Source organism: Coturnix japonica, chromosome 4 (genome assembly GCF_001577835.2).
Source record: "Coturnix japonica isolate 7356 chromosome 4, Coturnix japonica 2.1, whole genome shotgun sequence".
In the NCBI taxonomy this organism is placed as follows: domain Eukaryota; kingdom Metazoa; phylum Chordata; class Aves; order Galliformes; family Phasianidae; genus Coturnix; species Coturnix japonica.
The window spans coordinates 80,169,860-80,452,539 of record NC_029519.1 but is presented as its reverse complement, the minus strand read 5'-3'; the positions used below and the strand labels follow the sequence as shown (position 1 = coordinate 80,452,539).

The 282,680-nt window shown below is 48.0% G+C and overlaps 11 protein-coding genes and 3 long non-coding RNA genes across 28 annotated transcripts; 10 read left to right on the top strand and 4 right to left on the bottom strand.

Moving 5' to 3' along the window:
- Positions 1 to 16,905: 16,905 nt before the first annotated feature.
- Positions 16,906 to 27,584, bottom strand: LOC116653349. The gene is made up of 3 exons (XR_004306968.1): positions 27,485 to 27,584; positions 24,265 to 24,416; positions 16,906 to 18,158 (listed from the first exon to the last, which is right to left on the bottom strand). It is a non-coding gene; the product is annotated as an uncharacterized LOC116653349 (long non-coding RNA).
- Positions 27,513 to 57,595, top strand: DDRGK1 (DDRGK domain containing 1). The gene is made up of 9 exons (XM_015863025.2): positions 27,513 to 27,660; positions 32,354 to 32,506; positions 39,175 to 39,281; positions 40,014 to 40,115; positions 47,496 to 47,618; positions 49,760 to 49,798; positions 53,879 to 53,935; positions 54,957 to 55,005; positions 56,300 to 57,595. The coding sequence occupies exons 1-9, from the start codon at positions 27,573 to 27,575 to the stop codon at positions 56,470 to 56,472; spliced, it is 891 nt and encodes a 296-aa protein (XP_015718511.1). The 5' UTR covers positions 27,513 to 27,572; the 3' UTR covers positions 56,473 to 57,595.
- A 22,268-nt stretch (positions 57,596 to 79,863) lies between these two features.
- LZTS3 (leucine zipper tumor suppressor family member 3) lies at positions 79,864 to 114,971 on the top strand. 5 transcript variants are annotated; one of them, XM_015862971.1, is made up of 4 exons: positions 79,864 to 80,071; positions 103,579 to 104,067; positions 105,722 to 106,483; positions 108,649 to 114,971. In XM_015862971.1, exons 2-4 carry the CDS (start codon positions 103,618 to 103,620, stop codon positions 109,357 to 109,359), a joined length of 1,923 nt encoding a protein of 640 aa, XP_015718457.1. In that variant the 5' UTR covers positions 79,864 to 80,071; positions 103,579 to 103,617; the 3' UTR covers positions 109,360 to 114,971. The 5 variants fall into 5 exon arrangements, with proteins under 5 accessions (XP_015718457.1, XP_015718453.1, XP_015718455.1 ...); XM_015862967.1 differs by having other exon boundaries at positions 105,653 to 106,483; XM_015862969.1 differs by having other exon boundaries at positions 79,864 to 80,107; positions 105,653 to 106,483.
- Positions 114,972 to 116,722: 1,751 nt separating this feature from the next.
- Positions 116,723 to 131,613, top strand: UBOX5 (U-box domain containing 5). Of its 5 annotated transcripts, none has more exons than XM_015862972.2 (5): positions 116,723 to 116,821; positions 125,807 to 125,903; positions 126,758 to 127,937; positions 129,436 to 129,597; positions 130,770 to 131,171. In XM_015862972.2, the coding sequence occupies exons 2-5, from the start codon at positions 125,850 to 125,852 to the stop codon at positions 130,976 to 130,978; spliced, it is 1,605 nt and encodes a 534-aa protein (XP_015718458.1). In that variant the 5' UTR covers positions 116,723 to 116,821; positions 125,807 to 125,849; the 3' UTR covers positions 130,979 to 131,171. The 5 variants fall into 5 exon arrangements, with proteins under 5 accessions (XP_015718458.1, XP_015718462.1, XP_015718461.1 ...); XM_015862976.1 differs by having other exon boundaries at positions 116,789 to 116,899; XM_015862975.2 differs by lacking the exon at positions 116,723 to 116,821 and adding an exon at positions 118,155 to 118,256.
- Positions 116,730 to 123,659, top strand: FASTKD5 (FAST kinase domains 5). Of its 4 annotated transcripts, XM_015862965.1 has the most exons (3): positions 118,150 to 118,256; positions 118,805 to 118,923; positions 120,937 to 123,659. In XM_015862965.1, the coding sequence occupies exon 3, from the start codon at positions 120,975 to 120,977 to the stop codon at positions 123,435 to 123,437; it is 2,463 nt and encodes an 820-aa protein (XP_015718451.1). In that variant the 5' UTR covers positions 118,150 to 118,256; positions 118,805 to 118,923; positions 120,937 to 120,974; the 3' UTR covers positions 123,438 to 123,659. The 4 variants fall into 4 exon arrangements, with proteins under 4 accessions (XP_015718448.1, XP_015718449.1, XP_015718450.1 ...); XM_015862962.1 differs by lacking the exons at positions 118,150 to 118,256; positions 118,805 to 118,923 and adding an exon at positions 116,730 to 116,821; XM_015862963.1 differs by lacking the exons at positions 118,150 to 118,256; positions 118,805 to 118,923 and adding an exon at positions 116,785 to 116,899.
- Positions 131,614 to 135,208: 3,595 nt separating the features above from the next.
- LOC107314091 (vasotocin-neurophysin VT) lies at positions 135,209 to 136,793 on the top strand. The gene is made up of 3 exons (XM_015862978.2): positions 135,209 to 135,434; positions 135,771 to 135,972; positions 136,566 to 136,793. Exons 1-3 carry the CDS (start codon positions 135,315 to 135,317, stop codon positions 136,727 to 136,729), a joined length of 486 nt encoding a protein of 161 aa, XP_015718464.1. The 5' UTR covers positions 135,209 to 135,314; the 3' UTR covers positions 136,730 to 136,793.
- A 122-nt stretch (positions 136,794 to 136,915) lies between these two features.
- On the top strand, positions 136,916 to 141,228 carry LOC107314092 (neurophysin 1-like). The gene is made up of 3 exons (XM_015862979.2): positions 136,916 to 139,138; positions 139,887 to 140,091; positions 140,279 to 141,228. Exons 1-3 carry the CDS (start codon positions 139,019 to 139,021, stop codon positions 140,326 to 140,328), a joined length of 375 nt encoding a protein of 124 aa, XP_015718465.1. The 5' UTR covers positions 136,916 to 139,018; the 3' UTR covers positions 140,329 to 141,228.
- MRPS26 (mitochondrial ribosomal protein S26) lies at positions 140,899 to 146,075 on the bottom strand. The gene is made up of 6 exons (XM_015862977.2): positions 145,956 to 146,075; positions 145,573 to 145,703; positions 143,562 to 144,024; positions 142,609 to 142,746; positions 142,198 to 142,321; positions 140,899 to 141,812 (listed from the first exon to the last, which is right to left on the bottom strand). The coding sequence occupies exons 2-6, from the start codon at positions 145,610 to 145,612 to the stop codon at positions 141,681 to 141,683; spliced, it is 897 nt and encodes a 298-aa protein (XP_015718463.1). The 5' UTR covers positions 145,613 to 145,703; positions 145,956 to 146,075; the 3' UTR covers positions 140,899 to 141,680.
- A 939-nt stretch (positions 146,076 to 147,014) lies between these two features.
- On the bottom strand, positions 147,015 to 224,303 carry PTPRA (protein tyrosine phosphatase receptor type A). The gene is given in 25 exon segments (XM_032444355.1): positions 147,015 to 147,601; positions 148,348 to 148,483; positions 148,643 to 148,794; positions 149,117 to 149,242; positions 149,378 to 149,512; positions 151,327 to 151,358; positions 151,361 to 151,402; positions 151,933 to 152,026; positions 152,131 to 152,280; positions 152,457 to 152,592; positions 153,055 to 153,221; positions 154,263 to 154,382; positions 154,533 to 154,630; positions 155,863 to 155,899; positions 156,925 to 157,001; positions 157,328 to 157,418; positions 159,257 to 159,393; positions 160,846 to 160,919; positions 161,811 to 161,895; positions 164,082 to 164,099; positions 165,801 to 166,169; positions 166,555 to 166,633; positions 190,337 to 190,407; positions 209,034 to 209,170; positions 224,020 to 224,303. Coding segments are annotated over 23 exon segments (2,463 nt in total). The 5' UTR covers positions 190,370 to 190,407; positions 209,034 to 209,170; positions 224,020 to 224,303; the 3' UTR covers positions 147,015 to 147,526.
- On the top strand, positions 148,465 to 159,336 carry LOC107314094. Its single transcript, XR_001555297.2, has 3 exons — positions 148,465 to 148,542; positions 153,884 to 154,086; positions 159,230 to 159,336. It is a non-coding gene; the product is annotated as an uncharacterized LOC107314094 (long non-coding RNA).
- On the top strand, positions 168,748 to 173,975 carry LOC116653362. The gene is made up of 2 exons (XR_004307006.1): positions 168,748 to 170,313; positions 170,541 to 173,975. It is a non-coding gene; the product is annotated as an uncharacterized LOC116653362 (long non-coding RNA).
- A 989-nt stretch (positions 224,304 to 225,292) lies between the features above and the next one.
- MAVS (mitochondrial antiviral signaling protein) lies at positions 225,293 to 232,677 on the top strand. 3 transcript variants are annotated; one of them, XM_015863034.2, is made up of 7 exons: positions 225,293 to 225,359; positions 225,970 to 226,099; positions 226,698 to 226,872; positions 227,245 to 227,501; positions 227,950 to 228,502; positions 229,166 to 229,320; positions 229,916 to 232,677. In XM_015863034.2, exons 2-7 carry the CDS (start codon positions 225,983 to 225,985, stop codon positions 230,582 to 230,584), a joined length of 1,926 nt encoding a protein of 641 aa, XP_015718520.1. In that variant the 5' UTR covers positions 225,293 to 225,359; positions 225,970 to 225,982; the 3' UTR covers positions 230,585 to 232,677. The 3 variants fall into 3 exon arrangements, with proteins under 3 accessions (XP_015718520.1, XP_015718519.1, XP_015718518.1); XM_015863033.1 differs by having other exon boundaries at positions 225,325 to 225,359; positions 225,863 to 226,099; XM_015863032.1 differs by lacking the exon at positions 225,293 to 225,359 and having other exon boundaries at positions 225,366 to 226,099.
- A 969-nt stretch (positions 232,678 to 233,646) lies between these two features.
- LOC107314114 (pantothenate kinase 2, mitochondrial) lies at positions 233,647 to 242,425 on the top strand. Of its 2 annotated transcripts, XM_015863026.2 has the most exons (7): positions 233,647 to 233,929; positions 238,800 to 239,152; positions 240,108 to 240,361; positions 240,461 to 240,637; positions 240,816 to 240,939; positions 241,582 to 241,707; positions 241,816 to 242,425. In XM_015863026.2, exons 1-7 carry the CDS (start codon positions 233,749 to 233,751, stop codon positions 241,864 to 241,866), a joined length of 1,266 nt encoding a protein of 421 aa, XP_015718512.1. In that variant the 5' UTR covers positions 233,647 to 233,748; the 3' UTR covers positions 241,867 to 242,425. The 2 variants fall into 2 exon arrangements, with proteins under 2 accessions (XP_015718512.1, XP_032300176.1); XM_032444285.1 differs by lacking the exon at positions 233,647 to 233,929 and having other exon boundaries at positions 238,900 to 239,009.
- Positions 242,426 to 242,682: 257 nt separating this feature from the next.
- Positions 242,683 to 260,389, bottom strand: RNF24 (ring finger protein 24). The gene is made up of 6 exons (XM_015863027.2): positions 260,285 to 260,389; positions 248,682 to 248,831; positions 245,337 to 245,379; positions 245,106 to 245,147; positions 244,588 to 244,667; positions 242,683 to 243,962 (listed from the first exon to the last, which is right to left on the bottom strand). Exons 2-6 carry the CDS (start codon positions 248,822 to 248,824, stop codon positions 243,824 to 243,826), a joined length of 447 nt encoding a protein of 148 aa, XP_015718513.1. The 5' UTR covers positions 248,825 to 248,831; positions 260,285 to 260,389; the 3' UTR covers positions 242,683 to 243,823.
- Between the last annotated feature and the right edge of the window lie 22,291 nt (positions 260,390 to 282,680).

Here is a 282,680-nt window from a genome sequence, read left to right as displayed (position 1 = left end):
ACAGAACTATGGGGACAGCAGATCTGGGGTTGCCCTTTTTCATTCCATTTTAAACCATGAATTTAGCTGGAAAGCCAAGAAGAAGAAACAAGACCAAAGCTCAAAGCACTCAGCAGCTCTGTTTGTGTGTGATAGATGCTTTATTTGCACAGGTCAATGATCCACTGCACTATATAACATCTTCATTACAAACGATGCATAATTTAAAACGTAATCCCTCTTCCCTTTGGGTCTCTGTAATTCATGAAAGTTCTCATTATATCACTACACATCTTTCAGGTTCCCCCCTGGCTTGCACGTCTTTATCAAACCATCTCCATTTGAACAACTTTCCAGCTTGTATGTAAAACAGCACAGTCCTTGGGACAGTATTTCATAACGAACAGTTAATCATCTTCACTACCGCTGCCTTCCTGAATAACAGATCGGCTTTTCTTTCATCTCAGCACAGCTGGTAAGGGAGAATCCTTTAGCTCTGCATGTGAATATAGCACACACTCCCGGTGAGAATCTGGGTATTCCTTTTTACATTTCAAAAGGCAGTTATTGTGCAAAATGCATCTAAAGGCCCCAGAGTGCTGGTTTGGGTTTTTTTTTTCTTTCCTAGCACCTCGGTGGATTTCATCTAACAAACTGTCAGTTTCTGCTGGGGTTTTGGCATTGTAGGTTTTGCTGCTTGCTTAGTTTTATCACCCCAATTTTTGCTTCCAGTTCAGCCTGGGATTCACCTCCTTCTGAAGAGGTGCCAGCAGCACAGACAGTTGATCTTTTGCAGATGGAGACCTGAAATGTAGGAACCCTGGTGCAAATCTACTGGTGCTTTTTGTCCACTGGTCTCTATGACACACATGCTTTGTAGAGCCCCAAAGGACCATTTCCACTTCTCTACCATAGAATCATTCAAACTGGAAAAGACCTCTAGGATCCCCCAATCCAACCCCAACTCATCCACCATCCCCACTGACCACGTTCCACAGCTCCACATCTCCATGGCTCTGGAACACCTCCGTGGATGGTGACCCCACCACTCCCTGGGCAGCTGTGCCAATGTCTGACCACTCTTTCAGAGAAGAAATGTTTAATAATATCCAATATAATATCTAATTAATATTAATATCTAATATCCAACCTGAAACCTGGGAAGATTGCTTCTAATTATGCTGTGGGTCTCCTCCGAATGGCTTACAGACCAACACAGGTGCAAGGTGAACAGCACTCTGCTTCAAGACCTGATGCTACATGCTGCTATCTTATCTATCTATTTTATCTATCTATGCTGTACTTATTACCACGCCTGGAAAAAGACAAAGAAAAAAAAACAACCCAGGTTCTTAAGAAGTTTCTATGATCAAAATTGTTTAATTTTGTTTCTTTTGAAAAGCTGATTCCCAGGATTTTTACTAACAAAAATGGAAGTCAAATTGAAAAGCTTAAATGTAGCTGTTAAATAAGAAAATTGAAGCGTTTTCATGCAAGAGTGCTAAAATATTTCAGCTGTCAAAATGTTTCAGCGTTTGCAGGGCTCCTTCCAGCTGAAGCAATGGATGAATTAGCAGGAATTCACAAGGTGTTTCTGACAACCCAGACCAGCTTTTTGCCAGTACCTCCTATTGCCTCTGACTCTTGAGAGAAGGGGTCGTATTGTGCACCACCAACCCAAGTTGCTGTTACAGCCTTACTGAGATAAGACCTGACAATATATTGCCTTCCCCACTTGTGACTTCTGTCCTCAGGCTCATTTGTCAGCAAACCTGGATGTCATTGCGTGGGTTTCCTCTGTGGTCCATAGGGAGAGATGGCTTTGATGAAGGGAACTCCTCCCACCCCATGGTAACCACGCAAAATGCAAGGGCTGAACCACCTGCAGGTACTGAGCTCTCTCTACTGCCTGCAGAGGAAGCATGGAAAGCTGTCTGAGATGGCACAACTAACTCTGAGAAGGCTTATATTACAATATTAGAGTCCCATTGCAAGAATTTACCAGTTTTGGTGCTGACCTGAGGTACAGGAATTAAAGACCTGTATCCTGCAGGTCCAAGCCAGACCCATTACTAAATAGACAATGTTGGTCTAGCGTAGTATAACAGAAGGGTAGAATTGTTTGATTTGGAAAGGATCCTTGAAGGCCATCTGGTCCACATCCCCTGCAATGAACAGGGACACCCACAACTCCATCAGGTGCTCAGAGCCCCATCCAGCCTGACACTGAATGTCCCCAAGGATGGGGCACCAGCACTTCTCTTGGCAACCTGTCCCACTGCCTCACAAACCTTATTGTAAAAAACTTATTCCTCATATCCAATCTAAAGGAAGAAATACGAGATGCTGTGCCCCACAGATATGGCTCATTTCAGTCAATTAAGCTCAGCATCACTGGAATCAAAAATGTTTTGCCTTGGAGGCTGCATACACATATGCTTTCATGCTGAAAGGTATTGGAAGCCATGTTCTCTCCCCCATTGTCACATAATGTTAACAGAGTCACTGCAGATGTTAAATTGGGATAAACCACGGAAATTATCATTATCATAAATTCCTAAGCAGGCACTGAACTGTCATTTAGGGTCCTGGGATTGTTTGCAGACAAGTCTGATTTCTACCACAGATCGTGGCTCTACTTACAAAACTTGACCAGAGGTTTGAGAACAGGAGAAACCCACAATTCAGGTTGGATATTAGGAAAAATTTCTCCAAAAGTGTGATCAGCCACTGGAACAAATTGCCCAGAGAAGCAGTGGTGTCACAAGCCCTGGGGGTTTCCAAGAACAATGTGGCACTGATGTACCTCATTAGTGGGCATGATGGGGATGGGTTGCAGTTGCGTTTGATGATCTTGGATCCATGACTCTTTGGTTGTGCTCTTTGAGTTGAGCAATTCAAGCTGAAGCTCTGAAATCTCCATCCTGCTCCACCCCCAAATGACAGCCTAAAGTATAAAGGGATATTTCAGGCCCCAAATTGCCTCCATGTGGCCAGACAGCAGCTGGGCAAGCCAGGGAAGGTGCCAGGAGCTCCTGGTGGCTTTATTGGCTCCATCTTTCCCAGCTGCAGCTTCACCCACATCCTCTCCAGGGCTGAACGAGCCCAGAGCTGGACTTCTGTTTGCCCAGAACAGAGCATCATTTTCATACTTATAAAGGACTTGATTGCACTAAAAGACCTTGGAGGATGGAGACTCCCTAGGCACGAGAGAGCCCAAACTACCAGCTTTTTCTCTGATCAATGCGCAGTACTAAATCAGGGTTTTTGAGCCTCTTGGAGAAATCTGTAGGCGAGGCACCGGAAAGGCTCTGGAGGCTGCCGTTGAATTTTGATGATGTTCATCCATTATGGATGAAGGGGGGTTATGTAAGAGTCTTTCCCTGGCGTTCATCTGAGGCCAGGATGTCCTGGGCTGCGGACGGAAATGTGTAGCTCATCCGGAGGGAGAGTGGGGACTGGAAGAGAAAGAGGGGCAACTGGGACTGTTCTACTTCCCCCTTGCTTCCAAATAAAACACAGTACTGGATACAGCCTTGTCCTCTCTGTACGGTAACCCTAACTGCATGAAATATGCAAACAGCCTTTGTTTGGACATAATTATAGAATCATAGAACCGTCTGAGTTTGAAGGGGTCTTTAAAGACTATCTAGTCTAACTTTCCTGCGATGAGCAGGGACATCTACAACTTGATCAGGTGCTCGGAGCATGGCCCAGCAGCCACACTTCTATCTGTTACCTTTGCACCTCCTGGGAAATATCCACAGAAGGATTTCCCTTCCATCCTCTCCAGGGATAATCTGACCACGTTTGTCTCAGGGGTGGTGAGGCAGCCAAGGCTCATTCTCTTCACTCTCATTAAAGGAGGAGAATAATTAAGTCAAACAGTTTGCTAATGCACTCTGAGATCTATCCACTGATGAGGAGAGTGAACAGCAGTCAATTAGCAAAGGTATTATTAAGACAACCAGATCAGAACCTGCCTGGATAATTTATTACTGACTCTTCCCCTTCACCAGACCTGCAGAGCTGATTAGAGTGTCTTTGGACATCTTTTTAATGCCTTTTTCCTGACTTCCTCCACCACAGTGGATTTTCCACTTATTTGCTTATTCTTCTACCAACACCCAAAGCACAACTGTCTGCTGTTGACATTTATGCATGTGACTGCAGAGCCCACACCACTCAGATACTGAAGAGTTCCTTGTGTCTTCATGATGGTGGGCAGAACATGGAAAGCATTCAAAACATAAACAGGACCCACAGTGGGAGGGAATGGCAGAATCCATCTTTTCTTGTAGATCTGCATAAGGATGTGAGCCAGCAAATCTCTTTGCATAGCCTATAATCAGTAAGTCCTAACATGCTGAGACAGTTCTTCATCCTTCAAAAAACAAGGATCAGTATGAACACTCGTGTTGGGATGTTCTGCAGGATGTCCCTTCCAGGAAACCAATAATACCATCAGTTCTATCCAAACATCTGGGACAGGGCACACTAAACTCCATCTCTCACCTCCTTTCCTACAGCAACTCTCCCACCTGGGAAGAAGCCTTCCCCAGCCCTTTGCAGACCTGGAAACACACATTTCACTGGGCAGAGGCACCACTTAAGTTGAGAGTGGCCCTCAGTGGGTAGAGGACACTGTGCTCCCCACCCAATTCTCCATTTCTGCTGCCTCCTTAACTCTGCTGCAGATCAAACTGACATCTCCACCAACCTCACTGGCATTGGCAGCTGTGTCTTTGCCTCCATTTCTGTGGTTTCACTGCTTCCAGAAGTTCAGCACAGGTGCAAAGGGTGTCAATTTCATTTGCATCGCCTTCCACTCAATTTCAGGCTCCCACTGCACTCAGGTGTTCCTAAAACACTACTGTTCCATCAACACAGAACACAGATATAGCAGAAAACTTCTTGTGCTTTCCAGGAATTTATTTGCCTTCCTCATACATTACCCTGAGTGACCTTGACTGACCAGGAAATGTGTTGCACTCACAAGGCTGCAAATGAAACTAAAACAAACATAAGCCTGCTGCCTAGGGAGAAGAGATTTCTTGTTTCCATCCCTTCCTTGCTCCTCCCATGAGTGTATTGTCTTTGATTCAGGATTTCCTGTATTCTCCTGTATACAAGTATTTCCTGTACAAACCTATAGATTTATCTACGCCTTCTTCAGATTCGAGAACAAACTATTTATATCTATTTCCCATTGGATCATCCCAAAATCCTGCTTTGGTTTTAGGTCCCAGATGAGCTGAGTTGAACACCAGCTTTGTCCATGGTGCAAATGTGGGAAATCAGGCAGAGGCTCCCCCTGCAAGTCTCCCTGCTTTTGGCTTTATCTCAGCATCAGCTCTTACTTCCTCCCATAACAGTACAAGGGCCAAACCAAGATGGGAGCTGAGTTTCCTTAAGACCAATTCCAGGAATGTTTAACTCACATCAGATAAGAAACAGAAGGTGGAGAGCTTTGGGATGAGCTGCAAGACATGGGATGGGTGGAGGCAGGGTGACATTTCTGATAGGAATATCAGCAAAACAGATGTTCTCAGAGATACCTCTGGAGAATGGAGGAGCACATACTCACTGGACTGTCCTCTGCTGTGAATGGGTGAAGGAAGGATGGAAAGGAAGAGATGAGATTTTACATGACCCAAACCAGCTTTTGGCAAGAGCCAAAAGGGACTGGTGTCCAGGCTGGGGTAACGTATATGCAAGGAGACATCAGTCAGTGGAGAAATGGCCATGGGATGACAGACATCTTGTCAGACATGCAAAAGCCCTCTAGGGGAACACAATATGCTGATATAGCCCTAGGTATACTTCAGGGTGGGTGTCCTCTCTGTCTGAATGGGAAGTTCAGTAACAGACATGCCTCTAGAGGTATTTTTCAGCCAGATGAGCTCCAGGTTGAAAACTAGACAGTGTAGACTGTCACATAAACATTAGAGATGGCATGAGCACAAACATATTTTCTTGTGCTGGTAGCTGGCCAGATCTGTGAATCCAGGAAGGAGGGAAGGGAGAAACACCATTCACAGACACCTTTCCATCTGTTCATCTTCAACAGCAGACATAAACTGTTGGAAAAGAGTGACATTTTTGGACAAGAAAAAGCTAAGTAATCATGTAGGACATCACATAACACATAGCCAGTGTCTCTCAGCTCCATCAACCACAGTTAACACCACAAGGAAACCATTAATGCACCCCTCCCACCCCCAAGAAGAAGACATCTGAAAGCACTGCAGCCCCTAAATGTTTGGATTTCACCCACCTTGCAGCTCAGGTGTAATGAAGCCACTGATTGGTATGTTTGGAGGAAGGATATAAGGATGGTTGGGTCTTCTGAGGGAGAAGTTGGAGAGAGAAGCAGATAGGTGGTGTTTTTTTTTCCTGCTATTGAGAAATGGTTTCTTTTACAGCTTTTCTTTAGGAGCATCAAATAATAACGCTATGAGATCTAGAAAGCATTCTCTATTGAAATGATATGAGTGCTTTGTACTAAAACAGCTCTTTCAACATAAAGCAGTCAGAGCCTGCGTGGATCTTATCTCACTTTGGCTTCCAAGGCATATTTCAGCTTAATTTTAGCCTCTTGCTGTTTGTTTGAGGCTTTTTGGTCCCTTCAGAGGCATCAACTCTGGGCTCACCCCATTCACCTCGAAACCTCACAGCTGTAACCTCAGAAATGTTTTGGGCTGGTGGTTGGGTTCTCTCAATGGGTGCAGGGCTCAGAGGCATCAAAGTGATCACAGAACTTTCTTTTTTGTGTAATTATTTGTTTGAAGGATGAGGTCAGCGGGCATGATAGTGATAGGATGAGGGTTGGACTTGGTGATCTTAAAGGTCTTTCCCAGTCTTGAAGAGCGAATGTGGGTGGCAGCTTGATTTTTTTTGTGTTGTTTCAAAGGGTTTTGAGATCAGAAAGGTTTAGAGGCGTGAGTCACTCCTAGTGCACAACTGGCCCATGTCACTTTATAAGCCTTTCCTTATGCGCCATTTGTTCATTTGGCTTTAAGCTATGGATCCAAGGCGTGTGCCTTGCAATCTGTTAGAGGAAATGCTTGCTCAGGTTAGGTCTGCCCTGAATTCCTTAAGACACAAAGGAAGGGATGAAACAGGGCATTTCCTGCTGACCAAGGGTTGCAGATGAAGTGAATTTGACCTGACACAAAACCTATTGCCTGCAGAATGGTTGCTGGAGAGAAAATAGAGGACAGAGTGGAAATACACAAGTCTTTTTCTATTCTTCACACTGAGGCTTACAATGATGAAATCCAGTGCCAATGAATTATACAAATGCTTATGCAATTAGAAGGAGTTGCAGTCAGTCCTCCTGAAGCCAAAAATAGGATCATGCACCAGCAAAGGGCCTGCCTGCCTTCACATTGTGTTAGGGAGAGACAGCACCCAGGGCTGCTGAGTGGGAGAAGCCTCAGAATGAGGTATTCTGTCTGCTGGTAGTGGAAGGTGGTATAGTGCAAGGGAGAAATGTGCTGCTAACCCAGTATCTTTCTTTTAGTGCAAATCCTCTGTCCAAAGTTTGTCTCCCTTTAGGGACACAATGGGGGTGTCTCCTCCAGCCTAAGATGGGGCCTCTTCCCAGCTGCAGAATGACCAGTCCCATGGAAGAGGAGCAGGAGGAGGAGAAAACAGGTTTCTCTGCTTTGAGTCTAGATGTTGGTCTCTTGAGGGAGGCCACTGTGGTGCTGCTGAAGGTTGGGTCCTAGTAGAGAAAAGGCTTGAATATCACATAAAGGCTTTTATATGGGGAGGGGTTGGGGGGAAATGAGAATCCAGGGGATGAGGAAGCAGCTCAAGGCAGGTGTGTTCATGCAATATCTGCACCCCAGTCATCCACACCTGACCCAAAAAAGACTTCTAAACCATGACATAAGTAGCATGTATCCATTGCAGCATTTATCTAAGATCTCTTGGGCCCTGAAGAGATGAACTGATTCATCGTTTGAATAAGAAGCCCCCAGAACAAGAGCTGTGCTTGGGGAAAGCTGGTGTTTAATTATCTGGGGAGCAGCAAGTGAGATTTGAATGATGACCCTGAAAACCTCCCCTAAATGCCTAAAATTCCAAGGGAGAGAGGGCTGGAAAAGGGAGAGTGCTCTCAGTGATCAGGATTAGGGGGATGCATGCAACAGCTTCACTTATCAGCTGCACGGATAAGAGAGATGTCAGTTAGATGGAAAATGTGCTGATACCTACTCTGGGAGTATCAGGGAGCTTAGCTGGAATTTCCTGTAGTTTTCAAGAATGAATTTAGAGAGACTCACTCTCTGTGCTGGTCAGGGCATGGACAGGAGCTTGAGGGGAAGTGAAAGTACCATCTGGGCTTGGTAAAGATGTTCCCAAGATCTGTGCTCTTAGCAAATCCCAGCACTGCAGGACACAGTTTGGTGGCCATGGTGGTGATGGGTTAGTGGTTGGACTTGGTGATCTTAGTGGTCTTGAGATGCACTCAGCCCAGGGCAGAGATGATGGTGTAATGCTCTGAGAGTCTGTGGAAGTCCCAGAGACCTTCATTGGTGGGGGTGTTGGTGCCAGGAATGGAGTGGATGACTCCAAGTCATGGAAACACGATGATGGGTGTTTCCATCCATGATAGTCCAATGGTGGTCAATGCAATCAATGCTCAGAGCAGTGCTTCACATTTTGCTTTTCCTTGGAGTAAAGCAAAAGGTCAAAGTTCTGCATCTGGGGATGTGTTTACTGTTTGGAGATGGTGGTTGCTACACACAGCAGCATCTAGCCAGCCTGCCAGTGAATTTATGTCAAAGTTTTGCTCGTGGAAAAAACATATTGTGGTAGATAATGTTCTCGCTGACAAGCCAGATGTCAAAACATGGCAGGATAATGTTACTGAAAGCATCAGCTGCTATAAAAGGGAAGCAAAGAGACGATTGTTCCTTCGTTAGACATCAAAATTTGATGGCATATCACTGTGACTGAAAGGCTTATGAATGCTCAAAATAAAGCAGGGCTAAAAGTTCCCCAGGATGTCATGCAGGAGTTTTCATGGGAGACATCAACCCCACTTGGCTCACTTTCTCTAGTGTGCATGTTCACAGCCTGGTGAAGGCTGATTTGCCAAGACGAGAGAGATCAGAACCAAGGCTTTTTCCCCTTAAATTGCTCTTTGCTAATTGTTTCATATGGAGTCCAGTGAGCAAGAGCAGAACTGGGCCTATCCCATTGCTGAGCATGGGAGCGTCAAAGCAACTGCACTGCAGTACAGCCTAAGCCTTTCTAGCCTCACGTCTGACATCTAGAGGCTCTGCAGCTGGAATCTTCACCAAGTTCCATGTTCCCAGAATATTAGCATTTCAAAGGAGTCCCAAATCTGCTTCCTTTATGTGACCTTGGTCCTATTGTGCCAAGAGCAGTGTAAAGCTATCCGCTCATGTCCAGATTGTAGCTTACCATCCTCTGAGGATTGTAAGAAAATTAAAGGCTTTAAAAGCTCTCAGGCATATGATTTGATTTCTGGGTGGTCCTCTGTGGAGCTGGGAGTTGGACTTTTGATGGTCCTTATGGGTCCTTTCCAATGGGGGGTATTCTATTGTTTTATGACTTGGTTATGTCCAAGAGAGGTTCAGGTTGGATATTAGGAAACATTTCTTCTAGAAAAGGTGGGTCAGGCATTGGCAGAGGCTGCCCAGAGAGTGGTGAAGTCACCATCCCTGAAGGTATGCAAGAACTGTGGAGATTTGGCACTTGGGGGATATGATTTAATGGACATGATGGGGGTGGGTTGGGGTTGGACTTGGTGATCTTAGAGCTCTTTTCCAGCCTCAGTGGTTCTATGATTCTAACCCTGTGGGCATCGGATGGCTGATCACGAGTACCCATCTGCAGACCAAAATATACACATTTACTGCCAGCCAAATGGGAAGCTATTGGCAATGGGAGCAACTGCCTGTCTGCTCTGGCAGAGAAACTTTTGCTCTGTGAAAAGCCAAAGCCTTAAAAGAAAAAAGCCCAACGCCTCTGCCTAAATTTGCCACACAAGTTTTGTTTCCCTGCTATGACACATTACTTCTAGATTGATGTCTGAACATACTGAGTGGAAGGGCTATGCTGGATAGATGGACATAAAGAACAGCTGAATCTTGCCAACAAGCAGAAACATCTGTGATTTACAGTTAGGGAGCTTCAGATGGGCTCTGGTTTGATGCCCACCATGGTGTAGGGATGACAGCTCTCTATGGAGAGCGTTGCCCAATCCTCTATCATTTTCCACTGTTTGCTCTACCATGAGAAACATGTCTCCAGGGTACCATCCAGAGCAATCATCATCCTCTTTACAACTCACAAGGACAAGTAGTGACTGCTCAGATTGCTTTTAAACTTTGCTGCTAACATTTATCCGTGTTCATTGCTCCAAGCCCCATCTGTCTTGCAGAGATTTTTCTCTTGACATCAAGCCTGCGTGGCAGTTCTTTATCAACTTCATTGTGTCTCTTAACACAAAGGCATCCTGCCATGACTCTTCCAGGCTTTGTAACAAAAGAAAATGAAAATGCTCCTGCTCTTAACACTCTACCTGCTTCAAGAGTGATTTACGGGCATTGCTGAATGCATCTGTCATTTGCAGAGATAAATCTCAGCCTATTACGTGTAGCTCATCTCCTGAAACAGGAAGGGGAAGAGGGAAATATCCAGGCACAAAACTAGAATGGAGATGCCCATAGAGCTCATCCTTTGCAGGATCTGCTTAATTACTGATGTCCCCAAAGGTAACAGATGAACAAGCGTTGAGAGGGAGAGGCAAAATGCTGGTCCAACTTGCATACAGAGTTGCTTGCTAGTTTTGAAAAGAGCATAGAAGTACCTCAAGTTTTCACAGACTTGCAGATTCCTTCGTTGTCTAAAGCAGAAAGGAATCAGAATCATTCAAGTAGGAACAGAGCTTTAGGAACCTTAAATCCAACCCCAACCCACCCTCACCATGCCCACTGACCGTGTCCCTCAGTGCCACATCTCCATGGTTCTGGAAGACCTTCAGGGATAGTGACTCTACCGCCTTCTTGGGCAGGCTATGTCCCTGCCCATCTACTTTCCCATCTAAGAAGCTTTTTCTTACATCCAACCCAAGGAGTGAAGCTGTACACAGCGTGCAGCAGTCCCTACCAGCAATTAAAACACATTCACTCAAACCACAAAGAAAAAATATCACAGCAAAACTGAGAGCCTGACTGTCTGCCCTCCCCTTTTTCTCCCCCCTGATTGCCCAGGAGCAGCAGTAATGTGAACCTCACATCCTTAATTTTGTGCTAAGGCAGATTTCAATGCTGAAGCTGGAGCACAAAGAAGCACTTAGTATTTGTATTCCTAAAAGGATCCGCTGCTTTTGAGCGACTCAAAGAGACGCAACCTCCATAACCTTCTCTGAATGCTTTTTATGTGCAAGCCCTAAAACAGTAGGCAGAACATTTTCTCTGTCTCACGGTGATGAAGAGCAGTTTATTCTTCAGCTGTCACTTTTTATCACTTCCTCTTAGTGTTTCAGACACTTTTTTTCAGGAAAATAAATCTGGAAATGCTCTTAATAACCTGCTCGCTTGATTAGCCGTTACTACATAGAGAAAGGGAAGGTGACACCCTGCCATATCCTCTCTCTGCACTTGGGGAATAAGAGGAGAAGTGATTGATGTGAGGCTATCCAGACTAGTTCTGGAGGGAGCAAGACTCAAGATCGGGTATTTGAGGCTGTAGGGATGGAGGAATTACAGGTCCTGCTCCATCGTTACTTCCAGTAGCAATCAGAAGCCACATAAATTGCCCTCAGCATGCAAGCCTGGCCATGCAGATGCACTCCTCTGCTACCACAATGAGATGGTGAATCTATCAGTCTGACTCTATCGCATTCATGTTTCCAGCCCCACAGCTCCTTCCCAGCATTACCAACCGCATCCACCAGCCCACAGTCCCTCCTTCCCCCACTTCTTCATTGCTGCCACATGGTCTCCATCCCAAATTCCTCCAGGGAAACTGTCCCAAGATCTCCCCTATGGATCGCTTCCACAAGAGGCGTCATAAGGCTTGCTGGTATCTTCTCCACAAGGGATGTCACCAGCCTTGGTAGCAACCTTCCTCATATCCCCAGACCCAACTTTCCCCTTGCATCTCTCACCGCCCTCTTAGCATCGCTTCCTCTTCTGCTTTTCTTGTCTGGAAGTTCTCCATTCGTGCTCTCAAGTGTCTCATCCATGTGGGGTCAGAAACCCAGATTGAAGCTTGTTGGCACCTGAGGATCTCTTGGCTATGGCTTGTCCCAGCTCAGCCAGCCTGGATGCTAGAACCAAGCTGAGCACATGGAGAGGGACAGATGGAGGTCCAAGAAGGACTGATAGTAAGAAAAACTGATTCCTTCCTATCCAGCTCTGACTTTTAAATAGTCTTCCCACTGTGACCTTCAGTACACCTCACTATTTGCCCACACAGAGTAGAAGATAAAAGCAAATTGGCCAGATCATACATAAAAAGCAATCCTCCACTCTCAGTGCTCCTTGGCCTCCAAATGAAAGGAAGTTTTCCCACACAGTAGTTCAGAGCCCATTAAAGCAATGACAAGCAACCACTTTGTGCTTCACTTAAAATTTAGCCAGGAGGGAAAATATTACTTCGGATGGCAAGAAGAGATTGCTTTTAATTGAAACTCTTTCTGTGCTGAGCTGCTGTTGACACTTAGTTTTCAATTAGCAATTCCATGGGTTTTTAGCTCAGTGCTGCAAGTAGAGAAAGGCTGCAAAGTGAGGGGGGCAAAAATCAGATCAGATCTTCTGCCTTATTGTGGACAAATTCAGAGGGACTGAAACGTCACTCTGCATTTGTTTCCCTTAGTATTTTTGACTCAGTGGTCTCCTTGCCACTTGCAGCTGCACCTGACACTGGAGAAAGGCATAAATAATGTAAAATCATTATCCATATCTAATTATTACCAAAAAATTGCATGCTGAGTTTCTTCCTCTGTTGGTGATACAGTGGTTCAGCTTTATTTGGAGTCCTTTGCTAGCAGGAATATGATGTTCATGTAATTAGTTTCATTAGCTTGTTCCAGGATCCACTTAGAGTCCCTTTTGTATGTTTGCTAATGTGTTTTTAAACCTTTTCACTCTCTTCATTGGTCCACAACTCCATGTTACATTAAAATTTACTATATATGGTGCCCTCGCAACTCCATGTTACACCAAAATTTACTATGTGTGTTGCCCTTAATGCAGGTTAGGTAACATATTCCTTTTGTTATCAGTAAAGCCAGTTTTTCCCAGCTACAGGATCACATTTATTTCCTGACCATGAATGTGTTTTTTATTGCCATGGGGTCTCTGATGCCCCATCCCTTACTGTCCCCTGCCTGCCCTCCTGTATCCCACATCTCCACTTCTCAGCTGCATTAGATACATGGTGAATTAGAGGAACAGCTAACAGGGCTAAACTAAGTGCAAGAGAGCTGCAGGCAGGTGAGAAGTTCAGACAGAGTGTGGATGACAACTTGCAAATCCAATGCAAACCTTGTGGTTTGTTTCTAGCAACAGCAACAGCCTATTGCAGGGCAGCGGGGTTACCCTGGGGTAAGGATACGGTGTCAGGATTGGTCTGAAAGATTCAGAGATTAAAACCCCCCGAGCTCAGCTGGTCCGAGCTGCTGGGTCTGTGATTTGTCTCAAGGACCAGTGGCGTGAGGAGAAGGTAAAAACACAAAGTCATTTTTAATCCATGCACAAAGAGATTTCGTAAGCACAATGTGCACAGCTCACGTGCTCAGTTTCTTGCTGACTGTTGCGCAGAGTCGACCAAGGCATTTGAAACACCATCCCCAATGAGACATCCAGGGAGGGATTGTCCCATGAGCTCCTGGAAATTGATTCCAGCAGTTGCCAAGCTGTCATTTTCCAGTTCTCTTTCTTTTTCCTTAGCATCTCATACCATTTTGCACAGTTTTCACCCTTGACTCCTCAAGCTGCTATCACCATCTTCGTGCTTCTGCTTGGTTTTACTCTTCTCTTGCAGGGCTTTTGCTTATGAATTTTTTCAAGCCTTAAAATATTCTGTCAGTCTGAGCCAAGACCCACTATTTTGTCACAGCAAACTGGGGCTTGGGTTGGAATAGCTCCAAGGATGCTGTGTCAGCGAATACTGGATGCTCTGGTTGAGGATGACTCTGCTCTCCCACCTCTCAAGCTTTGCCCTTTTAGCCAGCTGTAAATCTCATCCAAGCGCTGCTTCTGAAAACAGGTTTGGATTTGCATTTTTAAACCAGGGTTTTGGCTGGAAATAAATTCCTTTCCTTGAAAGCCTCTATTCCCCCCAATCAGTACACACCAGTTTGATGCATAATGTGTTGATTACAACCTAGAATACAGTTTTAGGCTTTTCTCTGAAGCAACAAAACCACAGTAGAGCTGATAGAGAAACAGGTACAGGGACTGAGACTTAGAGACACAATGAGTTTCCTCCTAGATGCTTGTATGAAAATACACTCATACACACCATATTCCTTGGAGGTTGCATCCATCCTCAGGCAGCCCCTGATGGTAAAACCCATAGTTCCCAGCACTTGGATTGACATCAGGATCCTGCCTTTCTCCAACAATCTGTGTGATGAGCTTGGATGTTGGATGCCAGCCCCAAAACAAATCAAAGCCACTTTCTAGGAGCTTCCACATGAAGAAAACCTCGGCCATTCGTCGTGGAAGTTGCAGTAGATGATCTTCAAGGGTCTCTTCCAACTAAAACAGTTCTATGATTCTATGGCCAAGTGAGGGAATGACAGGCATAACCCATAGGGGTTGTCTGGCTAAAGGCCCCAGAACGGGCTGGCTGGAGGCAAGAAGGAGCAGGAGGGGAAGCCAGACGGCCTCTGCAATGCTGGGACATTACACGGAGCTCATGACACAGAGTGGTCCAGACTGCAGTCAGCAAGTCCTTCCAAAGACATTAATCTTGTCATTATGGCCTGATTTAAGTGCTAGAGTTTTTATTGTCTTCAGTCTCTAGAGGTCAATAGAAGGAATGGCCTGATTGCTGGGCAATTTATTTGACTAGATGTAATAACATTTAAATGGGCCGTGAAGACAAAACAAGATGCTCCATGCTTAAATCTATCCAGAGGCTGTTCATGTCCCTCTTTGTTTCTATCCCTGATGATAAAAGAATAACTCTTCCAGGTCTTTCAAGCAGTTTGCTTTAGCATGTTACCAATCACTCTGGAGGTAAGTGCAGCTCCATTTCACAAGTGCTGTTTTGGTGGATTGAGAAAGTGAAAAGTTGGTTTTGTGTGGGGGGGTTTCTTTCCCATTAGTGAAAAGGGATGGTTTAGTGACTGTGTTGGTTAGGCTTATGTACCACAAGCTGTGAGGGATGTTAACAGAGGCTTAAAACAGGCCTTGCTCTTGATGCAGATATTTTGCATAGCCTACTGAGTGTCTGGCTGGCATTTCAGCCCTCTGGAAATCCAGACACGTGGGTTCTACTCCCTACCCTACCAATGTCACTTCCCATGTCCCTGAGAAAGTCACTCAGGCTTAGATGTAGTCAGGCAACCTCGCTGTTAACCAATGTTTTAATGAGCAACCAGAAAGAGGACTGTTCCACCTGAGAAGCCATCATTGTGTTTAACTGCACAGCAGAGCGGGTAAGGGTCATTCAAAATTAATGAAAATTTAACTTTTCCAATGCTTTTACAGAGAAAGAAGTGTGTTAAGAAAGTGCTCGCTGGGTTGCAGGGAGATTAAGTTGTGGATGGCTGAGTCATAGAATTATAGCATCGCAGAATCATGGGCTCAAGCTGGAAAGGACCCACAAGGGCCAAATAAACCAAAGGCCCTCAGCCACTCCTCACACCTCTTGCCCTCCAGACCCTTCTCAATCTTTATAGCTCTCCATTGGATGCTAATAGTTCTATGTCCTTCTTATCTTGTAGTGCCCAAAACTGCACACAGTAAGAGCCACTACACCTGCAAGGATCTCCGAGTTAATATTCTCTGCCAGTTTTATGGTCTATCATTCAGAGCTGGCTTACAATCAGCAAGGGGAACACTGGCTGTGCTTTGAGCTGTACAGCTGTATTACAGATGTGCACTTCACTACTTGGATGGACCTCACGGGTCCCAGAGGATGGGATGCCAGGTTTGGCTACATGAGCTACAGGAATGTGGGGCATCCCTTCCGGCTCTTCTGGTTTTAAGCTTTTTTGATAACTGTCAAAATTAGCTGTGCAGCATATGGTGAGGTTATGAAGAGCTGATATTTGGCATGTGTCTGGAAACTGGTGGCCTTCCAAGTAACAAAGTCCAGTCCATCTTATTTATTCTCTGGGTCAGGATGCAAAGCCAGCAGAGAAAGGAAAAAAAGAAAGGGGAATATAAAAGCCAAGAAAAGGAGATGAAAATACCAGCATGGAAAGTTTAAACACATCGTGACATAATGTATCAGTTCAGCTCTTATCTGGACTTCTTTCTTGTGTATCTTCATGGAGAATATCATCTGCTGTTGTATTCCAGTATTGGTGTCCTGCATGGGTGGGAGGTTTGCAACAGCACATCTAACAGAATCAGGTATCTAGAAGCTAACAGCATGTTTTGAAAGGAGTTTGTAAATTGCAATCAGGAAGGGAAGAAAGATTTGCATGCCATGCAGAAGGGATGTAAAGACAGGTGGGTGACCAAGATGGGGTGTGTGGCACTGCAGGTGTTCCTGCTGTTGCTCTTCCAGATATGTCCCTCCAATGTCTTTGGCAGAGACATCAAGGCATTGATCCTCAGCTGCTCTGTGGGAGTTTGTCTGTACTTTTTCCTTTCCTGGCTTTGCTTCTATTTTTTTATAAAAAACAGTTTTGTTTTGTGTATTATTTTTTTTAACATGGCCTAACAAAGCTCCAGATAATGACAAACAAGTGAGCAAGACTTCTGGCACAAGCAAACAAGATTTAATCTGTCAGCCCGTGGGTGGATGGAGCAGGATGGTTCTGGCTCTATTCTCTTAAGGTGGCTCCTTCGATCCCCAGAGCTGCTTAAAATAAAGCAGATGGGAATACAGAATTATCCTCAGTGCTGAAATACAGCACATCATCCAGAAGGTGTTGCTTTTTGTGGAATCTGTGATCTGACACACACACTATATCCACACTAGTTATTAAAGCACCAAAACAACTGCCCAAACAATTAAATCGACAATGCTGGAGCCAGTGCGCCAATCCTTCAGCAATTCTTGAGGTCAGTTTAAGGGCTGAGATGAATGGAGGAGACCAGTTGGCCTCAAGGCCAAAGAACAGCTTGGTCCTGGTTGGTTTACTCATAAATGCAACCACAGTGCATAGACCCAGAAGATAAAGCAGTATATCAGTAGGCTTGTTTTACAGAAATATTTGGTATCAAAGCTTCTAGCACATGGCTGGGTTCTGGCCAGGGTTTCACTGAGTGGATTTAGAACAAATTTAGAAGCTGTTTAAATGACTCCATCAGCAAACACCCCAAACCCAAGAACAAACACCAAGCTTTAAGCAGGGAAGTGCTGGGACCACATGAGCATTTGCAGCATTCCTCCACGCAGGTTTTATTATCTGTATCCTGCACCTGGGGAAACTGAGACACAAAGAGTCACAACTGATTTTAGGTAAGCAGCATCCATTGGAATGAGCTGAGGAGCTCCTCTTCAGCCTCCCAGCCTTCCTGCACAATCCCCTTTGACATCTAAGGGATGATTTCTATAGGTTTTTTTGGTGCTACACATGAAAATAGGGTATGATGGGGATTTTCAGGTTTGACTGGACTCTGATCACCTAATCAATGACCCTGCTATAGCAGGGGGATTGGCTAGGTTACTTTTAAAGGTCATTTCCAATGCAAACAATTCTATGATTCTCACCAGACTTACTATGGGATGGAGACGACCTCAGGGACTTCAGAAAGTGATGACTACAGGATGACAGGAAAATCCATCACTGGGGGAGTCTCCAAAACCAATTTTCCCAGCTCTTGTTCATAGGGTTGCAGATGGCACCAGAGGACACAGCAGGCTGAGAGCTGAACTCAATGATAGCAGTGAAGGGACAGGGCTAAGTGGAGGTAAAATAGCATTTTGGTGTTTCCCTGCCTGGGAACAGGAGTCTGCATTCAGCTCTACTTCTCAGGGTTATTTTTGGTCTTCTGTTGAAATGCCTATAAAAGAAAGAAAGAAAGAAAGAAAGACACAATATAACTGCAATGACACGCCAGGATATTTCCATTTCTTTTTGGCTGAATCTCCCAGGGTTGGATGTTTCCTGAGGACAGGGAAAGATGGATGGGAAGGCTGAAGAATGAAAATGTTTGCAAAAGCAAGCTTATTTATTTATTTATTGTTAACACGAAGCTATATAAACACGGCAAGGTGTAAGATCAGGCTGTAAGACTGAGTTGTGGTCTTACTGCAACTTATTGCAGCACTTCCAGGAGTGCAGGAGGAGCTCACATGTGCAGGGCAGGGAGCAAAGGCAGTGCTGAGATGCAGAGATCTCTAGATAATGAGCTGGCCTCGTTTCCAGAAGAACTGCCAGAATGAAATGGGGTCTCTCCTCCATTTATTCAGCTGAATTGGCTAGTTAAAACCTCTCCATCTGTGCCATTCTTGTGATGGGGAAAAAAAAAAAAGGGGGGGGGGGGGGGGAGGGAATGAAATAGAAAAGGAATATGATATTATTTGCATATATAAATGAACAGAATAAACATTTCCTGCTTGACCATCCCCTTCCCTATTGAATCCACAGAGCCGAATGCTTCCTTTGATTAGGGGCATCTCCCAAAGACCAGGCAAGGCACAGAGTCTGTCTTGAAGAGCTCCTGATCTGCTGTCAGTGGGGCCATGGGCATCCAACCCATACCAGTGTTACCAACACGTTCTCCTTGAAAATGCTGAAGAGCCAAGAACAAGTTCTAAACCAGGCTAATGAGATTTGAAATGGAAGGGTGGCAAAGCTGTGCTGTGCTGTCAAGAGGAAATGAGGAAAGGTGAGAGCTGTCTGAAGTTTCCCTTGCACCAACATATCCTTGGCCCCAGCAAAAACCACCTTTCCCAGCCATCTGGCTACCTCTAATGATACTATCCCATTCTGACGCAGGGGCTATACAGAGCATTGCTGACCCTTCAGCTCTATAGTTTCTCCCTGTCCATTGTAAAATACAGGAAGAAATAGCTTCAATGTAATCACCTTTACCAAAAAAACAGCCTGAATGCCACCCTGCTGGGATAGGATGGCTTCGCTGCAACACTTTGCGGGGTCAACATGCATACAAATCAAATGCCTGCATCTCCAGTGTTAAGAGATCACTTAGGGCTGTAGGGTTAGGATTGAAGAGTCTAATAAGGGGAAAGAATTAAGTCTGCAATCACTTGGACTGATTTAAATTAGGTTTTTCCTCTTGCTTTGATTAAAATAAGCTGATTTTCCTTTCCACCTGTGCTTCTTATGCAGGCAGAATTTCCATTAACTTCAGCCAATGCTCTTTTTGACTTCTTGAAGCTAAAATTTCATGGCATCCCTTCACCTGGTTGCCAGGAGTTGCCTTAGCAGGTTGTGATTCCTGTGATAATAACTATAGCATCTCAAAGCTTCGTATACCAGCCACCTCTGTCACCAAATGGTCCTCCTGCATGCCTTTCTTCTGTCTTATTAAGGAGCACTGACCTTTGCTATTCATTACAGAATGATAATGAATATTCACTACCAAGCAGTGATCACACTGGGCTCACAGTGTCCCCAGGAACGCTTAGTTCAGCTATTAAGAAGACCTGTATTGTGATAGCGAGTGTGATGAGATGGAAGTGTTTAGGGTGGGGGATGAGTCCCATTTCTGGGGGCTTTAGGACACACAGACAAATACCAGGGATGCAGTGGACAGAATGGAGGCTGGTTTGGAGCACAGAGATGGGCTGCTGACTACCCATTGCATACCATGAGAACAGAGCTTTGGAAGCCTTCCAATGACTTCTACCACTACTAATCAAATAAAAGGAAGAGCACAATGTTTAATAGCCTAATTCTCAAGCTCTGGTCTAATCATCCAGTGATTAAATCAAAGAGAAGACAACCCGTAAGCTGGGCTGTCACCACCAGCCACAGAAGCAAGCTTCCATCCCCATGTTAATGGCACAGTAGACATCACCCCTCCCCACCACAGCCTTGATGTGCTCATCAATCTCCACGCAATCCTCCAGCAGCCACACTGAGCTCAGCCCCAACACTTTGCACCCAGGCTGTGGGTGGAATAATGCCCAGCACTGGGGTCAGATGTGCCTGCAGAACAGGCTGGACTCTCAACCATGGATTTACAGCCCTACATCCTCCAGCTGTGGTGTCTGCAGCCTCCAGGTTTCCTTTAAATGGGTTTGAAAACAAAGATGCAAATCTAAGGGGGAAAGATCCGTTGACCACAGAGCCTCAACCACTATGCTGCCCTCCACCATGGGAGGTTTCCTTCTCCCACTGTGATCCAGCCAGTGTGAGCCAATGTCATCCAGGAGAAAAGCAAGGAGAGAGGAAAAAAAAAATCAAATGTTCCACTTCCAGTCGGTAAAATAAATGGTTGCTTGATTTTTTTAAAGTTTAAAATAGAAACAACTCTCAGGGCTAATGTTTTGCATGAAAAAAAAAACCCACTGCTTCTGAGGTTGAAATATTACCTTAAAATGAATGAGCGCTGTGGGTGTCTGAAGCACAAACGAGCCCCAGATTCTGGTTGTTATTCTCAGAGTTAATTTCAGCCACCAGCACACACCTGCAGCCCTCACCTCATCACAGGACAACCAGCATCCACCCTGCAGCACAGCACAGCACAGCACCCCAGTGCTTACAACAGCTATGCTGCATCCTCCCCTTAGAAGCACAGACTGAGAGGTAGATTTGAACTCGTTTGAGCTCTTCTCACTTTTATTTTAGACAGCAGCGATGTGAAACCAGACTTTGCCTCTTGTTTTTAATGCACCAGACTTCTTTTTTTAGCAGAGCAGCTACACCTGTCTCTTGCCACGGGTCTGATGAGCGGATACCAGCCATGCTGATAATGCCTGACTTATCAGAGCAGGATCTCTGCACCCAAATGTCATGAAAGCTTTACCTCCCTACAGTTCTCCAGCTCACCCCCAGCCCCACTGTTCCTCGTGGGGTTTCCCACCTGCAAACTTCTCTTGTTTCATAGGTAAGGTTTTCAGCCCCAGCTGATCTCCACCCTCTCAACCATTCCATGCAAGGTAACAGCAGCTGCAGAGATGCGTAGCAATGAGAGCTGGTGGGGCTGCAGCTTGCATGCCTTGCTGGGAGTGGGGAGCTCAGGGCACGGAGCAAGAGGTGCTGGGTTCAATCAGCCAAAGCAATGAGGAAGAAGCAAGAAAGGAAGCTAAGAAAGGCTAGTGGATCCCTCTCCACACACCAGTAATGGTATGTAAGCCTTTTTCTGTCTTATCTCTTGGCATTTACTGGCACAACAAGAGAACCTCTTTGTGCTCTTTGCCTTTATCAGTAACACCATCCAGCACAAAGTCATTCATCCCCTGGACTGGATCAAAGTCAATGCTTTTGGCTACAGGAAAATCTGACAGTACCTCACTGAATCCTGCTGGTGCTTGGTGAGAAACCCTCCATTGTCCAGGGCATGAAACTGTGACCTCCCAAAGCTCTTTGTGTGTTCTCCAATATGGCAGACAGAAAAGTTAGGATGGATTTCATCAGGCATTTGAGATAAATCCCCGGCACCTTTCTGGAAACTTCTTTTGGATCATGCTTAAAATTCAGCAGGTTCCCATCCATCTTCTTCTCACATCTCGTGCTAATTGTGAGCCATCACCAACTAGATATGCAGCCTAATCAGAAAACAAATCTAGCAAACATCAAGCAATGGATTCAACCACAGAGATGTGTCACAGGAAATATCCCTCAGAAAGCTGATTTCCAAAGGCAAAGCAGCAGGTAAACATTTACCTTCCATCAGATGAAAGCAAATGGAAATACCTGCATCACTGCAAGTCAGTGACAGCCCGTAATAAACAACAGATCAAGTACATATATGCCCCAAAGGACTTGTTACTTTTGAAAGTCATACCAGGGAAAGCAGGTATTCTTCAGTACTGTCGCTGGCAGGCGTTTCCAGTTTCACAACAGCATATCAAGAAAGAAAATAAGCAGCAATAAGCCCTCTGAAAGGCCAGCCATTACAAGAATACAGGCAGCCAACAGAGCTGCCACAGATTCTGTTTTCAGAATTCATGGTTTTATTAAGGCAAGTACAGGATCGGGTGCTCTGCTATAGAAGTTGTTGGCTTCCAGCACTAAGCACTTATTTCTCAGCAAACCAGAAATCATGAAGTCACAACACCAGGGAACGTTTTCCTTTGCTGGGTTATTTTGTGTGGAACAGAGCTGAGAAAATAAAGGAAAAATGCAACTTCAAACCTTTGTGGTAACATTCCCATCTAAACCCCAGTACAGACCTGGAACCTACTTCACCTCATACCCTGCTTTTTCCTTAATCATTTGGTTTTGAGTGGCAGATGAAATGTCTTGTGGGACCACTGGTTTTATGTCTCTCTCCAGGGGATCCAGTTCAACTTCTTTTCCTTTAGGCTTTGCAGCTTGGAGCAAAGATTGTTCCTGAACAGCTTGACCTCTGCTGGAGACAGATCTCTGCAGAAACAGACCCCTACAAAAGTACTTTTGTAGCTGCTATGTGGGCATAAATGGTACCTGGGATTTCCTGTTCTTTTTTTCAGAGGCTCCAGGCTTTCACAATTCAGTGCAGGCTGTAAGACAGACAGACACAGCAAAAGGCTTCTGGTAGCCCCTGGCAAATGCTATCCATCAGTGCTCGTCTTTTCTCACCTACCTGTGGGGAGCAAGCTGTGTTTCCTAACAAAATGTGCTACAGAGCCTTTGGAATTGTTCTGATAGTTGAAAGTTATCATAGAATCATAGAATTGGGTTGAAAAGGGCCACAATGACCATCTAGTTTCAACTATGCTAAGTCCAGGGTTGTCATCTACCAGACCGGGCTTCCCAGAGCCACATCCAGCTTGGCTTTGAATGCATCCAGGGATGGGGCATCCACAACCTCCCTGGGCAGCCTGTTAAGTTGACCCCACATGGAAGGAAGACTGGACAATATTTCAGGGAAAGATCTGATTCCTCCTCCAAAACATTCTGCATCTTGAAATGAGCCCTGAAACCTTGCTGCGTTGGCTATTGAAGGCAGCAAGGTACACAACGACATGTGCCCCAAGCCTAATTCAGCCTAACATTCCTTGCAGCCTTACGTTCCCCCATTTATCCATAGATCTGGTACAGCACAGACAGTTGCTCTGATCTTTCTCTCACGCTGCCAATTTAACACTAGCGAGGAGCACCACATGTTGGAGACAGCAGGCAGTTCAGCTGAGATGTGCAAGGCATGGGATGAACACAGCACCAGCAAGATCCAAGTAGCTCCCCATCCTGCTGGACCCACACAAAGGGCTCTTATTTTAAGGACTGTTTTTCCCAATAAAAACAGTACCTTTTCAACAGTACCTGCTCCCTCCAGCAACATAATCTATTTAGATCAGTCCCAGAGGGAGAGAGAGGTAGCCTGCCAGCTCTCAGAGCTCTATGTTGTTTAAGTAGGAAAGCAAATATTCCACCTCACTGATGCAGTTTGCTAAGCTCCTGGCCAGCCATCAGCTGCTGAAGGTGCACTCTATCCTTTCATGCAGGTACTCGTTCTTATTCAGGACAGGCAGACAGATGCATAAAGAAGCATGGAGCAGTCTGTCATCACCAGAAGCACTGCAGAAGCTGGGTTTGTCCAGCCTTTCTGAAGAAGCCTGGAAGGGAGATGAATTCAACTGCACACTTTGAGATTACACCAGTACTTTTGTAAGGCTGTTGTTCTACAGACACTTCTTTTGGTGGTTTAGACGTTATCAGAAAGCAAGATAAGTTCCCTGGCCCATTTCGTCACGAGCTCATTGGAAGGCAGAGGAATGGAGAGAAAAGCAAGAAGTCTTTAGGAGGAGAGAAGCTTTGCCCCAGAGGAGACATCTAGGAGGACCAGAACTTCACCTCCAGCCAAGGCAAAGCAAAAACGGCTCATGTGTTGCATCCAGAAGGAGAAATGCAGGCTATGATTCAAGCAGCTAACGCTGAAACCAAATGTTAAATGGTGAGCAACACTCACATTAAGTGGAGTTTGCAATCCAGCTAAGCGCACTCGATCTAAGTAACTTGGCTAGAAAAACATATTTTTGCAGCTAAAGCCTTACCTCGAGCAGTAATCACATTAGATTTGCAAATTCCCATCAGCTCCTGGGGCCAATTCAAGACATATTGCTGCATTACAACAGCCGTGCTCTTCTAGCAGGGTTGTGCACAGCAAAGGTCAGGGCAGGTTATCCTGGATTTCTCCAACGTGCATCTGTGCAGCAGAAATAAAGCTATGTTTCAACATCACTTTCTTTTCCTTAGTGCTGGTGGACACCCCAATCATAGAATCACAGAATGGCCCAGGTTGGAAGGGATCTCAAGGATCATGAATCTCCAACACCCTCCCCACAGACAGGGCTGCCAACCTCCACATTTAATACCAGACCAGGCTGCCAGGCACCCCATCCAACAAGGTCTTGAGCACCTCCAGGGATGGAAGGGATTCACGAGGACCATTGAATCCAATTCCCAGTGCCACAAAGGACAGCCTAAAATCACAGAGTCACTTTTTCCACCACTTCGACCCCAGTGCTGCTAAGGACCAGCGGCCACTCACTCTGCCATCTGAGTCACAGCTCTGTCACCCATTTGCTTCAGATGGAGATGAGTGCCCTGAGAACAAGACAGCTTTTTTAATTAAATGCGTTTTAATTGAAACAAGTGAACCGACAGATGAAATTAAACCGGGGCTGCAGTGACAGACTTCTTAACTAATGCCTTCTAAAGCGGTTACGATTTACATATTGAAGAGATACAGGAAGCTCATTAAAGCTGGAACAAACTGCTTGGCAGGCCAGGATAGGAGGAGGGGGAGATGGCTGTGCCACCACAGCCACACTGGATGAAAGATATCCAGAATGATAGCAGCTACTTGGAGGTTAATCAAGATGCTGTTTGTGTCATGGCTGTCCTCCCCAGGACTGACTTTGTGAAGAAGGTCAATGATTTTATCTCTGATATTCAGCCACAAAATGCCAGGCACAGAACAGCAACTACCCTGGTGTTGAGAGCAAGGACAGAGAAACCTGCAGACCCTGCACGGCTTCATTGAGGTCTTGGTTTTGCTTCAGTACACACCAAGAAATGGTGGAGAATCCCTTCTCACCCACACTGCTCTTGAGGCTTAACCCAGCGCTCTGCCTGCTGGGCTGAGTCATGCCACAAAGGTAAATCCTCCTCTGCAGATACGCAGCAGGAGAGCCTCAGAATTTCAGTCCTATGGATTTTGCTTCAGGAATGTGTGGCCTTTAATCCCCTATCAGCACAGCAGTCCCCACCCCCAAACACTTCTGAAGACTCACTCAAGGAAATCTTGGGTTGCTTTTAGATTTCTATTTTTATGGCATTATTTGTCTCAGATCTTCCCCCAGCTTTTAAGAAGAAATAGGCCCTGAGATGATCTCCAGAGCTCACACCCTGCACCATTCAGGTGTATATCTGTCCCAGATAGCAGCTGGGAATATCTGAATGTCTGTTCCAGAAGCAGCTGGGATGAGCAGGTACTCAAGATCTTCAGAGCAGAAATGAGTGGCCATGGAATACATCACCGTCAGGCAAAACCTGTGATGGCTTCAAACCTAGAGCACCTCCTGATGTGCCATGGACTCTAAGGCAGGAAGATGGAGATGAATAGGAACCATCCCATGGTGAGAAACAAGTTCATAGAATCATAGAATAGGCCTGACTTGAAAAGGACCACAACGATCATCTATTTTCAACCCCCCTGCTATGTGCAGACCTCTCACCATCTGATCCTGCCGTTCTGAGTGCTTCCTGGAAGGTGCTGGCACAAAGAAGTGGATGCAGTAATGCATCCATTCGCTCACACATTTGTGGATGAGTGTTTGGAAGATTACCATAGGTACGTATCCAAGTGGCAGGGAGCAGGCACAGAAAAGCGTTATTTCACCCTGTGAATATATTGTTACATGAAGGTTACATCTATACTGTAAATCTGGCCACGTTCAAGCACTGGAAAGTAATCATCCATGCAGGAAAACTGTTCCCTGGGACAAATTTGAGTGCTCTTTTGCTTTTTCCTAGATAATTACCAGGTATGGAACAGTCCAAGAATACCTCCCGGCAGCCAGTTCACATCCAGCCACCTTCTTCTGGAAAGCAAGATGCTTTCCAAGACCAGCAAGGACGAGGGCATTTTGTTCCAGCTGGCCAAAGGGCTCAGGGCACATTTCTTTCCTGGCCCCAAAAACTGTCAGCGTCAGGATCAAGCAATGAGGAAATTGCTTGGGTTTGCAGATTTGGGATTGCTTCAGCCTCACTGTAGTGCAGTATTTGCACTGAGTGGGATGAGGTTAACTCGCTAACACCCACAGCTCGTCATAGCCTTCACACAGCCCTACTAATTCACAAAGGTTTTCCTAGCGTCTTGGTAGGGAGTCAGGCTCAAAGCCTCCTTTGACTATGACAGAAACCAGAGGAATGCTTTGCTTACTAAAGGAACCAGAGGGACTTTCACAGATCTAAACAAGGAAAAATACAGAAAGGCATCTGAGAGACAGAGCCCCAGGGATGCAATATGGTTCTGAGGAAGACCCAGGTGGCACAACCAAACCCGAGCTGAGTAACTGAGTCACTTTCATCTCCCGCAGAGTTGAAGCCGTTTCTATATGGCATAATGGTGACACCTACAGGAAAAACCCATCTTCTACCTCTGCATCCCATGATGCAGAGCTCAGATGACAGCACATCTTTAAGACGACCGTGCTATTAAAGGACTATGTAAGCAAATAAAAGCTGTACCACTCGTACAAACAAGGGTTGGCTGCAGACCAAGGTCGTTTAGGTGGATGATGACAGAACAGCATCCAGGAGCAACCATCTCCTTTTTACACCAGGGAAGAAATGACAGCAAGTCAAGCAATCAAACAAACAAACAGAAGTAAAACCACAGCAGTCATGCTTCTTTCTGGTTTTAAGCTCAAGGAGGGAAGGTTTAGATTGGATGTGAGGGGAAAGTTCTTCACAGAGAGCAGTGAGAGGCTGTGGGTGCTCTGTAACCAAGCTGGATTGGGGTTAGAACTACATGATCCTTGAGGTCCCTTCCAACCCGGTTAATTCTGTGATTCTGTGGATGGGACCCTGGGTAACATGGGTGAATGTGAAGATTGAAGGCCTCGGGGTCACTTCCAACCCCAACCATTCCATGCTTAGGTTATATTAGACTAATATCACCGTATCACCAGCTCAACCACCCTCACAGCTCTCACTCCGCCCTCACTCAGCCTGAGGCACCTCCTCCATCTTACGGACGGAACGTACCAAGTGCTGCCCTCCCCTTCCCCTTCTCCATCCCCCCCGCTGCCGGGTGGCGGTGGTTGCGGTGGGGCGGGCCGTGCCGGCGCTGAGGATGGACGCGGTTCTTCTCGCCGTTGTGGCCGTGTTTCTTGCCGTCCTTCTTTTCTTCGCCACCCGTTTCCACCGCTCGGTTCCGGCAGGTGGGTCAGGGTGACACGGCCGGGATCGCGGCCTATAACCCTGGTTCTCCTCTCCCATAGGGGTGGGGATGGGGGTTGTCTCCTTGGTAACTGTGTGTATGGGGGGGATGAGGCCTCAGCTCGGGCCTTCCCCTGCAATGGGCACGGCTCTGTTTGGGGATGGGATGATGCAGCATTTCCAACTCTGCCTGGCCTTGTTAACAAGAATTACGGTGCTTCAGGGGTCGTTTTGTGTTCGTTTCTAAGAGTTCTGGAGGTCCCCTCAGTCCAACCCCTCCACCCCCAAACCCCTCTATAGCAGTTCTCTATAGTGGGAAACACAGGAAAGCATGCAAGTGGGTTTGGATACATCCCCACCTCCCCTGTGGGCAACTTCTCCTTGTTCTTCTATAGAACTTGGGCTCTGTTTTGTGCCCTCTGCCCCTTGTCCTGATTCTGGGCACCACTGAAAACAGCCTGGCCCCATCCACTTGGCACCCATTCATTTCATGTTGATAAGCGCTGATGATGATGAGTCTATTGGGTGACTTAAGTCTCTATGGATCAATTGAAAAGCAGGGTCAACCAGCAGATCAGGCTGCCCAGACCCACATCCAGCCTGGCCTTGAATGCCTGCAGGGATGGGGCATCCACAGCCTCCTTGGGCAACCTGTTCCAGTGTGTCACCACCCTCTGAGTGAAAATCTTCCTCCTAAGATCCAACCTAAACCTTCCCTGTCTCAGTTTAAAACCATCCCCCCTTGTCCTATCCCTGTCCACCCTCATAAACAGCCATTCCCCCTCCTGTTTATACTCTGCCTTCAAGTATTGGAAGGCCACAATGAGGTCCCCCCACAGCCTTCTCCAGGCTAAACAATCCCAGTTCCCTCATTTCTTCATAAGGGAGGTGCCCCAGCCTTCTGATTATCTTGACTCCTCATTGCTTAGAGCTGATCATCTGGGAAAACTCTGTGATTCCTGCCCCGGAGAAATGAGGCTGCTGGAGATGAATTATTTCCTGAGCTTGACTTGTGTTATAACTTACATAAATCATAAGCTGTGAGGCTGGGGAGGATTTCTTTTTCTCTCCCTCTCAAGCCTATAAAATCCGAACTTAATTGAAGCCTAGAGCTGTTGTTTTAAATGATCTGACTCCTCAGGAAGCTTCCATGCTATTTTTGAGCAGCCTGGTTACAATTAGTTTATATTAAGAATAATGCCGTTGTTTTGAAGTCATTTCTTCAGCGTCATCATTGTGACACTTCCTGATTGGTCTCACCTTTTACTGTACTGCTTGAAGAGAATGGACAGCCTGTTTTCTATCAGTAAAAGCTCCTCTGTGGCATTTCAGTGTGCAGGGCTGACTTCATTCTCTTTGCATAACAGAAATCATTTTTCACAACTGCTGAGGTGTGTTAATTCCTTTTCCTTTGTCTTAGGTAGAAAAGGAAGCTGCTGCAGTCCTGCTGCTCAGTGTATCCTATTGCATGGAAAGAACTTGAAACAAGGGGAGCTTGACCTTATGGTGGTAGCCCTCCCTTCTTAGAATGTTTGAGACTTGGGGGATGATAACTCTTTATGCTCTCACTTGCAGAATTACACTTCAACATCTTCAGAAACAGCCTGCTCAAACTTTGTATTTCCTGAGAAAGGTCACTTCAAGCAAAATCATGCCTGAGCTTGTTCTGCTGAGGGTAGAAAAAAGGCAGCCTTGCTGGGTTTGACGCACGTGTGGCATATCTGTTTGGAAACAGGCCCTGGTAGGATAAGCAGCGCCGTGCAAAAGTGCTACTTCAGGGACACTGAGTAAGCTTCCACCTGTTGCATTCTGAGTCACTTTCTCATTGAACTTCACAGGATGGGTTTGCAGGAAGGTGAAAGATGCTGGATGCTGTAAATGCAGAGGAAAGCGTAGCTGGTGCTTAAGGGTGCAGCAGGTGGAGCTCTGCTCTCCCTGCTGTCTTGAGGACTGTCTCGAAACTTGCCAGCCCAGGTGTTACACCGATGGACTTGCTTATCTGATAGAACTGAGTACAACGTGCTGTGATAGGCAAAAGATTGCTTATCAGGGGAAAATGTATTTGCTCTGAGCAAGTGGAAATTTACATAGTTTCGGAAAGGAGCAGGTTTCTACCTGGGGGTTGTCAAATTAAGTCCTAGAAAGCCAAGGTGCTGAAAGATTTCACAGTATTCATTGCAGTGATAGGACAGTGGTGCTTCGCATCCAGTTTAGGAAAGAGTTCTGTTCTCAGAGTAAAGTTCTGCTCTGTTTCTCTAATGGCTCTGATAGCAGAAGTGCAGACTCACAGCTACTGCTTTGCAGTGCCTGACAAGCTGGGTGAAATAATTACTGCCTCTGCACTGAACTGATGTCTCTGAAAATGCAGAGCTCATCCCCCTGCACCCTGAAATGAGGTTTTTGCTCTTGTTTTTTGGTTCCTTGGCCTTTTGGAAAGCTGATAGCAGGGATCTTAAAGCTTAGAATAAAAGCTACACCAAGCTTTGTTGAAGCATCATTCATTTTCCAGACGTCTCTTTAATATTTTGTTTGTATTGCCTGTTAATTGAGGGCTTTATCTAATTAATTTCTTCTGGCCTGCCTTTCTGCAAACCATCAAGCAACTCCCGGATCAATTTGTCTGACCTATATAATGTTGGTCATTGAGTTTCACTTGGATGGCTCCGTATCAAGTCTAATTAGTTCTTGTGTGACTAATCTATGCATGAACTGGCTAGCCTGGGGTGCCGCTCAGTCTGAGACCTCTGCAGCTACAGGAAAATGAACTGAGATATATCCAGATAATCACAGCAGCTAAACCACACCCTGTGCTGCAGGAGGGGAGGTGAAAAACACTAGGGCCTAACCTGACAGATAGTCATGCTTGACCCCAAATCTGACAGTCAATCCAGTTCTGAGAATACAAGTAAGGTAGTTTATAAGTGTATTCTCTGCTTGCAACCACCAGCCACACCCCTGCTCAGTCTGTTATTTCCAGAGCATGGGGGAGTGGAAAGAGAAGGAGAGCACATTAAGTATATTGGAAAGAGCAGGTGAGTCCTGAGCTGCACAGACATATCTTTGACCCCTGACACTGCAGGTATAAGCACGTTGCACATAGATGAGGTGATTCTTTTCTCCTCCCCCTCACGAAGGATGGATGGATATGCAAGTAATAAACATGTTTCCCAGATGATTTCCAGCTGAACGCTTTGCAAAGCGAAGCTGCAGGCAGTGGGAAAGAAAGAGATGCAGTAAAGTGTATCTTCTTATGCTAAATTACAAGCTGTTATGTCTAGGTATCTTCTGTTGCTTGAATACTTTGGAGATCTGAAGAGATAAGTATTGTCCAACAGCTGCCCTATGGACTTGACCATTATATAGGTCAGGTTTGGGGGTGTTTTTTTTACTATTTTCTGATCCCCATTAAAAGTGGTCAGCTTTGAGATATTCTGTGTCACTTGGAGAGAATTGAACTGAGGAAACAGGATAGCTTCATTCACATGTGCTTCTCTGTGAAGGGTTAAAAATGCCAACTTGAAATGAATACGTGGCTCATAAATAGATCCCTCTTTCATAAAATGCAAAGCAATCTCTGTTTCACAGGATGATGGAAACCAAAACCAAGCCCCAGGGTGAATGGACATTACAGCTTTACAGCTGATACACTGTGCAAAACCACCTTTGGAAAATAGCGAGGTAGACACATCGAAGCTTTCAGCTGGAGGGATGCTGAGGTTTGAATTGCAGGGTATCTCAATCATTTATGGAGAGAAATATTGCATCTGTATAACAATTATTTTTGCAGACGAAAAGCATTTCTGGCACTTAAGTAACTTTACCAGTATTCCTTCTCCGCTGAGTAGCCTTCAGAATAAGCATCATCACACTACAAATAAGCCTGAGCAAGTCCTGAAGCAATGTTATCTGATTGCTAAAGCCTATGTGCTGTCATTTATTACAGCTCTGGTTTGGTCCCCAGACAGAAGGAGTGGATGAGAACAGGAGGGTGACAGCAGAACGATAGCGCAGTGACTCAATTCAAAATGTCACGGTGCCTGTTTGTGCTGTGAGCTTCCTGGGGGTCTGCAATTAAATCTAGTTGCAGTTCTGAACTGCAAGTAGCTTTGCTGGCCAAATACTTCCCCTGCTCACTCCGAGCTCAGTGCTGCAGCAGCTACGTAGTTATTAGCACTGAAGTTGGCTGCTTTGAAGCTAGTTGAGGTATACTGGGATGAGCTGCAAGCACACCTTTGATCGTCATGTAGATTCAGTTATAATGAATGTTATTTTCTGATGACAGATATGCTAATGGTAGTTTTATTTGGGAAGGCATTGTTTGGATCAGAGGCTGCTGGAGATTTGGCAGAGCGTAGAGAGCGCTTTATACTCCTGCTGGGAGACCACATAATCCAGCAAGGCCCAAAAATATGTCCTGAGTTTAAGTAAATGAGGCGTTCTGTGGTTTTCTGAGACAGATTGAGTACTGAGCTGTGTGAGGGTCAGAGTGGTTAATACTTTGCAGGACTGAACAAGTTACAACATACACAGATACGAGTTTCTCTTATCAACAGAATGTGCAATTATCAGCAGGAATATGCAAAGCTTATATCATGGCATTAGTACTGTGCTTCTGGCTGCAAAAGCTGACTGGCAAAAAGACAACTATAGCAAGCAGGGATAACAGCTCTCATTGGTTTTATTTCCCTTTTGCAGCTGAGGAGGAGCACCAGCAAGATGTGGCTGCAGCGGTCAGACCTCGGCCCTATGTTGAAGAGCGGGGTGACGGGATGCCAAGACGCCGGAGGAACCTGGGAAACAGGATGATGGCCCAGAGGAGAGCACAGCAGGCAGAGGAATGGGTGGAAGGTAATGCTTGGTACAGTTCAACTTCCAGGCATTAGACTGGGCCTCAGTGGCAAATGCTGTGGGGTACGATTGGCTCCTGAAGAAAAGTGTTCATTTTAATGGATTGGGATCCATATAAAGCTTGACTGTGGTCTGTTTGTCTTTACAGCTTATCTTCTTGCTTTGCAGAAGCTGCCTTTTGTATTTCCTCTTAGACATGCAGGTTAAATAGAGGTAATTCTATTGAAGTAAATAGAATCATCGCCATGCTCTACAATATTTAGTGCAAGTTGGTGTGAAGAATTAATTCCCCAACGTAACCTTTGCAGAATCTGGAGTTTACTTGCAGAGAAACCATCTGGTTGGTGATCAGGATCAAGCCCAATTAGCTGAGATCGCTGCTGACTGCAGCATTTTTTCTGCCTGCCAGCAGACTGTTGGCAAAGAGTCCCTTAGTCCTGTGCGGGATCTACAATTAATAGCTATACTTGCTTAGTGTGGTTATAAGCAAGAAAGCGATGATGAATAACACCTTTCTATACCCCACACATCCCACTCACTCCTCTGGTGAAACTTAACACATCTCTGTTACCTCCACAGAGAAGGTATCACCATAATTCTAACCAAATTCCTTTTGTGCTCACTTAGTAGGTTAAATTCTTAAGGTTTCTACTTGAGTACTAATAGAAGTGGACCTTGCTTCACTTGAGCTTCCAGTGGCTTTGGCCTAGACTAGTGAGAAGTGGTGAGCACGTATCTGGGTGATGCCATAATTGGTTAATTGCACTTTCTCCTGGCTTTCTTGTCATGCAGTTTGTAGGAAGCATTTTCCACTTACGTTGGCAGGTAAACATGCTCTCCAAGCTAATTATGTCCAACAGTTGCGCAAACGGAAAACTGACAGGCCTGAACTCTTCAACTTTGCTTCTTTCTTTCCACGTGAGAACATCCTGCAAAGAAAACGAGATCAGAAAAGCTTTTTTCTTGAACTCCAGGCATCAGAAGTTTTGATGCCAAAGGCTGAAATTGAGCTGCCAAAGCAAACGACTTCTCTTATTTTGTCACTGCTAGTGAGTCTGTGAGGCTGTGTCATTGGGCTTTATAAATAATTCTTTTGCAGCCTTCTGTATATCAGATGCAAGCGTTGCAGCTCTTGCATGAAGTTTTCTTTGAAATGACATTTCTTCTATTTTTTTTTTTAATGTTTCTTTCATATTCATACAGCTTCTTGCTCTTCTGTTTTGTACTTCCACGTGTTTTTGCTTTGTTTCCCATTCGTATGGTGGGATGGCTTTTCCAAGTGCCTGAGCCCTACTACGCAGCAGTAGCACAGCCTTTGGAGACTGCATATGGGCATTAATAGTATAGTTGTGGAAAGAAGCACCTGTCCCTAGTTGCTTCTTCCCTTGAAGAAGGATGAATGACATGTTTTGAAGCCCACTCTGTGGCCATGTAACGTAACATCCTGTACAATTTGTCTCCTCTAGGCAGAGGTCATGTGTGTTTTCTGTGTCGTTGCTGTGTCCCTTTAACCTATTGTAATAGCAGGTTGTCCCAACAACCACAGCTCAGTTTTGTGTTACAAAAATGAGCTGACTCCTATGAGAATAGAGCCCAGAATGCTTGCAGAGCTTGTGCAGTGCAGGACCAGTTGGGGCACTCATAGTTGAAGAGTGAAATTATTTGGTGGTATAGAGACATACTAAGAACCAGCCAGTCTGGTTTCTTTGCTTTTGACTTGTAAGTGTTCTTGTTGCTCTAGAAGGCTTCTAGACATTTACAGCTGAAGAGGATATTTTTCACTGCCAGTGTTGCTGCCACAGACATAGAGGTGGTGTCAGGTAAGAACTGCTTGTTACCATTGAAGTACTCTGCCTACCAGGAGCCAGTTCTGCTGACATTAGGAAATGGGCTCAAAGCAACCCTTGCAGGCTTTGGAGTTGTGGTTAGCATAAATGTCTTCTGTTTTTCATCTGACCTGAGCTTCAAGGGTAAAATAGTAGCCCACAATTTCTGCTGCCTGTGCTGAGTTGTCATACTGTGCCAGTATTGAAATCTCTAACAGAGTAGTGGGTGGGGGACAAAAACTGTGGCATTAGGATCAGAACCTTGGTAGCTTATAATTATCCCTTCTGTAGTTGTTAGGCTTAGCTTTATTTCTTTGCATGTCCAGGTAGGGAAGAGTCATTTAATACAGACAGGGATAGTAACTGATTGAATATTCAAATCTCCACCCATTGCAAGTGGATTTAAGTTAGAGTGTAATTTCTTCCTATAGCTTGGGTGGGGTAAGGCACCTAAATTACTAAATGACTTGCAGGTTGGTACAGACAGAAAGAGGGAAGCAATAAATGCCTTGACTTTCATACCAGAATTGCAGCCCACGCTATGTATGTAGGTCCCTTATTCTTGGGTTCCATGTGGGCTGCGCTGCTCTATGGGGACACAGCCGCTAGCCGTCTGCCTACGCTGGCTCGGTTTCGCTGAGTAATGTTTCTCAGTGGTTAGTCAAATACTCAAAGGAGGTCATCTCCTTTGAGAAAGTCAACATCTGTTAATATTTTCTGATGGCCAAAGGTTGCTGGGGTGATACTTTTCATGGGTGACAAAGTAATTCTTCAAATGACTGAAGCCCCTGAACTGTGTTCCTTCAATGTGACTTAGAACAGAAGAGTTTGGCTTGTGTTCCGCAACTTCAAACCAGTCATAACGCTGCTGTCTTGCAGCTCACTGCAATGGAGGCAGCTGTCATTCAAATCTGTGTGCCTCAAAGTGTACCTGTACTGCATGCTTGTAGCACAGTGCATGTGCCTTTCCCAATGGAAGATGAGTCTGGAAGGAGAGTTCTGTATTTGTCTGGTTGGCTTGCTCCTCATAGCCCTGTTTGAGAGCAGACTTGATTATCTCTGTTGGATCTTAATTTAAACTAAACCTAAACAGAGGTGGCTTTGTGGGGCTAGCTATGGCAAAGACATTTACTGCAAGGAATGACTATGTGTGGATTTCAGATATTAATAATTGGAGCAGGAGAGGGCCAAGCCAAGCAGTGGAAGGAAGGGAGGGAAAAGAGATGAATAGTGTCAGGTTGTGGATTGTTTGTGGCATGGAATAATGAGAACAAATAGTGTTAATTTCAGATCCCATTTATTTGTTGTCAGAGAACAATGATGGGACATCCACAACCTCATTGGGCAGATTATTCCTTGCCTTTCTCTCAGTAGTTAGCCCTGTGCATCTGAGAACAGATATTGGAATATGCAGCGCAGTGAAAGCTGAGTTAAATTTAAATGACCTCTACACAATTGATAATGATAAAGCCAAGAGCTTTTAATAATCCTGTCATAGCCTCTAGCTTGTAAATTAAAATATAAGGTAAAGCTGATGGTTCCAACGTAAATTAAATCATAGACTTCTCTCTTCTTTTGCTTGGCAAGACACTGGGGGTTAGAATTTCACGTTTTCCTCTACAAGTATTAATCACAACTGAGAAACAAAGCACAAAACAAATAATAAAGTCTGTGTACGTTTATAATCTGTAGTGATTGGCCATATTAAAAAGCCCATTATTGCTTTTTAAATCCAGCATTCAACTCTTACATGAAAAGTTCTTGCATGAATATTTGGGGGGGAGGAATAATGCCTAAAAATGAATTGCAGTTGTTATCTTAGTGGTGCATAAATGCTGTTGTGATCCCTTGTGAAACAGTTGGAAATAAGGTAATATTAATGCACATAATTGGAATAATTTTAATGCTTAATCAGTGGGAAAACTTTTCTAGTACAGTTAAGTTCTGATTACTAATATCCTGCCTAGTGAATCAAAAGTTACTTTTGACTTGCTACGCTTCATATAGAGTCTTAGTGATATCAGGGTATCCACAGTGTTCTTCCTGCCCTTGAGACAAGTGCAGATGGTGTGTAGAAGAGGTAGGTGTGTGGTTTCTCAGTTGTGCCATATGGCTTGGTTCAAGAAAGAGCTTGAAGTTGTTTGACTTCTGCTCAAAGGGGCTCATGTCCCTTGTTTACTGTCCTTTCTCTATCTGCAGCGTAGGCTGATCTTGTGGCTACATATTAATAAGCATATGTCTCATTTGTTTCCTAGACTGGGTAGGTACCAGACTTTAAAAATAAATTAAAAGAAAGTCATTATTATGCCACTGCAGTGGTGCGTTGTTCATGAATGCCCGCACCTTTCCATATGGTGGACTGATTCCTTTCCAGTAGCTGGTGTCATATTCAGTCTCAATAACATGCATATGTCTGCTGTCTTCAGGGTTAATTTTGTTTTGCCTGGCACCTTCCTCCCTTTCTCCTATCCTTTTTGCGAGGTGTTGTGTAAATAGTAAATCAAGCATAGCCGTGCCTGAAGAGTTGAGTGTGAGTAGCCATATCTACTGCTTGCACTCTTTTTTGGGGGTGGGAATCATTGAATCATAGATGGATTGGAGTTGGAAGGGACACATAAAGGCCATTTGGTCCAACCCCCCTGCAGTGACCAGGGACACCCACAGTTCCATCAGGTGCTCAGAGCCCTTTCCAGCCTGACCTTGAAGTTCATTTGTTTCACTTTCAAAACTAAGGAGGAAGCAAGGCCTTTTGACATGAATGTCAAAGGTATCTGAAGTCATGATGTGGGATGTTTCATTCTACTTGTACACTACTGTGCAAATTCTTATCCTGACAGAGAACATCAGTACTAATGGTTATTTAGTGGTATTAGAAGATATTTTTTAAAGGAACTGTTTAAATTTCAAGTGATTCAAACATCTGCATGTTGTTTTGCCTCTAAAACACTGAGGAAAAGCTGAGGTTCTCTGAAAGCCATATTTATGTAAACCAGATTGTCACATCACATTTGAAGCACACCAGCAGTTACAGTGTGTGGTACGCTGGACTGTTGTCAGCTACATGTGAGTATGTGAAAAGCACTTTCACGTGGCTGAAATTATAGCTTCCAGTAGCTTCTTTCTGTTTAAGAAAACAAAACAATCTGGTTTTGTGCAACATCCTCTCTGCTTTTGGTGCAGCAGTTCTTGCACTGTAATAACTGATTGATTCAGCAAATTCTCATACCAAGTGCTTATCCTCTTGTCGGCGTATTCAGGTTTATTTAGCAGATGTTAATTGCACCCAGGTTGAGTGCATTGTTGACCTTTAATGCTTTGCTGAATCACAGGCTGCATCTGCTGTTGTTGAATGTAACTCCATGCTTGGAAGCTTGGAAGGAAGCTGGACCTAGGGGATCACATCAGATGCTTTAAATTGAAGGAAAGCAGACATTACTGAACATAAGCGTGCTTGGTGCAGGACTGGAAAAATGCTTTAAAAGCTTTGTTAGACTTCTGCCTGACCTCTGGCTCGAGTATCTTCAATATAGGTGAAATCTGAAAAGCACTTAAAGCTTTGGGTTGAATTGTGTTGGAGGTGGTGTTTCATGTTTGTGGTTTTTTTTCCAGAAATAATTTCCTATGGGATAATACCAGAATCAGGAATCACAGAATGGCCTGGGTTGAAAAGGACCACAAGGATCATCTGATTTCAACCCCCAGGGTTTCCAACCACCAGACCAGGCTGCCCAGAACCACATCCAGCCTGGCCTTGAATGCCTGCATGGATGGGGCATCCACAACCTACTTGGTTATACTATGAATTGGAAATATTAACTGCTAATGCGGTGCTGCTCACCCATTGCATTTGGACCTCCTCTTGGTCCAGGATTAATTAATTAATATTAATTAATTAAATTTAATATTTTTTAAGGTTCAGCAAAATTATGGGGATACTCAGATTAGACAGTGTTTCTTTGAGATGGAGGAGGGGGGAACCCTTCTGATCATATCAGTGATCAGATGCCAGGGTTTCTGAAGCCCAAACTAGCAAGCCTGCCTCATATTAACTTCCGTATCCTGAAAACTGCTAAATTACATGAGCCACCTATGCAGATCTCAACTGCATTTGGTCCTGTTGATGTGTCTTAGTGGCTTAACCATAGTACCATACTGTGTATTGAAATTATTAAAACAAGTGTTTCAGAGTTAGTTCTGCATAGGGGTGAGCACTGTTCATCCATGTGCTTCTTAAACAGCAATTTCTTTGGGTTCCTTCAAAGCAGTAAGAAGGAATCACTTTCTCTGGAGAGAGTTCTCTATGGGGAAACATCCTGCTGCCAAACCAGCTTTGACAATTGCCACACTACAGTCATCTCTGGGTAGGATTTGATGGAGTGAGCTGATGACCTCCCTCTGAAGGCTATGGTCAGACTGTGGGCTAATTTCAGTTAGGAAATAAATATAAATATTTCACAAATACTTGTGAAATATGTGAAGGATGAGGAGGGAAGGGAAACGGCCATCTTTAAAAGCTCTTCTTTCATATTCCACACTTGCAGAGATCACCTTTATACACAGCCACTTGTCATACAACAGTGAACTATTTATGTATGATGTTGTTGCAACTAAGTCTAGGATTTAAATATCAACTGCACTTTCACCTCTGACTTGAGTTTGTGTTGCCTCATTAGTGCTACTTTGTGGAGGGTTTATTTGCCTTTTTCCATCTATCTCATCTGAAATACATGTGCGTATCTTATTCATGTGCTGCTGCTTTCCTAGGAAGCAGTCATGTTTCCTGAATGGACTTCTCACATATGATTTACAACTTGTTGTTTGCTTTCTAATGCAATCTTGTAGAGGAAGATGATGCTGAGGAGGTGCCAGAACTTCAGGTGACGGGGAAAATTGGAGCAAAAAAGCAGAGGAAGTTAGAAGAGAAGCAAGCCAGAAAAGCTCAGAGAGAGGTAAGCATTTCTGCCACATACAAAGCTCAGAGTAAAACCTGAACAGTGATATCAGCAAAAAATTGTGGTGACAGACACCCAAAAGAATTTTGAGGTACCTGATATATCCATTCAGTTCCTGCTTTACACCATGCTGGTTTGGCCTATAGAAAGGATGGCTGATTAGCAACAAACCCAATGAGTTGTGTAAACTTGCCATCCTTTTCTCACTCGCTCCCTTTGCATCATTGCTTCCCATAGTCATTCTGTTTAATTAGCTTCTTTTTTGTGTGTGTGAAAAGTGTGAGCAAAGTTGAATGATGTGCATCACTTGGTTGAGTGAAGGTTCTTTTTGTTTCATTTTAAAACCTGCTGATTTTTATTGTCCCATGTGACCAAATAAATTTTTCAGTTAAGTTGTCGTTGCTGAAACATTCAAAACCTCAAATCCACTAAACCACAGCTTAAGAAACAAAAGATTCCTAAACAATGCACAAAATATCTTTATTTTTACTGTTCTGAGTCAATCTCCCTTTGCTGGGTTTGGTTAGAAACAGTAGGAATTTGTAGATTTGAAGAGACAGGTTGAATCATAATGACTTGTACTAGGTTATTATTTCTGAAGAGGCACACTGGAACACCCCTCCCTTAGTCTTTACAACATGAAGGTGAAAGATGTGTACTGAGGAAGATTAAAGCCTGTCTTGCATTTCTTTTGTTGGTTGTTTAAGGGCTTCTTTCTTTTTGTTTAAGGCTGAGGAAGCAGAGCGAGAGGAACGGAGAAAGCTGGAGTCAAAGAGAGAAGAGGAAAGGCGGAAAGAAGAGGAGAGAATCCGCCTTGAAGAAGAACGGCAGGTAGGATTGGTTGCACTCACAGATGGAAATTCTGAACCAAGTTTGTCTCGGAGATTGAATCGCTCTAAGTTCTGTGATAGCAAAATTATTTGGTATTCAGTGCTATTACATACATCTTTTTGTTTGTTTTGTTGCTCCATTTTTATATGAATTAATGTGATACGCAGTGATTTCAACTGCAGGGCGCAGTGTTGTTTCCCCAGGTGCTTGGCAGGTGTGAAAGCTCTTACTCCAAACATCAGCACACACATCTTAGCAGCAAGGACCAACCCACAGTGGAGGCCAGGGCTAAATGAAACCTCTCCTGCAGTGGATCCAGTAGCCTGTGAGCCTCCTATTCCATAGTGACAGATTTTTTGGTCAGTTTATGTTGACAAACATAGCTTTAAAAATTGGCCCTTAGTCTGATGGGGTCTATTTCAGTGCATGTTTATGAAGATGTTGTACTCCACTATAGGAGAAGTTGGCTTGATGTCGGATAGAAGTTTAGTTTTCAGAACCTTAGAATGGCATAGGTTAGAAGGGATCTCTGGAGGCTGCTCAGAACCTTGTCCAGATAAGCTTTCACTGTCTCTAGGTGTGGAAAATGTCTCAATCATGCTGAGCCCCAATTCCAATAGGTGATCACACGCATGATAAAATTCTTCATGTTGCAACTTGTGCCCTTTGCTGATGCTCATTAGGTCTGCCTGCCTGACAGCTGTAACCAGCAGGGCAGAAAGTGAAAGACATTATCAACCACTTCTGCAACTGTCATGTAAAATTGTACTATTTTGTCCTAATTACACAAACTTTACATGTGCTTTATAATTAAAGATTTCTAACCTGTATGTATGAAGGTGCATGTTAGGAGTGACCCAGAAAAACAGATCCTGTGCAACTGAAGTGTCTTTGTTAAAAAGCCTTTCATCAGTGGGGGTGGCAGACTGATTTCAAAGCTGCTTTGTGCGTCCCAGACATCAGTGCTACTGGCTAAGAGCTGGAGCTTCGTGCTCTTTGGTGCTTGAGTAAGATGTGTTGTAGCTTTGGTGTCTGATAGAACAGTGTGCTTTCGGAGGCAAAGAGCAAGGTGTTCTGTGCAATCCTGAGCTGAGTAATCGCAGTCCCAGGAGAGTGTAGCCCCCAGCATTCAGCGTGAATTTTCCGTGATGCTTAAATGTGCAAATCTGTGCTTTGTGGTGAGCAGATTTATTTGAATTCATTGTAAGTGCAGCTTGTGCAAGCAGGGTGTTCTGCTGATAACTTTTTGAAAGAAGAAAAGACATTTCTTTTCCCCCCTTCTTCTGTTGAGGGTATGAAAACTAATTTTGGCTAGTCAGAGATGTTTCACATCAGTAAAACCATCAGATGTGCCTTTCATATGGATCTCTGTCTAATGCTTCCCCCTTCCCATGCACTTCAGTATTACAAGCCTCTGCCTTGCAGTTTGCTCTCCTTCTAAACATTTCCCTTTTCTCTCCCTATGCTTCCAGCTCAGAAAGACCAGATGAACTGTGGCTGCCTTTAAAACACCCATCTATTGTCCATCCTGCTTACTTGGGGACTTGTCCACCCTTCAGGTCAAAGCATAAGGGAGAACAGAGATGGCAAGTTTTCTTTTAGTGGTGTATTCTTTTAATAAGTATATTGTCTGCACCCAGCTCCTTGACGTTTCAAATACTTAAGATTTTAGGAATTTAATATCCTTGAAACCCTGAAGAGTTGGTTGAGATGAACCTGAACAGTCCAATGCTCTAAAGGAGATTAGGAGTGCACGCTGGCTGGATGCTAGCATTGCTTTGGTGTCGTTTCCTTTAGACAAGGCTAAGAGCATTTCAGTTTCAGAGTGGCAGCCCATAAGACAGGTGGATTGCTAATCACACAGCAGCTGAGCTGGGCCAACATGCTCAAAGTGAGCTATAACTCAGGACAAAGAAGTTGTCCCATTGGTTACCTCCAAATTTGTCCTAGGGCTTAGCAGTACAGCTGGCTAATCAAGATCACTTGGGCACAGCTGAAGAGCTGGATAGCAAATAAGGGTGTAATTCCACCCAGACAGGGAGATCTCTTCATGAAGTGCTTATTAACATATTTAACTTTTTTTTAATCATCACCTTCTTTTCAATTTAGAGCTGAATAATTTATTTTGGTTGAATGAGGGAAATCTCATTTGGTTTCATTTTGATCTTCAGTACACCTAATGAAGACTGTACTACAATGCTTATACCTACATTTTGCAAGGCTAAGTGAAAATGAGTGATGTGAATTAAGGCTTTGATTTACTTCAGTTCTGTGCCTGGCAGTCCAAAGGACAACTAGAGGCTCAAATATTGCTCAGATACATAAACCTGTCTTGCTATTCATATTTGCTTTAGTCTTGTCTGAGGAACAGTAGGGAAAATTTTAGTTGTGTGTTTTTTGTTTGTTTTTTCCTTGCTCCCACTCCCAAGAAGTGCTCCCAGAATTGTGTTGACTTCCATGAACAGTGAGACTGGCTCTGTGTCAAGAAGAGCTGCTTTGCAACCTTTCAATAGATCTGGATGATTCCTGCTCTGTTAAATGCTGTCTGAAAGTCCCCTAAATAATGAGGAAGGCCAAACAGAAGACGATACAGAATTGTGTTGTGGATCCTGTGGAAATCATAGAATCCTAGAATGGCTTGGGTTGAAAAGCACCACAGTGATCATTGTGTTTCAATCCCCTGCTATGTGCAGGGTCACCAACCAGCAGACCAGGCTGCCCAGAGCCACATCCAGCCTGGCCTTGAATGCCTGCAGGAATGGGGCATCCACAGCCTCCTTGGGCAACCTGTTCCAGTGTGTCATTACCAGGTTCTGATCTTTATGATAAAGTCACTGGGGCTGCTAAACCTTTCACACGCATCCCCTGCAAGTGGTTTGAGATAGGGAGACTAGTGGAAATGATGAATTCTTGCGTCTCATGAACCCTCTCTTTCTTCTATAGGCAAAGATAGCTCTCTCTAGTTATTTTTGGCCAGCTCTATAGTGTGATGCAGTTTAATTGGTAACTCTCCCTTCCAGTGGAACTGCAGGGGCTAAAATCTTGCGTATTCTTGAGAAAAACACCCCCCTGGTTCTGTCCAAACATATTTGTATGCACGTATAAATAAAATGTGGTTGCCCCTTGGCTTCTGTGTTGCAAACCAAATAATATATATTTTTAAATTCAAGTTTCCTTTCCAGTGTTCAGTGACCTGATTGGCTACGTGTGCGAGGAAGCTCCTTTATAACTGGCATTTGCTTCAGCTCTGCTTTACCCTGGGGATTTCCCTTTCACTCTTGGAGTTTTTTAGTGGTGAGATGGTTTACCAACCGACACCTTATCAATGAGAGCGAACTTCCTCTGATGTTGCAAAACAGTGTCTTCATCAAAAAGCCTTGCAGCTTGTTAGCCAGAAAGCTTTTTTTCACCCTGCACAGGGATTTTTGTAGATTTTAGTTCAATAGCTTACCTCTGCTGTGCTAAAACTGCATATGGTTTATGCAGATGCAGGGCTCACAGCGGTTCTGTCTCTCTTCTATACTAAAATGCAGTGTTCAACAGGGTGCGTTGCCTGCAAACCCACTGCAGTGTGAGCTGCTCTTGAAACTTAGTTTGATGTAGTAGAGAAACTACTGATCTTCAACTGAGCGAGCTTTCAGTGGTTGTGAAATAAAAAGCCACAGTGGGAGTGGGGGCTGGCATTTGTTTGCTGCCGTATTAGCACAAGATTTGTATTGCTCAAACACAGCTGTGCCCAGAGTTTCCGAAGTCAGGAAATGTCATTAAGGCTCTTGGCTTTGCATTTCAGTACCTGAGTAAGAATGGTCTGGATCTTCAAAACTTCAGCAGTGGAGAAGTGGCCCCCTGCGTTCTATTGAAGCTGTTGAAAACTGAGGTCCTGAAGTTTTGGTTATTTGATATTTATACCAAATAATGGAATACGTTCTTTCCCTTTAAGGAAGTACAAGGTTGAAAAGCTTGCAGAAGGCTCATCCTACTCGGATTTTAGTGAGATGAGAACTGGTAGGAAACACTCCCAACTTCCTAAAGGTTTTATTTCTATCTGAACAGTGACAGGGGAGGGATGTTTAATTCATAATAGAATCACAGAATGGCCTGGGTCGAAAAGGACCATAATGATCATCTGGTTTCAAACCCCCTGTTATGTGCAGGGTCACCAGCCACCAGACCAGGCTGCTCAGAGCCACATCCAGCCTGGATTCAGTCTACTCAGTGTCATATTAGTTATTTGTAAAGTCGCAATTTGGTTCCTGCAGAAGCTGTACTAACAGCACAAAAGCTGGATGTGACATCATAGAAAATCATAGAATGGTCATGAAGAGGATTTCTTTGGTCTGTGCATCTCAAAGCATTTGACATAGAAACTACCATACTTTTCCTGCAAGCTACGAACAAGGAATGACTGCAAGCAGGTGGTGGTTGTAGAGAGCCTGATGTTTGCTCTCCCTTTCTCTTGCAGTGAGATCTTTTCCACTTCACAGTGGAATAAGCTGCCTATAAATGATTTGTTTGTCAGCAGGTCAGTCCTTTATCTGATTTGGAGGTGAGATGGCAGAGCACACAACCAGCAGTTTGCTCTCTGGGAAAGCTGCTTAGGCAAAACCCTCAGAAGAGCTATTTAGTGTATAGGCCAATGCCACTTAGTGTCAGTGTCACCTTAAATGGGTTACTGCAGGGAAAGCTAGGAACAGTTTGCTGTGTTCTGGCTAAATGGTGCTCTAAGGGTACTCACCCTTTGTTAAAAATATTCATGCATGATAAACCTTTAAAGGTTGCAATCTCTCAGTTACTCATCAGCATGTCAGGGCTCCGGAAGGCTCTGTGGTCCCAAGAGTCAGGGTCTGCTTCCAGCTATAAATCTGAAAGAGTTTTCAGGTCCCTCTGGGTTTGAGCTGATGAAAGATTGGGATTTTATGCCGTTGACACAATTAGAGTTTTTGATGGCATGGAAATAATCACTGCACTCAAGGTAAGAGATGAGCAATGAGAAGGTACATTCATAGAATGGCCTGGGTTGAAAAGGACCACAATGATCATCTAGTTTCAAACCTCCTGCCACAGACAGGGTCACCAATCACCAAACCAGGCTGCCTTAGAGCCACGTTCCTCAAGCGTGATATAGAAAGCTGTTAGAAAACATCTCTATGCTGTAACAAGCCCCTGGTTGTGGTAAGGGTGAAGTGGGTGACGAGAGCAGGGGACCCATTACAGAGTTTAGGGGGGGAAAAAAGACAGTTGAAGGTGAACATCAGCAGTTACCAAATTTCCATAGAGCTGGGATTTCCCCACCACCACACCCATTGCTGAAGGGAGATGGCCCAGCTATTCTCCTCTAAGCAGACGTGCATTACCACTTAACTCCACAGTGGTTAATATGAAATGAGAATGGGGATGGGCAAAAAACAAAAATCCTGACTGATAAAAATACAGGCTTTATAACAATCATGTTTGAGCTGAGTGCCCTCTGTGTGACTCGTAGGCAACAAGTATTGGGCTCTGTTTAATTAGCAGACCCTGGGGTGCTGAGAGTGTTTCCATGTGTGGGTTATGCATAACCCACAGGCTGTTTTTCATGGGAACCTGGCTATGTCTGACTCTGCACCTTCCATGCAGCTGCTGCACAACTTGGGCATGTGAAAGAGTGTTAGTGGTGGAACACCAGCTGAAAATGAGTGTTAACAAACAACATGACTTCAGCTGGGCTCCCCCTGCTCAGCTTCTACTGTTGTTGCTGGTTCCTTTTACTTTGCATCTTCCCTAAATCCTTCTTTTTCTGTAGTTTGAATTGTGGTTGAATTTAGGTGGGTGAAGCATGTGCAAGGAGTGGCTGCATGTTTTTTTCTTAGGTGGTTGATGAAAAAGCTGCTGGAAATGCTTAGCTAAGTGCCTTACTCTTGTATTTCCAGGACAGAGATGAAATTTGATGTACTTTCAAGCAGAGACCAATTGAATGCTTCTGAATGAATTATGGTTGTGTTGTTCTTGGCACCTGTAACGCAAAGACAGAAATGACTGCTGAGCTTTTATTAATAATCGTTATGATGATGAATGACCTAGAAAATGGTCTCATTTTGTCTCAAGCGCTTCCTCAGATCCACGGGATTTCTTCATGAGATAATGGTTAAAAATGGTTTTGACTTTTCACATGCACTAAGCTCTGGTTTTCTCATCCTTGAATATCACTGTGGAAAATGCTTCCTTAGGACTTGCTCGGAGTTTGGCTGAATGCAGTTAGGGCTGAATACACTTTTTGACTGGGATTTTAATTAAGAGCAACACTGCTACACCTGTTTCTGGCACCTCAGCACCTTACATGATGTCTTTACTGAAAATCATTCATATTACACTTAATGACTTGTTCCTGTCTCCCTGTTTTAACAGAACAAGAGTTTGCTTTCGAGCCATTTGAGGAAGCAATTACCATTTTAGTGCTGAAGATGTAGCATGGCAAGCATGTAGGAATCAATAGAGTTGTTCTTTAGGAGATTGATTCCTGTGCTAATGGTAAAGTAAAAGGACAGAGGCGGACAGTAATATCCAAAGAACTCATGTTTCTAAGTACTAATCAATCCTTTGTGTTGTAATAGCAAGCAGAGGTTTGGAAAGTTGACATCTCATTGTACCAAGTGCTATACAAGCTTCAGTTTCTCTGCCCCACACATGGTTTTGAAAGGCATTTATTTCAGCATAGGTAACTGAAACTGTTCTTGTTGTGCATAACTAAGAGTGGAACTTATGTTTGCCCACTTATCAAGACCTACAAAATAAACTCTTTTCTTATGTAATAATACATTTTCCCTAGTCATAAAGCAGTTTGCACAGTTCTTTCCATTCAGTATGGATGCATTTTGCTGTATGTCATGAGAGGTTTACTTGAAGCTCTTGGAGTTCAACTTCTTCATGTCTGCAGATGGAGACCGGTGTAATTCCATTACTCTTTGTGTTCATTCCCACACACTGGTGCATGTCAGAGCAGAATTGAGGCTGGATGCAGAAATGTGGGTGTTGCATCAAAGTACAGTTGGGGCAGGAACTTCCTGTCGCTCGGTCTTCAGAAGAAACACGTTCATGCAAATTACAAAAGCAGCTTGCTATATAAGAGTGGTTTTCTCCCGTGTCAGACTTGTTAAGAACCAGCCTAGGTGTCTTGTGCTGGCTTATAACACCATGTTAGGATGACTGCAATCTTAAGAGTGTCAGAGCAGCTTTTGAAATGAATGATACCATCAAGGGAGAACTCAAACGTGCTTTAGAAGCTTTTTATCTGCAGTCTGTCACAGTAGGACCAGAGTGCAGATAAAGGAAGCGCAGCTGTACTTAAAACTAAACCCCCTTTCAGGAGGAACAAACTGACCACATGTCACCTTTTCTCTCTAGGAAGAGGAGAAAAGGAAGGCGAAGGAAGAAGAGGAGAAGAGAGAATATGAAGAGTACCTGAAGCTGAAGGAGAGTTTTGTAGTTGAAGAAGAAGGGGTTGAAGAATCAATGACAGAGGAAGAGGTATGTGCATTAGTCTGTTATTGTAGTTTCTTCGATCACTGTTAGATTCAGATTGTCCTTTCTGCATTCTGTCTCTTGTAAAATGGACTTCAAAATGGGTTCCAGACAAATGTTTTTGCTTTGAAGAGATGTGTGTGTAGTATGTATTAACTTGGAGTAATTTCCTGGGGAATGCTACAGTTCCTCATTCCAGACTTCCACATTCAGAGTGCTCAGGCAATTGCACATCACTGAGAATGAGTTCTGTCCTCTCTTTGTCTAAGGACTGAAATAAAACTAATTTGAGGAGGCAGATACTCTTATACTGTTCCCAGCTGTACCCTGTCCTGGTACCACGTGTTTGCAAGGCACTGCAAGATGAAAGCAGGTTTAGATTTGGAGTTAGGTGGTGTCCAATTCACTTTGGTGAAATGTTTCTTGGCTTTATTTTCTAGAGGAGCGGAACCACAGTGAAATGAAATGAAAAATGGAGCTGAGAGAAAGCTTGAGAAATCACAGGACGCAGCCTGGGTCCTTGTGGGCTTTCCACTGGAAAACTGTTCAGTGTTGCAAATGACTACAAGTCATTGACAGGGTTTCAAACTCTGCATAATATTCTAGCATACTCCTCCTGTGGCTGCCTCCAGGCGAGCTGCTGGGGATGGTGGTTGAAGTGTGATGCTGGCGTAATAGCTCAGCAAACTTTTTCAAGTTCTCTTGTGGGAGGTATCACCCTTAATTTGCTGAGGAGAAAACATGTTAGATTAATTTTAATTGCTGTCAAATACTGAGATGGCTCTGGAGTTTCAGCTGCCAAATTTGGGCTGTCCAGTGGATTACATGATAGATGCTTCTTTTCGGGGCCGCATGGATCTATTCCCTTTTTTCCTCTGCTTAAGTGACCCTCTTGAATTAAGTAAATTTGCACTCAGCATCACTGAGTGTGGGCTGGGGGGCTTGCAGTTAGTCAGTATACACTGACCTTCGGTACAGATTCTCACCATGGAACCTTTTCTATTAATGGAAATTCCTCTTTTGTGCCAGAGTTATAACCAAGAGAACTTGTATTTGACGATGGGAAACTTTGAAGGTGCAGAGAAGAATTAAACAAGTACTTGCTTTTGAAAACCCATTTTATGTTGTGTCTATTTGGTTAGAAGATCATATAGCTAAAAGGTTTAATTCTCCACTTCAGACTCCCTTGAAAGGTAGAGAGTATTTATTGACAGGCAGCTGTGGGAATGCAGACGAGGAGAAATTAGTTTTTCTATATGTGGGAACAGGGAAGGGTGTTCCTCACTCAGAAAGAGCCTGGGAGGCAATTGATGGTGTATGGATCTCAACAGAGATATCTTTGGTAGGGGTGGGGAAGTAGAACTTTAATAGCAGGCAATTTGGAAGTCATGTTCAGAAATGATCGCAGGTATGTAGTTATTTGGAGGCATCAGCCTTGCAAAAATGCCAAGCCATCCTTCTGTCTTGGGGTGGGTAATGCACTTGAAGCATTATGTTATCCTGATCCAAGCTGACTCTGCTGTGTGGTGTTGAGAGCAACGTGTTGAAACTCCTGCTTGAAGTTAAGGGTGCAGAGTTAAGCAGTTAATTAAGGCTGATTGATTTTCAGGGTTGCAGAGTAACTCGATCTCCTGTTCACATCAATGCATGTTTTTTGCATGGCCTTTGAAAACTGAGCTGCGTACATTAAAATGCCGGATTTCAGGTGCATAGCTTTGAGAGAAAGGCTTGAGCTTCCACATGTGTTGTGCAGCTGTGTGCTGCACTTCACCATCTGCACGAGCTGCCTCCTGAACCACTCTGTACTTTCCCTCCATACAAAATGTCCTCAGTGAACGTACTTAATACACAGGCTCACCCAGATGTGATTGTTTCAGGGTACGTACGATGTGAAGAAGAAAAGATTCAGCAATCTCCTTTCGGAAAACAAATAGTGCTTGAGCCATATTCTGGCTTAAAAAAAAAACCAAACTATTGGAAATTCCTAGTTAAGATTAAATCTAGATGCATTTTTTTCCCTGCTTCAAAGTCTTCTCTATGCATATATGTACAGTTTAGGAGGTAGACAGGCTAAATGCTTATACTGCGCAAGCTTGTGTTGCATTCAATATTGATAAATGTAAAATAACAATTCTTTCCCTTTCCAGACTCGCAGCTTTCTGAAGGAATTTATCGAATACATTAAGGTAAGTTATCATTTTATTCTCCTCTTTCCATGTTGTTAGTATAAGTGAAATAACTTTGAGTGATAGAAAGAAGGGAAATCTTTACTGCTTCGATTTACTCAAATACTCAGCAAGTAAAAATAAAAGGAATACCTGAGATGAAGTCTACGTTATTTACTTGATCATGCATAAATATGTTAATCATTGCTGAAGTTATTTGTAGTTACAGCCTTTATCTTGGCTTTTGGGGGGGGTGAAATTATAGCCCGTAGCCTAATTCAGAAGATAGATGTGTATAAAATCACCGTCAGGGTTTCTGATCAGAAATGTTGGCTGTAGTGGGATTTGGGATGTTCGAGCTCTTTGTTTGTTGCCTAAATCATAGCTGATATTCACAGTCTCTGCATCTGGGCTCAGCGTGAATGAGAAGTGCTGTAGCAGCGTGTGGCCTGCCATGCAGGATGTGTATGTTTGAAACACGAGCGTTATAAAGATCAGTCGGACTTGGTGTGATTTCTTTCATTTCTGCCATTCAGCAGTGATGTTTTATAGGGATATTTAAAGAAAAAAAAATCACTTTTTTTAACAGGGGATGTTTACTTTTCGTGATGTTGTATGCATGGTTATCTAAATCCTGTGGGGTGTTCATGAGGATTTCCACTTGTGATCTGTAACAACAAATGCTCCTTTAACCAGCTGTTATATCAAAGATGAAACTGATTTCTTACCCTTAGCCTAAAACATAAAGTTCTGTGATTACCTTTTTTGTCCTAATTAATCCCTTTTGGGCTTTATTGGAAACTGGACTCTGTGAACATATTGTATGTGTATGAAAGGCTTCATTAGTGAGCACATCTCCCACATACTTAGCGACCTTCTCATCATTTTCTTAATTCAGAATGTCAAATTCTGGGCTTGTTTTGCATTTCCACTACTTTGGGAGATGGAGAGGTCAGCTTGGCCTCATTGAATGCTGACTCACTGATAATGAGGCTCTGGAAAGGAGACAGAAGGTCTGAATAAACAGAAGTCTTTTGTACCTAGGCATAATATAAGCTCTCTACTTGTTATGGAACTTGCTTTATAGACAGTTGATTATGAGTGGAAAGAATACGCATGCTAGAATATAAAAGGCTTGCTTAGAAGAATAAGCAGATACACAAGGTGGTAGGGATACACAAGATGGTAGAGGTACACATCGTGATCAAGACCATTGCAGCAATAGAGAAATCCTCGTGGCACAAGAACCGTGTGTCGTGATGCTAACTCACAACAACTGGCGTCTGAACAGGGACACAAACAGGGACTCAACCAGAGACTTGGCCTAACTTGAAGACTGACTGGTCCAGAATGCATTGAGATAAACACAGCAGGAGTTGAGAAAAACATGGATATCCTGTACATGGGAGCATTGAGATAAATGCAGCAGCCTTAAGGTTTATCATCCCTAACCACTTTCATTGCCTCACACTGGACAAAGGTAAGTGTGCACACTATGGGGAACAAAATGACCTCAGAACAGAAAAATGTCCTAGTTACCTTTCAGTTTATCCTTAAACGATGGGGAGCATCAGTATCCTCCCCTGATCTACAGCAAATGCTTGCATGGGCCACCAGGAAGGATCCCTCCTTTAGAAAGTCATGCAGGCTCATCGTCGGTCACCCCCTGTCTGCCCAAGAATGAAGGAGCTGCAAACTCCTCCTCATATTCACCTGCTGTGCCAACAACTCCCTCATTACCACCGCTACAGGGGGTGCTCACTGCCTCCCCTCCTGGGGGCTTCAACAATCCTTTTATTCCTGGGGGTGAATAGTGGCCCCTATCCTAAGAAAAATTGCTGCAGTTAAATATCCTTGTTCAAGAACAACTCATGGCTGTAGTGCCAACTACAAGATGGAGACGTACGTGATCTCAAGAAGATTAATGCTGTAATTGAAGATATGAGCTCTTTGCAACCAGGACTGCCTTCCTCCGCTATGCTTCCACAGTTGTGGCCGCTTATAGTAATGGACTTGAAAGACAGTTTTTCAACATCAACTGATCTGAAAATGCACCACGTTTTGCATTTTTGGTTCCCTCTATTAACAGTGGGGAGCCCCATTTAGTACCATTGGACTGTGTTACCTCAGGGCATGAAGAACAGCCCGACCATTTGTCAACAATTTGTTGCTGGTGTTTTATCTCCTGTATGCCAAAACCCCACTTCAGATTACTGGAAGAAGAATAAGTAGAGATGCACAGGATGGTAGGGATACACAGGTTGTAGGGATACACATCATGATCATCACAGCAATAAAGAAATCTTGGCAGGAGAACCCTGTGTCATGATGCTAACTTGCAACACACTACCCCTCCAAGAGCTTAGAGATGCACACACTTCTGGCTCTTCAGTATCTCTCCATATCATTAGCAACTGATTTGCTAATTGCTGTCTAGTTCTGGAAAACAGGTATAACACTCCAGGGTTACTGCAAAGCTGCACTGCAAGCAGTTTTGCTGTGCTCTTCTCTGCCTCGTTTGCCATTGGGACTTTTGGTGGTGCATCCAGTTGGCATTGGGCTTCAGTGGGAAGCTATGTTCACTTGTGTCAAATGCTTTCAGATCATATGGGATCTCTGGGGGTGATTTGGAAATGTATGAGCTGGCAGTAGGCTGCACATTTTTTGTTGCAGCCCAAGCAAAAATATTTCTTGATCGTTGAGTTCTCAGCATAAGGCAATCAACTAGTGTCAGAAACACCACCCAAGGCAGATGAGACAGCTGAGACTAGATTGGAAAAGCAGTAGTTAACATGTTTGAAGAGCTTAAGAAAAGCTGTGGAGTGAAGGCAAACCATCAGGTGGCACATCTTGTTTTGGAGTCATGCAGAGGTTTCAATATTCTGTTTTCCATAGAAGTCAGAGAAGTTTTCTTGGAAGAAGGGAGGACTTTACTGTAGCTGGATCTGCTAAGACCATCCTCTGTTTTGATTGCTAACTGCAAATTCCCATCTATGGCTTTCAAGACAGCCCTGAGCTCTGGATTCAGGAAAATATGCAGCTCTTTATTAATAAACATAACTTATGTCAGTGTCCCTTGAGATCTTCCACTAAAAGTGGAAGGGTTTCCAAGGGCTGACACAATAGGCGCTGGTTCTGCACGTTGTCCTGGTGGTTTTGATGGACGGAACAGATTAGTCACACAATCTCAGTTCGGTGTTTAAGCACATCTATAGTTGTATATTAGTCACTTTGACTTGACGTCAGAGAAATTAAGCACAGGGTGAAGAACCAAATTCAGAAGTGCTTTGACACCAGACTTCTTAGGTAGAAATAAGAGAAAAGGTTCTGTTTGTCTTAATTCTGGGAGCTCTCGCTCTGTTTCATGCCTTGTTGGAGACAGATGCAGAAAAAATACATAAATTGAAATGAATTTGGTAAAGCGTGGATGTACGTATGTTGCTCTGTGAGAGTTAAGCCTGTGTTTAAAACGTGAAATATGTGGTGTGTTGCTGAGCTGGGACCTCACAATGTTGTTAGATTTCCAAGTGAGTGGAGATTGGACCCCCATTCTATGTAATGACTTTGTTTCCCCTCTCCTTTTAAAAGAAGATGTGACGAATCTTGGCAGTTCCCAGCTCTGAGAACTGAATTCCATGGACTGGTTTCAATTCCATGCGTTCAGTCCATGGTTTTCAGTTCTCTAGCTTGGCTGCATCAAACTTCACAACTGTTAAGCCTGCGTGGCTTTGGTTTTGTTTTGTTGATGAAAAAGGTTCTTCTGTTGCAGCCTCTATTTAATTCTTCAGTGTGGTCTCACGATCAGAAACAAATGCATTTATCATCTGTAGCATGACGTCCAATAATGTAAACGTGGCCATACATATTAAGCTCTTAGGGATGTACTCAAGGATGTTAGCTAATGTATCTGAGCATTCACTTAAGAGGGTCAGAGCATCTGGTCTTTCAACTGAGCAGATTGGTTTAAGTAATGTAAATTAAAGGGTTTTTTAACCCAGAAAAGTGCCCACTAGGATAAGTTGGAAGGACAGGTTCTATTTTGTATGTTTTGCTAACCCTCTTAATTCATCAGCTGCATGTAACTGTTGTTTGTTTCCATAGAAAACCAAAGTAATTCAGCTGGAGGACTTAGCTTCACATATGGGCTTAAGAACTCAGGTAAGTTCTACCTTTTGGGGGTACAAGTACAAACAGTGACTTTAAAAGGATAAGAGAGAAAATGGGTAATTAAGGGTACTGTTTGTATTACTGTTCTGACATTGGTGGAGTTCAGTAGATTCAGCCCTGAAAAGCAGACATTCATCAGAGAGCCATAGAAGACTGTTTGCTCACAGGGATGTTAATTAAAAGGGCACAGTGTGGGTGTTGAGTGGCTGCTTGTTGGCCAATGGATCGTACAGATTTTTGCAAGTCTTTTAATAGAGCAAATCATGATACTTGGGAATAAGGAGCTGTACATCCAAGCTGCACTGCCCTTTGCCCCTCTGCTTTCCTAGAATTTAATTTGCATGCAGTGAGCCCAATTGAAATCCAAGCCATAGCTTGCTTCTGCAGTCCTGTAGATGCTAGTGGGAAAGAGAGGCAGGACTGCAGAAACCAAGCTTGTTGGCACACAGATACCAGTTCTAGGTGCAGCAGAACAGTGTGCTTGGAGTAACCATACTGTTAGCTCAGCAATAAATTCAACAAGCTGCTCTTTGGCTTGGTAAGGAGCAGTTTCCTTTGAAATGGAGCAGGAAAAACTAAAAAGCTCTGCAAAGCTCTGCAATGTGTTGAGTGTAGCCAGATTCTTGGAGAAGTGCATCACAGTATTTCATGGAACTGGTGTGTTGCATTGGCACAGTACAGCCTTTCCCTGGGGAAATGTGTTTAGCTCCCCCTCCATTATACAGTCAGATAATTTAATAACAAAAGCTCCTTGCTGGCAAGGAAGTTATTTGAACACCCCAAGCTGCAGAAGTTCACTTTGACTTTCTAAGACCAAACCATTTCTAAAAAGGGCTTACAACATCCATCTGTGTGGAACCACAAATATCCTTCACTGGAGAGTTTAACATGTATTTGATGATGTTCAAACATGATTTAAATGTAAGCGTCCTCCTCTGGCTTGTCTGAGCGTGTGGAATGTTTTGTACCTTCCTCTTGATCAGTTTGTTATTCCTTTTTCCTTTCTCAACAGGATGCAATTAACAGAATCCAGGACCTGATGGCAGATGGCACTCTAACAGGTGACAGCCACAATACCTATTCTTCAGCTGGTGCAGAAAATGTCTCCTCTGTGGTAGAGAGATATCCAGTGTAATTCCCATTTTAAGCTGGAGAAGACCCTTGGAGGATTTGATCAAAAGCTGAATTTATTACTTCTGTTTTGGCACATGTGAAACTACTGTTGAAAGTAATATGGGAGATGATTGCTTCAGTGATATATTTTACAGAGCTTGGGGGGTAAATGCTCCCAATGGTTCAGGGGCCAGCACAAGCATGTTATAAACCCCAAGGCCTTCAGCAGGGTTAACTAGCAAGTTACGTTCTCTGAAATCTGAATTTGAAGGAATTGTTTGGATATTTTGGGGCTCCTTTGTACACCTGTTTTAAAATTGCAGTGGCTAAAGCTAATATGGGGCATCACAGAGTCATAGAATATCCTGAGTTAAAAGGGACCCACAAGAATTGAGGTATGGCACACACTGGGAGAAGCAAACATCCCAGAGCACTCCAAAACTAGGAGCTGAAGTAAGTGGAGTGTTTGTTTCTGGCTGTGGACCTATGCACTCGAGGTTGGAATGTAAGCAGGGAGATATAGGTAGCTCCCTGTCTGAACAAGGCTGCTTTATTGCTGGTCAGTCTTTTTCTTTCCGAGGATAAAGTAGGGGAAGGTGCCAATGCAAACATTTGCTGACCTGATAGTTGTTTGCCAACTGTGACAGCTGTATCTTAATGGGTACATGTGGATACCCACTCCAATGACCCAGAAGTGGTCTGAATCAAAGCATAAAAATGTGTACTGTCCTGGCTAAAAGACATGCTAGTAAGGCTCCCTGCCTTACGTTTGATCCTATAAGGCACTGAGAACAAAGAGGTCAGTTCTCACTCTTGATGGAGCTACCTAAATCTGGAAACTGGGCTTCATTACCTCCCAGAGGAGTCCAGATCTCATTGCCTGGGTCCTTCTGCTCTTCCTTTCTCAGTTGGCTGTCTGACCCTGGAACAGCAACACTAATGCAATGTACCTGAATGCACTGCTGTGATAATCCCAACTAGCTACACACAGTGGGGAAAAAAATGTATTACTTGCTGAACAAAATCAGTCCTACCCAGGCACTCAGGTATTGTTGAAACCCTATTCAAAAGCACAACAGTAGAGATGTTACCTGACTGCTAGCACATTGTTCTGCCTGCCCTAGATATGAAATGCAGCCTCAGCAGTTCAAACGTCCCTTCCACAAAGAAGTAACTAATGTCTGTTGGGAAGTGAGAAGAGCCAAAGTGCTGACTTGAAGGTCCTTTCTTTTTCCCCTGTAGGTGTAATTGATGACAGAGGAAAGTTCATCTATATCACACCAGAGGAGATGGCTGCTGTGGCTCAGTTTATCAAACAGAGAGGACGAGTCTCCATCGCAGAGCTGGTCCAAGCAAGCAATTCCCTGATCAACCTCCAGCCAGACAGCAAAGCTGTTGCTCCAACTGTGGCATGAAACTGTGGCGTGAGAAAGTGGCAGGAGTTTAACTTTTTAATGAATAAACCACATAACGAAAAGCAAACAAGAACCCTTCCAGTCTCTGTGCAGCGTTTGGAGATAGGATGCTTTGTTTAAGCATTAACTGCAAGAATTGATCGGAAGTTTCGCTTTTGGCTCTTTTAGGGCTGATAAAAAAATTGGTACAAGATAAGCTAGTCAAGAACATGGGGCTTAAGCACTCTGATGCATGGGATATCAGTAATTGGCACCCGGTTACTTTATCTAGGCAGGCAGTCTCATGACTGTACCCAGAATATTTGGTTCAGACCCCATTCTGATTTTGCCAGGCTGTCTAACGTTGTAATACAGCCTGGAACAGTAGGTCTTAGGGAATGAGGCTTTTGGGTTTTGTCTTTTGCCAAGGCATACAAACACCTCCAGGGAAAGGCTAACAAGCTTCATGTATTGTGCAGGGCAATTCTACTGATAGCAACCAGGTTCTGATGATTCATCCTGTGAAATAAAGAGTTGGCTCAGTGTGTCTGGGGACCCCACACACCCCCGCTTCATGGCCTTTGTTTTTTGAGGTGTTAAAAAAAGCCTTGGCAGTATGAATCACACAATTAAACTTGCAAGTAAATGATTGCTAATATCTTAATTCTAGGAGCTCAGTGTGTTTCCTGCATAAGAATATTTATTTTTTAATAACCTAATTGATGCTTGTTAATTCTCTTTTCTGAATTCAACTGAATCTGTGTATCCACACAGTAATTGGGGAGGACAAGGGAGTTGGTTTTGTCTGTGCCAAAGTTAGAGGTAAACTGAGTAGGCTAAAAGCTGTGTTGTCAGTGAGATGAGATAGCAATAAAACAATGGAAGGAAGCATATTTCCTGTCTAATCTCTGCACTGCTGCTCAGTGTGATACTATGCAAGAGTGCTGGGTTACAGCACGACACCACAGCCTTGATATGAAAGATCAGCAAGTCATTACTGGGTTGCACCAGTAGGCTCAAAGAGGTTACTTGATAGGAGGCTTCTGAAGTCTCTTAATTACTCAAAATTTGGTTCTGCCATGATGTTTTTTATTCTGTTTTAAGCTATTCTTGCAGTGAAATAAATTCTGTTGAAAGAATTGGAGAAACGTGTGTTTGTTTTAGTGGGTTTGTGTGTGTGTGTGTGTGTGTGTGTGTGTGTGTGTGTGTGTGTGTTAAAGGAGCCAACCTCCATAGACCTCATTGTGCTGGTGAATGGCTGCAGGTGTTCCATTAAATCCCTTGGAATCTCTCCGAAGTGCACTCAGTTTCTTTGGGTGCAATGAAAGAAATTGTGTAGGTCTTTCTTCACTAAGTCTCATATACCGTCTGTCACTGTGGGAGATGAGATTGGACTTGTGCATCCCTTTAATTACTGTGCTTATGCCTGTTGAGCGTAGCCGTGATTCATCACTAGTGACTTCTCTTTCACTGCTGGATTCTAACCCTTTCCATTTTGCTTCTAAGGTTGTGGAGTTGTACAGAAACTGGAGCACAGGTCTGTGAAAGAGCCGACGCCATTTAGCTTGACCATATTATCTCAGATGAATCATCAGGGTAAGATGTCACTCTGTGCCAGCAGCCAATCTGTCTTACGGTCCTTATCCGCTATTTCCATTCTGTATTTTTTGGACCCAAGAGCATCATGTCAGCATTCAGTCTCATTGTTGTGTGTGTGTGTGTGTGTGCAATTTGATCTTTACTGCGTGTGAATTGAGAGGCCAACCGCTTGTGTGAGCCAGGACAAAGAAATCCAGTTGATGTCAGCATGTCTGTGCTGTGCTGGCAGCAAGGCACCCTCTGTGCTTTCTTCTCCTTCCTTGGCATTCAGAACAAGCCCTGACCTCTGTTGTCCTGCAGGAGAACCCAAGGCTGACTCATTCAGACCATTTCTGACTCACCCTGAGCACTGATCTGGAATCCTGTCCACCTACATGGAAAATTACATGGGGTCAAGCACAGAACCCAACCACCATTCTCATCTATGTCAACCTGGTCCTCCTGTCACATCTGGCGCAGTGAGCATTAAAATACCATTAACAGGAAAACTCAGGTATTCAAATAATTCATTCTCCAGTTTCCTGTTAGGAAGTTGGAACGTTCCCCTGTTTCTTTCTGCACAAAATAATTCCTCTTTGCTGTTTAAACTTCACCCATGCATTATGCAGCCTTTATCACCGTGCTCCTCTGTGAATTAGTACAAGAGCTCCAAGGTACTTTGGTTGCACATGGAAGGAATGATAATAATTACCAGCTCATTTCAGCTTGTCCTAATTTTGCCATTCCACCCGAAGGCAAAGGCCAAAAGAATTAAATTCAGAACCTTGTCTTCATTTCACGTTATGTGAGGTCTAATCAGGGAGAACTCCATCTTTTTTCATGCATCTCTATGTAAGAACAGAGCAGCAGTTCAGGTTGATAGTTGGGTTTGATAATCTTGAGACTTGGATCTGATAGAGGATCTGATGGAGATTCAGGGCTCAGACCTTATTTTTGCTGCATGGTTCTGCAATGTGGGACTCAGATTTCCCCTTGGTCACCCATGTCAGTGTCCTGACACTGCCTGCTTAGTGACAAATCAGACCAGAGCTGCAGGAGGGACTGATGTCTCCATGGCCACCAAACATTAAAGATTTCTGCTTTGTCCCCCAGGAAAGCTGCCAGCATCAAATGAAGGTCAGAGGATGAAGCAGAGAAATGGCCTCATTGCAGCCTGGCAAGGGAATCTGCAGCCAGGAGCATGGGTGCATGGTGCAGGACATGGGTGCTCCAATCCAAGCATCTCTCATCCCTTTCCAGTGACCCGGTGCAGTCAGTACATCGTATTCCTCCATTCAGATATTTAACATTGCCACCATGACTTTGGCCATTGGCACGAGCCATTTGAACCCATAAGGTTGGCCACAGAACATCAATGTTATGAGTCCACATAGTAGGGCTGAAGGTAGGCACACCCAGAGCAGGGTGCCAACGCTCCGATGGCTTTTGGAGGTTCCCAAGACCCCCACCAGTCTCTCTCTGTGAGTTCCCATTGCTTTATAAGGAGTAAATGATGAATGGTGGCCATGTCTATGGGTTCCATCCAGGAGATGGCAGCAGCATCCCTCACACATTCCTGCAGCAACCAGAGCTGGGAAGGGGGGGGGTTGACTATAAGGGCAGGGAAAGGCATCGCCTCCTAGCAAGTAGCCCTTCTCCCTGCTTGCCTTTGCTTTGCTCCTCACCCGGCAGATGGTGATGCAATGGAGGTGACAAGCAGGGTGTTTCCACTGAATCAGTCTCCTTTTCTTTTTGCAGGAGGGAAAAGCTGCTAAAAAACTTGCAGAGCCGTAGCTTGGATCCCCTCGTGCTGCTCACAGATAGCTGATGTGCAGCGCTCCGTAAGCCAGCATCTCCCTCTGCTCCCTGCTTCCCTCAGAGCTGCCACCCAAACTAAGCTGCTTAGCACACATGGCATAATCCATCCTCCAGCTTGTGGCTGGAGCAGCGGTGGGAGCTAATTAGCGTGCACTAATAGGCGTGCTAACAACATCTTGCTGCTACAGCATCGTGGCTGCTGCCGGAGATTTGCACGCTGAATTCTTTGCAGTTAGCACCGTGAAATGTTGGCTGTCACTGGGGACCTGTCCTTCAGTGCCTGGGGACACACGCATCGGGGTGAAGCTCTGGGACTTCAGCCTGCTCCCAGAGGCTGCAATGAAATTGTCTTTGGTATAACCAAGTCATCCTGGGCACGGCCCAAGGAGTTCCTCCTGGAAAGCAAAGGAGCATTGGGAAGAGGTTTGTAGTGGGGTCTTAAGGTTGGTTGCTGTCTTTATGCATTACATTTGGCCACTCAACGTGTTGCCTTCTAAAGCCCTGCTCTAATGTTAGTAGATTGCCCTCTGAGCTGTTTGCCAGCTCTAAGCCTGGAGCCAGTGGGTGAAACCAGTTCTCCCTCCCAGCTCTTCTCTCTGGATCATTCCCTTTGGGACTGCAGCTCCAGCCAGAGGTGCTGACGGTGCTGTGATACCCCAGGACCTGATGCAGCACAACCCTATGTTTCCCGTCTGCTGAACTGCCCTGGCTGCTGAATTGCTGTGCTTTCACATCCCAGCTGTGGCCTGGCATAGCAAATACAGCTCTGTAGGAACAAAAACAATACATCACGGGCTATGGGGATCTATAGATCCAATGCAAAACTGTGCCAACCTCTGCTCTGGGTGATGGTGGTGATGGGTTGAGGGTTGGACTTGATGATGTTAGCACTCCTTTCCAACCTTAATGACCTGATGGGAGATGGAGCCAGCTTTTCATGCTCACAGCTCTCACCTCAGAGACCTCACAACACAGTGGGTACATGGCCTCCCCCACATCTCCAGGCCCATTCCTAAGAGATGCTGCGTGGCTTTGTGTTTTTTTCCTTTCCTCATTCTCCCTGCTGTTATTATTTGCCTGACTGGCAGAAAGGACTCATGCTGAGTTTATGCAGTCATCCCGGAGAACTGTCTCTCTCCAGCATACCAAGGCGTTTTGGATAAATAGAAAGCCAGAATAAAAAGGAAACTGCTTATGCATGCAGCAGAAAGCAACATTTGCTGAACACAGTGACATCATTACAGAACATTAAGGTTGGAATAGGCCTCTGAGGTCCACATGTCCAACCCCTACCCATCCCATTGTGCCCACTGACCACATCCCTTAGTGCCACATCCCCACAGTTCTGGAACACCCCCAGGGATGGTGACTTTGTATCCCTTGTAGACCACAGGTTTAGGGCTTTGTTATCAACCTGTGCTTCCCAAAGCTTCTGTCAGACCCTGTGTGGACCCAACACCAACCCTGGACACAGCAGAATCTTGTGACCAGGGCACTAGACCTTGACTTATGCAAGGACATTTTTCTTCCTCTCCAGGGCTACTGGGATCCAGATCCTTCTCTCATGTTACACTGTGTTGAAGCCTCTTAAGACAACATTTTGGCCTGGATTCAGGAAGCCTGGTAAGGTTTGCAGCCTGGAGAGGTTGAAGTGTGGAATGGGTGAGATGGAACCAGGCTGGGAACAGCCCTGTGGTGAGGCTGCAGGAGGCTGCAGGACCTTCCCAGCAGGACAAAAGCCGTGTCTGTCCGGTCCTCCATCCAGCCCCGCTGTGTCCCGAGGGCTGCAGGAGACATGAGCTCACTGCTGAGACGTGCCAAACCAAGCCTGCCAGGCAAGGCTGCTCCCAGCTCCACGCTGACATCAGCCAGAGATTTCCATCACTGCTGTCTTGTTGCTTCTCTGTATAACACAGCCCCTCAACATCCCAACATCCTGGTCCTCCTTGGCCAGAGGCATCCACATCTACATCCCCATTGCTATCCCAATCCATGTCCCCATCCCCACCTGCATCCCCATTCCCACTCATATCAGCATCCTAACACCTGAACTGGTTGCCATAGGAATCACAGGTCTGTCTGTCTGCCCATGCCAGGGGATGATGTGCTGCCCCCCCTGGCGCAACTATTTGTGGTCCACAAGGGAAACAAGGGCAGATTGGAGGTGTGGAACATCCCTTCAAGGAGGGTTGTGCATCCTGAGAGTGAATGGGAAAGTGTATCTCTGCCAGAAGTTATAGCATCTGGGACATCAACGTGAGCAAAGGACAAAAGCTGGGAATCACTGCATGGCACGACAGAAGGCAAAACATTCACCTGGACAACACAATTAGCTCAGCAGGTCTTTTAGTATCATTAAGGGATTATTGTCCTGTTATTACATATCCCATCATTAAGGGTTTATTGTCTCAGTGGTTTCTTGACCTCCTGGGCATGGCTGGATGGTGCCACATCACACCCCAAAGAAGGTGTTGTTAGGGTGGGTGGGGTGGGGTGAGTTGTCCTCTTTTAGAGACCACCAGCAGGGCAAATCATTGCACTAGGGATACGACCAGTTGATTTGGAGGTGTTCAAGGCGAAACTGGATGAGAAACCTCACCTAGTGCTTGATCTATCAGTCTGCAACCCTACCTACAGCATGGATGTTGGAAGTGGATGATCTTTGGGGTCCCTTCCAACACAAGCCATTCTATGATTTCTTGTCCACATGATCCTGTGGGCACCCCAGTGACCATATATGGCCAACTCTCTACTCACCACCTCCTATAAAAGATGCTGGCTGCTGGTTTCATTGCTGCCAGCCCTCCTGGAGCTGTGCATTCTGCATTTCCCTTTTAGGAAGCAAGATTCTTGGACATAGGGCAGTAAAAAGAAAACATCTCTCAGCTCTTATTTATCACTTCTCCTTATAACTGACCACTCTCCAAATAGAGGGACCGCTTGCAGCCCATGAGTGCTGCACAACGGAGCCAGAGGTGCCTTTGCCCCCTGCTGTCTTGGATGGATTTCCATGTAGATCTTCCTACCTCGCTGCTATTTATGGGGTCAGCTCCGGGCAAGCAACCCAGCTGAAGTCCTGGTGCTTAATACTCACCGGCCAAGCCAAACAGTGGAGTGATGCAATATTGCACAAACTTTCCAGCCAGGGAAATTAATCTTTGCAATAGGGAAAATAAATAAATAAATAAAAAATAAGAAGCAGTGAGCACAGTAGACAGCTCAGAGCGCCTGTCTTGGAGGGGATGTCTGTTAAATGGACTCAGCACATGTTGTTCTGGCTGCTTCCGCTGAACTCTGCTGCTGGTGAGGTCAGTGTTGCTGTGGGTTTGCTCGAGTCCTGGGGCTTCTCTCCTGAGCTGCTGGAGCTCAGGGAGCATTGAGGCACTGCTCTCAGCCATAGGGTTTGGGTGGTGCTGCGTGGAGCCAGGGGCTGGACTCTGATCCTCGTGAATCCCTTTCTACTTGGGATAGTCTGCATTTGTGTGCTTCTATCCTTCTATGATTCTAAGGTAGAGGTGGGAACGTCAGGTGGAAGAGTCAATTTTTGTACTGAAGCAATGATTCCACAATTTAACCTCAGTGCACATGATGAGGATCCGCTCTCTTTTCAGCCTGGACCTGCCCTACTCTCACTTCACTTGGTGGGGCATTGGGTTCCTAGTGGTCTTGATGGATGGACAGGATACTGATGAGATACTGCAGGTTGGATGGGACCCTGGGCAACCTGATCCAGTGGCTGACAGCCCTCTGCCCACAGGAGAAGGTTGGAGCCCAATGACCTTTAAGGTCCTTTCCAACCCAAGCCATTCTATGACTCCCAACCAAACCATTCTATGACTACGATTACAACCACTCCTAATTTTGGAGCTCCATTCAAGTCACCACTCTAACAGGAGCTGTCACCTATCTCTAAACCTTTGTTCACCCTTCTTTGCATCTTCCCCCACATCCTTAATGGGTGGTGATAAGAGAGGGCCAAAAGACCACTCGTGCGTTATGGGCACTTTGGAAAACCCCGGGCAGCGCACGTGGCTGCCGGCTGACGCTTCATTGCCTCTCTGATCCCTTACGTAACCAGTGACACTGTTTGTTTTTCCTTGCTGACTTTTCTGTGTGTGTGACTCCCGCATTCACTGCTCTTAAAGCTGCTTATAATCACTCTAAAGCTCCAGCTTAGCCAGGCACCGCTCTGGGTTCTGAGCTGCTTGCTGAGCTGCCTCCTTCGTTCCTTTGCATGAAGGTTTCTTTCCCTCTTGCTAGTGCCAGGTTCGACATTTTTATGGCTACTCCCCTGCACACAGCAGTTCTGATTTGGGATCTGCTGCTCCTGAAATGGCCCAAAGCCTCTTGAGTGGGTTGGCCAATGTCTTGCTCATCTCCTGGTGCGGTGACTGACTTATTACGTGATCAGGCAGTGATAGGACAAGGGGAAATGGCTGTAAGCTAAAAAAAGGGGGGAGATTTAGATTAGATGTTATGAAGAAATTCTTTACTGAGAGAGAAGTGAGGCCCTGGCACTGCTGGTCAGATAGCTGTGGGTGCCCCATCCCTGGAGGTGCTCAAGGTCTGGTTAGATGGGGCCCTGGGCAGCCTGAGCTGTTGGGAGGCAACCAACCCACTCATCTTCATAGTGTTATTTTGATAAGGAATAACCTTATGCTGTTCCTATTTCATACAACATTGCTCTCTAAAACCTCTGTTGCATTCTGTATATACTTACATGCTCAATGGATGCACACATCTGCCATCAGATTTCCTACCCCCAGCTAAAATCCCAGCTATTTCTCCATCTGATTTCACTCTCGTTAAGCCAGATTAGGAGTTTTTGGGTCTTGTTGAAACTTCTGCAATTCACAGGATGAATTTTTATCCCGGGCAGAAGACTGCCCTGCTCTCTGTGTTGATTCTGGCATCTACATTGGAAAGCAAATAAAGTAACTCAGGTTGGATATTAGGCAAATGTCTACCCTGAAAGAGTATTGGAATAGTCAGCCCCAGGGCAGTGGTGGAGTCACTGTCTATAGAGGTTTTCTAGAAATGGGTAGATGGAACTTAGGGACATGTTTGGTGGGCATGGTGGTGGTTGATGGACTTAATGATCTTAGTGGCTTTTTCCAGCCTTAATGATTCTATGATCTTCTATCAGCCTGGAGGCAAAAGTAGTGTCTGGGCTTTGCATTCTTTCCAGAGGAGCTCTACTTCTTTATTACAGGGATGACACATCTGGGATCCAGCAACAGCCATTGTTGTCTGCTGAGTGAGGACCAACACAGTTTGTGGCAGCTGAGGTGTTCTTGCAGTGCCTTTCTGTTCCTGAACATCTCCAGCAGCACTGATTGGAGCAGCCATCCAAAACTGGTTTTCTCATTGATTGGTGGTAAGGATGGGCTGGTAAGCCAGGTGGTTCAGCTTGATGCCCACATCTGTGCCACAAGCTACCCAAGTATTTCCCTATGTAGTTCAACAGAGCACGAGGTGAAACAAGGGAAGATTTTTTCCCCCAGACCACTCTCACAGTGTTGGCCCCACAGGCTCATCTTGGAGGGCAGCTTTCCCTTTTGTGATGCTAAACATCTAGGAAGGAATAATCAAATTACATCCGCACAATTACACGAATGAGGGCATCTAGCATCCCGTAGAGAGTTGTCCTTTGCTGTTTTGAGAAGGCCATCGCATTCATTCAGGCTGGTAAAACTCCTCTCTGGGATTCAGATAAAGCTGTATGAGGACTGGTGATGCATTGGCACAGGTTGCCCAGAGGGGTGGTGGTGCCCCATGCCTGGAGACATTCAGATCAGGCTGGAAGGGCTCTGATCACTGATAAAGCTGTTGGTGTCCCTGTGTCACTAGGTCGCCTTTAAGGGTCCCTTCCAACTCAACAATTATATGATCCTATGACTTTTGGGACACGGGATGGGGTGCTCCTTCCCCACAATGCTATCCCCAGGAGCTCATCTCCCCAGTGCCACTGCAGCTGAACATGCATAGAGCAACAAGAAGGAAACAGATGTTTCCCTGCTGGATGAATCAGCAGCACATCTGGGCTGTGATGAGGCTGCACCGTAAGATTTTCCCCTCTATCCTATGCCGGTGGGAAGGCAGCAGGCCAGCCTCACTTCTTGGCCAGGGAGCAAGAGGGAGAGGAAGCTGGGTTGGCTCTCCTTGCAGGGGAAATATTAAATGCTGCCATTGAAAACTAGGTCATGTCCCTTGCCCTGTGTCTTCTAGATTTGGGGGTGAGAAATCAGGTCTGTTTTCTGCAGCTGGTGTTTTCAGACCCTGCACTGAACTTGGGTATGAAGTGGGAATGTAGAAGCTCCGCTTTTTCTCCTCCTGGTTCCATGCTCACAGCACAGACCTTGCTATCCCACAGAGCTGGGATGTATGCAGCCAAGTCTTACTCATGGCAGATGAGCAGAGTGAGGTAGTTAATAGTGAGTCTTTCCCAAGCACAGGGTTAACAGAGAGAACCAGGAGGCTGGGGATGAGGGATAAGAGGCTATGGCTGGAGAATAAAGTCTGGGGATGGAAAGGGGGAGGCTGAGAAGGAAGAAGAGGAGGCTGAGGATGGAGAAATGGAGGTTGGCAATGGAGAGGGGAAGGCTGGGGATGGAGAAGGCAAGGATGGGGATGGAGAAGGGGAGACTGAGGATGGAGGAATGGAGGACAGGGACGGAGAAGAGGAAGATGAAATGGAGAATGGATGGTGGGTGATGATGAAATGGAGAATGGATGGATAAGAAGAGGCTGGGGCTGGTCACCTTTAGCCCTCAGCTGTTGGCTACATCTCCCACAGCCCATCACCCGAATCTGCAAGCCACATCAGCCCATGCCTCACAAATCCTTCTGCCCTCCAGCATCTCAAGGGATGATCTTCACCAGCAGATGCACAGGAGTGTTTTCCCAGCCCTACTCCTACCTCCTCCTCCATGCCCTACATCCTGAGGACCCCACTGTGGGCAGTGGGGTGCCGACCACCACTCCACCATGGAGACAGCTCCCAGAGCGACGTCGCTGCAGGAGGGGGAGTGCTGGCAGGGGCTGCCCTCTCCCTGCATGGCACAGTCGAGTGTCACTCCACATCAGCATCACCCTGCACAGCGAAGGGATCGGCCACAAGCAGACACAACCGGAGGCAGGAGAGGCGGCGCGGAGAGCATCCCTTCCCCCACCACCCTGAAATTCAGACCTTTCTCAACAAGCCAGAGGAAGGGCAAGCAGAGGGGGAAGGAAAACATTCGCCAGCTGAAACAAAGCCTGGGGGAGTTCCTGACTTAGTAATTCCCATCCTGGGGTATGTCATTTCCTCTTGTTTCCCCTCGAAAAGAATTGGGAGATCAGCTGTAAAATCATGGGATCTTGCCTGAAGGGGAAAAGGAGCGTGTCCATCTTGTGCTACTGCAGCACAGCTGGGCTCTTCTGCCAAAAAAATGGGGAGCTGGGGCAGTGTGGGGTGATGTGTCTGGAAATGAAGAGGTGGTTCCTCCAGGCTGTGCAACCTGAAGGTGGGTAATACATCCTTCCTTCTGCCAAATGGCATCAGCCTAAATGAGGCCTTCAGACCTCTCCAGCAGGATGCAGCCACCATGACCATGGGTAGTATGGGGAAATGAGCACCAGCAGCACCCCTGCACTCATCCTGTTATTAATCCCTGCAAAACCCAGTCCTGGAGAGGGCAGGAGGGTTTCTGAGGCCAGCAGCAGTTGTGAGTGCCCTGATTTTTTTCCATGCACAGATGCCTTTTCCAGATTATTATCTTTGAAGTGTTACATTTAGTGGCAGGCAAAGGGGACAGACCTTATGCACAGAGTGGGGAGCTTGGTGTTAGTCTCATTAACAGTCACATTGAGAGAAAGCAAGTAATTTTTGCTAGCCTTGTTGCAATGAGGCTAACGCGTAGCATTCAAATTATCCAATTACTGCAGATTCCCATTAATAATGCAATTACAACCGTTAGGCGCAGACTTCCTGCCATCCATCTCTTCCTGCATCGCTGTGCTTGCCCCTCTGTTGTCACAGCAAGTCACCAGCACCCCAGAATATTAGGAATCATCACCCTGGTGCTGAGATCACTGCTGGTACCTTCACATCAGTGCTGACGCTTCTTTCACATCAGCCAGTAGACTGGGTTTTAATATGGTCACTTATTTCTGCTTGACCTTTACCATCTGGAAGGGTATTTTGGGGTGAAACCCCTCTGTTGCAAAAAGCTCAGCTCAAGCTGCATGCAAGCAAGGTGCCAGTTGCATGACCATATTGGCAACGCTCATCTGAGCATTGGGCAATATGCTGGTGGGGCTGAGAGCATTAAAAGCACTTCACAAGACCTTTGCCCTTGTCTTATTAGGCTCAATACATCTTCTGACCTAAGGCAATGCCAGTGCCTTATTTTCTACACTATGAGGTTCCCCAAACAAGAATCACAGAATCACTGAGGTTGGAAAAGAACTCTAAGACCACCAAATTCAAACGTCAGTCTTGGAAATGCTAAAGGAGAAGGTATGTGTGGCACTGAGGGACATGGATTAGTGGCATGCTGAGGATGGGCTGGCATTGGATTTGGTGATCTTAGAGGTCTTTCCACCCTTAATGTCTCTTCAATTCATGCAGAGCTTTGGTGTTTAACAGTTCATGGTTGGCCTAAATATGGGTTCAGCTAGCAAAAAAAAAATCCTGGAACAACGTGGAACATGGTAGTGTTTTGTTACCAGCATTCTGTTGGAGTCAAGAAGAACATAGAGGGCTCAGTCCCCAAGAAGAGATTCCACTTAAGGACATTTATGGATGCGGAATCATTAAGGTTGGAAAAAACCACTCAGATCATCAAGCCCAACCATCAACCCATCACTACTATGCTCAATAATCAATGTCCCTCAGTACAACATTGACCCTTTTCTTGAACACCACCAAGAACGGGGACTCCATCACCTCCCTGTTCACAAATGCTTCGTGCAGTGGGGTCAGTGCCCACCCACCTTCTCACCAGCAGAGCTCAGTGTTGCCCTCAGCCAGCCCTGCTGAAGAAGAGGCTACATGTTCAGAGTACGGCCAAGCAGGGATGGCTGGAGAGGAAGGGCAGAAGAGTTTGGTCCCAGAGTTGGGTTGGAGGAGGATAAAACACCGTATGCAGTGTGAGCTAATGGCAAGGAGAGATATATTTTTTTTTGAGCTTGTGAGTAGGAAGCATATGGCTGCCACTGAGCTCTCAGGCTTATTTAGGATTTAGTGCCTATTTGATCTATTTTAATCCAGATGTTCAGCTCATCACATAATGAGATCCCACCAGAGGAACAACATTAGGACGCCTCCCAGACAGCCAAGACCTTCAAAAGGCATCAAGGAGGAGCAGCTCCATCAAGGTCACGCATAGCTGAGCATCCCAGAGGGGGAAGGTGAGGACAGTGGGTGAGACCATAGGTGAGACAAACACATTGGTGCCCTGTGAGCTTTCCAAGTCTTTCTGGCATCCTACCAGAATAGAGCATAAAAATCTGTTGTTTTTAACTCAAAGGCTGAGATGCACAGACATTTTGAAATGTTCCACCTGAGTATGGGAGTTCTTCTCTTAGGTTGCCTTTTCCAAGGGTCCAGACAGAAAAACTTCTCTCCCTGTTTTGTTGAAGGGAGTGACTAAGTCCTCCTCCTGCCTCCTGCCCACAGAGTAGGATATCTCTCTTGTCAGTGGTATCAAAAACAGAATGGGACTGTGAATTGAAGAGCTCTGGAAAGGAGGGTGAGAAGCACCGAAAGCGGTGGTGCAATAGGAGAATGTCCCCATTGCTGCACACAATGGAGTCCAGCCTCTCCTACCATCAGGTTCATGCTGGGATCAAGGGGCCATGTTTGAGTGCTGTGATGGGGAGAGGAGATGACAGAGATCACCTCCCCTGGGTTCTGGGCTATGTGCAGATGTATCATAGAAACAGGATCATTAAGGTTGCAGAACTCTAAGATCCCCAATCCCAACCCATCCCTTACCATGTCCCCATGTCCCTCTGTGCCACATCTCCATGGTTCTTCAGTCTCCCCACGGACAGTGACTCCACCACTTCTTCCCACTACAGACTAGAGGAGAGGTGTCCAGGGCTTCAGTAAATTGCCTGCTCAAAGGGACCAAGTGCTATCCAAAATGCTTCACTAAATGATTTTCAGGAGAAATTATGATTGTTTTGGAATACTGAATTTCCCTGTCTTCCAACTTGGCTCATATTTTGGGCTCCCAAGAAGCTGGCAAAAAGGTGTCACATCCCATCAGGGCACCTCCACAATCCCATTGTCATCACTGCAAGATTTATGTTGGGATTGGAAAGTTTATCAAGATTAAAAAGGCTTTTCCCAACCTCATTGCTGACTGTGGCTGGGTCTGGAGCTGAAGCAAAAGAGCTGATGAAGCTGTGCATATCACACAAAGTCAGAAAGTGGTTTTTGTTGGTCTTTTACATGCAGGTCAGAGGGATTCTCACTGGGAAAGGAGGAACCACAATGTGAGATCTCCATACCCCATCACTCCCACCTACACTCTTGGGCAGCACAGAAACCTTTTGTGCTCTGCAAAAAACAGATCAAGCTCACAGCTCTGCCACCAAAAACAAGACATTACAGAGACACTGAGAGATTCTTCACTGGGGAAAAGCCGTTGAGGGCATCCTCTGACCCAAGGCAGCAACCCTAGGGCAGAAGTTGCCTGCATGTAGCATTAGCAATGGCCTATGGGAAGATGATGGATGTGTCCTACCTTCAACCCTCCGTCCTGCCTGCTGTCTCCTGTGCCACCTCCAGGTCTCCTTGGGAGAACAAATTGTCCTGAAATGTCCAAACTCCTTTGGGAGTGCCAGCACTTGGCATCCAGCCCTGCATGAGCTGCAAGAAAGCTCATCTGGTATCTATCCAAATTAGTCACTGCACCTTCTATAGTCCAACCTTAATGGGGTGGTAGTCAGGACAAGGGAGGGGATTTCAGTGGACTTGGCATTCCTGCATTCCTCAGTTTTCCTGCTCCAGAGGTGGAAAACACAGCACAGAACTGAATACAGTGATTTTCCCTACCCACAGCTTCCCCCCTGCCCACCTCCTCCTTGCGCCATAATTGAGCTCTCCATGAATCTTTCTGATCGCAGGGCTCTTAAAAACTCTGCATAACTTGACATTTAATTAAAAGCATGTGAGCAGTTCTCTTGGGATGCAGAATGCACAGCATGGGGCCAGGAAAGCAGTCAGCCAGGTGCTCTTGAACAAGATGGTGGGCATGGGAGGAGGATGAAATACCCATTTACATCGCACAGGGACAACATGTGGAAGCCTGCTGGGTCCTGTGCCCTGTACCAAAGCTTCCCCTCTGCTCCCATGTAAACAGATGTGGTTGATCCTAGGACACATCTGGGACCCCAAGAGACACGAGCATGTTGGCCATCTATCTCCATCCATGTATCCAAACACATGGCACCCCACAACTGCCAGACTCATTGGGATTCCCAAGGCTGATTTGTCTGCACAACAAAAAGATCATAGAAGCATAGAATGGTTGGGTTGTAAGGGATCTTAATGCCCATCCATCCCCAAACCCTGCTGTGGGCTGGTTGTTCCCCACCAGAACAGGATGCCCGGAGCCCCAACCATGGCCTTGCACACCTCCATATGTCCTCACTGAGCTTTGAAAAGACAATGACTGGGGTTATCTCATTTTGCAGAGGTGATGCTACAAGTGAGGTCCTGCTGGACCAGCCCTGGGGCTCTGCAGGAGATGCCATGTGCCTTATATCCACAGCCTCCTTCCCCCAGCCGCCCCCAAGCATGGCACGTGCAGCTCATCAGCTAAAAGCCTGGTGTGGGCAGGCAGCCCACGGTTGTTTCTCTAAATAAACTTTCCCCTCCCTGGCTGATTCTCCATCTCTGCAGTGAGATGGATTTATTTCTTAAGTTCATATCAGGGCCTTGGTTTCTCTTGGAGCTCTCTCAGCACCAGCACGTCCTGAAATACATCACAGGGCCTTTGTCAGTGAGACCATAAAAGCACAGGATCTCTAAGGTTGGAAAAGACCACTATGAACACCCAGTCCAACTGCCAACCCATCACCGCCATGCCTGCTATATGGTGTATGACCACTATATGTTACACGTGAGACAACTCATATATACATTGCTCTGCACCCTTACAACATAGGATTGCCCCACCACACAGCACCCCTCACCCCACATTTCTGCACTCAGAGACCTTGGTGCTTTTGGAGACAAGGGATCCAACCCCAAGGAAATACCCCCAGGCCACGAGATACAGGCATGGTGCTGCTCCCAAAGCCATATTTACCCCTGGACCCCCAACAACACGAGGCATTGCTCAGCTCTGAGCAGTCAGGTGATGCCGGGAGACCTCATTTGCAAGAGCCTTTCAGCACAGCAGTCTCTGTTCCAGCAGCATTAAAGCAATTTACCGCCTGACCCCAGCTTGAAAATGAAATCTATCATGCTTGACTTGACCTGTTGGCCGAATCATCATTATGTGGGAACAGGTTTTTGGTTTTGGGGCTTTTTTTTTTCTGCCATGTAAGAAGAAGAAAAGAAGGAGAAAGAGAAGGGGAGCATGAGGCAGAGGGAGGAGAGATGCAGTGCCTGGGCATTCCTTGTTCTTACATATCCCTCACCATGGTCACTCTGCAAAGAGCACATGGGATCTGCTGAGCAACAGAGAGTGCTTTATGGAGGGTACTGCTGTCTGTCTGTCCACCCTTTCTTGTTGTTAGCCACTCTTTGTGCCCCACTGCGTCTCCTCTTGCTCCTGCATAGAATCATAGAACCTTTTGAGTTGGAAGGTCTCTCTGCAGCCTTCTCTTCTCCAGGCTGAACAACCCCAGCTCTCTCAGCCTGTCCTCTTAGGAAAGGTGTCACCCACAGACTTGCTGAGGATGCACTCAATGCCATGTCAATGTCACTGATGAAGATGCTAAGGAGCACTGGTCCCAGTACTGACCCTGACAGAGGGCACTGGGCTGGATGTGAGCAGCACTGCCCCAAACTAATTAGGCTGATGATGCTCTACCAGAAAGGGCTGGATTAAGGGCTGAGATTACTCAGCCCTGCTATGAAAACATCTGCAAAAGCATTTAGTGACTCCTTATCATCTGGCTTGAACCAAAGCTGTCCCAAGTGTTTTCCAAATGAGAGGGACAGAGAAATACCAACAAGAGCTTTCCCAAGAGCCCTTTGTTCAGCCAGGGTTTCTGGCACAGCTGGGGATGTCAGGAGTTATTTATGAGTTGTTTCTTTTTTAGCCCGCTGTGATCAATAGGTGTGACCCATTGCACAATCCAATACCGTATCAGCAGTCATAGCAGGAGGGGAAAGATTTTCTTCCCTGTGGTTATAACGCCACACACGGGGCTGTCCTTCAAGGAGGGGAAGAAACAGTCATAGCTGCAGAGCAGCACTGGCATCCTCCTTATCAAATCATCATTAGAGTTGGAAGGGATCCTTAAAGGTCACCTAGTCCAACTCCCCTGCACTGAACAGGCAGAGTGTGGCACTGGGAGGAAGCAAGATGATATCCTGGGACAGGATGTGATTCTGCTGCCCTCGGTGGGAAGGCAGACACGGCCATGGCATGGTCTGGGTCCTTGTACAGATGGAGCTGAGAGTCTCCCTGGCTCTCATCTAGCAGTGATGCCTGAAGATTTACAGCCTACATACCTTTCAGATTGCTTTCCTTAAGTAAATACCACCAGTTATCTTCAGCACCAAGCAATGAAAGGGAAGGTCGCACCTATTCCCCAAGGTTACCTTGATGTGTTGCTTCAGGAGCAACAGGAATTAAGGTGGCCTTCCCTAGCAGGGACATCTATCAATGTTCAGGTAGGATCAAGCTCACGCGTTTCACCCCTCCATTTTTGCTATGATTTTTGTAGTTCCTCCATCATAGTTTCCCATTCTCTCCTACTCTCGGGTCAACCATGGGTTGCTGAAGACCTCCCAGAGCCAGACCAAAGATGCAGCATCCACTGCTCCAGAACCTGAAGACCTCACCACCCATAAAGACCAGGAAGGCTGCAAGGAGTTGATGGGTGGCACAAAAGCTCCTTGATGGAGGGATTTGGCCATCTCCAGAAATCATCTCCAACAGTGCATCGTCAGACCCTACAGACATAACTGCCTACAGCACATCAGAGAGTCCCAATAACCCCGTCCAGTAGGAGCACTGATGTGCACACATGGGAAGCACAGTCATTATAAGACACTCTTAAAGAGTTTGCTTTTTATGGGTGAAAGCCTTCCATTGTGGGTATATAATTAATCTCCACTGGAGACCCTTTGCATCCCAAAGGTGGCTCTCACACATCCAACTCTTCTTGAGAAACAGCAACATTAGGAGCAGAGTTGCAACCTGCCTGCACACACAGTATCCTCTTACACTCCTGCAATGACAAGGATTGCTTTTCTCTTGACTGCAGAGGCAACGTGCAGGATCCCATTCCCCTTGTCCCAGATGGCATCCCCAAGAGCAATGGCTCCGGATGGACATGTCACAATAAAATCTCCTTTCTATTTATACAGCACTTATGACCTTCAGCTGTTGCTACACGATGCGAGGCGTAGCACAAACAGACTTTAAAACATCCTGGAGTTTGTTTCGGAGAGGTGCATAGGTTGGATGTTGTTTCTGGGGGGTCGTTATATGCATCTCGTCTGAACCTTGTCAGAACGCGGCTCGCAGCTCAATGTTTTTCCATCCAGATCATAATTTCTGGGGTTAAACTCAGTACTTAAAAACACAGATGGGCTCAGTTTAAAGACTGGGAGAGATTCCAATTGCAAGTTGTCCAGCTGGTGAAACACCCTCACTGTTGAAAAATGGGTGAACTCGGGAACTCGGGCAGATACAGCTCCTCGCTGCCTTTCTCTGTGCCTTTTCCCAGCTACGCTCATCAGCTTGAACCCCAGAAAAGCCTTCACAGTGCAGTGTGTGCAATGTGACCCACTCACCTTCCACCCCTCTCACATGAACCAGGCTGAACTCTGCCATCTCTGGCTGTGAACCACATTTCTCAGGGTTTGTTTGGGGTTTTTTTTTCAGGTTTCTTGGAGCATTGATGATTGTAAAGGTCTTTTCCAACCCTAATGATTCTATGGGGGCTTTATATGGCCCAGATTAGATTAGAGGAGGACCCCCTCAGCCTGCCTCTCCCTTGCGCTACAAGGGTTGGCATCATATTTATTATTGGCCCATATTTGCCATAACAGGAATTTGGCATTCCAGAGTCCGGGAGGACAGAGGGACAACTGTGATCAGCCAGCATGAACCCAACCTTCCCCTTGCAATGGGTCAGGGCTGATCCTCTGCAGGCTGCCTGTATCCAGAACCTTCATTTAGGGACCTTGTTTGCTTTCAGAAGAGGAAAAATAACCAAATAGAATGGCTTAGATCAAGCCAAAGTCCTGCTGACTGTTAGAAGCACTCAGCTATTGATTCCTGGGGACTGTGCTTCTCCCTGGAGGCTGGAAGGAGCCCAGGGCGGTTGCCTAGGCTGCCAGCAAACTCTGGCTCTGAGAGTTGCCTTGCTTCACCAGGACCTTTCTTAATGCAATTTGAGTGTAAGGTCATTCCCTGGGGCTGCTCTCCAGCGGGCAGGCAGCGAGGGGATGGAGGATTTGCTAGCCCTGGTAAGGATGCAGACCTAAAAATGCAATGGTGATTTCTCCTGAAATGCAGTCATCCAAACCCAGTATGGAGCTGGGCATGAACAGTGCAGGTGTTTCTGGCACAGGGAGCTCAGGAGCTCCTCAGTTTCCCACCTCAAACAGCTGGATGTGGACGTGGAACTGTGGCATTTGTCACAGCCTACATGAGAAAACAGCCTTTGGTTTCCACCAAGGATCTCCATTGAGTTATACCACAGTGATACCAACACAGATCCTGTATTCCATCTCCTTGCCTGGAATACCCTGGGACACCTACAGTGCTTTCAGACAAGTGCATGGGCAACTGAAGGGAGCTCCTGTCACTACAGTGTAGGGCAATGCATCAATTCAGACACCAAGATGTGGTCAGCTGAAGTACATCCAGCTGGTAAAGCACTGGCATAAGATGTCCAGAGAGGTGATGGTTGCCCCTGGACCTGGAGGCATTCAAGGTCAGGCTGGACCACAACCTGATTGAGCAGTAGATAGATCATTTCACAGGAGCTGGAGTAGGTGACCTCTAAAAGTCTCATCTAACTCAAACCATTATTTGATTCTGTGATTCTATGATCCAGACACCACCAACAGAGTGCACTCAGCCTTCTGGGTGCATCTGCCTGTCAAGCCTGCTGTTATTTACTTTCACTCTTGTACCAAGGTCCCCAGGCTGCTTTATTCAGTGGAAACCCAATATCTCAGTGATACCCCACCATGGAGTGACCCAGACCTTGGGGACAGACCCCATCCATCCTTCCCCTGTAGTGGGCGGTCTGAATACAACACTTGTTACCCAGGTCTTGGTTATATTTAATGACCGCAAGCCTCCCACTGACTCCAGTGTGAACCATTTCAAGGACAGCCCTGTGGTTTTGTAGACTGTGTGGCCCTTGCAAGACGTTCAAACAAAAAGGTCCTTGCTTGTTTTGCACCAAACGTGAACCAAAAAGCTGCCAAAAGTGAGCTGTGCCTGCGGGTTGGCGTGATGGATGGCAGAGCTCAGCTGAGAGCTGTTTAATTTGGGTGAAAGACACTGTGTGGGAAGCAGCCCTGCCTGAGCTCTCAAGGTGTGTAGGAGCCGCTCCGTTTCATCTCGGCTGATTCCAGCACATTGCTTTGGAGAATGCAAAATGCCAGGAGCTGTGGATGTATGGAGATCAGGAGAAAGTCATTCTCCATTCACTTCTGTGGGGATGAGAGCAGCAGTGATGCTTTCAATGGGAGCCTGGGGGTTTCTGTGTTAGGTCTTATGTTGCACTCGAAGATGCGTGGATGTATGGAGCGTGCCAGCCCTCATCCAATATCCAGGTTTCAACCCTTGGATTGAACCTGGATAAAGACTTTTTTTTCACAGCAAAACTGCTCAGCAAGGACTCTCCATCCTCTCAGTGTTGGTGTATTAAGTTTTCTTGGGTGTGGGAAGGAGAGATCTCCAAAGACCCAAAGATCTCCATTTCTGTTCCTCCTCAAAAGCCAGCTGAGATCTGATGCCCATCTAACTGAGTCAGTGGATGCCCTGCTCTTGGAGACACTGAAGGTCAGGCTGGACAGGGCTCTGAGCACCTGGTCAAGCTGTAGGTGCCCCTATTCAATGCAGGGGAGTTTGAATGAACTTTAAATGTCCTACCCAACTCAAACGACTCCATGATTCTATGATGTCTCCAGGATCTTCTGGCAGCCCCCCATGTCCCCACTCCCTTGGAGAGACCTCCTTGGTCTCAAGCACATTCAGCACACCATGGAGCTGGAGCTGGTGATGAGACAGCCCTTGGCAGTGGTATTTCTGAGCACCCCCAAACCATCTGCTCCAGTTCCAACCCTCTTCTGGGTCCCTGTGAGGAGGAGGAGACTCCAGCTGAGAGAAAGGGACAGGCCGCCCACGAGTGCTGAGTAACCATTGCCAAATTGGATGCCAGCACACACATACATACACACACAAAAATATTTCCACTGAGGTTGCTATGAACAATGGTCTCTTGATTATTTGCTGCCTCAAACACATACGCCTTTGGCAGTGCTCTGTGCAGAATGGGCCGCTCAGAACTGACCCTCTGCTCTTGGACTGACTCATCAGTGTGCCCACATCCAACCCTACAGCTGCTCAGGGTGTTCCACCAGCAAATAATGAGGCGTGATTCCTGCCCCAGGGAGCTGAAGGGCATGAAAGCAACAGTAGAGCCACGTCCTGAAGGATGATGCTGAGAAATCATCTCTGCCTCGTCAGACCCAATGGGCTTCATTGCCCTCTTGGCAAGCTCAGACACAACCCCAGACCCACCGTGGTGTCATAATCATAGAATCCTTAAGGTTGGAAACACCACCAAGTTCATCTAGTCCAACCATCAACCCATCAATCTACCAATTATGTTCCATGATGGGGACTGATGGTGAAGGTGTCTGAACCTAGGAGGTGTCCTCAAAAAGCCCTGCTTGATATGGGATGTCCTTAAATCATCCCAGAGGAGGTTCAGGTTGGATATTATGAAACATAAGGAGTTATGGTTTAGTGGTTTTCTGCAGGCATGATAAAGGGAGGACGGTTGGACTGGATGATCTTGTAGGTCCTTTCCAACCTTGTGATTCTATGATTTCTTCAATAAAAGAGTGGTCAGGCATTGGCACAGGCTGCCATGGGAGGTGGTGGGGTCACCATCCCTGGAGGTGTTCAAGAATTGTGGAGATATGGCACTGAGGAACATGGTCAGTGTTGGACTTGGTGGTCTAAGAGGCATTTTCCAACCTTAATGACTCTATGATCCCAAATCCTTGCAGAGAAACCAGCGACTCTTCAGCATTGGCCACTTCCCAAAGCAGAGAAAGGCAGAGGGAAGAGGGATTGAGGTTCCTGGAGGCAGAGCTGCATTTTTTCTGAGAACTATTTGCAGTATGCATGGAAGTCTTCACTCATCCTTACACTCTCTTCCCCATTAGCTCACCCATGCCCAGAGAGAGACTTCCATAGAGCCCTTCAGACCGCAGCTATCCAAGATTCCGCACTGTCTACACATAGCTGGTACTTGCTGAAAAGAGCAGATCTGAAACCACAGTTGGCAAATTGCATCAACAAGCATATTCTCAGTGAGGCATTGTTCCAGTTTGTATATGTCTGAAAAGAACTGTTCAGGCATATGTTAAAGTTGGCACCTTCTCCCTGGGACTCGCCGCAATCTGACGGATGGAGCGCGATAACCACATTGAGATGCGCAAAACATTCAGCAGATGAGGGGAAACAAAGTCCACTCGAGATGCTGGCAGGGCCATGATGGTGGCAAACAGCAGAGGAAAAGCGATGCCCCCCAGGACAGAGGACTCATCCTGGGCTGCTTTATGAGCCAGCTTCATCGTTAAGCACTTTTGGAAAGAGATCAACAGCTGCAAAACCTGCTGCTCCAGTGCTAGCCTGGGGTAATCCTTCTATAGAGCCTGGCAACCCACCCCTACCATGTGAACTGTGCCCCCAAGTGCCACATCTACATGGTTCTGGAACACCTGTAGGGATCGTGACTCCACCACCACCCTGGGTAACTATGCCAGTGCCTGACCACTCTTCTGGAGAAGAAGTTGTTCCTGATATCCAACCTGGATATCTCGCTGAGCCCTGAACCCTGCAAAACCCATCCTTTTTTAACAGTGTGGGAACTGCTGATGCTCCGAACATGGGGTACAGCAAGACCTTAATTCTGCTGGGTTGTCTTGGTAGAATGCTCCCCTGCTGGGAACATCCTAAACTGAAGATGGCTGGAGAGTGTTGGGGGGGAAATACTGTCCTGGTTTTGCTTTCCCTTGGGTGTCCATCTACAGTCATACTGCAGATAGGTCGCTGGTGGAGCTGCACCATCCTCTGAGCACATCCCATCACTGGATGGGGGACACCTCGGGGTTCCTTCTCTGTCCCTTTCCCACTTGGGGTACCAAGGAATGTCCCTTTCTAAAGGGAACCTGGAGTCCACCTCCCCATGGTGTAGCTGCCTCTGGATGGAGTGACAGCTGGGTGACATGTGGGCACTGTGGGGATGGGTTGGCAGCTGGACTTGTTGATTTCAGAAATCATTTCCCACCACAGTGATTCTGTGATTCCTCCATGCTGGGGCCCAGCACTGGACACAGCACTCCAGCTGCAGCCGGGGGTAAGGAAGATTCGGTGGAATCAGCACAGATCTTTGCCCGATTTCTGTGCACCGTGAGATGGGAGAGACACAGCAGGAGGCTATGGGGAGAGGGGGGGGGGTCCCCACGTTGCACCCCAGCGGATTCAGCGAGGGAAGGGTTAAAGGGCCGGCGAGCAGCTCTGCCTCCATCCTTCCTCCCTCCCTCCCTCCCTCGCTGTTAGGCTGAAGCTTTGACAGGGGGTGGGGTCGGGGCCGGCCGCCGTTTTGCCGCAAGAAGGGGGGGAACGTGGCTGCGAGAGGCGTGTGTGTGTGTGTGTGTGTGTGTGCGTGTGCGTGGGGTGACACGCGCGACGAAATGAGATGAGAGCTCTCCGACGGGGCCGGAGGGGCCCCCCAGGCTTCAGCCTTACCCCCTTCCCGCAGCGCTGCCCTGCGAGCGTCCTCGCCACCAGTAAGGCAACGGGTGGGGAGAAACTGGGAGATACTGGTGAGAAGGCTGCGGGAGGATGGGAGGGTGCTGGGGGGGGGGGTGGTTCCCCCTTATCTCTGCCCGCACCTCCCGAAGTGGCTTTGAGATTAGAGAGGGGAGAGATGTGTGGGGAGAAAGGGGGACCTCACCCCAAGCACCCACCCATGGGGAAATTGGGGGGGGGGGGGGGGGGAGCTCTGTGATGGAAGAGGTTGGGGGTTGTTTGGTTTATTCACATCTTATTTTTCTGGGGGGTACTGCTGCTTATTTGTGCCTAAAGTCACAGCTGCTTGGAAATGACAGCACCCAAAAATAGAGTGTGAGGAGGGGAGGGGCGGCGAGGGGTGGGGGATTGCAAACCTGTTTGTACCCCCCCACCCAAATCCCCATTGCACCCCCCCCCTTATAGCACTGGGACTCCTTCTGGGCACCATTTTAGCCCCCAACCCCCCCCCCTCCTTCCCCCAGCTTCCTTCGTTTGTGAGCTTATTTTGGAGGGGAAGGGGCTGGGGTGGGATTCGGCGAAGGGGCCGAGCGATCTCCGTGTGCAGCTGCTGGGAATTATGTCATCTGCCTCGGCGCTGGGTGGCCCAGCGGTGGCAGCAGGGAGGGACGAGGCGGAGAGACTGGGGGGTCATGGGGGGGACACGGGGCTCCCAACCTGGGACCTCACCCTGGGGATGTGGGTATGGCTGTGCTGCTCGCTGCAGACCCCCAGGGGTGGGTGCACGCTGGCAGGGATGTAGGTGCTCCCCAACCCCGTGGGCTCCATCCATCCCTATGAGCATCCCCGTGGCACGGCCCCATGGCAAAGCCAGGGCAGGACCTGGGCTGTGCTGCAGTGCAGCACTGAGCCCCATCTGGGTGTGCCAACCCCTATATTTCCCTCCATCCATCGGTGGGTCCATACCCGGGGATCCCGTAGCAGCATCACGCTATGGGGAGGGGATGCTCAGGAGGATGCTGAGATCTCAGCACGATCCCATCCTGGGGATGCCGCTGCCCCACGGGATAACCCTTGGTACCTCCCTCAGCTCTTCTCCCAACACCCTCCGGCACATCCTTCATCTTCAAACCCACATTACAACAAGCAGCAGAGCGATGCAGGCATTAAAACAGGGGATCAGGACCCCCCGCTATGGGGTCTGGGGGCTCTTCAATCTCACGCAGGTTGCTCACAACCCCCTTTCCACGGAGGTATCGGCTCGCCGCCGTTTGTTTATGTGTGGCCCCGCTCGGATGGAGCGGCGATCCGCTTGTCGCTATATATAGCATGCAGTGCTGTCATCCGAGTTCAGCCCGGCTGGGGAATGGATTTGCTTGCAATGGTCTGGGAGGAGATGGAGAGAGACGTAGGGACGGCGTGGTTCCCCCGTGTCCCCTGCGAGGGGATGTGGGAGAGGGGGAGGGATTTGTGTAGGGGATGAAGGTCTCCCCATAGCTCTGTGGGGTGTTTAAAGAGCAGCACAGGGGTGTGTGTGGCTTCACAGAGGGGATCCCTCATACCCGAGGCAATATTTGCTGGGTCAGCAGGCTGATATCCTAAGGAGCATCCCCCAGATCCAAAAGGAGGCTGAAAAGTGCTGGAAAGCCCAACATCCCCAGTGTCCCCAGTATCCTCAGTGTCCCCAAAGTCCTCAAAACTGCCAGCTTCCTCAACATCCCCAACATCCCCCAAAGACCCCCAATGGCTCCAATGTCCCCAACATCCCCAACACTGCCAGCTTCCTCAACATCTTCAACTGTCCCCAGTACTGTCAGTTTCTCCAACATCCCCAATGTTCTCAACATTGCCATCTTCCCCATCATACCTGATATCCCCAAAGTTCCCAACATCACCAGTTTCCCCATCATCCCCAACGCTGCCATCTTCCCCAACATCCCCAATGTCCCCAAGTGTAGCAAAAAACACTGTCACAGCTTGAAAAAGTGATTGAACATCTGGTAGGAAGGCAGGGCCTACCCTGGGGTAGCTCAGGTGCATGCAATGCACCCGAGTGACTGGAAAGGGTGGAGCCAGGATCCACCCCTTCCCAGACCTCATTTAAGGGTTGGCAGTGGAGGCAAGGGTATCTTGCTGGAGATCCCTGCCTACCTGAGGCCTTCTGAAGGTAAGCAGTGCCTTTCCTTTATTTCTATGGCTATTGTTTTTGAGCAATACTGCAGCCTAGGACCTTGTTGCTCTGCTGTCATTGCTGAGCTTTCCATCTCATTACCAATGCCACCTTTCCCAATATTGCCCTTTCCCAATGTCCTCAGCATTCACAATGTTGCCAGCATCCCAAATGTCCCCATCCATTGCAGGTTCTGCATCATTACCACAGAGTCCAGGCCATGATATGGTGAGTGAGGAGTGCGCCTCTCCATCCCCTTGCAGAAAGGCAGATGGACAGAGTGGTTTTCAAATGCACGGTGGAAATTGTGGCATTATAGTTCACTGTGGAGCAGGAATTTGGATAAATCAGGCTGCAAAAAGTTTATTGAAGGGATTCCTGTCCCCTCAGGGAAGCTGATGTGTGACAAGGGTATTGCTGGAGCTATAATAAGGCTTTTGAAACCCATAGGATCACACCAGGGAAATCCCAGATGTGCCCGGGGCTGTTAGAGACATCCAGCAAATAAAGGGTGAAAAGAGGAAATCTCTTCTTTTTTTTTTTTCCCTTCTCGGCAGATCTTTTCCCATTAGTCATTCTTGTCACAGGAGCTGGCAAACACAGTTATTATTATTTGAGGGATCTGAAAGTGAAATGGAGGCACATGCCTGGGAACCCAGGTGCCCCGGTGCCTCCAGGTCCCCATAGGGCTAGGGCAAGGGGACAGGATCACCTTCATTTATGGTCCTGTGCCTCCTTAAGCAGCAAAAACATGAGTATTAAAGCAGTCATTGGGGAGGTTATCCTTATAATCAAGTTAGGCTGAAGCCATGAGCTGGAGGGAGATAGAATTCCCCCCCGGTTCCATGTGGGAGCCTTCAAGCCCATGTTTCATCTCAGGAAACCTGAGTTTTGCCTTCACAACATGGTCTTGCTGGTGAATCTGTGGGTTTTATCCCATATTGCTGCATTTATTGTGTGAAGCCTCTTCATAATGGCTTTCCACCCTTCTTATACACATACATTAAGCTTTGGGACAACCCAAAGAGCTGTGAATGGTTTGGATTCCCCTTTGGAAGAAAGCATTTCTTCTTCCAGCAGCAGTAGCTCAGGGATTTATTTAATGAGCTGAGCTGGACTTTTTGCTCTGTGATTTCATTTTTTCTTTCTTTTAGTTGCTTTCCAACCCTTGAGCATCTTCTGCATCCTCTGTATCAGCCCAGCTGGTCCCTGCACCACTCTGGGTCTGCATAGATGCAATGGAGCTCAGGAGAAAGCTGATAGTCTCGTTAACACATGCACACAGTCTCCCAAATATTTATCAGCTGGAGAAATACTCGGGCTCAGAAGTTGCCAAGTAACATAACAAGAGGCGCTTTTAAATAAATATATGTGCGTCTACGGGTGACGAATTAACCAAATCCGTTGGTATGTGGCCCAAAGACATGTTTTCCTCTGGAAGCACAGCACCAGGAACAATAATAATGATGATTTGAGCCAGGAGAAGAATGTATGATAAGCAATTTCTGACTGCACGTCCACCAGCTGGGGAAAGGCAGGAGGGCATGGGGCCATGGGGTGATGTCCGTGTGTGCCATAGAGGGACCTGGGCGTGCAATAGAGCTGTGCAGGTTGGGTAGTAGGAAAAGCTTCTTATCTGGAAGAGCAGCCAGGCAGTGACACAGCTGCCCAGTGAAGTGGTAGAGTCACCATCCCTGAAGGTGTTGAAGAACCATGGAGATGTGGCACTGAGGGATGTGGTCAGTGGGCATGGTGGGGATGGGTTGGGGTTGGACTTGGTGATCATAGAGGATTTTCCCAACCTGTATGGTTCTATTCTATAATGTGCATGCAAAGGTCATGGCTTTTATTAGCCCAGTTGCTAGAGATGGGAAAAATAGACCAGCCGTGGGTACAGGAGCTCATCTCCTTGTCCCTGCTTTCTAATTATATCAGTTGTTCTAGTACAGGCTCTTTCTGCTCCCCATGGACCTTGCCCTAATTATATCCCTAGCATTACCCTTCACAAGCACTTGGAGTAATAACAAAGCCATCCCAGCCAAGACACAAGGATAGCAGGACTAGCTGTCCCACTGCAGAGATTGCTCTGTCTCTCTTACTCCTGGGAATGTGGTTCTGGTCGATGGTTGGATTTGGTGATCTTGAAGGTCTTTTCCAACCCAAATGTGCCTATGATTCTGTGTTGGTGGTCATTCGAGGCAGGCAGTGCATCTTGCCTTACTGTTGTGGGATGGAAGCCAGGGAGGGCTGTCCCTGCAGCAGGGGCACAAAGGCAGGTACAGACCCACCACCCATATCTGCTTCTCCATAATGCTTTCCAGAACTTCACTTTTAATTGGCACAAGTGGTATTTTAGAGCTAGGCTGGCATGGTGGAGTGATGGTACCCAGAAGGTGGGTACATGGGATGTGGAATGGGCTGATGGTCGGACTTGATGGTCTTAGAAGTCTTTTCCAACCTTAATGATTCTTAATACCCTCTCTTAGTTAATTTATGGGCCACGTGTGTTTGGGGCAGGCCACGTTCTGCAGCCCAAGGACCACTTCTGTTTTTCAGCAGAGCCCAACCAAACTCATCTCATCCACGGCAAACACGGAACCACTGACATTTCCCTGGGGACAACCAGGATTTCATCTTCCCTCTGCACTCTCAGGGACCTGAAGTAGCTTTTAATAATAACTAAAAAAAAAATTAAAAAAATAACAATAAAACAAAACAAACCACAACCCTGGGCAAACAAGGCAGCCTATGGACTGCAAACACTCCTGGAGGGAATGCAGCACAATGTTTGTTCTCAGAACAAGTCTTGCAGGTCACCAAGCTGTCCCCCAGCGTGACTACATGTGTGTGCCCTGGACAGCCCTACCAGCATTGCTCCCCAGGGCTACATGGCCATATAGAGACAGGCAGGGATTTGGGCCAGCATCCCTCTCCAACAAGGCAGAGCATACAGAACATAACCCACACTCCCTCCCACACACCCACACCTCTGGAGCTGTGTCTCTGTTTCATGCCCAGCCTTGAGAACTCAAATCCTTTCATTTCCTTCGGACACTTATCCTCTAAGGATCTTGATCCTGGGGCACCGACACAAACACCCTTTAAATCCATCACAGACAGCTTATGGAAGGATTATCCCATGTCTCTGTGGGCTTTGTGCCTGCCCCTGGCTCTGGTCCCCCATGTCACACGCCCACCAGGCAGGAGGGGCTGATGTACTCAGCATGGATGACCTTACACTGGGAACTCTTTAGCATGGTCTGTGGTGATAGGACAAGGGAAAGTGGTTTCAAACTAGAAGGGGGAGATTTAGGTTGGATGGAAGGAAAAAGTCTCTTGCAGTGAGGATGGTCAGGCACTGGCATAGGTTGCCCAGAGAGGTGGTGGATGCCCCATCCCTGGAGATGCCCGAGATCTGGGTGGATGGGGCTCTGAGCACCTGATATAGCTGTAGATATCCCTCTTTGTTGTGGGTGAGTTGGACTAAATGGCCCTTAAAGGTCCTTTCCAACTGTAAGGATTCTATAATGCAGGCTGCCCAAGGACTGGCCCTGGAGGTGTTCAGGAACCATAGAGATGTGGCACTGGGAGACATGATCAGTGGGGCTTGGAGTGGGATGTGAGAATCTCAGTCCAACCATCCATCTTTTCCCACTTCATATCCAGAATGGCTTTTCAGCCCTGACTGCTTTCACAGCTTTATTCCAGTGTGGCAAGCTTTCATAATAGCGGTTGACACCTAACTTCATTCAAATCGATCTTGTGTGCTAATTAGCTGATTGCAGCAATTGGCATAAATTACTGTGCTGATTGGAGGGTCTGCAGTGGACGGTGCCTTGTGCTTCAAGGAGAAAGCTTCTCCTCTGGAGCCACCTTGCAGGGACCCCCATGACCTACAGAGGTGTTGTGAAAGGGCAATGAGAGCATCCCTCCTTGGCAAAATTAGCTGTTAGGCCAAAGTGCCAATGGGTTGAGTGAGGAATGACCAGACAGCATCACTGATAGCCCAAGTAGGAAGGGATCCATAAGGGATCATTGAGTCCAACTCCTGTCTCCATGCAGAACCAGCCAAAAATCAGACCGTGATCAGATCTCACACAAGTTTATTCCCATCTGTGAAGCTACTTGGGTCATCTAATGTAGCCTGTCCCAAATGGAGCTGCACAGATCTGCTAAGACTTGTTCAGCATGAGCCATCCATTTATACTTACCCATGCTTCATCCCTTCAGTCCTGCATCCATTTTGCTGGGCTGAGCTGTACCCCTCCAGCTTTTCTTTTTCCCCTTTTCTTGAATCTTGCCCCACAGTTAGCATCCTTCTAGTCTGCTGGAATCAGAGAAAAATCCCTGGACTTCTTAGATAGGATTAGCAGCAGTCCACAGCACTCCTCACCCTGCTTCTATGGGACCCTTGGGAGCACATTATGAGAGCTCACTGTTTAAAAATGTTTATCCCTAGGCCACGCCACTGAGTGTTTTCCTAGGTTACTAATGGACTGGAAAGCACTTTGTCGCCCCTGTGCAATACGAGAACATCAGCCTGCTTTTTGCAAAGCCAGGAGAGAAATTATTGAGTGCCTCTGCCTTTTCTCCATTGTTACCAGCTATTTCTGATCGCCAGCCAAGTCCTGGGAATGCTGCTGCAGTTCAGTTGTTTTATGTTCATCGTTTTGCAAAATAAAAGGAGGGTTCCTCCTGAATGTCTGTGAACGTCTGAGAGAGATCTGATATGGGACCAGGAGAGGGATTCACTGTAAATTGGATTGCAGAGTGAATGCTGTGACTTTTTCATGGCAGAATAATGACATGTTCTGCCCTGGCAGCTCTGGCCACCAGCATGGGGACACAGAGCTGTTGGAGAAGGTCAGAGGAGACCATGAGAAACGTTTGGATGTTGTGTTGAGGAATATGATTAAGCTGGGAAGTATTGGTAATGGTTGGACTGGATGATCTTCTAGGTCTTTTCCAACCTTGATAATTCTGTGGTTCTATGAGGATGCTCGGAGGTTGGAGCTCTATGCTATGGAGATTTGCCCCCCACTGGTGGGAGGATGCCTGGTTTTTCTTTGCTGAACGTGTGTGAAGTGTTGGATTTAAGGCAGGAGCTGGGTGAGGATGTGGGACCCAGGCAAGGAGCAGTGGGAGAAGCAGACAGGTTTCCTCACTGCAAAGTTGGACACAGTAAAAATCCCTCCTTTGCCCAAAAGAGCCCCATCCCGAGGGGAGATGGAGGAGAGAGCAAGGGTGCTCATCCACTGGGAAGGATCCAAGCCCACCTGTGCTGGGATGCTGGCACATCTCCTTTGGTCCCTCTTAACCCCATCTCCTTTCCTCATGCTTGTGGGGATGGAGCTGTCCCTCACAGTAGGGCACTCTGCAGACAGATGGGGTCAGCACTGAGGGGCAATTTCCCACAGCTGAGTCAATGTGAGCAGGGAAAGACTTGCCTATATTTAAGACAACTGCTATGTGGGGGTGACTGACCTCTCTCCCTCCTCCCACATCCAGCATCTCAGCCATGCAAAGCTTGTGGCGCACCTGCTTTGCACAGGGAGGGAACTCAAAGGCTGAGTGACAAAGCCCTCATGCCATGTCCAAGTCATGGAGAGCTTCTCTGTAGTCCAATCCTTTGGCCATGTCGACCTGGCCTGGATGCTGGTGTACCTGCATGACCCACAGAGCTCTGCCTGGTGCCACAGTTTGTGTGCTGGTGAGCTGCCAGCTCCTGCATTTCTTGGCATCCTCTCCCCAGGAGTCAATACAGCTTGGCATAGCTACTTGCTGCCGTGGCATCACGAGACTTGTCCAGCTGCCAGAGCTCTGGGACAGAGTCACCCTCAGAGCCAAGCCACCCTTTGTATGCCTGCCATGGAGCATGGATGGCCTGTGGTCTACCAAGATGCACAAGATGTGGCATTGAGCTCCAGAAAAGCTTGAAATCAGCCAGCAAGCTGCACTGAGAATACAATGAAAGGTATCTAGTCATCTCTTCATATGGACCCAGGACACCCCCAGTGCTTTATGTTGGAGTGGCACAATAGCTCCTACTTGAAGGTGTCTCTGGGAGCCACCAGCTTCTGCAGGGGATGGCACACCAAGGTTTCCCCAGTAGGGTTTGCATGGAGTCCTGTGTGCAGGATGGTCCTATCAAAAAACACCTCTCTATTTTCAGTTTGTAAGCAAGTGCAGCCCTCCGCCTTCTTGCCATAACGTCTGCCCTTGGTCTGGAAAATTTGGTGTTTATTTTTCACATAGCAAAATATGAGGGTTTATTATTATTATTTTCATACCAGGCACAGGTGACTCTCTGGATCGTGATCATTTGGGTTTTCCCAGACCTTTCTTCACCCTTTTACCTTCCTGGAACTGTGGGCATTCCCCTTTTTCTCCTGATTTCTTCCCTTCTCTGGCACCTGATGGCATTTGGCTATGTGCTCCTTCCCACCCTAAAAAGGAGTCAGGAATCGACTCGTGTGCATTGTTCGACTGTGGTTGCAGTCCTGTCTGAAGCAGTGCCCTAAAGCTTGCTTGTAAACCCTCCCTGAATGCTTTGCCAGCACGGATTCACTTAAAAACCTACAGAGGAATGATGCTGAAAGTACATCTGGTGTTGTAGCAGCAGCTCCCGCGGCAGCCGCTGTCAGCAGCACAGGTGAGATGAGCAGCGTGGGATTGCTGTTGTCTGCTCACAGCCCAGGCAAATTAATAAGGATGTTGTGCTAGAAGGGATTCCGCCCTAAAGATAGGAAGTGCAAGCTTTCAACACGTGCCAGGCTCCACTGGAACATGTTTCATAAGAGCTTCCCAGCTTACCTGCAGGTCTGAAGCAGCCTGCCTGCTCCATGCTGAGAACCAAAGCCTCAGAAGTGTTGGGAGCTGGTGAGAGCTCAGCCCCAAGTGGTGTTTTTCCTTTGCACATCTTGGTGCATGAAGCACCGGGTAAAAAATGAATGGTTCAGGAGGAGGTCTATGTGTGAGGCTTTATGAACTGATCACTGGCAGGAGGAGTGATCCTCATAATGTAAGGATAAGGGCTCTCGAATGATCATTTTGAGGTCTCTTGCTCTTTACATTTGCCATCAAAAGGCAGCAGTGAGAGTGGAGAATGCATTTTGGTGCCTGGTGTGGAGGCAAGAGCAGAAGCATTTGGGACCTGATCCTGGTGCAGCTCAAGGTGATCACAAGGTGGTACACAAAGGAGATCAGTACAGGAGGACATCAACTGTGATGGGAACAGGATGGGATGTTAAGATGGACGTGGAAGGTTTATGGCTTCTTCATAATGAACAGACTGGGACTCTTCAGCTTGGAAAAGCAATGGCTAAGGGGGATAAGGTGGAACTATGGGCTTGTTGGGTGCTTCTCCAACAAGGTTGATAATGAGTAGGGGCTGGTTGGGTGCAGTACAGTCATTAATTAAAGGAGTGCTGGGATGGAGACAGTGCCCCAAGAGCTCAGTGCCATGTTCTCCCAACAGCATTCATAGTGTTGGCAGCTCAGAGTGCAGCATCCCAAGGAGTCTTTGCTTAGCAGGTTATCTACGTGCTTAATTTACTCCTCCAAACCATTGGAAGCATTTTCAAATGGTTGTAACCTAAAGCTGCTTTGGCACAAAGCAAAGTGAAAAATAAATATGAGTGGGGTTAGAACACAAGGGCAACACAAGCTGGCTTTTCTTAATGAAGGTGCAGGAACAAAACACAATGTGATGGCATTCTATGGAGTATCTCAAACACCACAGGTCCATAGGATGCCTCACAAAGCCCAGGTGTTTGTTTCATTGGTCCTCCTTCCTTGGCCCAAAGCTTTCTGCTGTGTCCATCGTGTTGTTGGCCCATAGAGCAGAGAATTGTCATGTGTTGTTTCTGGCTCCTTTTCATCCAAATGCTGCATGAGCAAGAAAAAGCATGTGAGAAGGACTCCATCAAACCAAGTCATTTGCAAGCCCTGTAGCAATTTCAAAGCCCCATTTTCCTTTTGCAGAGGATCTGCAAATCAGGACATTTTCTTAGCAAGTAAAAAAATGGCTTCCCAAGGTTTGCAGCACAGGGGTAGAAATCAAAGAGCATTTGAAGGATTGAAAACCAAGGCACTGGCTTTGCCTTTCCATCCCACCAGGTCCCCATCAGCCTGGCTAGCAATGAGGGAGGTAGCTAAAATATTTTACTATCCCATGCATATGGATGACACTTATCACATCCCTTTCCATGGGGAGCTGGGTCAGGTGCTACTCTAAGCTCCAAAAGCTCTCCTAGCTGGTGAAAAAAGATGGAATCCATATATCTACATCTAAGCTCTATAGTCAATGTAAAGAAAACAATGAAACCACTGACGTATATCTTGTGAGATCTAATTATAGGATACGGAAGCTAACGTGATGATATTTTCTTTAGATGTGTGGTATAGATGTAATTACTTCCCCGGAGGTGCCAACCACAGATGACGCGGGATGCCCTTATGTAATCTGCTGTTATTATTGTGCAGTTATGGAAATTTTCCCTCTCTGGTTCATCCATGGCTTTCTCCTCAGCACCTTTCTTTTTTCCACTTTAAAATCTCTGTGGATTATTCAGAAAGTAAAAGGTGAATCAATCGGGCAAGCAGTATGTAAGCAGAAGGGCAGTATGGTGGAAGCTTTGCTTGTTCTAAAGGTTGCATCTCCCTGCTCCTGCCCTCCTCCCTGCATGGCAAAGTCTGGGTCAATAACTGGAATAGATGATCTCAGTGGTCTTTTTCCAGCTTTAATGATTCTGTATTATCCTAGGAATCTTTCATGCTGTGTTTTTTGATCAGTGGGTGATAGGAAGGGCAGCAGGGAGTGGAGACAAAACCACTGGTTCCCACTGGGGATGGCTGGTTTCCAGTTAGAACCATGGAACCATTAAGATTGGAAGAGACCACTGAGATCAAGTCCAACAGTCATCCCATCCCCACCATCCCACTAACCATGTGTTCCCAGGTGTGATGTCTACTCTTCTCTCCAGGGACAGTGAAAGCAACACCCCCATGGGCAGCCTGTGCCAATTCCTGACCTCTCCTTTGGAGAAGACATTTTTTCTATGTATCCAACCCCTCCTGGTGCAACTTAAGGCCATTGCTGGGGAAACTGGTTTCCAGTCATGGTTCAGTGCCAGTCACTGCACAGGAATTTGTATTTAGGGCATGGAATCCCCACGTTTCTCTGAGTACAAAGAAGCCATCTATGGGGAAGCCAATAGCTGAGGGATGTTTGTTACACTCGTGTCATTCATTAACTGTAAACTAACTCCTGCCAGAGCCCAGTGCTGTCAGGCACATCAGTCATGGATGTAGATGGCATTTCAGCTCCCACTCACCTTCAGCCAAATCTGTCTCTGTGATCTGTGCCTGGATCCTCAGGGACTAGAAAGAAAGAATAAACCTCAGGGCATGCATGCAGGCTTGGGGACACTGAGATGCTCCAGGCTCCCTCTACCTCCAGCAGATCCCACTGTTCCTGCTCCCACTGAAGTCCAGAGAGACTGACCAGGACAGGGATGCTTGCTGAGGATTTAGCCTTACTCCTCCCTTGTGGTGCCAAAATAATGCCATCCATCCTCAACCCAGGGGGCTGTCTCCAATCCCTGAGTCCCAGTGTGGACAGAAACAGCCCATTTAAAGAAGATGCATGCTGACCTGCTCATTTCATTGGAAAGCTAGTCCTTCTGGTGGCAATTTGTTTTGCTCCAATTAATTTTTACCGGACTTGACCTCCTGATTTGGGACTGTGAATAGGTCTGGGCACTCTCTGGGATGTTTGCTTCCTTTATTCCAGATAAAATCTCAAGGCTGGATGCCTAGACAAGCTTCTCCAGCCTAAAAATTAGCTGGGAAAGCTGCAAACCCCAGCTTTCTCTAGGCATATTGGCTCCTCTTGTTGGAGACACTGTCACTATCTCTTTAGTGTTGGGGTAGATCTGCCAAAGCATGAAGGAACTGAGGGAGAAAGGGGCAGCACTGCTTTCCTACACTATTTCCTCAGCTCACAAGTTTAAGATGAGGGTCTTGTTCAGCTTTTATATGGTTCGAGCTCCCATGAGAGAAACAGGAGCTCTCCTCTCTGGCAGAGGACACATGATGTGAAGGGCTGGTGAAAAGAAAACCCTCCAGTTTTTCCTCTCATTAGCTGAAGGAAGGAAGGTGACCATTTAAAGTACATTTCTTCTTGTCTAAGAGCAGCTACGATTAGCAGGCACGAGTGGGAGTGCCATATGGCCAGGACAAGCATCACATGCTCCCCCACACAGCTCAGACTGACCTACATAGCATGGCCAAGCCACCATGCTGGAGCATCACAGCACACACACCAGGCTTTCATCATCCGCAGCTGGAGTTGCAGGAGCTGTGATTTACAGGAAGACCTGGGCTATGCACCAGCTCCAGGCTTGCCAGCACTCCATAAGCTTGTCTGCTCCATGTGGATCCAACACAGCCCTCTCAGAAAGAGACAGCTTATACCAGTAGGGCTGCTTTGCCAGAATAGGAAACCATCTCTCTGGACGACAGGAATCAGAGTCTTTTGGCTTGTTCTCATTGCCTCAAGCTGAGCAAGCAGATGCTGTCATGGGTTGGAGACGGAAAGCATCCTCCTTGCAACAACTGGCACCAACACAGCTCTGCTGTGATCAGGACCCCCCCCCACCAGTCCTCCATGGTGACTTGGAGAGGGTCCCCTCCAATCCACACTTCTGGGGCAGTATGGAAATCCCTCAATTTATTCTCTTTATTGCACATGAACACGTTTCCTCAGCATTTTAGCATTGAGACTGGCACAGGGATGACATCTCAGGGATTAGGCCCTACACAAGCTGTAGCCCTTCTGTAGTTCACCTCAAGGGGTGATTTGGAGTTATGGCATGAGATGGACCTTCTGGATGTAGCCTGTTGGGACTCCATTCACTAACTCTGTTGGATGCTATCTGCTTACTTTCCCCATTCATTGCAGCTGCACAGGACTAGATGACCTTTAAGCATCCCTTCCAACTCAAATGATTCTATGATTCCACAACAAGTGGAGTTGGCTTCCAGCTGGAGCTGGATTTAAGCTGTAGTGATGCTGGCTAGAAAGCTCTGAGATTTACAACCTTGCTCCACAGTCAAGGCAGGTCGTCCATTTAGGAGGTTTGGGGTTTTCATCTCTCCAAGACTTTGAAAATGTCTTGTAAATAAAGGAGTCTGAGGATGGCACTTGCCTACATCAGGGTGTTTTGACTGAGCGTTTCTTTAAGGAAGAAATCCCAATGCAGGGAGCCAGGCGTCTGCTCCCATTGCCATCTCTCCCCAAGCGCATCGATGCTTTCTGCCCACAAACCCCAGGGGAAAATCCCAACCCGGTGATGTTCCTTGCTGCTGACATTTTTGCTCCTGCTCTGATCAGCACAGAAAACACTTAACTGCTTTTATAGCCACAGTCCGGGGACCTCAAAGTGCTTAGAGATCTTGAACCGAAATGGCTCCAGCAGGAGTGAGATCACCCCGCCAGGGAGCTGCTCAGAGCCACTGCTGCAAGAGAAAGGAAAAGGGAAACAAAGGATCCAAGGAACAAAGCGTTTGGTTTTGAGTCGAGTTTATTTTTCTTTGCCTCCAGAGGAAGAAGGCATTGAAAAGAAAAAAAGGGGGGAGGGCTGGGAGGCAAAGCGGTATTTTTCTTTCTGAAAACTGAATTTTGTTTTATTCAAGAGAAGGAGAGGGCACTGGAAAAGAAAACAACACACACCCTATTTCATTGAAGAGGGGAAAAAAAAGAGAGAGAGAGAAAAAAACACCAGAACATTTCCATAGAAATAATTCTCAAAGAAGAGAATTTCTCTGCAGAAGAGAAAAAAGGAATAGGAGTCCCCAGGGTCCCGTTTGATAGCAGTCAGTCCAGGAGATTCATTGAGCAGAGAAAGGGGATCTGCTGCTTTCTTTTTGCCTTTCTTCTTTCTTTCTTACTGTTTCTGAACAGCTACAGGTGCTCTTTCTGTTGTGGCTCCCACCCCCTAATCTGCAAACCCCTCTAATTTTAACCTCTTCTGCACTGCCAAATGCTTCACAGCCTTATGCAAGGTGGAAATCCATGCTGTTCTTGGCATGGGCATCCTTTGACGGATGCAGTTCTGGGGTTTTGGTGGGTGTTCAAAAGTATCTTCCCCCAGGCAAGAAGACACAGCCCATCATAGCTGGGTAGGCAAGTGGGTAACTCCTAACCCCTAACACTAGGATGGAAGTTGACCCTGTTGATGAAAACTGTAGAATGCTAATTAGGGTTCAAGCTGTGTTGTTAATTAGGGTACAGTCTGTGTTGATAACCATGATCTGGTTGAATTTAAACAGCAATTAAGAGCGCATTGGCAGACTCCTAATCTGACCCATGGCAGAGAAGGGTGATCATCACCTGGAGACTGACTGTAGCTGCCCAAAAAGGGCAACGTAGATCCAAATAAAACCCAAAATCAGAGAGATTTGGTGGTTACATCCTTTGGGGACTGGGAAACATGATGGTGTAGGTGCAACTGGACATGCAGGAGCCCCTGTAAGACAAACTGCTGTGAGCTGTAGGTCTCTGATGGCTCTCAGGCTGTGGAGAGGCTTTGGTGGTGGTAGTCCTGGTGGGAAGGGAGGTTCAGAGCTCACTGTCCTTGGTTAGAAATGGGAGTTCAGGGTTCAGGAGTTTGTGACTTATCTGAGAGCAGAGGGAGCATGCATTGTCCAGAGCCTCTTCCATCATGATTTATTCATCTTCAGGAAGTGCTTAGATATAGCAAAGCTCCCAGAGAAGGAACGAGCATAACCTCAAACAACATCAACCTGCACAACCCCAGCCGTTCTCCCTGGGGTGGGAAGGGCTTTCTATATTTCTCCAGTATTTGTATTTCCAAGGTGCAATCCATGCATCCTGGTGCTGGGGGTCTTCTATTAAAGCCCAAAGCAGCCACTACCTCTTGGAAATCCCCCACATCTGAAGTCAAAGGGCAAAACTAAGAGCTTGAGGCTCTGTAGGAATCTATTCCTGCATAATTTACACCCCAGCAGTGCTTGTTGCCGCAGTTTAAATACACGTGTAACCCATATTAGGTGATTGTTAGCATTATTGCTATTTTACCACTCTTGCAATGATTAGCACACGGTGGGCCACGCTGTGTTTGCAAGGCTGCAACCAACGGCTCCTTTGACACGCAGCCATCCTGCTGACAGCAAATTCCCTTGAGCAAATAGGTCCAAATTAGCGGCAGCTTTGTGTGGCTGTATGATGGCAAATAATCCCATACAAGTGCTGGGGGCTGGTTGGCCCCCCCAGGAGAAGTTTGATTGCTCTTTGGCCACAACTGAGAGCTTTTTCTGCCTGGGCTTGAGGCCACTTTGTACAAGTTGGTTGGTTGGCAGCCAAACCTGGATGCTTAGAGCATCCCACGTTGAGCATCCCATGTTGAGCATCCCACGCTGAGCATCCCATTTTGAGCATCCCATGTTGAACACCCCATATAGATCATCCCACGTGGAGCATCCCACTTACACCACCTCCCCCATTCACGTGCACAGGGAAACCTCTCAAACCTATTTGTCCAAATGGGCTGAAAGGAAGCCAGAATATGCCACAATTAAGGACAGATGGGCAGTGTGACCGCTTACTGCTCGCTTCCATGGGAGATAGCAACTGCCCTTTCAATTTCCTCTCTGCTGAAATGTGAGATGTGCAAATGGTTGCAGGGATCGTGTCCCACCTTAAGTAAGGGATTATTATTATTATTTTAATTATTGTTTTAATTGATGTGTGGCTTTATCAGAGAGTTTTGGGTTGAGGCAGGTCAGCGCTGGCACAGAGAAAACCCAACCAGCATCTGCCTCCTTCGTGCTTGTCAGTGAGATGTAAAATAGGAATTAACCCAAATCTTTGCGTGCATCAGTAAGATATGAAATATGAATTAACCCAAATCTTGAAGAGCTGAGACTGTCTCAAAGCTCTTGGGCTGTAATTTCTCTCCCAGAGCCAACAGCAGTGGGACCAGCAGCTGAAATAGTGCACATCCCTTTGTGCTCTAAGAACCCCCAGCACCTTACATGGGAGATGTGGAAGTGCTGGATGGGCTCTGGGTGCCTCCCTCCTCCTCGTGCTGTTGGCCTCTGGGTGCAAAGATGCAAAGAAAGAGTTAAGGCACGGCACGGGCTGGCGGAGGCCAATCAGGCAGAGCAAAGTGCGGCGGGTTGTTTACGCCAGGTAGGATTTAGGAGTTTTTCCTGGGGCTGCTGAGCAGGTGGATGATGAGCAGAGAGCCCACGGCAGGACGGGGAGTGTGGGAGGACAGAGCACTGGAGGCACCAGGTAAACCCTAAAGAGTTGGGGGAGGTCTTTTTTATGGGGGGCGCAGGGGGAGGAGTTCTTCCTTCTCCCTCTTGCAGCAGCTTTCGGGATCTCTGTTAGAGCTCGGGGGTGGCACTGTTCCCACTGGGACATGTTTTGTCCCCAAGCTTTGTGTGGTGGGATGTAAGCTGTGGGCTGCCCCCGGGGGGAGATGCTACCTCCTCCCTCCCCCCCCCTATATGTGCTCATCTTGGATCTAGCTGGCATCCACTGGCACCTTGCTCCCCTTCACTTTGGGGTGCAGTATCCCCACATCACAGGGTGTGGGGTACCAGTGATGGGGGGCTCCCAGCTCAAGATGTGAGCACATCCCGGGCTCCCCCCAGCAGCACAAGGCAGCCGCTCCACGCCCTTGAAATTCCTATGAGTGAGTTAATTATAAATCACAGCCAGGCCCCTGGTGATGGAATCCAGCTGGCACAGGGCTGGTTCACAGCCAACCCTGGCCCAATGGGGCACCCCATGCTCCTTCCCCTCTGAATTTTGCTTGGATGCCAAGGAGATCCCACTAGTGTCAAGGAGTGGGGATGATCAGGGGATGCTGCAGGTGGAGGAGGGTGCCCCAAATGCACATAGGTCCCCACTGGTGCCTTCCAAGGACAGGCTGTCCTCATCTCTGTGGATGGAGACTGCAAAACCTGTAGCAACCCCAAAGTGTGTCTGGAAGTGATCCTGAGCAAGTGGCTCTTGAGCAGAGGGTTGGACATAATGTCCCACTAATCCGTCTCGGCACAGGTTTCGGTTTGCATTGCAGTGATTCCCCTCCTGCCACTTCCTGGTGGCAGCAGTGTGTACCTTCAGCACAGCGACAAGCTGGGAGGAAAACTGATAGCAAAGCGGGAGGATTAGCTGGAGAAGGTGGAGCAGGCTGCACTATTCAGGCTTTGTCGGGGAAGAACAATGGGGCCTTTATTGGGGAAGGGAGGTGGTGGGGTTGGCATGCTGGGGACAAGGTGGTGTACAGTGTCCCCTAGGCAGCTGAGGGGAAAGTATGTGGGGGTGTGGGATGGAATAAGTTGGTTCCTAAAGTGTCTCTCAGACAACTGGAAGGACAGGGAACTGAGATTTGGGACATGGGATGGGACAGGCTGATATCCAGTGCTAACCCTTGGCTAGGCTAGGGAAAAAGGGCATGACATGGGACAGGTTGGAACTCAAGAGTATCCCTTGGCCAAATAGGGGGACAGGGAACTTGACCATGGGATGTGGGATGAAACATTTTGGTACCCAATGTGTCCCTTGGCACATTGTAGTAAAAGGGAAGTAGGACACGGGGCATGGATTCTGGTATTTGACAACCCAGCATGTCCCTTGGCTGGCTGGAGGATAAGAAACTGGGACGTGGGATGAGACACACTGGTATCCAGTGTTTCCCTTGGCTGGCTTTGGCACAAGGAACTGGGACATGGGATGTGGGAAAGGATATTTTGGTACCCACTGTGTACTTTGGTTAGATGTGGGGATAGAGAATTGGGACATGGGACATGGGTTGGTATCCAGTATGTCCTTGGTCAACTGAAGGAATAGAGAAATATGACATGGGAAATGGGATGGGACAGGTGTGTCCCTTGGCCAGCTGGCATGATTAAGAATCTAGGACATGGGGATGGAAGAGTTTGGTACCCATTGAGCCCCCAATGGTGGGACTCTTGGGACACCCAGAGCCTCATGCAGCTGAGAGCAAAGAGCATCCCATGCTGAGAATGTCCCACACTGGGCAGTGCCACCCACTCCTGACCTCAGCAGAAGGATGGACGGGGATGGAGGAAGCCACCATCTGTGGGTTCTCCCTTGGCAGCAGCGCAGCTCTCCCTGAATTGCCGCCTGGGTCTTTTCATCTCATCTCTTTTGTTTCAGGCTTATTATGTAAATAGCTGATGCGGCCCCTGTAATGAGAAAGTAGTTTCCCAGAATACAAAAGGCTGTAATTATCTCATTAGCAGGCAGAAAGGAAAAGGAAGCCTTTCTGAGACACTTGCTTTTATTTCCCACAGAAGCTCAAGAAAGTGCAGCCCCCAGTGCTGACCTCAGTGTCCCATCTTCTGCCACCCTGACCCCACGCACAGAGAGGCACAGTGGGTCCTGGTGTCTCCTACCCAGCCACATCCTGGGGGTTGATGGCTCCTAATTGAGAGCAGTAACTCCAGAATTGCTGTGGATCCCCATTTCCCAAAAGCAGTATTTCCCAGCAGGAGTCCTGAGCTGGGATGGTAGCATAGGTGTGGTGCAGATGGCAGAGAAAGGAGGAGGAGAGCTCCAGGTCCTTGGAAAGCAATGGGAAATCTGACGTGGTCTGGCTTCTGGCAGTGGAAAAAGCTTGTGGGTGGGAAGTCAGCAATTTGCACGCTCCGCAGACAGGTTCACGTCCAGCAGGGTTGTGCTTTTGTGCCATGTTTCAGTGGTGGAAGAAAACCTGGCAGCCACCAAACCAGGATGCCAGAGAGGGGAGAAGGAGTTGGGGGAGGTGCAGCAAGAATGATTTGAGGGCTGGAAAAAATGCCTGGGAGTGAGCAGTTGAGAAAGTTCATTCTGTTTCCCTCTTCAAAGTGAGGCAGTTTGAGAAGGGTGAAGGAGAAGATGCTGACATGCTGGAGCCAGGTCAGAGCCCATACCAACCCCAACCCCAACAGCAACCTTTGAGATTATGGGGTTTTGCTGGTTCTCCTCCAAGGCCTGTTAACCTCCAAACACGGGTGGTTTTGCTCCCTACAGTCTGCAGTCATCTCACAACTAGCCCATTAGCTGTCTTCCTTTCCTCATCCATATACCTTTCTGGAACAAGCTGATAGGATCACAGCATTTCCTTTCATCCTCGGACACTGTTCCTATCCTGCTCCATCACCCCGGAGCAAAATGACTCCAAGGCCAGGTTGGATGGGGCTTTGGGCAGCCTGGTCTAGTGGAAGGCATTCCTGCCCATGGCAGCTGGAGCCAGATGGTTTATTTAGATCCCTTCCAATCCAAACCATTCCACTGTGTTATGTTGCTCTCCAGACACCTCTCTGGCACCACTGCCAACAAACTGGAAAACCAACAGAGCCCCCAGGCACTGTGCAGGTGTAGCTCCTACAGAAAGGAGTGTTTACACTCTTCCACTAATTGCATGCTCATTAAAACCCAAGCAAACCAACCTGATGGCTGAAGGTCGTGGGCACACCTGTTGTGAGGTGTGCTGGGGGGAGGAAGGGGGGCTTTGACCTTTGGGAGCCTTTGCAGGAGGAGCAAAGTGGGAACCACACGTGAGCATTCCAACACACTGCGTTGCTCTCAGACTGTTTGCTGTCGCTTGCCCTGCCTGCGAGCAGCGATTGATTTCGCTCCCAAGTGGCACGGTGCCTAGGTATGTCTCCCAAAGGCCTTTGTTACTAGAGTGTTAACAATTAACCTGCTCAGGCAGAAATGGAGCCAGGCCTTCATAATCTAGGCTTAGTTAACTATTCAGCTGCTTATCTGAGGGTAATTTTTCTTCCGCTTAACTAGAAGGCGTTTGCTAACTCATTTGGATAAGGCAAAGTGTGAAGGCAGTGGAGCTGTACCCCAGGAACCCATGAAAACTGTGCTAAGAGGCAGCTGTGAAGGACTCACCCACCACGTCCAAGGAGAAAGGAAACCTCACCCCAGGTTTTCTGCATGAGATACAACAAATGTCACTGTGCACGAGGAATGGCTGCCTAACCCTGCAGTGAGATGGAATGAGCAACTCATGCAAACGTGGAGAGGGACGTGGAAAGAGAAGGATGTGGAAGGAGAAGGAACCTGCCTGGACCCCGTGCTGTTGGGAAGATGCCTACAAGCATCAATCTAGGCAGACAAAGAAACACTTTTCAGCTTTTTTTTGAACACACAAATGCTTGGAAGTGGGAAATTAGATCAGGAATTGTCCTGGAAAGATTCAGTTCTCCTCCTGCAGAAAGGCAGTGGTCAGTGGTCACAGTGGAGTTGGACTTGGTGATCCTAGAGGTCTTCATGATTCTATGCTTCTCATTCCCTAAAGAAAGGACTTGGGAGAGAAACCCTTCTCAAGGTTTGCAGCTTGGTTTGTGCCAAGGAGATCTGGGTTGCGCAAAGCAAACTGGGTTGAGGTAACCAACTGGTTTTCACAGGTTCCCCAGGGGCAGGTGAAAGTCAAAGCTTTTTGCAGAGAAAAAATAAAATAAAATAGCTTGGGAGGCCGTGCTGATGGGCTGTAGCCCTGCCAAAAAGCAGACGCCAGCCTGATGCTCCATCTTTAATTTGCTAATGCAGTGTAAGAACAGCTGCGTCCCTGGAGAGCCAGCACGGCCCCAGTTCCGCATCAGCGTTACAGGTGCTGGAGGGCAGAGTGGGAATTTTCCAGTCCCGAGGTCCCATCATGGATGGAGCAGCAGGACAGATGTCTGCATTGTTTGCTACCTCATCTCGTCCGCCTCACGCTTTAATTAGGCTGGTTGTGTTTAATGAGGCTTCCCAGGGAGCATAGGACTGTAAATCTAATGAAATCTGGGGGTGTTGGGTTGCGGTTCATAAATAGTGTGGCTGCAGTTGCACAGTCCTTGGGGTTGAGCACAGGGTGGAAAGCTCTGCAGGACCAAGGAAGAAGAAATCAGACATGGAGGCAGTGAGCCCCAGCCCCAGCTCAGATCTGGTTTGCTTCTTTCATTGGGAATTATCCATAAACCCAATTTTAGTTAGCGTTCCCATGACGCCCATCCCTTACCCCAGCCGTGTTCAAAACCTGATTTCACAGTTCAGTTAAGGGGTGAACAAGGCAAAACCTGGCTAAGAACTGGTGCTGGCCAAAAGAAACAAGTCCCCCCTCACCACAAAAAAAAAGAAAAATCCCTTTTTGGCAAAGAAATCTGTACTGCTGGGGATCTGTTGGCACTTCTGGAATCCCCTCGAAAACATATTTGAAATGCTTGCCCGTATGCTCTGCTTATCAGCTCCCGGGTTTACAGTAAACATAAGCTAATAGGGTTTTTTTTTTTCCCAGAATATTTTTTGGATTCTTTCCAGTTAAAAAGCGGGGGGGGGGGGGGGGGGGGGGGGGGGGGTTGGAAATCATGCAAAAAAAGAGTAAAAGAGTTCCATTTGCAGAGACTGCCTCTGTGGCACAGCTTTGATCCCACACCATGAGACAGCAGTTGGTTGAAGCATCTGCCCTTGGGTCGCTGGGGCTGAACAGGAATGTCAGCGCCGTGTCTCAGTGTTGTAAGGATGTGATCCTAAGCAGAAGCCTCATGATGTGAAAACAGTTCCCTGGGATCCTTGGGGTCCCTGAGGGCTGAGAAAGGCTGTGATGAGGACCACTGATGGTGGAGCAGATAAGGCATCTTCCTCCATGGTGGCCTAGAGGTCATTGTCATCTCGCTACCCAGTCTGAAGCTCCTTCCTGAGACAAGAACATTTTTCTAGCTTACACTGCTTGCTTTTGTGATGGCTTTTCTGTTTTGTTTTGAAGAATCAGACTTTCCAATGATCTCATCCTGCCCTCAGAATCACAGCACGGTTTGGGTTGGAAGAGATCTTAAAACCCAACCAGTTCCAACCCTTACCACGATCAGGGTCACCTCGTACCAGACCAGGAGCCCAAAACTCCATCCACCCTGACCATGAGCCACGTCCATGGACAGAGCAGAAGTCTGCACAAGTGTGTAAATGTAAATGTGTTCTGTTATAAATAACTGCCTCTCGTAGCAATCTCTCTGATTGCAGTGTTGGATGGATACTAAGAATCAATCAGGGGATCATGCAGAAAGCATCAGCGCCAGACCAGTGTTGCAGGGTGGATTTTGGATGTCCTTTCAGGATGGAGAAGGTTACACCCCCAAGCACATTCTATTATGGATGCATCTGGTGTATTTCAGGTCCACTCAGGACTCAAGTTTGGCTTTCCCTCATCCTACCCACCTGGCACAGGAGCACTTCCTTACTTTTTCTCCCATCCCTGTTTTGGCTCAGAGGAGCTCTGCATCATCTCCCTTCAGCACTGTAGTGCCAGCCACACCATACTCAGACCATATTTCAGATAGGGCAGTTTTCTTTAAGGTCAGGGCTCTGGAGAAATAGAGGAGACTACAAGCAGTAACCCTGAAGGAAGTCTGTTGAAATGCAATAACAAGCTGCACAATTCTATTTTTCTTTTCAATTATTAGCACAAGTTTTCCATTATTAGTATAAATACCAAGATTACATCGGAGCTAAGCTCTACATCTAAACAAGCTCTCCAAAGAAATAAGCTCAGCTCTTCTGCTGGAGCCAGGGAAGAGCAACAACTCCACCCCAAAAAGAAGAAAAACCCCATTGAAATACTCTCCTCATCTCCCTCTCCTGCCAGCCCTGTCTAAGCCTCCCTGTCACCAATGTTCCACCCAAAGGGCAATACTTTCTCAGTGATTTTTTCATCCAGAAGGAAACCTGCATCCCCCACTGCTCCCAAGTCTCACTTTAGTACCCGTCCTCACAGGATGATTCACCTTGGAAAGTCTGAAATTGAGAGCTTCTAGAACAAAAACTACAAGTAAAGAAGACATTCTGTCCATGGGGACCTAGACAGTAAGTTCAGTAAGGGTGGGTGAGATGATAAGTAAAGTGTCTACAGCTGCCCATGTAATGGGCATGTAATGGATTCATTACAATCATCCAAACTCAGCAATGTGTCTTCTCCCTTCCCTTGCTACATATCATGTAATAAGATCATGCATCAAAGGTACACTGTAATGAGTTATTCTGTCAAATTCTTTGTCATCTAATAAGGCAATCATAAAAGGCTTGTTGTGAACCTTTAGTACATGAAATGGAATAAGACCCAATGCAATGCAGAGTAGATCCCAAAGGCTGGGTGCAAGAGCACACAGACAGCTTTATTTTCAGAATGGACTTTCAAGAAGGAGCCTGAATTTTTTAGGAAGTGATAAACTGTGCCCCTATATGACTTGTGTAGGCATTAGGAGCTCTGGACCTTTACCACCTCCATTGTTGTGTGGTGGCAAAAAGGCTTTTCTTTAAAATTCCTTCCCTTTTCCTCCTTCTTCCAGTGCCACTGACCTGTGCCTCCACTTCACCTCTGAGCTGCCATGGCCACGCTAGAGACGCTGCCAGTTCTTAGTGACCCAACGTACCCCAATCCAGAAAACTTCCATAGATTTGCTTCTCGGCCATCCCAAAACTCCTCCAGGAGCATCATGGGGAGTGTGGGGAGCGGAGTGGCCAATGACCAGGAGTTTGCAATGAAGAGTGTGGGGACCCGGACGCAGAGCAGTGGCCGTCAGATGGAGGGGTCTCGCAATGGGTTCTCCACACGGGACATCTCCAACCGCTACTCCGGAGAGGAGAAGACCTACAAGTCAGAGAAGGTCTCCAATTCCCTCTATATCAACGGTGACCTGCGTAAGAGTGAGAAGGTGAAGATGGACATCTGTGGGAATGTGACCACCAACAATGAGAAGAACATGCCGCCTCCTCCCCAGTACCGAGAGCCCAGTAACCCACCAAAGATATTGCCAATCTCCGGCAAACTAGACCAGGTGAGAACTCCTGCCTCCTGGAGCAGTGTAATGGTTGTGACTTGGCTCTAAAAGCACCACCCAGTTAATGGTGTAATTCTGACAAACAGTCTAATTCTTACTATGCAGATGGTCAATTTTTATTTACAATTCATATAATACTTACTACCTTTGTGGGGCAAAGGAGAATGCTAGTTCTGGAAAAATCCAATAGCATGATAATAAGTCTTTCAGAGCTAAGCTTCCAGTTCTTTGAATTATTTAACCCACCTGAGTTACTGTGATTATCTCTCCTACTGACAGAAGGGAGAACTGGAGCTGGTCCTCTTTTCAGTCAGCCCAGCATCAGTCAAATTCTTATTTTGGAGCCATTTACAGGCCATCTCCTATGGCCCACTGCCACAAAAAGGTCTTACTTGAATGAAGCTGTGTGTATCCGTTCAAAATCCTAGTGCTTCTGGTGAGGGGCAATCTGATGAGGCTTGTAAACTACCCCTGCAAACATTATTCCCTGTCCAAGCACAGTCCTTGTGGCTCATATCAGCTTAGCAGATGCCCAGAGCCCAGATGTTTTATGCAGCCTGCTGCTGTGCTCCAGCAGATCCCATAATTTGTGTCCAAGGGAGGCTGCCAGAAGCAGTGTCGTTTCAGCAGCATTTGGCGGCCTTGTCTCGTGGGCCATTAACCTGATGGCTCCCGTAGTCCATCTCAATCCCACGTGACAGATGCCAGATTTTTGGTCTCCAGCCTTTTCTGCTCATCAGGACTCATTGTGTTTCTTCTGCAAGGCACTTTCAAATACAAGGTCGATTCCTCTGGGCTAATTTTCACCTGAAGCCCAACCCACAGTAGGGAGAGACTCAATCCTATTTTGAGGAGAATTTTATTTCTGTAGGTGCACTCATGGGGAGAGGAATGTGCAAGACTTCAGAGGTTCTAAAATCCTCTGTAAATCCTTTGCAGCTGCAGTCCATTTTCTCTCCAGCATCATGTCTGCTCACAGGAAACAAACAATTCAAATCGGGAGCAGCTTCAGCATGTTACTTGCCCAGCATCACAATGATGAGGCCATAGATCCCACCTACTCTTGCCTACTGCATGAAGGATATGATATCCACGTAGAGGAGCTGACTGCCTAGTGTTTCAAGAGCAGGACAGCTGCTCATCCATGGGGTTAATTCAGTTTTCAGCAGAAGGGAAATGCAGCCTCCAATCTAGGTGTCCTTCAAAACGTAACCTGCCAAAATCAAAGTTATTTTATCAGGTCTGATAAGCAGGTGACAGCCTTTCTTTTAGCAAAGAGCACCAGTAAGAGGTTGAATTGAGTATTCTGGGGAAAAAATCATGCAGATTTGGGATGGGTCAAGCTCTTCTTTCAACAGGGACAAAGGAAGATGAATTGTTAACTTATGAGTATCCAACTCCTCTCAGGTTTCACGTGTTAAATCCTAAATGACCAAGGATGTGTTAGGGCTAAGAAATATGGAACTAGCTAGCTGGAGAGGCCTCAGCTCCACCAGACCCAGCCTGTGTTGATGTATCTTTTGTGTGTGTCATTATCAAATGTCCTGCTGTCTTTGATGCGTGGTCCTTTTTCCTTTTGCAGAGCAATGAGCCCTTAGTTAGACCCTCAGCCTTTAAACCCGTAGTTCCTAAAAACTTCCATTCCATGCAGAACCTCTGCCCGCCGCAGAGCAACGGGGTGACAGAGAACAGGAAGAGCTTGAACCACACCAACAGCAATAGCCCATCTGCACCCAAAAGCGGACTCGACAAGAGCAGCCTTAACAGGACTACAAACCAAGTGGGAGGCCTTTCAGATTCGGGCCGTAACTCGTTAACGAGTCTGCCCACGTATGGGACAGGCTACAGCCAGCACGTGGGCCCGATGAGCGCCTCGACGAGCCACATCAACCGCATCGGCACGACCTACACGGACAAGAACATCGTGGGATACAATGGGATATCTACCTCAGACAGCGGCCGGTCTTCGAGCAAGAGCACCTCTTCGTTCAACAGACTGAACCATCTCAATGAAACAATGCCTTTCCACTCTCCTTCGACGGACGACATCATCCAAGACTTGGAAGACAGGCTGTGGGAGAAGGAGCAGGAGGTCTTGCAGATGAGAAGGAACTTGGACAAAAGCGAGGCAGCCATCTTCCAAGTGTTTGAGGAGAAGCAGAAGATCTGGGAGCGGGAAATGGAGGATCTCAGGCAAAACTACGCCAACAAATTGCAGCAGGTCTCCAAAAAGGCGCAGAGGGCACAACAGGCCTTGCAGCTCCAGATCTTCAAGCTGCAGCAGGAGAAAAAAAAACTCCAAGATGACATGGGGCAACTCCTCCAGCAGCGAGAGGAGCTGGAGAAGAAATTTGTGGCTTTCAAGAAGGAGCAGGCTGAGTTTCTCCCAAAGATTGAAGAGACCAAGTGGGAGGTAAGAGCATTATTGTGTAAGAAATCCTGAGTGGGGTTTTCATTGATAACCCAAAGTGCCTCCATCAGTCCCACAAGCAGCCCAAGACAAGGGCTGTGGTTGGGTGGCCTGTAGATAACAGGAGACACTTCGGTCACCTTTATGTGTCTGAGGCTTAGACAGGGCTGGCAGGAGAGGAAGATGGGAAGGGTATTTCAGTCTTCAATTAAAATAAAATGAGTGCAATTTTTGTGTGTGTGTGTGCACATGCTGTGCTGGTTAATAATTAGGCTTCACTGTCAGGTCACTGCAATGTGGGACATTTGAATCCAGTTAGAGTGAATAAAGATTTCTCCATACAGGTATTTGTGCCTCCCAAAATTGGGTTTAAGCCTATTTTAATTAAATTCTTCAAACACCTGCGTCTGGGCAAAGCTGGAGATGGCTTTTCAAATATTTGATTTTTGTTCTTCTCGAGGATATAAAGCAAATGAGCTAAGGGTGATACCAATAGCCAAGTCTACCTCACGCTTTCCATTGCAGCGCACTGTTTTCAGTTGCTAATAAGTTGATCTCTCAAAAGGCTGAAAGGCAAGTTCCTCTTTCCAGGTCTTATATATTTTTTCTTCTGTTTCTATTTTTAGAACATTTTATCAAACCTCCTTTGAATAGCCAATGCTAACACAGTTTTGGTGGGTTTATTTTTTCAGCTTGATCATGCAAAGAATTTTAATCCTTCCATGGACTGGCTAGAAACTTAAAAATTATTAAGGCTGCAGTGGAAAATAGAAAGCAGCTCTAGAATCAAGAAGGCCCTATTCTGCTAATACTGATGGAAAGTCAATGAAAGTGGGATTAATTAGGGCTCTGCAATGCACTGTTTGGAGGCATTCAGCAGAGCTTACTTGAGGCATGCCTTGTCCCATGCATGTGATGCCTCCTTTGACCAGGTGCTGTGCCCAGGTTTTGTGTGTCTTTCATCAACTTAGGTCTGGAAAGCTTCCTGATTTTGCACTGGGTAAAACCACAACATGATTTTTGATTTACTGCTCTAGTTCAGTCTGCAGCAGCTAACCCAGTGATAGAGATGCAAAGAGATGGGGATTCAGCTGATGGATCTTGACACCTAAGGTTTGTAGACACCTACTCTCAATGACGGGGATATTCTCCAGACACCAAGAGACTGTATTGCCTAAATTTCCCCAGCACACAACTAAAGACCAAAATTTAAGTGTTTTAATCTGTGAGTTGATTCTTATCCAAGCTGTTCTTCATCATGTATTTCTCTGCCTTTTGGGAAAAGCTAGCCCACGGAGAGCACTTCCACTAAACCCACGATTGGGATTGTGCACTTTTTTAGCTAAGCAGTAACTGTGTCACTGTAACTACAGCTAAACCAGAATGATGTTGTTCTGCATCTGCTGCAGACAAACACTGAGGTGGATGTGGGTACTCAGATTTATGTATTTGAGCTCCAGGAAAAGCTGGTATCTGTAGGTACTGACTGTGGGTATGTCTCCTAGCTCTTCAGCTGCTCACAATGGGAACTGGGCCATCCTGTATCTGCTGATACAGAGACATGGAAACCCCCATGTCCATGGGGAAATGAGGGTTTGGTCATTTTTATAGCTGCCTTTCATCAGTTTTGTTGACATTTGTTGGATTAAGCAGAAGTAGAGATGTGTCACATAATAACTGTGCCACCTACACGGCACATACACACACTGCAGCAGTGGTATTTCCACTAGGTGTTTGCCCAGGACTCTTTGGGAAGGAGAGCATCATACAGCAAATAGGTAATATCCACTGTCTCATCATCCTGTCCTACACACTTAGTGTTTGGGGAGAGCCTGGCTGGTCTCTGGGTCTGAGATGTGTCCATCTCAGGTCCATCGACCATTGAGGTCAGTGGGAAAACTTCTGCAGAGTGCAGAAGGTTTAAGTCAGGCACCACAGGCTTGTGGTTATGTGTGAAATGTGAATGGAGGGAAACCCTGGTGTCAGCTCACCTCTGGTGTGGACCACAGTGTTTAGCTTAGCTGTTTGGTTAACTCTGAAATGACATTAAATCCCTGAGAGCCAAATGTCCCCCACAGCTATAGAGACAACCTGTAGGTCCTATAGGACAAGCAAAGGTGGTGACTTCTTGCTGCCTTCCCCCTGCTTCATGAAAGCTCTCCCCACAGGTGTGCCAGAAGGCGGGTGAGATCTCCCTGCTTAAGCAGCAGCTGAAGGACTCCCAAGCAGACGTCTCCCAGAAGCTGAATGAGATTGTGGGGCTGCGGACACAGCTCAAGGAAGGTAAGAACTTCCTCCGTGAGAAGGAGGAACAAATCCTCACCTTGAAGGACTCCTACAGCTCCAAGAGCGTCAACCTGGAGATCTGCGAGAGTGAGCTGCAGCGGAAGATGAGTGAGGTCCAGGTGCTGAGGGAAAAACTGAACCACTGTGAGCTGGAGGTCTCAGGACTGAAGCGGACACTTGCCAGCATGGGACCTCCAGGGCCTTTTGGTGGGGACCTGGCTGAGAAGCTGCGGGACCCACTGGCCTGTGAAAGCGATGAAGCCAAGATGCAGAGGCAGAGCGAGGACAGTGTCAACGCGCTGAGGAAGGAGGTGGAGAGGCTGCAGACGGAGCTGAAGCTGGAGCGGCAGCAACGGGAGCAGCAGGTGATGGACTTCGAGGAGGAGAGGCGCACGTGGCAAGAAGAGAAGGAGAAAGTCATCAAGTACCAGAAGCAGCTGCAGCTGAACTACGTGGAGATGTACCAGAAGAACCAACTCTTGGAGCACAAGGTGAACGAGATGAACACAAAGGCCACCAGCCCACCGCACACCGAGGAGAAAAAAACGTGGACTCCCTCCAGGCTGGAGCGAATAGAGTCCACTGAGATCTGAGGTGGGACCAAGACAATTCCCATCACTTTTTTATTGCTGTGCATGTACTACCTACTCAAGCCAGTGGTCTTCTGAAGGATAACACGATACCGTAGGAGCGGTGTGAGGTGGCTTGCACTGAGCTCCATCACCCTTACTCTATTCTTCTGTGCTCTGTAGGTAAATAACTGTGGATGTGCGTTGTTTTTCTATCGATAATGCAACATCTCTTTGTTTGTTTGTTTTTTTTCCTAGTACAGCTGGTGAGGGTCAATTGGCTCATTTGTAATCTGCCGTGACTGTTACTTCACTAGAGGCTGCCATCCCCTCTCCTACAATTCACCCCTCTTTGGTTGGTTGTTTTGGAGGGTTGTACTTGGTTTCTTTGGTTTTCCAAGCATTTACGTGCAGCAAAACAGTGCAAATTTGGCAGGTTTTTGGTTGTTTTTTTTTTAAGGGCATTTTTAGCCACATTGGCTAATGGAACAAAGCTCTTGCGATCACAAGCAAACTCACTGTTTTGCATCAAGTATCTTGTCTAGACGATGGTCTTAGTGAAGTCAGTGGGAGATGGGCCATTGATTTCAGTGAAACCAGACATATCTGCACCAGGTGACTCTCTCCTGCAGCCCATGGCTAGCATGGTTGCAAGAGGTTAGGACCTATTCGTGAAGCAGTGTGAGCTTGTCCTGGTAACGTAAGCCAACAAGGGGTGCTTACCCAGTAGGAGCCTTGTTTGAGGCTCAGCAGAGCTCGGTACATGCTGTGTTTTCCTTTTGTTGTGGTTTCTGTCTTCATTTCTACTTGCTTCCTGGGTTGTGACCCAATCCTGGGAGCATAAATACCCTCCCACCTCTGCCTTGATCCCCCCTATTCTTAAATATATTCATGCTGGATTCAGAAAGGAAAAAACAAACAAACAAACAAAAAAAACCCTTTTAGATTCAAGCTAGTTCCCTTTCTCAAGAGTCCTCTGAATTCCCACAGTCAATGGAACAAGGTTTGGGGAAGCCTCCAAACTTGTGGGTTGTTTATGCAAGCAGAAGCTTTAGCAGTTTCCCAATAGTGGACTAACCCATTCCCAAAAGAGAGACAGTTTGGTGCATTCTCTCTGCCCAGGGTCTATTTACAAATGGCATCCAGGCCTCACTCAGGAGCTGCAGGGAGCACATATCAGCACTACCACTAGATTGCAGTGAGGGAAGTGAGCATCAGCCTTCAGCACAACCTATTGGAATAGTGCCCATCGTGATCCCACATGGTATCATATATTCCAGGGTCAGAGAAAATGCAGGGCAAGCTTAAGAAAACTGTTAGCTCCTAACTCTGATTGTGAGAGCATTCATAAGAGACAGTGCTTAAGATCATACAAGTGCTTATGCTCTGGCAGAATAATAACCAAATCCTATATGTGCACTCACTGAAAATGATGCAGGTGTCAAAAAACAACATTTAACTTTAAAAGGTGGGCAAAGGGGACTTGATTATTCCTTTCACAGACACTTTGCTACCATGATCCGCAGCAAAGAGTAAAAAATGCTGTAAAGTGGGATTTGCACTGACTGGGCAGCAGCCAAAGGATCAACACAAGTAGAAATTCAGGCTCTTTTCCCTAGGGAGAAGCTAGAACAAAGGTAGAATTTGCATCTTGGGATGCCTGTATGAGATGACTTCAGGGAGAGGTTGGCCAGATGACATTTCACCTGCACACCAAGGAAGAACCTCAGGGTGTTGAGAGGCCGAAGACCTTTCAAGCAAAAGCTCGGAAGCCACTTTCCTTCCATGTTCCCTTCCCCTCCATCACCAGATCTGACCTTCAAGCTGGGGTCACATGGTGTTGTGGTGAGCTCCAGATTGAGCAGAGAGGCTGAGCAGGACAGAAGGGACTCCACTGATCTCACCAACCTCCAGCCAAGGTCAACAGACAGTATTACAGGGAGGAACTGCTGGTAGCTGGCAGTGATCCCTGGAGCTGTAGAAAAAGGAGATGTGCAATGAGACCAAGGTATTTCAAGACTCCAGTCCTCCACCAAGGACCTGGCAGAAGGTCATTGGCACAGAACTACTTTATCCTGCTGGAATCAATGGAGCAGGTTCTCAGCCCCCATGCCAGCCCTCCTCTTTGTTTTGGTGTTTCAGAGGCTGCAGCCTAAGCCAGAGGCTCCAAAGACATCCCACATGTGCTGCATACACCCTTTGCAAGTAGATCCTTGGGCTTCCTCCATTCATACACCAGGCTTTCTAGATGGAGCATAACACCTCACAGTGTTAGGGTTGAAGATGTGACGCCTTGTGTTATCTCAGCTTTCTGTGCCTCTTTTTTTCCACATCAGATAAACCTGCATTGTCTTCCATCCCAAAGCAGCAGACAGGGCCTTGTGTTTGTGAAGGGCTCTTCAGTCCTTGGGCAAAAGGGCAAAGCATAGAGAAGTTGTAAGAAATGCAAGAAGTTTCAAGTTTCAAATGCCTGTCACTTGATGACTTTGAGGCCACCACACAAAAAGCAAACAGTCCATCAACAAAGAGTACCCTGGCCATAGGATGGGTCCAATGATCCCTCATTGTTGGGTCATTGTTCTTCTCAGCCCTGTTGAATTTGAGGTTGGTTTCCCATTAACCATCAAAAGAACCAGGCTTTCAGTCAGTAGATCAAGATCACCTACAGAGATTGAATTTTGAGTACCTGAAGTTGAGGAGGTGTACATTACAATTAACTCCAGAAAATTCCACCCATGAGGACTTGGGCTGACCAAACTCTCCTGGTACAAGCAAAGGTGCAAGCAGCCCTTCTTACCAGTTCCTGTGAGTGAAGTTGATTTGCTCCACCATCACAGTGAGGCTGCTGTGATCCTGCTGCTACAAGGTGCCCACCCAAATGCACCCCTTGCATAGCCAGCATTTCTGTCTCTGCCCTGGCTGTGAATGTGGTGTCCCCCCGAGCTCCGTGGGAAGGACCAACCCACCCCACTCCTGTCTTTCACTGTGGCACTTTACAGCTTGCTTGAGACAGCGAGCTCTGAGAAATGTGACCAAAGATCTCTGTAAGGTGTTGGACTGTGTGCTTCCAGCTGATTCCCAGCCTTCCCAGGAAGGAAGAGACTGGTGTGGGCTGGGAAAGGAAAGAGGACAGGGTAGAAAGAAGGATACTTCTCACAGCTCCTGGGTGAGGATCTTTCACCAAGATCCCTCAATGAAGATCTGCTCACGATGTTGCCTGTGTCCTGCTGCCCCTCTGCATCAGCTCTCCAGACTCCCCTGCCTGATTTCAGTTCATCAGTCCCAGGTACACTCAGTGCATCTCCCAGTGCTCTTCCCAGACACTTCGTCCATTAACAAGCAGGAGCTTACACTGGTAACAGCTTGCCCTGACCCTGCCCTTAGAGGAGCTTTCTAGACTACTCACATCTCCATCATTTCCATGTCAGCTACATCAGCCCTGTTTTATCTCCATGAGAGATCTTGCTTTTTACTGAAGGACATCTCAATGGCCTTTAATCTCTTGAGATCACTGAGTGGGGCTTCACATCATCACAATACTAAACCCAGCCAGCTCAGAAGCTTCCCCAGTCCTTCCACCCTTTGCAAAGGCAGGGGTGTAAGGGACATACAAGTAACGCTGATCACACAGCTCCCATGCCACCCATGGGGGTAATGAGGCATTGGGATCACATCCAGCAGTTTTCAGATGTCAGCTTCCCAATCAGATGTTCCACACTGGCAGCACAACTGTCAGCAAAACAGAAACGAGCCTCTGCACTTTCAGGATAAGCCTCCTCCCCATTTTCTTTCCATGAAGGGGGATTGCATCAGATCTGGATCCTGGGACAACCTCTGGCATGTAGGGTTGTTTTCAGGGTTGCTCTACAGATCTGTTTTCTAAGCAGAAAGTCTCTGCTTTCTGTCGTAAAGCAATAGGTTTTTTTCTAGGGAGGTTTAAAAAAGGACTCTTTCCAACCCTGATACTTGCAGGCAACTCAATGTTCTCTTGAATAACACCATAACTCCAGTTCTGGACTCTCCTTCAAAAAGCAATGTGAGCCCAGGTCTGGCTCTATGTAATCACAGAAGGTATGAGCCTGGTGATCCCCATTCCTCCAGACAGCCCATGTCCAGCAGGCAATCAGTGTGGGTCCCTGGGGTGTGCAGTCCATCCTTCTTTGGTGCCCATCTCGTGACTGTTACTGGGTGCCTGCAGCCAGTCAGCTCACTGCAGATCACTGACACGGGAGCCACTGGGTCCCCAGAGGTGTCTGAGCCCAAAAGTCTTATTTGATGACAGCCAGACACCAATGGGAAACAAGGCTTTCCCATTCCTGGGAGCCAGGCTGTCCTAGGAACTCACTCAGAGACGAAGATGCCCATGGTGGCACACGGGTTCCCTTCCAGTGGCTGAAGGGAGCAAATATGTCCAGGTAGAGCTCGGATACCGGTGCAAAAACGCACTGCCACCGGTGCCAAAATGCTGCACAACTGGCCAATGAGTCTATGCAGTCCTTTCCCACACAGCAGTGTCCCTGCAGAGCCCAGTCCAAGGAGGCTGGGTCTCCTCTGAGGTGTCTTTGTTTGCACTCATGTGGACCCGATAAATGCTGTGAGCTGAGAGGTGGCCCCTCAGGACTCACTCTCAGCCTTCACCTTGCACAGGGCAGTACGTTTGCGAGGGTTTCCTCACCCAAAATAGATGCACATTCATAGTCACCGGTTTCCATGTCTCTTCTCCAGGAGAATAGGCCCATAAAACCCAGCTCCCCGATAGCGGGACGTCAGGTTGGGCAAACCTGTGCCCCAAGCAAGCCTGTTGTCTGATCTCACCAGCAATAAAAGCCCCATGGGGGAGCAGCCAGAGCTTTCCAGGCTGTGTGTGTGTGTGTAGGATCTCTGCATCAGACCCTTTGTCCGACGTTTTGGACCTGCCTGACTGTAAATTGAACCCCAGCCTTGTGCTTCCCCTCCTCTGTTTGTTTCTTGAAGCCTCGATCTCTCTCTGCTCTTACTGTGAATTCAAACCAGAAGTGTTCTGAACTCGACTCTGTTACTGTTTGTTCTGCGTTGACTGTTGCTGGTTCTCTGAACTGCGTTTAATGAGACTTTGCTAAAAAAAAATAAATAAAAGAATAAAAATAATAATAATTAAAAAAATAGGAAAAAAAATTATATATATATATCTATATATAAACTTAAAAAAATAAAGTATTTAAAAAGAATTCCATAAGGTTGGGTGTCTCTCCTGTCCACCGATCACTTCCAAACACTGTTGTCTTGACTTTGCCTCTGGTCAGTGTATTTAAAGAGAAGAAGAGGTGAAAAATGAAGAGATAAAATGCAGCATTCTGGGCTTTTTGTACAGCGGAGGTGTATCCATTTAGAAAACTCTTGTTAGAACTATACCACATTTCACAACCTACTGCTAGTCTGTTGTATGTTTCCATGGGGTTATAAAGATGTGAAGAGCTACTGCCTTTGCGATTTTCTACAGTGAATATATATATATATCTGTACAGAGGTATGTATATATATAAATATATATGAAGATCTATATGTATACGTATCTCTCACTCTCCTATCTCTATCTGACTGTGAAGGATTTTTATTGAGCAAAATAAAATGGAGAAAGGCCCCTTTTAAAAACCTGACTGTGTGGCCTGGCTGGTTGTGTTGCAAATGGGAGAAGCAGCAAAACCATGAGGGATTTTGGGAGGGACGTGGGCTGGGGAATGGTGGTGCTTTGATTTCCAACTTTGATGATGTTATGATTCATTTGAAGTCTAACCTTGGTTAGACTAGATGGGCATCTTCCACAGCTGATTGAGCAACACTTCTCATAGACATGGTGCCTCTCAGCCCCACTGAGATGGATCCAGTCCCCTACATGTGGGCAGATGATTCACTTCCAAATCAATGAATTCCTCCCATATCAAGCTCACCCAAGCTGACCCAAAACCATTATGAGGACAGGCATTACTGAGCCAGATAAAACCGCAGTGACGTGTCGCTTCATACTTAAATGCAAGCAGCCCATCCAAACTTGAGTCACACCTTCGAGGTGGGGCCACAATAGGGATGACAAGACCCAGATGGAGATGTCAGCCATGCCCAAGCACTGTACACCCAACATGAGCTAATTCTACTCCATTCCCATGCCAAGATCTCACCTATCTCCTTACACAGGTGGGTCACCAGTTGGACCTGCTAATCCTACAAGTCTTTTCCAGTGTTAGCAATCCTATGATTCCACGTGAGCTATCAGCAGGTCCGTGTCACAAAGAAGGCTGATGGTCTTCCACAGAATCACAGAATCACAGAATGACCCGGGTTGGAAGGGACCTCAAGGATCATGTAGTTCCAACCCCCCTGCCTAGCAGGGCCACCAAACATACACCAAACATACACAAAGCAAATGGATCCTGGGCTCCCATCAGAAGGGTGGTCGCAGCTAGGAGGTGATCGTCCCTCTCTACTGCTGCTCTTGTGAGGCCCCATCTGTTGTACCGTGTCCAGGTGTGGACCCTCATCACAAGAAAAGACAATGAATTTTGGAAAGGGTCCAAGAGAACAGGAAGATAATCAGGGGCTGGAGCACCTCCCTATGAGGACACGGCTGAGGGAGTTGGGTTTGTTCATCTGGAGAAAGAAGGTTGCGGGTGACCTCATTGCACGCCTTCAATACCTGAAGGAACTTACTCCCTAGGAGGGAGTAAACTCTTCGAAGGCTGACAATAGCAGACCACGGGAAATGTTTTAAAGTTAAAAGAGGAAGATTTGTGATGTTAGTGGGAGTTCTCACTAGAGAGTGGTTAGGTCCTGGAAACAGGCTGCCCAGAGGTTTGTGGATGCCCCGTGCCTTGAGTGTTCAAGGCCAGGTTGACGGGCCAATGGGCAACACCTGATCTAGCTGGGTCTCTATGGGGCAGTTGGGGTCTATGGTGTGTCTATGGGATTTATGGGTCTATGGGGTCTCTATGGGGATCTATAGGTCCTATGGTGTCTCTAATGGGATCCTATGGGGTCTATGGGGTCTCTATCGGGATCTATGGGTCTAGCGGGTCTCCTACTGGGTCTTACTGGGTCTCCTGGGCCCCTATCATAAGTGTATGTTTTGGTTGGCCTGCAGGCAGGGGGTGAACTACATGCTCCTGAGGGTCCCTTCCAACCTCGATCATTCTGTGGATTCTGTGATATAGTGCTTCAGGGGGATCCTATTCATGGCCATAAATCCCTACACAGAGATAAAAGGGGTCGGACACAACCCACAGCCCAGCAGCTCCCCCTTAGGGCAGCCCAGAGGAGCCCCAAGATGGCGGCACCCCGCTGTGGTAACGCCGGGCCCTCATCACGTGACTATAGTACGGCGCCACCTGCCGGCACCGCGAATCTCTCGCCTTGTCCTCACCCGGATTCCGTACGACCGGAAGTACGTCATTATCAGGTGGCCGGAAGTGGCGGAGGGCGGTAGGGCCACAGCCGGCGACGGCGCCGGGCCCCGGTGAGTGCGAGCGGCCCAGGCCTCGGGCTTCAGCCTGGGGTGTGTAGGCCTCAGCCTGGAGCCGGCTGGGCCTTAGGGGTGAGCTGATGGTGGACTTATGGGCTGTGTGGCTCTTAGGCCTTGTCTGGGGCATGGCGGACCTCAGGCCTGAAGGCCTCTGTGGTGGGCAGGGGGGTGGGGGGGAGATGAGGAGATGTGGGGGGAGAGGACACCTCGCTGCTGTATTGTATAAAGATATATGTATATATATATATATATATATATATATATATATATATATATATATTATTATGAATTTATGGGGGTGAGGTGCTGTTTGTGCTGCTGGGAACTGATGGGAGCCGAGGGGATGGTGCGGAGCTGCCAGGTGTGGGTTACTCAGCCCCAATGGGCTGTACATGGCAGTGGGAGCAGCCTAGAGCTGGGAGAGGAGCTCTGCTGAGGGGACCTGGCGCTCCTGGTGGACGACAGATTAACCATGAGCCACAGTGTGCCCTTGTAGCCAAAAGCCAATGGCCATATGTGAGATGTATTAAAAAGAGCGTGTTCCAGCAGTCGAAGGAGGTGTCCTCCCCTCTACTCTGCCCTGGTGAGGCCTCATCTGGAATAGTGTGTCCCGTTCTGGGCTCCCCAGTACAAAAAGGACAGGACCTCTTGGAAAAGATCCACGAGGGGCCACAGGATGGGTAAGGGCCTGAGCATCTCCCCTATGAGGAGAGACTTAGGGACCTGGGTCTGTTAGCCTTGAAAAAGAAGGCTGAGAGGGACTTGATCCAGGTTTATAAATACCTGGGCGTTGGGAGCCATAGTGGTGAGTCTGGTCTCTTTTCAGTAGTTGTGGGGGATAGGACTAGGGGTAAATGGGATGAAAGTACAACATAGAAGTTCCGCCCGAATGTGCGGAAAAACTTCTTTACAGTGAGGTTGACGGAGCACTGGAACAGGCTGCCGAGGGAGGTGGTGGTCTCCTTTCTCTGGAGATATTTAAACCGCACCTGGGTTCTTAAATTAAGACCACCTGGTCTACCTGTGACATGGGTATGAGCTCGCTTTGGCAGGGGGGTTGGACTCGATGATCTCTAGAGGTCCCTTCCAACCCCTACAATTCTGGGATACAGCATCACCCACTGGTTTAAGAGGTGCTGTGTGGAGCCAGGAGTTATACACAGTGATCCTTATGGGCCCCATCCCATAAGGATGGGTATTTTATGTTTATATTATCCCTTCCAGGTGAACGATCCCATCCTGATCCGTTCTCACCTGAGCAGATCTGGTGTTGCGAAATAGAAAGAAATGGGCCAGTGATGTGATTTTTCCTTTGCACAAGTTGCTGGGCAGGAGTGACGTGACATAGAAGCCTTCTATGACATAGAAGGGGGCCATGGTATCAGGGGCATGTACCTGTGAGCCTGGATCGCTCACGGACTTTGCAACAGTGAGTCTGTTTGGGTATTTCCAAAGAACATATCTCAGGCTGAGATGTACGTATATCCCCTCTCACAGAGCTGGAACCCAGAAGCATGTGGCATCCCTCCGGGAATGTCTGTTGTCCTGGTGTTCAGCTCCCTGTTGGTTGGGGAACTGGGCTGTAAAACAGGCACAAACACAAAGATGTTTCCATCCCAAAGGATCTCCACAATGAGAGTTCACAGCCTGCAGGGCTCGGCTCCAAGACTTTGAGCCTTTTTGGAGATGAGTCACTGGGAGAGAATTTTCTGGGTAGTTGCAGAGGTGGAGGGGAGTTTGGACACTGTTAAATGAGAAGTGGTGGGAGAAAGAGAGGTTGATTACTGTAGCAAGGAGAGAGGAAAAATGAGCAGAGGTATAGGTCGAGTTGGAAATGCTATAGAAATGTAGATTATAACAAGTTTGGGCACTTGAAGTTGGGCAAAAAGCCACGTGGATATGCTTCTTTCCAAGGTGGTTGATGTTTCTTGACCCATCTTCATTCCTGCTTTGTTTTCTGCATGGTCTTTTCCACAGTTGTTTTGCTGAATGTGGGACAGAAGAAGAAAAAATAAGACACTTACTGAATGTCTTCCTGAAGATGTCACAGAGCTTAATGCTAAGCAGCGTGGATGATGTTCTTAGCTACGTACAACGTTAGTCTTTGGTTTGCAGACTCCATGACTTTGATTCTCTGTCTCTGAAGCAGGGCTGTCACTGCAGGGAGGGGGTGGTTTTGGTAACAGTGCAGTGCTGGATTTTGTAGGTGGTGTTGCTTTTCAACAGCAAATAGAACACGTTTTAAAGATGTGACTGCCTTAGTACTGCTTGCCTGTCAGTAGTAGAAAACTGGATAGAAAATGTGCAAAGCGGAGTCAGACAAGAAAGTAGCCAGCAGAGATGGAAATTACATTTTAATCAGACATTTATATGCAATAAGCTGGAGAGCTTTGAAATCCAGTGCTTTCTTGCTGCTGCTTACAGCATTAGGAGTGCGTTGCTCTGGGCTGGGAGTTCAGTGCCCCAGTTCTGAGTGAGCTTCTTATTTCCTATGCTCACCAGGCAGTGGTATGGAAGGGACAGAATTCCTCCTGCCTGTCACAGTGTCACTTCTCATGGCAGAAGGGAATGTTTCCATTCTTCTCCCTGGCTTTTAACACAAGCTGGTGAAGAGGATCTCAGAGAACTAAACTGAGCCACTCTGCTGTATGCTAAGGTAGATCCAAAGCTCTTGCCTGCCCGTCCTGCTCCTTTCTTCTGTGCAGACAGTAGCTGTGATGCTGCATATCTGCTGAGCCCTTTGCAAAGCAAATGCGTGTGTGCCCTTACCCTTAGTCTTCTTCCTCTCCCCACTGTTGTTCTCTCAGAGGCAGAGTGTCACATGCTGTGCAGTGGCATCAAGGAAAGGAGAAGCTGAGGACTCAAGAGATCATCCATGAGCACTTCCAGCCTTTCCTATGGTTTATTTTATTTCTTCTCAGTTCTGTGTGGAGATGCTTGGACAAAAGCACAGCCATGTCAAGGCTACACGGTTAGAGAACAGCCTTCAGAGAACAGCAGGTGGCTTTTGCCTGTTCCAGAGCACAGATGTGCTTCCTGCCTATTGCTGTTACTGCCTTTGCTACCATGCTCATGGCATGGAAGTGACAGCAGCGGCTTCGGCAGGGAACCACCAGACAGGCAGCTGTCTGCATCTGACACTTACAAGGAGCAAAGGTTGCTGCTTAGACTCTCTCCAGCATCCCTCCCTCTTTTCTTACCCTCTTTCCCCACTTTATTCTCTCTGGGAGGAGCCAATGCTTCACCGTTGTGCTAGAATAAATCCAGTTCATTTTCAACCACATCCCACTGCAGCTTCTCTCCTACTCTGCAAAAACAGCATTCATTACACCTCTTCCTCATTGTGCTGCTGTAGGGTTGGGTTTGCCTGCTCTCACAGGGCATCTCAATCCACCTCTAACTCAAGGAGTGTCTGTGTTTAATTTATTTCCCCGGTGTTGGGAGAACAGAAGCTAATGTGTTTTGCCTCTGCCAGGCTTTGGTTTATTTGGTTACTTGATGCCCTGTGGTTCTAGCATGTGCCCTCCATGCAGTGAGAGCACAAGTGATTTTAAAGGTGAAAACTCCTGCTGTGGTGTTGGACACACAAGATGGGATAAGGGTGTGTTACGCACACCCGGTGCTTTTTTTCAGTCTTGTCTGAATCATTGTAAACAGGCTCATTTGGCAGCTTGTTCATGCTGGCAGCACAAAGCTTAACTCTTGACAGATGTCTCATCCTCACCCTTTCTGCTGTAGCTGTTGTAGACAGGAGTTGGGAAGGCACCTCCTAACACTGGGAAAGGCTCCCGTGCCTGAAGAGTGAAGCTTTTATCCTTCCAGTTCTCACCTCCTCAAAATGCAGCATCTTGTAATAATCCGTTTCTTCCTCCATGCTCTTCTCCCATGTTGTTTTGGGGCTGTTTTTCCTTGACAAGTGCGTGCTTGTCTTGAGCTGCCTTTGCATGATGTGATGCTCCATAGTGACGGCGTTACGGCCTTGCAGGGAAACAGCTGCTCTCACTAGGGGAAGCACTGCCACCGCTTAACTTTCAGTAATGAGAAGGTTAGGTTTGAAAGCGCTTCGTGTTAGGTGGAAGCCACTCATTCTTCGTCTGCCCTTTTTTCAGTACCTGGAAGCAATTGTGACCCCAGTAAATTGTGATCCATGGCTACGGTGTTAATACGCCGAAGATTTCCAAGGCTGAGCAGGGTGACTACATTTTTGACTACTGCCAAATGCAAGGCTGAGAGCGGAAGCAACGAAAGTAAGCAGAAGGAACAGAACCCAGAAACACCCAACAGCAGACCTGAATCCACAGCCACAATCCAGTTGGTGGATCCTTTGGACTACAGAGTATTGTATAATCCCTCTGCCTATGCCAAGAGCAGAGCTGCCTCCCAGCAGAGTGCTGCTAGGAGCTGCAGCCAGGCTCTCACTGATGATTCCACCAGCTCTGGTACCTCACAGGTTCAGCATACTTTCACTGCCACCTCTGCTCAAGCTTCGTCACCTGTCAGAAATGCCCTACCAAAGCCCAAACTGCACCTCAAGCAGACCATGCCAGCACGACTCTCCACAGCACAGACCAAGAAGGAGGAGAAGGAGGTGGCAGAGATAGAAAGAGCAGAGATGCATGACTCCAAGGAGGACCCTCGTGTGTTCCAGCAGGGGAGGCCTGAGTACAGATCTCTCAGCTATGATAAATTTGAGCCAATAGAGACTCTCCCTTCAGCAGAAGGTGACTCGATATTGCACAACATACTCATATCCAAGGGCAGCCACAGCCCAGGAACTATCAGTGATTATTTTTGCAAGCTGAGTCGTTTGCCAGTAGAACAACATGCAGAGTTGATGTCTGACCGCAGGTTTAAAACCCTGTGTGGCTGTGCTATTGAGAATATCCAGTCATTCAGCACTTCAGAGCTCATTGACATCTTAAAGGCCTGTGTTCGTTTGGTTGTTCCACCCACCCACCCTGTGCTGAATGCCTGTGAGAATGAATTCTGCCGGCGTGTGTGGGACATGAACCTGGACCAGCTGCTGCTGGTGGCAGATTGCTGGCGCTGCCTGGGGCGCAGCGTGCCTTCCTACCTGAGCATTCTGTTCAGCTATGCCAACATGCATTGGAAAGAGCTCACTTTGCCCCAGTTTGTTCAGCTTGTTTATATCATCGGCGAAGGACGCAAGTCACCCGCAGACTTGATGCAGAAGCTGGAAAGTGTGATTTTGAAGTACTTGGATTCCTGCACCTTGGAGGAGGTGGGTGCTATTTGCTTAGGGCTCTTCAAATCCATCAGTGGGATCTCTGACCACGTCATGAGAAAGATTGCGGACAGAGTCTCCCTGGAGATGGAAGATATGGGCACTTACGCTTTAGTGAATGTACTTAAAATGCTCCGCTACACTCGCATGGATCACCTGCCCCTCTTGAAGAAACTTGGGAAAGTTGTCCCAGCTCGAATTCCTACAATAAACATCCAGGGTATCATGCACATAACTCTTAGCTGTTCATCCCTACACTACTACGATGAAGGGATTTTGGCTGCTGTCGCCACATCTTTGCCTTCCAAAGTGACTTACTGTCGCAGCAAGGATGCTGCCAAGTTCTTATGGTCATTTGGATGCCTGGACTACGAACCTCCAAACGAGGAAGAGTTTTACTCCAGCCTGATAGAGCAGATGCTTAGAAAACGCCATGAATTTGAGAAGTTTCCAGAGCATCTCCTTACTGGTTTGCTTGGCCTGGCATTTGTCAAACGCTTCCCAGAGGAGCTGATAGATTATGCTTTGAGGGATGAGTTTGTCCATAAAGTGAGAGGTAGTAAATATGAACTCAGAAAGGACCTGTTCACCCTCGGTAAGAGCGTTGAAATTGAGTGCCCGGGCTACCAAGGCAGCCGTCTTTCACCTCAGCTTTATGAAGAGATGACTGAGATTGTTCTGAATTTTGCAGAGCAGGAAATCTTTGTCAGGCCTGAAATTGTGGAAGCCGTGTCTCTTCTCAAGAGCATGTTAGGTGGCCCTGAGTATGTGAAAAACCACATGATTTTGCCTCACACCAGATCGAGTGACCTGGAGGTTCATTTGGCCATGGATGGGCATCCCATCCCTTTCAACTCAAGCGACACTGTTGCAAATAAGAAGCTCAAAGATATAGGAGTTAGTCTAACAGATGACCTAATGGCTCAGCTTATCAGAGGGAAATCTAACAGCCATTCTCCTACAGAGGTGCAAACTGAAGCCACAGCTCCTAGACAGGAGCAGAACAAAGCACCAATGCCACGTGCATCATTTTTGGGTGGACCCGTTGTCACAGACACCAGGTTGCAAGTCATGACTCCATCAGGGAGCAGCCCTGGGGCCTCCCCTTCTCTTGTCCCCCTCCAGCAGCCCCAAGGGGTGAGGCTGGCCATTCAGGTGTCCAACCGCAACCATTACTGCTACTCATCCAAGCGGCTCTTGGGGCTGCACTGCCTGAAGAGGCGGCAGCTGCGGCAGCTGGGCTACGTGGTGGTGGAGCTTCCCTTCTGGGAATGGTTCCCCTTGCTTAAACGCACGCGCTTGGAGAAACTGAGCTACCTCCATTACAAGGTGTTCAACCCAATGCTGCTAAGCCAGGCTGGCTGACAGCCCAAGGTGTGCTTGCTTGGGGGGCTGCTGCAGCCTCCCAGGTACTAGTTAGGAATGATTTCTGAGTGCTGGTCTAGATATATTTGGTGCTTTATGTGCTGAATCTGCCTTGGCATGTTAGATAATTCTGCTCTGTTCGTGATCATGTGTCCCGTGCACTTTGTTGTGACATCGATCTGCAGATGCTGCCTTGACAAATAAAACCTACCTTCATATTAATTTGCTTCCATTATTACCATTTTTTTTCCCCCTCCCTCTATTCTTAATGAAATTTGATGGATTTGTTTGCTCTGAGAGCAGAACAGTGTCGTGTTATTTAGGAAACAATTGGGATAGATGCTAGGGATCGGTCTGTTCTCCCAGATAACCAGTGATAGGACAGGTGGTAATGGCCTCAAGTTGTGCTCCAGAGGGTCAGGTTGGATATTAGGAGAAATTTCTTCCCTGAAAGAGTGGTCAGGCATTGGAATGGGCTGCACAGGGAGCTGGTGGAGTCACTGTCCCAAGAAACATGGAGATGAGGCACTGAGGGACGTGGTCAGTGGGCAAAGTAGGGGTGGGTTGGGGTCTTTGAGTCCTTTGTAATCCTCAAGCTGTTTGTTTCTCTGGCTGATGCGGCTCTGTGGGTGTTATGCTTTAACAGCATTCGTAAACTCACAACCTCCTTGATGTCACAGCTGCCTGGACTGTCACTGACAATTGTTTTAATTGGCAGAGGTTGGTAGGAAAAGAATAACAGTTTAGGATGTAACCTCAGTAACAGCCTCAGGCCTGGAAGGAGCTTTCCTGTGTTGCCAGGTCACAATGTGACTGTTCTGAGTCACATCACTCACCTGGCAGCACACCTGCAGGACCCCCAGGGATTTGGGACCCCCCGAGGCAGGATTTCAACATCAACTTGTGAGGATGAGGTCTTAAAATGATGAGTTTGCAGCAAGGTAGGGGTGGAGGTGCCTCTCTGCTCGTTTTCATTTAAAGGTATCACTATGGCTTGTCATGTGCAAGTGCAACAGTCTGCTCTGTTGGAAGGGGATATGGGAAAGGGTTAAACTGACTTAACAGGCAACAGGTTCAAAATGAACCTGGGAGCAGTCGCTTTGTCACACAAAGAAAGTCATCAGCCTTACTCCCATTAGATGTGAGTGCCAAAAGTCAAAGCAGTTCAAAAGCCTATTTGAGAAAACTCCTCACTGCCTCCACTTGTAGAGATGGGGAACACATCAGGCTCAGAAAGGCAGGAAAGTGATGCTGGATGAGCATCAGTTCATGCTTGCCCAGCACCTGTGTTACTGCAGGTTGCTGTCAGAGAGGATTCTGGGGTCGAAGAGGGGCTGATCAAAGTGAGGAGTCACCATCCCCTTAGGGGGACACATGGTGATGCGACACCGAGGGATGTAGATCAGCGGGTGCAGTGAGGATGGGTTGGGGTTGCACTTGGAGCTCTTTCCCAACATTACTTGTTTATTTGAACACACTGAATATGCAACTCATCCTACAGCAGGGGAATGGGACTAGATGGTCTTTAAGGTCCCTTCCAATTCAAGCCAATCTATGCTTCTCTCTGCGATTCTGAGCTGTATCTCAGATGCTGAACTAACAACAGCACTTGAGAACCATTAAAAGGCTGAGAACCATTAAAAGGCAGCTCATCCTGGAAGTAAGCAGGAGGTTCCTGAGGTCACCCAAGGCAGTGACATATTAAAACTGAGGTTAATGTAAGGTTTAAGCTCCTACCTCACAGATAATTTCATTCTTAAAAGGAGTTGGATGTAACCGATGCGAGTCACGTTCTTTCAATGAAGATGGTGCATTCACTTCAACACTGTCAGAAGAATCATCTCAGCGTCCAGAATGCAGATAATCTCCCTTAGAGCTATTAAATGCCCTCTACTCCCCTGGAGCTATTCATTAGGGGTTATTAATATTGGTGTTTCTTCTTTGCTCCCTGAGCCCTTGGGAGAGCCACATCTCCTTGTGGCAGCACTGGCTGCTCTTACCCTCATTGGGGCCTTGGCATGCAGTTACACCCTGCTATACTGTGTTCTGCTCAACTAGAGCTGCCAAACCTCCTGCAGTGAGCATTCAGGTCTAATCTAAACACCTACTTTAAGCATAGGTAAGAGGTTTTCAGTAAAAAGAGCCATTTTCCAGCTTTTGATGTTTCTCTGCAGGTTCACGACTTAGTGTTTTTAACGTGTTTTTCTTCCAGTTCCATCTCTCCTCAGTTAATGTTGGCCTCACCTCCCAGACTCAGATCTGAGCTGTATTTTAAGAGCTCCTGAGCTTGTAATTCACGCAGATGTTGTAACACAAGATCCTTTCACAGATCACTGATGCTTTTTTGCCTTTTATTTCTTCTTTTAAAGCTGAATCCGATGCTGACAAACTGAGCTCTCTCCAACTGCAAAGATGGTAATAAACGTCTGTCTCCCACAGTTCAAGCCAAGGATTCACTGCAACAAGGTAAAACTGGAAACTGGGGTGCTTTGGGGAGCAACTTGGTTTGCCCTTACTGTGCTTTTATTAATTAACACTGACTCTGCTAGTTAGTGGTAGAACACTGTGTGGCCCTCTATGAGCGTTCTGTTGTGACACACAGTAATTATTGGAGGAAGATGCCCTAATTTTGCAGGATCTCGTAACAAGGTGATGTTATGTGCACACAGATGCGTGTGCTTTGACTCTATATGTTCTTCCCTGCAATGTCACAGCTTTCCCCTTGCATAGTAGACTGTGCATCACTCGTCAACGTTTGTTGAACGATCTCTATTTATTAATATGAGGACTGACACAGAGATTTCTCAGTGTTGGGCAGGTTGACCCTAAGCAGGACAAGACATTCTGCTATCTGAGCCCAGAGGTTTTGCAGATCATGGAGCTGGCTGATTCAGAGTACATTTTTACAGGGCACAATGAGCTGACATAACGTTTTGGTGCTGTTGAAACAGGGACAAGATATCAGGGGAATGTTCATTAGTATGAGAGTGGTGAGGTGCTGGAATAGCTGCCCAGAGAGGCTGTGGATGCCCCATCCATCCCTGGAGGTGTTCAAGGCCAGGTTGGATGGGGCCCTGGGCAGCCTGGGCTGGTATTAAATAGGGAGGTTGGTGGCCCTTCCAATTCAATCCATTCTATGATAACAGAGGGTGCAGAGTAGAGTCTGTGGGACCATGTGGCTGGGAGGAGTAGATCTGCAGGGATCTCTGTGTATGGAACCACAGCCACAGTTCCTCGCTTGTCATCTTAATTGCTTGTGAGATGAGTTTACTCTTTACTTTCATTCTTTAATTTAAATGTGGGTTTCTCTTGCAACGCAGATTTCTGCTGATGGTTATGAAGTGGAGAACCTGATCTCTGAAGACCTTGCCAGGAGGAATCGTGGTTTCCGCAGCGAATACTTTATCAAGCCTCCGGTCCATGTCACTATCTCTTTTCCCTTCAACATTGAGATCTGCAGGATTAACATTGATATCTCATCCGGAGGATACCAAGCCTTCTCCGGGCTCGAAGTTTACACCTCTACCTCATGCAATAAAACCTCTTGGCAGAGCCCCGAGGCTCAGTTCTCAGGTCTGGCCGGTCAGCCTGTGTCGGACAAAGATGTTTTCACACTGGTAGGCAAAGCTGTCTTAAAAAATCAAAGCAAAGTGACATTTGGCCACAGAGGCTTCAAGCCGAGGCCTCCTTTCCTTCAGATGGAAAATGTCCTCTCCTACCCTGGCGCCGTGTCTCAAGACCTTTGGAACAAAGGGCCTTCCTCATTGAGCAACGTGTCGCACCTAAAAATCTGCATCACCCACGTGGCTGGAGGTGGCCTGCCTGGCATCAAGAGGTTGGAGGTGTGGGGACAGCCTGCCAAGTCGTGCCCACAGGAGGTGATTGAGGGCATCTTTCAGGTGGCCTCGCAGTGTGTCGCCCAGGATGTTGGCACCCTCAAACCTGAGCTCTGGACACCCATGGAGAGCGATTGCGTGCCCTTCAGCACCAATGACAGCGAGCAGCAGGCCCTCCGTAAGCTGGTGGACGTCATCCAAGACATCCCTGAAGAGTTCTTGGACCCCATCACTCTGGAGATCATGACCTTCCCCATGCTCCTGCCATCCGGGAAGGTGATTGACCAGAGCACCTTGGAAAAGTGCAACCGGAGTGAGGCGTCTTGGGGCAGGGTGCCCAGTGATCCTTTCACTGGGGTGGCCTTCAGCCAGCACTCACAGCCCTTACCTCACCCGACTCTCAAAGCCAGGATAGATCACTTCCTCTTACAGCACAGCATTCCTGGCACCAACCTGCTCGGTAGAGCTCATGCCTCCGAAATGCTCATACCTTCCTCTGTAACGTCTTCTCTGAAAAGGAAGATGGACTGCATGGATCCCAGTTCTGTGCAGCCACTTTATTTTTCTTCTACAAACTTACTTGTCACATCTACCTCAGAGAACAGTGCTAAAAAAATGAAAACTGACAGTGACTCGCATTTGATCCAGATGGACTGTTCTACAGGTACCTTGGCTCCATAAATCACTTGTGTTTCTTGAGTTTCTTGGCAGCCCAGGGCCAGCTTTCCAAGTCAAGAGGCTCCCATACAGATTCCCCTGCTGCCTCCTGAAGGTTTTGAGGCTGTTGTATCGATGTCACAGGAGTGGCTTCATCGTCTCATTCACATCCCCTCTCAGCCCAACCTGCTGTCACTGGCTGGTGGTTACTCCCATTCTCACCTCTAGGCTTGTTGTTCCTCCTGTGTTATCTGTGCAGTCTGTTTCACAGCCCTCTTTTTAGTTCAGGTTGCTTTGTTTCCCTTTAGGGTTTCATTTCTCTTTTCCTTCTTGCTAAAACGACAACCTTGTTCTCATAATGTGCTGGCTTGATTTGAAGATGTCTCTTTTTATCATGCCTGATTTATTAGCATATATAAGATGCTTGAAGTTGCAAGAAAACATGCAGTAATGGGGTAAAATAAGTGCTTGGGGTTGATGGGATGGGAAGACCCAACTGGGGTAGGGATTGAAGTGAGGAGAAAAGCAGGAATGGGGCAGCAAGAGGGCCAACCCTCTGGTCAGGTAAGTTGAGTTTCCCTTTGAAGCAGTGGTTTGTAATGCACCAAACAATGGTCCCTGGCTTCTGAAAGCTGCTAGATCCTGTGGGTAATGCTTCAAGAAAGCTTAAGTGGGCATTTGACTTAAAAACAACTTTATTGAAGACTTAAAGTAATTCATTTTCATCAGTACCAGCAACAGCAGAGGCCGGAGTGTGTTTTCCTGCCCTGATCCATCATTCGGTGCTGTAGGAAGTGGTGTGGATTGCTGCAGGCTGGGTCCTGCTGCTCCCAGGGAGCTGTGCCTGTATGTGAACACAGGCACAGCCTCAGGGGATCATTCATTGTCAGCCTTGATTGTTGCAGTGAAATAAGGCATGCAGGATCCCTGTGGGAGCTGGGTTTAGTAGAATTAGTGATGCAGGCACTGTGCTCTTAATGCATAGTCTCAATTAACAGCAGGACTTCGAGATTGCATCAGGCAAAACACTGCTGTGCCCCTCAGGAAGGATCCAACCCTGTACCTTTGGCTTTATCCATTGATGAAACTCTGGTTTTCAGCAGCCATGAGAAAAAGGGTTGTGCCTCTGATTTTGTTAGCAGCCTCAGGGCTTATGAGGATGGTTTCTGGATCGTTTGTCTTTTGACCTCATTCAGGCTTTGAGATATAAGGAGGTGCCTGAACGTTGGGGAAGCAGTTGAGTGGGTGGGCATAGTGGCCATGGGTTGACAGTTGGACTTTGTGGTCTTTTTGACTTGATGACATTGCTGTGTGAATCTGGAGGATTTTTCCTCTCAAGGCCTCATAGTTGAAGCGTTACATCCCCATCTTGACACCACAGAGGGGAAGAGGCTTCTTCAGAAAACAAGTGGCAAAGCTCTGAGAGTCGTAACCGCAGTGTTTCTGTTGTGTACCAGCAGCCTTTACCCAGCACCCGCCTCTCAAACTTGTGCTTCTTGTTGCAGATCTGCTCTCTCACGAACAAAAGCTGTCTGAGAGCCTGGACACCGCCTTGAACTCGGCACTCAGCTCCATGCCATCGTTCACAGCCAAGCTGATGAAGAGCCAGCAGCAAGTGCAGGGCGAGGGAGGCTGCAGCACTTCGTGGAACACGGGCAGCATCCTTGGTGAGCAGCAAATGGGAGAGGAGAACAGGGATTGGGTTTATAGGGAGGGTTGTGCTGCTGCTCAGCATCTTTCCATGCCTCTTTGGCCAATGAGCCACAGTTGTTCTCAGAGTCCCATCAGATTTTAATGTATATATACTAGTTGTGAAGTAAGATGTGTTGATCAATGGCACCACCATCCAAAAGGATCAATTTGGGATACAGAGAAGCTGTGTTGGATGCCCTCGACCTTTAGATGCCCCTCCACAAGTGGATGTGCTCATTGCTGGCTGCTTCTTCCCCTTGGAGGAGGCTCTCGTGTCCCTGAGGCAGGGCTGGGATGGGCAGCTCCCAATGGCTGCCTGTCTTTTTGAATAGCTTTTGACTGTTTCACAGTGGCATTAAGCCATTAAGCTTTTTACTGTCCCCTTTTAAATTGCTGCTGTTGAAGAGTTGACTGAGTAGCCCTTTATAGGCAGCATGTGACAGGAATGCAAGATGATGCCTACAGTGTTTCACACGGGAATGGGGGATTTTGCTTCAAGTGCTGGAAAAGAGGAAGGGAGGTCAATTCAATCTCAGTAAAAGTGAATTGTCATTTGTTAAAAGCCTGATGGTGCAAAGGCTGATGTGATCCAGCCCCTCCTGAAGCCAGACCCTTCCCTTTTATATCATAGAATCCTGATAGCAGCCTTTCAATATCTGCAAGGGGGGCTGTAAGAAACAAGGGGGGTGGGTTCTTGAGCAGAATCTCCTGTGAAAGGACATGAGGAAATGGTTTCAAAGCGAAAGAGGGGAGATTTAGATTGGATATAAGGAAAAGGATTTTTACAGTGAGGCACTGGCACAGGCTGCTCAGAGAGGTGCCTCATCTCTGGAGACATTCAGGGCAGGCAGGATGGGGCTGTGAGCACCTGATGGAGCTGTGGGTCTCATTAGACAAGATGGGAGTTGGATCAGATGGCCTTGAAACGTCCCTTCCAACACAAATGATTCTAAGCTTAAGGTTGGAGACCACTAAGATCGTCTTGTCCAATCCTTAACCTACCACCATGCCCACCAAACTTTATGGTAGGCTTGGAGAAATGAGGCTGTGGTCCTGAGCTATGGGCACCTCCAACACTCAGTGCTCAGCTCGGGGTGGCACTTGTCCCACGTCCCTGACCACGCTGCTTCTCCTCTTGCCTTTGCAGAGCACAGCAGGAGCAGCCAGACCCAGGGATGCACATCCTGCGGCAAAACCTTCTCACCTTACTTCAAAACAGAGCCCATCTACCAGCTTCCCTGCGGCCACCTCATGTGTCGCCCGTGCTTGGCTGAGGAGCAGAAGGCTCTGTCCATCCTATGTGGGAGCTGCAAGAGATCAGTGGCCACTCACGACATCAGGAGGGTCCACTTCTAACAACACCTCGGGAGGAGAACAGGAGCTGCTGCTGTCCCGTGTGTCTGTGTGGGTTGTGCGAGGACGACGGCCAGATGAGCATCGTGGAGAGGTCTCCTTGTGCTTACAGAGTAATGGGGGGGGTTTAGAGCATTGCACCAGAGCAAAAAGCGATCTTGAGGATAATAAAAGCCATAGCTTCTTTAACAAGGAACATGTATTTATACAGAACTGATTTCCAACTGTCGCACCCGCCCTCTTACCACCATCCCAGTGGCTCAGTGGTTAGCATAGGTGCCTTTTGGACAGTGAGTTTAGCTTCCCTGTGAGTTAAAACCCATTTCAACATATGACGAGCAGCCATTCGGCCGCGGACCAGGAAACGTCCTCGTGGTTGGCAACGTGCAAACGACCCAACTTCTCCCCTCCCCACCCCACTCCCTTCGCTCATCACTCATCCTTCCCCACTGTGGCAAGGCAGGAGAGGAGCAGCCAACGCCTGAGTGCTGGCAGAGATCTCATCCTGCTCACGTGGACTCCTGTAGAAAAGTCATTGCATTACACAGAACGTCCCTTTCGGTTTCTGTCGTGTGACCGGACCGGCTCCCGTCTGGCTGATAGACATTTAAGCCTTAATAAAATTATGGTTAAAGTCAGTTTCTCTCTCTGACTCGTAATTGGCCTCGTTGTGTGCGTTAATGATGTCGTGTGGTGAACCTGTTGGCGGAGCGCTGAATAAATGGGCTGGATAAAAAGACCACATTGACACAAAGGGAAGAGCTGTAGCCCTGCAGCTTTCAGAGGCGTCATGGCACAGCCTGGTGAGCTCTCACCATTGGGGTTTGGGGACTGAAGCTCACATATCCCACCCCGAGGAGTTCTGCTCTTCAGAGACATGCTCAGAAAAAGGCCAGAAGGAAAATCACTCGGATGCTTTGTGTCTGCAGCGCATCCTGAATGCAGCGAGGTGACAGCAGAGGGTTTTGTCACCTGCACACGCCCCCTCACTGCTACCACTTCATTGATAATTTCTCTCTGCAGAGCCAACATCTCTTACTGATGTTCTCTGCCACTTTATCTGGGGTAATAATGAACCTCCAGCTGAACCACCTACATGTAATACCTTTGTTCTCTCTCATATCAGGCGCTGCCGTGCTGAGCAGCCCATAAAGTTTGTGGCTTTCTGCTCTGAGCAACTAGCAGCTCATCAAGCAATTGGAAACACCACTTTGCGCTGGCACTGAGCTGATCTTTCTCCTTTGCACCAGTGGGCGTTTGTCATCCATCTCCATTTGTAGCAAGATTAGAAGCCCCCTATCTTTATAAATAACCAGATTTCCTTAAAGTGCCACCATTTGGAGGCCAGCAGAAATCCTGTTAGGTGTGCAGCGCTGCTGGCTTGGCAGTGAAGCATCCAGGAGTGATTCAGCTCACACCTCCTCCGCCCCAGGCTCCCAGCTCCGCAAGGAGCACCCAGCTGCGCATCCATCTCCTTCCCTGTCCCCATTGCTTCCAACAGAACTCAAAGCTGTGGCACCATCCCTTCTGCCCAGGAGTTTCTCACCAAGCCCGGCTGCCAGGCAGCGGTTCAGGCTGACGTCTTCTTCTTGGGAGCTGGGGAAGAGCCATTGGTGGTCCCCCGCCTGCACTGGCAGCTGGGCTGATATCCCCTTGTCATGGTTTTGTATCCCATCCCCATTGCCACCATTAAGCCCCATCAGCTGTCAGAGCGCGGTGACCGAGTGCTGCTCCTGTGACGGGCGTGGAGGAGCCCGGTCACTGCTAAATACCACAAAAAAAAGGGCTAATTTGGGGAGCATCTCTTTCCCCAGACAGGAGATGGATGCGTCTTCCAGCCAGCGTGACCTGATAGTGACTCCAACACTGAGCAAAGGCTTCTCAAAGTCTCCTGCAGGCAGCTAACTGTGCTGGTTAATCGCCTTAAAGCAGCCATACCCACGTCGTTAGGAGCTCCGCACTAACCAAGGACCCTGCAGGAGCCTGGGGATGAAATGGAACGTGGGGATGCAGAGAAAAGACCCCATGGGCTCAGGGAGCCACATAGTGTTGAGTGGGCTTTGGGATCAACCACCCTGTAGCATCTCTGCCCCATGGCCCCATTGCCTGAGCCCTCCTGATGTTCCCCCACTGTGACCCCCCCCCAAAACACATTCTCCCTCCCCATCCTCCCCTTGATTTCAATAAGTGATTCTGCGTTGCGGCTGCGGATCCTCTGCAACTTGGAAAACATTTTATTAACCTTCCTTGACTTTAAAGAGCATAATTACATTTTAATCTCATATTCCCGCGTTATCATTCCAGACACAGAGTCATTTGAATGCAGCTCCGTTCCGACTAATGTAATTTTACGATACAGTAATGAAGAGACAGAGCATGAGCGTGAGATGCCCAATTTAGACATGACATTTGGGCTCCTTTAAAGAAAAGTTTTCCCATCCGAGTGCTTTCGCATCCTCCCTGGCCCTGCAACGCAATCGAGTTGGGCACCTGCTGTGAGCTGCATGGAGGGTTGGTTGGGCTGGGCAGTCCAGCGCTAATGATGTTGGTCATTAAGGTACAGCCTTCGTGATTCATCACTGCCAGAGCCCTCATCCCTGAGCTCACAAATCCAGGATCAACACCCCTGAAGGGTGTTGGGATCCCAGGCTGGGACTGGGATCTCTGACACCATAAGCATCACCCCAAGCTGTGAGCCCACCCTTACCCTTCCATGCCTCAGTTTCCCCTTTACAGCCCTTTATTTCCTGCAGTTTTCTGCCCCTCTTCCTCATCTTTAGTGCAGGTGATTTCAGGGTAGGAAACCATCCCAGCAGTGGGATCACAGCATCCCCACTGCCTGTCCCCATCCCTCCCCACAGCCCCTCCTCGACGCTGCTGGGACTGGGACTGCGGATGTTCATTAGGCTCCTGATTCCCCTCTGCATATTAATTGCACGTCGCCGAGGTCGCCCTCAGCTTCGCTGGAGTGGGAACATGGGACCAGCAGGAATATTCATGGCGGGGGATGGCTGTCCCCTGGGTCGAGTTGCAATAGGGGTCTTTGCATCACAGTGTGCCGTGGTCCAGCTCTGGTCCCAGTGCTACATCCCTCCCAGAGCTTCAATCTCCTTCCCAAATAGCAGCATCCTCCAACCCAGCATCGCTGCGAAACTAACAACCCCCAAATCAACATCCTCACTAATCTGGCGTGCTCCAATTAGCGTCCTCCAAAACGACATCTCTCTCCCCAAATCCTCCTCCTCCAAATGGGTTTCCTCCCTAAACCATCATCCGTCCTACACCAACACCCCTCTCCAAACCGGCGTCCTTCAAAATCACACCTCTGCCTGAATCCTCATTCTCCAAACTCACCAAAACAATGTCCTCCAAAGTAGCATCCCTTCCCATATCACCATCCCTCCCCAAATCCTCATCCTCCAAACCAATATATCCCCCAAACCAGCATTTTCCAAGCCCTCGTCCTCCAAACTGGTATTCCTCTTCAAACCAGCATCCTCCCAACCGGTTCCTTCCTAAACCTGCATCCTCTGTATCATCATCCCTCTCCAAAGCAGTATTCCTTCCTACACCAGCATCCTACAAAGTAACATCCCTTCCCAAACCAGCATCCTGCTCCAAACTGACACCCTCCAAACCAGCGTCCCCCCCCAAATCCTCATCCTCCCAATCGATATCTCCCATAAACCAGCATCTTCCAAACCCTCATCCTCCAAACTGGCCTTCCTTCTCAAAGCAATATCCACCAAACCATCATCCCTCTCTAAACCTGTATCATCCCAAACCACATCTCACCCCAAATCCTTATCCTCCAAACCAGTACCCTCCTAAACCAGCACTCTCCAAACCAGCATCCCTCCCTTAAACCTGTATCCTCCAAACCACCATTCTTTCCCAAACCACCGTCCCCCATAAACCAACACCCTCCAAACCCACACCCCCCAAACCTTCTCTTTCCAATCCAGCTCCCCCCAAACTCTCAGCCCTTCCCAAGTTCCCACATCCCTTTGTCCACACTGGGGGTCCATGCCCCCAGAATTGCTCCTGCTCAGGGGATTTGCCATCCCTGAGCGCTGCCGCGTGCGCTTCTGCACTGAATCACCTCGATTACAAATTCACTTGGATGCAATTTGGGAAAGAAAACGGGGAAAAAAATACATAAAATAAAAATAAAAAGACAACAGCCCGCCCTCCTCCTCCTCCTTCTCCTCCCCTTTGCGAAGGGGGGACAGCAGCATAAATAGGCACCAGCACAGCACGGTGCCAGACACACGGCGCAGCCAACCAACAGCAGGGCAGCCTTCCCCGCACGCGTGGCACCGCTCCGGGTACACTCAGCATGGCAGAGCCTTCGCTGCCCCTCTCCTTCCTCTGTCTCCTGGCTTTGTCCTCCGCCTGCTACATCCAGAACTGCCCCCGAGGTGGCAAGAGAGCCCTGGGTGATACAGCCCTGCGACAGGTATGGGAGTACGGGGGGTAAATGGGGGCTCTGCGGGGTGTGGAGGGTGCCCAACAGCTGTTGGGTGTTGGCACTTGCTGGGTGTTGTTGGTGCTTGTTGGTTGGTCCCCATCGCTCTTTGGGCTGGGGGATATGGCCAAGAGCTTGGTCACAAAGTGATGGCTGAGCTGGGGATAGAGGAGGGGGGGACAAACTGGAGCTCCAAGGGATGAGCCACAGTGTCAGATGGCAAAGGTGGGGATAGTCCAGGCGTCACTGTGCAATGTCCAGAAATTAGGTGTTATATGGGGTCTCTGAGCTCAAGGATGGATGCTCAAACATGCTCTGTTCCCATAGTGTCTGCCCTGCGGACCCGGGAACAGGGGTCGCTGCTTTGGGCCTGGGATCTGCTGCGGTGCAGAGCTGGGCTGCTACCTGGGCACAGCAGAGACACGGCGCTGCGCAGAGGAGGACTATGTGCCTTCACCATGCCAGGCTGGTGGGCAGCCCTGCGGCTCCGGTGGGCGCTGCGCTGCCAACGGTGTCTGCTGCAGTGCTGGTAATGGGGTCTGGGGGGGAGCTTTGGGGGTGATAACACTCGGAGGTGGGAGATGGGAAGCGGGTAGAGCTGGGGTGGTTTGGGGTGGGAAGGGTTAATGGGGATTGGGGTGGCTTGTGGGTTGCAAAGGGGTGGTGAGTGCTCTGGTGCTGTCCAAAGGGATCAGCATCTCCCCACAAAACAGCATCCTCCAAACTAACAACCCCCAAAGATCAGCATCCCCCCAATTAACATTCATCCTCTGAACCAGCCTCCTCCAAACTGAGGCACAGAGCAGCAGCTTGGGACAGAGATGGAGCTCAGAGCTCCCTCCCTCATCTCCACTATGAGACATTCCCCTGCTGGGCACATAAACCACACAAAATCTCCACTCCCTGGTTAACGGGAGCAACAAAGCTGGAGTTTGAGCTGCTCCACCACTTCAGTGACGGGAACCGGGTGATCTTTAAGGTCCCTCCACCCAACACAACACAACACAACACAACCCAATTCAATCTAACTCAACTCCTCCAAACCCAACCCAACCCAACACATCCTATGATTCCATGACCTGAAACCAACAGCTCCTAACTGTGATGCTTTCCCCGTTGCAGACACATGTGCCATGGATGCCGTGTGCCTGGAGGAGGGCAGTGAGCAGGCAGAAGAGGCAGCAGAGAAGAACCTGACAGTGCTGGATGGTGCAGCTGGGGACCTGCTGCTGCGGCTGATGCACTTGGCCAACAGGCAGCAGCAGGGCAAGCAGCCTGGCCTCTGAGCAGCCAGGACATCAGAAGGCCTCGTTGTAAATAGCAGATCTAATAAAGTCCTCTTGCACTGTGCTGGCTTTGTCTGAGGTGTTGGGGATAAGGGGGGGGCAGTGCTGAGCTCTGGGGTATTTGGGGGGCTTGGGGATGGCAGGATGGGGGCCATGCGGGTGGGTGCTATGCCTTCCTTTGGCTCCCTGAACCCAGCTCCACTGCTTTCCCCCTTGGAGGCTCAGCCCCCACTCAAGAGGGATTTTGCTGAGCTGGTGCCCCCTGGTGCTATAAAGGGAACAATCCCATCCAGAGCCGTGATTTGAGATCTGGCCATCCATCCTCAATCACCCCAGGGTCCCACCAGCATCCATGGATTCCAACCTCCCTATCACACCTTGTCCCCAGGTTTGTGATGGGGATCTGCCTTTGGATGTCACCGCTGTTACCTCCTTGCACTCTGGGCTCTGCTGCCTTTAGGGAGTGAAGATTTGGTATTCAGGTCCTGGCAGTCAACTTGGTTCTGGGGCTCACACCTTGTCCGGATCACGTCTCACCACTCTGTCAGCGACTCGTGGCTTTGGCCATGTCCTACATCCTAAATGGGATAAAAGGAAGGAAAACCATCCCAAACCTCCTAACCCAGAAATCCAGACCTGCAAGCTTTGTGTTCTCTGTTGAACCCGACCACACAAATTATCCCCTCAAAATACCCCAGAACCCAACCCCTTAAAGCTGCAAGTTTTGAGTCCTCTGTTGAACCCATCACACAAATTATCTTCCCCAAACACCCCAAACCCCTCAAAGCTACAAGCTTTGGGTTGCCAATTGAATGCAACCACATGTATTATCCTCTCAAAATACCCCAAACCCCCAAACTCCAACCCCTTAAAGCTGCGAGCTTTGGGTTTCCACTTGAACCAACCCCAGATATTATCTATCTTCCCCAAATACCTCAAAAACCCAAACACCCCAAAGCCACAAAGCTTTGGGTTCCCAGTTGAACCTGATCACACGTTATTATCTTCCCATGGCAGCAATGCTACCAACGCTCACCAAACTGCTCCCACATCATTCCCACAGTGCCCTCAAACCCAGGGCTATTTGGGCAAATGTTGCCTAAACTTCTTACCCTTTTGGGTTCCCTGCTCCAGGCTCCATGTGGCACTTTGGGGGCTGCATCCCCAGAGGAAGCCACGTCCCTTGTTCCCATCATCTGCCTGTCCCCCTTGGGCTGGCATCTGGCTGCTTTATGGGGACAACCAGCCTTTATAATGTCCCCATGGGGAGGTGGCACCCTGGGGAAGCGGTGCTCGCATTGGCCCACGTCACCCCAGCACAGTGATGAGCTCCCATCCCACCCCATTAGTATGGAGCCCCGTGCCCCAGCTGCAGCCTCAGCCCGCTCCACATGACCCCACTAAGTGGCAGACCAGATGCAGGGCGGAGGGGATGGCAGAGGTGACAGCTCTATGGCGCTGGGCTCTGCATCCCCCAATTAAGCTGGCACTGGGAAGGACCAGGGTCACGGTCTCCATAGACGTAAGCTGCTGTCCAGAGCGAGTGGATTTATTCAAGTCAGGAAGCCCTTAATTGCAGTAAGAAAGGCAGGGAGATCCAGGCCTTGGAGGCTGGCTGTACTCATGCCATGTGTATGTGACTCCAGGGAAGAAGTTAAAGGAGATTTGGGTTTTTTCAAGCATTCACAATGAGGTTGGGTAGTTCTAAGAAGGTGGGATGGGTTTGGGGACACTCAGTGATGTCACCATGCTCCCAGATGGGGACATGCATGTCACTGAGCACCTCTAACACCAGGTAGAGATGGGTGTGAAGGACCAGATATCACATATCACAACCTAAAGCTCTCCAGCTTTGTTTTTCCTCCCACCAGAAGAGACTCAAATCCTGGCCAGCACAGTTTCATTTCAGCTCACCCCATTCACCCTGCTGCTGGGTGTTGGACACCAAACACCAAACCTACCCAGCCCATAGGGTTTGGTCAAGCAGGACGAGGAGCCACAAAACAACAGCCTGGCCATCCAAGGAGGTTTCACCCTAAAACACCTGCCAGCCCCTGCATATCCCCATTACAGCGGTCAAAGAGAGCACTAAGAAAATCAGTACCACAGCACCGACCTCACGTCCTCGACCTCCAGTTATTAGCTGAGCCCTTTGGTGTGGAAAGCAATGCCTTGTGTTTTTTAAAGGAAATCAATGACGATGGTGCTGGCGTGTATAATTAGCAGGGGGGGCTTATAAATACTGTTGCTGGCCGGGACGGGACCCAGAAGCATCCTGATCCCGCAGCCATGTCCTACAAGGCGCTCACCGTCTGCCTGTTGGGGCTTCTGGCTCTGTCCTCAGCTTGTTACATCCAAAACTGCCCCATCGGGGGCAAGCGTGCCCTGCCGGACATGGACATCAGGAAGGTAAGTCCCTATGGGATGGGTGGGATGGGAGAGCACCTGCCTTCCCTCTGCCACCCCTTCCTTGGGCAGCTCTGAGCCTCCCAAACAGCACAGCGAGGTGCATGGATGGTATAGGAATGGGGTTTCAGAGCTGGGAATCTCAAAGTAAAGCAGTTTGGGGATGGGCAGCTAAAATGGAACTGCAGAAAAGCCAACCAGAAGCAGGATGCTGATGAAAACTTATTGCTTTCCCAGCACTGGGGGAAAAGAAACCCAATTCCAATGGGGCAGTAGCACCATTTTTATTTAGAATGTTAACTTCTAGGGAGTGAATTTGGTGCACAATAGGCTATTTGATGAAAGCTATGACTGCCATGGAATCATTCAGGTTGGATAAGACCTCTAAGAGCACCAAGTCCAACCCCAGCACTTCCCTCAGTGCCACATCTCCACAGCCCTAGAACACCTCTAAGGTTTGGTGATTTCATTGCCTGACACCTCTTTTGGAGAGGATTTTTCTTCCTAATATCCAGCCTGTGCCTCCAATGGCACAATGTGATGCCATTCCCTCTTATCCTACTGTTACCTGGCAGAAAAGACTAAAATCCTTTCCACCACCCCTTAAAATATATACGAATACAACCCAGAGCCTTCCAGAGCAAACCAAGGGGTGAGGACAGAGCTGAGAGCAAGATGTGGATACACACACTGGCAGAGGGCAGGGAGATAAGCTTCAATCTCTAACGCTGTTCCTCAATGTCCTGAGCAGTGCCTGCCCTGTGGCCCCAGGAACAAGGGCCACTGCTTTGGTCCCAACATCTGCTGTGGGGAGGAGCTGGGCTGCTACCTGGGCACCTCCGAAACCCTCAGGTGCCAGGAGGAGAATTTCCTACCAACACCTTGCGAGTCTGGGAGAAAAGCCTGCGGAGAGGATGGGGCGAGCTGTGCAGCACCAGGAATCTGCTGCAGCAGTGGTGAGCAATGGGGGCAGAGCGGGAGGTCTCACATCCACCCCAAGGCTGTGGTATAAAACAGGGAGAGGGGGGTGTTACCAACATGTCGCTGCTGTAGGGCACTAAGCTAATGCCATGTTGTTTGATGGCACGAGGAGGGGGCTCTGAGGGCTGCTTTGTGCCGATTTCCTCTTCTCTCCCTTTGCAGAGGGCTGCGTGTTTGACTCATCTTGCAACCAAGAAATGCTGTTTGCCTAGAGGGAAAAACCAGCAGGATCTGCTGTCCCATGGGCTGCACCAGCACGGCACCCAACACCGTGACTCAGACTGAAGTGATGCTATTAATTAGAAATAAAACTTGGACTGAATTAAAAGAAGTGTGTGTTTTTCTCCATGCTTGCCTGGTTTAGCTCTAGGATCCCGCTGAGACGCGTAAGGCGGCGCTGTTCAGATGTCCTCTGTGTGGTTATCTTATTTATTCATGCTGAAAGCCACCCTAGAATGAAAGAGGCCTTAAAAGTCCATCTAGTTCTATGGGGTGGGCAGGCTGCATTCACCAGCTCAGGTTGCCCCATCCAACCCAGCTCTGAGCACGTCTGGGCACCCACAGCTCCCTGGGCACCATCACAGGGCCTCAATGAGTAAAGAATTTCCTCCTAATATCTAACCCACGTTTCCTCTCTTTTAGTTTAAAGCCATTCCTTCCTTGTCCTATCACTATTACACCATGTAAATATAAAAGAAACATCAGTTTGCCACTTGCTTATAAACTCCCTTCAAGTACCGGAAGGTTTAAAGGATGAACAGGAACAACAGGTCATTCCACCATAGCAGAAAACACAGAAACAATGATTTATTTCACCTCACAACAAAAAACACACTGTCTGTGTTTTCTACAAAACAATCCAGACCTTGTTTTCCACCATCCAAAGGGGCTGAAATGCAAACAATGCTGGGGCCACTGGCACACGAGGCCACGATGGGCTTGTGCCTGAAGCAGATGTAGTCACTCATGGGGTTCCACAGACATGAGGGTGTACAACCAGTCAGATACAATTGCCCTGCGATGTGTTACTGTGCAAGGCCCGGGTACAACCTCACCTATGAAAGCTGTGCCTTTTTCTTGCACGTATTTAAGACCAATTGAGCACAGAAAAACAAAGCAGAAAGCCAAAGATTAAGGGAGAGTGACCAGAGATTGAGGTGCTTTAGTTGAGTGAAGGAGACAAAAGGGATGAGATCCCTCTGGTGCAAAACCACTGAGGATCCGCCTTGGAGCCTGCCTTGCTCTACTCCACCTCCAAGCTGAGAGCAGCAGGGATCCAACCAGAGGGATGTGGAACTGCAGAGCACTGCACAGAGCAACAGGAGCAGAACACCAGCAGCTCCTCCTGTCCGCCTCACTGTAGGGCTGAGACAGGGTGCTGTTCTGCACCTCAAAATAATGCCTCTTTTCACCTCCCCTCCCCCCCCTACCTCTGCAACAGCAGGACAGGAAGCTGGCTGTTTGTCCATCGATTCTATGGCTGATTTATGCATTAAAAGGAAGAACCCCAGCCTCTGGACAGAGGCCAGGCCAGCACATCCCCTTCATCCAAGAGACAGAGCTGCTAGGACAGTGCGGTGCGTTTGACAATGCGTCCCTCCTTGTCAATGGCAAAGTTGTAGTTGCGAGGGTTGTCCAGGCACTCCTCAATCCGAGCCTCCAGGTTCTCAGGAGTGATGAAGGTTTTTGCTTCCTCCTGCAAGAAAAGGGGGAGTGTTGGCTGTTAGCACACACCACCGGAGGAAGCCCCAAAGGGTCTCCAGGATTTGCCTTTGGGCACATTGGCACCACAGCAGATTGCCAGCACTTTGGCACACATTCCTTCTGGCAGTGGGATTCCTGCTGATGTACCAACCTCACACCCCTGCAGTCGGCCTTAAAGACAACACTCCCAACTCCCTCACTTGAGATTATTCCTCCCTCTGTTGTCTGAGCCTGCATTTAACCTCCATCCTTTCCACACGCTGTCAGCACTCCAGGAAGGAGCCAACGTTTCCCTTCCACAGCACTCCCACAGGCTGCCAAAGTCACACATGGATAATGGCAGCACTCTGCCCAGCATCCCCCACAGCTGCTCTCACCTGCAGCTGCAGAACCTCTTTCTCTTTCTCCTTCAGAAAGGCCTCCATCACTTTAGCTTTGTTCTCCATAGCCTGCAGCTTCTTCAGCTTCAGTTCTTCCTCTTCTTTCCTAATTCTTTCTTCTCTGCCATTTGGGAAAGAAAGAAAATGTTTGTTGGGTACTTATGACCTGAGTGAGGCGCATCAATCCCTGGGGCACAACTCTTGCAAGTCTGGGTGCAGCAGAAATGGAGGAGCAGAGCAACAGGCCTCATCCCTTTAACCTCTACCCGCATTCATTTGTTGATTGCTTTCATTCTCTGAGTGCAGTTCCAGTGCTTGACCAGGGGATGGCTCCATGGGAGCAGAATAGAATAATACAGAATAGGACAGCTCAAAGCAGCAGTTAGCACTGAGGTTGCCTGCCCTCACCTGCGTGCCCGCTGCCGTGCATTCTCAGCATCATTCCAGGCCATCAGCCTACGGTGCTCCTCTAACAGTGCCGCTGAGTCCTCTGCAGCCCGTTGTGCCTCACGCTTCTTCTGCACCACCTCAGCCCTGAAGATAGAGCTGCCAAGGAGAAGGGCACTGAGCACAGCCCCACATTCAGCCCCCTGCCCCAAAGCAGCCTCAGCCCAACGTAACCCCATAACCAGTCCCCTGCCCCACAAAACTTTCAGACTTCCCCTAGCTCTCCTCTGCCCTACTGCCACTCTGGACTTCCCTAGACATCCCCTGCCCCAAAACAGCCCCATACCCAATCATGCTGTGTATGGCAGAAGCTTCAGATGCACTGTAACTCCGTATCTTGGCCTAAAACAGTCCCAAACCCATTCTATAGCAGTCCCACATCCTGATCCTTCCCCACACTCACTCCAGAATCTCCCCAGTCCTCCTCTGCTTTTAAGATACCCAATACTCCCTCCTCCCCAACCCTCCTGCACCTAAACCATCCTGATATCATGTTACAGCAGCTTTATACCCAGTCCCTGCCCCACCACAGTGCCATACCCTGTCCCCAAACAGCCCCATCATCCTGATCCTGTTCCACAGCAGCCTCGCAGCCAGACCAGAACTTCCCTAGTTCTTCCCTGCCCCACAGCAGCCTCATGCCACAACACTACCCCACACTCTGCCCCACAGCCACTCTGGACTCCCCCCCACACACAACGATTATACCCTGCCCCAATGCAGTGCTCATACCCACTACATGCCTTGACAGCAGCCCCAGCCCCACAACCAGCCGGACTCCTATTATTCTGCCGCCAAACTGTCCCACAGCCGCCTCAAACAAATCCCCACAGCAGTCTCAGACTACCCCCAAAACTCTGCCCCACAACAGCCCCACACCCGCCCATCCCACCCTCTCTCAGCCCCACAAGTACCGGAGGGCGCTGAACACCAGGCGGTGCTGCCGGTAACGCTCGGTGACCACATAGAGCTCGGCGGGGTCGACGGGAGGCGGCACTTTTAGACGCGATGCTTTGGATTTAGCGGGGGGATCGTGCCTCGATTTTCGACCCCGAGACGGCACCAACCACGGGCTCCAAGCAGGGACAACCCCGGAGGTAACAGCGGGGAAGGAGCGCGGCCCGCAACACCTCAGCGCCGCCAACATGGCGGCCAGCAGCAGGCCGGATGTGATGTAAACAAGGCGGGAGTCGCAGACCAATGAGAGGGGAGAAGAGAGCGAGGCACGATGGGAAGTGTAGTGCGGCGCGGGGCCGCTCAGTGCGGTTGGCGCAGTGCGGCCTCCAGAGGGCGCCATATTGCGGCCCGGAGGGTTGAGGGCGGCGGTGGAAGCGGGCGGCACGGAGGGGTCGGACAGGGTCTGAGTGCGGCGGGGACCTGCGGGAGTGGGGGAGTGGGGGTAATCCAGAGGGTAATAACACAGAGGGTGAGGAAAAGCAACGTGTGTGAGGTAAAAAGCAATGTGTGTGAGGTAAAAAACCCCGAGTATGAGGTAAAAGCCCCAAATATGAAGTAAAAACCACCGAGCGTGAGGTAAAAGCCCCAAATATGAGGTAAAAACCATCGAGTGTGAGGTAAAAACGCATAATATGAAGTAAAAACAACTGAGTGTGAGGTAAAAACCATGAAATGTGAGGTAAAAATCCCCAAGTGTGAGGTAAAATCCCCAAATATGAGTTAAAAACCCCTGAGTTTGAGGTAAAAGCCCCAAATATGAGGTAAAAACCACCAAGTATGAGGTAAAAGCCCCAAATATGAGGTAAAAACCATCCAGTGTGAGGTAAAAAACCTCGAGTGTGAGGTAAAAAAACCCGAGTGTGAGGTAAAAACCCCAAATATGAGTTAAAAACTCTGAGTGTGAGGTAAAAAAGCACAAATGTGAGGTAAAAACCACGAGTGTGAGCTAAAAACCCCAAATATGAGGTAAAAAACCTCGAGTGTGAGGTAAAATCCCCAAGTGTGAGGTAATAACCTCAAATATGAGGTAAAAAACCCTGAGTGTGAGGTAAAAAAACCCGAGTGTGAGGTAAAAACCCCAAATATGAGGTAAAAACCATTGAGTGTGAGGTAAAAAACCTCAAGTGTGAGGTAAAAACCCCAAATATGAGTTAAAAACCCCTGAGTTTGAGGTAAAAACCCCAAATATGAGGTAAAGACCCCTAGTGGGAGATAAAAATCCAAGAGTGTGAGGTAAAAACCCTGAGTGTGAGGTAAAAACTCCGGAGTGTGAGGTAAAAACCCCAAATATGAGTTAAAAACCCCTGAGTATGAGGTAAAAACCCCGAGCGTCAGGTAAAAACCACCAAGTGTGAGGTAAAAACCCCAAATATGAGTTAAAAACCACCGAGTATGAGATAAAAGCCCCAAATATGAGGCAAAAACCATCGAGTGTGAGGTTAAAATCCCAAGTGTGAGGTAAAAAGCCCCAAATATGAGGTAAAAAAACCCGAGTATGAGGTAAAAACCCCAAATATGACCTAAAAACCCCAAATATGAACCAAAAAACCCAAATATGAGGTAAAAACCCAAGTGTGAGTGCGTGATGATCCTGTGGAGGGTTAATAGTGAGGTAATAGTCCCCTCTGTCAGGTAAATGTGGTGGTGTGAAGTGATGAAGAGGTATCATCCCATTTGTGTGCGGGAATAAGCCTGTGTGGGGGGTATAATTCAGTGTGGAAGGGTGTAATCTGTGTGTGTGGGTAATCCTGGGGATGGGTGATCCCAATGTGTGTGTGGAATGGGGGTAATCCCGATGGGGATTGATGTGAATGGGAATAATCCTACGGTGGGGGGGGGTGTGGGATAATCCCATATGGGGAGTAAACCTGGGGAGGGAGGGGGTTATAGCACTGAGGAGGCAATACATGAGGACAGGGTTAGGGTTAGGATTAGGGTTAGATGTAGGAAAGGATGCAGGGTCCCTACCTGTGGGATGCTGAGGTCCCTCTTGCCCCCCGGGTACCATCCGTGGGACCAGTGCTGGCCCTGTGCAGTGCCTGCCAGCAGCAGCAGGGTCAGTAGCAGGCAGCCACCAGGAGCCATGGCACCAAGCAGGGCTGTGGAGTAATGGGGAGGTAATAGGGGAGGGGGTCTGGTAGCCCCCCAGTGCCCAGTCCTGTGCTGGATCGGCAGCAATGAGAACCTCCCAAGTGATGTTTGGGACTGGGGATGGAGGCACCCCAAAGTCCCAGGGGAGGATGGAGATGCTGCAGAGGATGAGCACCTATGGGTGCCGCTTGGTGCCAAGCACCCAGGGGCTGTTAGGGCTGAATGGGGTCCCACCATCCCGCTCCCCTCATCGCACTCACCTTGTTGGGGTGGCAGTGGCCGGTGCTGTGTCCTGGCCCGGAGCTCGGCACCACTATTTGTAGGGCTGGGCTTGACACCACTCTTTGTAGGGCTGGGTTTGGCAGTGCTGACGTCGGCCCCACTCCCTTGGGACCTGGCAGCCAGTGCTTGCTGAGGTGCAGCCCACCCCAGAGCTGGAGGATGCTCATGGATTGGGGGGGAGGGAGGATGCAAATCCCTGTGCCTTAGTCCTCCCTCCAGCAGAAGATATTGCTGGCAACCCTTATTTTCCCTTTTCTCCTCCAGTTTTTCCCAATGTGGGGCTGTGTGCAGCATCCCTCTGCCTGGCCATGGCTCTGGGTTTGCAGCAAACAAGCAGAGTGTGGGAAGTGGATTTAGCCTGGATTATCTACAGCTGTCTGCTGTTTGCAAAGCGATGCTTCAGCAGCTCTGCACATGGCCAAAGGGCAGAGATGCTCCCCAGGCCCCAAAACAGCACTCCGAGCAGTGAGGAGGGGAAAAAAACCTCATTAAAATCACATCTGTGCAATTAATCCAATGGCTCTTGATGCCACAAAATCAATTCAAATAAGCTATGGTCACCTTTCTTTTCTTTCTTTTTTTTCCCCAGCACAGCAGTGATGCCCCTCTGCCCTCAGGACTTTTCTTTGCCCTTAAGGGCTCTTCTTGCACCCTGGTTTGCCACAAACACCGAGTTTCCATGGTTGTTTTTCTTTCTCTGGGAGGGGAACTTTAAAACTCAGTTCTTTTCTACCTTCTGCTCCGACACCCCACATTCATTTTGTGTCCCCATTATTTCCAAGTGACACCAACAGGTGGGAAAGGGACGGGCACAGTCACCCCCACATCCCACTAACAAAGGGACAGAGCTCCTTCAAGGAGCAAAAATCCTCTCTATAAGCCCCCCCCCTCCTTTATTTTGTTTGAAACCCCACCAGATACTGCCAGGTTCAGCTTTCCAACCCCAACGTGTCGGCCTGACCATGGAAGAGAATGTTTTCTCTCTCATTCTTTAACGAAAATGGGGATGTTTAGACACATACACACACACAGAATAAGTCGGTTTGGTTTCTTTTCTCCTTATTTTCAAGAGCTGACCGGCAGAAAAATGTGAAACCATTTCCCTGCAGGTTTGGAAAAGCTTGTGCTTGTTTGTGTGGGGTTATTGGTTCAGATGAGAGCCAGAATTATTCATTTCATTTCTTTTTGTAAAAAAAAAAAAAAAGAAAAAGAAAAAAAAATGATTTACAAACAAAATAACAGCCCGTATCAACTCTCCAGAAGAGAGATGGTGTGACAATATTAATCCAAACATCACGCTATTTAATTCCCCAATAAAACATTGGAAAAAAAAAAAGGAGCTGACAGTATCTGCACTAACACTTTGCTACATATAAAATCTCCAGCTAATATGAAGCTTATGGTACCAACCTCTAAAACAGTTAAGATATATACACATAGTTTTTTTTTTTTCTTGGGATGGGGGGAGGGGGTATATTAACAAACAGAATATTACAAAATATTAAAGAAGGCAACTCTTCTGTCATTTGTTTCAGGTTCGTTGTGTTTTTCACTTGAAGTTGGCGTAGTCTGAGAAGGCGTCGATGTATTCCTGCACCACTTTGTAGCAGAATTCGTACTGTTCCTGCAGAGCAGAAGAGAGCACAGCATTACCCCGAGGAAAAGCCACCTTTCAGAAATCACTTGGTGCTTCGTGGCCTGCAGTGGGGACTGAGCAATTCTTCTCTCTCGTAGCACTGGGAAAAGCGTGAAGCCCATGGAGAATGTCTTGGGATGGAGGCAGGTGGGCACTGAATTCCCATCCATCAGCAGCACCCAATGGAGGGCTTGTGGTGTGATGATACCACCTTGGTTTTGCCTTATCTCCCCAAATGGGGCGGGCCAGCCCTACATGGTGCTCCCAGCCTCCTGCTCAGTGAATGGCATAGATTCTATTTTCCCTCTCTTATCTGAGGTCCCATTTTGAACACAGACTCTAAAAAACACCTGAGTATCCTTGCAACAAACCCCTCTTGCAAAAACCTCACCTAGTCCTGCCTGCTTCTCCTCTCCCTGCCATGCTCACAGGCAAAGCCCTTATCACAGCCTCTCCAGGATGTTTCCAGGCTCCTGGAGCCCAGAATTCCAAGGACTGTGGATGTCTCCACAGGCTCCTACAGCTTGTGTCAGCGCTCAGAAGGAGGCTGATGCAACCAGCCAGGCCAGCTCCCCTCTTCTGAACACACCACAGGAGGACAGGGAGATCCCTCCTGACCCACTTCTATCCCTTACTCTTTCTTGGAGAGTGTAAAACTTCAGCTGGGGAAGTTTTCCTCAACAGCTTAACAGGTCTGAGCCCCCAACTCATTCCTGCTGAGGTCCAGGGCTTACCAGTGTCTGCACCATATGCGGCCTCTGTAGTCTTAAACTCTTCACTGTCTGAAAGACATCGAGAATCCCTTCTGCTTTCACTATTTCTAGGACAGTGCTCAGCGCACAGAAGGTTCCTGTTCTTCCTGCTCCGGCACTGGCAAAGAGAAACCAGAAAGTGAAAGAAACCATCCATCATGCCCAAGCTACGCCAAGGTTTGTTAGTGGTTTTGTTATAAGCTGCACAATCAGATAGCAGCACTGAGGTGAAGCAAACCTCAAGTCTCTGCAGCTTGAAGCTGCTCCCCAAGCTCACCTGCAGTGCACAGTGATGGGGTGGTTGCCTGACTGCTGCTGCTGCTTCTGCACGGCTGTAATGATGTTGATCATTCCCTTCCCATCGCTGGGGATCTCAACCTCTGGCCAGCCATGGAAGTGGAACTGTCGGATCTGTCAGCTCTTGTTTTCCTGGCAGAAGAACACAGCAAGAGCTCAGCACCACCCAGTTCATACCAATGAACCAACTTGCTGAATGCTTCATGCTAGGCAGGGGGGTTGGAACTACATGATCCTTGAGGTCCCTTCCAACCCGGGTAATTCTGTGATTCTGTGATTCTGTGATTCATGAAAACCCATAGGAGGTATGTGTGCTTGTGGAGAGCAATTTGCTTGGTATATGGCAGAGCAGGACATGGCAATGGGGAGCACGAGGAAAGTGAGATGGCAAGCACAGGAATAAGGCAATCAGAAGACAACCAGAGCTCCCCAAAGGGCAGTGGCAGACCCTTACCCTGGTGTTTGTCACCAGCAGGTCCCGCACTGTGTAGCTCTCGCATTCCTCCTCTTTTTTCAGCTCCACGTTGATGTCTCCATAGGACACAGAGCCGTCAGATGGCCAGTACTGGGCACATTTCTCCTGAGAAAGAATTGCAAAGGGAGACAGGGTGAAAATACACATTTTTCTCGCTGCCTTGAAGATGCACAGCACTGAGAACAGCAATGGAGTGTTTAAGGATGTGCTCTGATTTCCTTTGCTACAGCAAATGCTTACCTGGCCTCTCTCCTCCAGCTCTGTTAACATCACTATGGAGCACGATTTCCACTCCCAGATCATCCTCCAGAAGTCCTCTATTGTGTGCTGCAGTGGCCCTTGGCTGGCAATGTAGGAGTCCTTCTGGCGATAGCCCTGTGATTTCACACATGGCAATGTGAGAATTGGCAGCATGAGGAGGTGGGTGCAGAGGAGAGCTGCAGGTACAATGACCACAAACAGCCCAGCACATTCAATGATGGTGCATGTAGATGCATGGAAATAAAGGAACAACTTGTTCTGGGGGGAAACACCCGTGTCTGTGGTACCAACTGGGGGCTGAGCTTTAGCAGAGGTGTCATAATAATTAAACAGTGTCAACTCTTTGCAAGACACAGAGCTGGAGCACCACCTTTGTGGAGCTCTCTGATATAATTCAGCATGTAATGCAGCGCAGGCACACTTAATCCTGCTTAGAAATGCAAAAAAAAGGGCAAGCCAGCTTAGCAATCCTTCTCTCCCCATGCCTTGTTCCTCCATGCCAGGCAAAGGCTGCTGGTCACTGCTTCCTGTGCCAGTCACTCTGCCTGCCCTCCTTGAGGTCTGTGTGTGAGCTCTCCCCTCCAACTCAATCAAAAAGTGGCAAATGCAGTAGATCAGCTCTGCCTCACGCCGACTGGAGAGTGCAGGCAGCAGCTTGGGTCTGCAAATGTGCTCTTGAATGAGTTGCCAAGTAGAGATGAACTCCAGAGCACCACTGTGTGAACAACCTCAGCCTGAGCAGAGCCACCACCTGGCTTCCCCTGCCCCACCACCTGGCAGCTGGGATGCTGTCATGGTGAGACCTTTGCTTTTAGGGAAATGCAGCTGCAGTAGGATCACATTTGGCAAAGGAAGGCTTGGTTTTCAGTCCTCCTAGGACACTGGCAAAGTCTGAACTCTGCAGCAGAGCCAGCATCACGCCTAAGCTCCAAGTGTTACTCTTTTTGCTGAGAGTTTTGGGAAGAAGTGAGCAAAACCAGGCTCTGTCTAAGTCAGGGTGACTCTGCTCCGCAACAAGAACTGCTTCTGTTACAGAGAATGAAAACCTCCACTATTCCCCCGTGACCTCGCAGCAGACTGTGAATGCAGATGCTTCGTCATTTGGCGTTTGTCATTTAAGCAAAGTTCAGCAGAGGCAGGAAATTGAATCCTCAACAAAATTGCTTACATGACATTTAAGCCTTCTGATCTAGATGCAGAACGAGAAGGCTGCTCACATCTGCGTTTTGTCACAAGCTGACACAGCCAGAGCACAGTCAGAGCACAACGTGGGGAGCCAGCAAGTGAGATCTGGGGGAGCAGACAGACCATTTGGAAGGCTGTAACTGGGAATATACTGCTTTTACTGGTTCAACACATAGCAGTCATCACACTTTGAAGGAAAAAACACTGCCATTAGGAAATGAAAACAGAAATTGGACTGGAAAATAGCAGGTTTTGTTGTTACTTAAGCAGTGTTGTCATCATTGCACAAAGATAAATACTTGTATGAGATGGACCTCTGAAGTCAACAGGATTACTCACGAGCAGAGGATGTGCAATCACCTATCTCCTCCTTGGAGTGAAAAAGCACTTAACCTCTCTGCCTCATTTCCTCTAGCCACCAAGATAGGTGTAATAGGATTGACCTGGTTTTCTCAAGGGTTTTGGGATCCATGTATTGCTCCCGAATTAATCGAGAGGATGTTTTCTGACCAAATGAACAGTGCCATAAAGTAATTATTTCCACGGCTTTGTGCATCCGCTTCTCAAAGCCATCATCAAACCTCAGAGCTGTGGAAGTGGGACCAGGATTTCGAGGCCCTGCTTAGGCTCCAAATCTCCTCTACCTATAGAAGAAGTATTTCAGGACAAAACCTTCCTATATGAAGAAGTGTGAAATAAGAAGTTTCCAGGGAGAGAAGATGGAAAGATCGAAGAAGACTCACATCGATAAAGGAAGCATTAACGTAGTCTGTTTTTCTTCACCTCTCTTCACTGGAATGATTACTCTGTTGAACTCATCTACAAAAGAAGCAAAATGACTGAGTTTTGGGAAACACTTTAAAAACATAATTGTGCATGGCCTTCAGCTGGGAAGTCACCAAGACCAAGTGCTGAGATGAGGGAAGGGGAGCCCTGTGTCTACAGCACTCATTTATGCAATAAAGAGGCTCAGTTCTGCCTTCTGCCATGCCCTGATTTGGGGTGACCAGGGCAGAAAGGAGGTACTGAGGACCCAAAGAACAGGACCTGCTCAGCAGAAATTCCCTTCTTCCAAAGGCAGAAAGCCTTGGAGAGGACCAACCGGCTGAGAACCAAGTCATGGCAGGGGCAGGGCAGAACAAAGCAAGAAAGCTCTAAAGTATTGTTAAATCTGTCCCTTAAAACTCACCTCACCCTGACTCTGCCCCATCCTTGCATGCTTTCCCTGCCAAGGAATGGACCAGGAGGCCTCCAAAGGTCCGTTTCAACCTCAACCATCCCGTGTCCCCTCTCCCACAGATGCCTCTGCCTCCATTCTTCTTTCAACTGGACAGACAAACACAACTTACATGGAATTATCTGAAGCACCCTGTTCTTTTTCATGTTTGCTGGCAAGTTGCCCGTTCTCATCTTGTCGTTCTGTATTTTGATGGAAGTGAGCTTCTGCAGAGGAAGGAAGGAAAGCAGTGACAGCTTGCAGAGCCACTAAAGGAAAAGCAAACCCAGCGTGTGCTGAACAAACCCACCAGCACAAGAACCAGGCTCACCTTGAACTCCTCTTCCAGCCCATTGCTGCTGGTCCCTGGCACTTTGTTGTAGATCTTCTGGAGGTGGATTTCTAACGAGGTCACCTCCAGCTCTGTATCGCCGTAGAGATAGTGCTCCAGCAGTGCTTGGTATATGAACACATACTGCATCTGAAAGGGTCAAAGGGAGAAGCTGCGCTCAGGGTAACCTCACCTCACTTGACACAGTGTTCCTTCCAAAATTAAGGATGCCACTCAGTTTGCCCATAGGGCTGCTGCAGGTGGCTTCGCTGCAGGCTGGGAACACACAAAAGAAAACCACAGGGAGCCTGCAGCAGCACACTTACATCTGTCTGTACCATCTGGCAGCGCTGAGCCCGGATCCGGCTCACAAAGCCATAAACATCCACCTTCCTCTCAGCGTGCATCATGTCCAGCATGGCGTCGATGACAATAAAAGTGCCCGTGCGTCCCACCCCAGCGCTGGAATGGAATAAGGGCAAACGATCAGTGCACAACTCCACAGCAAGCTCATTCCAGTCATAGAACCACGGAATGGCTTGTGTTTGAAGGGATTATAGAATCATAGAATGGCCTGGGTTGAAAAGGACCACAATGATCATCTAGTTTCTAGCCCCTGCTATGTGTGGGGTTGCCAGTCACTAGACCAGGCTGCCCAGAGCCACATCCAGCATCCAGGGATCTTAAAGCACTTCCATTTCCATCCTCTGCTGTGGACTGTTTGCCTCCCATCAGCTCAGGCTGCCCAGGGCCCCATCCAGCCTGTCTCCCTTGGAGAGTTGCTTTGGGCATCAGACTCCAACAATGCAGTCCTTTCTGCACACCATCACTGAGCACTGGAGCAGGGGATGCTGCCCTGCCCCATCCAGAGATGCTTTCCAGGCAAGCCAGGAGGGGCAGAGCATATCTGTGGCTGTGGCTCACCTGCAGTGCACTACTATTGCTCCTGCATACTGCGGGTTACACGTCTTCACCTTCTTTAAGAACTTCAGCATCCCAATGGGGGTGAAGGGCACCCCAAAGTCGGGCCAGCTGGTGAAGTGGAACTGCGTCACCAGGCGCTGAGGCTTCTTGTTCGTGACGTCGCCTACCTGCAGGGGAAATGTGTGTTCAGATCAATCACAAACAATTCTGATTTCCTTTCTTTTCTCAAAAGAGAGGGCAGAGAGGGAGCTACAGCCCCAAGGCTGTACTGGAAGGTTTAGGAAGGGCATCTGGAAGCTTAAAGGGCATAGATCCAGGCTGCAGGGCCACGTGAGGCTCTAAAAGCATGACATTTTAATTGCTCATTGTCATAACCTGCATCCTATGGGTGGCCTTGAAGCTGCTAAATAGTAGAGCAAAACATCACCCAGGTGAGAGATGCCACCTGGACAGCTCCAGCCTGGCAGAATCTGTGGCATTTCATTGCCAATGAGCCCAGCTCAAAAAGAAGGCACGGCTCCTTTCAGTAATAATGATGATGATGATGATGCAGTAACCTTGTATCAAAGGCTGGGAATGAACCAGGCACAAAGTGAGGTCCAGGAGAGCCTGATCTGGCTCTAGGCAGCCTTTCATCAAGGCACTCAGTCTCCCTTGCATCAGTTCTTTGTTGCCTGCCTCTAAGAGCATCAGGAAAACAAACAGAGTGACTAATCCTGAGCTTGGAGGATGTGACAGTGTAGCGACAGATGGGAAAATAATCAAAACCCAACGCATAAAGCACTGGATTTTGTCTCAGCTCATGAGATGAAACTGACTTATTTTGCAGGCACTGAGCGGCTGTGGGTGAGAATCACAGCATGGCTTGGGTTGGAAGGGACCTTAAGGATCATCTAGTTCCAGCCCTCCTGCTGTGGTAACAACAAGCACTGGACGATTACAGGACTGCATTTTAACTGGCATCAACCAGCTTCCTTCCTTCCAATGCAACGACACTGACAGACGCTGAGAACGGGGTCCCACGTGTTGGAGGTGAGTACATTCTTGATAGCTCTCGTTAAGAACAGGGATACTGAGGTCACTGAAGTGAAACCTTAAAGAGTGGCAGAGCAGCCACGGGCAGGGAGGGACAGGGCAGAGCAGCAGATATAATAATAACAGGGATGCTGAGGTCACTGAAGTGAAGGGACAAGGCAGAGCAGCAGCACCTGCTGGATGCAGAACTTGCGCACGGTGTAGTCCACCAGCACCGTCACATCTTCCACCGAAACACGGATGTTCCCGTATGTCCAGCAGCCCTGATCCGGCCAGTACTGAGCACACTTACACTGCAGGGACAGAGAAGGGAGATGGGTAAGCTTCAACACCCAACAAACCTGAGAACAGAGCGTGGTGAGAGCTGAGACACCGTGTGGCTCCGCACAACCTCTGTGCTCAGTGGTGCCTGCTGGACACCCATGGCACCCACCGGTGCCTACCTCTTTCCTCTCCTTCAGGTTGGTCACCATGACAATCGTTGCTGTGTTTTGCTCCCAAATCATTCTCCAAAAGTCATTCACCGTTTCTTCTTTTGGTCCTAAGGGAAACGGATGCATCACGGTTAGGAAGGGGCAGCAACTCCGCAAGCAGTGGGACTAAAACCCATTGCAGTGTATGGAGTGTAGCACACTTTTTGCCGATAGATGTCAGCACAGGATGCTCCTTGGGTGTCTGGGAACCCAGAGAACAATTATATCACACAACAGCAGGGTTTTTTTTTTGTTGTTGTTGTTTTTTTAAAGGACTGGATACTTTTTTTATGATCAGGAATTCCATTTTTAGCCCAAGAAGGGGAAACCAGACAAACAGAGCATGGAAACGACTTGCCCAAGGTCACACTGGGAAACTGTGGCTGTCACAAATAGCATGCACAAGTCCTGCCCCCGAGCCTTGTGCTTTAACCACAGGATCCTATTTCAATATGGCACAGGAATAGCTCTCACTGCCTGCCAGACAAGGAGCTGACTCACCCCGACATCCCCTGCCAAGCCCCAGGCTAAGGGTGAGCCAGGAAGAAAACGGAGCCAAAGCTTCACCCCAGCCTGGTACTGCTGATGAGCTGCAGCCTTCCTTCTCCAGTCAGAGCTGGGAGAACAGGGTGGCTGCATCGAGGCATGAGAGCTGTGATCTCTGTGGCAGTGGCTGGCAACAGGCAGGTGCAGCGAATCCAACTCACAAATAAAAGCTGGGATTAGAGAAGCTCCCATGCCTGGGCATCTCAGTTTCAGCAGGGAAAGCTGCACGCACAACGGTGATGCTCTGCCTGAGGGCAGCTGAGCTTGGGAAGGCTCTGACTCTTGTAGCTAACAGTCCTGCCACCCCTGTGAAGATGATTACAGCTGAGTCTCTCTCCAAGGACACAAGCCCAGATTCTTAAAAGCGAAGGGTTAAGAAGGAGCATAATGAAATTGGATCAGCGTGGTGCTTGCTCTGACATAAATGATTTCTCAGCTTTATTAAGGAAATTTAATTAAGCAGCCAGCTAGCTGCATTTTGAGAGATCACAGCCACCTGCAACTGTAGCTTGGGGGGAGGATGAGGGTTTGGGGCTGGGAGGATGGAAGAATCCCTTTGACACCATCCAGCAATGGGGATTGTAAAGACTGGGCTTCTTGTCCTTCCCCAGCACATCCAGTAGGAACAAATCATTCTTGCAATGACTTGCCCAGAGTCTATCACACAGCACCGTATTGGGGTTATCTGCGGTTTCATAGAGCAGAAGGACCCAAATCCAATAGGGCAGAGCTACTAAAATAACTGAGCATTTACCTTGTGCAGCAATGAACTTGTTTTTCTCTTGGTACCCCTATGGAGAAAAAGGAAGACAAATGAAAGGCCAGTCTTTTTTCTAAGGGTCATGAAGTGTTGCGCTGCCTACACTCATGTAATTTATCAGCTGCTGCTCCAAAGCATGGATGAGGTGGCAGCTCAGTGCCTTTCTGCTGGGATCATGTGAAAATCAGCATTAATCTTTAAGAGTTCAGGCTGTTGAACCCACAGTGGATTATACAGATTGTTTCCTAATGGCTTATATATTTAGTGCTGAAGAAAGTGAAAAAAAAACACCCTTTGGGGTCTTGCTTTTCTTCATGTTCCTCCATCTCTCTCAAAGTCAACTTCTTCATATCACCCTTCTTGCTCTAACACTGATGTGGGCTATGTCAGCAGCTCCCCTCTGTGCCTTGTGGACAGAGCACATCACCCAAAAGACAGGACACTAAATTACTACAATGCATTTTGCATTCAGATGAATGCTATAAAGTTAACATTAGACAAAAGGGAAAAGTTGGGCTACATTCTCTCCCTCTCAGAAATCAATCGGTTCATTAACAAAAGCCATTGGCAAATGCACAAATCCTGCTGCCTCCAAGGAGCAGAGTAGGGCAGAATTATCTTGAAGGGCATTTTAACTGTGTTGCTTCATTTTTTTTTCCCCATGTCCTTCACATGTCCAGCCCTGCAAGCTGGGAAGTACCGGTGATTAATCAGCCACAGGACTCATCAGCCATTAATCAGAAATCCTCTGTTCCTCCCGGAATGGTTCCAAACACTTTCCCAAACAGCTGAGGTTTGGCTTTGCAGCACCCTGAGGAGTCTGAGAGCTTTTCATGGTCGTAGAAGTGGCAAAAAAGAGAGGTGTAAAGAGATGGGACTAAGCATGGTGGGGCTACGGCCAGAATTTATTAGTCCCAGCCCTCTGCCTTGTACTTCAGTTGCTGGACTGTGTCCTTTTGGCTTCTTCCAGACTAAAGTTACACCCCATAAAGGCCACACACACAGCCAAGCCTCGCTTTTAGGGGAGGCAGTCACTCAAACACGATAGGCACTTACATTAATGAAGGAGGCGTTAATGTAGTCAGAGTCGGGAACCCCTTCAACAGGAGTCAGGTGAACCCTGGAATGATCATCTGGAGAAAGATGACAATTCTGCATTAAAACCAAAGCCCCACAGAGCTGAGCTGAGTTTCTGGAGCGGAGCCCAGGCTTAGAGGGTTCCCAGCATACACAAGTGCCCTGAAATCCTTCCATGCTCAAAGCCAGGGAGATGATGGACCTTCCTTGCACGGGGAAGTTCTGCATTTCCCATCTGCTTCATTTTCCACATCGTCCTGGCAGCTCACAGCTGCAGGGATTCCCTAGTGTGCACCTAAGGCTAATGCAGATGCTGCAGCCCCTCTGGATGAGCCCACCCTGGCAGTGCCCTCCCTCAGCCCCCAGCCCCACTAATACCTACAGGGCAAAATATTCACATAGCGGTTTTTCTCCTTGTTCTCCTCCTTGGAAGCAGCTTCACACGTGGCCTGAATGGGACACGCTGGGAGAGCCTGTAATGGCAAAAAAGACAAATAAGGGGGTTTTATGTGATATTTTCATGCATAAGGATGAGTCCCCCTGACCCACTTCTGTCACAATCATTCCTGTGCTGCTCCATGTCCCGACCCAGCTCAGTGTGATAATCTGAACAGCCCAGGCTGTACCAGAGAGCAGATCCCTTCTCAGATGCAATATCCCAAGCCCCTGGACCCACAAACACGAGGTGGCAGCAAAGCCTCCAACACAAAACCCAGCAGTACAGGGTTTTGAAAGCTTACAGGGAGGCTCCTGCTGACATTTCCTCCATTACCAGCAATACTAACTGTGTAACCCAACCAAACCCCCCCTGCTCCAAAACTCCACTGCCCAGCACCTGCAGGGCTGGGATGGAGCTGCATCATCCTTCCCCCAGCACCCCCAGCAGGGATCTGCTGTCCTTCCAGCAGCATTGGGGACCTCCAACTGGGGGTGCTGGAATCACTTGCAATGTGACCCTGTAATAGCCAGGAGGATGGCATGGGTTGCTTCCTCCAGCTGGCACGACAACATGCAACCCAGGATCCAGGATTTATAACCCAAGTGATCACTTCCCCTGTTATTCAGCACTCGGATTTGGTTTCATGGGCTCACAGCCTCCTCTGACACGCAGGGTATCAGGTTGTGTGACAGCTGGGGGAAGTCGACTGTGTTTTCTTTTTTAATCTTGTCACAGTCCTGCTATCAGCTTATCACACCTTGCACCTAAGGTTTAGTGTATTTGCAGACAGCACCTGCAGTGCAATCAGACCAGCAGTGGATTTTCTTTCATCAATTAGGCCAATGGGGAATCCAGTTAGCCCAGCTCCTAGGTAATACGCTGTGACACTCCAGCCAGTAGTTAGCTTTGTCCCCTGCCTCATCACTTCTATTTCTGCACTGGCAAAATGAAACCATGCCAGGTTCAGCATCACAAGAAGTCAAAGAGCTCAGCAGCATCAGGAAGAAGTTTCAGACCTCTCAGAAGAGATGATGCAGTGATGTGGGGTAATGACAGTATCTGAATTACTGCCGAAACTCATCAGTGCTGAAGGCCAGCTGTTGCCCTCTAAGTGGTCATCATTCAGTTTCAAAGTTAACAGCTCATTCACATAAGTAGAGCTGTTTATACGCCAGGACACAGCTTTACCAGCAATTCATGTTGGCAGTGTTTGTGTCATAGCCCTGAGGAGGAGGAGGAGAAGGAGGAGGAGGGAAGGCTCTACCTGGGAGGAAACCAGCACACAGGGAAACTCTATCAGAGCTCCTCTATCCCAAGGCCTCCTGGACACAGAAGAATGTAACCCCATGATGCTGCTTGCTAGCAAAGCTGAGAGCAGCTGGGTGGGACGCAGGCAACAAGAGATTCTAGAGACCAGTTACGAGGGCGAAAACCTCTTTGTGTGCTTTGCAATAAATATGTACAAATCTCCAAGTGGCTTCGCCTTTGATGTACCAGCTGTTTTGTCTCCGCTGTTCTACAAAATGAGACCAGAATTCTTCTGCTGTGTGTCATAAGCTTTACACTGATAGCAGCCTGCTCGAGCTGTGTGATTTAAGGAAAAGAAGACCGAGCTGTTCAATTCTCTCTCCATCATCCTCTTCATCTCATCAGCCATGAAATCGCTCCATGGCTGCAGATAATCACTGCCCACCCTGCAATAAACACCCATTGCTCTGCAGAGTAACCGAGGAACCTCTGTATCGGTCTGAAAGATGAACACCACTCTGTACCGGCTTGGTTGTGTCCACTGGAATGAAATGGAACAAACAACCTCCTTACTCCCACCCATCCCTTGTGTTGCAGGAGAGAAGGAGAAACAAAGATACTCACGTTGAACTCTTCTCGGAAGAGCTTGTTGTCATCTGCCATGCGGCGGTTGATCTCCTCCTCCAGCTTGTCGACGGGCAGAGGTGGGTATTTCCTGTTGGTGCTGGGGGACCTGGCGAGCAGCGGCATGCTCTGGGGCTCTGCAATGACACACAGGGGTCAGAGTTGTGCCTATATGTTCCTCTGTGCATCCAGCACCGACCCTCACAGAGCTCCCACACTGTGGGCACACCATGACTAGGAACACTTGGCTGTCCCTGCTCCTCTTTTAGGGCTGTGCATGAAAATTTGGGGGGTGCTGTGATAACCTGGAACTCTATTAGCAGCCTGGAGTTGAGCATTGCTCTGTCATAGAGCCAGGATGCTGAAATGAGGATCAAGTCAGCAGTTCTGGGGGATGAAACCAGAGTCTGTAGCAACAGAACACGGGGCAATGGCTTTAAACTAAAAGAAGGGGGATGTAGCTGAGATCTTAGGAAGGAGATGAGGCTCTGGTTTTGCTGCCTAGAGGAGCTGTGGGTGCTCCACCCCTGGAGATGCTCAGGGCCAGGTTGGATGGGGCTTTGGGCACCTGGTCAGTGGAAGGTGTCCCCTCTTGGCAGGAGGTTGGAACCATATGGGCTTTAAGGTCCCCTTCCAACCCAAACCATTTAATAATGAAGACTCTGAATTCCCTCATTAACTTGGGAAGTCTGGCACAATGACCACGCCATAGCTCCCAGGTGGATGCAGTAAAGATAGCTGCTGTGTTTGGTTTCTGCTGAGCGATGCCAGCGAAGCCAAGAAAGGCCACAGGAGGGGTTAGATCAACACAACCGAGGGTTTATGAAGTTAACACCTTAGCTTACAGCAATATAAAACTTGGGTAGGGAAGGTTTTAGCTGCCAGCATGAGAAAACATGGCTGATTTTCAATTAGTGCTCCCTTGTACGTGTGTGGTTAATATGGAAGAAGCTGTGAAAAAGGATCTGAACTGAGTCTGACACAGAGAATGGTAGAACAGCCTGAGCTGGAAAGGATCCATAAGGATCACTGAGGCCACCTCCGAGACACTGAGGGTCCTCTTCAGCTCTTATAGAACACAAGCACATTACAGCAGGCTGGCACAAGACTTTTTAACTGCACTTGTACTTTTTGTCTATCTTTCAAGGTTTTCATAAGGAAAAAACAATGCGTTCCCAGCTTTATCTCCACTGTGTTAATTTGGTGCCTGCAGTCAACGTGAAGAACTTCACAAGAGTTTTATTCAGCTGTTATCCTAATTTAAAAGGAGAATTGGGTGCTGTCACTGATCTGGGATCAGTGCTCAGCCCAGGGGCTCTTCTACAAAGCTCTGTTTTCTGATGATTTCACATGATTTTGTATGATTGCAAATGGAAAGGGGGGGGGAAGCAACTAAAATAATCCATTATTAATGGGCTAATAGTCTATTCTGAAGAATGCTTGATGTGCAAGCACATGGCATGGTTTGCAAGGGATGTGGTTTAGTAAATGTGGTGGTAATGGGTTGATGGTTGGACCTGATGATATTTGCTAACCTTAATGATTCTATGGTGATTCATTTGCACCTCTGTCCCCGTGTCATGCCTTACCTGCATCATCTGTCCGGCCGTTGGGCAGGCGGAAGGAGTTGGAGTGACTCCCTGCTTGCTTGTATTTCTTGAACCTAAAGAAGAAAAGGGCACTGAGAAAGTCAGGAGTTGGCCATTGAGATGCCAGGTTACCTTCTGGAATAGCAAACCCTCCTAAGGTTCAGTGCTGCGAGACGGGCCCCGAGCCAAGAGACGAAGGCAATGTTTCCACCACAGCTAAGGAAATTGCTGTTGGGTTTTTTTTCCCCCTTTTAATTATTTAATCATCAAAACATTGAGTAAATTAAAATGTTTACTGCAGGTGAATAAACACTCTCTTCCAGCTGAGCAGACGTGCGCTCAGGAGCTGGGTTTATTGAAGGCATCGTTTGGAGCAGCCCAGATGTTTGGGTTTTTAACATGTTGTCTTAGAAAGGTTCTGTTGTGCTGCAGTTCCAGCTGCTACATCACCCTGTGTGTCCAACCAGCTGCAGCACCCAATGCCCTGCGTGGCTCTGCTGGGACGAGCCTGCTTCCACAATGCACTGCTTTGGTACCCAAGGCTGCCCATGGGCACTGGGTCATGTTTAACATTGCAATGGGAATGAAGGAATAACGCAGAGGATCTTATGGCTGGAGTGTTCTGTGCAGCTTTACCAGGTTCCTCAATCCATCAACCTGAGCATTGGAATGACACTTTGCCTGCTCCTATCTGCACAGGCAGGACTTTGGTTAATCCATCCTTCTCAGTGTCACTCTTTCACTAACTGAACAGAGAAGGAATAGATTTATACTGAAACGAATAAACAACAGTTATGAAATAACCCCAAGTATAATTTTCATTATCCTCACAGATTTCTTTTTATAACGTTCCCTGTGTCAGGCTTGAATAGCTTAGGAAACAGAACAAAAAGCTCATAATGGAGAGCACCCGGTCCTTCAGCTAAACATCCAGTCAAATATGTCAGCATGAAAGCCCTTCTTACCTTAACATGTACAGCACAATAATAATAAATACTATGACTAGGAGGGAGGACAGGGCCACCATCACGGCGATAATTGGAGTCTCATCTGCAACAAAGAAAGAAGGATGTGGGTAACTGCTACCAACATCTATCCAAAACCACCCAGTGCCGTCACTTGGCCATTCCTCTACAGATCCAGCTTTTAAAATAACCCACTTGTTCCATAGGGTTGCATTGTCTGGTTGGACTGGATGACCTCAGTGGGCTTTTCCAACCTTAATGATTCTATGGTTTGGTGAAGACAGATATGTGACCTAAGGGAGCACGCTGAGATTAGATTAAAAGCTGTCAACAGCAGTTATAATACCCCGATCTTTGCTAAGAGCTGTCTGCTGGAAAGATCCCATTAAGACAGCCATGGTTTTTCTGCCAGCTCCATGCCCAGCAAGAAGGCAGCATTTCCACACTACATCCTGACTCTGTGTTCAGCCCATGGCTGAGGTTTGCTGGAGGCTCGAGGTTACTGCTGCCTGTCCATCTGCTGCATCACTACGCAGTGTCTGAGCAAAGCCACAGCCTTGGGCTCCTGCTTGGGCTTTGCTCCCACTGCACACACTGCACCCAGACAGAAGGTGGTTGGAGACAACCCTTCGTGAGCGCCCTCTGCACCTTGAGGCCAGCAAGCATTCCCTGCTTTAGCTTGCTTTGTTGTCTGCTTTCAGATACTTCTCAAGGGCATTCAGCAGCACACAATTTCTTGCAAACACATTTGGATTGGCCGGATGAAGTGTTCCCATGCTTACAGCCAGCTATTTGTTACCTGCCCCCGGGCTCAGAGCAGCAGTGCTTGGAGCAAGCACATCACCCAGATGCAGCTGGAAGACAAGCCACACTAACAGACAGGAAAATGGCCCTAAAGGGCATATTTCCAGATGAAATATGATGGGGTATTTTCATTTTCCATCATCTCGCACACCCTGCAATCAGGAGCTCTAGAAAAGTGACTCTGAACAAAAGATCTGACGTATGCACAGTGATGCGAAGGCGGCGACTTACTGATGCAAACCATAAAAAAACCACCTCTCCCAGTCTTTGTTCTTTCCATCTGCATCACCCCCAAACCCAGCAGTGAAAAAGAAATTCATCTGAACACATTTCTGTCCCTGGCACAGCTGACCAAGGAGGTGGCGGAGTCACCATCCTGGAGGTATGAACTGTGGAGACGTGGCATTGAGTGTCATAGTTATGGTCATGGTGGGGATGGGTTGGGGCTGGACTTGATGATCTTAGAGGTCTTTTCCAACCTTAATGATTCTATGATTTGTCAAGAGCCCACAGGACCAGATTCATTACAAAGCCTCCACTTGGTTTCTTGCTGGATCTCCTTCCCAGTAGAACTTGGGAGGTAGAAAAAGAAGCCACAACAGACACTGCAGTTTGGGTTAAGTCACTGAGCTTGGCAGGAGCTGTCTCCATTTTCATTTGCAATTCATTTACAGATGTCCTATAAGGCCAAAATCCTATGAGCTCCTACAAGGCTAAAAACGGACGGGGAAGGACCTGCAGACAACACAAGAGTTCGGTGGTGTCATGAAAGAACGACAAAGCACCAATTTCCACCTGACTCCAGGAAAAAGCAGAGTGAGTTGGACTGCCATGGAGTGAACAAAGCTGAAACGCCATCAGGACAACGATGACAACACTCAGAAAGCAAACAGGCTGCCCTGCTGTTGGTCTGTTGGCTCCTATGCTGCTAAAGCAATGAGTAATTGCAAATATTCTGTTAGCAACGCTGGTTCTCAGAACTCAGTCATTGAATCAGAGATGGAAAAATGAGTGTAAGTGCTATTATATTACCAGAAATGGATTTCTGCTACTTCTTGCCAATGAAATTAATGAGAATGACAAGTATTCACATTGTTTGCAGAACGGGTCCTGATCAAACAGGGTAAGTCACGGTCAATAAAGACAATTCAGAAGCAAAAAAGGAGAAGGACGTTTCTTGAGCATCCAGCCCTGCAGAAGGCAGCACTGATACATCCAGTGAGTGCAGCAGGGACTCCTCGGATCTCATATAGGATATATACAAATCGGTGCTGAATTGTTTGTTTTTGAAAAGCAGGAGCCCAACTCTTATTACCATATCAATATGCCTCTTCTAAAGAGCTTGATACGCTTTGTAAAAGCCGTTTTGAAAGCGTGTGATAAGGAGAGCTGTCTAATAGCAGAATGCTTCTGGAAATGCCTTTACTTAGGGCTTGAATAAAGAGTAATGAAATACAAATCTCTTACCTCTTCTGTCAGAGTTACCTGCAGAAAAAGAAAACAGAGGTCTCTTAGCAACCAGGAAATACACATCTTCCTAAGTGAGGATCAAAGACTGAAATAGCAACAAATGTAGTAACTGTCAGCGTCTCCTTGCAGATCGCTTTATTAAAATATCAGCTCCCGAAGCCATGATATGGAGATGAGTTTCAGCTTTCACTCAGTCACAGGGAAAAAGGGATGGAAGGCATGTTCGTAGCTTTACTGATTAGAAAGAGAAGCATGAACGGCTTGACTTGTGGGTCTGTGAGCCGCTGGGAGAAACATTTGCTATTTTTCTCCTTTTCCATCCACTGAGAAGCAATTAAAGCTTTGATGACTGCTTTCCAAATTTCCCATTAAGATGAATGGAAAAGGCAGCCCTAAAACTCATTTTGCGCCTTGACAAATTACTTGAAATAAAGCAAGAATCAGCTTGGGCATTTGTTTTAGGGACTGACAGCAAGAGAGAAGCCTTCCTGCTGCCATGGCCAACTCATCACAGCACACAAGGAGTAACCAAGTCAGAAAATGTCTTGAGGGCTTTGGGGCTGAGAAGCAAATTGGATGAGTTCAGCAGTGTTCTATGGGCCGTGAATGTCCTTCAGCCTCGATCTCAACGCCAGCAGCGAAGACAAAGAATGCCCAAAGGAAAAGGGTGCACTCAGCTCACAGATGTGAAGGGGAGCTGAGATCACCCCAAACTCGACAAGCCCAGCGGTCACCTCTCTGATGTGCCGGGAGGGTCACAGCAGGGTGACCATATGGACAACTGCTCATCCGAATCACTGACAGATTAAAACAGCCCAAGGTAAGGGATAAAAACTGCTAACATAAGTGTTATTGGATCTTCTGGGAAATGCAACATTCCAGTGCATGGAACAGTCTGAGCAATGCCACCTCTTCAGGAGTTAGATCTCACCTTTGGTTGGTCACCTCTAGTCTAAGCCTTAAATCTGTCACGACAGGGACTGCTTTCTTGTCTCTGTGCTGGTGCAGTGCTAAAAAGCATGACTTGAGCCCACGGCTGGTGCCAAAGTGCAAATAACTGCTCTGTGGAGCAGCACTCTGAAGCTCGGTAGCTGATCAGCATCCCAAAGTCATTCATTACTATTGCAAACCTGTTGAAGACCAACTTTTCAACCTGCACCTGAAGCCTGGGTGCCAGTCCTGTATTGTGGATCCAAGAAACCACAAAAGGCAGTGAAATTAGTCTGTGACAGAAGCGGAACGAGATTGTACAATCTGGTACACCCAACATCTTGGCACGAAGCTGCTGCTTTCATAGATTCATAGAATCACAGAATGGTGTGGGTTGGGAGGGGCCCTACAGCCCATCCAGTTCCAGCCCATGGCAAGTGCAGGGACATCTCCCCACCAGCTCCAGCTGCCCAGGACCCATCAAACCCAGCCTGAGCACCTCCAGGGATGGGGCACCCACAGCTCTATGGGTAGCAGTGCAGGGCCTTACTGCTCTCTAAGTAAAGAATTCCATCTGAGCACAAGAAAGAACAATGTGGGCACAAACTGCCCAGGGAGGTGGTGGGCTCTTCTCTGGAGATACTCAAAACCTGCCTGGATGCCTCCCTGAGCAACCTGCTGTGAGGAACCTGTTCTGGGGGATAGGTTGGACTGTGGCAACACCAGAGGTCCCTCCAACCCCCCCCCAGTTCTGTGATTCTGTGACTCTATGCGCATTACACCTACCATTGTGGGATGCAGAAGAGGTCTCTTGCGTCGTCACCGTCGCGCTGACGTTCCTCTCGGTCGTCTCTGCTTCCGTGCTGGGCAGTGCAGTGTGCGGGGCAGGCGGTGTCACGTTGGGTGGCAGTGAGATGGCCACAGGGGCAGAGGTGGGCATAGATATACCTGGAGTGGAGGCATTGAGGCTGGCAGTGGAGGCACTGGGGGAGATGCTGGTGGCTGTGGTTGTAGGCAGCTCCGATACCGGGGTAGAAGTGGTCATCGGAGAGCTAACATTGAGGCTGCTCACTCTCGGCGTCGTCCCACCATCAGGAGTTGCTGTAGGAACTTTGGTGGGGATCCTGGTGGAGGGGGGCACTGTCGTGGGTGGCTCTGTGAGAATAAGGAGCATAAAGGAGCATCCGTAAGTTACTTTTCTGGAGGATTTTTACGCTATAGATTTATACTGTAACTACAAACAGAGAAACAACCAACACATCCCAAGTCTAGGAGAGAGAGCACTTTGCACAGTGATGTCAGGCTTATAAAATCAGCTCACATACTATGATGTAGGGAAGGAATAAGGGTTAGTGCCCCTGTAAGAGAGGATCAAAGTTTGCCATGGGAAAAACATGCAGGTCCCATCTATGAGCACCTACAGTTTGCCACCCTTGTAGCACAGCTAACAGAAGGGGTGAGTCACAAGAACAAGAGCATTTCTTCCTTCCACCCTCAAGATGATTTAGGGGCAGAATAGGAGACAATAAGCAAGGTTTACCTGTTGTGACATTGTTAGCACCTATGCTGATCAAGCCACTTCCAAGCAAAAGGACAAAGAAGCACAGATCCATGTTGACCTGAGAAAAAGAGCAAAAAAGAAAACACCACTTATTTGAAGTGTTATCCCAAACTAATTTAGCTGTGTAGAGCTGGAAAGGACGAGTGAACACGTGGATGGAGTCACTGTATGCACATGGATGGAAGGATTTATCTGTGTGTTCACACATCCCCACCTGGAAAAGGAAATTAATAGGGAGTTCATGTAAGAGTGCACACACCAGTGTGCTATGATGAAACCTAAATGCAATACACAGCAATGAGCTGGGATCCTAAAGGCACAAAAGAGGGGAGGTTGGCTCACCTCACCCCATCACCCATCTCCAGGACACCCACATCCCATTTTTCACATTGGATTTAAGCAGATGGTGGATGCTTAGAGGTTATTCTACATTTGGGGAAGCCTAATTCAAAGCCCCAAACACCCATCCTGCAGAGAATAACCCAAAGCAATCTGCGAGTGCTGCCTGTGCTGCATTGTGCCGTGCTTTTCTTCCCAGGAAGCGTCCTGAAAAATTAAATTACAGGATGATGACATCAGTAAAATTGTTTTTTCTTCCCAGAACAATCCCTGATCTTGCTCCCCCAGCCCTTCTAAATGCATGCTCAAAGTTATTACGGCATTTATTGGCTGTTTCTTCCTTCCAAAAAGCTCCTATAAAATGGGTATGGTTATCTTCTCTGAAACAGGTACGGGTCCAGAGGCAATCGAAAGTGTGATGTCAGATAGCACCATCCAGCTCCAAGCTTGCAAGCCCCCAGAACAGCCCTAACCAGGCAGGTCTTTATTCCTGCAATCCCTCCTTCCTCTTTCATTCACCCCTCATCGGTTGTTCTTGTTGTATTGATTCAAATATGCTTCAGTCGAGACCCATCCCAAATTCTGGGCAAGGGGACAAGGCTGATGTCATGAAAGATGCAGCCCCACCAGCAGCATCCTCCCACCAGCAGCACCCGCCTACATTCTTTGCCTCCCTCCTAACGAAGACCTGGCAGAAATGGAAGCAATCAGCGATCAGAAGGTCAGACAAACCCTGAAGCAGAAGGAAACTGAGTGCCAGGGATACGAGATTGCCTTCAGCTTGTATTGAAACAACTGCATTGTGGATCTTCCTCGCACTAAATGGGTTTCCCAGTGTTGCAAAGGGAGCTGGTGTCTCCTCCATGCTAAATTCCAGTCATGCTACACCTGGGAGGCTGCAATACCAGCAAGAGCTGCAGCGGCTCGTTACAAGGGGCTGATGCTTTCATAACCCTCCAATGGAAACCCATAGAAATTGGGCAGTGCAGAAATGGATGAATTAAAGCTTAGGGCAGCTTTAATCTGCCCCAGGATGCAGCTCATCCTATGCCCACACTGCACCACCACAGGGAGGAGGGGTTCTTATTTAGCTTGGATAAGAGAAGGGTCTGATAGAGACCTCACTGTGGCCTTCAATACTTGAAGGGAGCATATAAACAGGAGGAGGAACAGCTGTTTACAAGGGTGGACAGTGATGGGACAAGGGGGGATGGCTTTAAATGAGACAGGGGAGGTTTAGGCTGGGTATTAGGAGGAAGTTTTACACCTAGAGGGTGGTGATGCCCCATCCCTGGAGGTAATGCAGGACAGGGCTCTGAGCGCTGATGGAGCTGAGGGTGTCCCTGTTCATTGCAGGGGAGTGTGACCAGGTGGCCTTTAAAGGTCCCTTCCAACTCAAACCATTCTCCAATTTGATGTTTCTAACAGTTTTTATGGCTTTATGACAAGGCTGCGAATATGAAAAGCAAAAGGAGCCCAGGCAGCCCCCAGGGCATCACCAGCTCATCAAACAAAACCCCTGGAGCTGCTGCTGTTCCCAGCCATCAGCTGCTTTATCACTGCAGAAACAGATCTGGAGGAGAGAGAAAGTGCAAAATCCCCCAGCATGGCCAGCTCTGTCCCAGCTCCTGCTCTCTGCATCCTCCCAATCCCCCAGGGCAGCCCAAATAAATGCCAGCGGTTCACCGTGCCCAGTTCCTAACATTAAAAAAAAAGGGCCTCCTGAGCCCTACCCCAACGCTGGAGCAACTTGAGCCTCCCTTCCCCCCTCGGCTCCCTCCCTGCTGATTCGGAAACAGGGAGGAAATACTTGTAATGTTATCAACATAAACACAGCTCTTGGCTGGCTGCGGCATCCTGTGAGCGCTGCAGAAAAACACCCTGACGTCATGTCTCGGACTCTGCCAAGGAGAAGGAGCTGGGTTTGCTGGGAATGGGGAACTATCGGCAAGCAGAAGGGTTGGCTGGAGGTGCTCCCAAAAAGGCAGGAGGGGTTTGTGCCCTGGGAGGTGCTGCCCCGCATGAGGATCGGAGGAAGGTTGGGTTTGAGATGTAGGATTGTATTATTATCCTTATTTTTATGGAGATCTCGTCTGGGTGATCAGGATTGGGAAGGAGGGGGGGTGCGGGGGAAAGGCAGCAGGAGCTTTGTAATGTAACAAGTGGTGGTGGTTTGTGCTGAGCTCGGCGAAGCAGCTCCCAGAAGGGTTAGACAAGAGCAAGTGCAAAAGGAAAAGGGGGAGGAAATGTCCTTTATTTCAGTGGCAGAGAGCCACGAGCACAGCTCAGCTGTGCTGGAAGACAAACCTGCCGCTCCCTCACTCCCTGTCCCCTCCTGCTGCTCCTTTACATCGCTGGAGCACCGTGTTGCTGTGCTGTCTGGCCTCTCCCTCCATCCCCACGCGGTATCTGCCACCTCACCCCGTTCCTTTTGCAAAGCAGAGAAAGCTGACAAAGGGGGAGGAGAGCTCTGGGATCTGATCCCGCTGGGATCAGGCTGGTCCGACTGCAGAGCGCTTTCGCAGCACCGATTCCCGTCACCCCCAACTTCTGGCTTAGCAGCAGGCTGCGTTACAGCGGAGTTGGCCATCGTGGAACAGGAGCTGCTGCTCGTGGGGAGGAAAAGCGTTCTGCTGCGCTACCACGGGGTGACTAATCCCCTGCATGTGTCTCCAGAGCTGGAGTGAAGGCTTTGATGTGTCACTGAGCATTATTCCCCCACCCCACCCTCTGCTTTTCCACTCTTGAACAGAAAAGATGAATCACGGCAACCATTCACCCTTTCATAAAACGCACTCCTTTCCTTCTTTCTTTATTTCTTTCTTCCTTTCTTCCCCCCACCCCCTTTAAATTAGCAGCCTGCTTCCCCTGGAGCAGCGGTACCAGCACTGGAAGGATGAGCTCAGGGCTTTGCTTTCTGCATCACCGAGTGCCTGCCCAACCTTCCACACAAGTCCATGTCCCAAATTCCCTCTCTCCACTCACTACAACAGGGTGCACTTTCAAAGCAAGACACAACGATCTCAATGAACAAGCATAGAAGGGGTAATTAGGGACCCCAATCCCACCTGGCTTTTTGGGGTGCAGAAAGCCTTTGTGCCATCAGAGTGATGCTAAAAGGCCCACCCTGCTGCTACAAAGCGTGAATCTCCAAGTTTCAGCCTCACCTCCTGCTGCACAAATGGGCTTTTTAGCTCCCCAAATGAATGGCTTGCAGTGAGCGGGACCAACGCTGAGTGCAGCACTTGAGGTGCAGCCTCAATGATGTCGGTACAGCGGGATGATCCCCTCCTGCTCCTGCTGCCTGCATCACCACTGGGACAAGACAGGATGTGGTTGGCCTTCTTGGCCACAAGAAGAGGAAGCAGAAGGACAGGGGAGCCTTAAGGCTGAGAAAAGGTAAAACATGGAGAAAAGTGGGAAACATGGGTGAGTGGGATGGAAGAGAAGCCGTCAGGGATGGAGGTGGAGGGCTGGAAAGCAGAGAGCGCATCCTTAAAGGCAGGAGTGTGGCTGCGTGATCCCAGCTTGATTCTCCAAAAACTGGCATAAAGAACTCAAATTATACTGGGCTACGTTTATTGTTTTAAAGATCACGTTTTAAGGTTTCCCCTTCTTTGTTCCAGGCATCATTTGTAATAGAGAGAAAGCAAGCATCTGTGCATTTCATCTCACTGCTAATTGCCGAACCGGACCGATTGCTTTTGGTTTAGGAGCCAGGATGAAGCACAGCCATTACGATGCATTTTGGAGAGCGAGCGCACGGTACAAGAAAACACTCAACTAAAACAAAAGAAGGTGAGCACTGTGCGGATCTGAGCTACGCTGCAAGCTGATGGGGCAGCTGCAATCAGATCATCCTCCTTCACACAACGGTGTTGGAGGGGATGGTTCCCATGAGAGCTTTAAGATCTCCTTGGGGAGGCCGAGCTGCCAGGTTGGCACCGCTCGGCGTCGCGGCGCTTTGTGCTTACCCTGAGCGCGGCCGGGACGACGGCGCGGAGCCGGAGAGGGGAGCAGCCCCTGCCAAAGCCAAATCCCGATTTACCTGCCGTGGTTCTGCACCGCTGAGCGGTTCAGCCCTTGTTGCCACAGTAACACTTGTGGTGTAGCCGAGATCACTGATTATGAAACTCGAAAAATCAGAGGCTGCTAATTAGGGTGTACTCCAGTGCTCAAATGGCTCCCTGTGAGCGATGTGACAATGGCAAGCACGGGGAAGATGAACGCCACAAAGCAACATGTTGCTCAGCACTGAGGTGCTGCCTGCCCAGCAAGCAGCTTTTGGGGCAGTTTTAAAGAATTCAGCTTGTTTTCCTCCTGGTTAAATGCAAGACTCAGCAGAGCAGACCTTACCCTTTACATACATTTGCATTGCGTTGCATATATTATGCCCCTTATTTGCAAGAAGGACAGACACAGAGATAGCTCGAGCGCAGTGCAGGGATGCACTCCCAGCCCCACAGCCTCTCACATTAGGAAGTTTGCAAACGAGGGGAACTGGAGCTGAAAACATCTCCCTCCTTTGCTGCTGTACGAGCCTGCCAAAAGCTCTGGAAGCACATCTTGTGCTGAAGGCTCCAAGAATCGGAGCTGAGAATCTGCAGTGCTGCTGGATGCAAGCATTTCCAGCTCAACCTACAAGTAGGTTAGCAGAGCACACAGCAAGTGCAAGGAGAACAGCTCGGCAGAGTTTGGAGTGCCGTGGTTCAGTAGCATGCTGGAGGTTGGGCTTGATGTTCTTAGCAGTCTTTCCAACCTTAATGAATCTGGAGGTGTCGTTTCTAACCCTCCAACAGGCTTGTTTACAGGAATTAAGCTTTTAATGCTGTGTGATCGTGTCTGCAGTGCACTGTAAGCTGTTCTGATGCGACCACAGAGAGAACATCTGCTTTTGTGAACAATTAGCCAAATTACCATCAATTAGGGGGAGTGCAGGTAAGAGCAGCGCAAGCAAATGTGCAGAAGGCTGCGCTAGGAGGCCGCCCTAGGAGGAGGGATGTCCCGACGCTCCCTCTGACACGTTCCTCCTGGAAGCAAAGCTTTTCTCCTGTCCTTTGGAAGTGATTTCAACTCATTTCCAACTCCTGGATAAGCACATCTGCACGCAGAGCAATTTGAGAAGAGCCTTACGGTCACAACCCGGAATAATCTGTGTGCAGACAACACTTGAGAAAGCCCAAATCCACCAAATTATACAACTAGAACCATCACAGAGGAAGAATCTGCAGCATGGAGCCAACAAGCATGGAAGGAGTGGGATGGGACGAAGGGAACAGAGCGGTTGCTCAAGAATGCCCAGCAATGCCTGCACTACCGGGGTACTGGGGCCAGCAGGCTTACACAGCAGCTCTTGCAAAAACACTGTCTGAAAAAGGTTTGGAAAATGGTTCATTAGAAAAAAATAATGATATAGAAGCTACAGCTATAAAAACAGATCCGTCTCCCAAATATTTCCTCTCCTCGGCCCACGCTCCTGAACAACGACCAAACTCCTGTTTTGCCTCCGGTGGCTCTATTTCCACGCGGGTGTTTTTCTTTCCACGTGTCCTTGTCCAGAAGGAAGCGATGCTGAAGGGTTCAGAGCCCCACCGCAGTGCTGGGCACATCACTCCCAACATGATCATGCTTTGAAACAAAAAGACAGCCGAGAAAGGCTGTTACTTTGGGATAAGTGGGGCTGATCTGAAGAGGCCGCTGCTCAGACAAAAGCCTTGGCGCATTTCCATGGTTACTGCCACGCATCCCCTGGAGCGGAGGATGTCCTTCTCCCGTCGCAGAAGACGCTAACAGCCAGCAGCCATGCACAGCATTATGCAGGGTGAAGGGCAGAGAAACCATCAGCTCGTGGAAGGGGAAGATGTGGGTTTCTTTTTTGTACTTTTCATATCTTTCGGCACAACCACTGGGCGCGATGGCTCTGCCATCAGACAAAGCATCGTCAGCCCTTGGAGGACAATGTCCCCCAGGGGGTAGTGTGGGGTCCAGTCTTGTTCAACATCTTTATCAACGACCTCAATGAAGGGACAGAGTCAACCCAAGTTTGCTGGAAGGACTGGCAGACTGAAATGTTTCCTGAGGTTGTTTCCACTTTGACAGCCTGGGTGTGTTGTGTGCTCAGTTCTGTGCAACACCTCCTCAGCGTTCCCTTTACTTTTTCATGGGCAAAATGTTCCCTGTGTTGCAGGAGCATCGTGAAAGCAACGTCATCTCCAACCTGTTTCGCCAGGAAATCCCCAGCCTAAACCACAACCAATTGCCTTTTGTCATCAAAGACACAAGAAACCGCAGAGCGTGGTGTGGTTTCTGCATCCTCAGTGGGGACAGTTGCACCTGCGGGGCCAGTAGAGAAACCCCCTTCACTGGTGCAAGAGGAACCGTGTCGTGGTGTAACTACAGAAGGGACCCACAAGGATCGCTGGTCCGACCCCTGGCTCCACACAGCACCACCCCAAACCCAAAGGAAGGAAATGGATCACCAGAGCAATGGGAAGGCTCCTTGAGGACACCCAAGGGAGGCCACCAGGATGGACCCATCTTCCTTCCCTCTAGATGGAGCTGCAGGAGAAGCCTGAGGTCCCTTCCCAACACAAAGGAGAGTGGTTGAGCCTGCAACCCAATGTGTTTTGGAAAAAACCCGGGGTGAAAGCCAGCACATTGTCAGACTCCTTCCTGCAGCACCGCCCATCGCATCACACTCAAGACAAAACATCTCCCTCTCCTTCACTAGGACACTTTTCAGCCCAACACGGAGCCAAGGTGCCAGGTGTAGGGGCTGCTGTTGATACTGATGGGGTGTCTGAAAGAAATGATTTCTTTGAGATTTTCAGAGGTTTAATTTGCACCAGGATCAGAGATATTTCATTCCGCCACTGATACGCGGCATCTCGGTCCATTCTGTGTGCAAAAGCACTGGCAGAGAATTTCAAGGTTCCTTGATGACAGCAGCCTGGACGCATATGAAAGAGAGAGCAGAGTGAAGGTAACGCTGGAACTCAGCTTTTATGGCCCATTCCCTTTTGCCAATAAACACCATCTTCCTGACCAGGCATTAAATATGACCTCGTGTCACTTCTATTTTAGTGATATTCCCACAAGCATGAAGAGTCTACAGGAGGGCTCAAATGCTCTGTATTATCGAGCAGTGAGAACAAACCTGCAGGACCCAACTCTTGTATAAAAGCACTCCCCCTGCAAACACACGATTCCAGCTGGACCGTCACAATGCTGCTAAATTTAACTCATTGAGACCTATCTGTGATGACAGAGAACTCCACCCACCCTATTTCTATTTCTATACAATGGCTGCGGACAGCACCAGAGACATCCCCGTCTTTGAAAGTGCCCGCTGTCTCAGCCTTTTGAAAAGGCTTTGCAAAGCAGTGCTCCCACACAAACACCCCTTCCCACCACCCCCTTGCTAGCAGCATAATACACAGAAGGCTCCTCAGTCTTGCCATTAAATAAGAGATTCCCCTAGCCAGGCGTGAATGGTACAGGAGCTCCCACAGAACAGAGCCGGCTCTCTGTGGCTGCTTGTTGCTGTGAGAACACAAGACAAACCCTGTTGATGAAGCCCAGTGTTGTATTTTTCTGCTCGGTGGCAAAATCAAACAAATTTATCTCATTTTGCCCTTGTGAAATGCAGCCCAACAACAACTGGGGGTAAACCTGCCTCCAATCTCCCTCCTAATCTGAACCAAACTGAGGAGTTTTGGTATCCTGGATGGGGATGGACTCATTGACAGAGGGTGCAATGATAGGAAAAGGGGTAATGGTGTTTAACTAAGAGAGGGGTGATTTACAGTAGATGTAAGGGGGAAATTCTTTACTCGGAGGGCAATGATGCCCCATCCCTGGAGGTGCTCAGGGCTGGGTTGGATGGGGCCCTGGGCAGCCTGATCCAGCAGGAAGGTGTCCCTGCCCTTGGCATGGGCTGGAACTGTGTGGGCTTCAAGGTCCCTCCCAACCCAATTCACTGATGATCCTATAATTCTAAATTCCAGACTGTTTATCCCAATGCTTGGTTTGTCCCAGCCAAGCTATACTGCACCCCAAACCTCCCTGTGCCCATACGGAGTGGGACAGGATGGCCTTTAAGGGTTCCTTCCAACTCAAATGATTCTATATCTTGCTGAGCATGTGCTACAGCAGAGGCAGACTTGCAGGCTCTGGAATAGGTGGTGCCACCTTCCCTCCCTCTCAAGTATCACATGAGATGAACAAGAAAATAATCCAGATCCAAAATGCCCAAAGGCTGCATTGCTGCAGGCAAAGCCCCATATCAGCCACCACACTGCAGGACCTGCCAGTGTGCAGCATGAATGCTCCAAAATCAGCCCACAAGGTGAAGTGAGAGCAGGCTGATGGAAAACCAGAGCAGCCATACACTGAGTGGACTGGAAGCAAGGACACTGGGCACAGCTCAGTCCCTACAGCACGCTTTGCCCTATGTGTGATGTTGTGCTGCAGGAAGGGAGCAGGACTTGCAGTCTCCACGTGATGCTCTCAGAAGCATTTCAGGTGTTGAAAGCTCCAACACGAGCCGGAGGAACCAGTTATAAATGGCAGATGCAGAGATGTTTATTCAGAGTCAAGCAACGAACATCAGCAGCACCCCTGACTTGTGATCCTTGTTGGCGTGGGCTGGGATTAAAATTAAGGAGTTAAAGAATGTTTTTCTTTCACTCCATCACCCCTCTTCTCCTCCCTCTGTGGGCAAAGCGGTTCTAAAGATTGCAAGGGAAAAAGAATCGTAGACTCATTAAGGTTGGGAAAGACCTCCAAGGTCATCATGAATGTAGAAACAAGGGAAATGGGAGAGCAGAAATGTGTCATGCAAACAACAGGGAGTGCTGGGTACTTTGGCGTCAGCTCATAGAAGCAGCTTGGAAGAGGAGAGAAAAACACATATGCTTTGATGAGAGCATCCAAACACTGCTTTGGCAGATACTGCTTCTGTAATTGAAGATGTTGCAGTTCTGCGACAGGGAGCAAAGCTTGAGCCCTGTAATAGAAGAGGAATAACTTTACATAACGTAGCCCGGGAGGACTGGGTCCGACCAGCCAACATTTCTGCATGTGATTTACTGCCATGGATGAGAGGGCTGCACACATTGCTCCTGCAGCAGGTCTGGCTCCTGGGCACCAGGCTGAAACCAGCTGGGCCAACTGCAGCCTTCCTCCCACATTCCCCCGTGACCTTCTCACCAGCCCTTCCCCAAAGCTACGTGAAGGAAGCTGAGAAAAGCAGCAGGGCTACAGCAGGTAATGCGTCTTCCCAGGGAATGAGATGCTAAAATAGAGATGGAAGAAGATGCTGGAATCTCATGATGAACACAGATGTTTCCACTGCTGATCTGACAGGGTACTTTAAAGGAAACCCCACTGCAGGAGACACAGGAGCCCTCCTGCTCTGATCCTGGCCCTATCAGCCTGCACACGCTCCATGGCATCCCTTCCAACACCCTCCCAACCCTCTGCCAGCTCTCAGCTGCAGCAGATTTTCCCCCTGCTGTCACTTGTCCTCATTCTTACCCTGAAGATTAAATACTTCTGTGGTGGCAGCCAGGTCTAACACATCTCAGACTATTGGTAGAGAGCTGACGTGCATTTCAAGTCCAATCCCCCACCAAAGGGGCTCCAAACATCCCAGCATCAGGGTAAGTTCATGTCTCACCACCTCTGTTCTGTCTCCTCACTCAGTTTCTCAACTTAGATCTCAGTGTGGGGCTGCACAGCTCAGGACCAGCCCTGCCTGGAGCAGACCATGGCTCTACACTCCAGCAGCTGACAGCATCTTCACATGGGGCACTTTTTGCTTTACTCTCACCTCTAAAGGCCTAAAATGTCACGAGAGCCATCAGTGCATCACATCAAAGCTGGGATATTCCCAGCTTGGCAGCTAGGAGCTGAGCTGCACACACACAGGAGCACATGGGGCCATTTAACTGCACAAGCCCTGCGGTACCCAAGGGCTTGGTGAGGAAATCTGGCACCACTTGCTCACAGCTGCTGGCAAGAAGCGGGTCCCTGGAGCAAAGTATTCCCCACCTCTGGCTGAGGAACTGGTTGCTTGCCCTGACAGCTGGAATGCAGGTGACAAGCTGGGTAGACAAGGACATCAAGGTGTCCTGAATCCCAGTCTTTGATATACCCTGTTACATAGCTTGTACCTCACCGTGTGCGAGCTGCTGCCTCAGGGAGCCAGCTACTGTTTGGAGCACGCATGAATAATGGCACTGCTGTTTTTAATCCTTGCTATGCAGCCACCTTCCCTCTGCCAGACCATGGGAGTTGGCCGTCCTGCCTCCTTCCACCCATTTCAAAGCGCAGGGATCAAAGGAAGCTCCATTTACAGGTAAGGGGCTGAGCAGGTCGAGGGGTCAGCTCCAAATTCCCTCTTGGCTCAAGCACAATTTCCAAATGCTTTGTGTCAGACGGAGCCTCCAGCCACGTAACCTGAGCATCACCGCAAAAGAGTCGGAAGAGCAGAGGAAGGAGGGGAAAAAAAAAGAGGTACATCTGGATTAATGAAAGCACTGAGCGACAAAACAAAAGGATGAGTTCCTCCTCTTTCTTCTAACTCATGTGACCGTGCTGGGTCATCCTCAAACAGCCCTTCATGTTTTACTGGAAAAAGGAAAACTGGATTTCAGTTCTTAGCCTGGAAGTCCTTTAGCTGCATGAGATGAAAGCAGCCATGCTCAGGAAGTGAAGCAACCGCAACCAGGAGCTAAATCCCTGCTGATCCAGGCCCCAGAGATCCTGCAGAACAGTCTAACAGAAGTGGCCTTTTTCCTCCTCTTTTTCCTTAGCAAAATGAAAAGCATTCTGGCATTTAGCTCTCCCGTACCCACCAGCAGCATCTGTAGTTTGGATGGAAGATCCTAAGGTATCCAATGCAACTTCTTACCCTCCACGCCTGTCGATCTCCCCTGTGGTTTCTGAAGCAAAATCCATGCTGAGGCAGACAGAAGTGCCTTATTCTTTTACTTTTAATTGATCTTCTGTAGCGTTCTGATCCTAAGGACTCTTTGGCAGCTCGGGGAGGTCAGGTTTCCCTGCAGTGTTCCCTCTGTTCAAAGCCAGCTGTTTAGCTCAGGCCACATCACTCCAGTTGTTTTCAAGCAGGGCTCCTCATGTAACCACGATGGCCCTGAGTCAAAGGCAGGACCCAGGCTGTATTTACCTTGGCACCTGACTGCCAATGTTCAGCTTTCCGGAGTCCTCCTATTTCCTCCCCAAGTACCAAGCATCCGGATGGTGGAGAGGGAAGGAATGAGGAACTCAGGTCTTTTGCCACTTGTACCCAAACCCAACAATGGCCAACAGTGGCAGTTTGTCAAGGTACAAAAACTGAGACAACTGAGATCCTTCTCTGCAGATGCTGGGGTCAGAGGGATTAAGCTACTTCCAAAGTTGAGATCCAAGGTCACCCAGAAGCACTGGAGATGGTAAACAGCCCCATGATGGTGTCATAATCCGTGCCAAACGAGCCCACTGCACTGGATTCATGCTCAGAGAGCTGAAAAACACCTGCTGTACATTATTTCACAATAAATTCCTCTTGGGGGAAAGGAGAAACCACTCCTTGCTACTGCTGAAGAACACACCAACGCTGAGCTCCGCCAGCCCTGCCCTCCCAGCGCAGCATGGAAGGTGTCCAACTGACCCAGTTCTCAAAAACTGGGTACGTAAGGACAAGACCTTATTATTTCCATTGAGAAAACATAATTCATGCGAGCCAAGGTACGTTTTCGGCGTGTACAACTTACTGTCCTCTCCCGACCTATCTGGGGAAGTGCTGCGGGGGAGGACGGCGTTATCCGCCGTGTAGAAGCCTAAAATGACACTGCCCTACAAAGAGCTGGGATAAATTGACCCCTCTAAGCAAACCGGTTGCCAAGCTTTTATCTTCTTTTCATTGTTAGCTGACGCTGAAGCGGAATAATTGAACGATACAGGGCTATGCAAGGCACTACTGGAAAACCCTGCCTTGGCAACTCCATTGTATCTGTAATGCCCACGTTGACTATTATATATAACTACTGACTTGGAAAGCTGCTCCTGGATTCACGCTCATTCAACATAGGTGTGCTTCTGTCCAACTATCACACGGGTGCATTAAGGCAATCAGTGGTGAATTTCTGATTGGGAAAACAAAGGGATTTCAAAAGACTGGGGATGACTCCAGCTGGGTTTTCTTGCCCTTCATCCAGTCTAGACTTACAAGTCCCAGGACACAGAAGACTTCCGTTTCTACGCCGAGGTTCTGCCGCAGCATTAAAAAAGCTCAATAAAGGGAACAATAAAGCATCGAGAAGTGCCTAAAATTAGCAGTTTCCAAAACAATCTCAGCTTATAAAACCTCAAGTACAATAAAAGCAAAGAGCAAATGGGGCAATTATTTAAGAGTTGCGGGATAAAAGGAAACCTTGTTCGAAACTGTTATCGGGAAACCTATCTGTATTGTGTTTCAGTTTTGATACTGACTGAAATAACTCTCATGAAATCACCATTGTGCTGCTAAGAATTAGCTAAATTGAAGCAACATCCCATAATCGCCCTGCCTTGCCCCAGCAATAAATGCAAGAGCAGCCCACAATTGCTCCATTATTTTCTGCCAAGTTGTAAACTCCCATGCATTTGGCAATGGTTTTCCCTTCACATACACCTTGCCTCCTCACACAGGGGAGGAGAAAAGGGATGAGATTATTTCCATGCGATCTTCAGCTATATTCACACTCACATTTTAAACCTCATGTAGCAAGAAAGCTGTAACCCCTGGGACTTGCAAGGGAGTGGGTAACTTAGGAGGAAAACACCATAGCAGCATTTCTAATGATATTATATTTAATATGGAGTGATATTTACTGGGCTGCCCAGGAGGTGCTCCAGAACCATGGAGATGTGGCACCAAGGGACGTGGTTATGGGCATGGTGGATGGGCTGGAGTTGGCCTTGGGGATCTTAGAGGTCTTTTCCAACCTTAATGATCCTATGATTCATACAACAGTGGGACCAGAAAAATACCCCTCCTGTTGCCATGGAGGATTAAAGTGTCTTTTAAAACAATATTTAGGATTCATTACTGAGAAGAGGTGTGCAGAAACTGGCAGGGGACTGGAGATTATGCGGCATCCAGTTTCTGCCATCCCTCACACGTGGCAGAACTCAGAAGGAATTAAAGCTGTCAGGGGGCTAAAATTGCTGTGAAGGACCTTTTCTACTGAAAAACCATTGCCTTTCCCAAGCACAAACCCATTGGGGTATGGGGATGAATGTGCTCTGTGCTGCTTGTAAGTGTGGACCCACAGGAAACCTCTGGAGTCTTGGTTAGGAAAGGACATCCGAGATAGAAATGCCCACTGTCTGGTTTAATTTCTCACCCTTGAGACAAGGGAATATGAGCCCTATAACAGAGGATCAACTGAAGATGGATATTATAGCTCATATGGCCTCAAAAATAGACATGCAAGCACTGGGGTAATATACTGTATACCGAAACTGATGTTTGAAGGACAAATATAACTATAAACTCAGCAGCTGCGGTGCTGCTGATACTCTTCAGAGATGTAATGAATAATCTTATTTTTTTTCCACTGTGGTTAAATAACAGGTTTCCCTGTACAGGTTCTCCATACGAGCCCTATGGGATTAGGTCGAATGCCCAAACCCAGCATCCTATTGCTGAAGCACACCACAGACCTCAGCTCCATGTGGCTGCTTTATCCAGCACGGCAACCCTCATCTTCCCTGCCCCAAGCACCAAACCAAACTTCAATCCATCTCCTTCCTAAATGCTCTCCTACCTTAGGACAAATAGGAAAAACTATTCAAACCTCAGTGGAAGAGCACTCAGTTGCAAGCTCCAGAGCTGCCACCCTACTGACATGATCCAGTTTTGGGAGATGTTTCAACTGCTGTTTCAGAAGAGCAATTGTTTGCTATGGTGGTTACACCCTTCTACATCTAGAAAGAGCCAGAGCAAAGGCTAACAAATCTTTTCCAATTTAAAATACTATGGAGTAACAGAATCGCAGCCCAGAAACACATTAACCCTGTGACAAATGGCTGCGACCTGTGCTAGTTTTTAATCCAATCCCTAATACCAGCAGCAACAGCCCACCTCCCTCCCAGACCTCTCAGAGGAAGGAAATGAAATCCAGATGACCTGGACAGGGAACGGATCGATTAGATCATCTCATCCTACCCACCATGCAGCACAGGGCTGTTCCCTACCAGCAGCTCCCCAAATACTCCATCCTGATTCACTCAGAGGAGTCCAAAGCAATGGAGTTTCCACCTCTTCTCTTGGGATGTTATTCCTCCCTTCAGACTAAAACACCTCGAGGCCAGGAGGCCTTTCCTATCAGACTTTCCCCTTGAAAATATCTTCATTTCAATTGGCAGCCCCCATCTCTCCCCCGCATATGAGCATTTATGAACTACGCTAATTAAACAGATTAATACTAAAAAGGAATTTACAATTTAGGAATAAATTAGTGTGTTTTCCTTTTATCCTCTTAAAAAAAAACCCACAACCCAAGATGTCAAAGGAAGCCTGAGTCTCTCTGACATCTTCCGTTTTTAAATTGGTCCCACTGCTCATAATTACACCTTCCCTCTATACATTCAAGTTAATTTCTTTTCCTTTCCCCCCCTCCTCTTAAAGACAGAAGGGATGAAGGCAGAGAAAAAAGGGGATGGAGCAGGATAAGGGGAGAGAGAGAGGGATCATCCCATTGGACACGTCTAACTGGCTACAGCAGCCCCAGTGCATATGGAAACGCAGGCTCTGAAGCCTTGTCTGATCAATACCCCTAATTCCATTTTAGACTGGCCAGCAGGCAACAGCCTCTTCACCTCAACACACCAACTATGCACCAAGGATGCTGACTTATGTCCAAATGGCAGCCAGTGGTTATGAAAATGAAGGACAAAGAAGAGAAGCACTGAGATGAAGGGTGAACTGCCATGCTGGGCTTATCTACACCAACATCTTGCCATGCAACTGTGCCTAGAGAAGGGCTGTAAGAAAGGACAGAGACCTCAGCAGGGTCTGAGTTGATAGGACAAGGGGAACGGTTTCAAACTAGAATGGGGGAGATTGAGACTGGATAGAAGGAAGAACCCTCCAACTCAAACCATTTCATGACTCTATGGAAGCCAAAGGGAGCTCAGGTGGGAGCTGCCGTGCAGAGGGATGGCTGGGAAGCTCGTGCTGTGGGAGGGCTCTCTGTTTGCAGAGTCATTTCCCACCCTTGCACAGCATGGTCTAATACTTAAAAGTATTCGGCTGACCTCAGCGTGTCAACACCTCCTGTGCCCTTTACTTTTCTGATGGCTTCTGGGAAGTGCACGGCTGTCCCAATTGCAACGAGCAAAAGAAGAGTCAGGAAGTCATGGAGAGGTGCCAAGCTTGGAATTTGGTTTAAAATATGCATCAGAGAGAGCTGTAAGAATAAATACACGTTCTGAGCGCTCTGCCACTTCTTAATGGACCGTAATAAAGCGGTCTTGGAAATAGGAAATGCAAATTGGAGGGGAAATGTGGAGCACAAGCAGGCAGCCTGCCCTTCCTTCTCTGCACGGCTCGCTTTCTTGGCTGCGAGGAGCGGCGAGGAAGTGATTATAAAGCATTTATTTGCAAAATCACAGCCAATAAATCCAAGAGCAACAGAACCCTCCCTCACACCGCTCGCTCCTTGGTGGTGGGAATGGAGGAGACACCAATGGCTGGGCAGCAGCCACCCCTTCTCAGGCTTTTTGGGACTGATGATGCCCTTAAGGAGCAGCATAGGGAGAGGCTGTCCCATAGCCTTGATGTTTCAAATCCTATGAGGGAAAATAAATACCCTAGACAGGCTATGAGCATTGCAAGCGAGTCTCAGATCACAGAATGGATGGGATAGCGGCCCTTAAGGACCATCCAGTTCAAACCCCCTTTGCATCTGAAGTGATCTGAACCCATTTCTTGTAAAGGTGTTCTGAAAAAGGGACTGAGTAAGGGAGAGCAAGAGAGAAAATAAAACAGCACAGACAAAGCCGTCCAATTCCCCTCCCCTTTCCTGCAGATAAAAACCAATGGGCTGTTCCATCACAAGCAAACCACTGAATGCGACTCGCTGCCTGGAAAATCACTGAGGTCAAAAGCATGACAGAAAAAGGAAAAGGGATTAAACAAACGGATGATATAATCTACACAGCTATAACTCAGCCCTTGGAGATATAAATAGCTGCACTGCGGGGCTCAACTTAACCACTAATTTGCAGTGCAGTCAGGAGGGGGGCAGGCACCCACCCGCACGAGCAGATTAATCTGTAATTGCTCTTTATACATTCCTGACACCTTGCTTTGAAGTGCTGAAGCTTGGTACCATCTCACAGCAGGGGCTGGCCCTGGGAAGGGCTGAGACGTGCCCTGCTGCTGCTTCAACCTGCGCACAGCAGAGAGGAGATGGTTGTAACCTACAGGGACAGGAGATGATCAAAGCCTGGTATTCTCCATAAAGGAAAGCAGGATGGAGGTGACGGTTCAGGTTTCACAATGTTTTTATAAGACTTTAATTGCAAATAAACACTGATTGGGATATTCAGATGCTTCAGAGCAATTAAAGCACTTCAGAGCCTTTGTAAATCCCTCTTGAAATAGGAGTGAACAACAGTGCATAGGGTGCTGAGGTGACAGGAGCGGGGCCAGCAGGATCACCGAGTCATAGAATGCTTTGAGTTGGAAGGGACCTTTAAAGGCCCAACTCCCTACAATGAGCAGGGACACCCACAGCTCCATCAGTGCTCACAGCCCCATCCAACCTGACCTTGGGTGTCTGCAAGGATGGGGCACCCACCACCTCTCTGAGCAACCCATTCCAATGCAAGATGAGCTGGTGGAGATGGTGGCTTTCAGAACGGGTCCCCAAACAGTCTCCACCCCTTGTTTTGTCCACCTTCCTTGACTCATCTTGTTCCACTTGAGGGAGGTGATGAGAGATGATCCTGTGCTGCAAAGCAGTGATGCTCAAACCACAGAACAAGGACCAAAGGTGAACCTGGGCGTCTCAGTGATGATCTGCACCACATCGCTTTAACAGCACTTCCAATTAAGCACTTGATAGGATTAATCATCATCTTCATCCAGCTGACAGCCATTCAAAAAGCACAGCAACAGCCACTTTAAGAACAATGAAAACTCTTCAACACCTGCCTGAGGGATGAACAAAGTAGTGTCTAGCAGATATTATCTATTTTATTAAAGGTCAAATAAAATTGAACCAGGGAGAAGATGTTTTAAAGCAGTTAATCGAGGAGAGAAAGTGGGCATCTCTCTAAAACATCTTCCCAAATGATACACTTCAGGCTGTAGTCAAAACACATAAAAGTAATGGAACAGCTATTAAAAGGGGTTGGATGGAGCCTGTGGCTCGTGCTCAGGAAAAGGAAAGCCTTTTAAAAATGAACACATCCGCCCCCAAAGCAAAGCGGTGTAATTGGGGAAGGAGCAACCAAGAAGAGAAGGCAAAGCTGATCATCCATGGGAAACTGGCTGAAAAGCAGAGGCATAGCATAGGATGAGAGGTAACAGCCCCATGTTGTGCCAGGGGATGGGTTCTGGTTGGATATTATAGAAAGAGAGGTGATACATTGGCACAGCTGCCCAAGGAGTGGTGGGGTCTCCATCCCTGGAGGTGCTCCATAACCATGGAGATGTGGCACTGAGGGACATGGTCAGTGGGCACGGTGGGATGGGTTGGGTTTGGATTTGGTGATCTTAGAGGCCTTTTCTAACCTTAATGACTCTGAAAATCAATTTCCTGTGCTCGGTCACCTGGGGAAACAAATCTTCATCATGCACACCGTGCACACCAGCTCTCATCCAGCCGAACAGGAGGCGCAGCCCCGTCCTGGTGGTGCTGAGCTCTCCCTGCAGGTGCTGCCTTTCTTCAAGATCAGCAGTTTTCCAAGCGGTGACACATGTTGAGCTGGCCCGGAGCGCGCAGTTAACGCCCACGCAGCTGAAGGCAGCGATCCATTCTAACTGTAGTTTCAGAATGCTTTTTTCAACTGTAATTTTGGGCACGGTTCAGTGGTGTCCTCAAGGGGACACCTGGTCCAGACAAGGGAGGGAGAACCCCTGTCTTCACCAAGGAAAGAAAGCACTCAAGCAACGCACCCCTCCCTGTATCATGGAAACATAGAATGGTTTGGAAGGGACCTTGAATGGTCATCCAGTCCAACTCCACTGCGTATCACAGAATCACAGCATGGCTTGGGTTGGAAGGGACCTCAAGGATCACCAAGCTCCAACTTCCCCTTGATATCCAACCTAAATCTTCCCTCCTTCAGATTAAAACCATTTCCCCTTGTCCTGCAAATATAGGGCTCCACCATACAAAGGTCCTGAGTGCCTTTCCTGATCACACCAACTGTATTCCTCCTCCCTGAGCCACCCTTCCTGCTGTCTCATCTCATCTCCCTTTCCTGCAGCCGAGTAGGAATGCTCTGTAGACCTTCCTGCTCATTCCCACCTACATTTCAGAAGCCCAGATGGAAGATCAGATGCCATCCCAAACACAAAGGTGCACTGCAAAAACAAATGCATTTGGATACTCCATGCTTCCCTAGCACAGCTTCATAGTATCAATTCCATCCAGCACAACACATTTCACTTTCCAGAGCTTTTTCCCTCTCTCCAGATCTTCAAGGAGCTCCTTGACCTTGTTGATTTGCTCATCAAAGGACGCAGACCAACACCATCAAATGGCAGCACCTCGCTTCCACGCTGCGAGGTTTGCAGACATTCAGCCAATGCTGCCACAGATGCTCCCTGCAGCAGCAAAACCCCACAGATTGCAATATTAATTTCCCCAAGTGCAGCGTGCACATGAAACCAGAGCCTGCACAGAAGCACCTGGATAAATAACAGAGACAGGGCGTACGCCTTGCAAATACATCGAGCTTGACAGGTATCTACGCAATGCATTCAAAATGCAAGCCTGGGAATTAAATTCACTGTCAACAAGCAACAGTCAAGCAAAAGCAAGCTTCCCTTTATCACTTTCCTCCCCCAGATTATCCTTCCTCCTTGCACCAGGAATAATTTACCTCTCTCCTCGGCTCCACGGGTAGCAGCTGGCTTGTCTCTTGGTCTGAGGGTTATCGTGTTAGGATCAGGCTCAGAGCAGTTGGCTCTCTGGGTAAGACTGATGAAGCTTTTTGTCTCAGAACTGGAGGATTTACGCATCAAAAGCTCGTCTGCCTCCCCCCAGCTGCTGTAGCTTACCTGCTAGCAGATATTGCTTCCCATAAACCACATCTACCTTACATTGTCACAGGTGGAACATGGACGCACTTGCAAACACTGCTATTCCAGAGAGTAACTATTCCAGTCTGCCTTACCCATCAATGTACATCCACATAATACATATATGTATATTTATTTGCCTCCAAAATGACTGGGTGTGAAAAGGGAACAGGTCCCCAACCAAGCAGTTGCCCTGAACAAGCAGGAATGGGTGAATTAATAGCAAGGAAGCACTGTGCTGCTCCATCCTACAGAGGCACATCCAGCTTACAGCAATGACTAAGGAGACCCAACTCCTTCCCTTCCGTGTTCTCACTTCCTCAGCTTGTCATCTCCTCCCATTGCTCTTTCCATGATAAGCTCTGGTTCCAAGGAATGTGTGCTCACCTCTGTTACACAATATCACACAACCGGAGGAGTGCAGGTAATTACTGCTGCTTGACCTCAGTGCAGACACAATGTTGAGGAAACCCTCAAAACTCAGCAAGAAACAGCACCAAGAAGCTGCACACAGGATGCAGATGGCAGCTCAACCCTCCTGAAAGTTTGGGCTGTGGCTGCTGCAGAAGGGCAAGCAACCACCGACCTGCTGCTGCTTCCTGCCCCACGCGGCTCAAACGTTTTCAAGGTCGGACTGCAAGAAGAAAATAACAAAGTCACCCGTTCTCAAAATTACACAAGAGCTGTTGCATTCTGTGCACCGATCGTTGAGAGAAATTAACAAGCAGAGTGCAGGCTGCTTGAGATCGGGTCCTCCCAAACACCTGCAGGAGGAAACCTGTTTGCAGAACAAACTGCCATTCAGGGAGGTTGATGTCAGCAGAGGAAGGGAGGAGGGATGTCTGTTTATAGGCAGCAGCTCCAGGTATGGCCAGCAGGTCCCAGCATGCAGCCCTGCCTCATTCAAGTCCTCAGCCCAGTGCTGGCAACGCGTGTTCAGTGCTGATGGTTGGGTGCTGTTGGCGTGTAACAGGAGAGGAAGTCGGCGTGCATCAGCAATGTCAAATTCAGTGTAGAAATATGAAGGGTCGTGGAGACTTAGAACCATACAATCAAAGAATGGCTGGGTTGGAAGGGATCAGAAAGCCCACCCAGCACCTCCAGGGATGGGGGCACCCACAGCTTGTTTGGGTAAAAGAGCAAAACTAATTTGGACATAGGAGCACGAGCACTGAGGATCTGCGATTTCTGTTCTTTCCAGCTTGGTCACCATCCAATGCAAACGCCACCAAGATGAAGAGCTCTGAAGACAAAGGAAGCTCTTCCTGGCCATGTGGCACATGGTGAAGGACGAGGTTGGACCCTGACCTGCCACCTCCCCTTTGCTTCTCCTGCAGTTTGCTTCCAGCTGCCAGGTAATGCAAACAATGGCACAAATCCTTCCTGAGGATTTGGGGGTTCTGGTTGAGGCAAGTTGAATGTGAGTCAGCTCTGTGCCCTGGAGCCAGAGGAGCCAACCGTACCCTGGGGTGCAGCAGGCCCAGCACTGCCACCATGCGAGGGAAGGGTGAGTCCTGTTCTGCTCTGTGCTGCTAAGACCTCACCTCCAGCACTGGGTGCAGGTTTAGCACACAGCATAAGGACATCAAACCAACACACAGCACACAGAGGAAGGCTGTGAAGACGTCCCTTAACATCCCTTAGCTCCTGGAAGTCTCCTCAGTCCCCACCAACGGCTGCAGCAAACGGTGCCTCTTCACAACCACCCCTGCTTGCGCTCTGACAACAAATTAAGTTTCAAGTTAATAAGGGAATGCATACCAGAGGGGCGAGCCAACCACAATTACTGACTATTATCTCTCAGGAAAGATCTTTCAGTTATTGTGGGTAACGCAGGAAACATCAGCTCGGCGATCAGCGCTGCTGGTGACGGCGAGAAGAAAACCACACGCATTAAAGCTATTGTGCAAATCCACAGGGCATGGCGTCTCGGCTCCCACCTCCCAAAAGATGCTGGCAGACACAGATGGGAGAGGCACAGGGAAGGGCATGGGTGGTTTGAAGGTGGTGAGCAGCTTATGTTGGGGTTCTAGTGCAGACCATGCTCGCCCACAGATTCTAAGGCATGGAAAAGCTCATGCCAAGACAAACACACCACTTGTGCTATCCTTAATCACACAACCACGTAGATTGGAAAAGACCTTCAAGGTCATCAAGTCCAACCATCAACCTGACACGCTGTGTGCAACACTAAACCACATCCCCCAATACCACATCCTCACATCTGTTGCCTTCTACATACATCTGGGTTCTCCTCCAAGTGAGAATTCTGAGTAAAATAAAAGCCAACCTCTGAACATGAAACCCAGTTTTAAGTCACTCCAGCTTCAAATGCTCTTTCGTAGCTCTTCCTATGCCCGTGAGACATCATGATATTCAATATTGGATAATTTGAGTCTGCGAGCTCAAAGGTTTCTTCCAAATGTCAGCTTTTTTGCTTTTGGAAGACAGGCTGATGACACTGTACCTAATGTGCTTAATTAGGAATTTATAGGAAGATCTCTCCAAGAGAAACGAAAACCCTTCAGATGAAATGATCTGATTGCCAAATCAAGAGCCCATCCATAATGACTGTTTACTCCCATTTCCTACGTGTTTCAGGCCATACTGTTTCAATCAGCGGTTCCTGCCATTGATGGAGTTGTTCCTTCCAGCGATGGAGCTGAACTCCAACGAGAGGTCAAACATAATCGTCCCGGGTTCCCCCTAACTGGGGGATGTGGCTTTCTAAAAACCATGCTGGGATGAGAAGGAAAGAGGTCAGCGCATAAAATAAACACACACATCAGGATGCTGTCACACAGCCCAGTCCGCCCAGTATGGAAGCAGTTTTCCCCTTGATTTCAGCAGCTTTGTTTCAACCATGACATCTTGCTTTCACCCAAGCTCTTGGCTTTTGCTGACCATTACACCCAGGCACCAAACCCCTCTCACAGCGCTCCGGTACAGCAGAACACAAAGAGAATGCTTTGCACAGATGTTCATTTTGTAAGAAATAATAATTCATGCAAATCCCTGCTCCAAGCAAATTCCACAGGAGTGCATCTTATCACAAGCCAAACAAAAAGTACAGATACATCTGAGATCCATAAACCTGCATTAAAAGAATTTGTTCTTGTTACAGCTTGAATTTCCCCCTCTCACTCCAACTCCTCTGCCAATAAACTACCCAGCAACACCAAACAAGCAAACCACCAATTCCACAGCACTAAAAAGAAGCTTAAACCCCAATTAGGATGTAAGGTAACGCTGCTGTGAAAGGACTACAAATATAACACGCTCTATATTCACCCAAAACACTTTCTTAAAGCATTTACAGCCCTCATAAATGCACCATCCAACCCATGACGTTGCACTCATCGAGGCTCTCACCAAACTTGGCTACGTGTTGGGTACGGGCACATGGCAGGAGCTGGTCGTGCTGGTGGGAACTTGGAGCCTGGAATCTTTTCAAGCTCATAAATTGAAGTGTTTTAAGAGCTCAGGAGCGTGTAGATGCTCCTGGAGCGTATCTACAGTGCTTTCCAATTTTGCCCAATAGTTCATTGCTTTTAAGATCAGGGATTTTCCTCTATTTCATTAATCAAGGACAGAGTACTCCCTCACCACATCTGGAGCCCGACCAGCTTTCCACAGAAGCTCAAGATGGTAAAAATAAACTAATAAAACATATTTTTAGGGTTTCTTTGTTTGGTTGGGTTTGGGTTTTTTGGTTGTTTTTTTTTTTTTCCCCTGAATTAGTTAGAACCTGAATTCCAACCCAACCACTGGGCTTCAACAGAACAAAAACATCCCTGTGCTGAGTGCTCCCAAACAGGAGTCGTGCCCTTTCCAACGCTACACCAATAGAGACCTTATTATCCTTTGGGGGAGGAAGTCGGATTTTTTCCACTTAGCTGTGTTCTCAGGTAATTCTTAAATAAGATTTCCCTCCTCCCCCTGTGTTTAAAGGGACACTTTGCTCTAAAACAACAAGCTATTGCCTTAGTGCCGCTCCAAATTGCCATCGTTGTGTGCTGAGCCCTAAAATAGACCGGTCTGCCACCGGTGAGCTCCATTTTATTTCAGATAGACAGAACGTTCCAGGATGCCAAAATTAATAACGCTTCTTCTTACCTTAATTATCGTAAGCAAATCGTCCACCTGCATGTCATTAGGAGCCCATAAAGGTTCTTCCAGCGGTGCCCCTGCAAACAAACCAGAAACACCAAGATTTTAATACCAAACAGTTACAACTCTGCAAGATCTTTACACAACAAAATTACTCCCGCTGCCAGCGAGGCAATTTCACTCTGTTTTATCCATGTGCAAAGCGACATCTTTCATTACTGGCCGAGCTAGAGGCACATCTGGGGACAGGACGAAGGAACTTTGGGCATGCAGAGGTTCAGAGTATGTTCATCTTTTCCCACCCCTATGAAAGAGGCACATCCATCACCATGACTTCTGGTGGTCATGTACCCATGGGTTTCCCCAGATCCAAGCAGCCTCAGACATAGATTATAGGGTCAGTGCAGCCCAAAGGCTCCCTGCATCTGTTTGCTGCCCTACATCAGCTCTGATGCAGCACTAGGCCACTTGCAGGACCAAGCCCTCTTTTCCTCAATCCCATTCTGTGAGCTGACGCTACCGAGTACAAAATTAGAGACCTGAAGCAATTCTAAAATTGGAGTTGAATATATTTAACTAAATGAATGCCTTTTTTCTCCACCTATTGACACCTCTCAGCGTCTGAGGCCATCTGATGCCAAGGAATCAGGGAGCTCAGCACAAACCCTGGGTGATCTTTGATGCTCCTCACCCGCCTCAAACATTGGCTCCAACAGACAAGACTCAACACTTCAATCTGATGGGCACACAGAATGATTTTTAACTTGACAGAAGAAAACTAATCTGGGTGGTGTTTCTTTGAGCTTAACACAACCGGGACTTTCAAAGCAATGAAAGCAGGTGATCTGTGCTGACTCTGATTAGAGAATCACAGAATCACAGGGGTTGGAAGGGACCTCAAGAGATCATTGAGTTCCACCCCCTGCTAAAGCAGCTCCCTACAATAGATCCTTCATCATCTTGGTGTCCCTCTGCTGGACTCCTAGGAGATCCCTTGCACAGCCTTGCACATTACTGAGGGGGGCACGAAAAGTCTGAAGATGCTGCATGGATGGTTAGATGTTAGATGGGCAATGTGCCTGAGTGCTTTCAGAGAAGCAATGTCTCCTAATACCCAACCTCCAGACGACACCAGCAGGTTTGTTACTCAAGAACATTAATGCTAAATAACGCCGCATGCTGAAATGCTTAAGATTTGCTCCCCTCTCATACGGGGTTGACAAAAGTGGCCTACAGTTATCGAGCTGCTCTGTCTCTTATTAAAGTAGCAGTAAGCCAGGCATTAGCTGGCTAGACAGCCCAAATCCCACCGCCCGCGTAATCCACCTGAAAGCCAAGTGTTCCAAGGGAAATTAAAGCTGCCTTTAATCCATACAAATCTCAGCACAGGAATCTTTTCTTCTCCTGCCTCCTGCTGTGGGTTACTCCTGTTCCACACCCCTCTGTGCCGCTGGAGCTTTGGGGGCAACGTGACACAAAGACTGACGTTAGATCTGTGGTGCAGGCGGCTTTACACCCGCGTTGAAACAGGACACGGTGCTCCCCATGCTTGGTGTAATCATATGTTATCAGCACACATAAATCAGGACAATCTGAGCATAAATCAGGCGGCGTCATTACGCTGATTTAGACTGTAGGGTTGTGTTCAGTGTGTTTGCAGTCTGCCGTCATCCTTGGGGATGGAGCCATGAATGAGCTGGAGGAAGAGGATGGACATCACCCTATTCCTGTCGTGATGCATGAAGTAGAGATCTGTGGATGGAGGCAGGGAGAAGCTGCCATAAAAATAAACCACCAGGGTGCAAACGCTGATGTGAATGCAAGAAAAACAAAGAGTAGGAGACTCCAATCTTCTCTGTTTTATCAAACCTACCATACAGATCCAAGCCATCCTCAGCAGGATACGATCCTCTGCAGGGCTGTGGGTTCTGCTCCTCCCTGCTGGTACCAGGGGAGCTCCCGAAGCCTTTCAATTTTCATACCTAAACCAGTTACTAATTTAGCTGCCAAATGGGATCATTACGATGAAAAATCCTACCTGTGGGAATCGAGCTCTCTCACTTCAGAGGGAATTCGAGCTCCTATTCTCCAGGATCCAGCCAGGAGTATTTCCTCCGACAGACGCGCTGGCACTTTGCCTGGCTCAAAAACACCCTGCAGAAGAGCACTGAGCACTAAGCTACCACTACGAGTGCTTAAAAAAAACCCTAAAGATAATCAAGTTTGGGCAAAGCATATGGTAACACTTATCACGCCGCAGGTGAGAGCAAATACAATGAGCTCTGTAGAGCACCGAGTTAAAAAAAATGATGGATTTTCAAACAACAGCAATGCTGAAATACCAACACAGCCCAGGTGAAAGGTTGCTCAACGCCCTCAGCCTCGGTGCTGTTGCACTCTTGCATTTCTTTGCCCCTTTGATATTATAAATATTAAAAGATGTTTCTCCGGAGCACCCAGAAGCTGTAGGTCTGCAGCAGGGAGGCAGGACATACCCCCAGGACCCTGCAGGCTGCAAACAGCACCAAATCATGGGGGATTGATGATCAAAGCACCCATTGCTGCTGTGCTCAGTCAGAAACAGCAAAGCAAAAGCAACCCAAGGCAAAAGAAGTAGGAATAGAAATGAGGCAGAAAAGGGAAGTGGAATTGAGGGCTGCCTTGAAGGTTGGAAATACTCAAAGGATGGGGGGTCAGCAAGCCAAAATTGGGGGCACCCCATACATAGAATCACAGAAGCATTAAGGTTGGAAAAGACCACCGAGATGAAGTCTGGTCACCAACCCATCCCCACCATGTTCACTGAGTACGATGTGCTGAGCTGTGGTTTTGTTCTTTAATCAGAAACCCCAGAAGCATGAATAGAAACGAGTTACTGCAAACTCATCTCCACCTCTCTATGAAGGATCATAGAAACACGGAATGGTCTGAGTTGGAACGGACCCTTAAAGGCCATCTGGTCCCATACCCTGCAATGAACAGGGACACACACAGCTCCATCAGATGCTCAGAGCCACATCCTGACCTTGGGTGTATGCAGGAATGGGGCACCCACCACCGCTCTGAGCAACCTGTGCCAGTGCTTTATTACCCTTATTGTAAATAACCTTCTCCTTTTATCCAATCTAAATCTCCCCTCCTCCAGTTTGAAACCATTTCCTCTTGTCTTATCACAACGCTAAAGGGTTCCACAAACAGTTTCTGCAGTTGCTTCAGATGGAGCCCAACTTGGAGCACGCAGCCGGTTAATGGCACGAGCCGCTGCTCCGACTCACTGCGGCAATTCCTGTAATTCAAGTCTGGCAAACAATTGCTGCTCTGAAATGGGACAGCATCCAATTGTTACCTTCTTCCTTGTTAAACGAACAAAAATAAAGGTATATTTACTATACCTGCACTGGAAGTACCCCCACGCAGGCATGACAGCAGCAAGCACCGGCGCTCCTTGCAGCTTCGCCTGTTGATGTTTCTCCTTTCATCTGAGCAAAAAGCATGTCAAAGCTAAACAAGCAGGCGAAAGGAAAGCAAGCATCTGGCTGCCTCCCTGACAACTGAACAAGCTGGCAGCTTGCAGAAGGTAAATCTTTACTACGCTCCTAAGCAAGGCACTGAACGCTTTGCTTTGGTGCCAGTGCTCCCATACATCGTTGCTTGCATTTCTATCCTCTATTTCTGTCCTCGGCTGCCCTGGGACTTCCATCCTGTAATAAAACGGTGCAGACACCAAGTCCTGACCAAACACATTAAGCCAGCGTGCAGCACACCAACCTATGTGCAAGGGTTTTGTTGGAAGGGCTTAGCTCACTGCTACGTACCTGATAAGAGTCTGCAGCAATGACACACCCAGAGATAAAACAGAAGGGTTCCCAACCTTCAAAACTCACTGACGTACCCGGAACGAAAGGTGAAAGAAAGCTGTAAAGAAAACACTCTGCCTAACAAATCGTTTTCCTTGGCAAACAGCCCTGCTTTCCTTCCCTTGCCATATCTGTGTGTGCACACAGGAATTGTTCCCTTGCATTTTCTTGGGTTGGAAGGGACCTTAGAGATCATGTAGTTCCATATCCCGGCCATGGGCAGGGCTGCCAACTACTGTATCAGGTTGCTCAGGGCTCCTGATGGGCACATAGACCAATCTGGGTGACATTTGGCTGTTAGTAGGGATGCAAAGGAACTGTGACCCTACCTGAAAGCATGTGGGGATGGCACAGTACCCCTGAGCTCTGTGCTATGGGTGTGAGAGCTGATGAATGCATCATGCAAGGGGTTATGTGCAGTGCAGTAGCTAAGGTCCCATGTCCAGCCCTAGGAAAACATTTGCAACCTTTTAATTCCTCTTCCTCTTTAGACTTCCTTAATGAATATAAATACTTAGGAAGGGGAAAAAAAGAAGAAAAAAGAACACATGACTCAGTCGTCTTCCTTACAGATCCACATTCCAGGTTGACTGGGAGCAGCTCGGGGTGACATCAGCACAATGAGGACACGGACTGCAATGGGGATGGTGGTACAGCTCCTGACTTTGGTGCCATCCAGGTTTTGGGGCAAACTAAACTGACATCTGTGCTTCTTATCCCTCCATTCCAGCCCCTCGAGCTGCACCAAGCTCTGTTTTATAGGCAGACCCATATGATGCAGCTCATCCAGCAGCGATTTCCTGCAGCCTCTCGCATACGAACCCAGGGCCGGGACACGGAGCAGCCCTCCAGGAAGCTGCAGCAAGAAACAAACCCCAGCCAGATTTCTAAAAATGGTTATAGCTTCAGACGGCAATAGGATGTTCTTCATTCCTCTGTGCAGATGGATTTCTGAGCTTCGGATATAAATACAGCATTGTTGTAGATGGGATATTGTGCTTTGCTCCTCCGGGTCACAAGTTCAGAGCTGCGCCGTGTCGGCAATGCTCAAAGAGCAATGAGTCCTTTATGGCCACCATAAATGTTCCCCAGCACCTTTTGTTGGGCAAAGGGTTCAGTGCTGCAAGATCTTTCATCCCCGTCATCGGCGTTAAACTGGGCTCCCCATTGGGCAGCTCTGGAACAGGTTGCCCAAGGAGGCTGTGGATGCCCCATCCCTGCAGGCATTCAAGGCCAGGCTGGATGTGGCTCTGGGCAGCCTGGTCTGCTGGTTGGTGACCCTGCACATAGCAGGGGGTTGGAACCAGATGATCACCATGGGAATTCCGTAACCTTTGGATGCACGGTGTTAAGCCTGGAGATGGAAACTGGACTCAAAAGTCATGGACAAAACCTCCCCGTGGATGGAAAATCTACGACCGAACTGTGGTGCCAGATGTTGCACGCAGCTGCAGGGCTTCACTGTAATCCATCACCGTAATCCCCTGCAGCCTTAAGACGACCAAACGAAGGAGGGCTTGGTTTTGTTCAGGGGTGTCTGCTTTGTTTCATTGGTGCAGGGTCTGCAGAAGCTCCTTGCTTCTCTGGAGATCCCCTCTGTATCTTTGCACTCCTTGTTTATAAGCACAAAGTGCTGCTTTAAATGGTTGGGGATGTGTTAGGTTTTTCTATTTAAAATCAGATATTTTCAGTTCAAATTCATTCATGTCCTTCCCCCAAGTGAAAGCAAGGCTCCAACCAGGACTGCTTAAACCACTGCCTCCTCACCTGGGTGCCCCATCTTAGCTGCTATGGTTTGTTCAGTGTCCTTGCCCATAACAGAGGGGTTGGAACTGACCTTACAGGTCCCTTTTAACTCACTCTATTCTATGTTCCTATGATTCTATGATCTCAGCAGGAGCTCATAGATGTGTCCATGCTTCCAGGACCAGCAATTATAACAAAACCCCTATGAGCAAGCAGCCATCTCTATAAGCAAACAGCTGGGTATTTAAGAGGTGAGAAGACATTCAACCACCTAAATTCCATAGCCCGTATAACACAAACCCACCTGGAGGCCTTCCTGGAGATGAACACGTGGGAGGCACGAGGGTGAAGGATTAAACAGGAACACCATCGCGTTCCCCTGACGCAGCACGGGGCTAAATGTGTTTCTTTTTTTCATCCCCCCTGCATTTATTAGGCACTGAGGAAGTGAAATTTGCTTCTGCAGATCATATGATGGATGGTCAGGCATGAGATGCTCACCAAGGCTGGGCAGTGGGATACATCTGCAAGGGCAGGAGCTTGACCAGTGTGTAGATGAGTCCTGGCTGCCAGGACCAGCAGCTGCAACAAAACCCTCACGTTCCTAAGGAGAAAAGAAATCAGTTTCCCACCTCCTCGGTGTGCTCCAAGCATGGGACAAAGGAGACTGGGTTCCTTTTTGTGGATGCACTGATAACCTGCAGCATTAACAAAGAAACACACATTGTTTTCCCTGATCTGCTCCTCTTCTCTTGCCATTCTTGTCCATTTGAATGAAGGCTTTGCCTACAGGAAAACAGGTTGGTAGCAGGGAAACCCTGCACGCTCCTAAAGAGTTAAACCACAGCCATGGAGCCAGGCACCATTATAATTCTGAGAGAGTATATTTAAATAGCAGGGAAAGCTGAGCTCGTCTGACTGGATCGTCAGACCACAAGTTCCCCCAAACACGGCTTTGATTTTCCAATGCAACACACAAAATCCTCTTCTGCTTTCACAAAATGCATGTGGGATCACGCTCCGTATTGCACAAGATGGCTTAAGAAACGATCCCCAGTGTCGTGCAGAGCTGGAGATCAGCATTGAGGAAGGGCTGTGGATATCTCTGGCAGCAGAGGGGGATGAGGAGCATGTGGTTGCCTAAAGCAAAGCAAGGGAGTGGTGCTTGCTCTCTAGCTCTACACTCAAGGACAAAGAAATCATATGGAATCATAGAATGGCTTAAGTTGGAAGGGGTCTTAAGGTTCATCTAGTTTCTGGTGAGTAGGGTTGCCAACCATTAGATCAGGCACCGGGTCAGGCTGCCCTGGGCCCAACCTTGTGTTGAGCATCCCTGGGCATGGGGCGCTCACAGCTTCTCTGGGCAGCCTGTGCCAGCACCTCACCTGGCAACACTGGCAGGATGGATAAAAGCTGAGCGCATCTCTCCAGCTCATCATATGGAAAGGCTGGAGCTGGGTCATCAACACTGCTTTTATCAGAAGCTGTGGGTGAGATGTGGGAGCTTCCATACTTGGACTATTGTCAGTGACATCCCATCCAGTTCCCAGCCCCAGCAATTGCTTTCGGGGAGGGAAAGCTGAAAAGCAGAGCCCTGCAGACATAAGCTGTGTAGGTAACCAGTAGCAACTGTGCCTAATCCATCAGCAGGACAAAACCACCAGCCTCATTTGTACCCACGGCACGCACCAGGCTGAGTGTGGCACGGCCGCAGCCACCGTGCACTCCCTTTCCAGTTTAAGCTTCATTCTGGAGTGGTTTCTCTTTTTATAAGTATTTAAGCCTGTTTGGAGGAAGAAGTAATTTCAATAGATGAGGCTGGAGTTGATCTGAGTCAAAACGAAGCACAAATGCTCTATCCTCAGTGTACACACTCAGTATGCAAAATGAATGTATTATAGTTTATCATAGCCATAATATTGGTGAAATTACCAAGAAATCTGCTGCTCTGATGTTGATGTTCCTGACTTTTTTTATTAAATTACAAGGAAGAAGAGAAAAATACCCTAAATTGTGTTAAAATTCTTCCAATAGTGCTGGAAATAATAAAAGCAGCAATTCTCTGTCCCCCATTCAGGGCACAGCACCAAGAAATGTCTCTGACAGAGGATGCTGGCACCACAGCAGCAGCATCGTGTCACTGTTATGAGCACCAGCAGGAATGCATGGCAAGGCAGGAAGGAAGGAAGCCTTAGAAACATGTTTTTCCTATTCACCCCTCATCTGACCAGCCTGTTGTCTTCACACAGAGGGCTGTCAGATTGGGTAAGAGTGATTTTGCCGTGGTCAATCCTTGCTGACTATTCCTGATCACGCTCTTTTCCTCCATATGCTTAAAGATGGCCTCCATTGTGAGCTGTTCCATTGCCTCTCTAGGGATGGAGGTGAGGCTGACTGGCCTGTAGTTCCCCAAGTTTTTCTTCTGGCCCTTTTTTGAGGACCAAAGTGACACTGGCTTTCTTCCAGTCCTCCATGACCTTTCCATGATGGTGGAGTGGCCCAGCAATGGTTTTCACCAGCTCCCATTGGGGCCCATGGATTTGTGGATGTCCGGTTTCCCTAAATGACCTCCAATCTGATCCTCCTTGACTAAAGAAAGTCCTCCTCCTTCCAGACTTTCTGGCCTAGGAGCCCAGGGATTGCTGAGTGATGGAGTGATCAGTTAAGGCTTATGCCATAAAGCCAGCCTGTGATGCCATAAAACACACAAAAATCTGATTTCATAATCTAAGAGACACCATCCAGATCATGACATGAAGTCCCCTCCTTTTGATTTCACCCTTTTTCTTTACTCTGAGAGTGGTGAGGTGCCCAGAGAGGCTGTGGATGCCCCGTCCATCCCTGGAGATGCTCAAGGCCAGGTTGGATGGGGCCCTGGGCAGCCTGGGCTGGTATTAAATGTGGAGGTTGGTGGCCCTGCATGCAGTACAAGGTTGGAGCTTCATGATCCTTGAAGCCCATCCCAACCCAAGCCATTCTATGACTCTCACATTGCCCCCCCAGGAAACAGCACTCTTGCAGCGCTGTCAATACAAACAGGCTGCTGCCCTGCAGGCAAAGCCCTCGGAGATTGCAAAAAAAAAAAAGAAAAGAAAAAAAAATCCTCTTGATTATTTATGCCGCTCTTTGAACAACACCAGCTATTTGTCGGAAAGCTGTTTGCAGTGTTTTAAAGCCCTGAATGTCACATTGAGAGTCTGGTCGTGTCAGTAGGAAAACCAGCTGCTGCCACGTCCCAGCACAAAATGCTTCATTGAAGGCACCCCGAGCTCAGCCGGGCAGAACCGAAAAGGAAGCCGGTGGGTGTGACAGTAACACTTTATGTAACAGTACTGAAAGAAGCAGAAAAGGGCTGAGTTTTTTGTGGTTTTTTTAATTTTTTAATTATTATTCTGGTGTAATGGGGAAAAAAATACAAGGCTCGGGGTGAGGTAAGAAAGCTTTGGGTCTCTTAGGGAGGAATGTGGGGTGATGGGGTCCTTCCCAGCAGGACTCGGTGTGGACATGGCTTTGTCAGAGCGCTGTCAAGAAAACAGGGCTGGCCCTGCCACCAAGCAGCCGGCTTCCTGCTGTGCTCCAGGGGAAGCAGGGCTTTGTGACTGTGCAAACAAAGCAAACCTGCAGCTCCCACCATTCCTCACCAGGAACAAGAGCTCAGAGCGCTGCACCACCACTGCAAAACCCAAAGGGAAAAGCATCGGGTTCTTCAATGTGGTGTGTGATGTTACAAAGCGAAACTGGATGGGTTGTGATCTTCCTGAGTGCTCCTCTGCTGCACCCCGAGTGCTGTGTTTCAGGTTACTTCACCCACTGTACCTGCAGGAATTGCTTCCGAAAGTGCCTTTATTTCTATGGCTCCCACTAACACCTGGCTCTTACATCAAGCCTTTCATCTGCAGATCTTCAAACCATCCTGCAAAGAAAGCAAGCTGTCACTTCCTTCCCCCTCCCACACCCCCGTGCGCCGACAAGGAAGTTATAAGCCAAGTGAAACAATAAATATCGCCCAACAAAAAGAGGAATGCAATCAGCAATATGAAGGACGGTGCTCCCATAGAATCATAGAATGGCCTGGGTTCAAATGGATCGCAATGATCATCCAGTTCCAACCCCCTGCTGTGTGCAGGGTCACCAACCAGCAGCCCAGGCTGCCCAGAGCCACATCCAGCCTGGCCTTGAATGCCTGCAGGGATGGGGCATCCACAGCCTCCCATACAACTCCAACCTGAAGCACTGATGGAACCCATCCCATCACTGCTCAGGAAGCAGCTTCTCATTGCCACACACCAACGCTCCTCCCAGTGTTGGCATCCCCACCTCTTCCATCTCATGGCTCTGCTTCCCATAAGCAAACAGCCAGGCATTAATCCTGCATGTATCACCTCATCTCCGCAATAACATCACGTTTGCCATCCCTCACATGGGAACCTCGGGGCGTTTTTTTAAGCCCTATCATCTTATCTCCTCCGCAATCTCAATTCACTGTGAAAATATTTGGTGAAACCTATTAAAGGATTTCTTGATAGAGGAGCGCAGATTCTACCACTATTTCTTCCCACGCAATTCTCCCTATCTGATAAAAAAAAAGGCAACAGCAAAGTTTGTTTAAATACAACCCAGTGCTGCTCCCATTATCTTTGAGGTCCGCATGGGTTTTTTTCCAGCAATACCATCACGCTGTTGCATAAATCAACTTGATCCATTTTTCACTCCTATTTTATGAGCAAAGGCTTTTACTGTTCCTTTCGATACGTCACGGTGATTAACTCTGCTCCTACCAGAAAGCCAGCACTGCTAAAAGACCTGCAGATTTCAGTCCTGAAGTCCTTCACTAGACACAGCACTGAACACTTTAAACATCAAGAGGATGAGAACATCTAAAGGCATCAGAAACACCGACAGCTTCACAGAGTTGTAGAATCATAGAATCACAGAATGGTTGGGTTGGAAGGGACCTTGAAGCCCATACAGTTCCATCCCCTGCTGTGGGCTGGTTGCCACCCACCAGCTCAGGCTGCCCCGTGCATAAGGCAGAAGGGTTTTAAGGCACGTTATATGCTCAACCCGTCCCTAACAGCTCCAGATGACAGCAACATAGGAAACATAAGGAAACCCAAGCAATTCTCTTCCTAATAAAACCATTATTAAACTCCTATAATAATGGCCTAGAGAGAACTTGGTTTGCTCCCACTAAACCCTCTCCCATTTCCACTGTGGTTAATATTGGCACGCATTATTTCTTCACAGACTCTAGGAAAGGAATCACAGCGCTACATTCTTAAAGGTCAATAAAATATCCATGACCAACCCCACTTCTCCTACTGTTTGCAGCCCAATTCCTACGAGCGCCGTGTCCACAGACCTCAGGAGGGCTGGCACCCCGACACTGCATCCCGTTGATATCATTGCCAAGCCAACGCGGCAGCTGAAAGTCATCAAAACAAGAGTTCTATGAAACAAAACTTTTTGGGAAGGCGGCAGGTTGGATTTGTACCACAATTTTTCTCTCTGCTTTAAAAACAAACATATAATCGTACAACTATTAAGGCTGAAGAAGGCCTCGAAGATCCCCACATCCAACCCCAACCCATCCCACCGTGCCCACTCAGTGCCACATCTCCACAGTTCTTAACACCTGCAGAGATGGTGACTCCAATATTTTCCTGGGCAGTCAGTGCCAGTATATACCAACCACTCCTTCTGAGACTAAATCTACCATATTTAGTTAAATAAAGCAGAAAAGTTGTGACACAGGCATATGAATTCCAATTAGTTGCATTAGAAAAACTAAACAAGAAGACTTGCTCTATGTGTATTTGGTGATCCTATCACCAGGTACCGTATTAGGTGTAGATACCTTCAGCTTTGGACGCACTATGCCTACTATAGTTGCAGGGAAGAGTACCCGAAGTTCAACTGTTGTAGGTTAAATTTAAGATGTAAAAACTAAAATAAAATAGGAGGAGGGTTTATAGGGTTAAATAAAAAAAGGTACAATTTTACAGTACTCAATGCAACGTAGACTTGGTTGAAAATTGAATTAGAATCACTGAATCACTGAGGTTGGAAAAGATCAAGATCAACCAGTCCACCCGTCCACCTATCACCAACCGATCTCACTAACCCATGTCCCTCAACACAACGTCTAAACATACCTTGGATCAATCTCAACAAAGGCATCAAACTCATTTTTATCACAGAATCACAGAATTATCCTCGAGCTTGCATCACCTCCATCTCTCACGTGCCCATTTGAGCAGCCGTTTCAATCCAGTTCTCTCACGAAAAGAATTCACTGCACCAAACGCCAAGGCAAGGAGAAAGAATGGATTAAAAATCCAAATAAAGCTTTTTTTTTCCCTTTCTTTTTCCTTTCCCTCTGCCATCTAATTGCAAACAACAAACATATCTGTGGTTTACAGAGGAGGAAATAAATTAAATCGAGTCACAAATCGGACCAAAAAAAGATACTTAAGTCATTCAAACCACCACCCCAGGATGGCTTTGGCCCCATGGGACGCATCTCAGTTTTGTTCAATGCTTGGAGCTCTGAATGGAGGAAGCACAAAACGAAGAGCTGCCTTAGATGTTGTTTCTTTCATAACTCAGCCAACTCTCTGGTGCTCCGTGAGCGCAGCCATTCACGCCCTTTGGTTTGGTTGCAGGAAAAGCAAATGGTCTTCAGCAAAGAAGTCTTTCATTTGTGAACGGAGCACAATATGAAAAAACAAAGTCTGACCAACAGCAAAATGGCTCCATGCGTTTCTTTTGCAACCAGCCAAAGAAGATGGCTGCAAAGTTGCCGTTGAAAGAAAAACAAGCGGATTGGTCCTCAGTATGATTTGAACTTTAAATTGGAACAAAAATACGTATTTCAACTCATTAGGAAGCTGAGTAACCTCACTTCAGAGGTGAGTTTCTCTGAACCAAATAGTTCCTGCACCCCAGCAAAAATTCAGCTGGGTTGAAGCCCATCCAGACAGATGCCCCTTGAAGCACAGGGCTTGGTTTCACAGCAGCCCCATCCTATTACGGATCCTATTAAGCTCCTATTAAGAGCCAGACGACTTCCCAGCATGGTTCGAGCAGGAGAGCACTCCAGAGCTCACGTGCAGGATCTTTGCAGTGGGCAAACCCAGCATCGGGGTGATTTCAGCTGCCCACATCACAGATGTGACAGCAGGACAATAGCATGAATAATTTTTCTTACTCAATCTCTGCTGAAGGAAAGCATTTGGAGCCTAAATTAGGAACACGAAAACGATTAACATTAGCATTAACCTCAGCTCCACCCTAATTGCACTACATAAAAGCAGACGTAACAATTACAAAGATAACATTGTGTGTCATAAATATCACACAGGAATACAGCAGTCACAGCATTCGTTTCCTGACCTGGGAAAGCTGCTATAATTGTAGAGCCTTGTGCTCACAGAGGACTCAGGTTTGGCCGCTGGCTGCCAACAGGCATTGGCTGCTTTGATTTCCCACCACGCTCTTCTAACTCTTCGTGTTCCCAACCAAGGCCACGTCAACGCGTGGCTCTGAGTTCTGCACCATGCGGTTCAGCAGGAATTTCGTGTTCTTGCTGGAAACAAATTAAGCTCATCCCAAACTAGATGTGGAGATGCAAAGCAACCGAAGCAGAATTGGTCCGTGTTGGTTTGTGGGATGCACATTTCACTGCTAAGGGTATCAAAACTGAAACCATCGGCCGCCCTACTCTATTTAGACAGAGGCTCAGGAGTCCATCTCGGCTCTGTCGTTCAGCTGTCAGACCACACAAGGCTGAGGCCTGACGTCCTTAACCCTGCCTCCTGGGGCTGGTGGTGATTAATACAAAGCCACAGAAGCCACCACACCCTCTCGGACGGGAGCTTTGTCCCACTGACAGCCATCCTTGCAAGCAAAATTCTCCCAAGTAATCCCTTCTCCTTTGAATTTAAGCCTCCCAGATGACAAATACGAAGAGTGTAAATGGTTCTTCCCTCCCAGAGAGCCCCTAGTGATGCAAAGACTGAAAGAAATAAAAACAAAAATAAAAGCCAGCGTATTTCTCGAGTCCTGCCTTTAGAAAAGAGCCTTTCCTTGCAGCGAAGCCTCCTCCGGTCAGACAGTAATGCCAGCTTCTAGCTCTAAATGCTTCTCATCTGAGTGCAGAGAAGGTTAAAAGCAACATGTTCACTCAGATGGACATTTTCCAATTAAAGTTAAGGGATGACAGTGAATCCCATGAGCAGCACTGGAGAAGGGAGGAGTTCTCCAACGTGGAAATGCCAATATTTTTGGATACTCCCAATTGCTACTGTATAAGCTGTTAGCATCTCTCTTATCCCAGGGGCAACCCACTGCCTCGGGTCTCTTCTCAGTTTCATCTTCATTTTCTACCCAGCAAGAACAATCAGTTCCACATCAACACTCCTCTTTCCTTCCTTAAGCTCTTTTATAAATTATACACAGGGTTTTATTTTCTGGGCCATTTCCGTGGAGCTCCTCTGGTTGTGTTTTTTCTCCTAAACCAGGATTCCCTCTGGAGGACCCGCTGCTGGCAACGCTCCTTCTGCTGCAATGCAGCTCGCTTGCAAGCCTCCCAGAAGGGCTCCAAGGGTGAAGCTGAACGCTGCCTACTCCCCAGCAGCATTGCACTTGACGATAAATACCTCCCTCATTAGCATGCTGAGCTTCATTAGTTCTGCTGCTTACCACCTAAAAGCATTCGAGTCGCGCTGAATTTTCAATTTCACAGCTTGCAGCGTGGTGCATTAGATACTTGAGGGTCTCCAGCCGTGGGGCACTGACAGCATTTACAGCGTTTCAAGTTTGCGAGCTGCTGGCAGTAAATCTGCTAATGTCTGTAAAAGAGGAAGCATGTGCCTCCAAGTGAACAAAGGAGCCATCCGTACATTCCCTAAGAGTTTAAAGCAGCAGAGGGGTAAAATGATTGCCCGGTATCCCTTACACAGTGTTGGTGACTTTGTGACCTCAAGTGGGAAGTTGGTGTCATCCTACAGACGTGGATTACCCAGCAGCAGGGAAGAAGCCAATCTACACTACAGAACACCAACAAACCTGGGAAGCGCTCTGATCTCTCCACTCAACCTCCCCGCTTCTCAATTTTCACAGCACTTGCAAAATTTGAAGACTTTGATGTTCTCTGAATGCGGCTGCGATTGCTTGATGGTTCATAAGGCTCCTTGGGACAGAAGGGTAAATGCAGGCTGTCTTCTGTTACCACTCTTGGAAACTAAGCTTAACAAACACAACTTTACTCACTGTTAGGTGAGAATAATGAATAAGAAGCAATATGTAGAGCTTTTCAGCCTTGATGATCAGAGGAGAATCAGGCCAGGGTGCATGTACTTCTGTTCAAAGGGCAGAAAGGTATTCAGGACATCAAATGGCTCTTAGATGCTCAGAAGAGTACTTGGTTTCCTCAATGCGTACACAGCATTACGGCTTTACAGGCATTTCATGGATTAATCAAACAGAATAATTATCTCATGGTGAAGCGCTGATCCGGAATTAAAGTGATTAGTGTTTGGGTCTCAGCTCCAGAAGTTCTCACCCCTGGGGAAGTCGTATCAGTTCCTGCATCTCACCTTTCCACAAAGCGTCCTTGGCATGACTGGCTGTAGAACCCCAGTGAAGACTGAGAGAAAGACCATTCCAAAGGCTTTTTTGATATCTGCTATAATGCACTGACTTGGTCTAGTCATGATTTTTTGAAGGAAGATCTTCCATCTTAAGGGATATAAACCAAGCGTCTGTTATCCTCTAACTAATATCTACCAGTGAAGTATTATTTCCACAGATGCACCAGAGAATCATAGCATCATTTGAGTTGGAAGGGATCTATAAAGGTCATCTACTCCAAATCAAAGACATGCAGAGAAATTTCAGTACAATAACACATTTGATGGTACTATTATAATGTGTCTGTAGGCACAACATGTAGATTAGAAAAAAATCTGAAGCCAGTTTTTGGCCTAAGATCACTCTAACACAGAGGGGCATGGTAAGAAGAACTGCCCCATACAGGATTTCATGTCCATATGTTGAGGTCTCTCTGATTTTGGGTCCTTACATATGGCTGTTCTGTTTGTTTCCCCAGGTCACATCACAAAACCCAGGTCATTTAACCATCACAATAGACTGGTTTCTAATATGGATGCAAATCCCACAAGGTTTCAACCCAGCATTTTTCCACCAATCTCCAACTGCCTTGAAAATATAATTAACATCAGTTGTCTTTTGATTTTATCTCCATTTTCTCAGGTTGTAGGCTATTTGGGAGAGCACTGGGTACGTGCATGTGGGTATGCACACTGCCACGTGCAGCTACTTGCCTGCAGTTACCAACTTCTCAGTGCAGCTGCTTTTCTCAGGGCCTCCTCAGAGAACAAAATGTGGTGAAGAACCTTAGGGAAATCTTTATTCTTAACATCATGCAGTCACTGATAAAAGATTTTTGCTCCCATTGTATCTCGCTGATACAGGTGAGCTCAAATCAATGGAGCATCCAAGCTCAGTTAGGCTCTACGCTCCACATTCCCCAGTGTATTCTGACAAGCTGCTCTCATGGGGATTTCAAAGGTGATAAAATGGCCCTTGGAGTAAGGGAAAGATTCTTCCTTTCTGAACATAAACGTTAAAAGTTTTCTGAAAAACTGAATGATAAAACTCCCAAGAAAGAGATGGACATACATACTAAAAAAGAGACCAAGACAAGTCTTACCCTTGCTCAAGGCTAACTGCCACTCCAGGCTACGTCCACAGCTGTGTCTCTTTTCCATGTATTCTTCTGAAATTCTCCCCATTTGCTGTGGGATTTACATAAGACATTTTCTATGCAAAGGAAGGTCTTGGTGCATTGCAAGAGGTGCAGGCAGGCAGGTGAGCTGCATGGCTACACGACAGAGGGTGCAGACACACAAGAACGTGAGTTTTAAGAAAAACAATGACCCTAAGGGATAGGTTGAGCCCTGATCTGAATCAGAAAACTAGAACGTATGTTGCCAAAGGGTTGGAGAATTACATCCAAAAAAACCCACCAAGATGTTTTGGTCTTAAAGAACTTCCTTTTCAGTGGAAAACTGCTTGATACGAACTTGGACAGAAGTTTATAAGCCAGCCCATGCAGGGGTTCACCCCTCAACAACACCCTGCGATGGGATGCTGCAGCTCAAGACAGGAGGTACTGATGGGTGTTAAAAAAACAGAGCAGTATTCAAAGAATCACAGAATCACTAAGGTTGGAAAAGACCTCTAGGATCACCAAGTCTGACCCCAGTCCATCCCTACCATTCCCAGTGACCACATCCCTCAGTGCCACATCTCTTGAACATCTCCAGGGTCGGTGACTCTGCTACTCCCCAGGCAGCTGTGCCAGTGTCTGACCACTCTTTAGATGAAATGCTTCCTAATATCCAGCCTGCCCTTCCTCTGGCATAACTTGAGGCTCCTGCCTCTCATCCTATCATTATTTTTCTGAGAGTGCTGTTGCTTTAGAAACCACGAGACCCCTAAGATCTCTACTCAGAGGAGCTGTCCAACCTGAGAGCGCTGAGACACTCGGGATCCCAAGGTTTCCAATGAGAAAAAACAATGAGGTTTTAAAAACTAAGCTTTGAAATTTTCTTACCTGCACACTGCAAATGCAGACTCCCTAGGTTTGCCACTATGTAAATCTGAGCAGGAATATATGAGTGCCATTGCTGAAAAAAGTAGCCTGTGACAAGCAAATGTGACCAGAGAAAACAATGCCCAAGAAGACTATAGATACACCTACAGGATTCCTTTTGATATTCTTCCTGCAGTACATAAAATCCAAAATGGAATGCTTTGTAATCTGAATCAAGGTGCTCTGTGGTGAAACACTAAAATACAACCTGTTAAATGGTGCTATGACACTGCCAGCTGGCAATGGCTATTTCACAGCCACAGAGTGAAAAGCCATTCGGCCCAATGCTCCTTTCCAGTAGCCCATGAGAGTCAAGAAGCCTACGGCATCTGTATGACACAGGAACAGCATCCATTGCTGTGCTGGGTCTAACAGCTCACAGTACCTGCAACAGCAGAATGAGCCCAGTGGGAGCCAAGCAGAACAGAAAATACACGTAGTAAAACACAGTATGAAATTCATTTGAGTATATTCATGCACACACACACATGAATAGACCCGGAACACATTGCTAAGCATCCCACAGATTCAAAGAGAAGCATTTAGTCACCCATGAAAGCTACAAGTCACTTCAGTCTGGAACAGAGGTTATCACACCAGGTTTGCAAAAGAATTCAAGGAATTTCTGCATGAAACCATAAATTGGTCAAGTTTGTGAAGCCTGCAGTGTCAACAGGAACCTATGTGAAAGTTTTAAGGAAATACCAAACCGCATACACAAACTTCATCTCTAGACAGTGTGAATCTGCATACATAAAAGCCACAGCGACAAAAAGTGCTTTGCAAAAACCCCGTTTATATAAAAATCTCCTGATTTCAAACACGCAGCTCAATTTGCTACACAATCCTAGAAGAGCTTCAGTCACAAGAACTGCCCACAGCCTCCCTGCTGGATGCTGGTTTTTAACTCACTATCACACTGAGTAACATTACTTCTTATTTCATGACCTTTCTTCTTACTCCATGACCCTCCTGTCATCAAAAAGTCTCTGGTCTTTTTTCCTCCCTTCCTCCTTAACAAACCCATTCACCCAGATTATGCAACACCTGTGCCCAACTAATTTCAATCTAATTCTGGTTTGCACAACCAAGGAAATAAAATAGCCTTATGAAAAACCCTTTTCAAAACAGAGTAAATATTAACATCCAACTCTGTACAACTCTCAACATGAACTAAAAGTTCCAAAAATGACAGACTCGTTCAAGGAAAACACTGGACTCATGAAGGTTTGCATCAAATCAAAGCCTTAGAAAGCTTAGTTCATCATGATCAAACCTGAGGAAAACAGAATGGCTGCTGCAAGGCTGTGAGGTGTGAATCCATGAGACTGCTGCAAACTCTGTGCCTCCAAAGGCCGATGTTGTGCTCCAACAGCCCCTGATTCACATTCAAAGCACCACAGTCATGTTCACACTGTACCTTAACAGGGACGCTCATCCAACTGTTCACCTCCTCAATGCAATGGCCAAAGCTCTTCTGCTTGGTATCCAATCAGGACGATGATGGGCAGTATGCAATCAATCCTTATTAAGGCTGATGATTATCCTCGATGCGCCCTGGAAGATAAAAACACCTGGTTACTGGCTTGTGCCAAGCCAAACGAGCCAGCTCTCACAGATCAGCCACTTCAAGCAAATCGTGGTTTTTTTTATTGCCCCCAAAGGTTTCAACTTCATTGTGAATGATGGGGACTGTCTCATACAACAGATCCTGCAGGTATAAGAAATAACAAAGTCTGCCCAAGGTCTCCAGCTGCACGTTCCAGTGGAAGGTGACTTCCAGATTGTCTCTCTCTGCTGGCATCCCAGTAGAGATTCCATGATGGCATTCATGAGTAATTACCTGGGCTGTTCTCTGGTTCCATGATTCTATGAAATAAATCCACGGAGCTCTCGCACTACAAACAAGAAGTAAAGGCCTTACATTGCACCAGAGGAGGTTCAGGTTGGATATTAGGAAATATTTCTTCTCCAAAAGAGCAGTCAGGCATTGGCAAAGCTGCCCAGGGAGTGGTGGGGTCTGTGGAGATGGAGAAGGGTCTGTAGGACAAGGTGTGTGAGTTGATCTCCAATCTGAGGGAGCAGGTGAGTGGCTCTTTTGGAGCCGTGAGGATGTTAGTAAGGAGGAATGAAAACAAAAACGATTCCACTGAGCTGGTGGAAGAGACAAGTGGATTATTCCCTTGGCAACGAGTTTAATGGGACCTGGCTATTTTCTCAGCCATTCAGTTCTACATGCATTCAGTTTCTGTGTGGAGCTCTTCCCAGTTTTAAGATTTTGTTTTAAACCAGAGCTCACAATGCTTCCCACACATCTCAACACCAAACCAACCAACTGCGTTGTGACGAGGCCGGCTTGGTCTGAGATAGCTAAAAATCCTGTGCTGCTTTTATATTGATTTCACTGCTGTACATTGATTTAAAATGAGAAGAGAAAAAGGGTAACTTTGGGACTGCAAAGAGCAACAGTGAGATTAGAAGGATCAGTCGTGTCTGCAGAGTCTTATTACAAGTAATTTATATGCAAGCAAAAAAAAACCTATTCCCTGTTTTCCTAGGAAAACGCCAAATTCCATCGTGATTTACACGCTTTGCAAATCTCATTGACTTCAGAGGGAGTGCCTGCGGTATAAATCACCCGACTGCAGCCTCCCAGCAATGTGGAGTAATCCCCTCGTATTTCACCTTCCACAAATCCTATCTCCAAACAGGTGCCACCACTTACACCCCGTGTGCCCAGCCCCAGCCCTGCAGCATAAGGCCAGCTTAGCAGACCTCAGCTCCCCTGTAACACAGGACTGCAGTTGGCATTTGCTCTCAGATGGGACGAAGCGATTGTTGCCAACAATAGGGGAAATACTACACATAGAGAACATAGGGAAGAAGGTGAGGAAAGTACCATTGATTTGAGTACAGGGGAAAAATACCTACACCATTCCTGAGGTGATACATGAGACCAGAAACACTGAAGCTTTTTGGAATGGTGTATTTAAAACAGCTATGGAAAAAGGATCAATGCTCGAGCAGTTTAACCATGGAAGATAAACCGTTCCCTCAGACCCAAACTAGAAGGGTTTTCCCCCAGTTATAGCTGTGGTCCATTAACCCATATTCCCTCCCCACGTAAGCCTGAGCTGTTTCACAGACTCTCACAGCTCCGATGTTCTATTTTAAATGGGCAATTTTGACACATTAAAGCTAAGCAGTTACACTTTTATTACCCTATTATACAGCACCGTGACAGATTTCCCTAAAGAGCTGATGGTAAATCACAGCCCAATTACGGGTGGGTAAACTAATGAGAACAAGAGAGAAATACATGGGGAAAAGCCACAATGACTTCACGATGAGACCTCACCCATGATACAGGGCTTTGTGGGGCAGCACCCACCATTCAACGACCCATGAGTTTTCACTATATTTCTGGACAAGGTTTGATTTTTCAGCCTCTATAGCCCAGAAGTTGCCCCAAACAACTGATACAACTGAGGGCATCTGAGTTGAACACCTCCCATCAATGTCATCTGGCTTTCCCAGTTCAACCCAGTCAAAATGGGCTTGGGATTAATAGTGGGTAACAAGTTGGAAGCAAGATTAACCCTTGAAGGCCAATGTGTCCCAGGAGAGCAGGTCAGACCCAACCCACTCCTCTGCACAAAGGCTTGGAACCCACTGGCCTCTCTGCTTCCATCACTATAATAATTACTTTAATTTGCAGCTTCCTGATTTTGGCAGAGAAAGTCTTAAAAGCCCAATTAAGAACAATTAAACACAAGAATGAAGTGAAATAAGGCGCCAAAAAGGGCTGATGTCTGCTCCTCTACCCTTAAATAGGATGACAGATTAAAAACTGGGGATGGTCCTCTATCTCAGGACTCCTCACAGGTTTCATTTTAGATATTCCTCGGCCCTTGTTATTGCCTGGCACCTTGTTTGCTCATGCTCTGTCTTAAGCTGCCAACCACAAATTAAACACTTCGGTTAAAACTAGACACGCGATGCTCATCTTGCACCTTTAATACTCAGTCACTAGAAACCCAACATCTGTTTTGCTTTGAGGCTTTCAACAGTGACTCAATGTTATCTACAGTTTTGGACTGCAGTAGATAAGCGTTCCAGTGGCTTTTCCCTCCCCCTAGCAACAAGGCTGCTTGCTTTTCAGATGCAAGAATCAGTCTCAAACACATGTCAGAGGCAAAGCTACTCAGGTCTGAAACAAGCTGAGGAGGAAGCATCCAACTCAGTTTTTTTTTCCAGCTAAGGATAGAGCTTGTAAAGGGGGTTACAGAGCTCCTGCTCCATTTACAGTAATCACAATAAATGTGCTGCAATTAAAGTGACTCTGAGCATGAGCCCCCCCAGCCTGCAGGCAGACCTGGAGGGTTAGCTGTGACTTTAACCTTTGTTGCCTTACTCAGGGGGTAATGAAGCACCACGCATCTCCACCTGCAGCAAAGCACCTAAAGTGGATGCAGAGCCTTAGAGAGAGAGAAAAAAACAACACTAAAAGACACAGCAGCAGGAAACAGCCCCGCACCCAGGGACCCAATTAACTCGCCAATGGAAACCACCCACATCCTATTAACATGGGAGATGCTGTGCAGGCACAAAGTCACGAATGCCTGGGGAAAAGACTTCAAGGGGAACGTCCTTAGAGGTGTGTGCAAGGGAAGAGCCTGGACACAACAACCCCTTGTCTTGCTGGGAGGGATCTGTGAAGCATCACAGCAAGCTGTCGCATCGACCATGGACAGCCACTTCCCTCCCATTTGTCAAGGGCTAATGAGCAGACTCCCCTCTAACCAGCAGATTGGGAAACGAATGATAGATTAATTTAAGGTTGGGAAAGATCTCTAAGATCATCAAGTGCAATCATCAACCCATCACCACTATGCCCACTAAACCATGTCCCCAAAGTGTGGATTTGAAATGTGTTTCCCTCAGCCACCATTGGCTTTGTGAGGCTTCAGCAGCTCCCGTATTAGATATGGTCACACCACACCCAAAGGGTTTTATGATCCACGTCACCTTCCGCAGGCAGATAAGTGGCACTGCCTTTTAGGATGCAGATACCAACCAGTGAACACCTCTGGGTGATGGAAATTCAAAAGGCAGCATCGATCCCCAGCTCTCAGCTTTTCCATATTCAGCTCCTAAAGACTAGTATGGACCTGATGCTGTTAGAATGAGCATGGCAGACCAGATCTAAGACCCATCAATTCATTTTCAGTACTAGAGGCCTAAACTGGATAGAGCCCAGTGCAGGGCCACCAAGGTGCTGCAGGGTCTGGAGTAGCTCTGCTGCAAGGGAAGCCCAGTCATGGCCACAAATCCCTGCAGGGAGGTACAAGGGGATGGGGCTGGGCTCATCTCATGCCCAGATATATTGGGCACAATCTGGAGCCATCCACATAAGATTCCAACACATACTACATCCTACAGCAACTTGCACAGCTCACCCCACTGCATGGAGATGGTGGCGTGTAAGGGAAGATGCTACAGAGACAGCAACATCAGCTCAAGTCTGACAATGCCTGCAACCCAAAGCTCCCCTGAGCTCTCACCTCGGGTTCCAGTGTTCATACACACTGATACAAACAAGCACTGCCATACAAATCTTCCAGACTCAAACTCTGCTCCTCATTAGTACTCGGCGGGCAAAGAAGCAGAAGAACTGGTTTGAAAAGGGAAAAGGAAAGAAAATACAGATGACTCTTGATAACACGTCTAATTAATAAAGCACAAACCCGACAGGCTGGTTTAGTCTGTGCATCCCATCTGCTTTGACTTCAGTCACGATGTTTCCCATATCCACAAGCACCCTGTTCCATACGGATATTCTCGCATGCTGACAAGCTGACGGCGTGCCTTCAGCACCCGGGCACATATGTTCCCCTATGGCATCACCACAAACCCTTATGTTCTTATAGGAAGAAGGGATGAACAACTGAAGATACCACTGTCCTGTGTGCAAAGGATGGTCCCCCAAAGCCTACAAACACAATATTTCTATCTGAGTTTGCCATAACTCTTCACAGCCAGCTGCTCTCCATGGCCCTAGATAAGTGCTTATCTTCCTGGAGGGCCATAACCTCATAAATGCTGACATTATTTACTCTGTCGCGCTTTAAGTGACTTTGCAATCAACTCAAATGAAGTGCTGGAGTAAAGGATGATTTATAATGATTTATTTGTGGAGTAGCTGTACCTCCCTATGGTCAGCACTTAGAGTTACAACTCCCGAAGGTCAGTTTTAGACAAGGGCTTCAACTCTGAGTCTTCCCAGTGCTCCACCTTGAAATGAATGGCAGAGAAGACACAAAGCACAGAGTCCCACCAGCATGAAGAGCCCATACACTCCCACAAACACATGCCTTATGATTTTACGATACTTTGCCCTAAAAGTCTCAACAAAAACGAAAAGATGAGTAACAATACCAAGGAAGCAGGACACCTCATTGAGGCACAGGTTGGTGGAGGAGGCAAGGACAAGATGTGAGCTGGAGAACACCAAACATCAGCAGTAACACAATTAAGCTGCTCTGCAACTTGAAAGGAAATGGAAAGGAGGTCAGGAGGAGGTGCAGTCAGCTCAACATCACGATTACAGCAAGTGTGCTGACATCCAGGCAGGCCATGAGAAACACGCATAAATAAGTGCAGTAAATGGGGAGTTCTGTATAAAAGCACCACCCGTGCTCCCCCTGAAAAAGGGCAAGAGCAAGAAAATTGCTGTGTCCCATTCCTGCTTGTTGAGAGGTTTTACATCTGTAAGTTCTGAGACTTAGAATCATAGAATGGCTTGGGTTGGAAAGGACCTCAAGGATCATCAAGCTCCAATCCCCAACTTAACATCTGAGAATGGCTCGCCAAGAGCATAGGGAACAGAAAACCCGCCCCTCAAACTTCGGTTTTCCTCAGGTTAATAAGATGCAGGGTTTCATTGTTACAAATGGATTTAATGAAAGCAAATCTTCCAACAATGTTAAAAGCTCAAGAGGCAGAGAGGATACAGTCAATGCCAGCTAAGCTTCTACTGCATGACAATGCACATGGGTACAAGAGTTTAAGCAGATTTCGCTGACTACTCTGAGCTGGCACAGGGGGGAACCAGGGCAGCAGTCAGTGCTTTGGAATAGGCACAGAAACAAGTTTCCACGGGAGCTTGTTTCTTTAAAGTCAGACGTATTAGATCATCCTGTCCCCTAGAGTATGTTGTTTCCTAATGTTCTGCCCAGACCGATTTCAAATGTCAAAAGTAATGTGGGTTTTCTTGCTTCTTTTTCATTTTTTTTTGGGGGGGGGGTTTGCTTTTTAACTACCTTTTGTCCCTACAGAGCCTGTCAAGGATGTGAATTTTAAGCTCTGCTCTGTCTTTCACATTAAAAATGCAATTATCAGGGCAGCCTGACTGCAGCATCTCCTGTCACACAGATTCAGCAGGAGGCTGGAAGAACAGCTTGCTTTTCAAATGGAGTTAGAAAAATTAATACAAGTCTTTCAGAGCTCAGTGTTCACACGCCAATAAAATGCAGGAAAGGCATGTGCAGCCTCTAGGGAAAAGCATCCCTTACAGAAAGCCATCCATGTGGTCTTAAAAAGCACATGATGCAAGGCCCTCGAGAAGTACTTACCCTGAAACGCTCACTACTTTTAAAACAGGCTCCTTCCTCTTGCTTTTCAATCTTCTCGCCCAGTTAGTGAAGTAAAATCTTAGCTACATAAAGGAGATTTTTAGACTCACGTCTCCTCCGGACACAGAACTTCTTGTTCAAATGGATGCAAGAGGTGTTTGACTGAGGAAAGTCGTGGGACAGATGATTAAAGTAGCTTCAGCTCCTCTTCCTGGATATGAAGGCTGTAAGCATCTTGCAGGATTTAGCTCTTGGATAACCCCAAGTGCAAATTACCACTACAAGCTGGAAACATCTGGATCTAAATAGTTAAACAAGATAGCGCTGTTGGGTCACATCTGGTTTCCACATTTTCTACCAAAAGGACATAAAGTCAAGCAGTTGGGGCACCCATCAGGGTCACGTGTTTTGCTGCAGCTCACTCAGAGCCCCTTCACTTAGGATATCCAAAGGATGAAACCAGGAGAGCTCCCTTCCCCAGCTCCCCATGCCCAGGCTGTCTCACCCTGTGCCAGACATGGTCCAACACATACAGGATGGATGGAACAATAAAGCAATCTTTCCAAAGCTAAAACGCCTCAATCTTACTCCAGCTCACCTCTGCCACGTGACGGCTCATCAGCTCTTCACACACCTTAATTTCCTCTTGACAGTAGGGCAATAACACTGAGTATTAACTAATGAAGCAGTGACGGTGTGCCTGAACTCCACCAAACCCCTTCCCCATTTCTAAATATGAGAACACCCGACTCTGATGAGACAGGGCTTGACCCCCAGTTATTAAGCAGAAAGTGCAAATATTAAGCACAAATATCAACGGTGAAATAGGCTCAGCTGGTGGCAAGAGGAGGTCACAGCACAGGCGTAAATCACTGAAATCAGCCACGTCTGGCCTTCAAGAATGACAAGGTTTAGCATCTTATTATTAATAATGAATCCTCTGCAGTACATTGTCTGCTAGGAAGAAAGAAAAAAAAAAATAGAAGTGTTGCTTTTTCAGCTGCCCATTATATAAATGGAACTGAATGAGCCCCACTTCAGAATAAGTAAATCTCTTTCATATCAAGCATTAGGCGGCTCGAGTGGGAAGCAGCGGCGTCGTTAGGCATTAGGCATCTTCTCCAAGGAAGAGATGTGAGGCTCAGTATATTTCAAAAACCAGCACTCCAGCAACCAGAAAAGCACAAATTCACTTTTAATTTTGCATCCTTCCCTCCCCAGACAAACAAGCAGATTCATCTGACCCAGAAGGAATATTTATTCCAGCCCCTTCCCGGGCACAAAAGACTGCAAACAAGGCAGGCATCAATAAATGGAAGCATAGTAGCAAGGGCAGGAGAGTTCATGGAAGAGAGCTCATAGAAGGGAATATTAAGGATTTTCAGCTCCTCTGTTTGAAGCCAGGGAAGACTTGACAACTAGGCACCTTTGCACTTGAAGGTGCTAAGAAACAAAGGAAAACTATAAGTGGAAGAATGAAGTGAGCAAGCGCTCAACACAAGCGTGATATTTTGTGAACACAAAGTATGGAATAGGTTCTTGAAATCAAAGGAGAATGGGCAAAGAAAGGGCCAGATGGGTACTGCCAAACTTTCTGCCTGTAAGTACCTCATTACAAGATCATCTTTTGGCTTTTGGCCATGGATACATGCTCAAGAACTCAATGGAGAGGCAGGATCCAAGAACAGCTCAGAGCTGGGAGGTTAAAAATGAATGAAAATGGATCCACAGCATCTTCAGTGGTCCCACCTGCAGACCTGGAGTTCAAGACAGAGCGAGGAAGAAGGAGGTTTGGCAGCTGGAGCAATGAGGGAAGGAGATGATTCAAAACCAGGAATTTCTAAGCTAGGTCCAAATTAGGACAGATCAAACCTGTGCTCAGAAATGCTATTTCAGCAGCTCCCATTCCTTCAGCAGGCTGGACAGCTCATAGAATCGTGGAATGGCCTGGGTTGAAAAAGAACACAATGATCATCTAGTTTCAATCCCGCTGCTATGTGCAGGGTGTCCAGGGACAGCTTCAGTGAGGGTGCTAACAGAGGATGAAGTGACATGGGCAGTATCACCTATAAGATGGAATCAGGCACAGCCACCGCTGGCGTAGCACAGTTAACCTGAGAAGATCTTTCTGTGTCGGATGCAAATAGGGAAAAGACCTCCATGTATCAATTAAATCTGCTTCTTGGGTAATGTCCATGTTTTTCATTAGTTACTGCATTGCCTTAATGAAGAGCAGAGCAAGAAAAACTCAATACAAAATATAAAGAGGCCATCTCAGCCTGGCACAGGCTGCCCAGTGAAGCTATGGATGCCCCATCCTTGAAGGCATTCAAGACCAGGTTGGGTGGAGCCTTGGGCAGCCTGATCTGGTGGTTGGCAGCCCTGTCCACAGTACAATGGATAGAACTAGATGACTTTTGTGGTCCCTTCCAAGCTAAGTCATTTTGTGATTCTATGGGACAGTCGTGCTGCCTCAACTACTAGAGAGACAAGGGGGAGATAACATAACCTTAGAAAATATTTTAACCTCAGAAACCAAAGCTCATCAACTGTTTTCCAGCTATCAGTGCCTAACAACAAGCCCCCCCCCACTGACCAAGGCTCCTGCCTCATTCCCAACCTGCCACCTGAATGAAAATGCAAATTCTACATGGCGACTGGGATTAAAAACATCTCTCTGTCTGTAACTAAATAGGTTTAAAGTCCCCTCAAGAGAAAATCTTGAGGATTATCCGTGCTTTCCAATATATTATTCATTCCCAACTCATTTCTATTCATCTCACATTCATCACTCAGGCTCGGGGTTTGTGGCGTTCCAGGGGGTGGATGTGAAGTTGCAGAGGGGACATCACTTGGCCATGTCACTCCTTCCTTCACCTTCTCCATGGGTCTAGGGTTGAGTAAACTGAAAACCTTCCCCACTTCCCCTTGGGTCACATCATCAGTTATCACAATATCGCTGCTTATCAGAAAGCCCACAAGGACAAGATTGCTGTTTTAGAGGGTGAGCTAAGAGATGCCCGGCTACGTGCAAGCCATTGCTGTGATTAATAGCAGGACTTCAGGCTGGTGTAATGCACATCGAGGCCAGGAACAGATTTCCTGGCTGCAGAAAGCTCTCTATCATGAACTATGACGTAATTTACTAACACAAATTAGTAATGGCACCCCTCAGCCAGCTGCAATTTGTGAATGAAGTGTTTGAAATTCCCAGAGTACGAATCAAGACACTGACTCTGAACAGCAGGATCTCAAGCAAGGGATGGACCCCACACAAATGCAGAAAGGAGGATCCCTTTGCAAGCACCGTGAGGCTCATCACACAGCCCCATCATGGAATTGCAGCTGTTATCAGTGTTCCCAAGGGCAGCGATATCCCAAAAAGCCCCAAAGCTACCCACGTTCCTTCCAGCCCATCCCATACACATCACCACTGATTGCTGCTCTTCCCACTAAAGGTAAAGATGAGATTGTGTGCACACACCAGGCTGCATGCTGCAAAGAAATTAGAAAAACTGGATGCTGGGGATGCTTGATACAAGCCTAGGGAACCCTCTCCGTGTTACCTGTAGTCAGGAGAACCTAATTCCTTGCACAAGCACTCAGTGAGGGCGAGCATATGGGCAAACCCCAGAGACCTCCAACCTTTTACAGCAGAGCCATGTGCCCCAGGAACCTCAGCTGGCCCCAGGGCAAGGTCACTGCCAGCGGGGTGGAGACCAGACTGAGCTAAACCCCTGGGCTTGAGATCATCCCGACAATCCTGACTCTGAGAGGCTGTTTCGAAACAGCAGGCGTGATATGGGAAGGCAGCCACCAAAAAGAAGAGGCACTCTGAGCTGCAGTACAACCCAGTGCTGATTGATTCACTGCTCATACCTCCACCAAGGCTTCCTGTCACCTATTACTTCATGAGGATACACAGAGCCCACAAGCTTGAACACGTCAAACTCTCCTTTTGAGAATGGTGTGCTGCCGCAGCTCCTCTGCGCCTCTCTAATCTGACCTCTAAAGTAAATAGATAAAAGGGCGTTAGAGTGGCAAATGTTTAAGTCCCCCAAGTTACGAATATGGGTCTTAACACTCCTCAGTACCCATTCGAACTAAAAGAGAGGGATTTAAATTAGATGTTAGGGGGAAATATTTCAATCAGAGGGCAGACACTGCTGCCCTAAGAGCTGTGCGTGCCCTATCCCTGGAGACACCCAAGGCCATGGATCTCATGGGGGGCAACCAGCCCTAAGTATGTGTTGGTTGGGCTTTAAAGTCCCATCCAACCCAACCATACCGTGATTCTGTGACCTCAGCTGCAGCACATCCCATGGCTGTTGGGGTTCTTAGGCATCTCCCATTCCAACTAGGGATGCAGGATGAGGATCTGCACTCACTACCCGCAGTGACAACAATGAACCTACCAGCACAGAGTGGTGTTATTCATCTTGTGCTTCACGGGTCAACGCAGTGGAAAGTCAGGAAGGATGCCTGCACCTCCCCTTTGTCAAACACAGGCAAATTTCAGGGGAAGGAATTTGACAAGCAAATGAAAAGAGATCAGGGCTGTCTAACCAGAAGACACAGGAACGTGGTTCTCCCTTCCCATATATGCCCTCAGCTCCACCTCCTGCTCCCTCCCACCTGCAGTGTCTACCTTTGGTCTTGCATACAGGATCTAATTTTGCTTTAGAGATGGCGTGGTACAACCTGACTCATGCAGGAGGCAGAGGTTACACTCTCATCAACTGTTCTAAAGCTGTAGAACGCTTGTGTTCCATCTCGGGCCCAAATTAACATTAATTGCTGCACACAAAATGGAGCTGCTTCAACAGGAGGAAATTAGGACAACAAATTATCCTGGAATAGAGAGGACTTGATGCTTAAGGACCAACCTGTCTGCACACAGAATAAAAGGGCACTGCAGCCAGACAGGTTGGAAACAAGCTGTCCCCACCACCCTTTCAACCTCAGCATTTGTTACAGTAGCCACCAGGGCTTCCTACACTGAAACCCAACCCACGCTCACTAGTTTCGAGTTTTGCTATCAAAACTGCAGCCACAGTAAACACAAAGGTCTCCTATGTGTAAACCAGGCCAGCAGAGCTGATGACCATTGATGACAGCTTTGGGTCAGGGCAGGGATCACAAGCCATCCTCGCCACGTGGGTTTCTGTGATCACACTCTGGTTGCTGCCACAGCTCCAAAGCCACAAACGCAGCTCATTCATTCACAGCCAGCTCTCATTGCTCAACATAAACACAGGCTGTGCTGCAGTGAAACCAGCACGCTGCTCAGCACACACCAACGAGCAGGCAGGCATCCATAGGCAGGCAGAGATTTGGAGTTGCCCACGCTGAGCTTAGCACCATCAGCACCACTGTGATATGGACACGTTAAGTGGACAGTCACAACAACCCCATGCAGTGTTATAGGTGAGGGGCAGAGCAGCTGGGAAGCTGTATGGAAGATAAGGATCAGTTGGTGCTGATGCTGAGTATGATGAGCTAACAGTGTGCTCAAGAAGGTCGATGGCATCCTGGATTGGATGAGAGGAAATGGTCTCAAGTTGTACCATGGGAGATTCAGGCTGGATATTAGGGAATATTTCTGCTCCTAAGAGAGGTATTCACAAACCATGCGGATGTGACATAGGGGGAATGATGGGGATGCATTGAGGTTGATGATCTTAGAGGTCTTTTCTGATCTTAATTATTTTGTATCAAACCAGAGAGGCAGTCCCAATGCAGCCAGGCTACAAAGCACCAAAAAAAACACTCTGCTGCCAAAAAAATACATATATCCAACCTAACAACCCACATTGATATTCAATATGAGACATATGGTGTTCATCAAGGCATTCAGGAGCACGCTGGGTGCACAGCTGAAATGCAAGGTCTCTGATAGAGACCTCACTGTGGCCTTCCAGTACTTGAATGGAGTGTTTAAACAGGAGGGGGAATGGCTGTTTACAAGGGTGGATGGTGATAGGACAAGGGGGAATGGTTTTAAACTGAGAAGGTGGAGGTTTAGGTTGGATCTTAGGAGGAAGTTTTTCACTCAGAGGGTGGTGATGCACTGGAACAGGTTGCCCAAGGAGGCTGTGGGTGCCCCATCCCNGCAGGCATTAAATGGAACAAGGAGGCTGTGGATGCCCCATCCCTGCAGGCATTCAAGGCCAGGCTGGATGTGGCTCTGGGCAGCCTGGTCTGCTGGTTGGTGACCCTGCACACAGCAGGGCGTTGAAACCAGATGATCATTGTGGTCCTTTTCAGCCCAGGCCATTCTATGATTCTATGAAAGAAGCTGCCTGGAACAGTAAGGATATGCAACCTCAGGAGTGATGGCTGAGCAGATGCGTGACACGGCACATGCTGTGTTTGAGAAGTGGGTTTCCAGTGGCTTTATGGGTTTATTGAAAGGAAAAGACTTGGGAAGAAAGTCATTCCCTGTCAGAGAAATAGAAAGCACAGCTGGTTCAGAACAAGCTCTTGCAATACCTGGGAGCAGCTGTTTCTTAGGAAGACGCAAGAAATCACTCCAGACAGCCAGAGAACCGTTTACTTATCAGGAAATCTCTTCCTAATCCCTGCATAAAGTGATTAAACACAATGGCACATACCCCATATATTAAATATTAATCCTTCCTAATGTGGCTGCCGATGTTCTGGTTATCCAGCTCAGGTATGGAATGCTCACAGCGTGCAATCCCTTTTCCATCCCTAACCACATAAATCCAACACAGAAACCCCAGCGCAAGGCAGCAGAAAGATTTTGTGACCCAATTAGAGAACAAGGTTTCTATCTGCTGCTATTCCCTGAGCTTTGCAGAGACTTCGGATGGCCCCCAAAACAGCCCAGCAGCAGGGAAGGAGTTAAGAGCATAGAGATGAATCAGCCCCCTGCCATAAACACAGACATTTCCTACCTCTTAGCTCTAGTGCTTCTTTCCTGTCCGCAGGCTTCCGAGATGCTTGTGTACCTGGTCACATTCAAATGATTTCCACCGCAACAGGAAAGAGAGGCATTCGGTTTATTTTAAGAGGAAAACCCGATTTGTGAATGAGACCAGAAAACGGCCATAAAGGCCAACCTCCCTCCCATCCAGCACCAATACGGAGGTGTCAGGCAGGAGCTGGTGCATCTGCTTTACTAACCGCAGCTCTGGCGAAGCATACGGGCACTGCGTTCTGGCCAGAAAGCACGAACAAAGTGTTACCATGGGGAGAAAAATAGAAAAATAAAGGTATTCTGCCCAGCGCCGCATTGAATTGCGGCAATTCCATAGTGACTCCGTGGGGTTTCAAACCTATCTGGGAGACGAGCAGCATACAAAACCCTGCAGCTCCCACACTTGCTGCACAGCCATCGCCCAGCACTTTGCATGCAAAGCAAAGTGGCTGCCATGGATCAGTCCATACACTGCTGACCTGGGATCCCCTTCCTGCTGCAGAGCTCAGCCCCTAAAAAGCAAAGAGGGGCTGAGAGGGATGGACAAGCAGAGACATGGAGAGAAGGATTTCAGAACGCTCTTCCAATGAGGATGTTAACGTTGGATGCGGCCCAAAGGCACGGAGCTGCACAAAGCATCAGTTATGTGAGGGTGACATTTCAGAAAAGCAGAGCCATGTATCCTATTAGCTCGAAAACAATACAAGCAGATCAATGCCAGGACAGCGGTGTCCCTGGAAACATCTCTTTTCTCTAACACCAAGCAGAAGCTCTGGAACAGCCCCCAAAGCTTCCCACACTATGATACCACCCCACCCCAAAGGACAGAGCACAGCAACACCCATTTCTTTGCCAGCCAGTCCAGAAAGCAAATCCCCAAACCTTTTCAAGGCACACGGGGAGCTTCCCATCAGCCACGGGCACACACACAGAGGATGAGTAATATTTGAACTGAACTGAGAGCGATCTGCAAACGCCCCGAGTAAATTCCTGAGGCTCTCAGAACCCCATCCCTCCTCCTTACGAAACGGCCCAGCTGGAACCTCACGGCTCTCATTTTTTAATCTCATTTCTCCCCTCATCCAGACACAGGGCTGGGTTGCCTTTAGATCTTAGAGTCTGTATTCAGCAGGGGGAAGAGATATTAACGATGATCATTGAAAAGCCTGTTTTCCTTCTTGTTACGTTCTCTGCCCTCGGTGGCATTGGAGAGATGAGCAAAGGTTGGTTGGGGGGAGAGCAGCACAGCTTGGCCCTCCTGTAGGGTCATGAAGAGCTCTCTGTAGGGTCAATGGAGCTCTCTTATGATAAGACCCAACCCTGCATCATCTCCAACACCTCCATGGACACTCTGCCATCCCATTCCAGTCCATCACATCTATTTGAAAGCAGAAACCATCCCCACAACCCAACCCGATTCAACACCCCCAAGTGTGAGCCCCAACTCAAGGCTGTCGCTTCTCGACCCACCCCAAAAAGTTTAGGGCTCCCTTTAAAGCCAGCCCAGGAGCACGGAACGATGAGGCCCTCTCTGTAGGGTCAATGGAGCTCTCCCATCATCGGACCCAACCCTGCACCATCTCCAACACCTCCATGGACACTCCGCCATCCCATTCCAATCCATCACATCTATTTCAAAGCAGAAACCATCCCCACAACGGCTCACTCAAGGCTTCTCGACCCACCCCAAAAAAAGTTTAGGGCTCTGTTTAAAGCGAGCTCAGGAGCACGGAACGATGAGGCCAAAGTTCACATTAAGAAGGGGAAAGGACCCTGCTGTGGAACACACACACATATATACACACATATACACATACACAGTCGCTTACCTGCAGGCTCGGGGCCGGGCCCGCCGCTCTCTCCCTCACTCCCCGCCTCTTTCGCCGCCGCCCAACGGCTCCGTTGCGAGGCCGCGACGGCCGGGATCATGGACGGAAGGAAGGGAAGGGATATAGGGATTAAAGGGACCCGGTGTCTGTCCGACACCGCCTCTCAGAGCCCCGTTGTGGGGCTGCCGACCCTCAGCGGCTCCCCCGCTGCCTCCCGCCCGCTCCCACCGCCGCCATGGTGCGGCTCCATGCAGGGCGCGCACCCTGACAGGGGCGGGCTGAGGGGAGGAGCTATGGGGGAGGAGGAGGGATTAGTGGGCGGGATCAATGGGATTGATGGGATCCACGGGCACTAATTAGGGGGGTTCTGAGCGCTAATTGCAATGAGCCCAGCTGATTATGCTCCCACCAGAGCTTGGGTCTTTAAAGGACCTTTATACATCCTCCTTCATCACGGTACGGGGATAGTTAAGACTCACAGAGGTTGGAAGGGACCTCTGGTGTTCCAAGCTCTTGCTAAAGCAGCGATATATAATATATACACCCTATATAGGGTGGCACACCAAAGCGTGCAGATGGATTTAGGAATAGAGGAGAAGAAGAAGAATCTGCCTCTCGTGTTCGGATTCGCATCGCGCTGCTGCCACCTGCCGGCTCCTGCATGGGGAGCCTGTAAACAAGAGGGGAATCAGGGCAGATAACAGCGGGACGAGGGGAAATGGGTTTAAGTTGAAAGGGGGTAGATTGAGGTTGGATGTCAGGGGGTGGTTCTTTACTATGAGAGTGTTGAGGTGCTGGAACAGCTGCCATAGAGGCTGTGGGTGCCCCCATCCATCCCTGGAGGTGTTTAAGGCCAGGTTGGATGGGGCAGCGTGGGCTGGGATTGAATGTGGAGGTTGGTGGCCCTACATGTGATGGGAGCTTCATCATTGAGCTCAACACAGGCTCTTATATCTTATATCATATCATATATTCTATGATACGATCCCATGATATAATACGTGAGCTTTGTGATCATTGAGCTCAACACAGCCTATTCTATATGATTCTATATGTGATTTGTGGGGCAAAGAACGACTCGAGGCGTTTAGACCTGATGATAACACAGCACAAGGACTATTAGAACTGTTAAATTAATACAGCCCGGACACACAGGGTTAAAGGCGGCCTGAGTCACAGCAGGACGCGAAGTCCCCATCCAGGCCTCTGACCAGCTCTCCGCCTATCACCGCCCTTCCCACATTGACTGACGGGTGAGATGACCAATGAGCAGCTTTCACGAGGGCGGTGGGCGGGGCTCAGCCTTGACCCGGGACAGGCGGAGGTGGCGGCGGACGCAGGTCGGGTCGGAGCGGGTTTAGGACGAGGATAAGGACATGGAGCGGGACAAGGACATGGAGCGGGATAAGGACATAGAACGGGGCTGGGAGCCGGGATGGGGTCGGACCCTGGGTGTGGAGCTGGGCTTCCCGGTCTGGAAGCGGGTCAGCCGAGCTCTGTCAGCCCGGAGATCGGGATCGCGGCCTGCAGAGCTGGGCTCTGAGCTCAGTGCGGGAGGAGAGAGTCGATCCGTCGTTGCCTTCATGTCTATGGGGCTTTGGAAGCTGTTGTATCGGGGCCTGGCGCTGTATCCGCTTTCTCTTCCTCTTTCAGTTGGGTTTGAGAAGGTTTTAGGGGGAAAAAGGGGATTTTTAAGGCAAAAACATCACCCGAGTGCTGCCTATGGCACAGCCAGGCCCAGCTTTGTGAACACAGGGCTGAGAGCTAAACCCTAACCCTGCCCATTTATCCCTATTTTATGCATATTTTTGTATGTGAGATTTCCCCTGTGCTCTTTCCCCAGCCCAAGGACTTCCCTTCTTGCTGTTGACAGCCCAGCCCTGATAACAGAAGAGATAAACAGCAGCTCTTCTCCTCTGCTCCGCTCACCTTCAGTCCGTGTCCCCGCAGGCGCTGAGCCAGGATGGGTTTTGCTGAGGACAAAGTGTACAACCACATCCTAAGGAACATGAGCAGGTTCTGTGACATCCACGTGGCGTCGCTGGTCGATTCCCTGAGCTGCCTCACTGATGCCGACAGGGTAATTCTCTGTTGCTCTGTGTGCTTGGGGCACTCTGTCCAATGTATGTAGATGTATCGCTGCTTTATATGTGCCCAGAGGGGTGAGAATGAGGACTGTCCCCTCTACTCTGCTGTCTGAGCCCCTGTTTGCAATGCTGTGTTCAGCTCTCAGCCTCCAGCACAAGGATATGGAGCTGCTGGAGTGGCTCAAGAAGGGCTCATGTCTGCTTTGGAGACAGGTAGAGAGCTGGGGGTGTTCAGCCTGCAGAAGGGAAGGCAGCAGGGAGACCTCACCGCAGCCTTCCAGTCCATAAAGGGGCCTATAGGAAAGCTGGGGAGGGAGATAAGATAAAGAGCGACAGCTTTAAACTAGAAGAGATTTAGATTAGATGTTTCTTCGCTATGAGGCCCTGTCACAGTCTGCCCTGAGAAGCTGTGGGTGCCTCATCCCTGGAGGTGCTCAGGGCTGGCCTGGATGGGACTTTGAGCAGCTTTGTTTAGTGTCCCTGCCCTTGACAGCAGTTACAACTGATTGATCTTTAGGTTCCCTTTTAACCCAGGCCATTCTGTGATTCTGCTTCTAAAGCAGCCTGTGCTTCTCAATGTGTTTTGTTCAGGATGAGCTTCACACCCGGCAGGAGATGCGGGGGATCCGTGCCACTGTGTACAAGTTTTACCAGCACCTCAAGTGTCGCAAGGGCTGGGTGATGGATCTGATCAATGCGCTGCACCAGAACAATGCAGGGCACCTGGCTGATGAGCTGCAGCAGGTTTATGACCTCTATCAAGCCTGTAAGTGGCTTCACCACCCCTGGGTCCTCCCAGCTTCCTTGGGTGCTTGTTTCTCTCACTGTCCAGCTCCTGGTTTTGGTGGGGAGTCTGCATACGACAACCGTGCAGGAATCCGTGACTGTCCCCAAGGACATGCATTGCCCCTGTGACATGCCCAGGGGTGACAGAATATCTGCAGGGTTCCTTGTCCAAAGCTGCTTGTGCTGACAGTGGTTTGTGTGTTTTGTTATCCTTGTCTTAAGGGGAGATGGAAAAATGAATTAAGAGGCACTGCGGGCTCGGCTGTTATGGGGATGGAGCATAGGCTTAAAAAGAGCTGCCTTGGGCCCATGCTTATCTTCTGTCTCTTTGGTTTTCCTGGGGCTACCTCAGCTCCTCCAGGTGTCTCAGCTCCTCCAAGTGCTTCAGCTCCTGCTGTCCGGCCTGCTGTATCCTCTGACGGTGCCCCAAAGCCGTTCCCAAGGCCAAACTCTGCTACAGAAGCTCCAAAGGCTGAGCCACCGCGCTCCAACCCATCTGCTGGTGGCCATCCACCTCTCTCATCTGCTGCTGCCACCAATGTGACCTCAGCTGTGAGCTCAAATGTTTCCAGCACAGAGCTGGATGCCAGGGCCCCAGTGCAGGAATCGGTGAGCAGGGTATATGGGGCTGCGAAGATCCCTTTTGAACTGGAGGGTTGGTGTTTTGGATGCCACAAGCAGTCTCTTGTTGCTGACCTCTGCTGCGTGTTTGTTGTATCGGGCAGCTTCACCCATGGAGAAGCAGAGGGCACCTTGTTTGTCATTTCCACACAGAGCTCTTGCAGCTGCTGCTGGTGAGAAGCAGCCAACTGTTCTCTTATAGCATTTATACCAGGCTATAACTACTCCACTCCCATATGTGAGTGCAGCCTCTCCATATCCCCTTACACATGAAGTCCAGTGCTTCTGTGACCTGTTCAGTGGGTGCCCCTCATTTTCATGTGGGTCACCAGGTTTGGTTTTGAGGTGTGAAGGTGGTTTTGTTTGCCCTTCATTTGCCCTCATCCTACCTGAAGTGGGGCTGCGTGGTGATTTAACATAGCTCATTTTCTTCCAGCTCCCAGAAAGAAAGAGCCCCCAGCCATCGCTGGTGACGAGCACGGTCTGTGATGGCAAAGAGAAACCTCTCCCATACCCCACCAAAGAGCAGCAAGAGGCAGTGGAGACCCCCGGGGCATCCAGCAGAGTTTTGCCATCTGTGTCCCCTGCACATGGCCAGGAGTGGCTGAGCCATCGGCATCCAGTGTGTGTGGACAACGGGTGTTTTGGGAACGCAAACCACCTTCAACGTGGAGTGCCAAACTTGGATCTGGGCAGGTCTCTTCCACCAAGGGATTTAAGTGCTGCTCCTGACCCTGAGCAGACCAGGAATGAGCCCCAAGAAGACGTCTATATCTCCAGTGAGTTGCCTGTCAGGTTGGTGGATACCACTGGTGTTGGGGAACTACAGCCCCCGGACTCTGTGAGGACAAAGGAAGAACAAGCTGTGCACAGTTCCAAGCACGATGGGCCCCCGAGCAGCTTTGTGGATGTGCGCAACCCCTTGCTTATACAGCAGCAGTTTGATGCAGAGAAGAAGCAGATTGAGACAGAGCATGAAGGAGGTGGAGGTGGGTTTCCTTCCTTTGTAGCCGGTTCAGACGGAGCAGGGCTGGAGGCGCTACTCTGAAGTCACTCAAGGTGGTGATAATGGCTCTCTGCTGTTATCTCCTGTCTCTTATGAGACCTCTGTTACCTCCTCTAAGAAGACAGGGAAGCCAGTTTGTGCAGGCATCCACCTTGACTGCTTTTTTCCCCCTGGTTTTCTCTCCAGGTGCTGTTCCTCACCTTGTTTCACTTCATATACTTGCAGAGGTGCTTGCTTTGTTTCTGATATCAAACTTCATGGCTATATGTCCATGCCCTCCTGTTTCAGCAGGCTGGGAACGCCCCAATATCAAAGTGAGGAACAGGCTGGAAGTGCTGGGTTGCAGGCTGGGCTGGTTCTGTCTGCTTTACCTGCACGTGCTGCTGGGTGAGCTCAGCTGCCCTGAGCTTCTCTGTGGCTCCTTGCCCACATCCTGGACTTGCTCTGTGCTGAGGCTGAGCACAGGCTGCAGTTTCCATTCTGTACAAATTAACACAGAGATGCGATGAGGGAAAAAGGATGAAAACCCATGAATGCAGGTAAGAATCTGCCCTGGAAGTTGATGTATCCTATTGCAGCATCCCTTGGGAAGAGGCTCACCTTGAGTTCTCCTGGTTAACACAGCGTGCTTTATTTTCTCCTTCAGATGTTCGGAAGGAAACAACCAACTCAGACTCTACCTCTGTGCCCAGAGATATTTCCCCATTGTGTGATACCTCCTTGAAGCCTCCTGTAGAAGAGAGAATGCTGCCTGGGAAGAAAGCAGCCAGCAGCCCCCCTTCCATGCCAGGGAAGGAGAAAGTAGGTGACCTTTCAGTTATCAGTTGCATTTCCTTCTGTTCCTTGTCAGCTCCCCCTTAGCAAGGATATTTTTTGCTGCAGTGTAAGATTTTGAGCAGGTGGGGGGGGGGGGGGAGTGTTTGCTTTTTTGCTGTGTTTTTCTTTCTGTCCTGTTGTATTTCAGAGCATGGCTGGGAGAGCTGCTTTGACTGATAGGTGTTACAATGAACACGTAGATCAGATTGTGATCCCAGTGGGGTCCTGACCCCAACCTCCCTCCAAATTGTTTTGTGGGGCTGAGGGCTCAAGAAGAGCCCTCAGGTATATGGGGAAGAGAACTGGCTGGTCGCTCTGTCAGTCCAGGTGCCCATCTCCACCCCAGTCATCTCTGCCCTTGTTTGTCTCCCCTTCCTCCTTGCTTCTCTCACAAATCCTAGAGGCTCCCAAGAGCTTCAGCACCTTCCTGCCCTTTTTGCTTTCCCTGCCCTTGTTAGCAGCTGGAGAAAATGACTGAGTGCTGAATTGTGCTTGTTGTGTGATGTGGGTGCCTGAGACTGGCTGATGGGTGCTCCCCGCAGCACCTAGCTGACTCTGCCCCTCTCTTTGTCTTCCAAAGGTGCTCCCAGCCTCGGTGGCCTCCATCTCAGGTATGAATGCTGCAGGAAGCTTCGAAGGTGCAGCTGGAAGGACCCCGTCACGAACGAGCTCTGCTGCCAGCATCTGGACATCTCATGATAATGAGGAGGAAGACGTGCAGCTCAGCAAGCCAGGTGCCCTCCAGTCTGTAGTAGAAGAGAGCCCAAAGGCAGCTGCCAGATGCCAGGGCAGCCCCAGTTCCAACACATCCATTCACACTGGCTGGAGCACCGACCCGCTCATGGTGAGCACAGACAGCTCAAGCCGTGGAGAAGAACAGTCCAGACCCAACTCAGGGCACTGGTCTGCAACTCCAGCAGTTCACGCAGACCCTGGGGGAGAAGAGGCAGCTGGAGTGAGCAATTATCCACCTCTGAGCTGGGCCAGCCCCTCTGTGGGCAACCACGAGGTCCATGTGGAATATCACCCCAGTGCCCTGCTGGAAGCAGGCAATGATGTCCGAGATGGAGCAGCCCCCTTTGGAAATTCTCCTGACACAAACAAGGGAACTAATGGTGCAACGAGCTCATCTCAGGCCAAAGTCCCCACATCAGAGGACTGCAGTGGGTCGTCCCTGCTGTATGTCCTTCCAGCTGTTGGCATCGCACTGATTTCAGTGTTTCTGGTGTACACACGATTGCAGAAATAGCAGTAGAGAGACGAGATGCCACAGCTACCAAAGGGAGATTCTTCTTCGTAGCAGGAACTTGGCCAGCATATTTGAAGCCCAAAGAGCAGCTAAAGGGACTGTAGGGGTTTTGTTAAATCTCTTCCCAGAAAGTTTCCTGGAAGAGGCCTTGGTTGTGTGATGCTGCTGGGTTTTGGTCTGTTTCCCATCCAACCTTCATGTCTGTGCTGCCTTTTTCACCCACAGAGGGTGTTTCTCTCAGGGGGTTGATCACTCAAGGTTAAAATCAGAGCCTTCCTGGCCATTCTCCTCATCTTCACATTCGGTTCTGGATGACTCATCTCCTGCTAAGGAATGTTCCTGTGATGAGGACGTGCCAGGCTGGACCCATGTGCAAGCTGTCCCCTCTCCCAGAAGCCCTCATCCTGCTTCAGTGCTTTCCTTCGGAGCATCCTGCCCTGCTCCTATGCATCAGGAACAGCACAGGATCCAGGGTGGATGTAATACTTACATTTCCCAGCACCCGATGCAGTGAGATGAGAAACTTGTGTCGAGGTTGGGACACCAATAGGGTCAGCTCTGCGTGATGGCAGGGAGGCCATACACCAGTGCTGATGGTCCAGATGCTCTGGGTTATCTTGAGGATTCTCTTTAGAATTTCAGTCCATAATTTCCCAGCTGCTCCCTGGGGTCACCTTGGGAGTTTGAGGGAATTGGGCCGCAAAACTTCCAGATAAAAGAAAATCCCAAGCCCAAAAAAGCATCCCTTGGTTCCCTCAGCCCAAAACAGCTTTTAGAGGCAGCAGTGATCCTGCTCAGTTGCTGTTTGCCTACATGTCCAGCTCCAGGCAGAGCTGAACCACCCCAATCTGCTCTGCCTGTTTCCTCTGTTGCTATGACTGTGGGTTGTTCACCATCTCTCATCTACTCCCTCCCAAAAGGATGGAGGCATGAAAGTAAGGAAGTGGGTTATTTTAGCCAGAGAACTTTTTGAAGCTCTAAATGCACCAGCATGGATTTTTTAGGTTGCTCTGCAATCCTGTGATCTGCAGGAAATGGAAGCCATGGAGATGTGGAGATAGATTTACACAGCAGAAGGCTCATGCTATGGACAGCCATGGTTTAAAAGTGACTACCTGACCAGGATGCTATGAGCTTTAAAGCATTGTGGTGGCCGAGCTGCAATCCTTATCCAGCTGCTACTTTACTGGATCAGGTAATTTATTCCCCTCGGATCCCTGTTGTTCAATATGGGTTCCCAAAACCTGACCCTACTACATGGCATGGCTGTTGTGCTCAGAGCTCAGCATGGGCCACTCACAGTGCAGAGGGTCTTTGAGCCCTGTGGTGGGATAAAGAGCTGCTCCTCCTCCAGGTCCGCTCATATCCCCAAGTGTTGAGCTGGTTTTCCCAGAGCTCTGCCTTATTTTTTGCCTTAATACCCCATTATCCTGGAGGAGACATTAACGAGGAGACATTAACATGGAGCCTCTTCTGACTTGGGCATATAGTGTCCAAATAGCAAACGGTTCTCCCACAGCAATGCAGGCTGGGGGGCTTCTGCTTCAGTTTAATAGGGCTGACAGCAGCTACCACTTTTCCCTTTGGCCCCAAATGCACCATTATAAACGGCCAATAAAGGGCAAATAAATACATGCAAGAACGAGGTGTTGATTTTACCTCCGACGAGACCTGATCTGAAGAGTGAACTGGAGATGTTCTCTTCTTGCTCATCACCCAGCATTTCATCCATCAGCGGATGAGGGCGTTCGAAATGCACTTTCCATCCTCTCTTCTCATTGATGAGATACAGGGGGCTGTTCCCTATAAGAAAGAGGGGTTATATTTCTCCTGCTGCTTTCAATGCCATATTTGAGGGTGTTTGGGAGATCTCAAGCCAGCAGCATCCACACCAAGGCTCTCTTCCATCTGCAGGTTTCTTCATGTATCTTCCCAGTGCTTTTTAGCTCCGGATTTCCACATTTATTAACACGTAAAACATGTTTTTCTTGCTGTTTGCTGTGAAGTGCCTCTGTTTTCCTGGCTGTGATGTAGCACTTTAAAGACGTAACCAGAATAAGGATGGAATAGGTAATAAAACTCTTTGCCACGCAGCTACTGAGGGTGCCTTGTTTATAACCCGAGGGGCAACTCATGTTTCAAGGCCTATGTGGAGCACAGTGACTCTCTGGCCTCAAATTAATACCTGACGGTCTCTTAGATGTGAAGAGATACGTAAGGCCTCGATGTTTGTATATATAGGCCCATATTTGTACATATAGGTCCATGCTTGTACATAGAGGCCCATACTTGTACATATAGGCCCATATTTGTATATAGAGGCCCATACTTGTATATATAGGCCCATATTTGTATATATAGGTCCATATTTGTATATAGAGGCCCATATTTATATATATAGGCCCATATTTGTATGTATAGGTCCATATTTGTATATAGAGGCCCATATTTATATATATAGGCCCATATTTGTATATATAGGCCCATACTTGTACATATAGGCCCATATTTGTATATATAGGCCCATATTTGTATATATAGGCACATATTTGAATATATAGGCCCATGCTTGTATATATATAGGCCCATACTTGTATATATAGGCACATATTTGAATATATAGGCCCATACTTGTATATATAGGCCCATATTTGTATATATAGGCCCAACCGGGCCTACTGCAGGCCTCCATCCCTTCAGCGCCCATCTCCGTTGCCATAGTTACTCCGCCTGCCAATCAACCTGCCTCCTCTATCACACACCTCCCATCATTGGCTCACAGCTGTGTCACTCTGTCCCACGGGACGCCATTGGCCAACTCTCAGCACTCAGTCCCGCCCATCTCGGCTTCCTTAATCCCCGCCCTTCTCCGAGCTCCCGCATCCTATTGGACAGCCGCACTTATCAATAACACCGTAGGCGGGCTCTCCGTCTAACCCACGCTTCTCATTGGCCATACCGCCCGTCAATCCGTTCTACCAAGAGCTCCGATTGGATGTCTCCTCACGAGCTTCTCCCGCCCACTTCCCGAGGGGGCCGTGGGGGGGGGGGGGGGGGGCTCCGCTTGGCGCATGCGCGCTGCGTGCGGTGGCTGCGGCGTTGGCCGTTGAGGAGCGCGGCGCGTTGCGGCGCTTTGCGGCCTATGGGGTCGGGCCGTGAGGCGGATGGAACCGCGGCGTAACGGCGGCAGAGAGGATGAGAAACCACGGAGGGGTGAAGAGGATGCGGGGAACCCGAGGAGATGGAGCGGAGGAAGCGGGATGGGAGCGAACAGCGCCGAGTTGTGTGAGGGGGGCGGCGCGGCCTGCGGGCTGAGGAGGGACTCGGTGCGAAAGAACCGCCCGCGTGAGTGAGGGGAACGGGAAGGGGGCGGGGCTTATAAAGGGGGCGGGGCTTAATGAAGAGGCGTGGTTATGATAATGAGCTATTAGTAGGCTGGGCTTTGGGAGGGGGCGTGGTTATGCTAATGAGCTGGTAGTGGGCGGGGCTATGGCGTGTGACATGACCCTGATGTCAGGCTGGAAGCTGGGCTCAGGTGAACATAATGAGGTTCAACATGGTAAAGTGTTTTGTACTTGGGCTGGAAGAACCCCAGGCACATGTACAGGCTGGGAGGAGTTGTCCTTGAGAGCAGCTTCCTCTGGCAGCCCGGGATCCTGGGCTCCATCAGGAGAGGGGTGGTCAGCAGGGATAGGGAGGTGATCGTCCCTCTCTACTAAGCTCTTGTGAGGCCCCATCTGTTGTACTGTGTCCAGGTGTGGAGCCCTCAGTACAAAAAAGACATGGAGATTTTGGAAAGGGTCCAGAGGAGGGACAGGAAGATGATCAGGGGGCTGGAGCACCTCCCCTATGAGGACAGGCTGAGGGAGTTGGGTTTGTTCAGCCTGGAGAAGAGAAGGTTGTGGGGTGACCTCATTGCAGCCTTTCAGTACCTGAAGGGAACTTACTCCCCGGATGGGAGTAAACTCTTCGAAAGGGCTGACAATAGCAGGACACGGGGAAATGGTTTTAAGTTAAAAGAGGGAAGATTTAGGTTGGATGTTAGGGGGAAGTTCTTCACTAGGAGAGTGGTTAGGTCCTGGAACAGGCTGCCCAGTGAGGTTGTGGATGCCCCGTCCTTGGAGGTGTTCAAGGCCAGGTTGGACGGGGCCCTGGGCAACCTGATGTAGTAAATGTGTATGTTTGGTGGCCCTGCCAGGCAGGGGGGTTGGAACTACATGATCCTTGAGGTCCCTTCCAACCCGGTTCATTCTGTGATTCTGTGATCTCTTACTATGAAACAGAAATAGCTATCAAAATGAATAACGCTTCCCATCAGAAGTCTTCCTGAGGTGCTCACACGATGGTGTGTTCCTCGTTTCCAGCTCAGTGTGGGGCTGTGGTTCCTTTTCATTCATTCCCAGATGATGGGAGTCATGCTGTGCTAGGAAATGGTTGTTCATATGAAGTATTTAAGGGCATTGTGGGGTTTTCTGCGTGCTGAAGGATCAATAGGACAGGATATGAGCTCCACAGAGGGATGTAAGGGCCGTAGTGACGGTGATCATTCATGTCATTCCAATGTGGCAGAATTTTACTGTAAGAATATGGCAACTAAGGGTCCCAATTGTAGCTTCAGGGCTGTTAATTAGAGATACACTCATTAATAGGTGGCAGGCAGCTTTTAGGGAGTGAATTATCTTTTCCTACTTCACTCTTGGGAAGTTTGAGGGGTATTTCCATCTAAGCTGAGGTTCAGATGTCTTGCATAACGTCCCTTCCATCTCTAAGTACTCTATGAAATACAGTTTTAAGACAAGAGATGGCAACAGTTTTTAAGACAGCATTAGGAAGGTCAGCATGGTATGATTTGGGATCACAGCGTCACCGATGCAGCTCTATCTGAAATATCCCCTAGCAGAGATAAACTTGGAGCAGCGTGATGGGTGTCTGAGCTGTGTGCTTTCCTGCACCCCATCTTGAAGAAGCTAAAGGCCTTCAAACCATCAGGCTGCTCAGCACTGCGCAGCCTCCCCAGTTTTATAGCTCCACTTGACACCATAAGGTATGGAATGTCCCTTTGGCCAGTTTAGGCCAGCTGTCCTTGTTCTGTCCCTTCCCATCTCCTTGTGCTCCATCAGCCCCTCACTGCAGGGCAGCACAAGGAGCTGAAATGTCCTTGGCTGTGTGCAGCACTGCTCAGCCAAAGCTGAAACATCGCTGCGTTATCAGCTTTGTTTTCCTCCCAGAGCCAAAGCACAGCATCACACCAGCCGCTATGGAGAAAATTAACCGCGTCCCAGCTGAAACCAGGACAGCCTCACTGGACTAGGAGCACTGCAGGTGAATGAAGAGGATGTTCACATTGCATTTACTCAAGCAAAGCTGCAGTACAGCTGTTCTGAATGGCTTTCTGCAGGCAGGGAGAAGTGCCAGGCGTGAAGCTGGTGATACCCGGATAATAATGAACAGTGGAATGTGTTTTTCTTCTGTAAAGAATCTTCTTTATGATAAGAGAAATAGGTCAGCAGCCTTCTCCCATCCCACGTCTGCCTGCACTCCCCTGCTCTTCTCCTGCCTACAATCACGTTTCCCTTGGCAGAGATGGCTTGTGATTGTTTCTCTCAGAAACAAGTTATATTTCTCCATTCTGCAGGCTGCAAGTTCTTTGGAAATAACAATAAGCAGCTTGTTTTTGTGCTCCTGGCAGGCATCATCCATAACTGCACTGCTATTCGACAAAAGGAGAGGGGAAGGACGTTGCATGGAGTGTATCTGTGTTGTAGGAAGTGAAGCCCATACCTAAACCATCAGCAGCTGCTTTGCAATGCAAAACATCAGCTTCAATATATATATGTATTTTAAATACCTTTTTATGTTTTAGAATTGCATCTGAGCTGTGAATTCCCAGCAGAGCCTATTTTTAGAGCTCTGAGGAGAGGGAACCTTCGTGTCACTTTGTATTTAATGCTGATGAATGTTTACTTATTGATTTCTTTTCCAGCTGTAAAATTTCCATAACACCATGAAAAAATAACGCTGAGTATTTTAGAGCGAGCGTAGCCATGTTGTCATACACTCAGCTAAACCATCCGTCTTCATTGCTCTGTGGGCAAATCTCTTTAGCTTCCAACAGAACTGGCTCTTAGCTGAAGGATCAACCTGCAACACCACTTATCACCTGGAGAAAATCCACCCCAGGGTCTGTAATTATATCACCTCATTCATCTTGACGTAGCTCTCCAAATTTGAAGGAAAGAAATCCATTGAGTTTTGTTATTATTATTGGATTATTATTATTATTATTGGATGTGGTACTTAGGGATGTGATTTAGTGTAGGGTTTTTAGAGTTAGGGTACTGGTTAGGCTGCGGTTGGACTTGATGATCTTCAAGGTCTTTTCCAACCTGGCTAATTCTATGATTTGTAACCCATCCAGCCTTATAAAGCAATTAATATGGCAAAGGCATTCTGGTTTTCTTGCCCTCAAGAGCTTACAGGACAGGGAGGGTGGCAGGGCTGAGTAGGCTTAAAGGTCTTTTCCAACCAAACACATTCCATGGTTCTATGATAGCAGCTCCTTGCTTGCATTCCTGCTACTTTCCACGTGGAGTAGCATTGTGTTTTATTTGCTTTTTTCCACCTTGGCAGTGGTGCTCGTGGCTGTCAATTCCCAAAGGGTCCTGTTGCCCCCCAGCCCTATATATGCTGTGCTGCAGCTCTATGAAGGGCCTTTGGGGGCTCACAAGGGAGACAGCTCTGCGTGATAAATGGTGGAAAAAGCAGTATTTTAAGACGGATCTCGATAGCAGATGGTGATGGCGTTCATCCAAGAGAGCTTCCTCCCTTTGAAGGCATGGATTTTTCTAGCTCTTGGATAGGGAATGGCTGTGGCTGCCTTGCATGCTCATGTTGGCTGATTTCCTGTAAGAAAAAGCACAGTTCTCCATACCCTGGAAATAATTGCCTCAGTTGTGCACTACACCCCTTTCCAAACCCAGAAGTATCGCATATGGGAGACGTTTTGACATCAATCTTGGTTATTTGTTTGTTTGCATAGGTAAACTAAAGAATTGTTCTCTTTTGAGCTCTCACGTTCCTCAGATTCTTAACTTGTGCTTGGGATGTGTATAATGAGAGATCCCATCCTTGGAGGTGTTTGGGAAGCATTGGGACGTGGCACTGACACGGTCATGGTGGGGATGGATTGGGGTTGGGATTCTTAAAGCTTTTTTCCAACCTTCATGATTCTGAGTCTTCATTATGGATCACAGAATCAGGAAGGATGGAAACAAGCTCTAAGAACATCAAGTCCAACCCCAACCCATCCCCTCCATGCCTACTGATCCATGTGATTGAAGTTAATTACCTGCATGAGGTGTTTGTAGAGCTGTCCGTGGTGGCTGGATAGAGTCTGGTGCTGGCTGTTTGTGTTGAAAGCAGCTGGGGGGGAAATGAGACCTGGAAGCAGCACCAGGCTCTGCAGCAGCATCTCCTGCTGCCCAACAGTGGAGAGCTGCCATAGATTATCCCATAGATTATCGACATTTTAGCAATGGAAGATGTTGCCAGCGCTGAAAATGAGCTGGGGTGGTGTTTCTAAGGAGCTCTCCCACCAGGGAGAGGGTTTACTACACTTATGGCAGCAGGGCAATATATTGGGTTTGTAAGCCACACCATGTGGCTGCATTTTGCCCTACAGGATCTCGTTAGCTCCAGCCTATCCTTTAGCTCATTAATAGCAATATTAATCCGTTCCAGCTCTCAGCTCTAATCGCAGATTCCATCTGATCAGGGTTTTCTCTTGATCTTTTCCAAGAAGCTCATTATCTCATACAGCTGTAAATGTTGCTGGGCCTGACACTAATGCATATTTTGTACCGTGGGGGAATTTGCCTAATAAAATAATCCTATTAGACATTTGTTTTTGTCTCTCTGGGGCATCTTAGACTACTTGCCTACCTCGGTGCTATGTGTTGTAATTAGTTACCGTTTGTGCATCGCTTTGATGTCAGAGCACCACTATTATCCTTGGCTTTGGCTTTCTAAAAAGGAATAGCTGGGGATTCAGATTGCTGTAGTGATACTGCAAGGCCTGGGCTGTGTCTGCCTCCTGGTGCTCTGTGGGGTTGTATGGATTGGGTTATCACACAGCAGTGTGTGCAGTTACTTTTGCTGATGGTCTGACGATGTCGTGCTCTGTTTCACTGTCTTTTTTTTCCCCCTCTCTTTTCAGCTTTCCCTTGGTTTGGCCTGGACATCGGTGGGACCTTGGTCAAACTTGTTTATTTTGAACCAAAGGACATCACTGCCGAAGAGGAGGATGAAGAAGTGGAAAACCTCAAAAACATCCGCAAGTACCTGACATCGAACGTGGCCTATGGATCCACAGGCATTCGGGATGTGCACCTTGAACTAAAGGACCTTACCCTGTGTGGACGTAAAGGCAATCTGCACTTTATACGCTTTCCTACCCATGACATGCCTGCTTTTATTCAAATGGGAAGCGAAAAGCACTTCTCGAGCCTCCATACTACTTTATGTGCCACGGGAGGTGGAGCGTACAAATTTGAGCAGGACTTTCTCACAGTAGGCATTTTTGGCTTGTGTACAATTAGGATTTGGTAGTGAAACTTTAAGCTTAAAGCTAGAAACGCTCGCAGCCCTTCTCTGCAGCCTCTCAGCTTCTTTAAGCTTTAGCTTTGGAGGAGTGTGCCTGACTGGAATTAAACTCAGCTCAGGAAGCAGCGTGTGGAGTCACGTTCACATCTCTAAATTAGGCTGTGTTCTTTCCTAAAAGCTCATGCAACATTCCTGTAACTCTAAAATTACTCACTGCCCTCCACGCCGTGTGCTTTTACAGGGCTTTGTATCGCTGCTCTGTGATTACAGTCAGCTAAGTGTTCCTTCTTCCTCATTGCTGCCTGTTCCCATGCTTAATTTTCACTCTTTGTTTGCTCCCATAGCTTTGTTTCTAGCACACATTGTGCTGCTGATGGAGGTTCGGGCAATTGAGGTGGTGAATTACCTGGAAGGGGTTAGCAGTTGGGGTTTGACATCATCACGTAGCTCCATTATCATCAGTTAGGTTCTCGTTTATGGGTGAAATATGTGTCTGCTAAATATTTAAACAAGGCTTGAAAAACGTACTAAATAAAGAGGCTTTTTAGGCACCCTCCAGGCACTGAAATAAGGGGAGAACAATCTTGACTTCTCCTGCTTTGTTTTTTCTTTCTATTTTTTTTTTTTTGGTCAAACACTTCAGCCCTATTTGAATTTCCTTTGCTTTCCTTGCCAGTCCCTCTGAGTCCCAATGGGATGAGATTCTCCTGGCTTCCACCAATGGCTCAAGTTGTTTATTGCCTTACACTTCAGGGCCAGGACAGTCAGCAGTCCTCAGGGGGTGAGACGCAGCCCTGCTGTCATCCTCACTTCTCTCTCTGTCCCCATAGGGAGGAATGGAGATAGCTGGATTTAACTGGCAGTGAGTACCCATGCTCCCATCTCTAACTACTTCTTGAATATTCCTTTTTTTCCCTGCCAGATGGGTGACCTTCAGCTTCGTAAGCTAGATGAGCTCGACTGCCTTATCAAAGGCTTGCTGTACATAGACTCTGTCAGCTTCAATGGCCAGGCAGAGTGCTATTATTTTGAAAATCCTACAGATCCTGAACAGTGCCAGAAGCTCCCGTTCAACTTGGAGAATCCATACCCTCTCCTTTTGGTGAACATTGGCTCGGGGGTCAGCATTTTGGCTGTGTATTCCAAAGAAAACTATAGATGGGTGACAGGCACCAGGTTAGTGAACAGCACACCAAAGCTTTGAAGAGCTGCCTCAGCATTGAGTAGCTGCCTCAGTACTCCGGTGGGTGACTTTCCTTTTCTTTTCCATTGCAGTCTTGGAGGAGGAACCTTCTTTGGGCTCTGCTGCCTTCTCACAGGTTGCTCCACCTTTGAAGAGGCCATGGAGATGGCGTCCCACGGGGACAGCACCAAAGTGGATAAGTTGGTGCGGGACATCTATGGAGGAGACTATGAGCGGTTCGGGCTGCCAGGCTGGGCCGTAGCATCCAGGTAACGGTGGTGACTGTTGGGTTGTGCTCAGCACAGGTTGTGCAGTGATGAAAAACCAGAGATGTGTGTCTTAGGACTGCTAATTCTTTCACATTAGCCCTATGTTATTTGATTTAACCCTTTTTTTTTCTGGAATTTTAATGCAAATAGACTGTTCACCTTACAACTTTCTTAACAGTTTTGGAAACATGATGAGCAAGGAGAAGAGGGAGTCCATCAGCAAAGAGGACTTGGCCAAGGCCACCTTGATAACCATCACCAACAACATCGGCTCCATCGCGCGGATGTGTGCACTCAATGAGGTACTGGGGAAAACCCTTTTTGTTGCTTCCCCTCTGAAGCCTCACTCCTGTACTGCTGTTCTTCATTCTCTTTTTCCCTGCATGCTTTTCCATAGGTACATGTTCATTCTTGTCTTTTTGTACCTTCACTACGTTGTAATCTGCCCTTTTTTGGATTCATCAGTGAACTTTGTTCTTGCTTGTCTGTGTACTTTGAGCCAGATCACTGTGAACTGAGTTACACTCAGTGAATTTGGGGCTGGCTCTTGGTAGGTCCTCTTTGGCAGTGTGATAAAATGGTCCCTCTTCCACCACTGTGCTGTGTGCTTTCTTGTCTATTTAGTACTGAAGTTGGGGTGGAGGGGTAGAGGTGGGAGACCTTTCCTATGCTCTTTTCACCACTTGCTTTTGTTCTCTTGGTCAAGCAGCACCACTTCTCTGGACATGACTGTATCTCTGTGCTTTCAGCTTCTTTACAGTGCTGCCTTGTTGCATGGAGTTCAAGCAGCATTGTACAGGGCTATGAAAGAACAGAGGCACGCTCTTCTCTTGAGTTTGAGCCTATCCCTATGGGACGAGCTGACCTCAGGTGGTGTTTCCACTGTTGCAAGCAGAAAATGGAATCCAGACTTAACATTCCCATCTTTTTCTTCACACTTGCAGAACATCAACCGAGTGGTCTTTGTTGGCAATTTCCTCCGCATCAACACCATCTCCATGAGGCTTCTGGCGTACGCTTTGGACTACTGGTCGAAGGGACAGCTGAAAGCACTGTTCTTGGAACACGAGGTCAGATTCCACCTCGCATTTCTCTTGTCAAACCTATCACGTCCTGTTATTCTCTGTGTCAGACATGTGCCCACCTTTGGGCTGTTAACAGATCTGTTTGCTCCTCAGGGTTACTTTGGTGCAGTCGGTGCTCTCCTGGAGCTCCTGGACTCAGCCTGATCCATCCAGATTCCATACGTCGGAGTGATGAAGCTGCAGTGCCCACGTGGAGCTTTAAAGCACTTTCCCTTCCATCAGCATCTCTATGAGTGCCGCACGTCTGCCTAGTTCCCATCTCATAGGTGTCAGCTGCGATGCTCCGTGTTCTGCAGATGAAGGATCTCACCTTCTCATTCTCCTAAATGCCTGTGGAGGGGTGAGAACTGCAGCACAGTAACACCACAAGGACCATTCCTGTCTGCTCCAGACCACACAGTGTCCTATTGGACACAGCCGTGCTATCAGCAGGACTGCATATAACAATACCAAAGAGATTACTGTTTGTTTCAGTCCTATATTTGCCATTTTTCTCTGTAATGCTTCATTCGGTGCTTATAAACTAAAGTAGTTTGAGGGGCAAAGCTGCACTTCTCATACACAGCAGTTGTTCTTTCTGTTTCCTTTATGCACACAGCCTGAACGAGGCTGTGCAGTTTGCAACCTCTGAGAACGCTCTGCTCTCAAAACGTGGATTTGGAAGTAGCACAATGCTGCCTGAATAAAGAACCAGAACAACAGAGATGCTGATGATGGATAATATTTACAATGGGAAAAGCTGAGCGTGTACCATTCAGAAACCTTGCTTGCTTCTTTCCTTTGCAGCGCCTCTCCTTTGGCTCTGAAATGATTCATTCAGATGTGCCCTTTCCTACACTGGATCCTGTGTGCTCCTGAAGCTACACCATGCAGACACAGAGCAGTGCGAGGTATTGGGATGGGATCCTTTCCCCATGGCTGAGGTCTCCTCCCCCCTTCCCCTTTCAAACACACCCCGCATCCAAAACCTGCCTTTATTTACATTTCAACTCAAAAATCACATGCAAAAACCGCTTCTCCTTTGCTTTGCTTTTTTTCCTTACCAACAGTGCCATTAGCAAAACAGAAAGACGCGTTAGAATCTTGAAATAGCAATTAAATATACAAAAATAGAGCTTACAAAAAAAAAAAAGGGCTCCCCCCCCCCCATCAAGAAAAAAAGAAAACAGCAAATGTTTTTATAAAAATATTCTGCTGCAGAATTTGTAGTGTACAAACACGTCTATGAGGCTCCACGCTCCATAAACAGTCATGGGAGTCGCGGGTTATGTACAGGAGGGACCCCACCCCCTACACACACCCCCAGAGCCCCACCCAGCCCCGCTGTGGGGTAACACTGGGGACCCCTCCCATAAAGAGCTGCGGGTTGAAAGGCGGGGGGGGAATGATGCCTGAAAAGGGCTGAATTTGCCCCATGGGGTGAGAGGAGAGGAGGGGGTGGTGCAGCCCCCAGCAGCTTTGGCACTCGGGGAGGGTTGGGTGAGGACTTTGGGTGGTGCTGAGCCATCCTGAAGGGCCAAGCTCAACGTGAACCCAAAGGGCAGGGTTTGCCCCGACCCGTGCTGTGATACTGAGGCGGTCGCACCGATGGGAGATGCTCTTACCCATGGCGGGGATGAAGGAAGCCCTGAGGTAGCCCGTGGCACCGAGCAGGGGGGAGAGCCACCCCAAAAAGCACCCGGCCCTAAGCCCTGGGCGGCCCTTTGGGAGGAGAAACTGCAATCCTCAGTAAGGATCATAACCAGGGGTGGAAATTAACCCCCCTTGGATGGCACTGACCCCACAGCACCGCACAGGACGGACACCGGCTCTCCTGGGTGATGCTCAGAGGGGGATAAGTGCATTCAGGCACCGCTCGGCCGCTCCGTTCCCAAGGCATCATACTGAGGCTTCCCAACAGTCACTGAGCTCCACGTTCCCAGCAAGGAAAACCCCATTCCGAAACCAAGCACCATTTTGGGGTATGGGGATGCTCCCTCCTTAAAGTGCTCTCAGCTCTCCATCCTCCCATCCCCAGCTTGGCTCCTTGCTGGTTCCGCAGTGCTTTGGTCGTCTCCGGGTACCCCCCAGCAGCCCCGGGGCAGTCCATGATGGCACAGAGCTATACGATGTTCTCTGCTCCAGGGAGGGGGCCCTGGGGGGGGCCGGGGTCTTGCTTGCTGTGCAGCTGTGCCAGCTGCAGCACCGGCATGTTGCAGAGCGGGCACACCTTGCGCACCTCCAGCCATTTGATGAGGCACCTGAAGAGGGGAAAGCACAGACATGGGGGTGAGGGGGGGTCATTAGGACCCAAAATCAGCACCCACAGTCCCTTCTGGCACAGCCACGTGCCAAGTCTGGTCCGTTTTCTGCACAGCATTGCTATTGGTGTGTTCTTAATTCATCATTTAAGTACCTTTATATGTCAAACATATAGTTAAATATATAACAACTGTATGACATAAATCGAGAGTATAATCACTTACAATAACATACAGCCTACATGAGCAGGAGGGTTGGACTGGATGAACTCCATAAGTCCACTCCGAGCCCTGTGGTTCTGTGCTAATTTATACATTTGCTATATATTTGATGGTTTTTGAGATCATTCCCAGCCTATAAGATCCTACAACTCAATGAATCGTAGATCATAGAATGGCCTGGGTTGAAAAGGACCACAATGATCATCTGGTTTCAACTCCACTGCTATGTGCAGGGTCACCAACCAGCAGACCAGGCTGCCCAGCATCTCCCTTATGGGGAAATGCTGAGAGCCCTGAGGCTGTTCAGCTGGAGAACAGAAAGCTGAGAGGGAATCTTAGCCATGGGGGATCTTCTGATGTCCCTTCTAACCCTCCCACTCTGTGACGCTCTAAGTGCACTCACTTTCTATGGAAGGCATGTTTGCACGGGCAGATCCCCAGCTCGTCCTTGGGCTTGAACTCCTCCAAGCAAACGGCACAGATCTGAAAGCGAAACACAGGCAGTCAGTGGTTCTGCAAGCCAAAAATACACAGATTGGCAAAACCGAGGCAAAGCGACCCAAAAAACTCCATCTCATCCCACTGCTTTTGGTCATGGAAAAAACAACCATGAAGGGCCCTTTGCCTCGTGGGTTGGCTTGGCAGTGTGACAGCACGGCTTAGCACAGCTCTGTGCAGCCCTGTGCTTGTGAGCCTTGGGGTGGTAAGTCCTGCGGCTCATTAAACAGTGATAAAAAGAAGTTTAAAGCCCAATTTGGGCTTAATCTGCTTTCTATTAGAGGGCAACTTCCCAGAACCTGAAGCTTCATTTGCAGAGCCAAATCCCATTGATTTGCCCTTAGGGTTGTGCATATCCACACCATGCAAGGTCTGGGTGCCGTGAACACCCCCCCAAGAAGTAAAACACACACACGGACCCACCTCGTGTAGGTTCAACTCCTTCACCTTCTCCTTAAGTATTACCTGCAAGGCAGAGATGGGGTCAGGCTTTTAACACACGTTTCCAGGAAGAAGGGAGAAAAAAGAAGGGAAAAGAAGGGAAGAGTAGAAGGGAGGAGAAGAAGAAGGAAGAGGAAGAAGAAAGGAAAAGAAGGGAGAAAGAAGACGGGGGGAAAAGAAGGGAGGAGAAGGAAGAAGCCTTCATCACCTCACCTGTTTGTAGGCGTAAAGCTCTTTGTGTGCTTGATGTCTGAGCCTGGAATTAGAGGGAAAAGTGAAAATGAGGATCCCCACAGCAACCCAACACCCCATTCCATTTCCTCCCCTTTCCTATGGAATCATTTCTTTGTTTCCTTAAATGATGCAGCCGAAGAGTCTGGGCTGGGACTTGTCACATAGCTGGAAACATAACATCTCCTTCCAGCTGTCAGCACTGAACCTCCCACAATGTCCCTTTCCTGAGCTCCTATCAGCACGAAAAGATCCCTCTAGAGCAACGTTGGAATTAAAAACATAACAAAAAAAAAAAGAAGAAGCACTTTAATGCAGCAAAAGTTGGTTAGGGATGCAATATGGCAGCTCTGGAGCCCCAGACTGGAACTCAGCCACCTTCTCTTAATGATGCTCAGAGACAGAGTGACCTAAAAGCCAAAGGTGAATCCCACTGTAGGAAGGATGGGGCAGCAACATGCAAAGAATGGAACAAGTGGGATGGAACCGGCCCCATTCACAAAGAGCCCTGAGGCTGGGAAACTGCTTATGGAAGGCAGATGGGAAAAGGAAGATTTGCTGCTGGAGACAGCCTACAAGGGGGAAAGCAGCTCAGTGCTGCCAGATGAGCGCGGGTGCTACGTGGGAAGGTTTGCATGGGACAACTTTGCTTTAAAAACCTCTTGAGAACAGCAAGAGCACAGCCAAGAGTGCAGAGTGTGCAGAGCAGGGAGAGCTCTGGGGGAGGCATCCACATGTTGAGGCTGCTCTTCGAGTGCACATGGCTTTGGCTGGGCAACTCCATTGCCTTTCTCTGGACACACTCAGTGTCCTTCTTGCAGAGGGGGACCCAACACTGAATGCAGCACTCGAGGTGCAGCCTCGCCAGCACTTGGTCTTACTGAAGCCCATCCAGTTGACGTCAGCCCATTGATCCCAGCCTGTACCTTCTTGCAGCCTTATCCTCTGAAAGCAGCAGCGGAGAGCAGACACAGACAGCTCCAGCAAAGTTTCATTTCCTTTTTCCCTATTTCTCATCCAAAGGCGGCTGCCGTGGGGGAGGGACGCGTGCTGTGCAGCAGAGCTCTGCAGCAATCCTCCTTTCCTCTCCTTTGGCTGGAGCTCACACCCAGCCCCGCTCTGAGCCAGCCCCATTAAATCCCTACAATCTCCAATCCCACGAGCTCTGCTTGCTGTTAGCCCAGCTCTTGCAGATGTGCGGGTTCCAGACCAGGAGGGAGAGGATGCACTGTGTGCACTCAACGCTCCGCTTCTCTGCGAGGACGTGGTGTGACTCGCTATTAAATTAACACCTCAACTTTTGCAGCCTCCAGCTGTGACCCCATGTTAAAGCCATGCAGAAGGGGTCAGGAATGCGTGCGGTAATCCAGGAGGCTTTAGCAGCTGGTTCGGGAGGGGGAGAAATCCAGCATGAGTTCAATATCTTGCTTTGTATATCCAATCCTCCTATGGAATCCTGCACAGCTCTGGGTATTTGCTTGCTATGCAGTCAGGCTCCAGCAGTGATCCGGCATTCACCATCACAGCAGAGCAGCACTGAGGCTGACCCATCTGAAAGCAATCACTTGGGGTGCTCTGTGCATAGTCCTTACCCCCTGCCCACCTACAAGCTGACCCCTAAGCTTTAAACCTCACCCAAGCTGAGATCTGGAAGCTCATCTCCATGGCAAATCCAAAGGAGGTGGTGAGTGCTGCAGCACAGCCCAAACCCAGGGCATGGGGCTGCATTGGGTCCACAGGGTCCTTGTTTAGTACCAGACTGCCAATCCCAGAGCTGGTGCTCTTGGTTTGATTCACAACTCGCAACAGTTAAGGGCTATAAAGGGATGATGAGGTGATCTAATCCAGCCTCCGTCTATCATGGGTCGTTAAACAGCACTTCGTTTCTCCTGGGAGTGGGAGCCAAGACGCCTCTTCCAGAAGGGCACTCTGTCTTCGTTTAAAGACAGCAAGAGACACAGAACTCACCACTTCCCTCGCTGGCTTCTCCCTGCGGTTACTCACTCTCTCTCTTACAACACGCCTCCAACTTCTAAATTTAAAAGATTTTCTGGCTTAATCTCCCAGACATTACTACTTGTTGTTCCTTCTTTGGGGCAGAACACACCCAACAAGACCCAGTGCCCAGGAAAACACTCTCAAAGTCCAAACACCTCTTAGTTCTTGCAAGGAAGCCATATAGATCCCGCTCCACCTGGGGAAAACACAGCCTCAATTCCCAATCTTCCCCCACCTGCCTTCCATTTTCCCTCCAGCAAAAGGAGTTTTGCCTCTCAATGAGTGGTTTAACCCCCTCCCCTGTGGCCTATAAAGTAATTAAAGCACGCCACAAATTGGAACAACCATCTCCCTTCCTTTTCCCCGTCGCTCAGGTCAACAAATCACCCCTGCATCATTAATCTCCAAACGGCTCTGTTGAATGAGCAATTTGTGTACAGTAACGAACGGAGCAGGTATTAAACATTTCTTAAGTGCACGGTACATAAGTTACTCATTTAAGAGGGAGACGTGTTGAAACACTAAGCAGAAAGCAGGAGCCATAAAACACGGCTTTTGAGTCTTTTGGAGAAGGCCACCTAGGCAACCACGCTTCATGTCCAGTTAAGAGCTCCCATAAATATTTATCTGCTGTTTTTACAGTGGATAAAGTTGGCTGCCTGTGGAACTGCTCACCCTGGGATGCAACGGATGGCGCTGCTCTGAGTCTGAACGCCGGGATGCAGAGAGCTGAGCGCTTAGAATGGGAAATAAAAACTTATCTCGTGGGTCACATCAAGCTGTCAGCACACAAGAGGATGAAGCTCATTGCAGAAAGGTGATGCCGTCACTTCCTGACCAATGCATCTATTTCTCCCAGCCTGGGTGAGTACTTTCATAGAATTACAGAATCATGGCTGGAAAAGAGCTCCAAGATCCCCAAGCCCAACTCATCCCCATCAGGCCCACTGTCTCTCAGTGCCACATCTCCATGGTTCCTAAACACATCCACGGATGGTGACTCCAACATCCCCCTGGACAGCCCGTCCCACTGCCCAACCAATCTTTTGGGGAGCAAATACTTCTTAACATCCAACCTGAACCTCTTCTGCTGCAACTTCAGTCCATCACCTCCTATTTCTGCACCCAGACTGAAGCCTACGACACACATTTCCCGAGGGCTGTAAGAGCAGCCCAAGTCCAAAGGCTGGAGCTCCATAATCTTTAAGGTCCCTTCCAACTCAAGCAATTCTGATTCAGTGCTGGATAACAGGAAAAATTTGTGCACAGAGCATTCTATGGGATGTCCTCACCTTAAGGAGGGGCAGACAGCCAAGGCAGCTCTCTTACCTGATCAAGTAGCAACAGAACAGTAAACTGAGGATGAAGACGAAGATGGCTGTGCCAAAAACCACGATATATATGTTGAGAGGCAGGTTCTGGAACCCGATGTTCGGCATCCTGAAACTGTAATGCTGGAAATCTGAGCTCATGGGTAGGCTGCAAGGAAAAGGAGAAAAGAGAAGGACGTGAGGCTCTGTTTGTAGGGTCAGCAGCATGGGAGGTCCTTGGGAAAGTTCTCCTTCCCCTCCCCCTATGGCATTTTCCAAGGCCAATCCTTCCCTTTGCAGAAATTCCCCTGTAGAACATGCACACCAATGAGTGCCCTCCAGCATCGGCACAAGCCCCATCCCTGCTCCTGTAGGGTGATGGATTGGAGGCACATTCAGCTCACCCCAAATGTCCCTTTTTCAATTGAATTCGTTCCGGAGCCAGGTGAAAGAGCAGCCCAGTGACTCTGTATTGCTATCAGATCCTGAGCATGGAGCCGTTCACCCTTGAATAACCACAAACATCTCCGGCCGGGCACAAAGTTCCCCACCCGCAGCTTCAAGAAGGAAGTCACAAACCCTATCTGGTTTTCCTTTCATCAGTTACTGCCCACGGGAGGTGGGCAGTGCCAGCTTCACAACACACAGGGAAACCACCTGCAGCCTGTTCTGCAGATTAAATGCCCTGAGGAACAACAAAATTCCCCTAAAGCAGGGAGTTTTCAGCTGTGTGTGGATTGTATGGCTCCAGGTTTTGGGGAGGAAGTGAGGATGGGGCAAAAGCACGGGATCTGGGTAAGGATATCCTGGGGAATGAGAGCTGAAAAGCACCAGATCTCAGCTTCGGGTTTCTGGAGTCACCATAGAATCATAGAATGGCCTGGGTTGAAAAGCACCACGATGATCATCTGGTTTCAACCCCCCTGCTACGTGCAGGGTCACCAACCACCACACCAGGCTGCCCAGAGCCACATCCAGCCTGGTTGGATGGCCTGGATTCATCACAGAATCATATGAGTTGGAAGGGACCTTTAAAGGTCACGTAGTCCAACTCACCTGCAGTGAACAGGGACTTTCAGAAGGGATGAATTCAGCATTCAGAATAAAGGGGGACTCTCAGTAATTACCCATATCATTGATTGCTGCTGGCACAGCTCCACAGCAAAGCAGCACCTACGTATACAGAGTTTAACCCCAACTCAACTCAACCCAACCCAACCAAGGCCCTACAAAGGTCCCTACAACAGGAGCTCCATCCTACTACTGGCACAACTCAACTCAACCAAGTTGATCAGCATGGACGGAACCCGTCCCCATCACCAGAGTGCTCAGGAGACACTGCAAATGTGGCACCTGCCTTGAAGAACTGAGTTGATTCTGTAGGGCAGGAGGGTTAGGGAAATTAAAAGAGGATGCAAGTTCCCTTGGCCGTCCCCCCTTAAAAGTTGAGATCCAGACCCTTCACAGATCTCTGGACAAGCTCCAGGGCCTCAAACCATCACATCTGGCCCAAAACCATAGGAAAACAAGTGAGACCTTCCTTCCAATATCTCCACAATGTAAGCTCCATCCTTCTAGTGTTACCAGTACTTTGCCCCAAAAGGACATCCTCAGAGTGACCGTCATCTCCTACGGGGGCTCATTCTCCTTTGGACAGTCCTTAGGTGTGCATGGAACATGCAATAGGTTCAACCTCTACATTGGTCCTGTGACATTACTGCGAAAAATACTGAGGTTAGAGGCTAAAAAATCCTGCACAGGGATCCAGGAAACTGTTAACTTTAAAAGGACTGGATTCGGATGATTTTAAGGATCCAAGCTTTTGGTTTTCGTTTTTTTCTTTCTTAGGAGAATGGTAGGGGAGGGACTGTATTTTAATCTGCTTCAGATTAAGAACTCAGCCAAAAGAAATACAAAGTGCTGCAGGAAAGGATGGCCACTTTCTGAACCAAAGCCTTCATGCTGTGTTATCCCAACCGAGGGTCCACAACACCCATGCCAACATGATGCCAACACAATGGTCAGGATGAAACCAAAGGAGGGAAAATCAGATTTTCCCATGAATATGTTTGTTGAAAGATGTGATGGCTTACAGAATTAAAGAGATTTCAGTGACCTTGTGATAGGGATGAGACTTCCCCGTGGGAAGGGATCCTGTCTGCAATAGGAAATTCCCAAATTCCCAGCAGGAGATGCTGGTTTGTACACGTTAATTAAAACCCCAGTGATGGTTAATGCCAGGTGAACAAGCAGGGAAGTCAGGAAACGAAGCTCCAGCAACATTCACTTTGCTCTGATTACAAGCCAGGCAGTTAAAGGCAAACCCAAATAAGCCACGCAGCCAAATTAATCCCTATTATAATAACAGCAAGCACTTAACGCGCTGAATAAGCACAGCCAGCCTCTTGCATGCAGCTTTCATCAGGAGATCTCAAAGCGATGAGCAAGGCTAGCAATTATCTTCCTGCACTGAGGAACTGCAGCAAGTGGGAGCCAGACCTGCACTGAGCTGCTGGGCTCAATGTGGGGGGAATGCATTTTTGTTTTTAATTATTATTAATTTGTACCACTGCATAAATGGACCATGCGAGCACTGAGTATTATAAGTTTAGCCCAGGTGGAGGGCTGGTTTGGGGGTCAACAGCACATAGAATCATAGAATCACCAAGGTTGGAAATGACCTAAAAGATCATCCAGTCCAACCATTCACCTATTACTTACAGCTCCCACTAAACCCATAGATGAAGTCTGGTCGGCTGTGGGTAACGGGCACATCTCCTGTTCCAAAGACCTTATGCAAACCCACAGTGTGTTTCACACAGGTTGACCTGAAAGCTTGGCTGTTAACTCAGGTGAAAGTTAAAATGAATGCAAAACAACAAAATTCCCGAGGTCGGTGTCAGCTGTGGTGCAGGGTGTTCTTCCATGCGATAAATCCACAACATAAATGTTATTCATTGTGTGTGCCTAGTGGGATGACTGCCAGACTTTTCCCCTTTCTGGGCACTTTGACACCAGCAGTGAGACAGCGACGTGCAGCCAGCAGGCTGGAGGGAAGCTCTCATCCATAGCACAGCCCTAGTTGGAACAAGATGATCTTTGAGGTCACTTAGAATCATGAAGGCTGGAAAAGACCATCTAGCCCAACCGCTTACCCATCATCACCATGCCCACTACAACACGTCAGAGAGTCATTAAGGCTGGAAAGGAGCTCTAAGATCCCCAAGCTCAACCCCAACCCACCCCACCATGCTCATAACCATGACCTTCAGTGCCACATCCCCATGTTCTTTAACACCTCCAGGGACGGTGACTTGCCACCATGGCTGTGCCAATGCCCTGGCCACCCTTTCAGAGAAGCTTTTCCTACTACCCAACCTGAAACAGCAGCAATGCTCATCCAGGAGGATGCAGCTCAATGTGGGACTGAAGCTGGGTCACCAACGCCATAAAACTTCTTGTCAGATGGAACAAAAGCTGCTCGTTTTCCCCATTTTGGCTGCATGCTGGTTGTTGGTGCGTGCACAAGCAAGAAATCCAACTGGACTCCCAGCAGGAGCCGTTCCGGACCTTTGATCCCCATTCCCCTCCCTTCAAGAGAGAATTTGATGCTTTTTGAACAGGAATCAAAATTCCCTGGCTTTGCTCCTCGGTTAGACGATGCTGAGCAGTGAAATTTAACCCTCTCAGTGTGGAAAGGCAGTGAAGTGATCAGCAAGCAAAAAGGTCTCAACGTCTTCAAATGAATAATAAATAGAAGGACAAAAAAAACCCGAAAACCAAGGCAGTTTCACCAGCAGTGCTGCACTATTTGTTGAGTTTCTGGGATGCTTTTTGGGTTGGTTGAGCTGACACCGTGACCTTCAAAGCACACCTTTAAATAAGAGCAGGTTTTCAGTGCTGTCGGTGCAGAAAGATGCAGAAAATAGGTCAGCAGAAGCTCCCACTGCTGAGGTTACATCAGCTCCATGCTGTTGCTGAGGCAGATTTTGCAAACTCCGGGAAAAATGGTGAAATAATAATAATAATAATAATAATAAAACAAAACAAAACAAACACTTTTGCTTTTTTAATCCAGGCTAACCCAGCATGTGTTGCTCAGGCTGCCCTTGGATGACGGCAGCAGGAAGGAGGAAAGCAGCCAAGGATTGGGGCTGCTCTGGCATTGTTTTGTTGGAATTTCCAGGCAATGCAGTGAGTTTTGGTAAAACCTCAGGAAGTTCGTCAAGTGGCCACAGGATCTGTGTGTCCGGAGCAGTGCCTTCGGGAAACTGATGCTGGATGCTGCATGCACACAGATTGTCCAAATACGGTTCAGTTGTGGCTCGGTGATGAGGTCATGCTTGAGGAATTTTCTCCCTTCGGCTCTGTAGATTTTCTTTTTTCCCCATTTACCTGGTATGTGGTTTTGTCCTGGATGTGATGTCATGACCTGCTGAGCTCAAGATGCGCTGGGAAAGGATGTGCTGTGCCTTCTCCTGGTAGCATCCCTCATGATACTCACCCTGGAACCATGCCCTATACAGTGTCCAGGTGCCAAGTTCCTGATTTTACTGGGTTTTCCCCAATTAATAGCCTTCTTGGAAGCTCTACCAGCCCAAACCCAGCATTGATACACATGGATAATGGAACTAGATGATCACTGAGGTCCTCTCCATCCCAAGCCATTCAGGGAGGTTGGGACTTGATGATCATTGAGGTTCCTTCCAACCCAAGCCATTCTATGGTTCTATGAATTGTAAATTACATCTGGATGGCAAGAGCTGAGGGATGCAGACAACAGATGCTCCAAAGATATCCTAACTAGCAAAACAATCTAGCTTTGATTGAGCCAACCTCACTATGCTAAACAAAAGCAAATCGCTTGCTGCAAAGCAAAAAAGCAACCAGCTTTCTCCATTCTGACAAGCAGATGGATTCTATAACCTCCTGAAATCCTTTCAACCCCTGCTTCCTAAGCTCCTTTAATGGAAAAAAAAAAGCCTTTATGTTACTGCTTGCTGCTCCCTTCAAGCCTAGAGCCAGGATTTTGGCCCTCTAGAATGCCTTCAGAGGATCCATTCTCTTAATTTTCACCAAAAGTATAAGAAGTGTAAGAAGAATATTTGGCTTGATGCGAAAAGCTGGACACCAAACCCAAATCACCAACAAACCCTGAGGAACAGCAACCCCAAAAGCCCTGATATTTCTGTGAAGGCTCGGTGTTAAGATGCTGACAGCACAAAAAAACCCTTTGGGATAACCCCAATAACCCAAACCTCATCCTCCTGGGGATATATAACATCACCACGTCACCAACACTGTGCAGTTGTCCTGCCCTTCCTCTGGCTTAACAAAATTACTGGGTTTAAGGGAAATACATTTTTCACCATTCGTTCTGCACTGCTAATGGATTCAGCAAAGCATTTGGGGTCACTGAAAGTCCCTGTATACCATCCTCCTGTTCTGCATACTTCTCAGAAGGAGTGGTCAGAGGTCGGAATGGGCTGCCCAAGGAGGTGGTGGAGTCACTGAATCTGGAGGTGTTCAAGAAATGTTAGATGTTGCACTGAGCAACATGGTTTAGTAAGGAATATTGAAGATAGGTGGATGGTTGGACTGGTTGACCTTCCTAACATCCAACCTGACCCTCCTGAGGCACAACTTCAGGCCATTATCTCTTGCTTTGCAGTAGATTGAACAAAGCCTGCTGACTATTTTCCACCCGCTCCAAGGTTGCCAAGATGAGGACCGCAGTGAGGCTCCCCGCCATGCAACACAGCTGTGGGAGCTCCATGCATTCCTGGACACTGAATCAACTCCTAGAAGGCATAATATACTGCTGATACTAACGAGCTGCCTTAGTGACGAGTACAGGGCTGCATCAAGTGTCTTCTTAAAGGTCAGGGGAGCACATGATGCCTGGGAACCCTTGCTTACACTTTTACTACAAGTTAGAGACAATTTGAGTTAGTCTAAGTATTAAATTGCAGTCTTGCATGGCCAGCACATCATTTAAAACCAAACGGCAAGGCCCCAAATCTTCCCAGTGCCACTCTTAATATTACTATGGCTCTCTCAGCCCACTCTCAGCCTTCCCCAACTGAGCCAAATGTAAAGTTGCATTTGCAAAATGCTCATTTCTGGCAAAAAACAAAGAAGCCCACAATGAGATGATGAGGATGGGGTTACGCAGCCATGCCATTGGCATTCTGTGGGGGAAAGAGCTCTTTCTCCACACCGCAGGGCTGCCACATTAAGTCACATTTGAATTCACGGGATGAAGGCTGCTGAAATGTCACTGTGGCGGCTCCTGGCACAGTTCAATGAGAGCACCACGGCCTCACTGGGGCAGTGGAGGCGGTGAGTTTGCCTTTGTAGGGATTTAAAAGCTCTGGGTGGCAGCCAGGCATTCCCAGATCACAGCTGCCATGGGTTGAGGAAAGAGCTACGTGAGGAAACCCTGCAAACGTAGGCAGTGCAACAGGGTTGGTGCAAACCCTCCATCGTGCATCATGAAAGCTGCTGTAGGTTGCATCCTGATGGAAGCAGGGGTTGTAATCAGTGCATGATGCAGAGTTCCTGCATACCATCCTTCATTTGTGACGTAGACACGTCCTCCATGGGTCCTGAACTCTTCATGATAACCAACAGAGGATCAGCCTTGGGAAACAACACTGCTTCCAAGAATTTTTGCCCATTTCCTCCAAGGAAACCCCCCAGCTCAATGTCTACCTGCACAATGGCTGCAAACCATCCACAGCTGGGCGACTTAACGTAGCACGGTGCCGACACGCTGAAAAAAAAAAGCCCTGATACTGCACAAAAATCCACGGGGATCAAGGGCGAGGATTAAAGATATACTTTTCAATGCTTTGGTTTGTGAAAAATCGCATGATGTGGCTCAGCTTTTTAAAGTGCAAAGCCCCCCATCTCTCTTAGTAGCGGTACGGCAACGACCCGATGCTGCACAGAAAGGAAGGGGGGGGGGAAATAAATAAAGAAAAAATGGCTCAAGCTAATCCTCCAATTTTATAAGACACTAATCCGCTGATCTCATTGAGAGGGATTAGAATTACCCCCTCGCCAGAGGATTTAAGACGTTTCCAACCAGATGTCAACAAAAGCAGAGCACAGCCTGCGCCGAAAGCCCTTCGGATAAGGGGAAGGGGCATTCGCAGTGTGTCCATGGGGCTGGATCCCATCTGGGGGATGCTGCACCTGTGTCCCATCTGCTTTGGGATGGACTTTCGAGGTGCTGCATAAACTCAGCCTCTTCTGTTCTTTGAGGTCTGAGCTTTGGGCTGATCAGGCTGGAAGTTACAGAATCACAGAACCGTAGGGGTTGGAAGGGACTTCTTGGGATCATCCAGTCCAACCCCATCAATAAAGCAAGATCCCTGCAGCATTACTCCAAAAAACAAAGTGGGGAAAGAGTGGGAGCACAGATTGACACCAGCACTACAGTTACAAAACATCCAAATTTCCACCCAAAATAAGAAAGGTAACCTATTCTATCCACAGTTTCAGCCTGGACCACCCTCTCTTCTATGTCTCTTCTATGTCTCTTCTATGCCAGCTGTTGGGTGCGCGCCGGCGCAGATGAGGGCCGGCTTTTGTTCCACTCCATGTGTACATGCTCAGCTGAGCTCACAAAAGGGAAACAAAAGAAAAACTAAAAACGCAGCTGCCTTCATAACCAATCCGCCAGGAAATCGCCCCGGGGGAAGCCCAGCCCAGCTGAGGGCTTTCTGAAGAACAATGGCAAAAAAGCATCTTTAAAGGCAGGCAGAAATATTTGCTGGTTTGCGAAACGACTGTGAGCAGAGAGGAGCTGAATGCCATCCCGACCCCGGCGCCTGGATTCTGTTTCAAGCAGGAGGAGCCATTCCAGTGACAGGATGCACTGAATGGTTGGATATTTAATAGTCACATTTTCAGGTTGGATATAAGCAAACATTTCCTCTCCAAAATAGTGGTAATGCATTGGAATAGGGCTGTCCTGGCGCTGGAGTCACCGTCAGTGGAGATGTGGCACTGAGGGGCCACGGTCAGTGGGCATGGTGGGGTGGGTAGGGTTGGACTTGGAGACTTTAGTAATCATTTCCAACCTTAATGACTCTATGATTAATTCACCAACCAGGATGAACCAGGGCTCCCCAAACTCCCTCAGATGGGATATTTGCATTCCCACCCTCTTATCTTTTGCCTTCCATCCTGCCAGATAGGTCAAAATCCACCTCCCTGCACTGTTCCAGCCACACAGCTGTTTGTTATTGCTGTTTTCCCCACCCCCTTCCCCCAAAAAATGCTCTTCCCAGCCAGGGAGCTGTGAAACACTCTGCTATTACCAAGCAGCCAGAGCAATGTTGGGAAATGGCTAAAATAAGTCCAGGGCTGCTCTCCTGGCCGACAGCTTTCAGTTTCTCTCTCGCTGCTTGGGAACTGGCGTGGTTTCCTGCCGGGTGCTTTGTGTGTTAAAAGCAGCCCAATCCCTGCAGCCTGATCCTCCATGGTAATAAAAACCAGACGGAGTTGGGCTTGGCTGTCTCCCACACTAGCAGAGCAGAAGGAGCAAGAAGGGAAACAAACGAGCCCTTTGCTCCGGTCTCATCCTGCTCACAAAAGCAGTGATGCAGGGAGCATGAAAGCTGCAAAACAAACCGTGCGTGCTCCTTGTGCTTTGACAGCGAACTTTAAGCCGGATGAGCAAGGTGTCAGCTGCAGCACCGAGACATCCAAGGCCATTTCATGAATCATTCAGGTCGGAAAAAGAGCACAAAGATCCCCAAGCCCAGCCCCAATCCATCCCACCATGCCCACTGACCGTGTCCCTCAGTGCCACATCCCCATGGTTGTGGAACGGCTCCAGGCACAGTGACCCCACTGCACCCTGAGCAGCCTGTTCCAATGCATTACCACTCTATTGGAAAATCTAGCATTTTATCTAGCATCCAACCTGACCATTCCCAGCACAACATGAGGTTATTACCTCTTGCTCCCTGGGTGCATCCAGGTTTGGGGTAGAATGAGGTCTGGGTATGCTCACTTGTATCACAATCCTGTTTTGATCCATCCTGCTGCTTTCTGTCATAGAATCACAGAAGGGTTTGAGTTGGAAGGGACCCTTAAAGGCCATCTGGTCCCCTGCAACAAACAGGGTCATCCACAGCTCCACCAGCTGCTCAGAGCCCATCCTTGCTGTGCTTTCCCAGCATCACCTCCAGCTTTGAGTTTCCCAACCCAAAGCACGCCAGGTCGCTCCCCAGGCAAAGTCTAAGCCACGGCACAGGGATGTCAGAAGCGAAGGAAGGTTATCAGACGTCAACAAACAATGACTTCTCGATGAGCCATCGCAGGAAACAAAAATAAACAGAAGCCCCGTGCTCTGGAACACCCGAATGCAACGGGAATTCCCCAACACTCCACCCTCTGTGCTCTGACGTGTGCTTTCCATGGGAACCACAGAGAAGCCAAGTGCAAAAGCCTTGCGTTGAGGTCACGTCCAGCAGCGTCGATGGCTGCATGATGCCCAATGGGTGCACCCATGGAATGGGGCCACATGGATCTTCGAGGTGTCTGGGTAGGAGAGGAAGTTACACAGCTGCAGCAAAGCCTTGTGTCAATTGTGTCCCATTGCAGATGTTCTTTGAGCAGCTCCATCGAGGTCCTGTGGTGCAGGATGGGCCATGCAGTGCATCCTCTCTACTACAGCTGCCATGGGGTTGGCTTGGACTCGCTGATCCCAAAGGTCTTATCCAACCTAAACGATTCCATGAAGAGGGGGGTCCACAAGCACAGAAGCCCCCAGGATGGCTGGGAACTTTGGTCCATCGTTGCTACAAGCCCTGGGACTGGATGGGTTTAAGATCCCTTCCAACCCAACCCATTAAGTTCTATGAAGACACATCGGGTGCACACCATGGCAATGTCAGCACTGCCCTCCCCTTTCCCCCCCCCACTCTAAATACACCAATTACTGCATTTTGAGTTCCTTCCCCTTTGCCCCCAAGCACTCCATTTGCTCGGAGCTATACCCTTAGATAACTATCTAAGGCCAAAAGTTTGTTGTCTTTCCAGGCTGCAGGCCAGATTTGTTTAATTTTTGCTACAGATGGCACTGAGCACCAGAGGCATCAGCTGGAACCTCTGTGAGCACAGCAGCAGAGCCCATCGCCCACAAATAGAATAGAAGCCCATGAATGAGCCTCGGTCCCATTGTGAGCACACCATACAAACTCTATATTGTTTCACCCCGCATCCCAACACCTGGAAGCCAGAGTACACCTCCAGCAAGATTTATTGGGTGAAATGAAGGCAAGGAGAGGCGAGCAGCCCCTGTCCACGTCCCTGCTCGCGTGCTGCTGAACACGTTGTGCAGGCAGGAAGCTCCAGATCAAAGGCGGGGAGCGTGCCAGAGCTGTATGTAATGCACAGCTCCTGCCAAAGCTCAGGGGGGGGGGAATGGGAAATAAAGAACAACAAACCCCATACGCACAATGGGGAACGGCAGACGGGGTCTGGTTGTGCTTTGTTAGGGGCACACGTGAGCATGACGGGGATAGCAAAACCCCATGAAGCACAGTGCAAAGGGAACGGGAGATGTGTCCCTCCTCAAACAAAGAGCAGCAGAAGTGCAAATAATAGCAATAATAATAATAACATCAAAAAAAACCCACTCTAACAAAAACCCACCCCAAGAGGTGAGTTTTTCCCCTGCAGCTCCTATGGGACCCACGTAGAGCCAGTGCCAAAAGCAGCAAACTCAGTACGTGCCTGCATGGCAGGAACGCCCGACCCTGCCGTACCACTTCTATCCCTAAACCTCATTTTGTTCCTATTTTTTCCCCTTATCTGGCCTTTTTTTGTGTTTCCTTCAGCCCAGCACATTGCTTTGGGGTTTGGTGGTGGTGGGGATCCCCTTTTTGGGGTGCAGGGAGAGAACACAGGGTGGGGAACTGTCTGCTGTCCCTTTGTGCCACACTTCTAAAGGCGGCTGGGGTGAGCGCCGTGCTTAATCCCACCCTTAATGCGGGACAAGGGTGTCCCCAGTGGGCATGGGGACAAGCAGGGAGCTTCATAGGGGGGCTGTCACCCCATAGGGGCGTGCAGGAGGGGGAATGCACAAAGGAAGGCAGCGCTATAGGGCAGCACATAGGGATGAGGTTTTGCATTACTGGAGGGGGCTGCCCTACAGGACAGTGCATGGGGAGGGGGTCCTGCATTACAGAGGTGCATGACTCTGCCCTATATGGGATTGCTCAGGGAGAGCGTCTAGCCCTAAAGGAGGGCTGCCCCATAGAGAGTGGGGCTATGCATAAGTAGGGGGTCCTGCCCCATAGGGGACTGCATGGGGAGGGTGCTGTATATATACTATAGGGGTGCTGTAGGGTGAGCCCTGCCCCATAGGGCTGCAGGAGGGCAGAGGAGCTTGAAGGGGATCCCAACCCCACAGAGCAGTGCAAGGGGATGGAGAACCCCTACCCTATAGGGAAGCGGTGCCCTATAGACAACCACAAGGCAAAGTGCATGGCACAAGAAGGCTCCTCGCACCTCTGTGTGCCCCACAGCCCCACAGCCATAACCCACAGCCCCACAGCCCCACAGCCATAACCCCACAGCCCCATCCCGGCCCTCACTCACCGCCTCGCCCCGAGCCCCGGCCGCCGCTGTGTGACGGGGAGGGACCCGGATGGAGCCCGGCCCCCTCCTCACCCCGCCCAGCTTCGGGGTGCGCATGCGCGGCGACGTCATAAGGTGGGTTAACGGGAACGTTGTGGGCCATAGGGATGTTATTGGGATCATGGTGGTGATGGGGGTTTAATTGGAGGCAATAGGGGATATGGAGAGGATTATGGGGATTTAAACGTGGGCACCTTCCTGCCTCAGTTTCCCCTTTTGGCTGGCGGTGCTTGTCAGACAGCAGCAACCTAAAAACAGCATGTATAGGGGAGCAAGGGTGCATGTCCGAGCTCTGATTCATCACCTTCATTGAGAGAAAGCCACCGCGTTCACTTTCTCCCACTAATCACGCTGTTCTTTATTAATGGGAAGATCCAGTTCTTCCTATTCAATGGGCGAGGGCAGCTGAAATCCAGCAGACCTGTATGGCCAGACCTTATGGGGTGATAAGGGAGGGTGGGTCTGTCTCCTTGGTCCCTCCAGGAGAAATGGGGTAACAAGCCAGGGATGGGGCTCAATTCTGTCCCATGAAGTTCTCCTGCTTCTGTATATGGGGTTGCCTCAGGCTTTATATGACAGGGCCAAGCTCTTTGCTGCTTGTAGGTGATGAACATCATTGGGTTCACTGTGGTTAGGCTTGCATTCACCCAAGCTGGATGAACAGAAGACATCAGCTCTGGTGGGAAGATTCTGGTTCAGCCTTCCCTCCTTGTGGTTGATTCACCCTTGGGCATGAAGGAGGAGGCTGTTTCCCTTGGGCTTTTTCCCATATTGTAGTGCTGGGTGAGGTCTACACTGTTGGAATCTCAGCCCCTATGCTGGCGATGTGGTCTGGGCTCAGCTCAGCTGGCTTTGGTCATCTTGGTGTGTGACAGTGGTATAAAGGACATAAAGACAGCCAATCTGTCCCTGTACCTTGTCTCTGTCCAGTTGTGGGGGCATCTGTCACAGCCATTTGGACCCATCTTGGTTCCTCTTCTCCCTCCTTTCCCTTGAGGTCTGTGGGGTAGCTTTGCTGTCTGAACCAAGAGGCAGCGTGGACAGCAAAGATGAGGTGTTTAGGTGTTCATCCCACCCCATCTCTACCTCTGGGGTGGGATACAGAAGACCTCCAGAAGGGTCTTCTTGGGAAGATCTTAGGGAGGAACTTGGGAAGATCCTCTCTGAGGAAGTACGTCTCAGTGCTTCTTCCTCTGACCTCTTCTCCACTCCCTCTATGGCATCAGCAGGACTTTGATTCCTCCCTCCTCCTCGTGGTCGGGTGCGATGAGCCCATGAGCTTTGACTCACAAATTGCTTTGTGAGTCAGGGACGAGGCTGCTTTCGCTGGGTTTGCCCATGGGTGACCAACCTCCTTGCACCCACCCACACACCTCGTGCACCAGGTCCAGCCCAACGAGTGGAGCAGGTCCTACTCCTGGGTGGCAACCCAAGCCCCGAGGCTCTTCCTCCCCTTCAGCACGTTGTGGTGCTCAGCAGTGGTACAGCATGCTGCCAGTTCTAATAGGAAAGGGGAATTTAAGTGATCACCATTTGCTTTTGCATTGGGAAATATCATAGAATGATTGAATCATTGAATTATTTAGGTTGGAAGAGATCCTCAAGTCCAGCTGTTGACCCATCACCACCATGCCCAGTGCCACATCTCCATGTTCCTTCGAATCATCATAGAGCTACTGAAGTTGGAAAGACCACTAAGATCATCAAGTGCAACCATTAACCCATGACCACTCTATACCGTGTCACTCAGTGCAAACCTTCCCTTGATCACCTCTAGGGATGGTGACTGCACCATTCCCAGGGCAGCCTGTTGCAGTGCATCAATGCTCTTTTGGAGAAGAGCATCCAACCTGAACCTCCCCTGGTGCAATGTGGGGTCATTACCTCTTGTAATCTGCGTGATCTGGTAGGACAGTGAGATGTCTGCCAAGTGTATTTTCCCACCACTGATGTCAGGAAAACATTTCAAGTGTCTTCTTCCAGAGCAGGGAATGTTTGCTTTTGGGATGCAGGCAGTTTTCTGAGCCATGCTTGGGAATTCACATAACTCAATATGATCCTTGCATACCCCATGAAATCCTTCTGCCTCCCCTCTGCTGATGGGGAGCAGCCACGACAGGGACCAGATGAGTAGTGACACCTGGACACCCTTTGGTGCACTATGCCATGTCTCCAGCCTTATCCCAGCTCTTAAAATCCACTCAAAACAGGCAGTTCAGGCAGCAGACCCAGAGGCACACAAGGTGGTAAGAGATCCTCCTGGCCCCCAGCCACCACCAGTCTCTTCCATCATCCGGACACCGACAGGGACTGCAAGGAGCTGCTGGAGAGGAATGCAAGGCGAGGGCCAAGCCAGGGGGAATGCTTTCCACATTATATTCATGCAGCTTCCGGCAATTTGCTGCTTCGGGACTTCCTGAGCCAGAGGCTCTGTGCATATCTTTCTGTTTGGACTAGTGTGTTTCTATATGAGGCTGCGATGCGAAACATCTGGAGAACATCAGCCAGACAGCAGCAGGAATGCTTCAATGTAGGAACGGGGCCAGGCAGCCCTGTGCAGACCCAGACAGTCCCACATGCACACACTGCCTCCCCCAAAACCTATGGGGGGGGTTTTAGCAATGGGTGCATCACACCCAGGAGCATGAAGGCTCTGCCACCCCATCTACATCACCAGCATCCTTCCAAGACTCAGGAATTGAAGCATTTTTTAGGGATGGGAAATGGTTTCAAACTAAAAGGAGGTTTAGATTGGATAACTGGACATATGTATATATATATATGTATATATATATATATAAGATAATGGTATTGAGGCACTGACACAGGTTGCCCAGAGAGGTGGTGGAGGCCCTGTCCCTGGGGACATTCAGGTCAGGCTGGATGGGGCTCTGAGCACTGGTGGAGTTGTGGGTGTCCCTGTGTTGGACTTTTAAATATCCCTTCCAACTCAAATGATTCTGTAAGTCTGTGATTCTATGACTCTACGATCTGTGCGGAACCAGCTGGGTGCTCATTCAATGCATTCAATGGGCAGTGCCAATGAATGATAGAATGGCCTGGGTTGAAAAGGACCACAGTGATCATCTGATTTCAACCCCCTGCTGTGTGCAGGGTCACCAACCATCAGCCCAGAGCCACATCCAGCCTGGCCTCCAGGGATGGGGCATCCACAGCCTCCTTGGGCAAATAGTGGGTGTGCAGGGCTATCCAGCAACACTGTGATGAGCAGAATGGCTTTGATCCCTTTTGTCTGCTTGAGGACATCACAGCGTTGCTCTCCAGAAGATGCATGCACAAAAATAAGAAGAATATAAGGGAAAAAGGGAGGAGAATCAAACCCCTGGGAGCCCCTGCAAGAAATGTCATCTCCAGCTCCGTTCTCATGGCTACCAGTGGCCCTCAGCCAGAGGGTGCACGTCTGAAACATTTGGCAGAGTGGCCATTAAACGTCTGCTCTCGTTGCACGCTGATTAGAGACAGATGCTGCTCTGTGAAGTTGGGAGGGAGGAAAGTCCCCACCCTTCATACTGAATGCATATTACCTGCTGCAAGTACAGGCAAGGCGGTGACTGCTGATAGCATCACGCTCTGACAGACCGTAGCATGGGTAAACACCTGGGAGCGCTGCACCATGAGCTTCCCATCCAGCAGGTTGAGCCTGGTCTGGGGAGAAGGAAACAGAGCAGATGGCACTGACTGATCCATCTGCAGCAAGAACAGAAAGGAGCTGAATGTCATCCACCTCCCCTGGCGCAACTTGAGATCGTTACCTCCCATTCTGTCACTGGTTACCTGGGAGAGCTTTAAGGTCCCTTCCATCCCCAGCCATTCCATGATTCTTGGATAAGGAGATAGGGTCGCTGCCCTGAACACTGTCCAGCTCCAGCTGCTCCCCTACCTGGTGTGCTCAGAACAAGCTGGGTGAAGGCTCCTGCCCATGGATCACCTCTGGGTTGTTTTCCACTTGCTGAGCCTTCACTTTGGATCTAGGCACCAATGCACCACACAGATGTGATGTAGCACTATCAGTAGCATCATGAAGTGGTTGCCACACCATCTGAGCCCAGCTTCCATGTTGGTCCTATAATCAGAGAATTATTTAGGCTGGAATTCACCAAGTAAAATCATCCCCTAATACTACAAGTCTACCACTAAACTGTGCTCCTTAGTGCCCCATCCACAGGTCTCAAGGGACCATGACTCTACTGCTTCCCTGGGCAGCCCATTCCAATGTCTCACCACCCTTTCCATGTAGAAATTCTTCTTAATGTCCCATCTAAAGCACCTCTAGCACAACTTGAGACCATTTCCTTGTATTCCTTATGTCTCAATGGGAGTTTGCAGCTCCCAGCACCATCACTATCCCACTGCACCCAAGCATAACCCCTCTGGATGAACAAGAGGACTGGAAGAGCTGGGACGTGATAACTGGAGTTGGTTTGGGGCATAGGGTAACTCAGCATGCCCTGCCCTGTGATGTCCATGCCTGTCACCTTGCTGACCGGGGATATGAGGCTCTGTTGTGTCTCCTCTTCCTGGGTGGTGCTGGGTTAATGTGATGCTCAGTTCTGCCCTGGTTGTATTTATTTACAGGCCTCACAACATCCTGGAAATGAACTAATCCCCTTGTGATGGTGAAACTGAGGCACAGCCCACCAGGGTGACCTGTTCTCCCTTGAGGCATCCGGCTTTGTGATTTTGTGTGGGCACTGAGAGAAGCTGTGCCACACCACCCTCAGGAATAGGAGGGGGAAAGATCAACTGCTCCTTTCAGGTCCATAGGAAAGATATAGAAAAGCATCTCATGGAGAACAGAGAGCAAAATACATTGCGTTTCCCAAAAGACTGGAGTATTCATGGGCAGAGCCTTGGCTGGAGCTGGAGAGGAACAGGGCTGGGAGAGCTGCAGCCCAACCCATAGCTGTCCCAAGGCACTGGGAGATGCCAGTCTGGTTGAGTTGACCCAAGAAAACCCAAAAGGGAGGTGTCTTCAGACTTCAAGGAGACCCATTGCACCCTTCTGCCCATGGGCTTCCCTGTAGGCTAGTGCTTCATCTTTGGGATGATGCCCAGTTGACAGAGGAGGCACCTGTCCCCGTTCATGTCACCAAGGCCCCATTTTACACATGGGTGAGAAGCAGTTGGTCTAAGCAATGCTTCATCCACCTCCTGGCCAGGTGCCCTCCCCACGAAACCAGAGTGATTGCATCCAGTTGGCGAGCCTGGAGGGAGCTTTGACTCAGAAGGGCTTGGCTCTAGCACTGAAACTTCAGCCTGGTACCTTGTGAAAACCTACTCTTCTTGCTGGAAGGAATGCACTGGATGGAGCTCAGGTCTCACTGTGTCTTTTTATAACTCTTTGGGTGGAGAAAGCTGAGACACAGCATGAATTCTGTGGGGTCTGGATGCTTGGTGACACCGTCTGTGTGGGGGTGACAGGCTGAGGTCCCCCTCTGGAAGCACCACAAGGTGGACTGTATGCTCTATAACACTCTGCTGTCACCGCACCTTGTTTTCAAGCCACACAACCTCTTCCTGCAGTAGATCCTCCATTGCCAGGTAGTGAGTGTGGAGATGGCAGCTGGGAGATCTATTTCCACCTCTGCTCTTGGCACAGTGGGGAGCCCTGACTATCCCCAGGTGTTATGTAACCTCATGACATAAGACGACTTACGTCGGAGGCTTTAATTAGCACTGAAAAAGTATTTCTGGGATGCTCCAGGCGGATACTGTGCCAGCAGATATCCCTCTCCAATGGATGTTGCAACTGGCCAAAGTGCCGTGGCTCTAGCATGTTCTGCAGGGTGCCTGGGGGACACTGGAGCCTTTATTGCTTTTATTTTCTTAATCCTTTGGTGTTATGAGCATCTAATCGCAGGGAGCAGCAGTCCCGGACTTAGCTCTGATACCTAATAGCACTGGGCTGGTCTTAGCTCTCATACCCAACTGCAGGATGGAGAAAGGATCCAACAGGACCCACTTGAAGTTCTTCAGATGTCCAGGGCAGGATAATCCCATGTATCTGGGCACCAAGATGGGATGCAGCTCTATGGAGCAGCTCCTGGGATCAGCCCAAGACCACGTCCCATTTGGGGTTCCTTAATCCAAGAGGGACCTGTGTGCAGTGGGGTCAGCCCAGCGTGGCACCACGCTGGGACACAGCTCAGTGTAACTGGTTTGGAACACACTGCCCAGGGAAGCAGTGGAGTCACCATTTGAGCATAGGAAGTGTGCAAGGAATGTGAAGATGTGGCACTGAGGGACATTGTCAGTGGGCATGGTGTGGTTGGGTTGGAATTGGGCTAGGGGATCTCAGAACTCCTTTCCAACATTAATGATTCTATGATTCTATGATCACCCACTTGCAGTGTATTGTAGCCATACCCACCCACAAATATTGTGCATTTAGCCATGAATTTGGTCACTTTTAACCACGGTCTTATTTTGGACTCCCAGGCAAAGGGATGGCATCCCATCATTGGGTCCCTGTGCACCCCGACACAGACCATGGGCTCCATCACTGCGTTTGAATCTCAGACTAACCCAGCAGAGCATTTTTAGTGTTCTCAGAGCCACATGCCATTGGGATTTGCTCTGCAGCCTGTATTCCAAATCTGGATCTCGGGGATTTCCAGAATGAAGCGGGTGACCTGGGACACTGCCATCCTCTAGTGGCTGTATCCAGAAGCACAGCGGCTCTCCTTCTCTGCCAGCATCTCTCTGCAGCGCTACTAGAGGGCTTTAGAAACCTGCATTTAAACCTACTGGTGATCATAGAACCACAGAACACTCCGGAGGGACTCATAAGGATCATTCACCCAACTGATGCTTTGCTGAAGTCCATATTGATAGAACCTGCTACCTAGGAGCTGTGTATTGATGTGGAGGACAGAAAGTCTTTTGTTCTCTCTTTCCCAGCAGAAGAAATCATATTATGAGCTGCTCTAGGGACAAGGAGCTTCTGATTTTTGAGAAGTGTGCATCAAGGCTGGAGGTCCTGCAGTAGGGATGAATGAAAGATGGATGAGCAGTGGGTGAGGTTAGCATCTCCCAAGGCATGGGAGGTTTACAGGGGAGCTGGAGGAGGGGTGATGGGAAGTAAAAGGGTAGGAAGCATCTCTATGGTTATGTCTGGAGGGAGCAGAGGTGGTGGCTGCTGGGTGCAGCACAAGAGAACCCTTGCTTGGGAAGCCTGATGGGGACACGTCAGAGGGCTCATGACGTGGCTGGCACAGGATATTTGCTTTGAACCCAAACAGCCTCATTCCTCAGCCTTCCTTCCTCTTCCAGATGTGATCCCTTCTCAGTGCAGGATTTCCTGCAGTGATGAACGTGGTCATCTCAGCTACAACTGACGTGGTGAAATGGGAATTGAGGAAAGATGGAAGGGATGGGGACTTAGCATGCGTCAGTGCATCTTCTGGCCCCTTGGTGGGAGATGCATGTTCTCAGGTCAGCTTTTGGGAAGCTGACCCTTATTTTCCATCACTTTCCTGCTCAATAAAGCTTGGAAATCTCACCCATTTTTTTTGAAGCTTGGTGCAAACTTGTAATGTAGCTTGAGAAAGGAGTGGCAGTTCTATCTCTCTGCACTAGAAACTGCTTCTCATTGCATGGCAGTTTACACAATGCAACACTGCTCTGTGAATGGATCGCTTAGGAACCAAAGTAATAAAATCAATTAATAGAAAGACTATTAAAAGAAGCTAACGAAGAACGATACACTGGGGATGCAGGGTGTTGGCTGCTGAATGGGATCTCTGGGGCTTTTCCTTGCAGCAGCCTTGGTTTATGTGTGCACATTTTCACAAGCATATGGCACAGATGCATCTTTATACAAGAAAAGCATCTGGTCCCATGGGCTGCCCAGACAAGGCAGCTGAAAACATAGGACATAATAATTCAGAATAGAAGAAACAGGCAAAATAAATAAGTAAATAAAGCCCAAAGAAGACACTGACAATCCAAAACTTCTTGAGCCAATGCCCCTGAGCTCTGAATGTTTTGCTCTGCTAACCCCAATTGGGATGTAAATATTCTTGGCCCACGCAGATTTTCAGATTGTTCACAGCTTTTGCTGTATCTGCTGTTCTGATGTTTTGTGGTTACAGTGGAAATCTGCTACCCTCCAGCTGCCTCTCACTGGATTACACTTTCTGGCTGCATTTCTCACTGGAGCACAACTTCCAGAGTTCTGCAATTACGTTTCCATATCTGTCTGAGCTGCCTGGAAACCCCAGGTCGGTCTGTGCAATTTAGGGCTGCATCCCAACAATGCTTTTGGTGGTCTTGTGGGTCATGAGCCTGCTTTTCCCAGGGCAAATAGAACTGCTTTATAGAAAACTACACGTGTAGAGACTGCTTTGTGAAGTTTTGGATTCATTTCATAGAACCCCATTTTGGCTGAAGCTGGAGGCTCACACAGGCCCCTCTGTCCCAGCCTTGTCCCATCAGGGGCACACAGAGCAGGGTGTCCCATGTCCTGGCAGATATTGGAGAACCTCAGGGAAGAGGCCCCACAGTCTCTCTGGTCCTTGTATTGTGAAGAACATCCTGCTTTTCTCCCTTTGCAAGTAATGGGTTTCTCTTCTTTTTATGACTTTATTCCATCCGTCCGTCCATCCATCCATCCATCCATCCATCCATCCATCCATCCATCCATCCATCCATCCCCTCATCCATCCTCTCATCCATTCACCCATCCATCCATCCATCCATCCATCCATCCATCCATCCATCCATCCATCCATCCATCCATCCATCCATCCATCCATCCATAACTCTCTCCATTGCAGCACACTCCAGTACACCCACATTTCAATGTCTGTAAGGAGAAAGCCGGTATCTACCACTACTGTGCTCCTTGTTTCCTATTATAAGACTTGCCTTTAATTACTTAATTCAATAACTCTGCCAGACTCTACTTTCTTCTTTTCAGTCTGGCTGGCTTCCATGTTTTTGGAAAGTTTCAGCTAAAATTGTTCAGCATTCTGCAAGAATGAGATTAAGAGAAAATAAATGTTTTGCTCTCATTGGGTGGGGAGGGAAGATTCCAGCTGTTTTCTGAAAACATTTTGTGTCTTGTGCATCAGAAGGACCGAAAGCCTGAGGAATGGAGATCAGTCCTTGTATTCATCATGCAGCATTTGCCAAGGTTGGGGTTCTGTCCTTGAGCAGATCTCCTCCCTGGCTGGTAACAAACTCCCCTCTGTTGGCCATGTTGCCCATTGCGATCTTGGGGCTGCTCCTTTCTGATGTGCTTGGTCAGGAAAAGGAGAGACAGGATCACATGTAGCTGCCTTGAAGCTCTTTATGTCTTCCTTTTCAATCCCAGAGAGGTTTCTAAAATATGCAGTTTATTGACCTAGTTCTCCCTCTATCCATAGGCATCCAGTATAGGCAACGTGGCCAGAGCTGTCATTGAGGAGCCTTCCAGCTCTTTTGCTTCACACTCATTTCTTTGCACGATGCCAAGGGTTGGATGGGGACATTGGTGAACCTTCTGATCTGCCACAGGACATGTCATGTAGCACTTCTATGGTGACCCTGAATGGTTGTCCCTATGTCCTCCAGAAAGAGGGACTTGTTCTCAGTGGTGGGGCACACAGCTGTGCAAATAACCCAGTGTGGTGTTCAGCAGCTCGCACTGCAGAATCAAAGGGAATCTGGGGCTGAGTCAAACGAGGCAAATAAACAGAAGAACCTCCTCCACTGGAAAAAGAGACTGAAAAATATAAAATGAAATTTGACCCGAAACAAAAGGGTTGTTTTGTTTTTGTTTCTAGCCTTAACTCTTGTTTTGATTTAGTACTGCTGGTGTGAATAAGCTGTGGCAGATGTTGAATTTTCCAAAGGGAAAAAAAAAAACACAACAATAACAACAACACAAAGAAGCAACCACCACTTTTGTGTATATTTTTTCATCTGGCCAGACAACTTGCCAAGTTTGTGTGTTCTTCTGACCACTTAAATCCACATATTTTGGTGGAAAAGGCCATCTGAGCCGTGTCTGCTTGCTGTAGGGCACAATGGCTCGTGTGGGACACTTGTGCAAACACTGACCCATAGAGCTGTTTGAGCTCCAGGTCCCCAGGTGCTGTTGTGTGAAGGTGTGAGTGTTCCTTTGGTCCTCTCTTAGATCCCACAGCTCCTTGCAGGTTGTGCCTGGAGGTTCCCCATGGTTCAGGAGTCCCCAGGGGGCAGCTGTGGCCCCCTCCATCTTCTTGCTTCAACCTACTTGAGTCCCCCATGAAGTGATGCATATCCCAGGGAGTGAGAATGGATCTCCACCTGCTCTTCAGATGGCCTTAATGAAAGAGGGCATGAGAGAAGATTGAGGAGGAGGCCCATTGTTTTGCAAAGACATTTCTCTGTTGCAGAATAATAAATACACCTGGGTAGCTTTGCTAATTTAGTCTGGGAAGTCTGGAAAAACCCATCATCTTTTCAGTTTTGCATCTACTTGGCAACGAGAGTGTTCTTCTGAAGTCTTGGCCATGGCACTTGGCTTCGTGTTGATTAGGACTGGGTTTTCATTTGACAAGAAGAGCAAAATCTTTGACTTAACTCATTCTTGGCTGAGGTTTTGTTCTTGGTTCTTGCTTTTTGGGGTAGGAAGGTCCTTCAGGTTCCCTTACTCTTTGCCCATCTGTCCTTTCTCAATTGCTCTTTTCAGAGTATCCTGTGCAAGCCAATTCATAAAGCTTCACAACATGCAGACATTAATGCGAAGGTGCTCCTACCCTTACCATTGAGAGGCAGGCACTTCTGCTGGGGGGCATCTGACCACACAGTGGTCACAGTGGTGATGCCCTGCGTCATCGTGCTGTATTTTGGCTGATGAACAACCCTTAGAAACTGTGGCAGGATCTGCAGGAGGCAACTGTGCTTTGGAAAGGTAGCAGGGGCTCAGTGTTAAAGGCATGGCCCTCACTAAAAGTGCTGGAAGGTCACTGATAATGGGTGTCTAGAGCACGTTCCCTGCAGGGAAAGGCTGAGGAGGGCTGAAGAATAGCTATAAAGACAGTAGCTCAGCCAGATACCCTCCTTTCTCCAATGGGCTCTCACCAGGATGGACCCAACCTCAAACATTGCTGGGCCCTCCAGCACTCTGATGAAATTCAGATGCAGATGTGGGCGTCTGTCTGTCTGTCTGTCTGATTTTCTATCTCTCGGCTTCATCAATATGATACACAGGTAGAAATGCGCTGTCAACTCATGACATCTGCAGGCAGGCCTGAGCACTTTCTTTGGACTACATCCAGGTGACAAATCTCCTGCCTGCTGAGCTCCTGCTCAGGAATTTGTGCCTTTCAGCTCTTTCCACCACGTCACACCACTGGCTTTATTTCAGCCAGGAGAGGGGAGGCAAAGTTGCTTTCTCCTGCTGTTTCCTAATCCAGCAGAAGGGGCAGAACAAATCGACACTTTCTGCTCCTGTGTGTCTTGCCCAGATCTGTACAAATTGAGTTGTTTGCATTTAAAATACAACATGCTAATATTGACAGAGGAAAACTCAGCACCACTGATGCCAGTTAGTGCCCACCGTAAACCATATCCTATAACCCCATCAACCATATCCTGCAACCTATAAGGTCAAGGTGTTTGAGTGCAGATTGTGGTAGCAACTTGCCAGGGAGTGACTAGTTGTTCCCAGTAGACTTTGTATGACTTTCTTTCCAGAACAATCCAACCAATGTCTGGGGCAATGGAAGCCTGTAATGCTTTGCCTGCAAAAGAAGAAGACTGAGATGCATGGCTGAGATTTTTCTTCCATGCAACCAGATCACAGCATGCCTTCACACCCCAAGCATATCTGGGCTTCTTGTTTCATGCTGGTGAGTAAACAGGATGTTGATATAATTAACTTTCCTTTCATCGGCCCTATAGTAGGGTGGAAAAAAACCTCTTGGCACCTCTGGGCCATTCGCAATGGAAAGATCCAGTGCTTGATTTCAGACCCCTTCCTTCCACACTGCAGGTGGGAGGGCTCAGAGGTGTCTGGCTGTGCTGGGTTCCCTGTGATGGGCTGCCTCCAGCCTCTGCTGTTTCTAGAGAGAAGGAGACTTGTGAGACCTGGTTAGACCTCATTGCCAAGGGTTTATATGGGGAGTCAGGGAGTTTGGGGACAAGGAGCCCTACAAATATGCTATTTTGAGAAATAAATGGTCTGCATGTCCTTAAGGAGGGACTGAGCATTGACATACTTCTCCTAGAGATATACAACAACCCAGACTATTGGTGTAGTGATGACTGCAAACATTTCAATCTGGAATCAAATAGTAAAACTAAACCAAAACAATCATCCCCTCTCCATAATGTTGACCTTTAAGAGGATGTTTGCCCACCAGCTTTTCCCAATTCCTCTGAGCTGGGAAAGACAGTGAAATTGAGTTTCTTCTGTGGAGACTCACATTCAGATATCCTGTTATTTTGGTGGGGAATTAAAATGAGTCTGCCCAAATATCCCCTGACTTGCTGATGTCCTGAGGCCTGGAAGCCATGGGCTGGGCATTGCAGAGGCAAGGTTACGTGTGCCTGGCTCGCCAGCAATAGAATTTATTTATGGATTTATGGAGATTAGAAGATTCTCTAGATGTCCCCTTGCTGTTCCTCAATGTCTGTTCAGAGACTGAGTTTCAAAGGATGTCATCCCCTTAGACCTGCTTCTCACACACCTTCTCCATGGAGGAGCACCGTCCATACATCCACAGTGACCTAGAAGACAGATATTGAAGCTGCAGTGACTTAAACAGTTCACACAGGCTCGCTTGGCCTCAGTTGACCCATAGCATGACGGCAACACCATGGATTGTGCTTTCAGTCCATGGGAGCTGCCCTGGGCCTGCTTTCACACCACAGCTCAGAGAGGGCTTTGTCTGTGGCCAAGGCTCTGTGCAGCCTGCCCTGTCCTGAAACACGTGGAGTTGTTTGACCTTGACAGCTCAGTGCTCTCTATTTTCCTTGCAGAGACATCCCTCAGGGTTTTCCCAAGCTAGATTAAAAACAGAGCACCCATGGATTACAAAAGGGAGCTGTGGTCACGTCTTTTTCCTGTGCTATTTTCCTACCCTGTCTCCACCAGCTCTCTGGAGCAGAGGCAGACCAGCTGGAGCCACTGGCACTAAAAATGCATCCAAACCCTACAGCCATGCACAGCTCCCAGTCAGCCAGACAAGAAACTTGAAGTGGGGTCAGGAGCTGTAGCCCCCTCCATGGATAAAGCCCTTACATAAAAAACCCTACAGGTCCTTCTGCCATTTCTTGAGCCAGGGCTTGCAAAAACAGCCTGATCTGTAGGGCCTGATCTTGCCAAGGACAATCCTGACTGATGAGATGCTTGGTACTGGTTTCTATTTGCTTCAGCTGTTGGCAGGTGCTGCACAATGAGCCAGCTTCACCCAGGGCTTGTAACAGTGGGCAGGAGATCTGAAAGGAGAGGGATTTCCCACTCGTATTACTGTTAGCTACAGGCAAGGTTGTTTGTATTGCTGCCAGTCAGGAGGCACAGTCTGCAGGACTGGCTGCAGGTTATTGGAGGTACAACTCATCTCTCATCAACTTTTTCACCCATAGGGTGGTGATGCACTGTTCACAGGTTGCCCAAGGAGGCTGTGGATGCCCCATCCCTGCAGGCATTCAAGGCCAGGCTGGATGTGGCTCTGGGCAGCCTGGGCTGCTGGTTGGTGACCCTGCACACAGCAGGGGGTTGGAACCAGACGATCTTCGTGGTCCTTTTCAACCCAGGCCATTCTATGATCTCAAGGCTATACAAGACTTCTGGGACAGCTCACGCTACCATGGCATTTGCTTTGTGAATCAGTAAAGAGATTTTTGCTCACTATAAGGCCTTCTAACAGACTGACCAACCCCTTGGTGGTAAGGTCACAACCTATGAACCTTCCTGTGGACACAGATGCTTTGCATTGATACTTGCATGGGAACTGACCTTCCCAAAGCTGAATTTAGAATCAGCTTTTAGTACAAACGCATGAAAAGAAGACTGCCTTCCTTCCTTAGGGTGTGACTCTTTCCCCTTCAAATTCATGCTTTTGTTTGCTCATGGCCATTAACGTTCAGAAGAGATAACATCCCCAAAGCAATCATTTGGCATCATAGCAGAATAGCTTCCCTGCTGGGCTGCCATGAAACCAGGCACCTTGGAACTCTAATGTCAGGATTTCTAAGCTCCATAATTTCCAGTTGCTTTCCCCACTAATTAGATGATTCCCACACTTCAAAGAGTGATGGAAAGATGTTGCGGTCTCATGGTCTACTCTCATGTCCTGGAGTAACATAACACCCTTTGTTTGAGGGTCTCTAATGCTTCACTGAACAGATCCAGTGCCAATCCTAGAGTTAGAAAAGGGCAATGCCAAAATAAAGACAACCCTAAAACAAGTGAGAACAGCAGGAAAAGGGAGCACATTGTTTCTATTCCCCAAGAATTAGACACAATTCAGCTTCTCATATACAAACAATGATAGATGCTCTTGATATTAGGGCTCTGAGGGTGCTAATAAGCCTTAATAGCCCATACTAGTTACACTTGGAACCTCCACCCCACCCATGGGCCCAGGAACTCTATTTAAGCTCAGCCTGTGAATGGAGGCATTCCGCCCTGCTAATGGAGAGATCTCTAACTGGATCTCTAAGCTATGATGAGGTATATAGGATGTGAAACGCCCTGGGGTAGTTCAGGTTGGTTATTAGGAAACATTTCTTCTCTAAAGAAGTGATGATCCCTTGGAACAGGTTGCCCAGGGAGGTGTTCAATAATCATGAAGATATGGTACTGAGGGATGTAGTTAGTTGGGATGGCTTGGGCTTGGTGAACTTAGAGGTCTTCTCCAACCTCATTGAGTCTATGTGTATCCTCCAGATGTGCCCATTGCTAGCACCTTTTCTCTTCCAACCTCACAACTGTTGTAGCTATGGGAAGGATGTTACCACCAGCCCCAGGACTTTGGTGTTATACTGTCCTTTTGTTGCCTGAGGAGATAAGAGATGTGGATTAGTAGCTTATGGTAGCAATGGTAAGGGGAGGACAGTTGGTCTAGATGATCTTGCAGGTCCTTTCCAACCTTGTGATTCTTCCCTGGGTTTCCCATGCCCTAATTGCTAATAGTTGGGATAATGGCTTCAGCTGGCTGTGGGGTAAGCTGAGGACGCTATGTCTAGATTATGCATCTTCCCAAGACCCAACTAAGGTCTTTTTTTCTTTCAGCTCCAGCATCCCAAATGGTAAAAACCAACTGCTTGGTTTGCTCTATGACCTGCTAACAGCTGTGTGGCTCACAGGGCCCCAAAATGGGAGAGCAGCCAATGAAGGTTGGCTGGAGGGCATGCTCCTCATGCTATAGGGTTGGATCAGAAACACTATGCCTTGGCAGGTTTCCACCCAGAACTGAACCTGTGCCATGTTCCTGTCACCAGCTGGCTTTGGCATGGCTCTCAGGTGCCCTGGGGTTCTCCAGGAGGATGGTTTCAGTTCAGGGCTTGTCATGTAAGCCTGCCCTGTAATGAAATCCGGCCTATTTGAACGCAGGGGTTGAGTTTCTGAAAGTGACGCATCGCTCAGGCTGCAGCTGTTGGTTATTAACACTGGACAGCTGGGATTTTGCAGTGGGCTGATAGCAAACCCTGGGACTTGAGGGCAATGTGGCAACTGGGTGCTGGTGGTGGATCTCAGTACGTTAGTCTGTATTGCAAGTTGCGTTTCAGAGCTATGTGTAATGAGGTCTCCAACTGATCTCACTGTCCCACTGCTGAGAACTATGGCACAGGCTGCCTAAAAACCTATGTGTGAGTGAGCAACACCTTCCTTCTTCTCTGAGTTTAGGTGATTTAGCAGCACAGTGGCAGAGGTTCATGCATTAATGTGGAAAGCAGCAGTCCTTTCCTTCAATGGCATTGTGCAGGGCACTGCTCCCAGCACAACACCTACAGGCTCAGATTTCCTATTGTATGGCTCAGATTCAGTCCCAAAGCTGCTTTGACCCTGGCAGACCTTGTTTTCCTTAGCATGAACGCATATGTTAGCTGTCCTCTGCACCGGCAGCCCAAGGGAGGACGTGTACAAGAATGGAGTGACAGCAAATGCTGCTGGTGGAGATGTCGAAATCCCATCTTTCTCAGAGACGTGGGCTCTATTTAATTGCTGCTCTCCTGGATGGGATCCTCACCCCACTTGGAAGTGAGACAGAATGGATGCTACACCAGCATGTTTCTTCTTTAATAGTATCTGCCTTCTCCTTTTCTAGGCAGGTGGAAGCTTCTGATTGGTGGTTTTCACTTTCTTTTCCTCTCACCTTTGTGTTTCTTCTCATCCATGATAGAGAGGAGCTCTGAAAGCATCATAAAGACCACATTAGGTGTTGGCACTGAGTGATGGGTCTGGATCTGCTCTATATGCCCTGAATCAGGGATCAAAGGCAGAAGAAAGACTTATTCCTCTCAAGCACTGAAGAAATGGGATAGGTACTTGTAATGAGGAAGAAGGTCCTCAAATAACCTAACTTTAACAGACCCTGAGCTTTCAGAAGCCTGATGCTCTGTATAAGAAGATTAGAAACCATGGGCACGGCAACGTATTTCAAACTGCAGTCCTATGTTAAGGTCAGAGCCCAGTCTCTGGATTGTGCCAACCCTTGGGAATCATCTCTCCTCTGTGCATGTTCTATGCCTCCTATTTTTTCCTATTGAAATATATATAGTCATAGAACAGTTTAAGTTGGAAATGACCTTTAAAGGCCATTTGGTCTTTAGAGCTCATTTCTAACTGCAATGAACAGGGACACCCACAGCTCCCATCAGGTGCTCAAAGCCCTGTCCAGCCTTGTCCCTTTTTCCCTAAGGGATGTGGCTATTTTCTCAGGTACCCACAACAGTATTGTATCAGATGGCTGAAATGGGCTGGTTGTGCAATGTACTGCACACTGGTTCCAAAGAAAACCCCACAAAATAGGATCAACAGCCTCTATCTTCCTCAGCAGGTGTGTTTGGGAAAGAGCTTATCTGTGCAGAGGAAATGTAGACTGTAATGTAGTGAAGTCCCAAAGAGATTAGTGAATAGTTTCTTCCTGGTTGTGTCTCCGTGGAGTGTCTGAGCCCTGCTTTGATCTGAGAGATCTTGATATGGGATCTGTCTCACACTGTGTCTCCATTAACCCCACCAGTCTGCAGAATGTGGTGTTTGCTGTCCCCTGCAAAGAGAACTTAGGAAGTCCCCTGGATGTGGATGGAGATGTTCCCACAGTTGGTGCAGGGGCTGTTTGTGGGGAGTGTTGGATGAGAGGTAATGTAAACTGTTTGGGTAAACAGAAGCTGTGGCTCATACCCAATGCTGGCACAAGATCTGTGCCGGAGCAGCGGATCTGATGGCTGCCATGGGAAAAGTGCCTCCAAGAGCTGATATCATTTGTTGGCTTTGGGGGCATAGAAACAGGCACCTGGTAGCCTTTGAGGCACCTCCATTGGTTACCATCCCAAGACCATTATCAAGACACACATAGAATCATAGAATGGCCTGGGTTGAAAAGGACCACAATGATCATCTGGTTCCAACCCCCTGCTATGTGCAGGGTCACCAGCCAGCAGACCAGGCTGCCCAGAGCCACATCCAGCCTGGCCTTGAATGCCTGCAGGGATGGGGCTTGCACAACTAGATGCTAGAAGAGGCTCTGGGGAAGGTGGTCCTGGATGTAAAATGTGCTTTGGGAAAGAAGAGCAGTGATTTTGCAGCAAGGAAACAACGTGCTTTAAAAGCTCTGGGAGAGAAGCTGGGCAGGACTGAGCTTAAGGCTAGTTAAAAAACCCACCAGGAACTTGAGGAGTGTAAGCTGCTTTGAGGCTGGGGATTTTGTCCCTTCAGGGTTCTGTTTGTAGCAGGTTTAGCTTTGATATTCAATCTTTTCTTTCAAACTCTGTGGCTGTGTTTGAGGATAATTCCTACAAAACAGCAGCCATCACCTTGAGCCGTATATCATAGCATGCTTAGACAGATCCTGCTGGAAATAGTGCTCAGGTCAGGGGATAGGGTGGGATATGGGACTGTCACAGGGACATCTGCCAGGTAACTTCACACTGATCATCTCATAATGATGAGAGCTCCTGGGGAAAACACATCCTTGCAGTTAGAAGGGAGGTGCTGCCATACTGATCTCCAAAGCTGTATCTCCCTTTCTCAGTGCCCTCTGGGTGGTGGGGATTAAAGGGAGCCCTGGAGACACCCAGAGGTCACTCAAAATGACCAAACTGATGAGTCAAGTGGGTAAGTCCTGTCAGCTTTTTGGAGTGGGTTCTGCCACCTTGACCCTACTCCAGGATCATGGCATTCTGCACATGCAACAATGGTCTCCAGCACCTTTTGCAGCTGCCTGTATGTGCAGCTGGCTGCTTTCATCTCCCCACTCTGCAGGGAGAGGCACTGGGAGCAGGCAGAGGGCTGCCAGGTGCTTTCCTATAGGGCTTTGTTGCTGCTTGTCCTATTGATGAGGTCTTTGGGATGGGTCTTCCAGCAGCTCCTCTCCTGTGCTGGGAGTTCTATGACATAAGGCAGCAACTAATGCACGAGCTGCAGGTCCTAAGTCTCTATGCACTCAGGAGCCTCAAGAAAATAGGTTCAAGTGAAATAAGGAGCTCAGCCATGGGCTTTGCTTTGCCCACTTGTTTTTGCATATGCCTTGGAGAGATCCAAACAGATGGGTTTGGTGGGCCAGGTCTCTGTTAATGCAGCTCTTTTCCTAGTGAACCGATGCTGGGTGATGCAGTGGGGACTCGTGTGAAATCTCATTGCATTCACAGTAGATTATGGATGCTGAGAAGGGTAAAAAAGGCAAGAGGATGAAAATGCAGTGCAACTCCAACCTCTCCTTACAGCACATATGAGAAGATGTGGTGAAAAAGCAACTAGATTGGAGCGAGGAGGTGATGGCTGCAGGTGGCTCATCTCCATGAGATCTGTGCCAAAAGGTGATTGAAAGGGAAGGGGAAGAGTTAAAAGCAGCAAATCTGTGCATTCACATCCCAAGAGGGGAAGGAAGGCCCTTGCGTTCAGGGAAGCGTAAGCATTGAGCCAGATGGGTGCCAGAACAAAATGCCTGATTTCCCATTGTGTACAGCGGCTCTAGCTTGGCTGCATTTGTTGGCAGTATGTTCCACCTCCTACTTGGGATTGGTGTGAAAAAGCATTTCCTTTTGTTTGTTTAAAGCCTGTTGCCAGGCTATCTTGGGACCTTCCCGTTCCTGCAGTGGGAAGTTGGGTGGCTGCTCCCCAGCCCTGCTTCATGCTGTCCAAAAGCATGAAGGCCAATGGGAATTGGCCCCATTTATGGGAAGCTGTTGAGTTGTGGCTGCAGGAAAGTCACCTTGATGCCTCAGGTTGCTGCAAGGTTGGCTTCTCCCAGTGTAGCTGAAGGTGTTGCTTTGGTCTCCCTTGTTGGGAGAACTTGTTGCACTGAAATGCTGGTGATAAACTGGGTGCAGTTGAGAGCTAATTGTGGCCTGGAGGTGCTCTGGGCTAAGTTGGATGGGGATATGGGCACCCTGATCTGGTGGGTGGCAACCAGCCCATGGTAAGGTTGGAACTGGAGGGGCTTTAGGGTCCCTTCCAACCCAACCATTCTGTGATCCTTGGTTTTCTTTGTGACATTGAAGAAGTGAAAGCAAGGCTGATTGTGAGAAGCCCTCAGCCCTTCTCGTGATGAAACCAGGTCTTGCTGCTGACCAGCCCCTCTCCTGGTTCTGGCTATCAGGAGCCCAGCTGGGAGAAAGCAGAGCAAAGTTCCCAATGGAAGCACAGCCTGGCGATGAAGCAGAGCCAATACAAACACCTGGCAAGCTTCCCTGGCCGAGTTTCACACCTAGAATAAATCAAAACATCTTCCTTCCTGCACAAGCAGCCCCTGCGGAGCCTCCTGCTCTTGCCACACACACACGTTCTGTTCTTTCCAGGAGAAAAACTTGCTTCCTCTGGAAAGTTCACACGATTAAAGCTTTTATTTTAAACCTATCCTCTCTCTTGACTGTGATTCCAGCTGAGGGATGGGAACAGAGAGCACTGGTCCCTCTCCTGTTCTGACTTCAGGCACGTCCAGCTCAGGAGGGCTTTGAATCTGTTATTAGTCAGAGATGGCATCCATCTCTAGAGAGGGATGGAAGGACTTGTCTTGCTTTGCTGAATCTCATGGTTCAGGGTTGGAGGGTTGAGAGCTAAGCTCTATTGTCTGCAACCTTAGATGAGGTTTCCTTAGATCTTTTCAGCTTTCTGAGTGCTGAGTGCAGGTTGGACATTCGGAAAAGTTTCTTCTCTGTATGTGTGGTGATGCATCAGCACAGGCTGCCCAGGGAGTGTTGGGGTCACCAGCCCTGGGGGTGTTTAAGAACAGTGGAGATGTGGGCATGGTGGGGATGGATTGGAGTTGGGCTTGGTGAGCTCAGAGCTTTCCCAACCTTTATGATTCTATGATAAGACATGGGGTATCCTGTCTGTGCTCTCAACATTTCTTTTTCTTTTAGAAACTCTTTCTTCTGACCCACCTGGTGGCACTGAAATCTTCACTTTGGAATTGCTTTAGTCTTGCTGCTGCTCCACCAGGCACTGCTGGGATAGAGGCAGTGATTTCATAGCCAGTCCCTTTAGGACTGCTCTCCCATCAGTGGCAACAGTAGAAAGCAATGAGGGGGAATACCGTATTTTGTCACTGTCAAATTTTACTTCATTTTAGAACAATGTATTCCTTGTCTTCTTAGCAAGTAGCTGAAGAGATTAACTTATTGCTGATGATTTATGACTCCTGTGAAGCTGCTGCCAGGGCTGCTGGGCTGACATCACCAGGTTGTTCCACTCCAGAGCCAGCAGATAACAATTCTGACTTGTTGCTACCGTTCCAGGCAGGCTGATAGGCTTGTGCTCGCTACAGCTTTTTGCCTGATTCCTCTTAATTCACATTAGGCACCACACCCCTTACAATGAAACGCTGCCATTTCAATCCTGGCTTGAATTTGCCTGGCTGCAGCTGGGGCAGAATGAAGAACCTTCTGGCTCATTTTGGGCTCTTCCTTCTATGATTCCTCTCCCCTCTTATGTCCTGGTGGGAACACATCACGGTTGAGCTTCCATGCATGGAAGATGAAATGGCCTGCCAAGAAGGAAAGCAAGCGGGAGGATGTGGAGGTGCATCCTTTTATGTGTTACTCCTCATTGGCAGGGCAGCTGGTGGAAATGGCACAGGGCCTGCAAGACTTGAGGGCATCTGCAGAAGCTTGGAGAGAAGGATTTAGAACCACATTGGTTACAACACATTTCCAACACCCTGCAGCCAGGGCTTTGTGTCCTGCTTTTACCTCTCTGCTTGCCTACGGCAGCACAGTGCAGCTCTATCACAGGATTCCAGCTGTTTTCTTTGCAGGTTGGCCACCTTATCTGAATAAACCTTCTGAGCACAGTCTGGCTGCCATTCAGCACTTCAAACAACCCAGGGTTATAAGGTCCAGGCCATGGGTGGGAGAGGGGCTGAGCACAGCCGTGTCTGGCATATGTTGTGTGGCTGGGAACAGAGCAAGCTGCTGTTTCCTTCATGTTCTTGGTGGCTGGAAACCCTCTGCAGGACTGTCTGCCCTCCAGGCATTTCCTTGCTCACTTCTAAGCATGCATTGAACCCAACCAAACCTCTCTGGCACCTTTACCCTCAAGGCAGAGATGCACGCTTCCCATCTGCTGATTTTCTATGCAACCACAGGCTTCTCCAAACCAATGCATGCTTTGGTTTCCCCAGGTATGCACTGGAACTGTTTCACTTTACTGCTCTTCAGCCCAAGCTGTCTCCTGCTACATCACATGCAAAGCTAAATGTGCTGGGGAGTCTGGGTCTAATGGGGGCAATGAGCCGCTGTCAGTGGGAAGTCCATTGGTATGGATGGTGGGGTTCATCCCTGTTCAGGCAGCCAGGTGATGCCCTAAGACCTGCCTGGCCTTCATCTGTTGTGGGGGGTGTATGCAGATGCAGATGGTTAAGTTTTTACTTAGCATCTTTCAGGCAGGCAGCTGATCCCAGCTGAACCCCCCCCAGTCATGATATTATATCATAATAAAGGCTCATGGTGGCCTCTTATGTTTGGAAATGATGTCTGGGTCAGAGAAGTAGCAGCAGAGGGAGCTGGTTGGCTGAAGGATGCTGGAAAAGCATTGCTTAAATAAGGTTCTCGTTTTACTGAGCGCTTTGGGGTTGAGCAGGATTTGCACCCTGCTGCTGCAGCATGCTGGGCTCAGTTCTGCACTGTGGCCAGGAAAGTGACCTTATGTCCTTGCAAAGCAACCCTGCAGCTCTCAGGGAGCCTGTTAGCACAGCTTGTG

Coding starts and splice junctions, on each gene's coding strand:
- DDRGK1 (XM_015863025.2), top strand. CDS start 27,573: ATGGACGCGGTTCTTCTCGCCGTTGTGGCCGTGTTTCTTGCCGTCCTT. Junction 32,507..39,174: donor GGCAGAGGAATGGGTGGAAG/GTAATGCTTGGT, acceptor GCAATCTTGTAG/AGGAAGATGATGCTGAGGAG. Junction 55,006..56,299: donor GGCAGATGGCACTCTAACAG/GTGACAGCCACA, acceptor TTTCCCCTGTAG/GTGTAATTGATGACAGAGGA.
- LZTS3 (XM_015862967.1), top strand. CDS start 103,618: ATGGCCACGCTAGAGACGCTGCCAGTTCTTAGTGACCCAACGTACCCC. Junction 104,068..105,652: donor TCTCCGGCAAACTAGACCAG/GTGAGAACTCCT, acceptor TTCCTTTTGCAG/AGCAATGAGCCCTTAGTTAG. Junction 106,484..108,648: donor TTGAAGAGACCAAGTGGGAG/GTAAGAGCATTA, acceptor CTCTCCCCACAG/GTGTGCCAGAAGGCGGGTGA.
- FASTKD5 (XM_015862962.1), top strand. CDS start 120,975: ATGGCTACGGTGTTAATACGCCGAAGATTTCCAAGGCTGAGCAGGGTG.
- UBOX5 (XM_015862973.2), top strand. CDS start 125,850: ATGGTAATAAACGTCTGTCTCCCACAGTTCAAGCCAAGGATTCACTGC. Junction 125,904..126,757: donor CAAGGATTCACTGCAACAAG/GTAAAACTGGAA, acceptor CTTGCAACGCAG/ATTTCTGCTGATGGTTATGA. Junction 129,598..130,769: donor GAACACGGGCAGCATCCTTG/GTGAGCAGCAAA, acceptor TTGCCTTTGCAG/AGCACAGCAGGAGCAGCCAG.
- LOC107314091 (XM_015862978.2), top strand. CDS start 135,315: ATGGCAGAGCCTTCGCTGCCCCTCTCCTTCCTCTGTCTCCTGGCTTTG. Junction 135,435..135,770: donor GTGATACAGCCCTGCGACAG/GTATGGGAGTAC, acceptor CTGTTCCCATAG/TGTCTGCCCTGCGGACCCGG. Junction 135,973..136,565: donor CGGTGTCTGCTGCAGTGCTG/GTAATGGGGTCT, acceptor TCCCCGTTGCAG/ACACATGTGCCATGGATGCC.
- LOC107314092 (XM_015862979.2), top strand. CDS start 139,019: ATGTCCTACAAGGCGCTCACCGTCTGCCTGTTGGGGCTTCTGGCTCTG. Junction 139,139..139,886: donor CGGACATGGACATCAGGAAG/GTAAGTCCCTAT, acceptor TGTCCTGAGCAG/TGCCTGCCCTGTGGCCCCAG. Junction 140,092..140,278: donor AGGAATCTGCTGCAGCAGTG/GTGAGCAATGGG, acceptor CTCCCTTTGCAG/AGGGCTGCGTGTTTGACTCA.
- MRPS26 (XM_015862977.2), bottom strand. CDS start 145,612: ATGGTACCCGGGGGGCAAGAGGGACCTCAGCATCCCACAG. Junction 144,025..145,572: donor GGGACCTCAGCATCCCACAG/GTAGGGACCCTG, acceptor CCACTCCCGCAG/GTCCCCGCCGCACTCAGACC. Junction 142,322..142,608: donor GCACGGCAGCGGGCACGCAG/GTGAGGGCAGGC, acceptor CCCAAATGGCAG/AGAAGAAAGAATTAGGAAAG.
- MAVS (XM_015863034.2), top strand. CDS start 225,983: ATGGGTTTTGCTGAGGACAAAGTGTACAACCACATCCTAAGGAACATG. Junction 227,502..227,949: donor GGGCCCCAGTGCAGGAATCG/GTGAGCAGGGTA, acceptor ATTTTCTTCCAG/CTCCCAGAAAGAAAGAGCCC. Junction 228,503..229,165: donor AGAGCATGAAGGAGGTGGAG/GTGGGTTTCCTT, acceptor TTTCTCCTTCAG/ATGTTCGGAAGGAAACAACC.
- LOC107314114 (XM_015863026.2), top strand. CDS start 233,749: ATGGAACCGCGGCGTAACGGCGGCAGAGAGGATGAGAAACCACGGAGG. Junction 239,153..240,107: donor TTGAGCAGGACTTTCTCACA/GTAGGCATTTTT, acceptor TTTCCCTGCCAG/ATGGGTGACCTTCAGCTTCG. Junction 240,362..240,460: donor AGATGGGTGACAGGCACCAG/GTTAGTGAACAG, acceptor TTTCCATTGCAG/TCTTGGAGGAGGAACCTTCT.
- RNF24 (XM_015863027.2), bottom strand. CDS start 248,824: ATGAGCTCAGATTTCCAGCATTACAGTTTCAGGATGCCGAACATCGGG. Junction 244,668..245,105: donor AGGAGTTGAACCTACACGAG/GTGGGTCCGTGT, acceptor TTTCGCTTTCAG/ATCTGTGCCGTTTGCTTGGA. Junction 243,963..244,587: donor AAACATGCCTTCCATAGAAA/GTGAGTGCACTT, acceptor TCCCCTCTTCAG/GTGCCTCATCAAATGGCTGG.